General features: G+C 39.6%; 1 protein-coding gene and 3 long non-coding RNA genes across 7 annotated transcripts; 2 read left to right on the plus strand and 2 right to left on the minus strand.

Annotated features, from left to right (window-relative positions):
• Positions 1-1,496: 1,496 nt before the first annotated feature.
• PIK3C3 (phosphatidylinositol 3-kinase catalytic subunit type 3) lies at positions 1,497-75,602 on the minus strand. Of its 2 annotated transcripts, XM_069001659.1 has the most exons (26): positions 75,468-75,601; positions 73,205-73,393; positions 72,567-72,710; positions 70,206-70,335; positions 66,238-66,324; positions 64,120-64,215; positions 58,203-58,274; positions 57,692-57,781; positions 57,013-57,117; positions 56,436-56,528; positions 56,064-56,249; positions 54,606-54,760; positions 53,306-53,393; positions 52,025-52,092; positions 48,904-49,009; positions 47,909-48,025; positions 46,246-46,377; positions 44,059-44,187; positions 43,660-43,729; positions 43,016-43,080; positions 40,675-40,759; positions 39,495-39,569; positions 31,453-31,621; positions 25,821-25,911; positions 13,074-13,199; positions 1,497-2,230 (listed from the first exon to the last, which is right to left on the minus strand). In XM_069001659.1, the coding sequence occupies exons 1-26, from the start codon at positions 75,533-75,535 to the stop codon at positions 2,216-2,218; spliced, it is 2,751 nt and encodes a 916-aa protein (XP_068857760.1). In that variant the 5' UTR covers positions 75,536-75,601; the 3' UTR covers positions 1,497-2,215. The 2 variants fall into 2 exon arrangements, with proteins under 2 accessions (XP_068857760.1, XP_068857759.1); XM_069001658.1 differs by lacking the exons at positions 1,497-2,230; positions 57,692-57,781 and adding an exon at positions 12,134-12,622 and having other exon boundaries at positions 75,468-75,602.
• LOC138103392 (uncharacterized) lies at positions 19,765-22,477 on the plus strand. The gene is made up of 3 exons (XR_011147713.1): positions 19,765-19,803; positions 20,700-20,772; positions 22,092-22,477. It is a non-coding gene; the product is annotated as an uncharacterized lncRNA (long non-coding RNA).
• Positions 75,603-75,705: 103 nt separating the features above from the next.
• On the plus strand, positions 75,706-122,807 carry LOC138103724 (uncharacterized). Of its 3 annotated transcripts, none has more exons than XR_011147817.1 (6): positions 75,706-75,934; positions 80,330-80,432; positions 87,120-87,172; positions 95,351-96,446; positions 98,799-98,961; positions 121,914-122,807. It is a non-coding gene; the product is annotated as an uncharacterized lncRNA (long non-coding RNA). The 3 variants fall into 3 exon arrangements; XR_011147819.1 differs by having other exon boundaries at positions 96,313-96,446; XR_011147818.1 differs by lacking the exon at positions 121,914-122,807 and adding an exon at positions 99,487-99,571.
• Positions 122,808-135,591: 12,784 nt separating this feature from the next.
• LOC138103408 (uncharacterized) lies at positions 135,592-153,782 on the minus strand. The gene is made up of 3 exons (XR_011147720.1): positions 153,713-153,782; positions 136,990-137,204; positions 135,592-136,648 (listed from the first exon to the last, which is right to left on the minus strand). It is a non-coding gene; the product is annotated as an uncharacterized lncRNA (long non-coding RNA).
• Between the last annotated feature and the right edge of the window lie 134,576 nt (positions 153,783-288,358).

Below are 288,358 nucleotides of genomic sequence, written 5' to 3' on the forward strand. Positions count from 1 at the left end.
CCTGTTCTTCATTCTCTAAGGGTTCGTAAGAGCTAGGAACAGAATATGCACATCAGCCTTAAAAAAGCCACTAGCTGGATGAGAGACACATCCAGTTAGCTTGTCAGTGCTCACTGTTTTAAAAAATTCTTTGGAAAATACACTGAAAATATATGCAGTAGGTCACTCAACATGCAGCAACACAGATGAACATACCAGCTGGACTGTTTTCCCCTGATTCAGGCAAGCTTTTCTGTTTCTGTGCCTGATATTCTCCATTTAAAATGTGGACAGTGAACTACAGTGAAGTCAGGCTCTTCCTAAACCTTACCTACTGTAATCACATTCCACTTGGGTTCACATGCTAACATTTGTAACTTAAGAGTACAGTTTAAATAGGCTTTTGCATAGTCCAGCATATGAACAGGTTAATTTTAAAACACAAGACAGAGTGAATAACCATGCATTAATTCATAATATATTTATAAAGGTCAATATTTAACAGTTTATATACATCTCTGCAAAGTGAAATGTGCTGTAGGATCAAGTTGATGACGCCTTTTGGGTTTTAATAAGGAGACAACCTTGGCCTGTCTGGTCAACTGGCACACAGTGAGTCATGCCCAAATCCTTCATAATTAGACTTGAGCAGGAGGAACAGGAAGTTTTCTTCAAAAGAAACAGAGGAAAAATTCTACAACATATACAGTTGAAAGGGCTGCAGGATCGGAAACAAGAACTCAAGTCACATAAAGTGTGGCTGTTTCCTAAAGATCAGAAGTTGTCTGAGCACGTAGGATGCACATTCGAAACATACTAAAAAAAGGAAAAAGACCTTTTTTTTTTTTTTTTTCAGAATTGTCTCTGACTGTCTGAGAAGTCCACGCTCTGAGAATTTTACTTGGAAGATACCACAAAGTACTGTATGTGGAACAAGTTCATGCAAAAAAGAGGTAGTGAAGAAATATGTAAGTCTGACAGAAAAAAAACCAACAAATCACAAGAAAATGGTAATTACTACTTCTCCAAAGAAGAGTGAGCTAAAGGTACTGTGGCTCCTCTGTGGCATTGTGTGTTTCCAGGTAACATGAGCCCTAAGCAAGTAAGGTAATGGAGTTCTTAAATCACCAATACAGGGGAAAAAAGGGGCAAAGCACAAAGCAAGACTGACTCACAAATACCAGTCAGATTCACATTTAAATCAGTCCCTCTTATCTTTATAATTGCGAAGGATTTCTTTCTGACTTAAAATGTTATTTAAAAAAATACAGGAGTATTAGAGCACCCTTTGAAGAGAGCCACACATTTATGAAGAGCTAATTACATTGCTGATCATACAAACTAGATTCATTACGAACTCAACATGTGGCACAAAAGTCATTTCTTGAGTGGCCTTATTCCAGCATCAAGTGAACTGAGAAGTGAAAATCCTTGCAAAAAGCCAGCAGCTATAAACATAATCCTCTAGTGTGCCATGTCTCAGCAGGTAAGATTAAAAAGACAAAACAGAACACCTCAAGACTGCAACAACAAAGGTTTTATTAGGATAAAGAATTTATAATCACTGTACAGAAAACATTTAGAGTTAAAGCGTGAAATACTGAACTGCTCACTGTGCATTCCTGTTGCTGAGCCTGTTAGTGATCATTTAATTGGCTGCCTACAGCTGGGGTAACTTATCAGCACTTAAAAACACTTTTGTAAGCAGGCAAAAAATGATTGTCCGTTCTGAACGGTAACATTGCCCAAGGCGGGAAATAAAGGATCATATGAATTACATTTAAAACTTACTCAAGGAACAAAGTGGGTGGGGAGGGATGAGAGGGGATTGCCATAGTTTTGTGAGGGGTTCTTCTGCACCGAGGAATTGTAGCTTCCCTGCTTCAGCTTTGTATCTACTTCTAATTTTAAATAAGAAAATATATTAACACGTACAAGAATTCACCATTAAATCCAACCTCTTCCAGTTATCTTTGGCTTGAGAGGAAGTTTCTTACTTTAACCTTTGAGGCTCCCAAGGATGGTACAAACAATCATCTTCCTTTAAAAACTGGTTGGTTTTAAACCTTTAATGAACAGAGACTCAAAAAGCTTCTCTACCTTCTGAGTTCTCAGTTCTTCATGCTAATAAATCTGCACTTTTCGCCTTCCAAAACTGTTTGGTGAAGACCACAAGGGCTTGAGAAATTTGCTGTCTTGAGCAGTTGCTTGTTTCCACCATAAGCAGGCAAAAAGCTTACTTTCTCCAATACTAAAAGAAAAGAAAAAAACACACAGCACAGAGATTACTCAACCTGGTTTACTCTCCAAGAACAAATGTTATGCTCAAATTGAACTCTGTGTTTAAAAACATGGCAAAATGCCTAAAGATAGATGATTTTCACAACTTTTCACAGGAAAAAGCAGAATGGAAAGCAACTCTGTATGCCCCTTCACAAATTATTTCATCCAATGCACACAATCTTGCTGGTAAACATTCCCTATTTTATTTTGGCATCCAGTAGGAAAAAAAACAGAAGTCCTCTGCTGAGGTGCCTGCATTCTGTGATACAGAAGCACTGGGATTACAGCCTGGAGATATTCTACATCCATGCCACTTCTACAGCTGAAACTGAGTTTGCTCCTAAACAGGTATCAGTCAAGTATAAATAAACCCTCAAAACTGTGTTACACTTTAGGTGAGACACCACAAGCTTTCACTTTCCTAATCACTGCCTACACTTCAGCCCTGAATTCAGCAACTGACTTGATTTGTAAATTTACAAGGGAAATAAAATGTAAGATTAGACACTTTAACTGTAGATTGTTTCCTTCCTCTGCAGAAGTAAATAATGCTGCTAAAATGAAAATGACTCTCCAGGGAGAAATGGCTATCCAGTCTTCATTAGGATCAACTAAAATTAGTATGCACTTTTTCCTCCTCTTGAGAACTATTGTACAACACCATTAGCTTATTCTAAATGCTGAATTTATTTACTTTTGAGACAACGTTTTTTTGATAACCGTTAAGAAGGAGATAGGCAATGCATGAAAAGCTCTGGAAAATATCTGATAAAATAACAGATTAGAGACACATTAGAAACTAAACTAAAGGCTTCATAACACAGCTGTAAATGGAACTCAATTTAGAATATTGTTATAAAAAAACAATACTGAGCTGATTCCAAAACATCCAAAGTACTTTATCCAAGAGCTTTACTTACTGCAGAGTGACATATAAAATACTGAAGCACCATGGTTACTATAATAATCAACCTTGTTAAAAAGCTCTTAAGTGCAGCAGTAGACTGCAGATTCCTGCAAGCCTATTTCAGAGGCAGTAAAAGAATAAATATCTACTGATAAACAAAAAATGTGTTGAACAGCATTTTAAATGAAATACTGTGTAGCATTAGGCCAGATTTGCTATTTACATTTGTGTCAGAACACCTGTGTAATGTTGGGGGTTTTTCCAGACAACTATGAAGAGCAAGGCTGTTGCTGCCTGTTCTGAACTTCCCCTCCCCCTCCCAAAGACACGTGCTCCGGCCACGTGCTCCGAGCTCCTTTGTTCGAAGCGCGGGCAAAACCAAATGTAACTCAAACTCTTCAGCAGTGTCTGATTGGCCACTCACCCCAGGTCCTCCCCTTCCCTCTTCTCCGAATAAAGGATAGTCGAGGGGAGGCTCCACGCTCTCTCAGCTCAGCTATCTTCCTGTGAACATCTGTGGTTGTCTCTCTCTTTCTTAAGGCTTCTAACTGCAGGGAATTGAGCGGGCAGGGAGCTATATTTCTCCCTCTTTGCTTCTGCTGATGGTATTTGCTCTGCAGCTGATACAGGTACCGATTTTAGAGCTATTAAGGTGCTAGATCGCCTGTGCTGCCTCTCTGGGCTGCTCGAGGCTTTCTAAGGCATTGAAATACAAGCGCTAGCCGGTATAAAGCTGAAAAGATACCATCCACATTTGGCGCCCAACGTGCTATCTCTGAACTCCGGTTCTGAGAGACTTTCAGGGTGTCCCGGCAGCTGTGTGTCTGCTGGAGTTAGCTCTGCACGTCGTGCTGTGCCAGCTCTGTGTAGCGAGCTGTTACTTTTTGCGTAACAGTGAGCCCAGAGGCTCAGCCTGTACCTCCCCCACACCACGTGGCGAGGGAACGGCTTGAAAGCAGAAGACCCTTCTCGCATGTTTTTTTTCTCCGGACCTGCTTTCCTGTGGTAAAATCCAGATTTCTGGTGAGTATTTCCCTGCTGGTTTAGGGGCTCCTGTCTTAAGCTGGTGCCGGTTCAAACTTTCTCTTTTTTTTTCTCCTTTTGGGCGAGTTGGGTTGAGGTTTGTGGTGTTGCTTTCATAATGGGATCTGAAGTTTCTGCACACCATAGAGAAATATACCACCAAGTTCAAAGCTACCTTTCCTTAACTGGGCATAAATACCCTAAAAATCTAGTTCAATCTTTTGTAGGATGGCTTTTTCAATACTTTCCTAATCTTACCTCCGAAGACATAAGATCTGCTGAATTTTGGGATAAGGTGGGGAGAAAACTTTCCTCTCTTAGGCGTGCAGGAGATGAAACAGTTTCAAAATTCTTTCCTCTCCTGTTACTAAGTTATACTTTGCCTGAGAAAAAGGCAGTACATGAAAAGCCTCTGCAAAAAACCCCTGTTAATTCCCTTATACCCTCTTCCAACCCCTTTGTCCCGAACCCCTCTTCCCCTACGCTGGTAAACACAGCTAGAGCAGACTGCTTTTTAGCACAGGAGAGCTATCGTCCTCCTGGCTCACCCGTGTTTCCTCAGCACCCTGCCTCGGACGGGAATCCGGAGCCCGTCCCAGGACCTTCCCAACCCCTTTTCTCCACTCCCTTGTCCCCAGTTTCTAGCCCTCATGTTTCAAGCGCGCAAAAAAACCCCTTCTCCCCTGATCTCTTTGTTCCCAGGGAGAGCCATTGCCATGTGCTCGCAGCCCGGGGAAAAACCCCTCCCCCCAACCCCTTTTCTTCGAGTTTGTTTGTCTCCAATAATGGCGGCCGCGATGTTCCTTCCTCTCCAAACTACACCTCCCACAATCCCTTTCTCCCCCACCCCACAAACCCCTTCTTGTCCCCATCCCCGCCCACTCCTGCGTCACAACCTGACCCCGCCCCTAACCCCGCCCCCACAGCGTCGTGTTTCACCCCTCCCTCTGTGCCCGCCCATGGCTCAAGTACCGCCCCTGCCTCCCACAACCCCGCCCCCAACCCCTCCCCTCCTCCGGCCGTGTCCGCGCCTCCACTCCCCGCCCCTGCCCCTCCACTCCCCGCCCCTGCTTGCTCTTGTCCCGTCCCTGGTTTCCACAATCCTGTAAATACCTCTTTAAATCCGGGAACCCATGGCTACCAGGAAGTAACTCCAACTGCTTCTACTACACTCTCTCCTACTAGCAATGTAGCAAACCCTGACTGGAAACCCTTACCTTGTTCTAATATTAAGGATTTGTGCAAGGCCATTAAGGAGTTTGGAATGCATAGTAATTATTTTAAGAGCCTTTTAAGTGCTACTTTTGCAACTCACTTACTAGTACCTCATGATCTACTTACATTGATGCAAACTCTTCTAACAGCTGGTGATTTTATGATGTGGAAAAAGCAATGGAAAATAATTTTATCTGATTTGCTAAAAATTTTGTGGCAAACTCCAGATAATTACCTGGACCTTGAGAATAATTATATCACATTAGACCTTTTATCTGGTGACAATAATATGGCAAATCCTCAAAAACAAGCAATGCTTATCCCTCGTCCAGTTCTTACTGAAATCACACGTGCTGCTGAAAAGGCCTTAACATTATTACCATCTCAAACTCCTAACTCTCATTATACCGCCATCAAGCAATTGCCAAATGAAAATATTATTCACTTTTATAACCGTTTGTGCGAAGCTGTCTCTTCTCAGGTCCCTAATCCTGACCTCCGACAAGCGCTCCCACTCGAACTTCTCCAAGTGAATACCAATGATGCTTGCAAACAAGTCATCCTCACTCTCCCTCTTCATCCTCCTCCTACTGTTGAATCCATCCTCGAAGTCTGTACAAAGAAGGTGCAGCTGAACACAGCTGCTCCCTTTTTGGAAAAAGTGGGGATGATTGGGGAAGTTGTGGAGAATGCTATGGGTACAGGAGAAACTCAATCGCGTGGTAACCTTATATGCTATCGTTGTCAGAAAAAGGGACATGTAGCTCGCAATTGCAGAGCCATTATAACTGCTGATAAAAACTCTCCAAAGACTGTTTCCCCAGGTCAACAGCAGGGAAACTAGTGACTCAACGCGTCCTAACAGCTCCGCGTTCAGACAAAAATAGAGCTGCAGACAAAGCAACTTGGACTTCTGGACTCAGGTTTAAGGTAACCTGTGCTGAAACACACCATTTCAACAACAACAAACAGACTGTCATACCCATCTCATTCCAGAATGTGGACCACATGCAAGACTTTACATACCTTTTTGTTATTGGGGACACTCGGGTAACACCTGCTGGGATAGAGGTTACACCCACACTCATGAAAGTGGATCAGAACGGGTGTTCTAACGTAATGGTACAATGTATATATCCGCCGTACTTTATGCAAAAGGGTCAAGTCATTGCACAGGCCATTCCACTGCCCAAATATCTGCCCACAGATGGTCATATCCCAGCCATCTGTTGGACTGAGGTTTTGGGAAATGACAAACCCATAATAGAATGTAAGCTCCGTCATAAATCACATAAAATCAGTATAATGGGAATGATAGACACAGGTGCTGATGTGACTGTCATTCCATTTGATAAGTGGCCTGAGCAATGGGAATTGCAGTCTCAGGGCATCATACATGGGATTGGAGGTAACCAAATTGCAAAGCAATCCAAATACACCATCCAAATTGAAGGTCCTGAAGGACAAATAGCAACTCTTCGTCCGTATGTCCTGGACACCAAATTCACCCTGTGGGGAAGGGATGCCATGTCTCAGTGGGGAACAAAAATTGATATCACCCCTAGATATCAAAATTTTCTCCTGCAGGCCACTGAAGCAGAGTGCCATCCACAAAAATTAACTTGGAAAACAGATGAACCCGTGCAAGTTAGACAGTGGTCTTTAAAAAAAGAAAACTTAGAGGCACTCAAAACATTAGTAGCTGAACAATTGGCTAAAGGAAATATAGTTCAAACTAACAGCCCATGGAACACACCCGTGTTTGTAATAAAAAAACTGGGAAAGAACAAATATAGGCTACTCCAAGATCTTAGAGAAGTTAATAAAGTTATTGAAGACATGGGACCCCTTCAACCAGGTATGCCATCACCTTCAATGCTCCCACAACATTGGCATTTAGCTGTTCTTGACATTAAAGATTGCTTTTTTCATATTCCACTCCATCCTGCAGATGCCCCTCGATTTGCATTTTCTGTACCCTCTCTTAATCATGAAACCCCCATGGAACGTTACCATTGGCTTGTGCTTCCCCAAGGTATGAAAAATTCCCCAACTCTCTGCCAAGAGTACATTGCTAAAATTCTATCTCCCATCCGTGCCAAAGCAGAGAAAGCCATCATCCTACATTACATGGATGATGTGCTGGTGTGTGCTCCCAATAATCAGTATCTTGAGCAGACACTTAACATGGTGATTGAGGCCCTAGAGGCCAAGGGCTTTGAATTACAACCTGAAAAAATGCAGAGAACAAGCCCTTGGAAATACCTCGGACTCAAAATCACAGAAACCTCTATCACCCCAACACCCGTCACCATTAATAATAACCCGAAAACATTAGAGGAAGTGCAACAGATCTGTGGGACACTGAAGTATTTAAGGCGCTGGTTAGGACTCACCACAGAGGATGTAGCTCCTATTGCAAACCTAGTAAAAGGGGAAGGCGGTCCAGCATCCCCCAGATCCCTGACAGAAGAGGCAAGGCAGTCTCTCAGAAAGATACAAGAGCTCATTTCCACCAGACAAGCACACAGGTATCAGCCCTCCCTACCCTTTAAGCTTGTCATTCTGGGGAAGGCACCACGCTTTCACGGCCTCATATTTCAGTGGGACAAAGAGCAGAAGGACCACCTCATCATAATTGAATGGGTTTTCCTTCCACTCCAGCCTCCTAAAACCATCACACAGCCACAAGAATTAATAGCAAAAATTATCATGAAGGGTAGAGCAAGGCTCCGCACCCTGGCAGGATGTGACTTTGCATGCATCTACTTACCAGTAACAACAGACGCATTAGATCACCTACTCCAAAATAATATAAATTTACAATTTGCATTAGATAGTTACTCAGGCCAAATCTCAAATCATTACCCAAAACATGAAATGTTTAATCTGCCATTCTCTTTCATCCCTCGAGAGATTCAAAGCAGAAAACCCCTCGATGCGATTACTGTTTTTACTGATGCATCAGGGAAAAGTAAGAAGTCCGTGGTCACGTGGAGAAATTCAAAGACACAAAAGTGGGAATCTGACATAAAGGTAATCCAAGGATCACCACAAGTAGCTGAATTAGCAGCTGTCATTAGAGCATTTGAGAGGTTCAAAGAACCCTTTAATTTGGTCACAGACTCAGCATATGTAGCTGGAGTAACTGTTAGAGCTGAGCATGCTCTCCTAAAAGAAATCTCAAACAAAAAAATTTATGATTTACTCTCAAAATTAATTTATCTGGTTTCCCACAGAGAGCATCCCTATTTTGTCATGCATGTGAGGTCACATACAAACTTGCCAGGATTTATTGCGGAAGGTAATCGTAGAGCTGATGCTCTGGCTATGCCAGCAGACATAGTTCTATCAGCAGACTTACCAAAGCTCCCCCAAGTTTTCAAACAGGCAAAACTGAGCCATGCTATGTACCATCAAAATATTCCTGCTCTTATCCGCATGTTCCATCTGTCGCGGACGCAGGCAAAAGCAATAGTGGCAACATGTCCCAACTGCCAGAAGCTACAGCTTCCATCACTGGGCATGGGAGTCAATCCCAGAGGCATTAATAGCGGTGAAGTGTGGCAGATGGACGTCACACATTTCCCTGAATTTGGGAGATTAAAATACGTTCATGTTTCTATTGATACCTTCTCTGGTGCTATGTATGCCTCTGCACATGCAGGCGAAAAAGCTAGGGATGTTGAAAAACATCTTGTCCAAGCTTTTGCTGTGCTTGGTATACCTGAGGAGATAAAAACTGATAATGGACCTGCCTACACCTCTCAGGAGTTTAAAAACTTCCGTCAGCAGTGGGGATTTCGACATGTTACAGGTATTCCTCACTCCCCAACCGGACAAGGCATTGTTGAACGTGCCCATCAAACCCTCAAGCGAATGCTGCTACAACAATCAGGGACCACCAAACTCAATTCACCTGTCCTCAGACTCAGCAAAGCACTGTTTACCATAAACTTCCTGAATGGCACCTTTGAGGATCCAAACCCTCCCATCTATCGTCATTTCCAGAACACCGGGAGACAGAAACTGAAGGAGAATCCAGAAGTCCTGATCCGGGACCCAGAGACTCAGAAAATCCAAGGACCATACAAACTTGTAACTTGGGGACGTGGGTATGCCAGTGTATCTACCCCTCAAGGACTGAGATGGATCCCAGGGAAATGGGTAAAGCCTTATGTCACTTCCTCAAAAATTAAGGAGGTTAAAACTGCCTCCTGGAAGAGACGCCGTAAAAAGGATCCTAATTTTGCACCCTCATGTAAACCCTTTGCTGCAGATTTTGATGTTAATCCCTTGAGTTAAGTTGCACTGTTTTGCACTCAGGTTTTGCACTGTACTCTGTAAGTCTTCGTCCTGATACTCCATACCATAGATGTCCTAACTAACCCCCTGAGTTTTGCTGGGGAACTAGTTTAAAGGCATCCTAGGTACTATCGAAGTTGTAGGGACGATAGATTCCAATTATGTTTTGCACTGTTGTTCTGTTACTGTTCTATGCACTTTAAGTTACTAAGAGTTACAACCCAGCTTTAAAGAAAAAAAAATAGGGAATTGTTGCTGCCTGTTCTGAACTTCCCCTCCCCCTCCCAAAGACATGTGCTCCGGCCACGTGCTCCGAGCTCCTTTGTTCGAAGCGCGGGCAAAACCAAATGTAACTCAAACTCTTCAGCAGTGTCTGATTGGCCACTCACCCCAGGTCCTCCCCTTCCCTCTTCTCCGAATAAAGGATAGTCGAGGGGAGGCTCCACGCTCTCTCAGCTCAGCTATCTTCCTGTGAACATCTGTGGTTGTCTCTCTCTTTCTTAAGGCTTCTAACTGCAGGGAATTGAGCGGGCAGGGAGCTATATTTCTCCCTCTTTGCTTCTGCTGATGGTATTTGCTCTGCAGCTGATACAGGTACCGATTTTAGAGCTATTAAGGTGCTAGATCGCCTGTGCTGCCTCTCTGGGCTGCTCGAGGCTTTCTAAGGCATTGAAATACAAGCGCTAGCCGGTATAAAGCTGAAAAGATACCATCCACACAAGGCCACTGGCAATTCAACGCAGAATTATAAATGAACAAACTGAAAGCTTCAACTGGCCACTGGGTAAGATGACCTCTTTACAGCAAATTCATGACTCATTAATTGTTTATTTGTTCAACGATTTGCAGACTCCATGAAGACTACAACAGCGAATTCTCAGGAGTGCCTCAGTCAAAAAGGAAGGAGAATGATTTTCACTGATGAAGTACTAAATATTGCTAAGAAACATCCTATTTCACTCTTAATATAGAGAGAACAGAAATTAATTACACTTACTTTTGATTGGGTGTTTTTTTTTGAGGGCTTTTTTTTTTTTAAATACATGAACAGGGCACAGATTCTTAAGACTTGCCAACTGCTGATTAATCTGGGTCTATTCTTTTTGCATCCTCCTCACACTTGCAATCCAGTATCTTTGCAGGAGAAAGCCTGCAAGCCTAAATTTTTTAGAGCATGAATAAAGGCAATAACTGGAACTCCAAAACTAGCATCACATGGAGTGAAGAGATGCCTTTAGCACTCACAAATCAAGACACTTGTTTTTCATTCTAGGCACCAGATGCCCAAAGCAGAAAGGAAAGCTAAAAGCACATAGGTTGCACACTCTGTAGCAGTGCACAAAGATTGCTCAGAGCTACAGGAATATGCCTCTGTGCTGAAATTCAGCACAGAGAGGTAAAAAACCCAAAGCAAGATAACTAGATCAGGCCTACATTAGTGGCTGTCACATCTGCTTGTTTGGTATCTGAAGTGTAGTACACCAGTGGGCTTGCACTTTAACTCCCAAATATATGAATGGAAAACGCAATCAGTGCCTGCTGGAATGTGTGCCAGCTTTTTGCTTAGAACACCATGCCTGGAAGCCAGAATCACAGAATGGTTTGGTTGGAAGGGACCTTAAAGATCAGCTAATCCCAACCCCTCTGCCATATGCAAGGACACCCTCCACTAGACCAGGCTGCTCAGAGCCCAATTCCACAGAAGCCTGGAGTAACATCCTTGGCTACTTTTAAATATTCTGAACAAATCTGTCCTGTGATTTTAAAAGCAGTGTTAACAACTGAAGAAAGATCAAGCAAAAACAAGCCTGAATGGAAAAAGAAAACGAGGTTCCCTGAATCAAACCTGTAAACTCTGACTTACTAATACATTTTCACAAATGCAGCAACAATTATCTTGGAGAGTGTGGCAGTCACCTCAGGCCAATGAAGTGAAAAGATATGTCTTAAAAAAGTGACTGTCCATATGTGATGAAAAGAAAGGTCTACCCTGGACAAACTTAAAACTTCAATTTTGAATATTTCTAATAGTTTGGGGTTTTTTTATTTGAAGCCTAAGGTAGATGCAAGGCGTTTTTCACTTTGTCTTATGAAATTACCATCCTCTTTCTGAAGTTCAGAGTAATCCACAGTGAATGACAACAAATTTTGCATCATTTCCACATAATTACACTTCCTTTTTTCACATCTCATGAAAGATCACCTTCATTGAATATATACATAGATGGAAATTACATTATTTCTTCTCATCCTGCACTATAGTGAAATTCTTCAAAATAAAAACTAAGTTTGAAGAAAAGAACAGATGCTTTTTAGCAAAATGGATAGCCATAAAAATAGTTCTCTCCTCAGTTCATATCAGAATTTAGAAGAAAGAATCAATAAAAAACCCAGGATAATGACTGGCTTTTGAGAGCAGTTTAATTTTTCCTCTTAATTCCATTTCTTGTCATGAGTCTAATACTTAAGGCAAACAGTGTAATATCTTAAATCCCTGATAAACACAAACCAAATGTCAGATGGTTTGAAGGAAAAAAAAAAGCCATTGGAAATTCAAAGCAGAAATGCTTTTGTGAATACAGTTTTATCTAACATGAGAATCAAGTATTTTATTGTCTTACTGTGGATTGTAGTCAGAGCACACAGTAAGATGGTTAAACACTTCCTTCTTCACACAGGGTATATTGTAGTAACAAAAATAACAGAGGCAATAGTTTATTGTCAACCCAGATCATCAGCAAGAAGGCTGCTGTATGGTCTTCCTGGAGCTTTCTCTTCTCCAGACTGGACAATCCCAGCTCTCTCAGACTGTCTCCCTAGCAGAGCTGCTCCATCCCTCTGATCAGCTTGGTGGTCTCCTCTGCACTCGCTCCAGCAGATCCATATCCTTCCTGTGCTGGGACCCCAGAGCTGGATGCAGTGCTCCAGGTGGGTCTCACCAGAGCGGAGCAGAGGGGCAGAATCCCCTCCCTCCCCTGCTGCCCACAGAGCTCTGGATGCAGCCCAGGACACGTTTGGCTCTCTGGGCTGTGAGTGCCATGGCCGGGGCATGTCCAGCCTCTCACCCACCAGCACCAAATCGTTGGCAGGGCTGCTCTAGGTCTGTTTGTTCCCCAGCCAGAACTGACCCAAAACCTGCCTTGTCCCAGGTGCCAGACCTTGCATGACTGCTAAGGAGTTACCAAAAATTTTCTAGGATGAGCTTGCTCACCAGTCCTGACAGCTAAAACACAGTTTTAACTTGTAGGAAAATGAACTACAATGTCACAAACAGTGAAGTCATGCTTTAAACCTACCACTTGTAACCTCCCACCTTACTCAGCTGTCACAGAGACCAGCAACTGAGAAGGAAATACCTCACCTGTGCAAATTTGTGTATCTGCTCCACCACAGCTGCAAAGAGGGCATGGACACTTTCATCAATTAGACTCTGCATATAATGAACAGCTTCTTCATCAGACAGGTCCAAACGAAACTTGTCCTGCACCTGGAATGGGAGTGGAAATGGCTAAAATTAGTTCAATGGTTAAAAACATGCATTATTCTCTCCAAGTACATAGAAGAAGACATAGTGATTTCGGCTGTGAAAGTTTAGTGGAGAATCTCTCTTTTACTTCTAAGCTACAGCAGATTGTTGGAAATGTACAATGTTATTTAAAACACCTATTTAAAATCCTTTAATAAAAAATAGTGCTTAAATAAGCAAGAAACAGTCCCCTCATTCAAACTAGTAATTTCAAAGCTCAAGGTCAGAAAGTCAAGAGAAGCACTTGGAAATACAAGCATGCTAGGAGAAAAAGAGAATACATTCAACATTCACTGGAGAATGAAATGCCACTTGAGAAAAAACACACAACTTTGCATATTAAATACAAATTTGGAAGAGTCTGGATGATCCTAATGATTTTTGAAAGGACATAACAGCTCCTTACTCTAAACCTGTTTTCAGGTAACGTTTGTCTTTCAGAAACTGTAACGCAGTTAAGTAAAGAATACAGAATGGGAGGAAAGTGTGAGCGAACCAACTCTGTCAAAACTGACCTTTGTGGCAAGTGTGAATTTCATTAACTTTGATTGTATCCACCGTCCATGAACAGTTGGCTGGAGTCACTGCTAGCCCTTACATGGTTTTTCCTTCTGACAGCAACATTGTACCAGTAACACATTCTGCTTAGTACTTGCAACTTGTACGTGAGTTAAAAGCTGAATGCACAATAATTAAGAATACAACAATACCTATACTTTCCTATTTCCATCCTGGCAATGCCAAGAACATTTATGAAGGGGCAGTAGATGCCTTTCTGTGACTCCCAACTAATTCCAAGAAAACGGCTCAGAACTGATCCAGATGGCAACTTTCCCTAACAGACAGGGCTACCCAGCCCTAACTCCATTGAGCCTGTTTTTATCCCTTTCCCCCTCCAAATCTCTTCTGATGAGCCTAGATCCTAGCACTGCCTAAGCAGTACTATCCTCATCCTTTGAAGTACTACTTACCTTGAAAAGTAGTGCTGGTAACAATATGTAAATTGCCCAGCAAATTCACATTAGTTGTAGAAGATTTATTGCTGCCATGTAGTCACATGCTTTACTCTCATAAAGATAAATCTCAAACAATGCAAGCTCTTGTGGAGATGATAATATTCAAGTATTTCAGCCTCTTGCACAATGAACTGGGTAAAATGATATCAAACAAACTCTTTTACCCTATCTTTATGCCAAGTCAGAATGTTTCACATCCTAGGTAAATTGTTTCAAAGATTAATTGTCCTGTTTAACAACTGTGACTTATTTGATATCTGAATTTGTCCAATTTCCATCTCAAACAGTTGAGCTCATTAAAACTTTTTATATTAAAGAGCTGTCTATCAGAAATCTCTCTCATGTAGGGAAATATCAAATGATTTGTTTCTTAACCTTCTCGTGACTGTGACTGTAAGACAGAATCTTAGTCTTTCCTGAATATTTTCCATGAATTCACTATTTTTTAGCCATTGACAATGTGAGCCAAGTTATTTCAACAGTTTCCATAATAAGGTTGAATTTGTGAGATGATATTACCTTTATGTCTTGTTTTGTATGCTTTCTATGCACCAAGGATACCACATATTCAACCATCCTCTTTATGACAACAAAAATGCTCCAAGATTTCAGTGCAGTGTTAACTGATTTCAGTTTACTGTAACTCTGTGTTCCTTTCAAAGGCAATATATTCCAAAATAGTGCACTTCAGCACTGTAATAAAAAGCCTAAGTTAGCCAGCACAGTATGTAAAGATTATAGAATTACAGAATCCTTTTGATTGGAAAAGAGCTCTATAATCCTGAAGTTTCTTCAGTCAAAATACCATTGTAACTCTGTTGTGCTGGGATGTTTGAAGTAAGCATAAAGTGAGTTTTTCCTCAACTTCCTCTCCAAAAGCTGTTTGATCAGTAAGAAAGAATGGATTAAGCCAAAAAAGTTCCAACTTTCAATGAAGCATGTTAACACTGAGAGATTCAGTAGATATTCCAGGAAGTTCTTGTTATGAAGAACTTTTATCTTCATAACAAACAGGATGAGAAAGAAGTTTATTAACTCCCACATCAGAAATTTTAAACAGTGAATGACACACAGTAGAATCCAACGGAATTTAATGGACTGCTCACTTGCTTGCAATTATGCGAAACCTTAAATACATCCCCAAATTACAGCACAGATTTCTTTCAGATCTATTTTAGTGCTCACAGAAAAGGTGATGTTAATGAGAATTCAGGAAAATCATTAACTCCAATTTCAAAAAAAGAAAAAAATCACCGTAATGCTCTTTTAGACAACTTTAGTAATCAAACACTTTGGCAATCTTCTCATTTGTTCATGCCAGACCTTCTCAGAATTTTTGCAGTTAGTTATAACAAGATGCAGCTTCATTCTATGGCATTAATGACTAATTAAACCCACTTCCCACAAAACACACTGGCACACTGATATATATGCAAAGAAATTCACCCATGGTTAGATCTTGCAATCAGCTGGCAATTAACAGAAGGATCAAATGATGCCCAGTATTAGATCTCCGCATGAAAAGTTTTTCAGTCCTGCATTAAAACTCTTTGGTGAAACCTAGATGAGAAAAATTACAAATTACCTCTTGAGCTGCAACAGCAGCAAGATTCATACACACTGACTTACAGTTCCTGTAGGAAAGCAATAGTAATTCGTATTTGAAATCTCTTGAATTCCAATGTGGGATGAGTTCTAAAAGCCTGTAGTTTCTCACAGAGAAGATCAACAGAAGAGATTTTTGCATAGTGGTAAAAAAACCGGTGAATTTGGGGGTTGAAATTCTGATGAGATACAATTATCTCACTCTACACACTTACAAATGAAGACCACAATGAAGGCATCAAAGACGTCCCACCTGAAGATTTACTTAGAGCTCCCACTTTGATACTTAAATTAAGTGCATTGTTATAGTTCAGGATTTGTAAAACAGAGGAGAAATAAGCTTGATGAATCTAGCTGAACTTCTGCTTTGTTTCCAGAAAAGGAAACATTAAACCCCACATGATACACAAATACTGGTTTTAAACATTAAATCTCAACAGAAGAATTTGAGTGTTCCAAAGATGAAGAGGTTGAGTAAGTAAGTATAGTCTATCAAGATACTGACATTCAATCTGAAACTAAATTAAAGTTGTCCACTTCCTATCCCCCTAAACAGTGGATAGTTTAGTATCAAAGTGTACAAAAAGCAGATTGAAGAGTTATATGAAACTGTTTGACTAGAAATTTTGCTGTACTTCAGTTAAATATTAAGCACTTTGTAAGGAAGTTCTGTCAGTTACCCTGATACTGCTTCTATTTTTGAGAAGACAAAAATTAAAAGGGGAAAAGAACATCAAGGACAGTTAAGAAGAAAATATGGGGGAGTGAGGGTGAGGGGAGAAGCATTTGATGGCTTAACTGTTAATGAAAAAAGAAGATGATCATCACTTGCAGCACAATCACACAGAGGATGGGAACTAAGCAAGGTAACAAACTAATAAAGGGGAAAAAATATTTTACAGCAACAAGAAGAAACACTACTTCACACCACGATTATCCCAAAAAGCTAACTCAGAGGAAGGAGCACAACATCTACCAGAATAACAGGCAACATTAACTGATGGCAAACTCAGACTCTGGTTTTTTTCTTTGAAGTATCTTCACAAAGAACTAAATTGAGTATTGTATGGAAAATGGCATCAAAGATGTCCTATGAAGATGATTTCACAGAAAATCAGAAAACTCCCAGTAACCCCCACAGAACTGTGTAAAATACAAACAAAAGGAAGACAAAAAGAGATGAAATATTCAAGAAAACACTAATCATCTTACTAAAAATGGTAGTTAAAGGTCTGAGAAAATGGCAGGCCAGTGTCTTCATTCAGCTGAATGAATCTCCAAGTTCAACCTTCTGTCTTTGGCTATTTTGTATTTCTGGAAGTGTGACAGGCTTAGGATTGAGAAATCATATGAAGACACAGCTGGGAATAGTACTACTGTGGGTAAGTGCACTTCCCTGTAGAGTTCCAACGTTTTCACTTGAGCATTTTGTTCCCCAAGCACAAGACTGCTCTCTCCCTTCTACCAAAGAGCAGATTTGTATGGACTTTCTTTTGTCCTCAAATCTGACCTACTGTACAATATGGACCACAGTCACCATTTTAAACTCAGGAATTTTTCTTTTTCACTAGCAACCATCTTCCCACTTGTAAAACATTACCTGAAATGGATTAGGTACTTAAGACTAAAGGTTATGACTTTAGAAATTCTGTGGATGCTTTTATACTCTTAGAGCAGCATCAAAATCCGTATTTCATGAACACTTGTAGCTCTGTTTTGCAAAATTACTGAAGAAAGTGTTTTGAGGTGACACAGAAGGCGTACGTATGAGAACCTTTTCTCAACCCTGGTAAGTTTTCAGACAAATTGCAAGTCAGCCATTCTGAAGACTGGTGGCTGCTCCAGTATTCTTTCAGCAGCATTAAACAACACTGCTTGTGTTTGATGGAACTTTATCACACTGGTATGGAATTGCTCATTGTAACTTCAGCTGCTTTAACGAGAAACTTCAGTGTCCTTTTCCAGTGGGTCACAATATACATGGGGATATAAGTACTACTAAAACCTGACAAAGACCAATTAACAGCAAAAAAAGAAAAAATAGTAGAGTTTTCAAGATTATTTTTACTGTTTTGCCTTGTAATTATTATGTAGTCAGCATTCAATATTCATGTGGCAGAAATGGGCATTAAGTGCTTGGCTTAATCCTTACCACATTTCCACATTTCATCTTTTTCAGTAAATACTTTCCTGATATTCCTGTTGCTTCCTGTCCTAACAACTCACACCATAAACTATTCAGATGCTTTATTTGCATGAACAATTTTGTCTGAGAGACTATTCTGAAAACAGTCTTTGTTTCCAAGGGTTCAATTTGAACAAAAGGCGGTTTCTAAACAAGCCCATGTAGACTTCTCTGACTTTTTTTTTTTTTAATAAAAGACAACAAAGATGTTAGCGAACATGTCTAAATTGAACTTCTGTGACAATCAGGGTTTCAGCCACTACAGTACTCAAAGGTGACTCTGTTCCAGCTCAGAATCTTATCATACTGGCCAAAACCTTGCAATCAACTAGAGACTGTGATATAAAGCAACAGAAGCACAAGAGTGTTCTCACACTTGGTTCATGATTTGGTGTTTACTCCAACTTTAGTATTTTTTCAGTATTTTGAGATGAATTAATATGCATGAAAAATCAACAGCCTAGAAACAAAAAAGCTGGGTGTGCAGCTGCAGCGTCATTACCCAAATGGACAGACAGATGAACGTCTGCTGAAGCAAAATAAGCTCCGTGTCAATGTGACATTTTTACAAAGCTTAAACCTCCCCAGAGCAGCAAGAAAATACGACTACAGAAACAAACAGACTCTAATCAAGCAAAAGTGACTTTACTTCTCCTGTAAATTTCCTACTGGCATTAATAAATTTCAGGAAGATTTCCTAGCACCACCTTTTAACAAATACTGGTATTTTCGGTCAGGTGCAAAGGGACAGATATCCACTGCCTAAAAAGGCTTAATAACTTAAAAAGTCCTTTCCATTTCACTAATTTGGGAACTCAACTCTCAATTATCCTTTGGCTGACTGGGGAGCACAGGGGAGGGGGAAAGCAGTGTGAGTTTCACTACAGGACAGATTAAAAAAACCTGGAAAAATTAGCTCAGGTTTAGAAAAAAGTTAGCTCAGAAGCTTTCTGTACCTCCAGCCACATCTCTGCTTCAGCTTTTATACCTGTAGAATAAAAATAACTTCACTTTGATATATTTAATGTTAAAAGAACAAAACATGTCTGCTCTCTCTTTTTGCTAGCTTCCAAACAGTTACACTGATCATTTTCTTACCAGTGAGCCCCCATCAGTGTTCACACAGCCTTGGAAACACAGAGGGTGCTCTCAATATTACAGCCCACAGACAGATGACTTTCCTCTCTTCTGGACAGTTTGATTTCAGCCTTTTCTGTGTCTATCCCAAGGTGCTATCAAAATGAATGGGGCTACTTTCACAAACAGCAGTTAAGCTCCTGCTTATGGGAGCCAGGTATTTGTGCTGTCTGTACACACAATAACCTCGCCTGTAATGCAGCATTTTTGCAGCACCTTCTTTAATCAATGGACATCTGAAACAGAGCTCAGTCAATCAGGACACTGTCCTTTAATGCCTGCTGAGTCCTTTGTCTGCCAATGAATCACCGGTCCCTGATGACTTCTCATTTAAAGGTCAAATCTGCTATGAAGGACAGATAAAAACCATCTGGCTTTCCTGTACAAAAATAAAAAGCCTTTTTAGTTAGGAGGTGACAAATGCTGAATCCATTAGCTACATCTGAAGAGTGATAGTGCACCTCTTTCCTTATGCAAAACTGGCTACATAATTGACTCCAGATTTTAGTCATTACTACTTAGAATTTATAGCACTGGCTAATTTTAAAAAGCCCAACAATTAGCAATTAGGACTGCAGCTGTCCTGGAAATGGAAAAGCAAGGAGCAGTGGCAGGAAAAAAAGTGAGTGTAGCAATATCTTCATTGTATTATCAGTTATGCATTGACAAGTCAATATAAAGATTTCAGTCCAGTCTTTATCCTGAAATCTGAGAAATGGAAAAGCATATGCAAAAAGTGGAAAATTTAAAGGCAATTATCTCAGAGGCCACAGAAATGGAGACACAAACTGAGGAGAATCCTCCGCTACTTTTCAATTTAATTTCATTTTGTGACATTTTTGAGCCAGGTTTTCAGAAAAGCCTAAATCAGAGAGTGGCAGTAGGAGATGGTGTCATGAACCGTGAGATGAAGCACACTATACTGACAGCTTTCTTTATAAATAGTATGGAGAGGACAAAAGGAGATGAAAGGATCAAAAAGGCAACTAATTTTAAGCTTTGCAGTTACTTTTTCTTGATCAAAAATTGACAAGCTTTTTACTATAAAACTAAACATCACGATTTTGAAAAGGTTTTCTCCAGGTTTGAGGATGGAGACAATTTTGTGCAGTTGATAATACCTGTTTTCTGGGGTTTCCTATAGGAAAAAGTAGTGATCAAAACGGGAGTGAGGGAAGTGAGTCAGTACAACAAGCTTTTCTTGCAACTGGAAGGTACTGCCTATTTTCCCATAAATACTGGGTGTACTCACTGGGTGATATTGTGTATACCCACTGCAAGCAGATAGCTGGTTTCAGAAACCAGTTTTCCATATGCTCCCCAAGAATAGCTGTGAAACTTCAAACAGAGCTTTGTTTGTTTTCAGGTCAATGCTGACTCACTCATTTTCAGTCCAATTTTAGCTGTGAGAATGCACTGTTAAGGTCAACACTGATTTAATTTCTGAAAACTAATGCTATGCAAAGCAAGTAAGATGGTACTGCCAAATTCTGATGTGCTCTAAATCTGTATCTTCAGGTGAAACCCTCAGGAATTTCTGTTTCTTTTCATGGTAGCAGGAAAAAATTATCCCCATTGACATTTTGCTCTGGTAAGTAAAATCAGTTTGTGTAGTTTGCTCTCTTTTGAACAAGAAGAATGTGGAAGTTCCTTCAGGGAGGATAGGAACAGAGCACCTAGATGTGCTTACATCATCCTGTGCCAATAAACCCTGTCAAAGAGGTGCAATCTGTACTTATTTTACAGACCGTTGTACATGACATAAGCTGCTGTTCCAATTTTGCCTCCACTCAATCTGTGTTTCTTGCACGACATTTCACAACTTTTGGACAGAAACAGCACTTGGACAATATGCCTTCTGTTAGATTTTAAGCTTGATTATACAATTGCATTTTGTCAGTGGGTTCCCTGGGATATCCTGCTGTTATTAGATGGTAGACAATAATTCTGAAAAAAAAAAAAAAAAGAGAAAGAAAAAAAGCCTGTCTGTGTTCCTCAGGTTAGTAGTTATAGTCTTTAAGAATATTTTCTCTACTCAGATTTTTCTAAAAGGTCTAATTTCACATATCAGTATGAAATTCTTAAATAAACGTAATCACAACTCAATTCAAACAAGGCCTCACAGAAGAGGACATGTTTCACTGAAGTTTCCTTATGATCTTACTTGGTTTCTGTCTTTGACTGAATGTAAGAAAGTCCAAGGATGCTGACTTCCAACATCTTCTCTTAACTAACTACTGAGCATCCCATTGCCTATGCACTATAGACCTATGCACTACAGGAAATGACAGGAGACAACACAAGAAATCAACACATGGAAAATCAAAGTGGTATTCTTTATTTCAATTTATTTTATTCTACCCATCACTACCATATGCTAAATGCAAATTTTATTTTTATTTAGAATATGTATATGATTACTAAAATCAAACTTTCATTCTGGCTCTAAGACCACAGTAGATTATTTGATGGAAGTTTAGAAAAGGGGAACACAGAAATTATTTCTGAATGCAGTTTTTACACCTTACTGTAACCAGCAGGCAGACACTTCCTGCAAAGCACCTCCCTGCCAGGGAGGCACAGGATGTCCCTTTGGGAAGACAAAGATTAGACTGGGAGTTCAGCTACCATCTGATAATGTAATGCTTTCACTTTGAGGAAGCAAAATTGTGGCCATTAAAGTCCTTCTTTAGCAATAGCCTTTAAAATAATTCATGCCTACTTCAAAACAGCAGCATAGCTATACCCACTGAAAAGTTCCAGTATCAAAGATCTCTATGCCAAACAAATTGTTTGACAAAGTAATTGCAGGGTAGTATTTCAATAGGAATTATAATTTATATAATATATATGGAATACTTCAATAAACAGTCCTTTGTTTTACAAAACCCAAAATTACTCTCCTTGCAGTTTAATCATAAAACTAGTACTCTGACTAATCTCCAAACTGAGATGAAGCTAACCTATCTTGTTGCCTGCGAGCACAGAGCCTCAATGGCTCCAGGACCCTAAAGCAAAACAAGGGCTCTACACAAAAGTGAGAATGAGTGCTGCAACTACAGCCCCAATGAGGAAAATGCTAGCTACAAACTTCACCTCCACTCTTCACCAGGACACCTTCTTAGATACAGAAACACTTGTAAATCTCCACCTTTGTCTTCCATGAAAGTGATACCATGGTTGAAATGGCTATTGACTTGTCTCACACATCAAAGGTAATTTAATTTTGCAGGTCAGTCCAAAATGGATCTTTACCTAATTTGAGTCTGTTGAAATATATATGGATTTTTTGTTAAAGCTTTAAGGAAAAAAAATAAAAATCAATTGAGATGCTGAAAGCATTTATTCAATTTTCCTACAACAAAGTACAGTATTACCTTGTTAAATGACTGAACGAACTTGCCACTCACCCCAAGAGATGCAAGGCACCTTGTTCCTCTTTTTTATTAGTTCCAACAAAGCTTATAACTAACTGACTTCAGATGGGGTAACGGGTATTTAATACCCCAAAAGAGTTTTCTAGCACGATTTTTAAAAAAAACCCAAACAATGACCTATTCACTGTTAGATTAAGGTCATTCTGATCCTAGCCCATTTACAGCTATTTTCAGGGCTTTTTTTTTTAAGTGAAATAGTAAAATGAAAAATTGAGAATTAAAGAAAACAATTATTGTCCCAGGAACTTTGAACATTGTCATATGCATCCAGTAAATCGTAATATCAACAACTATTTTATGGAAGGCTCCTCTGCTCACCCACTCTTTAGGGATCCCAGGATGACGGATTATTTTTGCACAGATTTAAGGAGTATATTCAAAGGATAACTTTGAACCAAAAAGACCAAACCTGAATTGTCAACAGGGATCAGAAATAGAGCTGTCAGAAAAAAAATTGAAAGTTTATATAAAATAACAAAACTTGAGAGAGCTGAACTATTTGTCTATCTTCCTTACTGTGTGGGTTTTGTTTTGTTCCTTTTTTTAAAGGAACAAGCACATTGTAAATTAACTTCAGAGAACTGGGGAAGTAGGATCTTTCCCTCTCAAAGTGATTTGCATTCCTTATCAGAAACACTTGCCTTACTGGTTCAGTTCTATCTGCTTTCACATTTTAAAGCCTCTGTGAATGGACTGTCTGGAACCTCCCATGAGGATAACAGTCACAGCTGACCAAGCTGCAGCACTGTCAGAGCTCAGGATCCCAGTAACTAATTGCTGCATTTGATCTAACAGTGATCTGTCATGTAACAAGTAAGCTTTTCATGAGAAGAAAGCACTTCTACTTTGTAATGGAATTTACAAGTAGCAACGTGGATCTAATTCAGCATTCAGGTGGTCAGAACGTGCGCTGGTAATGCCATGGTTGTGGGTTTGATCCCACATGGACCGACCACTCAAGAGCTGGACTCGATGATGCTCGTGGGTCCCATCCAACCACAGAATATTCTGTGATTCTGAATTTCCTTTTACACTTTGCTGCCTTCCATGATCTCCAAATACACACGATGCTGTCATACTTTATATAATCTTGATTTTTAATTATTGCACATAAGTGAACTGTAACATACTTCTCAGCTGTAGAAAAGACTTTCTGGCTTTCAATTCTGTATCTTGATTTGTTAAGTCAATAAAATTATATTGGAAATTTAGAGAGAGTAAAAGAGTTTTAGAACTGTCTGAAATACTCAAATATTGCTATACTAAAACCATCCTTTACAAGTATTTTACTTACAAGTATTTTACAGAACCCAACATCCTATTATCATTAATTACTGAAAGCATATACCCTTGGATAGCATTTCTAGAGAGTTTTCCACCATAAAATGCAATGCCAAGATACTAGTAAGAAACAAGGATATTGCATGTTAATTAGCAGCAAGTGCTGGAAGACTCTTGGTAAAAAACATCAGAGCTCACAAGAATGCAAGGATGAACAACACTGTCACATGAGCAACCTGGCCTAGTGGAAGTGCCCCATGGCAGGGGGTTGGAACGAGATCATCCTTAAAATCCATTCCAGCCCAAGCCATTCTGGGATTCTGTGATCAAGTGACAAGGAACTCTGGACTGGCAATGAGTAAGATTAAAATACACAGCCAAGTCTCAAACTTACTTAAAGAACCAGCACTTCTGAACTTCTATGAAACCACTGGTTTGAACTCCTGATGATTATTTCAGTCAACCACAAACTTGGCCCAAATTTGCCCCTGCTCTGCCTGTTGATGCATTCTTCAAATTTTACTAGGATTTATGGTGCATCTATTTGTAAACTTTGCCATCTAAAAGATCTTCCCCTCCTTACTGTATCATGCATTGTTTCCAATGGGTAGCCAGAGCCAAATACATCCTCTTTATAAAGATGAAATTCATAAGATAGGACTTGCATACTGTTGGGAAGATCTCTTTCTTGCAAAGAAGGTGTCTCTACAAAACTGTAGTTACTGCCAGAACCTGGCAGGTATTGAACCACTTCAGTTGTCTACTTTAGGCTTTTTTCTCTCGTGTCCTATGTAAGTAACCTATTCAATCTGTAGGGCATTTAGGGACAGAGGTGAGGTTCAAATATTGGTAAGAAGAAATAATTTGCTGTCATTTTCTCAGGAAAACAGTCAAGTGGAGGGAAGATTGTAATTTTTACCCCAAAATGCAGCACTTGTGGCTAACTGAGCTTCCTGGAAATGAAATGAATAGCTACAAGAACTCTTTGTAACAATTTGAAACCAAGAAACTCTAAACAGAAATGCTTGGATCCTTGAAGAGAAAAGGAAAAATTTGTGCGAGTCACAATTTAGTTTTAAGGAAATTATATTAGAAGATGAAATATTTATTTGAAGATTCTGAATCTCTGCTATCATAGCTTATTGAAAACAGTGAAGAACAGCCTATCTGGGAGACAAACCGCTTCTTGAATAAAAATTACACTGAACTAATTTCCATTGGATACAAAGGCTCCACAAAGTCTTTTGGGGAATTAAAACAGATAGCCCTTCATTATAAATCAGATTATAAAAAAGCTAACATTTGTCTAAAACGTAAGTGTAATGAAATCTAGATGAACATGTGTACAGTATTTTTCACGTCAACTGTTGCTCAAACACCAAATGGAGAAGAATGACTCAAGCTGGTGTAAAGGACAAAGTTAGAATTATGGGACACAAATCTGCCTTCAAAATGAACAAAAGTTTCTTGGTGATGAAGATATACCAGCCTATTGGTTTTAAATCTTTGGTAGACTGGTTCTATTTCTAGAATAAGACTAGTTTTATAAAACCACCCATGACTTAAAGGTCCAGACTAGATTGAACAATCTTTCATGATATAGTCAGTGTTGACCACTTCACTTATCCTAAGTTTGGTAAGTTGGGAACACTGTTTTAGCTAAAATACCCACTGGAACAGAGCAGAGCATGCAGCATTGCATGGATGACAAAAAGCCATTCTGTATTCATGGGCACATATGCTAAGTGCTCTCCAAGTATACTCTCTTATCTTTAACTTCAATGATTCTAGAAATTGCTGAAAGCTTAAAAAACAGGAGCAAGTATTTCCAGGTGAGACACAAATAAGTCATCACGACTGACTGAAAATTTCATAGTGAGATGACCTGGGTTACTAAAGACAATGAAAGCTTCACAGTTACCTTTTTTACAGTCTTGTCAGGTTCAAGAGCAATATCTGGAATGTTGGCATCCACCATGAGGGAAAATAAATTCAAGATCAAGTTGGAATACCTAAGAAAAAGAGCAAATTAGGTAAAGCACTTTGTAAACTGTACAAAAACCATTTTGTAAACAATTTAAGAACTCATCATCATCATCTTACAGTGAAGTGTTAATGCTACAGAGATCCCTTTTTAATACTTTAATTGAAAGTATTTATGTTAAAGAACGTAAGATACTGACATTAACTGTAAAAGTTTAACCTTCAGAATCTCTCAAACTGCCAAAAGTGAATAAAGTGCTCTGATTTTGTTACCATTTTCCAAAATTATCAGAACATTTACTCAGAGACACATCAAATATAAACTGTGATTTCATATATTTTAAGTTTTAATGCCATTTTCTACCTCTGGTAGGACAAATATGCTAGAATACTGATTCAAAGGTTATTTTTTATTAAGAAGTCATACAGCAACATGATATATATTCAAAGAGATGAAGTCTTCATAATAACAGAAAAATTATTTTTCCAATCACTGCAAGGGCTTTTGACATAACAAGTTAAATATTTGACCAGATCCAAGTCATCAGTTGCTCAGTTAAGCTCCAATAATAGTGGTAGAACAGTACACTTAGGAAGTACAAATGTCATCTATAACCATTAAAAGAGACAAATCAGAGAATAGTTTTCAGCTCTAAAATGGTGTTGGAAGCACTCCTGACTATTTTTTCCAAAGAATACCATTTTGCCCTTGCAGAAAATTAGCTGTCAGTTGCTTTTTCAAAGCACAGTTTTCAAGCTGTTCAACACAAACTGAAACTCCCCTTCCTCTGCAAAAAGATCTAGTTCCCTTTAAGACACAAAATATGTAACTGACTTCACCATTTGAAAGATTGCTTTGCTAAGAGAACCAGGAGCTTCACAGATGACAGAAAATGAATTCTTAGCAGCAAAACTTGTTTATTAGGAAGCTGTTGAATATATATCAGCTGACAACTGCAAGGAATACGAAGTATTTCAACTAAATGAAAGGTCTGCTTCATAGCTGTATTTTACAAAGTAAATATTGCTCAAAAAAACATCTCTCTAGAAAAGCTTAATTCCAACAAAAATTCTTGATGCTTAATTATTATCTGGAACTGACACTACCTAACATATTCCAATATAACTTTTAAAACATTATAACAAGAGCATCTAAAATCAATGGTTTGGCTAGAAATCTTCAGTGCCTAATTTCTTTCAGCAGTTTTGCTTCACTTTCCCAGGGTCAGGGGGATAGAGTCAGGAAAATTAATTTTATGACAAATTAAAAGAAATGAGGTAAAGCTAACTCTACCATTTTGTTTCAGGTCTGCCTAAGAAATCTGGCAGTCAGTGAGGTTGCTCTGCTACAGACACCACAGATTTTAATTAATTTTTCTTCTGCTTGCCTGAAACTAGCAAATCTCTTTTTAAATGCACTTAAATGCTACAGGTACACATTCTCAAGTCTCTTCCTACATTATTGGTACTTTCTGTCAATAGTTTTCCCTTCAAACTGACCCAGAATCCAAAGTCTCAGAGTCCCTTTTGCTCTTCAACTGCCTAGAGGATAAGAGCTTATACGCACTACAGGATATTGGAACTATTTATGTGATGGAGGTTTGTAAAAAAAGATTTTGAAGGTCTAGGCATCATTGTTAGATGACAGTTAAGAGATGGCTCTGTTCCACACAATGAAGTCTTCTGATTCTTGATGCATACAATCATCTGAAGAACCTCATTTAGGAAAAACTAAAAAAAAAATTCGAGAAAAAATAATTCTGAGGGGGAGTATGGAGTGGAAAAAAACCCTAAAAATTAAGGAAGAATTGCTTACTATACTATCTACAGGTCTGTCTTCTGCACCTCACCCCAGCATTTCTGTAACTCAGTAGTCAACTGCCATCCTTCTTACAGGCAACACCTTTGGCAAATAAGCCATGAGGTTCACAGCTGGGGAACTGACAGGCCAAACTCATCTAAGAGGAGAGATTTTGCTGAATCACCTGAGTTAGGAGTCTGACTTGTAAAAAGCAAACACCTTTGTCAAGCAGGGGATATCACTCATCTTTGACATCTATGTTACAAAGGCCTGTGGAGTGGCTGACATCCATCCACGGCCAGAACAAACTCTGAACCAGGTTTTTCTAGTTTTAAGGAGGTTTAATTAAGTACCTACACCCAAACCTAAACCCTTCTCACATAACTCTTTGCTTTCCTCAAACTCAGTACAAATTAACTCACAAAATAAATGAGGATTCAGCTGTACTGAAGGTTGATTAACTTCTGGTTTGAACACGAAGTACTGTTAAAGAAATTCAGCAAAAAGCTACTTCTACATAGAAGAGGTCTCATATATCAAATAGAACCCACATCAGACAAAAGGTCAAATTCTCATTGCTATGTTTTCTGAGAACAGCAACTTTTGTTTTCAAGGAGTTAGTATCTCAAATACCTGCTTGATCCTCAGCATTCTTTTTTTTTTCAATACTTACTGGCTCTTTGCATATAGATGGCCTAAACCAATCAAATATTTAGGCTGTTGACTTTGCAACACTCTACCAAATTTGAAGCTACAAACATCCACTGAAAAGACAATGACAGGAATGTGTACAGTTATCTGCAGTGCCAAACTAAGGCCCTGCTTATCTGGTCTAACTCAAAAATTCCTAAGTTTAAAATGCCTTAAGGATATTACTTTCTTTCAGTGGAACATGGGATCCCCCACAACTCATTTTTCTTTTCAAGAGCACGTATACTCCCTAGTCATTGTCATGCCACAGTTAGCTATAATAAATGACATTTATTCTTCCCAAAGTACTTTCTTGCAGTCCAAACTCAGTGAATATGGACCTGATCCCACTCAGCTTCACTTTTGCTCTTCCCTCTTCACCATCTAATCCCAACTTTAAGAAGACTATCCAGACCCTACACTGCCTAGCTACAACCCTTCCAAAGGAACAGCACTTCCCAAGGTCCATCACAGCTTTCCACTTGTTGCCTACAGCGTTTCCATTCAGATCTGGACAGCACCCTCAATCCACTAAATTGAGAACACACTGGGGAGGAACTCTGCTCCCGCCAGCTGGACAGCCCCATCCACATAGAGAAAAAAATCTCAGCCCAAACTGCTACTTCTGTCCCTAGTTACCTCCTACTCCTTTGCCCTTACCTATGCCCACTAACTCACACTGAAAAACAAGCTTCTCACAGGACTAATGCAGGGGAACCCTTGGAAGGAATTTGGAGGGAACAAAACAATCTAGAGCCTCACTCTGGAAAAAACACTCTGAAATGTTGTGACAGGATTCTTTGCTGCAACAGATTACCCAGAGAGGGTGTAGAGATTCCCTCAATGGAGGTATTCCAGAACCTTCTGAACATAAACCTGTGCCATGGGCTCTGGAATGACCCTGCTAGAGCAGGGAGGTAGGACAGATGACCCATTTTGTGATTCTGTGGAACCTGCTGAAGATGTGTAAGCAGTGAATTGTTGGTGGAAATGAAATGCTGGCATGCAGCAGGATTTAAGTATCTTTAAACAGGCTCAACATGTATAATGAAAGCATAAAAGCCTGCTGCAGCCCAAGTGAAGATGCAAGTCCTCCTGACAGCCACAATTTGCCCTGCAACACATTGAGAATGCAGCACCTGCTCCTTCACTACAGCACTGCTGACAAATGCACACAACTGATTACTGTTGCTCAGAAAAGCAGAAAGCATCTCCCTAGCCCCTACTCACCAAGAAAATCCCCCAAACTAACTAAAAAACATACAATAATGATCATAAGCCAAACTGCTTACAACCAGAAACAACAAACAAAACTATTCTTTCACTTGTAACTTTAAAATTCCTTACATTTTTTTTCACTATGGAACATCCATTCCACCAGGAATCCTGATACGACAAGATACAGTACTTTGACATATGTAGAGAACTGGCTATTCCCCAGGGAAATAAAGAACTAAAATAAAGCACAGTCTGATGGAGATGACAGAGTTTGCATTTTGCCGTAGCTATCAGAAGTTATGATTTCACACTACTCGGCCAGAAAATGCGTCTGTGAGTGGGTTTCTGTCAATATGCAGAACTGTTAGAACTAAAGTGTTCCACATCCAATTATTCTTTTTTTCAACAAGTATTCTTAATTATTTTTAGTTCTATCTGCTTAAAGTAATAGTTACAGTAATTTTAATATTATCATACACTATCTTTGTTGAAAGCCTTAAGGATATGTATTCAGAAACATTTAAAAATATTTTCCTATTAAAGTGAACAAATACTGGAGATGCTAAAATTACAACCACAATTCCAGACATTAAAAATGAAACCATCTTGATTTACAGTTTAGTTGTATACCCAAATTACCACTATACTACACAGTTAATGACGATCTTTGTAGCAAATCATTACATAAATTAATTCAATGAATAATCTTTCACTGACACAACAGACATTTCCACTGAAACAGCGAGGTTTAAACAATAAAAACAACTCAAGTATATGACAAATAAGAAATACAGCATTAAAAAACAGCTTTAAGCAAAGTTCAGAAGTTGGATTGTTCTCTGAAGCCACAAGTACTGCTTGCTGATGACACTGTTTTTTCAAACTGTTGAATGGCTTTTTAACTCATTAATAATGTCAGTTCCTAGACCAACTCCTTAGTCTTCCTCCTCTTATCAAGTGGAGAACTACTTGCAGCATTTTATTTTGTATCAGTGGCTGCTTTTCATATTACATGTACTTTTCACAAAGGCTTACCATATTTCCAAATTCTTACACATATTCAAAGGTTTACATTAGGTAATCTATGACCTTAAAGTGAAAATCTTTCCTCTTCATTGAAGACATGCTAAATGAAATCCCTGGACAGACCAGGAGTGCTTACCTGTGTTCTGTTCAAACAGAACAAATATGAGCTACTTGGCTTAGAAAGTTGATGGGTATAAGTAATACAGTCACTGCCAAAGAATGAAGCCGATTCCAAATTTAAAAGAGATCTGAGACCTACCAATCTGTTGGTCCACAGACACAGAGTCTAAAGAGTTTTTAGCTGCCACAATTCTGGGTATTTAAAGAAATTTCTAACATGCTTGATTGTCACTACAAGTTGCTAATTTTTGTCCCCCAGGAGCTGAACTGAACTAAGCATATGTGTGTGTCATCTTCAAGCCAAAGAATTTGATCATCACTAATTTGAACTGGAGGAGGATAAAGCAGCAAATAAGTACTGATTTAAATTAAAATGACAGTTCCTTGATCATCAATAATCACAGAATAAGAAGCTTAAGGGTAAAAACATACCCAAAAATAAATGTAACTTAATATCCCACATGAGTTATGAAATGAAGCTATTTAAACTATTAAACAAGCAAAACTGGGAGCTTTAACTTGAACAATTACATTCACTGTCCACATTACACCAACACTGTGATGTTTTCATTCCTTTGTTTCATACAAATTCTTTTGTTCACGCTCAAACAAGCTTTGAATTTTCAACAGAAACATTTCAGCAATTCATTTACTCATCTCCTCTCCTGCTTTAGAGTGGCTCTAATGAGTTTTGGCATAAAGCCAGTGCTGTTACCTGCGGAGGTGAAGAAAGGCTGTGTAGCACTGCTTACGGAACTCCTGGTACTGCTCACTCTGGGTGCCTCCCATGCCTTCCACCATCTCCTTGTTCAGCTTCATCGGGGGAGGAAGGGGCTTGGGGTCCCGGCCCAAAATATAACCAAAGTCAATGTGAAACAGTTTACCTGTAAAAGATGGAAAGGCAAACTCTGAACACAGTATCAGTTCTTGATGCAAAACTTAGAAAAATAGAATCATTAAGAAGATAGTAAGCAGCTCCCAGGAAGTTTTCTGTAAGGTTTATAACAGTAAATATTTTATATTCAGCTGTTAACTTGAAATGATGGTTTTAAAGAAGTAAAGCTGATTTCAAATTCATTAAGAGTACAAACAAGATCTGTTTTCCTGCTTTTTTGATTTTTATACATGCTGAGTATATTCACAAAGACTGAACCAATACTGAAACTGGTCAGCAGATATTTAAATGCACAGTTTACATAATAGATACTACTAATTCTTTGCACATTCTTTAGAACTTGTTAGAAAATTTAAATATTAATATTTAAAGCAACGCAACGTGTGTTTCCCATTTAGTTCCTGTGGTATGAAGTATGGTACATTTAACATACAACTAATATAACAAAGAGAAAGTAAGACTCATAATCTGATGAACAATCTTGCAAAGAACTGAACAAGAAAAGACTTCAGTGCTATTTCAAAAGTCTTTTGAGTTTTCAAGTAGGGTCAAAAATGATCAGCAGTTTTGAAATACATTTAAGAAACATCACTACAACTCCAAATTTGAAACTGGCTCTCAAATCCACCAAAAAATTTGTCATAGCCTTTTCAGTACTAAAATGAAATGCATCAATCACTGCCTTTCCACTCTCAGTTCAACCGATTTAAAACACTTCTGCAGCATTAACTTGACAAAAACTTGTATATGCCTCCTGTCTTCAAAAGCACAAGGCAACTGCCCTTCCTATCAAGAGCCCGCTGTGCTGCTCACCATAATGCTCATACATTTACTGGGGAAAATTCAGAGTGCTCTCTTTCAATATTACTCAACAATGCATGAGATGTTATCAGTGGCAAGAAGAACAACTGAACTTCTCTTAGTAAACTTCAGTTTACGAGCAACTTCAAAAAACCTAAAATATTTGGATTAAATGAAGATTAAACATTTTATAAATACAGAAAAATTATGTTAATAGAAATAAAAGTAGAACAATTTGTAATTCTTAGGTGGCCACTTTCTTAGGAACAGTCTTGACTCAGTGGAAAATATTCTCCATGTTAAGCAAAAAAAAAAAAATCTTTGAAAGTGTTCTACAAATGTATTTTCAGTTTGGAATGTGTAATTTAAACAATGACTTGGGCCACACCAGAACTACATTACAAAAAGATGGTGAGACTTCAGATATGCATGCAGATAAAAGATAGAAGATCTTTTAAACAAGAAGGCAGAAAGTTATTAGCATGATTGTTATCTAGACAAACACAGACAGCAGAGAGGATAGAGTCTTGTTTCAGGATTATGCAACTGAACAGCATCACAGACAGGGGTGTATTTGCTATGGGTTATTTTAACCTGCAGCATTTGTATTCATTCTGAGATTTTCCTAAGATTAGGTTATTATTGGTGCTCTTGGAAAAAAATGGAGCAGTCATATTTTTCAGTTAATCACCCCTCTGACTCTTTCATTGAATAATAATGTAGTATGAATAGAAAAGGCTGCTTGAGATCTGTCATAAGCACTCTTCTTCAATCCAAGAAACGAATTCCACAACAGTCCAATTTCAAAGAGAGATCACAAGGATCCTGAACAAGAGGCAAAGTATTTGCTGATTGATAAATGCCACAACATTTTGCATAACTAACTGCTATAAAAAAAAAGCCTTCCTTCAATACATTTCTTCTGGGCTGGTAGAGGAGACTCTTTTAGAGCTCATTTTTGTACACCAACTTTTTGAAGCAACGACATACAGAACCCTTCCACCATTAAGCTAGAAAAAATCTTTAACTAAAAAGTTTTGGGGACCTGCTTTCTGTTCAGTTATTCAAACCTGCCACCTTGAAGAGTCAAGGGACAACACTTTGAATAAAACAGTAACTCTTACAGCAGTAAATTTTTTTTTTCAGTTTTCTTTGGAGATAGGGAATAAAAGATGATAATTAATAATTTACATTGGTAACAAAGACATCTAAAACATTCAAAAATATTTCAACAGTTGAGTGATAGACACTTAGAAAGCGAGATGAGGCCATCCTGCATTAACATTATAGCTTTCCTAGCTGTACTTCAAAATTCAGCTGATTTTTAGGCTGACTCAAAAGGTATGTACAAGCTCATATTTAAATAAATACATATAAAACATTTAAAACCTGTGTACTAAAGACAAACTTGACTAATTTTAATCCAGCTCCTGCAAGATCAATTAAGCCAGCACACCATGTTACAGAACAGGGACAAAAGGCTCTCCCTGGTGCCTGTCAAAAGCTGCTACACCAGGAGCAGCCCGAGGGAGCACTGCAGGTCTAGAGATTTCTACAGAGAAACCTGACGAATGTTACCCTCAAGGACTTAACAACTGAAAAGTAAAAAAAACAAGCCTGCTTTGGACAAATTAAATTGGCTATTTCATTAGGAAAATTAGGTGATGCTTATATTCTTATTTATGTTAATAAATAATAAATTTATCAAGTTAACAAACTCAATGATTACAATTTTTTTAATACTAAGATTAAAAGCTTGCAAGTATATGAAGTGATCATCTCAAGTACCATTTTTATCAGGATGTAACACTGAATATTCCACTTTCATTATATTAATGAATGTGACAATTCTTACCCAGCATAAAACCAATTATAAGAGTAAGGGGACCTCTGGAGGACACCTGGCCCAGCCTCCTGGTTGAGCAGAGACACTCAGGTGCCTTAGCCAGGGCCATGTCCAGAGCTTCTGAGTATCCCCAGGGATGGCCTCTCTACAACCTGCATCAGTTACCTCCCTGTGAGTAACAGGTCACACTCATACAATGACACTTATATACAGTAAACACCTATCCTCCCAGTAATACAGCCTTCCTGTGAACTTGGTGCCACACTACTTTTCCTAAAGGCTTTGAACTACCACGTTTTACAAAGCAATTACATGTCCTGCCTTCAGTAACAGTGTGTCATAACACACACACTTCTATCTCTTAGACCATCACGTTTTACCATGACCAAACTTCTTCAGAATTATTAAATCTCACTTTAAAGGGCTCCTATCTTCAGACATGCCTATAAATTACAGACAAATCTGGACCTCTGCTTTGATTTACTCCTGGTAAATGACTGCTAAATCATAAAGGTGAGGGGGTTTTTTGTTTGTTTCAGTAATGACTTAAACTAAAACCAGGAGTTAGTTAAGACAACAGGTGAAACAGATCTCATCTTTTAGAACAGTGCACTAGAAATCATCCTGCACTCCCCATTTATTTTACTGTAGAAAAAGCAAGACACAAGGCATTTACTGACTGTAAGAGAATGAGAAGCTTCCACGACTAAACAGCATGGACAAATAAAATCATTTAAATCAAAATCTAAAAGCTGATACTGTTGGGTACTTTTGAGCTTTTTTTTTTTTTAATTATTTTATTCTATGAGTTTGACTACCTTTTTCCACTCAACACCTGGTTTTCTAACATAGGGAATAAAGAGGACAGGCCACTGGTTACTTCAAGGAAATGGCAAGGAACACGGAAGTTACTCTGACTACCAGCAAGAGCACCAGGGATTTCAGAGTCCATCTGACTTCCTTTCAGCCTTGAGAGTGATCTTTGATTAAGTGAAGCATGGACCTGTAAAGACTAAAAATTGATACCTGGTGCTTGCAACAGCCAGTAACACCTGTCTGCATGTGGAGAGGGTGATTTGTCCATCACTTTCCCTGCTAATACCTAGATTTTAATACAGGAGAAACTTCCTATAGAGCAGCACAGCAATTGTTTCATTTTGCTAGGAAAAACTACTGAAAACCAGACAGAACTCTGAAAACCTTAAACAAAATGCAGATAACAAAGCAAATTAGATGTAATTACTGAAATAAAGTAATTCTGGTGGCAGTTGTCTCTTAACAGTAAAAAAGCAAATTATTTCAAACTACTGTGTTCCCATTGTTAGAAAGAACAAAAAAAAACCCCAACAAACCAAAACACAAAACCCTCCAGAATTTCACTATTTTTTCTGTAACCCTCAAGCACCACTATTATTTTAACTTGGCCTATATAAAAAATGTACAGTTTAGTGATTATTTTAACTGAATTCCTATTTTAAATTTGAAGCAATAGGATAAAAACTCCTCTGATGAAAACAACTGGATGGATGGGGTGTTTTTCTGGCTTTCCCAGCAAATTCTGATGTTACTGTCAAAATTTCTCTTTTGCTAACAGAGCATTGGCATGATGAAAAAATCAGAATGACTAATTTATTGTGATAATTTTCATCAGCAGCATCTTACAACTTTTCCAAGAGTATACAACAATGAAAGTAATGTGAATTTTTAACAACTTACTCAGGAGAGAGGTTTCAAAGTCAGTATGCAGCAACAGATGGACGTGAAGTTTATCACTGTCACCCATGTAACTGGTAACAGCCCAGCCTGTCTTAAGCATTATAACCCACCTCTCTCCCCCAGCTGTCCATTCTCAAAATGCCTTCCATTCAGGCATATTGTAAGAAAAAAATAAGTCTGATATATATGTTCCTAGATGACAAATGCTGTTCAAGCTACCTGGAAGAGAAAGTGTTTCAGCAGATCAAAAGCTAAAAGGTTATGTTCTTCTTGCAATAAGCACCATAGAAAATGGAATTCCAGAGAGAAATCTGAAGGACAAAAGAATGCATTAGTTTTCATTTTTTAAAAAATAAGGATGTCCCTCTATCAAGACCAGTAACATATAAAAAAATCTTTAAAAATTGTATTTTACCTACTACAGTATTTTGCAACATTAATAAATATATTTAACAATGTACTTGTCTAAGTACTGATGCAGAGCGAATGTTTGAATCCTACAGGTTTTCCATTTCTAACATCTTCAAACCTGCTCTGGGATAGATTTTTTTGACTGAAAAACAGGAAGTACAAACACATGGTGTCATTTCATATATGAATCTATTCAGGTCCTTGTTGTTTTACTTGACAACGCTCTCTAAGCAAGACTGAAGAATAAATGTGGTGTCAACTGGTGTACTTCACACTGAAGAAAGACCACACTTCTACCTCTAAGGATTAGAAGACAGCCCAGTTCTTTCATCTATTTACACGATGCCAAAAGCAAATGTGGTTTTCAAGTTCTGAGCACCCAGTCTTTGACCTGCTCTTAGATATCAATAACCTCATTTTATCCATGTAGCAATTTTCCCTCCTGGTACAGAGCAATTTCAAGTGTATGGCTCAGATCAAAACCCCTGTATTTTGGGAACTCATACTGGGAACTTGAATTTTCATGCAGGTGACCAAAGGTTACTGAAAGATAAGCTGGCCATCGCTAGGGTGATAGTAAGTTGGTCAGACGCATACAAAGTCACTGCTACTCAAGAAACCCATTTGAATGTCTAGGATATCCTAAAATATCTACACATAGCCTGGACCTTTGTGAAAACTTATGGACCTTTGCATGTCTATAAAGCAAGTTGAAATTATTAAGATACTCTGATGGGACAGGAGACTTCACTTATCTATGAAAGTTGAAATACTTTCTAACTCTACTTACGACTGTACTAACTGCCTTGCATTTACAAAAGGCTTAGCAGATATGAAGACATCCATATCTGGGTATTTTGTTAGTACCTAGACACTGACTCTACAATCAAATCAGAGAACATAAGAACTGCAGAACAAAGTGTTTTCAGGGGAAGGCATGGCATAATTGCAATATACTAGCCCTGTGGATATTCCATGGAAGTTAACTGAACATGCTATACCTCGTATATCACAATCCAGTTTCACAACCAGCGAGATCTTCCTTCCAAGGCAAGTAAAGGAACATTAGCTGTTAAATCAGATGCCAGCTTCAATAAATAAATCAGTCTGTAATCCTAAAAGGAGGCACTGATGTTGCCTAAACCTGGGCACAGAGCTGAAAAACAGTGTCTTGTTATTTACAAGTCACAGTAGTATCTGCTACAGATTTGGAAACAAGATATTAAAACACAGAGCAATTGATAATGCATTTTGTCTCCAGGAGAAGTAGAATGTTCAAAGTTTTCAGAGAAAATAAATATCCCTATCATGCAATACTGACTATGTAATGTGACCTTTAGGTTATCAGCCAAAGCACATTTATGAAACTGATACAAGTATTTTCTGTAATTTTTAACATTACTGACAGATAAGGATGTTTTGACTGAAGGTTCCCCACATCTCTTTCCAAACACACTTTTACAGCTGTCCTTGAAGTATAATGATACAGCACTTAAAAACGTGAAAATCTAGATGTCTTGTTTAAGACTACTACTACAAAAAATGTCACTCGATTTCTAGAACTATAGGCATAAAAGAGTCATGAAAGACAGCAGAAATTATTTAATTAGATAACTGACATCTCATGCAAAAAAATTTCTAATGTGTAGGAAAAAATTTGTTTCTATGAACTTCAGTATCCATTGCTTAATATTTAAATTATACTGTATCTAGTAGAAGCACAGACATCTGTATGTTACAAGATGATGCACCAATTCTATTGGAAGGAGTCTTAACAGATGTGGCTACATTCACCGAATCGAAAGGTTGAGCCAAAAAAAATGTAATCATATATAAGAAATATGTGAACCCACAGGTGGTACTCAGCATTCTTTAGCCTACTGGAAACCTTCAATTCATTAAATAAGTATCATCAAGAAAGAATGCATATAGACACAAATAATTTTGAAGGAGGTACTTGGAGCATGATTCTTTAAGAATGAAATTAGCTTTTTCCAACTTCAGGCTAAAGGATTCTCAGTAGCAAGAAGCAAGCCTTGGTAGCAAGTCTTTGTTGTACTTGGAACATAAGGAACATAACGATTTCTCTTGATAGCTCACGACAGCTCTCAGTTTGTGACAGAGCACAAGTTTTTAGACTTGGAATGTACCATGGATGTGCACTGCCCTCTGCTGTACTCCCCAAATTCTTCCAGCAAAGCAGCTGTGCTGTACTTCTTAACACAGACAAGTAAGATGCACTTTACCCCAAATCAAAACACTAAGCTATTACTCTCGGCACACAAGCAGAGCCTGCTATGAAAAGATTTATATCCACCACCACAGATAAATGAGACCTCTCAAGACAGATCTTTAAATGACTGTTTGTACATTTTCAAACAGCTAAGGTAAAACATCCATGCTTTAGCTGTTCCCCCATGAGCTTAGAGCAAGACCTTTTACCCTAATCAAGGCCAGTTGTTAATCTTCTGCTCTTTCAGACAGACTATCATGGTGAAAAGCAGTATATGCTTCAGCTTTACCTGTAACTAACAAACATTCCACGTGGATGGTCTCTTTTTCCAAATAATATTTTTTATTTAAATGTTTCTCATTCAATAAATGTTTCACTTCATAATAAACACTTAACCACAACTCTTAATTCTCCACCACTATGTAATGAAGGTATTCAAGCAATGAGAGCTCCTAGGGAAGCGGTAGTTCAAAAGTAAGCAAGCAAGTAAAAATAAGCCAAACAAAAATTCAAAAAGACATTCCCCTATAAGAATTGTTATTTGTCAAAACTTTGTGAAGCTCATGCAGCTACACATGAACTCATTTTCAATGAAAACACTTGAAATTCCCTCTATCCTAAAACAGTGATTATAATAGTTGAAGCAGCTTTATTTTCACATCCTTCATTTCCTCTAGTTAAGAAATCATCTTCTTACACACTGGAGCAAATATTACCTTAAATGAGACAATATAACTTACATTTTAAAATATAATCTAGTCTGCAATACTCAGTGGGTTATATTCACAAGGAAAATGCAACACATTAGAAATTAAACAACTGTTGATATAAAATTATACTGCTAAAAAGAATTACCTGTTTTTGTTAGCAACAGATTATCCAGATGTCTATCTCCAACTCCAAGGATGTAAGTAATCACACAATAACCAGCTGTAACAAGTAAATTGTAAACATCAATATAAGTACCATTCCTGGAGTGCAACAAGTTCCACACAATTAACAGCAGCATATTACATTATCTTAGCTCTAGTTCACTAGCAACAAATATACCACAGAGACTTGGGGCAGGAGTGGTGCTGGTGAAGAATAATCAAGATTATCAGCACTATGAAGAATGTTTGAAGTAATAAAACTCTGAAAGTTATTCTGCATTGCCTAGATTTTAATTTCTTACTATACAGTTACCTAATTACTTACTATACAATTATTTACTATACAATTACATACCAAACCCTAAAAGACTAAATTCATTCAATATTGGGATTAAGGTACTTCAAAGGAAGGTGAAATATTCTGAGCAAAGTGAATGTATATGTTCTGAACTGAAGATATTTTAAGGCCACTGTAAACAAGCAACAGGCATTGATATGAGCCTGTATATACATGTCAGCAGAATTCACAAGATCAGCAGTGACAAAGAGCAAACTGTTTTAATTGTTGCTTTTACCCACTAACCAGAACAGTTTGAAGCAGCTCTGAAGAATGCACCATCAGAAAGAGAAAGGCAAAGGAAAAGATATTGTGGAGTCACACCTGAATAATCTTTTTTTTTTTTTTTTTTTAGAATGGAAGTCTTTTTTAATTTTATAGACAGCAAATGTGGTATTTTAACATGGCCATCAGTATACCGAACATGAACTACACTACCATTTTTCCTTGTCATACAAATGTAACCACAGCCCCCAAAACACCTTATGTTTTAAAAACCAATTAGAATTTTGATACAGATGATTTATCATTATCTAAACGCTTAACATGTCCCTGCATTCTGAAGACCTCAACTCACAATGCAGAGTGGGCAGAGGTAAGATTATTGCTAGAAGCAGAGAGTATTTAACTCATACTCTCCTTTAAGAACCACAAAGAGCAGACTTGTGTGTAACATGCCAGGCTCAAAATGATTCTTTTCACAGGACTTCTGACAGCAAGCACATGCACAGTGCCCTGTCTGCAGTCACCTAAACTGAAATATCTTAACACCTCATCCACCTCAGACTTCACCTAAGAAGTTACCAGCTGTTAGACTGTAACTCACCACAGCTCTTAACATACGTGTCCATCACTTCTGCGCTGATTCCATGAGGGCCAGTCTCACTAGGGGCATGTTTCCTGAAGAAGTTCTGGAGAGAATGCCATGAAGATACTTATTTATTCCATTAGTTACTTCATACACACATGATATGAAACTGGGTCTTTAGAAAAAAAAAATACTTAAATCAAGACCACACATGGCCCTTATTACAATCTGTTAAACTAACAACCACCCCCAAAACACTTAGCAAGATCTAATTTAATATCACTTTATATTCTGTCTCAATCATCACATTCTTATACTTGACACAGAAATTGAAAAGCAGTTTCCTTTAGTAAGTGTTTCAGAAAATTAACAGTGCACTGAAAAGTAACTAATCAGTAACTATGAGTGACAATACTTCCAAAGCAAATTGTTTAGGTCATATCAACAAAAACTAAAACAGGATTAGCAGTCCTGCTTTATAACTACATTTGGGGAACATGCTCTTACAGGGTTTATCATCCTTATATATCTCCCTATTCCTCAATAAAACCAACTGCTGCTACTGAGTTTAAAAAGAAAATAAGCCTAAGCCATCAAATGGAAAACTCAAATTTCCTGTGAAATGTGGACAGGGCCAAACAATCCTCCCATCAGCCATAAGAAAACTCTTAACCTTCTTGATTAAAAGAAAACTCAATTATATCCAAGCCTAAGCAAAGTTTCTTCCAGTAAGCAAAATCTAAGGAAGTACTCTAAGAGGAACATGGTAGTCCCCTGAATGGTATGTGACAAAAATCATAATGAAAAGACAATTATGTCAATGAACTTCTAAAACATGAACTTTAATTTTAAGGTTGTTGATAAAAGGTAAGTAACACTGAAACATCAAAACACCTTTTCTTTCCTGCAGATATGCGTTTTACCAGGCAGTACTGGACTAATTGCTTTAAATCTTTTAGTAATTAATATTTATATACAGTGCTCATCTTTACTAGAACAGCTGTGAAATCCAAAATGAACACTCATAAAGAGTGAACGAAACTTACAGAATATCTAAAAGTGTTCAATTACTTTTCATTTCCTTGGCCTACAATGCCCAGCTATATTAATCGTGCCCCAGCACAGGAAATGTCATTCTTTTGGCACACTACTTAGATTAATAATTCTTCCCACAAATATTGCTCCTTATGTCAGCACAGCAACTGAAACAATAGGGCACCTATTTTTAGTCATAATATGATGCCTTAAGTAATTGAAAAATAACAGTTTCACAGGCATTTCTAAACATATTATTTTATAAAAACATGTAATGGACTGAATTATGAATAGTACACTTCCAAGATTACAAAGGATTGTCAAGAAAGCACTTTACAATCTGTAATATTATTGACAGTGCAGATGTACCTTATCACAACCTCTGTGGAATTGAAAGATAAAAAAACAACTTAAGCAACTTGATGCTGGTCACTGACCAGTGATAAGCATTTTTGTTGGTAAGCTTATTTGTTAAGAAAATGATAATGAAAAATGATAAACAATTTAAAACTTCATATTTTTAACAGATATAAGTTTACAGGAGCTGGAACTAGTTTGCTTTGGCTCAGAGTTACTGAGCTACAAACAAATACAAACTTCAGTACCATCCACAAAAAAGAAAAAAGTTACCATGAAAAATCAAATGCAAATAAATATGCTCTATTTTCATTAAAAAACCTATTAGCTACTCATCTCATTTAGTAGGTTTTTACCCAGCTGTGTTTATCTCAACCAGCTGAGCTCTGCTACCTAGCTTGTGTGCTGTGCTTGAAACCAGTAAGTTTTGTGTGCTACTATTTAGTTATGTGTCTCCATTCAACTCCATGAGAATTAAGAAAATCTGCTAACAAAACCAAGTTACAGCACCTATACATCCACTTTTGCAGGAAAACAAGCTTCAGAAATTATATTAATGAATTACTTAGTTGTTTCATCCAAAAACTAAAAAAATTAATCAAAACGAATTTTGACAATGTCAAAAGTAATGAATGAAAGACAAACATTCTGAAAACATGCAGAAAAACGTGTCAGGTGTATTCCATTAATCATTACGACAAAGCTGGGATTTCAATATCGTAACTAAACTCCATTGTAATTTATTTAAATGTGCTACTTTTAGAACACGAGACACTCAAGTGATCATTTATGTACACCTTTTTAAAGTTAAACATCTGCTGTAATAACCCCAAATGTTTCCAGCTGTAATACGTCTTCTAACAGACCAAAGAATCACCTGAGAGACTGAAAGAATTTTGCACAAGATCTAAGCCTTCAGCTCACACTGGTTGATCAGAAGACAACTTACAACTCCCCCATCACCTACCTGTATAGTTTCCTCAGTAGCAAGAACTTCTGCAACTGGTACTGACGGAATAAACTGCATGAAACCTGTGACAGAAAACAGACAACTTTCAAGCTACTCTGTAATACATGTTTATGAATGGACAGAACTAATACACAGTCATTCCACTGCTTCTCATAGGCAAAAAACCTCACTTTTTTCCCATGTTCCAATCTCCTGCTTTCAATATTTTTAAAACAACTTGTCATTAACACCAAATTAACTTGCAAAAGTTGTGTTGTTACAAATTTTCAGGATAAGAGACGGTTAAAGTAAATTGAAGGCTTTCCTAAATATTTATCCACAATGTATCCAAAAGTAGCTATGTTTGATTTTTTTTTCCTCCTCCATTTCACGCAAAGATCTCAAAATACGAGTGTTAAGTTATTTGTTCATGATCACACAGAAAGCCAGCAGCAAAGACTGATAACTACTGATTGTCACATACTCCTAAATCCAGACCAGGCTTCTTTTATGAAAATGTTTGAGTCACCTATGGAGTAGCTGTGGTGCCTCAGACTGTTTACTTCCATGGCTGACACTGTAACAAGAGTTTTTACACACTAAAAACTCAGGGAGGATATTCTTCTCCATACTGTACTTCTAGGAAATAAATGTATTCATACCATGTTTCGTACTAGTTGCCAGCACTTTATAGGGCGTCAACTTCAAATCCAGATTCTCTTTCCTTAACAGCTGGAAAAAAGCAATATACAAAGGCAAAGATGAATGCAACAGAAAGGCAGATTCTATTACTAAAAGGATGTGTACAGGACATTGATCTCCACTGTTATTCACTGAAACTGATAATGAGTGAAAGCCTGTTTGGCAATTCTTTTTTTTTTTTCTCCTTAATCTACACAGGGTAATTGTATGTCTATAAAGAAAAGAAAAAAGCCACCAAGATCTGAGAACTCTGGAACATATTAGCAATATAAGCTGCATTAACACAGTTTAACAGTCTTGCTTTTGACAAGGAAAATCAAGAAAACAGGAAGACAAAGATGTCAATTGATAATTCTCACCTTATCCATGAGTGAAATAATCTGAAGAATAAGTTGATCTTGACGTAAATCATCACCATGCTTAAAAATTACAGGGTATTTGCCTCCATCTTCTGTCTTGAAAAACAACTGAGCAGGCATTAAGGCACTCTGGAAAAACAAATATTCTACTAAGCTGGTTCACAGCAGTGCTCATATTAACACATTGCTACAATGGAGCTCAGAAATGCAAGTATTTGCATTGTATTTGTACTGCCTCAACCATTAAGAGAGTACCATTTCCACTCACCAGAAGTGTAACTGTATTTTAAAAAGAAAAATACCTTAATGCTTTAGTTCCTTTTCTATCAAGGATACATTCTCCCCTCCTGCACCACCACAGCAGCAGAAGAGGAAAGGACAGAAGTATTCTTTTTTTTTCTCATGTAGGTAATTACAATCAACAGAGAAGTACCATGGAAAAGGTCACAACAAAACAAATTTAAACTGATCAGATCAAAAAGAGACACAGTTATAGGATAAGGAAGAAAGAATTCCTAGGGGCAACTCATCTTAAACAATTAATTGCTTCCTTAATCTATTTAGCAAAAGCAAAAATGTCTTTTTACCTTATTGTTTGAGAAAGCCCATTTAATTGTTTTCAATTTTTCTGCATAAAATGGATCAAAGGGGATCAATTACCTACATGAATGATACAATCTATTGCAACTGACCCAGTCACTTCCCTCCAAAGCAAACCAAACAAAAATAATTGAGGATACAGAGTTTAATATTGAGCAGTTGGATTAGATTTTCATACTGGTATTCCAAAATTATTACATTCCATAAATAAAGGCAAAATTATTCTTTACATAGTCCTACAAAAGCTAATGTGATGTCCAAGAGCACCAAAAATTAATAATTCTTCCCTTTTTAAGTCTGTTTGGTTTTTTCCCATAGGCCAGAATGAGATTATAAATGGAACTATGTGAGCTTTCAGAATCAGAAGAAAAAAATCTGATTTTGAAAACAAGTTACTTCTCACGTTTTTGGTCCTACATTTTTTGCATAGTTACAGAAGATCAATATGTAAAAGACTGCCTTGAATTTGTCCTGAGGAACTTCAGCTATTATTATTGATAGGAAATATTCAGTTGCTGTTCCAGCAATCTTTTTGTCCACATTCTTTCCCCAACTCTTAAATCATACTTGCACAAAACAATGACTCGAGTTTGCAAAAGTTTGCTTTCCTGACAAAATCTTTTCAACGTTGCCTCCAACCAAAGGTGCAAGAGCATGCAACTGCAGAAGCCTATCCTTCAAATGGACTATAACTTGGTATAGAGAGAAGCAAGCTAAAACTGCTAGAAAACTATGCAAAAAAGATTCACCTCTGATTTTAAGTAAACTCAAATTATAATACAGTTGAATTATAATAAGCAGCCTGATGAAGCTACTGCGCATAATAAATTCAGGACCTATCACAGATGACAGATTAACACTGGCTGTCACAGCAGCCTGTATGAATTTTTCAGCTGGCAAAGTCCTCCTGGATGCAGGAGTGACTTGTACAGCAAATTTTTGTCATCTTAAAATTAGCTTGCAGTCACCTATAGGAACTGAACACAAACTTATAAAAAGGTCCAACACCACTGAGCATAGCTAATAACTTATACTGCAAACATTAACTTACATTTCAAGCAGTAAAATAAACAAAATAACCACAGCCCTTTCAACAGTACATCAGCTGTTTTACGGTCACAAGCAGCTGCTACAGTTTGGTTTAAGGATTTACCAATCATGGGGCCACAGGATTTACCTGTCAGCTGACTGCAACTGCATAAAATGGACCACCGTAGTGCTTTCCACTCTCTATGAACTTAAGCTTTATTTAGCAATGGAACAGACTCACAGATCTAAATGACACACAGCACACCTGCCTTGATTTGCAGGATTTTGATCTTAAAGCGGTACTCCTGTTGAACACAGGAACAAAATTCAGGGAAATTCTGAACTTCATAATCTGTATCACTCTTACAAAAGCTGCTTTAAAGTTAAAAACTTTAAACTGAAAAACAAAATAAGGAGTTGTTTATCCACTTTAAGAGCACGCTACAGTTGCATTTTGCCTTGACTATTTCTGTCCCTTTAAATCTTTCAACTGATGTTTCTAAGCTCAGTGCTCACAAGATTTGTTTGTATTTCAGCTATTCAGAAGATCTCATTTACCTTGAAGAGTGTAGCTTTTTCAGGGATTATTCCTTTAATTTTCACCTGAGGTTCCAGAGGAAGTGGAATAAGTTCCATTTCTGCTAAATTCATCTTTTCATTATCAGCTAACAATGCCTGAAGCCTCTCATTCTACAAGAATGAAAATTTGTTTAAGAAAAAAACCCACGAAACATAAAATACATACTAGGTATATATGAAGTCCATAAACAAAGGATGCATTACTAACCAATATTCAATTCTTTATATGCACAAAGAATCAAGGTTTCACTCATAAAATCCAGGAAAATAAAAACTCTCTATTTTCAGTAATATGAATAAGAAAGGAGATATTCCATCTAGTGTTAGTACAGTCAAGAAATTTTCTAAGTCCCAGATATAATAGTATTAGAAAAATTAATTTCTAAATTGCCTGCACAAACCACAGGATGATTTGTTTTCCATACCAAAATTAAATGTTAGTTATGCTTCAGCAATTGATTCAAGTCTAATTCAGAAACTTTATACCCCTTGATTCCACCAAGGAATTCCCTACCACCAAGGAACCAAATAGCCAATAGACTGCACTGATCTGATTTCCAGGCTTGCGCTACATTCCTGCATATGTAGTTACCAGAAACAAAAAACTCATCAATTTTTGAGTGCTTTACACTTGGTGTCCTACATAGTAAAGGTTGAATACATTAACATCTCTAGCCTTTTCCTTTACTGAATATAACAGACACAGACACCAAGGAGCCCCACAACTGTTAGGAATACTTCTAGTGGTTAATTGTTGCTAGCTAGGTTTGTAGTCTGAAAGTAAAAGCCAAGTGTTTCTTAGTTTTACAGAAATTTCCTAAAAGAATATAAACTGAACACTACCAATGTACTGCACAAGCAGAAAATAGAATCTTACAAATTGGAAAGTCCTCCTCCTCTTTTAGCCTTTGATACTGATACACAAAACAAGGTGTCTCACTTTTGTTAATAAGTGTTTTATTTTTCTATATAAATACACCCCATACATTTAAAGAAATCATCACACTGAAACATCCATGTTTAAAAATACTGATGTGTGTCAAAGGAAAAGGTAATATATACACAAACAGAAATTCCTCTGACATTTCCATTTCCTTCCCATACCTGCCTGTCAGGTTCACTCAAAACACTTCAGCTAAGAAGGACAAAGTTTCTTCAAATGTATGTGTAATAGAAAGTCTTTTCCTCAAGACCCAATAGAAAGCAGAGTTCTGATAAACACATACCTTATAGAAGAACAGTTTTGTTGCTCTTGGAACAAACGAAACCTTGCTGCTAACTGATTTTCACTATCTATCCTGGCATATTACACACATTACAATAACCTGATACTTTCCCATGTCCCCCACAACATGTTCAGTTAGATCATCAACTATTTAATTATTCACATATCTTTCTTCTGCCAAAATATCCCAAGAGTGTTCTCAAGGGCCTCTTCTGTTTTCTATCTTCAAACTTTGAAAACACTTTGGAACTTTGAACTATCAAAACCTTTCCAAAGTCTGCTTACAGTTAACCAAAATTAGTACAGAACGATGGACATCTGTTACAAATCTCAGCGCTAAGGAACTTTAATGAAAGGCTAACATTCCTACCCATTGTCAATTCAAGCCACAGACAGGCTTTCCAATCCTTTAGTTACCTTTTTCTTACGATTCCCACTTTCACGCTGCACTGCCTTCATTACATGAACCAAGCGATCTACAAACGTCTGCTGGGCTGCCAACAGCGAGCGCATAACTCTGACAGACTTATCACCCTAAGAGAATGAAAAGAAACAAAATTAGTTCCTTGTTCCGTAATTATTTTATCTAGAAATCATTCCTTTTTTCTTAGACCTTTGGGCTTTTAAGAGATTAAGTGAATAATGATCAATTTCCTGTCAATTCAAAAGGTATTTTCTGTAAAACACAATCACAGTCACTGTAGATGGCAATCAATTATCTGACCTAACAGTGCACTTCAATTTGCTTCAACAATTTCAGTAGTGAACAGTCATGCATGACAAAACTATTCACGCAGCCAAAGTAAGTAGTAAGGATAAGTGCGAAACATTCTTATGAAGCGTAGATTCAAGTAACTCCCCGAAAATTGGAAATAGTAATACTAAGTGTGAGATATATGAAAATCAGGGAAGACTGCATATCTGCTACAAAGTAAAACTTCCAATTCACGCACGTTTTTTCAGCTTTGTTTTCGCTTTTTTTCCCCGCTCCTCCAGCACCCTCTGCTGCCGACATACAGAACAGCAAGTGCTGTTTCAGAGTTCCCGATCCGCCTCTCCACTCACACTTCCAGGACAAGAGTTTCCAACAAATAAATAGTAAACAAACCACAATGACTACACAAGGCTTTTAGAAGGTTTAAGATCCAATGTAAGACAGAGGGTTTTACAACCAGTATGTTACTAACAGGAACAAGCAAAAGAGAAGAAAGAGTTCTCAATATTTGTTCTTTTCCTTTTTGGGAGTTTCTTCAGCTTACTACAAATTCAAAATTCAAGCAGAAGTGGAAGCTTTTATTATGGCATGTGACAGACATACACAAAAAAACCCAACTCATCCTCTTAGACACCTGCACCTTTTAAATGAAGTACTATCCCAGGCCATTACATACTTCCTTACACAGAAGTATTACCTTCAGCAAAGCCTGACTGAATCTTCTCATCACATTTAAGTACATTTCATGAGTCTTTGGGTCCCTCTGCTGAGTATCTTGGTCTTCACACTCCACTATTACATACCTGCAGCATAAAAACAACCCAAGTTATACCATACTTTTGGAGCTACACAATTTGAGTGAAACACAGTAGCCCTGTATTACAGACCTGATAAAAATTAAGATGATCTTTGAATGAGATCTTTAGCTTAAGTAACAGCTGCACTCTTCCAAACTGCACAGCCGCAAATTCCATTTGGATCGGGAGAGTCTATAGAAGTTTCTGTGGTTTTTCACTTACAGTAAAGTGTCATCACTCAAAGAGGACATGCCTGAAGTCCAAATCTTATGAATACTCACACAAGAAGTACAACTGAGCATGTTTTCCACTGTGATACCACCTGTACATGATGTAGTGGCTGCAAACTTGCTATTCAAGAGCACCTGCAATACAAGGAGAATCTCACCCTACCTGCTCCCTATTTTACCATTAGAAAAAGTGGAAGGAGAGGTATTGCTCCTAAAGCAGCTCCACAGAGTCTACATGCCAGAGTTTCCATTTATAAAATTATGAATCTGATACAAAACTTAATAGTACAACCTGGAACACTTATACTGAAAATTTATTTTGACGTTAAGCAGTCATTTGGAATGCTTTTGTGTAAATTTATACTTGCAGCACTGACAAGAAAAAAGAAGCTATGTATTGAAGGTCATCTTTCTGTTGGCCAATGTATCTCCTAATACTACCCAGCAAAAACATGCAATAAACATATAATAAAGTAAAAACATATAATAAACACCATTAAAAAAATGAGGAAATTAGCCTTTCAGTCAATTTTCAAACACTGCATTTGGATTCAAAAGTGACTAATTCAGGACATTCTCTTGGACGTTAACACTGTCATCAAGAATTACACCTTCCTTATGTACTTGTGCAGAATCTCTTTGTGACAGAATAACTGTGAGACAAGACTAGAGGTCTGTCATGTGCAGCTGATCAGATTTGAGAAGTCTTATTTATAAATACACAATATATTACATCCACTAAAGTAAGGCATATGTAACTTATTCCATGTGTATAACTCCAATGAAATCTGTAACTAAAGATTCCTTCTAGGGCTTTGCTAATGCACTGTTATAAACTGTTCCCTCACCAATACGTGTGTAAAAGTCTGTATTTACAAAGTCTGTGCACCTAAACTTCAAGGAAAAGGGGAAGTAATGAATTGAAATGTGCCATTTTAATCTTCATTTTTTAAAAAGCCCTGGACAGTTTCTCAAAGCTATCTTGAAACAAGGAGTTAAGAGTAATGCTTCATACTTGGGTAGGTGTCAGAAAAAGCAGTAGCACTGACTTCTGAGGCCACTGTTAAAGGACAGGATAGCTTTACAATGACAAGTGACTGAACAGAAGGTTTCATTTTCAAGGGTTATTGTACTTTTTCCATTGATTATTTCAGGTGCATGCTGTGTCTGGATAGTTGAAACATACAATTGATCAGCAGCCATAAGGATTTATGGCTACGTCACCTTAAACAGTGGCTGCAACATCTGTATTTTGTCACTGAGAAATTGAGATGTCTGGAAAGAAAACAAAGAATAAATTGACTAGAGTTTTTGTCTTGGTAGACTTTTCTTGGCTGTTTTGTTGAATTTTTTTAAGTCATATGTCAAAAACTTCAGAGTTATGGACATTTGAACTTTCTGTAGACTGAGTGTCTGAGATGCTGCTGAAATGCAAGAGAATAGTTTCTATCACGCTGATAGAAAATAAGCTAAGATACCAACACTTATCTTAATGAAGAATATTTGATTAGGTCAAGCACTTTGATTCTACTCACACCAATTCAGCCTGTAATTATATTTTAATCATTTATATTTAATAACAATTTTTAATGAAGCCCAGCATTATCTTTGACCACTGCAACAGAAATAACTACTGTTTGCAAATCTACATAGGTCATGAACTTAAACGTCTTAAAAATTCCACTTACTAAAAATAATTAAACAATAAAACTTAAAAAGTTATAAATAGAATCTCTCAGCATAGTTTATAGGTTTCATGTAAGAACTTTATAAGAACAGTTTGCTATGTTTACATCACACTTAGTTTCCAATTCACAGCTTATCTGTGGTTAATGCTCTTAGCACACTAAAATATGATCATATGCATTAGCATTTTTAGTTATTTGATGCAGCTATGAAGGTTACAAATGAGAATCATATGACTTAGGTTTAGCCATGTAAAAGGTACCTAAGCTCTTGCTTTTAAAATGCATGGGTATATACAAGTAAATAGCTGTGAATATTGTGCACATGCAGATATTTGTACATTAGTACACACACAGACAGACACTTTCACACAATACAGCTCTACTTATCTCAGCTTGCTTCAAATGAGAAAATTCCTACCTGCAAATGCTTGCTTGGAAGGCTTGCAGATTACTAGTTCAGGCATCTAATTTAATTCTTAAACCACTGAGATGAGACAAGATCCTAAGCTAAGCAATCCTACCTCTCTACTGTATAGATGACCTAATAACTACAACTAAAGTTACCCTTAAGAATGCATGTATGCAATGACGTTTTGTTTGTGCTCATAATCACAAATGGAAAAAAAAAATTAGGTTACAACAAAAAAATCAGTGCTTTATGAACCTTCATAAAATACACCTTTTATTAATATTTAAGTGCATAACTTCAATATTCTAGCCAACAAATTATAAGCACAAAAAATAACAAGCACACAGACAGCAAAGCAGCGCAAAGGTGAACTTAATCTCTGCCCCAATACCACAGACAACTTGAATGAAACTTTTAACACAGTTAGACTGCTTTTTGTAACGCTGTACCTAATGTTCTAAACATCACTTTCTTTTGTGTGACACTGAAGCATATTTCTGCATTTTAAAAGCCTCCTTTTATAAATTACTATGTTCAAATGCATGTTGTTTTAAATCTACTACTTCACCCTGACGAACACTGAGATTCTGAAGCTCTCAAGACAGGTCATCTTTTGCTGAGCATCCTTCTGGGCATTATAGCTTTGATTTCAATTACATGTTGATACAGTATAAATAAACAGCTTCTAACATACCAGTACAAGTAGTTTGCCAACGTGGAATTTTTGCATGCCCGTGATATCAAGAAAGTGCAAAGGTCTTGCTGGAAGGGATTTAAGAACAGCAAAAAAAAAAAAAAAATTAAGTTATAAAGAAATCTAAGCATCTGAGAGAGAGACAAAGTTAAGGAAAAACACGAAGTAAATATAAGAGTTGTGAGAGATATATTCCCTTCTAGAATCTGAGTCCGATCCAACCTAATATTTAAATCATAGTAGTTTAAATATTACTTTAAATCCAGCAACACCACTATAAGCAAAAGGTCTTCTACTCCAGTGATATATTTATAAACATACAAAAAGCACAATGTTCTCCAAAAAGAAACCTTTAATGTAATTTCTATTTATAATATGTTACTCTTTCTTCCTATGCCATTACATCTTGCTGTAAATGCTGTAAAATTCAATCCCCAAAGAGATTTCCCACTGTTTTGTATCCAGAGCATCTAACAATCTTGAAGATGTTCTAGGTTTTAAGAAAACAAATTTGTATAAGATACACAGCATTTAGCTGCTTCTTTAAGGTATAATAGTCCAGCTAGCAAGAAATCTGTGTATCTTTACTGATATGCTCAATTTGAGGCTTATTTTCTATGCAATATTAAGACTCAAATAGGACAATTTGCAACAGGGAGTGGATCTTTAGTTCAAAGACCAATTAATCTGCACATCAGATTAAAATCAAATTCCCTCAAAATATCTTTACCTTCTATCTTTCCCCTCCTCCAGTCCCATTCCTATTACTTGTCTACTTCTGGCATAAACTGAATATAGTCCTTGGCAGAAGTAAATCAACAGTGTCTCACTGAGGTTCAAAAAAGATGACATGCCAAAGAATATGGCTACAGAAAGAACAGATTGCAGAGATTGAAATATTTGGATAACTGTATTCTATTAGAAGACTGGTTTAAAACACCTCGAACACATGCAGTTGTCAGTGCCTAATCAGTATGTGATAGCCTTTGCCGTAATTTTCTCCTTTACAGAAGAGTACTTTAATTTCATGAAGAGTTCAATTTCCAGTCCCCCAATTTTGGATACTGTGATCATGTACATAAATAGATGCCCTGTAAAAAAAAATCAGTTAAGCCATTGCTATTTTCGTGGCATTTACTTTAAATTTATATTCTTTGGGCACTTTAAATATTCAGTAAGATACACCCAAAGGATCCAAATATTCACAAACAAACAAAAGCAAGAAACACTACCAGGTCACTAGAAAAGTACAATAAATACAACGTAAATCGTCTGACTTACATCAAGGTTTTCATTTTCTGCAAGCTCTTTTGTCTTAGAAGTAAGAGGTGGAGAAGAAACAGGTGGAATAGGACTCATAATCTGGGAACTACACAAAGGAAAGCACGTAATTGGCATGATTCAAAGTTCTTGCTTGGGGGCCAGGGAGCATGCATGGAAATCACAATGAATTTCACTTCCAGAGCATAATAAATTCAGAGAACTGGAAGAAAAGTATCTTTGAAGGTAGCATCCCAACCCTGGTTCAGAACAAACTGCATGAACAGCAACTTTGACAGCTGCAGTTCTGCAGTAACTGAAAACAGCAAAAATCTGTGCCTAGAAAGCTATACAGTTTATGGCTGTGAAGGACATTCACTTACAACAAACTTTGCATTTTATTTCATCTTCCATACAAAATAAGCAGACACAGATAGGAATTTAACAAATCTGCATTTTCAGGAGCTTTTTTCAAATGCTGTAAGATGAAACTGCTAATACACAACACCTGCAAGCACTAGTCTTTGTAATACAACTATGCTTAACGTAGTAGACAAATGCTTATTTGCAAGGCAAAGTTTTCAGATGGTGAATTTACCTGAAAGGAAGTAATTAAATAGCTCTCCTAACATCTAAGTATCATTGCAGCCTCAAAGCACACTTCCCACCACACTCACTTTTAGAGCTTTGCAGCAAGATCAATGAAAAGCTGTTGAATTTTAACACAAAATACACTCTCATGTTACAAGTCATTAGAAGCTTAAGACTGAAAATCCTGAAAATCTGTAATATATAGTCACAGAAGACTTTCGTTACCAAGTTCGTTTGCACTTTGCTTAATACTTTATTCGGTATCTTTGGATTCCTGCAAGTATAGGAAGTGTGCTTCCACAAGGTTCCCCCCACACCTTTTTTTGCAGGAGCAGGATGAAATTTCTTTACGCTTCAAACTGACTGGACTTTTAGAACCACATTCTCTGATGAAAGTGGGAAGTGGAACCTCATATAACTTCAGTGAGGACATCTTAACTTTTGCAAGTACAGAAGGATGCAACAATGGTGTTGCTCTACAGAAGCTTTCTTCCTTTCGTGCAGTAAGGAAGGCCACTACTTCAACACTGCTCTGTGAACTATGTGTAATCAGGAAAAACACAGTTCATAAATGCTCAGGATTTGTTGGGGTTTTCTTAGGGTTTTTTTAACGTTTCAGATTATAAAATAACATGTTCAATATGCAATTCTCCCCTAAGAAGAAGAAAGAATTTGATGGCTTAGAATGTTACATGTTTCTGCCTTTCTGCTCAAAGTCTAAGCTTCTTACCTGTCTATTTCTGAAGGATTAGATCCAGATGTTGTCATTGCTTCTGACATGGAACCTTGACTGTCCCTCTTACTAGGCTCCAAGCCATTCTTTATGTCATCAAAGTTTTCGTATTTCAATGCTTGGACTAACTGTAGCAGGTACATCAGCAAATCCTCATTTAGGAAAAAAAAATCCAAGTGAAATAAGGGTGTCAGTCAAAACAAACTAGAACTCCTTCTGTTTACAAAATTCTAATTTACAGATAAACTTAGTCAGGGTTTAGTGACCTCTAACAACACAGAAACTGATGTCTCTACAACAAGCAATATACCATAGCAAAACTGGTGCTGGATGTAGTTTGGCTCCCAAAAACTACTGAATTATCATTTCACTATTCTTTGTTACTCAAAGACAGTAAGTGCTAATTTAGTGAATATTTAAGTGCAATTACAACGCTAAAATTCTCTTTAGATAAGCAGCGCTAATTGCTTCCAGCATCCACAGAATAAAGCTTTCAATTTATGTCTCACAAGAAGAAATTTAAAATTCAAGCATAAAATCTGGGCTATGGTATCAAGAACGGAGATTCTCTGTTCTCCTATGGACTATTTGTTTTTTATCCTTTGTGTAGCTAGGGATCTACGAGAAAAAACACATAACTAATCTATTTTAGATTGAAGAACAGAATTTTAACCACTTGCTGTTTAAAATCAACTTGTTGCTTTTACTCTTCAACTTGTTCTGTTTAGTTATCTTACCTTACACTTTGTAAAATGTACATTTTGAAAGCCAAAGCAGTATGACCTTGGCTGTTGAAGTAGGCTTGAAAAAATATGATATGCTCCCTACTTTAAACTCTATTGATTGCCAAAGATTCAATAATTACGGTAAAACATTCAAACGTGAATTTGCTTTTGTTTTTAACTGTCAAAAGAAAATAAAATATATAAATCACTGAAATTTAACAGATAAGATTCTTTTAAGTGGGCTCTATTCATAATCACAGCTCATCACACTCTAATCAGTATGCAATTAGAAACACCTTATTTCCGCAGATGCTCTTCTACTCATTTTCTTTAGCAAAAGAGCACGATGATACACTGTTTTAATTCACCACATGGATCTGCTGAAAATCTTTCAGCTGACTATTTAAGTTCAGAGCACTCCCACATGTTAACAGTCAAAATTGATCACTGGTTTTTGGTGAGAGCCTACTGTTCCTTTACCTTGTTGAACAAAACCAGCTACCACCAGTTGTTCACATTAAGACAATTATCGATGTGTGACACTTAATAATGTGAAGACTGCTCCCCAAAAGGATTACAATAAATAACAACACAGTGAATTCTTTTTTTGTTTCCCTTCACTAATATTCATTTAAATGTCTTACGAAGAAGCAAACATTTCAAGGATTCAATGACACTAAAAATCTTGAGACGAGCTGACTTTTCCATGTACCCACAGACCAGCGAATACCTCATCATCAGCCTGCTGAAGCCTGGCAACAGCATAGCGCCGCACCGTTGGGTTGGTGAAGTGAGAGGACAGAAGTTCTAGAGAGTCTTCCACATCCATAGGCTTCCACTTGCCCAGCAGCTCCAGTGCTTGCTTTGCCTCCTGTGGTAGATCCCAGTTGACACACTTCAGGAATTTTGTCAAGGCCTAAACAGGAGATTGGACAATTCATCAGTAAAAAGCCAGCCAAAAGAAATTATTTCAAAAATTATTGTCTCACACAAAGGTAGAACTAGATGCAGATTACATTTACATAAGCACAGACCTGGAAAAGCTTACTGATATAAGTGACAAGGTCCCTTCTAGCCCAAATCATCCTATGACTCAACCTACCTTCTCCTGATGAGTAAGGTAATATCTGAATTTCCACACCAAATCCTGCTCCTCATACGTTAGTTGCTTTGTCGGTGGATAACTCACTATGATCTAATTGATACATAGTCAGAAAGTGAGTTTAAAAATGTGAACAGGCATAATCAACAAGTTAACAAAGTATACTGTGAGAAAGCACAACACTGACAACACACAAAAACAGCTGGGTAAAAAACCCAAAACTTTCCAACAACACAAAGTTATGGCATCATGGTGATGCTCCTCAGTTACATGGTTGATTGAATTGACAGTGCAGGCAAACACAGTTGCTTTAAGTATACCACTCACATCTACATGACATGCAAAAAATACACATTCTTAACCTCCCAAAACGGTTTAAAAAAAAAAAAAAAATTAACAAGCACCTTGTGTTCCTGAGTTGGGCCCTTCTAACTAAGCACTCTTAAGAAGCACTGAAAACATTTCATTCATGATTTTCTATAAACCGAAATTAACTGCATTTTCCTTAAACTGTCACCACAAATTATTACCAACCTACCTAATAAAATTGAACTTAGCCATCATATGACTGACTTACATTAAGCTGATCTCGTGTAGTTGCATTAGGCTTCAGGTCATGATCAGAAGGTCCACTTCTTAAACTTCGTGCAAGTTTGTGATGTTTACTTTCTACTAAGTTCTCCTAAACGCAGAGGGTAAGTCAGTATTTATAAATACTAAATTTCAGACAAAATTACTATTGAAATGAAACCATCCAGCGAAGACTCACCAGTCTCTTGAAAAATGCATGGCAATAAAAAGTCAAATCTAAAAGTACAGCATCTTATGGCTTTCGTTTGTTTGTTTTACAAAAAAAACTCCTTTAATAATACGTGGAGGGCTGTTGGGTGTTTTGAGCGTCTGTTTCAGTTTATGACTTAACATTAACAAGCTCCACCTCGCCTTTCAGTGAATTGCTGCAAAATGTAAGCGTTTCAGTCAACACATCCGTGATTGACAGCACTCAAACGTGCTAGGCACATCATAAACATTTTCTTTAGGATGATGTTTGCAGCATAAAGCTTTGTATGCAAGAAAAACATCTCAAAAACTTGTCCCACTGTTAATACCATGTTAGCAACAGTAGGAGCCACAATAGGAGCCACAATGCCATCAAGATTTCAGCAGCCAAGGCAGTTTCCAGCATTGTCAGACTTGCTCTTGCAGTGTTAGATTACACAGTGCTCAAACAGTGTTGCCAGTACAAGCCCACTTACATTAAGGTTCCCAAAGCTGCCAATACCAGTCCCACTGAATTGGCATCCACAATAATGGAAATCTTTTCTAGAACTGTACTTAGGCACTGTCTACATGAAAGACAACATACAAGAGAGTGCAGGGAGAAAATACTTTAACAGATGAAGTCACCAAGAGTTACCACACCAGTCTCTAAATTCTACATTTTTCTTCTTCATCTCCCTGTTATCTTATCTTCCCACCCTCTGATCTCTTTTGCCAACAATCCCCCTTGTCTACTTTCTTACACCTCAGAAGCAAGCACACTAGATATGGAAAGGAGGAGGTGAACATAAGCACTAAATCAATTATTTTAATCTAGCAGCAGCAGAAAAAGGAAAAAAAATAAAAAACCCACTAATATTTTGCAGCTGGTCAAATATGTCTTTCTACTGGAATTTTAAAATACTTAAGATGGCAAGCTTTCATCTACATCTATTACAAGTTCAACAGTAACTGTAATACAGATGACATTACATGGAGCATGCTTACCATAGACATCTGGGGATCTGGAATCTTAACAATTTCAGGACTTGTTAAAATTGGAGATGACTCATCACCATCCTGAATGACAAAAAGTTGAAGGCATATTAAACACCTCAAGTTTTAGGGAAAAAGCATATCATATTAGTACACTGTGAACTCTACTACGGTGAAAGAATGATGCAACTGCTGACAGTTTTAAGAGGAAAAAAGAAAATAATAAACAGATTATTTTCCTTGTTTGTCTTTTTCCCAGATGACAAACTATGTGGCAAGACAGATGGAAGTTCACCAGAAGAGATGCAGTTTGACAACTCACTACTATGCTGGCACACAGGTGAGTGGAGAAATTTGCCACTGCTGTCACATGCGTCCTCTGGAAGCACGAAGAGAAACAAAAGGAAGGTCTGCAGTTCCACCAAACCCCAACAATTTCCTAGAAAAAACCACCACCTTGCAGAAAGTATCTCCTAAAAGTTCAACACAGCAAGATATACGTGACCCTATCTATCAGAGGTTCTACATGCTTAGAGTCTAATTAGTGTGCTGCCTGAACAATGGAAGAGAGAAGCTAAAAGATTCCTGTTTGAACCAGATACAAGAAAAAAAAAATTAAAAGCCTGCCACCACATGACAAAACTAGCAACTTTGTCTTCCAGACACACAGCAGTGTTGTTTTGTGCTTTTTAACCTTACAAGGGTAAGTAAGCATTAATAAAAGCCATGAAAGAGGATTTCATTTAAAATATAGAAGAAAACAGTCAAACTCAAAACAAAACAAGATCAACATAGTATGTGCTCTCCTATATTTATACTTGGTCTGTTTTCATTTCTTTTGTTGTAAATTTCAGATCAGAATAAAATATTTTTGACATACCAACATTTCCCTCAGTAACAGTTTTGAGGTAACTTGCTCAGGTTTATTTCTGCCCCCACCCTCTTTTTTTCCCTGCTTTTCCAATCACATACGCCTCTTGGGACAGCTTTACTTTTATACTTTTCAGAGACAGCTTTCAAAGGAGAGGTTGTTTCAAGAGGGAGAATCATTAGTCACTAACATGATACATGAGTTAAAATTGCCATTAACCTCCCAGGAGAAACATCTTTTTTTCCAACTACACACATTTTGTGTTGCTGACTACAGTAAAATATCTCTTATTAATAAAATGCTTCTTCAGAAAGACACTTTTAATGGCATTTACTAGTGTCCTATGCCTTTCTGAAGTAACAATTTTGACAAAAGTCAAAGTAAAAGCAGTAAGAACACACCCATCCTTCCTAGTTAAGGGAAATAAACATACATTCTTGCCTGTGGCTGGTGATGGTCACAGAACACAAGCAGGTTGCTTTTCTCATTAGTCTTTTAAAAAAAGCATGCATGCAAACATTGAAGAAGCAAAGACAACATTTTCTTACAGTATCTCTGCTCTAAACGCATACTGCCTAAATAATGAACTTAGCTCTGACCTCACTGCACAGAAATAACAGTATCAAAGTATTTCCATAATAACAAAATATGCTGCATCACTAAGAGTAGGCTGAACGGAGCTGGTCACAATGCCAGATCAGCATTCACACTGTACTATGCCTCTGCCATCTCACCAGGCAGAATGCTCAGATCATGTTACTGTAGTTTCATAAAGTCTAATTATATAAAAACCAATGAAATTGTTGCAGGTGGGGGGAATCCTTCTTTTCATAAACACATCTGATGACAGACTGATTTCTATCTACCAATTCTTTATTTTCCAATTCAAAACTATAGTAAGGCTGCAATCTGACTTTGTCTTTATAAAAACAACAAAGGATTCCAATGTCCCAGTGACAATTCTTCACTCCGTTTAGAACTTTCACATGAAAACCCTGTATGAAAAACTTGACACAGGAAGGGATTCAGTAGCAACAAGCTACTAAGTTGCTGCTAACAAGCCTTCGAATTCTGCTGAGTCATTTATAGCATCCGTGCCCCATGAGGATTCTCTAGGGATAAGCAAACCCATTGCTGTATCTTTCCCTCAGTGGAAAAAAAGAAAATCAGATACATTCACTGCACAAGGAAAGGTTTCAGACTGGTAAAAGTGGAGCACGTACCCTACAGTTAGAACCCTGTGGCAGCCATTCAAAATTCAAAACACACTAGGATGAGAACGACAAAAGCACTATTGCCTAAAGTTTGCTTACTTACAAAACAAAACAAAAAAAAAAATGAGCATGGCCTTCCAGTGTGTCACGTCCAAATGTTTATAAATTAACATTAGGGAGTTTTTTTTCCAAGACTAATGCTAAAACAATGATTTGTACACTCATTGCTGGCAACTCTTTTTGGAAGCTTTCAAAAGAATCATGACAATGACTGTTTATTTTAAACTCTTTCAATGTAGTCAGATCATGCTGAAGAGTGAAGCTGACAAGTTCTAGCTGTTTAGTTCAAGCACCAGGAAAACCATTCCTAGTGTTTCACTGCATGACAGAACAAAATCTTAAGCTCAACCAAAACTTGCTGTAAGATCAAGTTTTTCCAAGTATTCATGGGAAAAATTACTGTGTCAGGAGTGAACATTTTGAAACAGACTCTTTAACGACATACTCAAGATGGCACAATGGCATTAGTTCTCCTGTGAAGGATGTCAGCTGTTTAACTACCCTTCCGTAGCTCTCTGTTATACCTTGAGAGCATCATGTGCAGCACCACAACCCTGACCATACAAACTTACGAAACCAGTACCTAAATTAGCATGTGAATTTGGACAAGTGAAGCCTTTTGAAGTGTCTTTCCTGATTCATGCCCATGTAGACTGCTTTAGTTCATGTAATGGAAATCTCAGAAATCCCTGACATCCTCCAACTGCCAACAACCACGTGGGATGTGATGAAAGCCAGCCCTGAGCACAAGAACAGTCCCTCAGTGAATCTGCTCCTCTTGGCTGCAGCACTTGCCTAGCACAGGCAGAACCTGAGATGACCTGCTATTTTGCCACCAGGAAACAAGAGCAACCTCAATACTAAACAGCACTAACTTGCTTTAAACTGCTGTGTTACAGAGCTCTAGAGGTATTTCACTACAATAAGGTCAGTGTGTGTGACTTTTTTATAAATATGAAGAGTCCATTTAAGACAGTCCAGAAAATTTGCAGAATTTTCCAAACCAGCAACATTCTTGTGTACTTGCCTGAAAATCAGTTTAATAAGGAGGTTCTATTTATCTTATTCTTTAACGAGAACACCATTTGAAGTAACACCAATGTGAACCAACATCTCCCCCACAAGAAATAAAAGGACAGACAACCAGTGGTGTAGACACTACTTTTTCTTCCTTTAAATCCATGAAAAGGTCTCTGATAATCACATTTACTTATCTTTTTTAATAAACTGGATGTAGCAGTGCAATCATTTACCCAAAGACACGTTTCTCGTGAAATCTCCACAAAAATACATTACTGATAAATGTTGATGTTATTTGTACCTGGTAAGTCACACTGAATTTCTGCCTAAATGGAAAATCAGAAGTGATGCTGTCATTACTAGCAGACCCTATCCTTCACATCTTGAACGCTGTATTAAAATGAAGTTAACACAGAACATGGGAAGAGACACTGCCACCTCACTTCATTGTAATTGAATGTCGAGTCAAAGAACCTCAAATTCTATCAGCCCCTGTTTAACAGGCTAGTTCTTCCTAAACACTTGAAAACAAATATATCAACAGAACTGTGACAAGTAATCTCCACTTGGACTATCGGTCACAGGCAGGTGACAACAGAACCCTGTTTCATTATGCTTGGTGCACTGGATTGGTGATGCCCAATACACAGACGGCAGACTGTAATTGGAAGCATGACAGAACTGAGAAAACAGGCACTAATTTATGTACCGTTTCCTACTGCTGTCAGAAAGGGGTCAAGAACTTGTTGGAAAGCTACTTCGTAACAACAAATGCATCAAACTGCAGTTAGTTACAGCTCTAATATGTACTATTAGACATTCAATTACTTTATTTCTGCAAGAGCAGCCAGTACATAGTTACTCTGTTCCACGCACTTTTAATATGCTTCAGAAACATCTATTAAAAGAAAGATGCATGCTTGGAGTCTGAATCTTCTTTCCTGTATCGTGCACATCTATAAAACCACAATGATGGAAAAAAAAGGAAGTCATGTGTGTAAATCAGGAAGAATTCATCTATAACGGCAGGTTGCTGGAGGTAACGGAGAAAAGTCATTTTTAGGAATGTCATGTTCATTTATAAAAAGAAAAGAGCCAAGAGGACACAAACACACATGCTCATATGTTTGCACCTGTGAAAGGTATAGCATATTCTCATGCAAAAAAACAGCTGTTAGTAAACAGTTCCAATATTTTGATCGCATTCTGCTAGGCTATCCAGACAAGTGTTTCCTCAATTTCCACAGAAGTAAATTACTCCACTTTGTTCATGGGGAAATCTGATACATTGTAGGTTTCATTGTGATTTGTACCATAGGAGAGTTTTGCAGCAGCACAGTCCTCTACAATTGCTGGTTCTAGGATATGTGTACAGAGCACTATGAAAAAAGCTATTCTAAAGGTGAAAAGATTTTGAAATGTGTGGAAAGGTCTCACTGTCAACTACAGTCCCCAAAAAGAAATACTAAACAGCTAACCTAAATAGCTGCCTAAGACACACTTTCACTAAAATTACCAAAATTCACCAAGAAACTAAACTATAAGAAAATAACAAAAAGAAAATGAAATCAACAGTCCCACACCACAAAACCCAAAAAAAGCCTCAACCAACCAATGTCCTAAGAAAACACTCCTGCGAGTCAAAAAGCACCAAGTCTTAACTTGAAACACATCAAATAATTGAAGCAGATTCTGATCTGTGTCTCCTCATATTTATTTTTTTTAATCCTGCTTTTTGCTATTTATTACTGTATATTTCACTGCCTTCTTCAAGAATATTAAATTAGATCACAGCTCTTTCGGTCCAGGTCAACAGGTAATATCATCACATACACAGAAATACTTGTAATCCATTTTCCATTATATTAACATTTTGTGTACTGAATTAATAAGCTTTTAAAAATTCTTAGAATAAATGCTGCTAAAAGTTAGTGCCTCCGGTCTCAAGAGCACTCCAGTTTCTTTTTCCACCTTCTTTCTCTCTCCCATAAAGCTGTATTATTAAGTAATTTTCTGACTTTTTATGAATCTAAACACGCTGAAAAAATTAAGAAACTCTTTTCTTTGAAACCAGATTATAGATACACTGCTTTTTCCATCTCAGTGAGTCTTTCGTCAATACACAGGTCCTTAAGAGTACTGATAATGCCTTCCAGTATCACACTGATGTCTGCTAAACTCACTGTTAATCCTCCATCCCATTAAATTTTAACTTACGAAAAATAATGAGGGCACTGCTTTTCAGATCTGTTTCATAAACAGCAAGAAAAGATACAAGACATTCCAATCCAGAAGTGTTTTACTTAATTACTCCACAGCATTTTCAGTATGAAAGACTAAACTTCTATATTTGTTCATTTTACAGAAAATGTTCACCAGCAGAGCTCCTGTGAAAAGTTTTAATAACTCATCTTTTATAAAGTTACCACTCAATACAGGTACATTTCCTCCAGATCTAAGTCATAATTTTACATACCGCTACCCTGAAAGTACTGCTGGATGACTGAAGGAACTATAAATCAGAAAGTTTTTAATCATTCACACTTGTTAAATTCTGTAATCTTGAACTCTATTACACAAATGACTGACATCTGCAATCTTGTTGCATCTATACCGTTTGATTTGTATGTACATAAACAGTTGCCACTGACAGCTGTCTGCTGCTACGCTGCAGCAGAATATTTCATCTCAGCAGAAAAACCCATTCATTTTAGGTGCATATGATGCTTTTTAAAGACAACCATAAAGCCTGCAGAGCACATACCTTTTCGTAGTAAACTATTCCATATTCTTTATCATCGCACTTGACGCAACGGAATTCAATCATCAGGTACATAAAATTGGAGCTTCGTTTTTCCCTCTGAGGAAAGAGCCACCACAGATGCGTATCATTTATTGCAGGGCATCAATCATCAGCATTCTCAATACAGCAATTACCCTACTTCCTTTGTGCTGTAACTGATTAATTAGGTTATCAGCTGTTGTAGCAATTATTTAGTTAATCATTTCATAGAACTACTTGAGACCATATTGCCTCCTTCCTGACATTATTACTACCTCACATTCCCACTTCATGATACACATTCACACTTAACAGATGAAAACCTATTTTCATCAGCAGTTTCCAGCTATGGGCTAATGGTATTAAAAACATGCAATCCAGAATAATCAGATGACCACTGGGTAGTTGGTGTTAGTTTTTTTTTTAAAAAACTAAATCATTACCTATAATTATGCACATCAAAGAAAAAAAACAGAAGACATGGAAGAAACAAATCATTTTTTTAAACCAACACCATAAAAGAGACAAAATGAAACTTGGACTAAAAGATTTTATTTCCAGCTTATTGACCTTCACAGGAAGATTTGCTCATGTATCCATTTTTAAAAGCTTTACCTAGAAAAAGAGCCTAGAATTTTAAAATCTAGATGGGAAACAAGAACGAAGTTTAACAATGAGTAATTTCAGTTCATTTAATGCATTCATAATGGCTTGACTTTCCACCATAGGCAAAGTGGTTCTCTATTTAAATCACAAGTCCAGGAATTTTTGTTTTGCTGTACTTTTATTGTCAGTGAAGAGGAAAAAAAAAAAAAAAGAAAAAAAAAGAGGATAAGCTTATTTCTAAAAAACATCAAAGTATTTATAAAGGTTTATAAAAACACAGATTTTAGTTAAAAAAGAATCTGATTTCCAAAGCTCTAATTACAGATAAGACAACAAAAATCTCAGGGTACAAAACAGGAAAAAAAAGAGTTCTTTGCTGCAAGATGAGTATAACAAATTAAACAATTTGAGCTGATTTTTCCCAATGAGGGTTAAAATCTCATTCAGGCATTAAATCATCAGACTATTCTCTTTTTTAAAATATCCATTCAAATCTTACAAATGTCTTTTCTCAGCACTCAAAGTTAAAAAAAATAAAGTTGAACAGGTCTGAAGCCAAGGAACAGGTCATATATCTAAAAAGCTTCCCATCACAATCTAAATCCTAGAGCTAAGTTAGTCATGCCTAACAGTGTTTGTTCCAAGCTGCTCCAAATCATTAATAAAGTCTGTCTTCCATGATCAAGTTCATTTGAAGCTGAAAACAGGTAAGACAGCTATGTACTGTGGTGGATGAAACGCTGGACATAAGCTGGCCACGTGCACAGGCTGCCCCAAAACCAACTCTGTGCTGAGCTGCTCTTCAGCAGGGTGGGCAGCAGGTCATGGGAGGGGACTCTGCCCCTCTGTGCTGTGAGACCCCACCTGCAGAGCTGCATCCACTTCTGGGATCTCAACACAAAAAAGATGTGGACCTGATGGAGGGAGTCCAGGCGGCTACTAAGATGCCCCATTGCCTCGAGTGCCCCTGCTGTGGAGACAGGCTGGGAGAACTGGGGTTGTTCAGCCTGGACAAGAGGAGGCTCCAGGGCCTTTAGAGATCCTTCCAGTTCCTAAAGGGGACCTGCAAGAGAGCTGGAGAGGCACTTCAGACAAGGGCATGGAGTGAGAGGAGTTTACTGTGAGGGTGCTGAGGCACTGGCACAGATTGTCCAGAAAGATGGCGAAACCTCATCTCCAGAAATATTCAATGTCAGCCTGGATGGAGCTCAGAGAATCCTGATCCAACTGAAGATGTCCCTGCTCACTGCAGAGGGGTTGGACTAGATGGCTTTTAAAGGTCCCTTCCAAATCCAACTATTCTGTGATTCTCATTAGTGCTAAAGTAAAATCAACTTTAGGCTTCCAAAGAATTACTTTTTCCTTTATCATATGCACTAGTGTTTGAAGAAAAGTAGGACAAGCAGTTAAGAGTTCGGTCTCCTGAACAACTGAAGGTTCATATTAGCAAGATAAAACCCCCCAAAATTCCAAATCTGATGTACAATGACTTACCTCATTGATCATTTCTATTTCTCTAAAGGTGAGTCTGTCCAGCCAGTCCACCTTCACCATGTGACCTTGCCGATGAGACTTGGTGAGCTGCATGAAAAAAACACAATGATAACAGTTAAATTGCTCAGTGCAAGAAAAAGAACACAAAAATTACAACAGAGACACTAATATGAAATCAGAGGAAAAAAATAAAGGAACTGAAAAAAACTCACCTTGCACAGCATACACATAGTAACATAGTACACACCTTGTAAACAAATCACAACATAAAAATAAATACCAATCCCAGCAAAGACCATAATAATTATCCAAGCACATCACCTTTGCATTTTTAACATAGCAAAAACAGGAACATATTTTTTAACTAAAGTCATGTGAGAAAGACATTCCATTTTTTGTATTACTATGTTTCATATAGTAAAACTCACCAAGCCAAACAAAACTAAAGTATTTCAAAAACTATCCATATTGAATAATTCTGCCCGTGTCAGCCTTATCTAAACAGGTTTCCAGACTGGGTCTGTAACTGCATCAACTGAAGATCTTAGAGCAAGTCACAGACAGTTTGCTCTCTCTTTCTTTCAGTCATCTCATAAGTAGCTCAAGTTTTATTGATAAGTTTACAAATTGCTGTAGCAACAGCAAGGAAGTTGTTTAAAGGAGTCATTAAGAATGGAAGATAAGATGAGAGCATACTACTTGTAGTTTCAGATACACTAACACCATTGTTTATGAAACATCCAGCAGCAGACCACACAAATGAGAAGATCATCCCTTCAACTCCTAAGAAATCACACGTGTTCTTCAAAAGAAATCAGTAATTATTGCAGAATGCAAAAGATGCAGAGGGACTAGAAGACATGAAGTTCCTTCATCTCTCAGAGAAATCAGAATCTGCCTAGAAAATAGCTAGCAAAGAGACCCCTCAAAATTATTCTTCTTAGGGTAAAGTTTACAACCATTATTGCATTATAACTTTGTTCTGTGGCCAGCCTGCCCACCCATGAGTATCTAAATAGGAACAGGCCATACAGTCACACCCACTGTCACTTCTTGCCCAGCTGTGGGACAGGCAATATACAGAGACCTAAGAGAGTAGGAATTGAAGGTATTGGGCACAGGAGAACACAACAGCAGCCTGCTGCTTCCACACAGAACCGGAGATTGTATTAGTACCAAAAAGCAACACAGAAGATTTAAGACTTGGCATACACTGGGAGATGTCCGGGTTGCAGTCTGTTAGATACGTGCACTAGACCTTTCATAGCTCAACACTAGAGGTACACCAAAAATAAAATTTACTATTTTAGTAAATATAAAGAAAATAGAGAAGTAAAGGGTTTGCACCAATTGTACTGCTTCATTATTCTCTCTCAAATACCCACTAAACTGATGTCTTAACAGTACAAGCACAACTATGTTGGGCTAAAGTCTATCTCATCAAAGTCTTGGGGAAAAAAACTTGGTCACAAATTCTTAGTTCATTTTCTTGTTCACTGCACTAGAGAATAAAGAAAATAAAAGTAATATTGTATGTTTCAGAAGAAATTGATTAATATTTTAAACCTCTAAACCTGCCTTATAGAGGAAAAAAGTCATAAGACAACAATTTATTAGGTCTGCATACAAGACCTGGAAGATCTGTGGGCATAAAGATACACACGAAAAACTGTTGTCTTGGATTAATATTTAAAGCTTAAAATAAGAGAGAAGCTAGTGTATCCCCTTGAGGGAAAGAAGCATTCATCATCTGCTACTAAGTAAGATGCATCCCCTTAGATAGTATCTCAATATCATTATTATCTAATTTCATTCAGCCAGCAGAAGGTATGAGGGAAATGAATGGATCAGAAAGAACTTAAGAGTACTTTAAGCATAAGTAGAATAATTTAACACACCACTCACAGGAGAAATATCTTAATGTCATTAATGCTGGAGCATGATAAAATATTCCACTCTCTTCCCATTAATATTCCTTAGTATACAAAAAATCTGCATTCACAATGCCTCCAGAATGCAAAGCCATGGCTTTGTCATCAGTAGCAATTTTACTAGCAACATTCATGTGTTTTCTGAGAGCACAACCATATAGCACCTCAACATGAGAGACTTGCCACAATATCAATTACTTAAGGCAAAAGGATGCAACTCCTTGACCAGCCAGTCATTGGTTTTATATAAATTCTGTGTAATAATAAAAAACACATACAGACATAAACTCAGAAGCATGTCAAGAGAAGAGTTATCTTTTAGATGGAGAAAAGATCTTTTACAAGCTCTTCTCAAAAGTTACCTGTTATCTGGAGGAGTCTAGTTTGGGCTCTGGTACCAGATATCAATCAATAGCACAACACTGGACGAGTCTGTTCAATAAACAGAAAAAAAACCAAACCAAGAACAACAAAGTCCACACAAACTCACCCTGTATGTACCTAGTCCTAGTTCTTTTACCTGTATTTAAATATACCTTCACAGGGAGTAGTATGAGGAGGCATTTAGCAACTGATGAGTAAGACACAGAAAAACTAAAGCTGATTGTGTTTGAACAATGGCTACTTAGGAATGACACATCACAAGAACCTCATCTGCTGTGTAAACAGCTGTGCAAATGAAAGCTCCCATAGACACACTACCCAGAAACCCTACTAATTTCCCTAGTGTCTGATGGTAAAATGTTTTTATAAAAAGGAGCACAACAAAATATCAGTGGAAACACTCATCCTTCAGAAATTAGCATCTCCCAAAACAGCTTTCAGAAGAATGGGGGCAGTGATGTTATTAGCTTTCTGTTAGCCATTAACTACAACTCTCAAATGGGATGTGAGAGAATTCCCTCCTATTCCTCAGAGGCCTTGAGCCATCATCTTCCAAATGCAAAAATAACAGGCTAAAACAGAATGACCTATTTTAAAACTGAAGTAGTCTACTTTATTTGTGCTTTTTGAGCTAGAGAGTGTGAGTGGTAATGTTTGCATAACAACTAACATGAAAAGGATGGCGTACACTGTCAAAGTCTTTCTCAGAAACCCACTGCATCCATCATATTACCATGACAAGACTTGATCTTTAGTGTCTGTCTACAGAGATTCCTTAGGCCAGAGGGCATTTCTTCTACTGTGATCAAGAAATGGGGAACCACTGGCTTTAACAAGCTTTCCATTATAAATTCAATGAAAACTACACTAATAAAACAGGGACCCTAATGAAAGTTAGTTTACTGCTGTCATAAATCTCTAAATGAGAAAATGGTTCTATCTTTCACTGGGAGTTGCACAAAGGTCTAGATAAAACCTGGGAGACCAAAATTCAGAAGAAAGCTCACTGAGTAAGTGGACTGAGTGGTTTGGAAAGCTTAGGGTAAGCTCACCTGAATAATCAGAGATCAGCTAGTAAAACCGTCCAGTAACTAGCACACTCTGATCAAGAATATACTCTGCCATCAAAAGCTTGGAGGAGAAAATACTAATATAAATATTCATGAGCTTAAATGAATGAAACTTGGGTTAATTTTTTCAGTTTTATTCAAGTTCTTTCTAATGTGGAGGTATGTCACACACTTCTGAACACTACACCAGACAGCCTCAAAGTTAATGGATGCCTTCTGAAAGAAACCACTGTCCTCACAAGTTACTGTTAGGAGATGTTCTTACTAAACCTGATGGAATTTTAGCTTTAAGCATCCTCAAGGCATATTCATGTTTTCATTCTTTACAAAGAATTCAAATCTTAAGTTGCTCCAACAGAATGCTATGAGTATTAGAAGGTACTTATATGTCCCCTTTTAAAAAACACTTCAGAAGCAATTAAATATGATCTGCTTTACTCCTTTGTATAAATCCTTTGAAACGCCTAAATAACCAAAGGAAGAGAGCTCTCGTGAGAAAGCAGCAAGAAAGCTGTCTTCATTTCACTCCAGTGAAATGCACACTTGTCACATACATTTTAAAGGTTACTTGCTATTCCATTACCTTTGCCAAGCGGCTCATTTGATCTTCAGAGACTGTACTGCTGGTTCTCCCAGGAGTTTTGGTGGGCTCTGAGCCATCAGCTTCTACGTTGGGCCAGACTTTCAAGTCATGCATTCCTTGTCGAAACATACTGCAGGGAAAAATGCAGAATCACTTCAGTAAATTCAAAATAATACAGCTGTCAGTAATCAAAGTTCAGCAGCAGCTGCAAGAAAATGAAGGGGCTTCCTTTGCCAAAACTACAAAATTGCATAATTGAACTCTACTGCAAAAGTGCCTTGCACCTTGTGCCCTCTATAGCCTTTGTTTTACTGGAACATGGAGTTTAGAAGAAAGTTGTGAAGCCTGAGATAACTTACTTGGCAAGTGGAAGTAAAATAGGTAACTGCCAAAGTTAGTGGGGTGGTACAAATGCAAATCGAGGAGAAAACTCAACCTTCACAGTTTTACAATTTGCAATGAAGCGCTCCTCTTGTATTCTTAACTCTATGTCAGCCAGTATGAAAACAATCAACTAAAAAACTACCTTAGTTGCATTTGAAAATCAATAAACATAAAGCAGCCTTCTGAGCTGCCAAATAAAAAAAAAAATATATGTACCAAGCAAAAAAAGCCACAACCATCCACACACCACTGTCTCCACCAATGCTTGAACTTGAATTGATAATTGAAAGCATGCAGTGAACAGAAATTTGCAGGGTAACTGACCACATCTTTTCTGTGCAAAACCCTGCTTCCCTTGCATATTTTAGCTGATCCACCCATAAAAGATGCCCCAAGAAATAAAGTGCATTAGCTTTGCCAAAAAGAGCTGATCACCTAACTCTAACAACTTCAGGTAAATACAACTGATAGGAACATTTTAAAAAGTAAACCATTAAAAATGAGATATAACAATTAGAAAGACTATCTGATCTCGAATTTACACTTTGTGGAATACTACTACAATGGTTTTCATTTACAAACTACAAAGTTCAAAACAGTTTTGTTGGTTTTTCTCCATCTACTTCATCCAAGTCCCACATGCTGGAAGTAAGACTTATAAATGAAATTTATTTTCATCTTTTTCCAGGTACTGTGCTCTAATGCTTTAACAGCTCCCAGCAGTCTTTGGGGCACAGTCCAATTGATCCAGTTCAGTTTTTTGCCCTAAGGCAATGTCATTCTTTTTTGTATAAGCAGCATTCTCAATGAGAGAGATACAACCTCTCTTTACAATCACTTTCTGCATTCAAGCATCATTAGAGCAGCTTTCCTAATCATTATCTAAACTTTTCCTACACTTCAGTATAACCTTATTACTTCTCATCCACGGGCAAGACAAAACAGGCTATTTCTCCCCATTTTCCAACACTAAGTACATATTAGAAAAATGTTCCTACATTCTTTTTTTCAGCCTCACTAGGTTCAACACCTCCTCCATCACACCTGTTTGCTAGATATTCAATGATACAGACTCCCAGTAGTCAGAAACTTGCTTGAAGTTGGTTGCAAAGAACAGAACATACCCCAGCTGAGTGGAAAAAGAAAGGATAAGAAAGGAAAGGGAAAGGATACAGCAGAGTCTCTGATGCACGTACTTGTAAACTGTTCATGTAGTCAACGTTGTTTGCACATTTTACAAGAGCACCACGATGCTGAACCACACAAAGCTTAAGAATCACTCTAAACTACAAGTCTCTTCCTCTGTTTTCCTCAGCAGCTGCTCCCCACTCTGTATGTGATAACAATCAATTGCAAAAAAAAAAGTACCTGTGCCTCATAATCTTCCTTAGACCACAACCTCTTTTTCAGTCACCTTTGCACTTAGGCAAGATCCTTTCAAGGTACTGTTCACCTTCCAGCACACTTATAATCATTCCCACCTTCGTCTTACCATCCACAAATTTACCGAACACACCCTCTATTGGATCACAGCATATTAACTTTGAAAGGTGCTGATTTACTGAGTGACATTTTATTCCCTATAAATAACACTGCTTTCACAGCCTAATTGCAAGCCAATTAAATAAACTGTTTTAAGTAATCAGTACTGGCATCCATGCATTACAAGGGTGTAGATGTGAAGTGATTTCAGCACTTGCCATCTTAAAATCCAAGCTTGTAGATCATAAAAAAAAAAGCCTAAATTTGGTGTTTTACAGGAGAAGACTTATTTCATACAACACTGCAGCACGTGTGAAATTACACTTAGGAATAAATGGAGCAAATCACCTACGTATCTTGATTTTTCAAACACGGAATTGTTAACCTAGTTACCTAGTTTACAAAATATTTAAAACCTTATCTCTCATAACCCCTGCTACCTTACTATTCACAGGTGAGCTTCAGATGTGCACCAGAGAAGAAAAAGCAGTATACCCATATTTTCCGAAGAGCGAGACCGTTGTTCCTCCCACAGGAACGGCTTTACCAGGTCCATACACATCCCAGATGGTCAGAGCCACCTGAGCATTGCGAGGCAAGTCTGGATACTTCACAGGCAGTTTCAGCCACTCATTCCAGCTGCAGAGAAACACTGTTTATTAGTCACAAAGCTTTAGAATTCAACTTACTCTCTGTTAGTTTACACAACCCAGATTCTCCTCAGAGTAAAAATTTCTTAAGGCAGATGGACTATCTTCCTGTGGGCTTTAACCATACAAACACCTGTCCGAAGCATGAGTAAAAGGCTACAGACCAAAAGAAAAATACTCTAGCTTGATGACTGAGTAGCAAGGATCAGGCTGTCAGCAAACAGTATGAAAAAGTGCCACTCCAGGCCCCAGAAGTTACTTAAGAAGCAAGACATGCCCAAGCACACAAGTAGCAATTTTATCGCTTACCCTTTACACAAAAAGGTTGGTTTTGTGCTGTCAGTATAACACTAACCATACAGACACTTGAAGAAACATAAGCCATTTTGAAGAAGACAAGAGAAAACAGATCTTTGTGATAGAAACAAAAGCTTGATGCCCCAGTAACTAGGAGGAATACGAAATAAAAGGCAAGTCACTTACTTCCATCTAGTGCTAAAAGCTTTGTAGGAAGTTCTAACTGGAAGAGCAAGAGGCTTTCCTTCTGCAAACACCTGGCAAGTTACATACAAGTCAGAACAGGTCTCCTGGTACAGTCCCGAGAACTTCAGCATTGGATCTTCTAAGAGAGCTTTGTAGCTTTTCTGTTCTCTTTTCCCTTCCAGACTTCCTCTATGGGGGAGGGGGCAGGAGAGGAGGAGGAAAAAGAGAAAACACAAATAAACCCAAATTTATTCTATCCATAGTGGAAATCCTATTGCATTTATGTAGCTCATATTTAAATTACCCAGTTCTGAGGCTATTTTTACTTTGCATTACTTGCTGGTAGTGAAATCCAAACACCAGAGAGGAACTTGGGATGTAAAATGCTGAGCAAACACGAACTGTATTATTGCAGTACTGATTTAGGCGGGGGTGGGGGAAAGAGCAGGGAAGGCAAGAATTATTTGTTTGTCCTTTAAATGGAGGTAACTTCTAGTACAACCTGTGGATTTTCAGAGAGCCCTTAAGTAGGGCAACAATAAATGAGATTACATATGCTCCTATTATTAAAAAAGACAAAACAAACATCAGATTACATGTGGTCCAAACACTATTTGGGAAAAATAAAACAAAACAACTATGGTAAGTAAATCTTAATTTTTAGTATCTATGAAATATATGACTGGATTTGGGAGACAATCATCTCTCCAACCTAAAACAAAATAAAGTTCACTTAAGCAGATTGTTCAAATAAAATCTGGTTAAAGCCTTGAAACACTTTGCTACTGTTAACAGGAACTGATGGAATTTCTCAGGCTTCAGCTATACCACAATGAAAACAATCATGCACATTATATATCTGACTGTGGATGCACATCTTAAAACAAACAAACAAAAAAAAGGAACTGTAGTGGTGGTGATGGGAAAACATGTAAGATCAATCTTCCACCAAACAAAAATCTATTTGTTTCACAAAACTACTTCAGAGTAAACAAACAAGTTACTTGCAAGGAACTGGCACTGCACATTCTAAGGATGACATACACTTCTATGTGCTAAAATAAAAAAAAATGTTAGTTATAATTTTGCTTGGTGGAACGAACTGTCAAAGAGGTCACAAGAATCTGGCTCCTGATGGCACAGAAGGGTCTGGGCTCGCAGGGACTTTAAAGATGATCCAGTCCCAACCCCTGTCATAAGCAGGGCCACTTTCCACTACCATCACCTGTTCAGAAGTTAAACAACCCTGAATAAGCTTCTCCAAGTTAGTTTGACAGAAAAGTGGAACATACTTTAACATAGCACCATTGGGTACACTACCTTTTAGAACCAGCACCCCTCCTACACAAAACTTCCCATTGCTGTGATGAACAAAAGTAGCTTAAAAAACAAACCAAAAATTACATCACTGTGTGGTAACTCCAGCTTCAACAAAAGTGCTTCCACATGCCCAGGTAGGAACATATTTATGTGCTGCACCACCTGGATCTTCCTACAATAAAGCATCCCACTAAGAGCACCGTGCTCTCACAGGAGCATGGAAGCAAGCAGGAAGAGTGTCACCAGTTTATCTCCTTCCCTTAACACTGAGGAGCGAGCTCTGACGCCGTGGTGGCCTTCCACTTCCTGAAGGGAACTTACAGGACAGAACGGGCGAGAATATTTACAAGACCACGTAGTGACAGGACAAGGGGGGATGGCTTCAGACGGAATAGCTCCAGATTAGTTAGAAAAAAATTCTTTACGTGAGGGTGGTGATGCACTGGCGCAGGTTGGCCGGAGAAGCTGTGGCTGCCCCATCCCTGGGAGCGTTCAAGGCCAGGTCGGACAGGGCTTGGAGCAACCCGGGACAGTGAAGGTGTCCCTGTCCATGCAAAGGGGTGTAACAGGACAGGCTTTAACGGTCCCTTGTAACGCAAACCAATCTGTGATTCTATGACAGGTGAGGAGCTATGGGAGCCTGCACTGACAATTGCTGTCTTAGAGCACCTGAGGACACGGGACGTCTGACACGCGCTCGCAGCACAGCTCCAGCACAGCTCCAGCCCGGTCCCTCGCCCGCCCCGTCCCGCCGCCTCCCCGCGGGCCGGGACGCTGGCAGGGACGCGGCACCCGGAGCTGAGCCAGCACCGCCTGTCCCCAGGCACCACCGGGCTGCGGCACCAGCGCACCCCGCAGAGGGGCTGGGCGGCCCGGTACTCCCCCCCTCCATCCCCCAGCGGCAGCGACCGCTTCCCACTAAGCCCCGACGCAGCTCACTCACATCTTCAGCTGCACGTTGATGTCCAGGTCGCAGCTGTACACATAATAAAGCCTCTCAGTCTCGCCCATGGCTGCCGCCGCCGTTGCTCCCCGCCCGCCCCCTCAGCGCTCGCGGGCAGCACAGCCGGCCTCCCCGGCCCCGCTCCGAGCATGCGCGGCTGACGCCATCTTGAGTAAGGGAGGAAGGAGCAGTGCCGGCCCTTGACCAAAATGGCCGCCGGCCCGCGGGGTCCCCCCACCGCCCCCACCACCGCGGGTGCGCGGAGCGTAACATGGCGGCGGCAGCCTCGGCAGCGAGATGGCTGCGGCTCTGGCTGCGCGCGGGATGGCTCCTGTGCCGCCTGAGGGCGGAGAGGGATGGCGCCTGGCAACAGGCTCATAGAATCACAGAGTAGGCTGAGTTTGAAGGGACCCACAAGGATCATCGAGTCCAGCTCCTGGCCCTGAACAGGATACCTCAACTGTGTGGTAGGAACCGTGTGTTTGAGAGTATTGCCCAAGGGCTTCTTGAACTCAGACAGGCTTGGTGCTGTGACCACATCCCTGGGGAGCCTGTTCCAGTGCCCAACGACCCTCTGGCAGAAAAACTTTTTCCTGTAATCCAACCTAAACCTCCCCTGACTCAGCTTCATGCCATTCCTTCAGGTCCTATTGCTGGTCACAAGAGTGGGGAGATCGGTACCTGCCCATCCTCTTCCCCTCATGAGGATCTTGAAGACCACAGTGAGGTCTCCCCTCAGTCTCCTCCAGGCTGAACAAACCAAGTGACCTCTGCTACTGCTCTTAAAACTTCACCTCCAGACCTTTCACCATCCTTGTGGGCTCCTTTGGACCCTCATAGAATCGTTTGGGTTGGAAGGGAACATAAACCTCCTTGATTTCCAGCCTCCTGCCATGGGCAGTGACACCTTCCCCTAGCCCAGGGCTCCATCCCCTAGACCAGGGCTCCCCCCAGAGCTCAGAGCTTCATCCAACTATGCCATTATTTATACACAGAAGATGATAACTTTTCTAGTAAAGCTCATCTATTATGATTAATTAAGTAGTTTACATATGTGTTCAATAATCTCAGCTCAAGGAAAGGGTCTTCACCAGGGCAGGGGTCACACAATCATTGTACATCTGGCAGAGGCAACCAGAAACTGCCCACAACTAAAATATTGTAAATAACAGTATGATTTCAAAAGTTATTTAGTGTTTTGAGAATTAATACAGATTGTGGGCACCTTTAAGTGACAAAAATATAGATACTATGTGCATATAGTCATTATTATGCTATACTTGCTCTGTCTATGTAGGTAAAGCAGCTAGCACTGACAGTTTTGTGTTTTGATCCATCACAGCTGCTGAACTTCTCAGGACTGCTGAACAAAAGTATAAAAAGTGCTATTTTGGTCTAGTTCACTATACTTAGAGCAGTACTGGTCCTGAGGAAGGACCCAGACAGAGATGCTGTCTCCCAGCATAGCTCAGACTTAAAAAAAAAAAAAAAAAGATAATAGTCAGCTGGAAACAGCATTTTCTCTTCCATTTTCACATCAGGACAGGGTTAACAGGTGGATGTGGAAGGACATCTCAGCTAGTCCTCTTCTCCTGCAAGCAGCTATGAGGGAAGAGGCCAAAGCAGGGGAGGGAACACTTCTTTTAAGAGAAAAAGGACTTTTTTTTCCTTCTCAGGTGCTGTGACCAGAAAGTCTTTCCTTCCTTTTTCTCCAAAACAAGCAGGAAACTAGAGAAGTTCACGACCCAGAACCATGTATCACTAAAATGAAGTCTTTGCTTTCCGGCACTACCACACTGGCATGTATCATGAGTGCAAAACGTAACTTAAATATAATGAAATTAACAAATTCCTCGCAGTAAAGGTGATCTTTTATCCATATTTTTCTATCTTCATTCTCTCCTTTCTGATCACATTTACAGTTTAAACAGCCCTGGCAGTTGCCATTCATTTGTTGCTTGCCTTATAATTTTTGATGGCTTTTGTTTGTTACTTTGGTTCCAGCCCTATTTTTTGTTACATAAAATCTCTGCTTTCCATAATAGGAATAAACAAGCATATTTTTCTTCTTGGGTGTGAAGAAAAAGTAAAACATAAAACTGTAAAAATTTAAAAGACAAATAAATCTCACGGTTTTAAGGCTAAGCAATGTATGTCTGTGTGCACAAACAGCAAGTATATTATATGTGTGTACCTGTTTTGGTATGATTTTTTTGTCAGGAAAAATTAGAATTTTTCTCAATGGAATTACTAGTATCAGTCACAGTCTATTTTTCACCACTGCAGGCATTTTTGGGTCATTATTGAAGCTTTGTTAAAAAAAAAACAAAAATAAAAGGAAAAATATAAGAGGAAAAAAATTATAGAAGGCCTCTGAAGTCAGCATTAAAAAAAGTTTTTCAAGTGGTTTATCTCCCAACTTTTTCAGATTCCAGTGTGTCTAACTAGATAAGTAAATTAGGTGAAACAAAAGAAGAGAAATACGTTTAGGAGAGACATTTTTGACGATAAAATTGAAGAAAGATTCTATTTCAATCAGAAATGTCATTTTATACCACTTTCTCATATTAATAACCTTACATTTCTGGGTTCTCAAATACTGCCACAGAGGCAGATAGGAAGAGTATCTTTCACCTTGAAGGGTCCTGAAGCACTTGGAAGAGGCAGTGATGAACATCCAGAACCATTGCCTGTGCTTTGACAGCTCTGGCTGGAGGTGACGAGTGTCTGTACTGCCACACATCTGCAGCAAGTAGAGCTGAATGGGGCCCTTCCCTGTGGAGCACATGCAGAGGTAGATAAGGACATTATCCTGTTTTACTCTCTGCTGCCACTTCTGTATGTCCTTCGGGGCACTTGACATTTGTGGCCACATCCATACCAAATGATAAAAAGCAACCATGGTGGGCTGTTGCCCCTGAGTTGAGTAGTTCATGTGACTCACAGCTACCCTCTCTTGATTTGGCCCCTGCAGAGTGGTCCATCCATATCCCAAGTGGCCCATCTCTTCTCTCTTCTAAGCTTCAGTGACCACTCCTGTGGCCAAAATACATGATTATTTATGTGTGTGTTTTCCAGCTCAAAGTGCTTGATGTAGTAGCAGACACTGTGTGAGGCTCTGGTTCAGGTTTTCCAGAGAAGTTTTGGATGCCCCGTCCATGGAAATGTTCAAGGCCAGGTTGGATGGAGCAACCTGATCTAGTGGATGGTATCCTTGCCCATGGCAGGGGAGCAGGAGGTTGGAACTAGAAGATCCTTAAGGTCCCTTCCAATCCAAACCATCCTCTGGTTATATGATTGTATGATATAAGGGTTGTTTTACTGCTTGTAGGTTTTTTATAGTATGACATCTAGGGCACATCTGTGGTGATTGCAATGTTTCTGTTTTTGGCCTCTTGGAGTAGGGCAGGATTGTTCCAAGTGTTGTGTTTCAAACAAGACACATCTGTTCTCCTGTTGCTGATCTGCAGCACACCCATAAGCAAACTCTCCTGGCAACTCTGGGTTTCTTCCTTGAGGAGACTAATAGATACATCCCACAAGGGAGTCTGGGAGTGAACTGGTGGGCACACTGTACAGGCAACTGCATAAATGTCAATAGCAGGAACAAGTTCTGGAAGCAAACCAGAGTGTCAGGATTCCTGGTGCTGCACCTGTATTGTGAAGCCAATTCTGACCTTCATTGTTCCAACAGAAGAAGGGGCATGTGTCCCTTCTAGGCTTGGGGTGAAGCTGAGAGAGACATGAGGGACTTTGAGGACTTATTGGTGGCCAGTTCCTCCTGCTTCTGGCCCGCAACCCCATTTCAAGTAGTTCTGTGTTCCAGCAGTGCCATAGAAATCAGTCTCCTGCTCCAAAACAGCCCTGCTTGGCCCAGCCATGCACTCCACTAAGCCAATTCCCACTCTTAGACTAATGTCCCATCCCCACAGAGGTGCCTGATGTCCCGGTCTGGACCTGCCCTGGTGGCACTGCAAGTCTTCCCTTTTTCCTGGTGGATGCAGTGGGATAGGCCCTGGCTTTCTCCCCCAGGACAGGCCAGACACATGTTGCTGTAGTGCTCTAACACTTACCTGAATGTTTGATCTTGAAACACCAATTTAACTCAGCATATGTAAGTGTTTACAATTTCTTTGGAAAAAAGTATATCAAGAGAAATCTATTTTTTTCTCCTGAAGACTGCAAGTAACTGGCTAGCTACACCTACGTGTAGTTACTTGCTGCTATTATGCCATTCTTGTCATTGGAAAAAATATAGCAAGCATGAGATTGACACTCTTCATTGCTCTGCTCATGCATTAGAATCTCCCCCACCCCTCTTCTGTTTTTCAGTCTGATAGTTTGTCAGCTCCCAGAAGTCTGATGAGGTGAAACGTCAAGAAAACAGTGGGAGCAATAGAGAGGTCTGCTGCTGACACTATTCTCTTTGGAGGGAATGGAGCTATTTTTCTTGTTTTGAAGCAGAAGTGTCACTCGCAGTTCACATTCGACTGATAGACACAGAGAAATATGTAACCTCTCAATCCCACCAAGAAATATATGCCATCTTCCAGAGGACAAAGCTGATTCCTTGTATACCATCTACTTTCTGCTAGAGGGGCTACCACAATAGGCAAAGGGACTGATCAAATGTTCAGCCAGGTCCCACGTTCCTTGTAAAGAGTTTCAGCAAAGTTGCTGAAAGTAGCTGTGTTGTCAGACTCATTTTGTCTTTCCTGAATGTGGACATCTGTCCACTAAAAACTGGACTGAGACAACTAGGAAATATACATAACCCTTAGTGCATCTGTCAGATGATAATGACTTTTGGTCACTAATGAACTGGAACAAAACTGACTTGGCAACTGCCTTTTTCCCTCTAGTAATATCCTGAGAAAGACTTTTCATGCTGGATGTACAGCAGAGAGAGTTTCTGCTATTCAAATACCACAGTGATGGTCAGGTTTTCAGAACCACAATGGAGAGGTGGGTAGCACATGGTTATTGTATTTCATTTAAAAGTGGATAAGAATGGAGTTTTAGAAAAGACCCCTCCCCTCCCCTCCTCTCCCCTCCCCCACCCCACCTTCCCCAAATGTATGTTTTACATTTATTTGTAAGTACATTAAAAGGTCATTGATAGTTATACTGTAGATGTTAAGTGATTTTAAGCGTATGCAAGAAACAGTTCTTTTGGAATTAAATTCAAACCTTGTTTTACCACTTGGGCCCAAAAACTGATTCTTCTCAGTTCTAGCCTTGGAACAAAGCTGTCCTTGTAATGTGTTCAGACAAATTCAGATGTAGATGATAGGGAGCTGGGAGTAGATGTCCAAGGTCTAACAGAGAGTGTTCAGCCAGCAGTATATACCCCTGCAGAGAGCTTGGGCTCTCACATAAGGTGGCTCTGTGGATCCTGATCCAGAAAACACAAAGTAATGTATAAAGTTCTAATTGAAGACTTGGAGCACCAATTGCTTTGTTTGTGGAATGATATTTACCTAACAAGATTCACTTTCCACCTGATTTTATATTTTTCTATTTTTCCATGGCTAAGTAGTACAGTCTAGTGTATGCTCAGCCTATTCTCATTAAGTGACCCTATGAGTAAACAAACCTTCTTAAGTTCTTGTTTCCCCATCCTTGTGTCCAGAAACAACAGCATCATGCCTTGTGCTCAGATGAACCCAGGACTTGCTGGCATCTCTTCACCCACTCAGTCCCATCTTTTGCTGTTACCAGCACCAGCTGCTCAGTCTGTCGTTGCAAGTTCCACTTTACGAGCTCCACTAAGACCATGAGATGGGTGTGCTAACTCCTGGTTAGGAACAACCTTTTTTATTTTGACACAGACATAGAGGTCTGTTTTTTCTAAGCCCAATACAGATTAGTGCTGCATTTTTGCTAATTTAAGGAGCCAGATCCTCACAGTCTCCACTTGCTCCTGGGACATTTGTCATACCAGTCAGTCAGCCCAGCCCTCAGTTGCCATTGATAGAACATAAAAATCAAAGAATCATTTAGGTTGGAAAAGACCTTTGAGATCATCATGTCCAAACATTAACCCAGCACTGCCAAACTCTCTCCTAACCTATGTCCCCATGTTCCACATCTGCGTGTCTTGAAAATCCCTCCAAGAATAATGAAATGATGGAGAAGATGGGCACTCTGGTTGGCCTTACAACTTGAGTTCTCCAGGGAATAGGTAGACTTGAACAAGAGTATTATTAAATGAATTCTTGATAATAGTGAAATATTTGTTCTAATCCATTAAAACAAGGTGGGATTTTAGCTTTTTGCTCTTAGTACGCTCAGGTTTCATTACATCAGCTGAATATGAAGCACTGGATTTCTTTAAACATTGAAGTTGTTGAAATGACAGCAAAGCTCCTGACTTTCCTTTTGTTATAGAATGAGCCTCTGCAGTAACTCTCTTTGGAAGAGTCCCTGAACTCATTCATCTCTATATAACTTGAACTCAATAAAGTTGCACTAGGGAAGAGTTTGGCCCATTAACTTTAGTTTTCTAATGCTGTTTAGTCAATAAGCCATATAATTCCCAAAACAAAGAAGGGGAAGGAATAATAATAATAATAGGAAACATGAAATGACAACACAGCCAATTCAGAAGGGAAAAAAAAGAAGAAGCTAAAGCTGAACAAGAATACTGAGTCAGGTCATCACCTAGAGAAAATCAGTGAAACTTCAGTGAAATCAAGTAAATTGTATTCCATTACCTCAGATCAAGTCCTAGCATGTAGTTACATAATTTTAGGTTTTTCAGTTCTTTCTCCCCTGCCCCCCATCATAAAATTTGTTTTTCAAAAAAAACCCCAGTCTGCTGGATTTTGCAAGTTCAGTAGTCTGTTAACTGAGTAAGTAAAGATATAATGAAAGCAATAAGTGCTGAAACATCACACATGCAGTACATATCTCCAGCCAGTTCAATTTTATGCCTAAGGAGACTGGCAGAGTTCCTGCTGCGATTCAAATCTTATGTCAAATTTATAAACTTGTTTTCTCCATTCTCCTCTCCTATCCCCGTGCCCCATCAATCAGAGCTTATACCTGCACAAAAGGCTGATCCATCATTAAGGAGGCAGGTTGCAGCCAAATGTAAATTTGCACTTAAAAAAAAAAGAAGGAAAAATACTCATGCTGCAGGGCAGGGTCACCCTCTGACCCTAGGCAATCTGCCTCTCAATCTGCAGAACACAGGCTAAAATAATGTGTCCGCCGAACAAGCAGTAAACTTTCCTGCTTCTGCCTTTTTGAAGATTCTTGGAGTTGCTGCGTCTGCTGGCTGACACTCTGTCTGACTTTTAAAATATGAAAATCTCCTCCATATGCATTGAGCTCAGTTTTCTACTTAGCATTTCAAGAGCCCTAAGGACCTTCAGGGAAAAAAAAAAAAAAAACAACAAAAAAACCCCCATATTCTGAATTTTCAATTTTGATGACAATTTGCTTTCCCTACAGGATGTGCAGAAACACCTTGAAAAACTTGTCAGCTGTGCTAAAGGAAATGTTCCTTGCCATGGGAATGAGGGCACATCACTTTCAACTAACTTAGGGAAAACAAGTTTGACTCTGCACCCCATGCTTCCCCAAAGTAGCTGAACATCTCTTTTAGGTTGTTCCAAATAAGAATCAACAATAATAACAACTTTGCAAAAAATCCAAAAACAAACAAACCAGAAAAATGAAACAAAACAAACCCCGTAAACGTAAAACCCACAAACATAGGGTTTGACCATACAGTAAAGTTAAGTCCATCCATCCATGCAGTTACAGAAGACTCCATTTTCATAGCATCTAAATACAAATAAGGATTCAGGTCATAAACAAAAGATTGTTATTTTCTTTAAAATTAAATTGCCATGCTGGAATACATAATTTTCCCTAGTCTGGGATAGTCTCCCCTTGCATTAGAGTCAAGGGAAGGAGACAGTAATATTCAAGAGCAAGACAGTGACACTCACCTTCAATAATTGTGTGAGGTCAGGATGTACCCCCACTGCAGTCCTGCTTTTCTCTAAAAGCTTGTAAAGGGAACCTAGATGACATACTTGTATTAAACCCTGCTTTTATAAGCTAATATTAAATGGGGTGAATCCCCTCCTTTAGCTGAAATTTATGTATTTCTTCTGTAACCTCCACATCACTAAAGGGCACACTGGAAGTGTTAATTCTTCAAGCACCAGACGTACAGATTTTTCAGGGTGTGTTGGATTTTGTAGCTTCTGTGCCACAGAGGAAAGGTGCTGGGGAACTGGGAAGTTCAATGTTTTCCTCTCCAAACAACATGAAGAAAAAACCATAATTGACCTTAAAGTGTTCATGTACAAGTTGTGGGGGTTCTTGCTCAGAAAACCCAAGGTTACAGAAGTCACTGGATTTCATTAGTCTGGATGCTCAGTATTCGGCCTTCATTAGCCATCTCCAGCCAGACGAACTGCAAGCTGAGTTAGGAACAGGGGTGATAAGTCTTGATTGCAGGGCTTGTGTTCCAGCATTAGACAGAACTTACCTTTAAACTCCTGGTTTTAGACACTGGACTGATGAGAATTGGGGGTTTTTTTGTTTGTTGGTTGGTTGGTTGGTTTGTTTATTTGTTTGCTGCTTTGACATTACAGTATTTCCATGTTTTACATGGGCTAGACGAAGTGTATGAATTGTAACATAATTTAGTATTTCTGCTGCTAATCCTGGTTTAGCTGTGACACAGACAAATCTGGTATTAAGCAAAGAAGTTGTTGCATAAACACACCAAATTCTGCCTCTCTTCCTTTCAGTGGACTCAGAAATTCACACCAGAGCAGTCAGTTAGAATATGCAATTTATACTGCAGGCTATTGAAATGTTTTAAAATGGGAGCGTTCATTACTAATGCCTTCTCTAACCTTTTATTCAGGGTGAGATGCAAATAAAGCAGTGACTGATAAAGGGAGACATGAAAATGAATATGTATGTTTGCATAAGCTGTATTTCTTTGCTGTTGTGGAACAAATTCTGCTCTTAGTCCCATTTAAGCATCCACTGCTGATTTGAGTGTAGTTATGAGCATGCAGCTGAGGCCAGGATAAATCCTACGTCCATCTATTGAGTGATCGAACTATATTTATTATGGATCCCATTTCCATATGGAAGTGAAGCAGGCCTTGATCTCAAGGGCAGGCTCTGCAGCCTTGCCGCTACAGCCCCGTGACATGATACGGGTATAAGCCTCACTCCAGTGGGTGCTCATGTTGGCTACAAAGGGAAAAACGTCCCATGTGCCTCTGCAAAATCCTGGGGAAGAGTCAGACACCAGCAATTAGAAACCTGTTATTTTCTTTTAGAAGGTATTTAATAATAAATAGAAGTGCTAAGCTCAAAAAAGCAGGTTGAAGATTCATAATCAATTTTGTCATTGCTTTTCTTTCTTATTGGTAGGAAAAAATTACTCACTTTTCTCCCACCCTCAGATAAGACTAGGCTTTTGCACTCTATTAACCCCAGGGACTAAAAGATAGACTGTTTTCTAACAGGTGAATTAGTGCTAGATAGCATTACCACAAATGCCAAGTCATTAAACATGTAATTGGATTTTTTTTTTTTTTTGCTATCTTAACTTTTCTACGTTATAAAGGATCTTTACAAATTAATGACAGAATATGAAGCTGCCCTGAGAGCTGTTTGCCCATTAAAAACAGGCATGAAAAACTCCTATCCCCATCACTTAGAGAACTATCCCACCAATTTGCAATTACTTCTGCCACTGACAGTTCACTGGACTGTTAAGTTATATTCTGCACCATGCTGCTTAAAGTGGTTAAGTCAGGCAGGTATTTTCTGCTTTTCTTTTTTCTTTCTTCTTCTTCTTTCTATTTTTTTTCCCCTGATTGTGAAGCAATTAAGCTATGTCAGTAATGAAACAGCAGAATTTTAGTACTAAAAAGACACAGTTATTTTAAAGATGGATCCCTGGAACTCACTGAGTATATGTGCCTAGCACCCTGATCCAAAAATGTTTCTCTGAGTCTATTCAGGACCTCCAATAAAAGCCTTTCCTATGTCATTCACAGATATAGAGAGGCAAGAAACCTTAGTAAAAAGCTAAAGAACTCACTTCTGCATCAGATAATGACAATGATAGTGTTAATGGTAATTAGGAAAAGGATTCACTGTGGCTTTTTTTTCTGCCATTTTATGAAAACCTTCAATTGAAAATGCAGTAAAAGATTAAAAAATATCACTTATGTCAAGAGCTGGAAACAAAAAAATCTAAGGCTTTAGAAGCTCTTTGATGGGAAAATCTAAGTGACAGTTGTGTTACCTTTACTATTAGGTGATCTAGCCTTTAAACAGAAATTTTAATGGCATTATTGGGAATTGAATATGTCAGTGAAGCACCCTGTGTCCATGGATACCCCTCTATGAGTTAGAGCTATTGGGGCAGTTGTGTTCTGTGCATTGTGTGTGGTTTTACTTCTCACAGACCTCATCTCCTTGAGGTGCTTGTGATGTATCTAGTAAGGCATCTGCTCTTTGTAGGTTGGTGATTAAGTAACACACAATTCAGAAAGTTGTAATATACAATTTCTATGTTTCAAGTGGGAATTAAGGGAATGATTTAAGAGAATATTTATTAAATAAAAAGTAACCCATCTCAGCATGGCCAAGGGTGAGATAACCAAAATGTAAATGGACTTTTTAAAAACAGTGTGTTAAGTGTGGGCTTTCTGTCAAGGTTGCTGGTAGGATTCCTTTTGAACCAGTTCTGTGGTATCGCTCATGAGCGTAGGAGGAATTGTAACTTAGCAACTTCTGATTTAAAAAGAGAGATCATCAGTTATTATTGAGGGAGGGGAAAAACCTGTGCTTCATAGAAGTTGTGTGATGTCTGTGAATCATTACAGTGATGCAACTACAGGAAAGGCAAGTATAAAAAAAATCTAACAGTAACTTACAGGCACTAATGGCTACAATAAGACAAATTCAAAATGGAGTGGCTACAGAGAAGGACTATTAAAATTAATAGGGGAATATAGAACCTATCTTATGTGGAGACATTAAAAGAGATTGGACTTTTAAATAAAAAGGGGCAAGACCAAGGCAGGAGAGTAATAGTATTACTGTATAATTATCTTTCCTCATGGGAACAAATGGTTTTCAAGTTAAAGAAAAACAATGAAAAATGCAGATAGGTGCAGATAAATTGCATATCTGGGTGCAGCTGTCCTCTGGACAGAGAGTGCTGGGAACACCCACGTGCAATTTTGAAGCATCCTCTTTGAACATCACTGTGTCTTTACAGTACCTCCTTTACCACATACACTCCATGTATATTTTTCAGTGCATCCTAATAGATGTCTTTTTTATAAGTCTGAACTCCAGTAGGTCTCTCAAGTAGATTAATGCTGAGATATTGCTGGATAAAGTGGTGTTTGTACTGGAAACAGCAACTCATTCCACACTGGCCAGGTTTACAGGATGTTTAATTTGCCAGACTTTTTCTTTCTCCATCTTCAACTCTCTCACTGCAGTCTGGTTTGATATTTTCAAAATTCATCTTGGCTCTCTGATTCTGAGAATTTAGTTTGGCCCACCCAACTAAACAGAAGAAAATAACCAATGCTTTAAGGTGGTAAAATGCACTTTCTCCTCTCACTGTTTTTCTTTTCCTTGTAGGCTGTTCTCACTCCTTTTGGTTCAAAGATCTCCAGGCAGAGGTTTGAGTTCAGGTATTCTTTCATTTTTTAACCTCATACTTATTTACACTAGTGTGATTACAAGGTGGAATGTATTGCTAAACCAATGGGAGATGATTTAACACCCCTTTCCCGAGTTTGGAATGATTTACCAAGACTAATAATTTCAGAGAATTACTGTTTTAACTGCTCATGCTCCGTTCAAGCACTCCATTGCTACTCTGCAGAGCTTTATACAAAAAATACAATTTAATAATGAGTGGAAAACCTCCTGCTCCAGCCTGTAAATTAATAGTTGAAATTTACTCTTGAGCAGACAGCTCATGTCTTGGCCAGTTCACACCTGGTATCACTTCAGGGCTTGTGTGAAATTCAGGCAGGCCATAGGCTTTGTGCTGGGTTTTTAAGCAAGGTTAGTTTGACTCTGCAGCGAGCAAGTGCAGTCGTATGTTTCAATAAGGGGCTTATCCGTTAGCATGTGAAAATGTTACTGCTAATTTTACACCTTGAAAACAAATCAGGGTTTCACAGTTCGAAAGCAGAAACCAACCAACTATAAACCGTCAGATTGACTGTGATCTCAGAATTGAATAGGTCTATTTGTTCTAACAAACAGTTAGGCCATTAAATTGCAAAGCCTTCCAGTGTTTGTCCAGGTAAATAAGGACACATCCAAATTGATTATCTGTTGTTCGGAGGTAATGATACGTAATAAACTATTCGCTCTGGGTAACGTAACAGAAATGTGCTGTAGCCCACAGATGTGCCGTATCTTCCCCTGTAAGAGCAGGATCTATCCACTAGCTGTAGTCCAGGTCTCCACATTTCACTCTCCTGCCCTCCCCACCCCTGCAGGCAAGATGCATTTGCCTGATGAAACAAACGGGTACATTCTTCTTGCTCCCATAACCCTGTGTGATGCCCCTGCTTCTGCTGATGGGAATTCCTCAGAAATCTGCATGTGGGTACATCAGCAACTCACAGAAAAAGACTTCAGGGACATTAAGTTTGATCCTGTTCTTTCTGGTGTCATTATACTCATTTGAAAAAAAAAAAAATCTGTCATCACAGACGTCAGATCTACTGGCTGCCCAGCAATAAGTCTTGTGCTCATGTCAAAATGTCTCCAGCAGAATTTCTAGGATGAAAATTCACAGCTCAACATTAGGCAGCAATTTATGATGTATGATACAAGCAGCATGAGCAGTATTCTATCAGGAGAAGGGGGAATCTCTAAATTTTGTCAAATGGAAAGTAGTTAAATGATCCTTTTCTCAGTTAGGAACTTAACTGACTTTTTAAGCTGTCATATAAGAATTCTTCCCATGCACATATTCTTAGTATCTCCAGAGTTAGACTATGGTTATATACAAATATGGCTGGAAATCTCATTGTTGGGGAAAGGGCATAAGCAGCTGGGACTGAGAACCAGGGGCAGAAACATTTTCCATCAGCAGCAGGACCTTCTTTATGGGATCCTGCTCCATCACTTGTGACAAACACCAAATTGAATGTTTGTGGGGACAAACTCAGAGAGGGTAATAACCCGTGCTGAGGCAGTGTGAGAATGATAAATGTTTTATTGTCTTTATTTTTCTCACATCACTTGCCAGTTAGACTTACAAGGTGAAATTAGTAACCTTCTGTGGTGGAGTTTGTCTTGCCAAATTTTAGCTGCCTGAAGTATTGAGTGGGATATTGTGTGTAAATAAAACACTTGAATTTAGACACCTAGAGATGTTTATGCCCAGGTTGGTGTTTGGGCTGTCCTTACAGCACTGCCTGTGGCTCCTGAGGAGCTGCTGGAGCAGAACAGCCAAGAGTCCTAGAGCCTGGAACAGTACCATCCCCTCACTCTAGGAGCTTCACTGACTGATGGGTCTCATGGCACATCAGCAGAGCAAAGCACGCAAGGACAGCTCATCCTTCCTAATTTTAGACCATTTTAGCTGCTGTGGTACCCTTCTGCCCTGGGCTGCCAGTCATGCAGAGGAGAATCTCTTGAAGGCTCTTTATGAGGAGCTTGACCATCACTGGAGGTTGATGGCAAGGAACATGACCTGTATTGATGAGCAACCTTTAGAATCAGGGAGAAGACAGGTGTCTTAAACATTTTCATTTAATCTGTCATAAATGTCTATTTTAGAATGAGACAAAATCTAATTTCTCCCAAACCATTGTTTAAAGGGGACTGACTGTGATTATTTAACTGACATTTGGAGCCTTGTGCTGGAAGAGAATCACATGGATTTGGTGGAAAAGAGGAGGTCACCTTTCCCTGTTTACGGTGTAACTTTGCTGATATCAGGAGGGCAACACAATGGGTACGTTTAACCAATGTCCACTGACATAGAAAGCAAGATAACTAATCAAACAAGTGAACCAGGCTTATCTCTCAGCGATCGTGTAACAGATGGCAGGCAATATGGAAAGGGGAACACACAAAGAGAGATATTAATATAAGATAGGTAGATAGAGGGAGCAGGACTTTCAAAAATAATAAATGGCTCAAATTGAAGGGCAATTCTCAAATGCATATTCAGAGACGTGTTGAACTCTTAATGGAAAATCTTAAAAATAAAAAGGTAATGCAGGATCATGTGTTGACATTTATTTTCTATCTGTAAAAGGAATAAAAAGCACATAGATTTTTCTTGAGCCCTCTTTTCTCTGAAGTTGCTAAATATTGGAACTGAGATGATGTAAGTAAAAAGACATTAATATTTTCTTTCAAAAAAGGGAAAAAATAATGAATGGAAGAGTGTTTCTTTTTATTTCAGTTCAGAAAATGATAACACTAGTTAATCTCTTAAAAGATGAGAAATCTGAATCAAAAGACCTTCCAACAGAAATGCAAATATGTTTGTAACCACTAGATGGTACTTAAAGCACAGGGTTGGAATGAGTTGCTCTGCTGTGAGATGTGCAGTGAGGGTATCTGTGTCAGAGCTTAGCATAGTCGAGGTTGGTTTTATTTTTTCCATATCCAGGAGGAAGGGGGGAAAAAAAGAAAACCCGAAACTAAATCTCTTCTGTGCCTTTTTTTGACTTAAAAAAGAAAAATGGACGTGGCAAAAGTGTTTCTGATTAGATTGGTACAAAAAGATGATGCATTCTTTCTGGATGAATCAGGAGATATGAGGTTCTGTCACTCTTTAGATATAGACCTGAAATACTAAGCTTAAATTTATAGCCTCTTGAATGAGCCACAGGACTCTGTTTACTCATAGAGTAGAATTGGGTGCAGTTCCAGCAGTTCTTCTGTGCGATCAGTTACTTTATCACCTTGATCAGTTCAGAAGATACAATAACTCTCTTTTTTAATACATCCTACTACAGTAGATCCTTTATCAACCTGCTTTGGATTTAATCACACTTCTGGGTCAGGAATCCTCTCCCCATCTGTCTCTTTCACATACATGCGAGCACATGCCTGCACAGCCATAAATGCCTGCATGTTACTTTTTGATTTTTTTTGAAATTTTTACATTTTCTGGAGGAAAGGCTGGAAGAGATAGGGACCAGGTCCAAAGAAGCGACAGCTCAATTGCAGCAGCCCTGTTTTTCCCATTCTAGTTTCCAGAAACAACAATCTATTTCCAGAAGGAACTAGGAGAGGAATTTCCATCTATAAGAATGATATTTCAGTGGCTACCTGGAAATTTAAAAGTGTATTTGGCTACAGATTTTGGACTTTCAGTCTGACTTTATAGCATGAACTCAAACATGTTGTTCTCTTTGTGCTGGGTAACCTCTCCCATTCGGTACCAGGCTCAGTAGTTTAATCTGGTGCTTTGGTTTGGCTTCATTCCTCACATAAATTTTTTACAGCAAAGAGTAGCACTGGAGAGGTCAGTGAGATTTTCCAGGAAATCGTGAATAACAAATGTCTCTCCATGGTTCCTCCCGATGAACACCCTGCTGTGCAACGGGGAGCATTTCTTCCTGACCTCTTCTGCCTGTAAGCTGTCCCTGGAGGTTTGTGGATCGATATTGTTGCTCAATGTACATGCAAAGGTTAGGCTGATTCTTATTCGCTAAAAAAAAAATGCCACTAGGTCTTTTCTAAGAGTATCCAAAACGATTTGTCTCTGAGCTATTCTGTGTCATTGAGCTCTAAACTCTCCAAATATTTGCTTGGTGTCTCTGATTATCCAACAACAACAACAAAAACCAGACCAACCAACCAACCAAAAAAAAAAAATGCAACAACAACAACAAAAATAAACCCAAACATTCCTGTGATATCTTTATACAAACAACCATGAATGACAGTAAGGTTGGAAACGTGCATCTAAAAATGTTACAAAGTGTTAAATGATCCAGAGAGTAGGGAATGACTTTGTTACCTAGGCCTAACTTTTCTTTAGGAAAGGTCAGTCTGTGTCTGTTGCTTCCTATTTCTTTGCCTGTCCATAGCAAACTTCATCACAGCAAACCCACACCTTTGGGCCCGATCTAAAGCTCCTTGAGCACAGGATAAGTTCTCCTGGAGGACAAAGTCCATTCATTAGTTTATGGCAGCCGCTGTGAGCAGGAACATTTTTTACAAAACAAAGTTTCGGGAATAACTCTAGCATTGATCTCATCACTGAGATTTGCTCTTACATAATATCTTTGCACCAAAAGGTTTGGCTTTGGTAATGAGACATATGAAACTTTTGAATGTGAGTTTTACCCTGCACTTCCTGATTTTGACCAGCTGTTTTCTGGGAATTACTTTTTTCTAGCATGAAGGTTGCTCAGAAGTAAACTTCTGGGCGGTTTTTATTTTGTTCCATGGTGTTTTATGAAGATGCACCCCAGCATCTTTAGAAGTCGCACACTGGTTGTATCTGTTGGCCAGTTGCATCCTATAGCATCAAGAGGGTCAAGGAGCTGCACCTGGCGCAAGCATGCTGAGAACACTTCTGTCTTTCTTGCAGTTGGTAACATCTGGTTTTTTTAGTTACAACTTTCCTCCAAGCCCCTGATATTCCTTTCACATATTTGTTCCAAAGCTGCACTGCTCTGAGCTCAGCCATGGAAGTATTTGCCATTTATTTTTCTGAGAGAAAATCCTATCTGTTCCTGTCTGCCTGCTGCTCCATCTGCCTGCCTGATCTGCTGCTTCATAATCTGGAAGAGAATACCTTTTGGGTTGTTTCATATATATTTGGTAACCACTACAGAGCTTTGCTGGAAGGGGCCAAACTCCTCCGTGATGGTGAAACTTCACTGAATTCAGGTAGTTGTACAAGATGAATCAGATCTTCCCTTGAGACCACTCCAGGTACAAAATGTGTAGATGTGTGTGTGAACAGGCAGAGATGGGGAGGGGAATCAGAAGTAAGGTTTTGCAGAGGTTGTTCCAGGACAATAGTAAATCATACACTCACTCCTGCACTGCACAGAATGTGCTAAAGGAGAGCAAGAAAAATGAAGGAATACGCAATTCTGCCCACTTCAGCAGTTAGGCTTTTGTTAGAATACTCTTAAGCAATTACAAAGCTGCCAGGACTGTGTTTAATTAAATATGTAAGTATCAGTACAAAAAATGCAAGCAGCACTTAACGTCATGCCTACAAGGTGTTATTGTTCTGTTTATTTTTTGCAGATGGATATTTTTTCAGGAACAAACTTGCGAAATGTTGAGAGAGAGAGAGAAGACTGTAGAGGGAAGTAGTAAAAAGAAATATGGATCCTACAGAAAAAAGGGCAGTGCTTATATTTCAGAGAGGCAAACAAAGTACAGTGCATATGTGACAAGGAAGTATGACTTGAGTTCCCTACTTAAGGCTTCATTGAAATTGCCCAGTACTTGAGAGAAAACAGATGACAGAGTAATTAGAGATGGTGCATACAATTTATCAGTCACGGTCTTGAACTTCCTGTAGCTGATTGGAATGACCAGATTAGCTTTTACGAGTAGACCATATATTTGGGGGCGATGAGGGGAAAGGAGGAACATAGCTGAGCAAAAATAATACCTCTTTATTTGCCTAGAATCATGGAATGGTTTGGGTTGGAAGGGACCTCAGAGAATATCTAGTCTCTCCCTGCCATAAGCAGGGATGCTACCCACTAGATCAGATTGGTGACTCAATGAAACCTGAATCTTTAACTCCCAAAAAAACTTTTCTGTAGGTTTTCAGGTGAGGGGAGGCACAGCCATCCAGCCCCTATGGCTCTGCTGTTCTTTCTGGGACAATCTTTGCACACCCAGGAACGTATGGGACTGCTTTTGCTTCCAGTTGAAGAGGGGCTCAACTGTCTACAATTTCCTGCGTACACTAAAGCTTTGCCTACAGACCAGGCAGGTTCCAGAAGGGCTGTGTCCTCACAGGGTCTTACTGACTTTTTCCTAGTGGAAAAGCTGGTACAAGATTTGATCCCAGGCTTCTTTTTCTTGGCATTAATGAGATTAGTAAAAACTTTGCATATAATCCATATTTTAAACTGCAACTAGGGTGGGGTAGGAGAATTCTGGGACAAAATGGTAGAACTCTGGGACAAAATGGTACAGTATATAGTTTATATATCTTGGTTAAATTATGTCAGAAATAAAGGTGCAGTCACCCTTTTTCTGAACATCAACATTTTCTGAAAAGTTAGTGTGCTAGATGAGGCAGCCAAGGCGTGCTTCCTTCCCAGCTACCAATAGTGCAAAGTATTTTGATTCCACTAGGCAAAACGATTTTTAATTGCACTCAAATCCATCAGATACTTTCTGGAAATCATAACTGTGCCATTGTTGTGGGGGTTTTCTTTTGCACTAGAAGGGGGATCACTTCTGCCCTGCGACTCACTACTCACAGCCTTGAGAGATGTACCTGCCGGTGCCACGAGTGTGTGATGACTCCCAGGCACAGGACTTAGGTTCAGTAAGAGAGGTGTTTTGGTCTAAGTGTTGGAGTCCTGCCTTGAGTGTTATTTCAAAGAAAGATATACACCACAAACTCATATGGTCTGTATGTGAGGTTCTCCCATAATTTTTACGTGAGCTTCATTTGTCCCCATTTAAGAGTGTGAACCAAGAAAGAAGAGGGGTATTCTTACACCAGAGGAAAATGTCTGCATTGTTACTTGGGCATGAACCTTTCTCAGTCTCCACGAGGGGCAAATAAAGAGAGGTTAAGGTGAAATAACAGTTGGATTTGTCTTTCAGTCCCCGAAAGCTGTGGCTATAGTTTTCAGAGAGGCTAAAGGAATTAAGTGTATATTTCTTTTTCAAGTGAAAAGCCCAAATCTCAGACATAAGCCTAGAAATTAAATGTTTTGCATGCTGTATTTTAGCCTCAGAACTGATCATGTTTTGAGTTTATCCATGTTCCTTTATTACCTGAACAATCCCGCAGCATTTATTATGCTAGTAGCAAAATCTTATGTTAATTTACAAAGAGAAAAAATTGGGGACATCCGTAAGCTCCCACACAGAAACACTGATGAGGAAACAACTTAGCGTTGGGTGCACTTTCTGTATTTTCCTCAGACTGTCTCAGGTGGAAGATGCAGAATGAAAATGTTCCGGTGATAAACACTTGTGAATGGTGGGGAAAGACACTATAATTTCAGGTGCAAATCCGATAGCTTACCCTGCGGATAGAGGGAGAGGATTAGTTCCCTTCACCCTCTTCTCATACCTCCAACCACCCCCCATCTTCAGGAGCTATATCCGAACCCTCCATCTAAACCAAAAAGCTTTATCTGTCCCTTAGTGAAACATCTTTTATTTGCCAACTTGTTTTTCCCACAGACTCCCGCTCCCTTTTGTGTTTGCGCTAATGTTCGAATGTCTACACCGCGTAGCCGATGATTATTTGTGAGACAGAGTGAGTTAATGCAGATTTGCAAGCTGTTCCCATTTGTTAAATGTCAGAAAAACACATGCAAGTTACTGGCTTTAGCACTTAGCTGCCAGCTGGCTCTTCTGAAAGGAGGGGACAAATGACAGTCTATCAAACAGCATGCTTTCAAAGAAAGAGGAGACCTGTTCCAGAACTGCAGCTTCAGAGACTCTTTTAACAACATAAGCAAAACTGGGAGCCAACCTCATTTTTTCCCCCTGGCTGTAATGAACACATAGCTTAGCGACAGCATTCCCCCACCCCCAGTAAAAGCGAACTGGAATTACAAAGCTTATGAGGAAAAAAGTGTCATTTTTCCCCTCTCTCTCTCTTTTGCTTTGAATTTTATTTATTTTTATTGATTTCTTTCTTTTTGGCTCAAAAGTAAGACCAAAAATGCCAAAAGGGAAAGGAGTGGGGTACTGAGATCAGTCACAAATCTCAGAAGATTGCAGGAAACTGTGCCAAATGGAAGTGTTTATCCATGGGTAAGTGCCCAGTGTAGATTAACATATTTTAATTATGGTCTCTGGGTTTGCTGCACTCCCTGAAGAATACATGGTTTAGGCCTCACTGGTGAGCCAAAGTTGTCGGGGGGAGGGATTATTTTTGGTCGTGCATGCTGATGGGGTGCTGTGTCCTCGCTGTGCCCGGAGTCCCGAGACATGCCTTTCTCCCGGAGCAGATGCCGCAGGATGGCGGCGGCGCCGGTTTCTTTGTGCCACCCGACATGCTCCGACCCTGACCCGGAGGCCAGCGCTCCTCCGCTGTGGCTGCCAGCGTGGGGGCCGGGGCACAGCTCTGCTTCCCGGGGTGATGTCCGCCGGGACCTCCGACATCACCCGCTCATTAGGATGTCTCTGAACAGCTGTCATGTGGTGCTGACTTTTTGTCACGGTTGACAGCGGTGAGATTAAAGCAGGTAGCCGGAGGCTGAAAAACTCCTTGTTTTGTTACGAAGCCCTGAGTCATCTAACCCCGTTATAAATATTAGGTGTCAGATTTGGATTCACAGAGCCACTCGTAGCCTTGGGTAGATCCCATTACACAAATGGTCCAATTTATTACAGCAGGACTATTTGTATACAAGATTGCCATCATTGTCAAGATGTCAAAATCTGGCCTGGTATGTTTAATGTTTCATAATTAACAAGCTGCATCATGCTAGTGAACGTCTTCCAATTATAGAGTAAGATTTTTAAATGAGTGGTCAGTTCCCAGAGTTTTCTATGGTTTAAACTCAGCGCCAGTTAAGACAGGGCTTTGGGAAGACTGTGGTGCCAGGCAAGGTCCATCTTTTCTTCTCTGTTCTTATTTTAAGCCAAACATCCAATTTCCTTCCTATAGGAGAAAGAGAGAGACAGACCCCTGAGGAAGATAATTCATGTTCCATAGCTTGCAGAAGAAGGAGTCTCTTTGCTTACCTCTGTCACTGGAAGGAGCCCACGTTCAGTGCTACCTGATGGAATGGGAAAAACTAGGTGAGATGAAACCTTTTCCAATTGCAAACAGTGCCTGCAAAGCCCATTACTCTGTTGTTCATAAATTCTTTTCAGGAAAACTCTGAAACAATTAATTTGGTGCCAAAGATGCTCTCAAATTGTCATCTAAACCACATGACCTTTCAGGTTTTTAGTCCATGGGAATAATAAATCTCTTGATCTCTATGCTTTTACCCTGAAAACCTGCCCTGGGCACCCCTAAATTTGAACAGTGGGTTGGCTAACTCCTGCCTAAATCCCAGTGAGATCAGGAATTAGGCAAAGTTAAGCCTCTGAATCTGATAGGTATAACTTGAACCATCCCTGATGTCTTCAAGTTCAGCACAAGGCCTTACTTTACTCAAGGCCCCTTTCATAGATAAAAAAGGTCTAGCTATTTAAACGAAAAAGTGAGATATCCCAGGTTCCAGGCTGTCCTCATTCAGATGAATATGAAATAAGAGACTTCAATTGCTCTAAACTTCTCATTATAGTCTCAAACTCTAGGCTTTGAGACTGTCTGGGGAAAAGGGCTATAAAAGTTATTGTTCTGCAGCTGGAGGAATCTAACCCCATTTTGAATTTTGAATGCTCAGGGTCTTCAGAGCTATGTCCATAGAGATATTCAGAGATATTTAGGCACCCAACTGCTCTTTGTCTCAGTGCCTTCATCAAGAGACATCACAGTCTGCTTGGATGTAAAGCGTAACAGAAAATGAAAGCACCAAGCAATATCAGCCTGTGGAGAGAGTGAGAAGACAGTTGTTAATCTGAAAATTTCCTCCACATTAGATTCTTATTATCTTTCCTTTTGCACCATAAACTGTTCCCTGCAATTGTGCTTGGGATCATTCAACTGAAAAGAAAAGCTCCCCTGTCCATCTGCCTGGCAGGACTGTCCAAAGGTACCTCCTTTTCTCCTTCCTTTCCTCAGATCTGGCTGGCAAAGCTTATCAAACAGAGCATTATGATACAGTAGCCTCTCCAAACCTCCAAAGTCTGACTCTGAATACTGAGATCCCTGAATTTGTTGCATATGGCACACCTGCATTTTTAGTGGATTGAAAATATTGCTAGGGAAAGACCAAATTTGGCAGCCTGGGAGAGCTGAGACTGCTACAGATCCACACCAGAGGTCCCACGAGTCTGGAGACAGAGCATGTATTCCCTGCAGGTGCACAGGCACACAAACATATGTATTTATACAGAGATGGATCCAGATCCATATACCTCAAAGACTCTGCACATACACAGTCAGCACCCACAGCCCTTTATGTCCCCTCTCTGGCTGGTCAGGGTGAAAAATGTGGATCCACCAGTAGCTGGGCTCAGATACTCAGTCTGACCAGTAGCTACCTGGGAATCCCAATCTTCCCTCATGTTGCTGGCACCTGGTCCTGGGAGGACCTGAGGCTGCAGCCCCCCTCCAGGGTGGTACAGACACCTTGCACACACCATCCCAAACACAAGAGCACTAGCCAGTCCTATTTACACAGCTGACTGATTTATCCCCTTTTCCTTCAGTTTCTGCTTATTTGGCTCTCCCAAACCACTTTGACCCTCCCTTTCCCCCCTTTTTCAGTTTTCTTACTTCTTCCAAATATCGCATAAGTTCCATCCTATCCCAAAACACTCTTCTCATGTACCTCATAGTGTGCCCCTGGGTACTGACCTCTCTCTGTTCCTGAGGTGCTCCAGAGAGCAGCTCCCGTGACTCACTAGGGTGGGGTGATGCTCCTTATGGGCACCCCTGGGAGGAGGCATGACGGGGGCTCATTTCTTCCCTGAAGTTATTTGGGTGCCCCTTCCTCACCATTATTATGCTCTGGGCTTCTCTGTGTCTGTGTGGAGATGAGCCTTTTATTTCACTGCCTGACAAATGCCTGCTTTCTGACAGGATTTTCTTGTTGCCTGGGTAGATCCTTCTTTGTCTCTGAGGTCTATAAGCTCTGTCATACTTTTTACATGAAGAGCATTGGGGTGAGTAAGCCCTTTCCCTTCGTTTCCTTGAAGAATGTCAGGCTCAGACTTAAGCAGCAAATGCTGGTAACAGCAGCATGTGGTTCGTGTAAGCAACTGGCAAGACAAGACCAGCCTACTAAGTAGAGTAGGGTGTATCTGCAGAGACTGTGGGGATCTGGTCATTAGCTCATGGACTTCTGACTACGTGAAAGTCAGCATCCCCATTGGGCAAAAAGGGTATTAGTGCTAGATTTTTCTTGAGGCATCATTGTCAGTAAGTAATGGCAGCAAAATACTCAACAGTTAAGGGCATCAGACACTTCATTTTTAAGTGCACACAAAACACACATTTTCAAGGATGCTTAGATTAATGATCTTACTCATGTTCAGGTGAAACTTCCTGTGCATCGGTTTGCAGCCATTGTCCCTTGTCCTATTGCTGAGCACCATGGAGCAGAGCCTGGTCCATCCTCTGACACCTCCCTCCAGACACTGAAAGACATTGATGAGGTCCCCTCTCAGTCATCTCTCATAAACTGGAATTTTAGACCTGGTAAGAGCCACAATAAATATGGTAGAGAACAGGCAAAACTGAAAGCTATTTACCATTTATCCTGAACCTGTTTTGTCAGCATGGCAGCTATACTTTGAGACAGGATGGTGGTAAAGTACATATTGTGATTGAAAATATTATTTTCTCATTTTACTGCTTCCTGTGCTAGTTGAGAGAGGTTATCCTGGGCATTTGTGTTTGATACAGCCTGGAGTGCTGTACATTGAGCCAGCTCTGAGTGAGGAGGCTGCAGGACCTCAGTTTACCAGCACCAAGCTGGGATGACCTGTCTGCTTGAGCAGCCAGAACTAGCCTCTCTTCAGGTGGCGATGCTGCAGTGCAGACGCTCGGCTATTTTGGAGCCAATTTAAATCTATCTCACAGTGATGTTTTATGCAGAGCAGGCTTATGCTTAGGGCCTGATACATAGCCCACAGAAATGGATAGGATGCTTTTGACTGTGCTTCAGCAAACTCCAGCTAAATCCCTAAATTCTTCCCACCTCACTTTCCTTCATTGAAACAGGCATAACCACCTTTTCTTAACACAGTGCCCATCTTGCTCAACACAACAGATCATTCAGGGAGGGAGAGAAAAGAGAAGAGAAGAGAAGAGAAGAGAAGAGAAGAGAAGAGAAGAGAAGAGAAGAGAAGAGAAGAGAAGAGAAGAGAAGAGAAGAGAAGAGAAGAGAAGAGAAGAGAAGAGAAGAGAAGAGAAGAGAAGAGAAGAGAAGAGAAGAGAAGAAGAAGAGAAGAGAAGAGAAGAGAAGAGAAGAGAAGAGAAGAGAAGAGAAGAGAAGAGAAGAGAAGAGAAGAGAAGAGAAGAGAAGAGAAGAGAAGAGAAGAGAAGAGAAGAGAAGAGAAGAGAAGAGAAGAGAAGAGAAGAGAAGAGAGAAGAGAAGAGAAGAGAAGAGAAGAGAAGAGAAGAGAAGAGAAGAGAAGAGAAGAGAAGAGAAGAGAAGAGAGAAGAGAAGAGAAGAGAAGAGAAGAGAAGAGAAGAGAAGAGAAGAGAAGAGAAGAGAGGAGAGGAGAGGAGAGGAGAGGAGAGGAGAGGAGAGGAGAGGAGAGGAGAGGAGAGGAGAGGAGAGGAGAGGAGAGAAAAAGAGAGAAGAGAGAAGAAGAAAGAAAAAGAGAGAAGAGAGAAGAGAGAGAAGAGAGAGAAGGAAGGGCAGATGGTATCATCTTAATGCAAATAATAAATAATCAGATTAATCCCTGCATCATGACAAGAGTTTCATTAGGTACAGAACTAAGGAAAAACACTGCTGTGTTCCCCAGGAGCAAGTCAGAGGGGAATGTGATAAAAAGTGCTCCCAAGCTTGCTTTTTTTCATTCTTTTTCATTCTTCTTCTATTTTTTTTTCCTCATTTGTTTTATACTGGGGGTAGAGCAATGTGGCAGAGCAAAGACAGAAAATTACAGTGCTTGAAGTCAACTTCTGTGTTGAAGAGATTTTTGTCAGCATCTCACGAGCAGGGTGACCAAATGCTCACATTGTAGGGGTCTTGTTTTCGTGATCTGCATCCATATGTCACTTAATCAGAGAGGCACGATTATGGACTAAAGCAGGCGGACCTGAAATGTCAGTGCTCAGGTAGGAGGAAAGTTCTCTTTTCCCTGACTTTTTTAGCTGAAATGTTGAGCTCTTTGCACTGCTATTGCTGCTTCTTGGTTGCATTGTTTCTATTTCTGCACTGTCCTCATGCCTGTCACTGCCTGGACCTGGTTCAATAAACACATTAGCCACATCTGAGAGTACAAATATTTCTTCAGGGGCTTAAATGTGTATTTGAACATGTGATTGCAGTAACTGCACGTGCAGTCGGAGCCAGCCCAGTATGCACCATCAGTACTGACATGTCCAAATTTAGAAAGATCATAGGAGGAGCAACACCGGTGTCAGAAGACAGGGAGCACAGACTGGCTGCGTCAGTGGGTCTGCCAGAGGTGGTCCTGTAAGTCACATCGGAGGTGAGGTGGGATTGCCAGTCACTGGAAACCCTTTGTGTGGAGGATGCAATTCATGTCCAGCATTGGCTGTGCTTCTCCTGAGCATGGCTTTCCATCTGCTTGCTCCTAACCACAGACTGGGGGTATCACCTCTTTCCTTGTTGATGTAGCAGTGGCACATGCAGCAAAAGGCCCATGGTGGCATTTGTTGCCATACTGCAACCCAAAAAGTCAGTGTGGAGATTTCCTGTTGGCACATACAGTAAGAGAAGAAATTCATCTGCACATTTCCCAACAACATTCCCTTCTTTTGCAATTCTGATGTAGGGGATTTCTTCCAGTGCAACAGCAGCTAGTCAATACACACTATCACAAACAGCACGAACTGAGGAAAGTGAGCATTAGTATCTGAAGAATGATTAATAATGTGCTTTACAGAAAAGTTTTCAAGTCTGAATTCCCTGTTAAAAGCTGCTTGCTTCATTACAGTTACCAAAATAGGCAAAGAAAATATTCCTTGCTTATCCCAAGACTCCTTAACTCCTGACAATTTTAATAAATCAAGGAACATTTGTAAGTACTAAATGTTAAATGTGTATTCACAGTTAATTTTTAATCAGCTAACAACAGTGATGTGTTAATTGAATGCCATTAAGAAACCATAACTTGATGCATTAGCTATTTTTCTATGCAGAGGAACTTTTCCCAAGGCTTTCAGTTGTTGCCCAGGTTGCTTTTGAAAAAAAGAAAAAGTGTTTTAAATGTGTTTAGACCTGGACTGTTCAAACCCTAAAACTGAGCCAAGTTCACAGGGTTAACTGAGGTTTGTAGTTCTATGAACCTGAGCTGAATTTTAAACAAGACTGGTCTAAGTTTCAATTTATCTTGTGCCTTAAGGTATGACTTGGAACCTACAAAGTGATCATGTAGGCTCAACATGTAGACTTCAGATTTCAATATGAATTGCTTAATTTTTGGGATGTCAAGCAAAAGATCAAGCACAGAAGGGTGATATCCACCCATCTCTGAGACTTGGGAAGCTTGCTGGTTTTGCATCCAGCTTATCAGCTGGCTTCTCATTGGTATGAAGTCGGTAGAGCTGTGGTGCTTTTATTCTGAATGAGAATTTGCACTAATGCCTTGATCACACATCTCCTGAATGTAGTGCAACTAGCTGAAGAAGATGCTGCTCTCTGTCTTGCCCCATCTATTGCCTTCTGCTCCGGCTGGCCTGTGGGATGGACTGTTTGTGTTTTCTGCTTCATGCTTTTTTTTTTGGTGAAAGCAAACTAGGTTTGTTTAATCAGTCTTATTAGGAACTCTTTGCTAACCTGGCTGGATCTGAATGTCAATAGGCACTGTTCATATAAGCAGCTGAGAGAAGAAGTCTCATGGGACAACTTTGGGCAGAGCTAATGGGAATGGGCTGAACCTACTCCTTTGGCCAGCTATGGTACAGATAAAAAAGAAGGCGGTGATATCCCCACATTCCTCTCTGTACATAGTCCTAGCATGAATGTTTTACATATTTCTGAAATAAGTCTGATCAGAAATGCAAGGAGGAAAGGGGGAGGAGAACTGTGAGACAAAAACAGCTAAGTTATAAATATCTCTATTTTTAGATACTCAGATGAAATTTGCTATGGGGGTTTTTAGTGATGGTAATCAGGAGAAGAATGAAGGGCATCAGTAAAGATGATTTAAACCTATCCAACAAAAATAATCTACTGCAGTTGGCTCATTTTCTTTCTGATGTTGTGCTCAATGAAATGAATTTAAACTGTTTATTTTACAATTAACATGCAATGTGCATTTCTGAAGTAATTTATGAGAAACAATTTTCTTTTTATGTGGGGCTGCAGCAGACAGAGAGCAGAGATTCAGTTCACAACGTCAAGGTGAAGCTCCAGGGAGGGAGAAGGTGCTTTCTCATATATGAATTTTGCCACTTTCCATAAAAGTTGTGTGCCCTTTCATGTGTCTTTGCCACAATAACCTCAGGATGCCAGGAGGGGAAGCTGGAGGAAGAGGATGAGGGATGTCAGGCTCAGGGGCACCTGCTACTTGCAGTGTTGCAGAGAGCATTGTCTGGTTCATGAAAGTCAGAGTACAATCAAGGCAGACATTTGCTATTAAGTTAGAAACAGATTGAAGCAGAAATGTGGGAAACAGTCTGTCTCATGAGAGGCCAGAGCCATACATTGCTGAGTTCCCGAGACATTTGTGTCCTCTATAACCAGGTCTCTTCTGTGGCACCCCAGCTGCCACATGCAGTGTGTATCACTGGACAAGACAGAGGTAACACTATCCTTTCTCACAGTCTCACCTGTAAAAACCCTGTCTTCATGCTGCATTAATAACCATTATCCATCCCCATTCTCCAATGTGCTGTCAGCAGCATGGATGAGCTGATGATCTGGGTATTATCCTGAGATTTCAGAATGTAAGGTTTGGTTCCTTGCTCTGTTATATATTTCCTCTGTGACCATGTGTAAGTTTCCTCCTAAGGGAAATATGCTGGGTTGTAAAAGGATCTTGAATCTTGAAGATAAAGTCTTAACAAGAGTCAGTGGCTGGAAGCCAGGCAAATTCCAATGGGGGAAAAAGGTGCACATTTATAGTGGAAAAGGCAATTAGCTCTCAGAACAAACTACAGAGATGAGGGAAATTCTCTTAATTTTGATGTCTTCAGTCCAACACTGAAAAGCAAATGTAGCCAAGTACAGGTTAAGTTTAAGCAAAAGCATTTGACTGGGTTTAGTGCAGTTATGATTGTGTGGCAGTTAATAGCTGATGATATCCAAGTGGTTAGACTAGGTGAGCTAATGCTCTTTTTCCAGGCTATGCGTTTCCTGAGCCTACAGCACAAAATAATTTTGAAGGACAATGTCCTGTTCTCAACTCAGCATTTAAATAAAGCAAATTTGCCTCCATAGCAAATATCTGGTGTGGAATCCATCTCACCTCACTTAAGTTCACTAAAAGTGAGCCACCGAGCAATTAGTTATCAAGGTTAGTGCTAAAGTTGATGGCAAGTGCTGGCATATGCCATGAGTATTTTGGCTGCCAGGAGTGCAGATACTAGATGGGCACTCTGGTCATGCTCTCTCCATCAACTAGAAAAGAGCCTAGATTAACTTGGGCCTGATGATGATCTTTTAAGTGGATGAAGTTGGATGAGATGAATTCCAGTGTGTACACCCCTAGCTCAGATGTGTAGCAGCTATACTGTTGCCTTCACTCTTCTCATAACACCTCTCCTTCTATTTATCACAGTTGCAAGACATTCCTACATTTCATACCCACCCCAAAACCGCTTTCACTTTACCAAAATCAAGACCGACCCCAGGGATTAATTGCCCTCTGGAGATACTTGCCTCTTTCTATTATCTGTGATGGAGCCCGGGTGTCTAGCTCAAACTTAAATCATTTTCTGTCCTAAATGATAGGTACAGTCTTGTAAGAGATTGAAAAAACCCCACCATGTTTCATCCTAGCTGTGCTTGAATTTTAAGAGATGATTTTTCAAGGAAATCTGAGATTCGCCCAGATGAGTGGAAACATGCTTATATTAAAAAGAGGAGCGAGAGGAGCATCTCATGTGACTTCAGCTGTCAAAAAGTTGTAACATAATCATGTGAGGCCAGTCATGTTGGGTTGACATCTCTAGAATTGATGTCACCAGTTCCAGATGCCTGTCCCAAGATGGGGTCAACCACTGAACAAACAAGGCTTAATTCACTGTCTTCAAACACCTTTTTACTGATGCACCCCAGATAAGGGGAAACATTGTTTTGTTTGGCTGATGAAGGAATTTAGAACTAGGGACCAAATTCGACTTCAATTTTTTAAGTCAGTATGCTAAGTAAGAAGTAATCCTATATTCGCTACTTAGGCAGGGATGAAATAGGCACCTCCGGAGGGTGATTCAACCCAAAAAAGGTCAGAGTCACCTTCTCTAAGAGTACCTTCATCTCCTCTCTTTCAACTGTAGAGAAATACAAGGGTGACCATGACCTAACTTAGAGTAATTAACTAAATAGATAAAATAGAGAGGATAAATCTGTATCAAAAAGTCTTAAAACCCAAACCAACTGAAATTTTCAGAAATCTTCATCTGTTAAAATTTTGTTGACATTGCTGGAAAGAAGATGTATTTTAACGTTGGCTCAAATCTCTCCGTGTGAAGATATTTATATATTCATCTGTAGATACTTATATATTTATTTATATGAACATTTATATATGCATACAGATAGTCATATATATCTCTCACCAAGCAATCCTCTAATTAGGTGCAGTTAAAGAAGAGCAGTATTGCAAGAATTAACTAGAGATTTGGGGTAAGTTTCATGGGGTAGGAGCTCAGGTCCCAATCCTGCAAACACTTTTTGTATATTAATAGCATTACAGTGCAATTCATGGTAGCAATTATGTAATCAACTTATTCTATATCACACTAGACCCCATCATGCTAGCTAAGGTACATATAGATTATATTCAGTTATAAGTCACATAGAGAAAAATCATTAAAAAATGCTGCTAGAGGGACTCTTTTGGTGTGGAAATTTCCTGTAGCATTTTGTTGTGATTGGGCATTTTTGTTGTATTTATTGGCTGGTCATCCTTTTGCTGTCTGAGGTAGCACATGATAATCCAGAGTATCTGCTGATGTTTAAATATTGTCTGTTTATGAGCCTCTGTGATGTTTTCCATTTCAGAATTTTAATTGATGTTCTTTCCTCCAGGGAATTATCTCTGCACAGTTTCAGCCTTAGGTTCACAGACTGCCCCTAGGACTGGACACGTTTCTCCACCCATGTGACCTCTTGTGAGAAACAGAGCAAATTTCCCAACCAATTCTCTCATCTCATCCGCCACATCCCTTTGATTCCTCTATGGTCTACAGGGGGAGGGTAAAATTCCTTCTTCCAGTGCCTGAGATGCAGTTCCTTTTCCCCCAGCATCTCTCTACTCCTCATCATCAGATCTTTTCTTGTTGTCGATAATGCTTTCATGGCAGCCACTTGTGCTTAGAGCTCATACAGCAACTTGAACAGAGTGGTCTGTTTTGATTTCCTCACTCAACAGGAAGGGACATCTGGACCTACAATGGGGGAAAAAAGGCAAGTAACCACTTTTTGCAGCATTAAGGAAAGATGTGATTTTAGCCGTCAGCATTTCATCCCCACACTAGCTATTTTTGCCCCAGGTACAATCGTCACTGCCTCTGTCATGCTTGTGGTGTTGTACACCCAAACCACAATGCATTTGGAGAAGGAGGTATTTATTTTCATTGCCCAAAATGAACAGTGGAAGTGCAGCTTGCTGGATGCCGGAAGGGAGTTGGGAGCATTTGAGCCCAAGATTCAGGAGCGTATCTGTCTCTATTTAGTGGGGAGGGTATAATTTGATCTGTATGGTCAATTCACTGTAACAGAGCATGGATTGCAATTTTTTCCACCTACAAAAGCAAGATTTAATACTGCTAGGTCCTGGCATGCCTGAGCATTTCAAAAGACATGTTAAAGGTCCATAAGAGTTAAGCAGATGCCCACCTAACAGTATGGGTATTTTCCACAAAGCTCAAGATCTTTCATTTGTGGAATAGTACAGGTATGCTGATGGCAAACTTTGATTATCCCTAATCCTCTTTTGTCTGCAGGGGAATAAATCAGAAGGAACGTAGGAATGGGAAGCACACAGTAAAGGAACTTTCTTTTTTTTTTTTTTTTTTTTTTACTGAGGAATATTGTGCTGTATATTCCTTACCCAGCAAAGTCAAGGATAAGCAGATTTTACCTTGGTTTGCATCTTCACCCAGAAAGCTGTGGATAAACTGCCAGGTCTCACTGCCCCGATGGGAAGAAGGAAAAAACTTCTTTTCCTCGTATTAGATTTTCTAATATTGCTTGTCTAACAAAAGTTACTTTGTCCTCACTCTGTGCCAGTGAAATGAAGCTCGTGTTCATTATGGGCTCTTTTCCTATGTCCCTTATTCTTCGGCAATGGTATTAACAGATACAAAATACTGTGGTTTGGATTTAAAAATAACCTTCTGTTTTCATCCACCTTTCATGCTTGAAAAGAAATTTGTAAATTGTCAAGTTGACTTAATTTTTCCTGTGGACTTGCACCTATTTGCTGTAATAAGAATTTCCCCCTTGGGTTTCACTCATCTCCAGCGTGTGGCAGGAAAAAGGGATTAGGATTGTATTTGTCTTCTTTCTGAAGCCAAAACCCTTTCAGCAAGCCTGCTATTAGTTCTGGCTGCCAAAACAGCATCTTAATGCCTTACCTGAGAGTCAAGTATTTTATATTAAGTTAACTTTTGCCTCTGCTGACTTTCAGTATTCTATTTACTTTGAAATCCTCATTCCTTATGGAGCTTACTATTGTTTTATGTGCACTCAAACCTGTATTATGCTCTTTGGTTCCTCTTGCTAACCTGGCAAAGAAATGGGGAAGGAGTCTTGGGGCTTCTTCTTTATCCAGTAATGGCCCATTTTAATGAGTTTATCCTCTGATTTGGAGAGACTCTTAACCCTTTGGCACCAAGAGATGGGCTTTCTTGACACTAAGTGCTCTGCAAATGCATTTTTCTCAGAGCTGTGGGCCACTGGTACCTGGGGGTATTTAGACAGCACTTAGCAGACCCATTTATTTGCAATACAAAATAATGTTTTGTTTACAGCATCCTCCTCACAGGGCATTAATCATAAACCACCTCATTCCAGCTGCAAATTCTTAACCATCCAGAGGGGCGTTTTTATCACTTTTTTGTCACGGTATAAAAGATCTCTTATGTCTTGTGTTAGGAAGAGGGGTGTGCCCATCTGAAGTTCTATGTGCAGATTTTTCTGAGGTGCCTTGCAGTTTTGGGAGGTTTCTGTAAGCTCAAGCTCACAGACAGCAACATCCAGTGCATAAACTGGATGGGCACTGTTACCCAGCTCTGACCATCACATGTTGTCAATGAAATGTCTGTCACAGTAATTTAGAACTTGGCCATCAAAAGGGAAAGAATTTCTATCTTCAAACTACAGACATCTATTGTTTTACATGAAAAAATCAGCTATAAGCTGATTATATTACCTACCTCAGCAATTATCTATTTTTTGCTAAAGGACATAAGTCAAAGTTGAGCAGTCATGATTTCTTCCAGGGGAAGGCTGAGTTTTACATTCCTTCTGGCCAGTCAATTGGAATATTTCTGTGGTGTATAGCATCACTTCATCTAGTGGTCGAAAATGTATCAATACATTAGATAGATAGGTCCATGTATTTTAATATTTTCTGTCTATAATTTTGTCAATGGATTAAATGGAATTTTTGAAGTGGTCACAAGACATATTAGTTTCCTTTTTTTGAAGGTGAATGAACTGACTCAAGGAAAATTGATGTAATTTAACCCAAGGGGATACACTCTGAGTAGTATAAATGTAGGTATCATTTTATACTGTCTATGGCACATAAACATCCACATGTGAGTGTTGTGGATGTGTCTGGATGTGACACAACTGGACACAGTGGGCCCCTGAACCACACACTGGGTGAGCCAAACCCATCTATCTTTCTTTTCTTTTAGTACGAGAAAATAAGTGAACTTGTTACTGGCTATACGATTTTTCTAGTAAATCTACTTAAGTAAGATTTTTTTTTATTATTATTTTAATGTGTATTTCCAAAAAAGATTAATATTTGCTTGCTTGAGATTTTTGTTGTGAAGAATTTATTAAAAGTTTTAATCTGTAATTTTATTTTCCTAATTTTATCTCTGCTTTCATTATGGAAAAATGGGATATTAAGGGGTTGAAAATAGAAAGAAAGGGATATAAAGGAAGAAAGTTGAAGGGAGGAAATGTCCACTTTGAAAAGGGAGAATTTTCAGTAGGAGCAAATCATTAGGGGACAAAAGAGTTTTCATAGAATCACAAAATGGTTTTGGTTGGAAAGGACCTTAAAGCCCTTCTCATTCCTCCCCCTGTCACAGGCAGGGACACCTTCCACTATCCTGGGTTGCTCCAAAGCCCCATCCAACCTGGCCTTGGATGCTTTCAGGGATGGGGCAGCCACAGCTTCTCTGTGCCAGGGCCTCACCACCCACACAGCCAGGAATTTCTTTCAATCTAAACCTACTTTCTCTCACTCCCTAATTTTGAAAAGGAGGCAGTTTTGTTAAAAGCTTCTCTTTTTTTGAAGAGTTTTGTTTTGACTTTACTTTCTTTTGCTGTTGTTTTCAGCTGTATTTCAAAACCTTCCCCTTGTGCTGCCCCCTTGTCTTGGGGTGACCTTATGATGTGTATCCCACATCGCTGCCTATGCCCAGAAATTAATTTTTGTGCCTTTCTATGCCTCTAAACTGAGCCTGAGAGGGAGAAGAAAAAACTGAGCAAAACTTTCTCAAAGCAGTTTGCAGCTTGTTCAAGGTCACACAGAGATAGCAGTTTGTTTTTTTTCCCCAGCTGCGGCAGGGGAGCAAGGAAGCACCCGGCTTGCTGCTTTCCAGTCAGCTTTTGGCCAGTGGTTTCAGTTTCTGGTTCTCCGGAGAGAGACTGAGAGCTGGACTTTGCTTTTCCTTCTCTGGAATTCCGGATTTTCTCTTTTTGCTACTGGACTGCTTTCAACCTCAGAGCACATCAGGAGGACTTTCCATCGGGCACAGAGGGCCTGGCCCTGGGCCAAGCCCCAGCTCTGAGGAGACCAAAGGGAGGACTCTGACACTTTCCCAGGTTTTTCCTCCACAGCGAAACATTTTACCATTTAACCTCATTTTCCTTTCCCGTGTGTTTGTTAAATAAATAGTTTTATCTTCTTCACTTTCCTTCGAGGAAAATTTTTTTTTTTCCCCGAACCTGGTGGGGGAGGGGTGGTTGTGCCTTCTCTCAGAGTATATATTTCTAAATTTGGCCAAACCGGTACACCCCTGATGCAATCCTGCTGCCCTGTTGAAGACAGCTGGGCTTGAATAGACACTGACTGGTTTTGCTTATCATATCTTGTCTGCTGTGTTTTTGGTGGAGTTGGTCCTTGCATAGCCTAGAGACTTGCAGGCAGCTCTTTGCTGCAGGAGCATCTAAATTGCAGCATTCTGTACTGAACAATAACAAAAATAGTGATAATCGTTGACCAAACCATTAGTGCTTTTAAGAGATACGCTGAGATACCTAACTCTGAAAAACTTTTGTGCCTGGGTTTAGCAGCTACTTCTTGTGGTTTTGGAAAGACCGATAGCCCCCAGTTTTGGGGCTTGCTGCTTGCACCATCTTCAAGAAGGATCAATCCTTGTGTGTCAGCATTTCTGCAACCTGACAGTAATCAATGTACACTTTAATTGGATCAGATAGTCTCCTTTTTTTTTTTTTTCCTCCTCCCCAATTTATGAGTGACAATTTCTACAAGATTGAGTTTTATATTCACCTGCTCAGGAAGCATGATATCTGCTCCCTGGCATGTCATATAGCATCAGGACCATCTACTGTCTTGCATGAGGTTATTATGACAGGTTCCTGTGTTTTTGTGGCCTGGCTCCATGAAGCATGTCACATTTGATGAATGTCAGACAAACGTGAGTTGCTATTTGTAGACTTGATTTAGATGAGAAGGAAGTTTTGCTTGGAGAGCTGTTCCCCCTGGATGTGATCTGATTCCAAGCCTTTCAGTTCAGGACTGCAGTCTTCAGCCCTGACTGAATGATGGGTCGATATCCAATAACTCATGATCAAAAGCTGAAGTCTTCTTAATCAGCAGAGCTTGGGTTTCCTTCAGGGGATGAGAACACTGTGCAACGAGTCTGACAGAGATGCTATATCCAATTTCTTTAATCTGAGGACATTACAGGCAAAGTTAACTTGGCATTAAACATTTCTTACATTAATTACCACAGCAAGATAAAAAATAATAGAATATACATTTTGGTGCTCAGTCAGTTAAGACCAAACCTGATTCATTTTAGGCCAAAGCTCTTCAATTAGGGTTGGTTTTCTTTAGGATGTGTGGTTTCCATTTAATTGAGCTATACTATCTGCAAGTTAACTTTTTTCCTCCAACTAGGAGCAAGAGTCTTAATAATGACAAATGGATCTAATCCATCGCCTTTCATCATGGTATCGAGGTACAGAGCATGAAAATTTATGACAGTCAAAAGATTTTGCCATAAAAAACCCTGCTGTCTCCTGCCTAGTTGAGCCAGCATTGGAGATTTCTCTGTCATCCCTGTTGGTATGAGTCAGGTGTCAGACTTGGCTTCAGCTTTTCTTTGGGGACAGCATCTGTCAAAAGTGCATGACACACAGAGTGTCTTCACATTTGGCCAAGATCTTCCTGAGCAGTTCAGACCTTGTGAATATTAAATTGCAAGTTTGCCTTCTCTTTTCATGGTTTATTTATTTTACAGAAGGCATCTTCTCTTGTTTAATGATCAAGTGATCTTTCAGGCATATCATTTGCAGTATTCAGCATTACTTATAGAAATCTGTCATTTCTCTGATACTCCTTTGTTAAGGTTGTCTTGGAGAATTAGCCCATGTGTCTGCCAGTTGAGGAGAGGAGAAAAGAATTTGGCAGAACTTTTGCCCTTCTGACTCCTTAGACCTAAAAGGAGGGACAGCACCATGTAGACGTTACATGTGGCAACAGGGTGACAAGGCAAAAAGCCTTGAGGGTCTGAAAGTGAAAGACAGGCAGCACTGGCCAGAACTAAACATGATGTGGGGAAATATTTAATGACCAGTGTTTCTGCTAAGTCTGAGACAAGTGCCGAATCTTATCCTTAGTTAGCCAAACATTGAACCTACAATTTAAATGTCCCTGTTGACCAAAGTCATTACCTCTTTTTAACAGATGGAAAGGGACTCTGCTAATAGTCAAATTGTTGATCACCAAGTTTCCAGGGTACGTTTGGGATAAAGGCAGTTCTCCCATGAGAAGGAGAGCTCATTTTGTTTGTACCTGTAAACAGACCATGGTCTGACACTGTTGAAAAGCTCATGCCAAAAACCATCTAGCTTTGCACCTTGTCCTTTACATTTCTTCCTGTTTTTAACTGTTACTCATTTTTACAGCTCCTCAGGTGTGTAAGGTTTTCTGAGCTATCATAAAAGCCAAGCGGTCCCAGTCCATTAGTGACGCGTAAAAGCTGTTTGCAGTTTTATGTCTGCTAGTTTAATCGACTTTTCTGCAGACTACCACATGGTGTTCCTTCCATTATATCACACTGAGGTATAGCAAGAGAGCATTCAGCATCAATAGGATCAAAGCACAATGAGCAAGAACCATTTGAAAACTGAAGAGCTGCTGTATGAAAAGCATTTCCCTTTTAAGCTGGTTTTAAGGGGCTTAAGACCCTTTCCTGCCTCTTGTTGTTAAAGGTGGGTCCAAGTGGGACAGTCTCTCATGAAAATCAGAAAAACTCCCATAGAACAACATGTATCATGTTAGAAAGAAAGCTTGCTTGATAGCAAAAAAAATGGTACTGGGTTACTAAAAGAGATGTGTTATATCTAAATCCCACAGTAGAAAATTGGGCCACTGATGTCATTGTCTTGAATCAGAGCACCTCTCTGGCTGAGGAAAGAGGAGACAACAAGAAGCTTTTAAGTAGGGAGTGGAGGATGACAGAGCCTAATGACTGCAGCACAAGACTGTAGGTGTTTCAGTTGTCTTTTGCTTAGAGAAAGCTGAAGTAAATCTTTTCAATAACAGGCATTAATTCCTCACACTGATGTGTCTGAGAAGTCACAGAGTTCATACATGGATTTCTAGTGGTATATGTCCCCTTAAAGTTAGAGGGATCTAAATCTACCTGCTAAATAAGGGAAAAACAACCCTATTCTATAAAGAACTTCAAGGAAATATTTTAACATTCAGGAAGATAGTCTTCAAATCATTTTAGATATTCCTCTGCAAACATCAGCTCAATTCTTAGCAGTGGCTGAAATGGTTGATAGCATGTTAGCAATGAATAGGAAGGGAAACAGTCACTGAATGGAAAAATCCTGTGCTTGCAGGGTGATAGATCTCCCTGATATGGGCAGGAGGGGAAATTGCAGGCTACAAGTATAAAATGCTGCATGCTGTTATGCTGCTTTGCTTAATGCACTTAACGGAGAGTACACGCTACCATTCTAGTTCAGCAGCACGGTCTTGGGAGTAAAGATTTGCCTGATCAAACTCAGTTTACTGACAGCCTTGGACATAAAGACTGCTTACCAATATCAGCAAAGTAATAAAAAAAAGACAAAAAAAAAACCAAAAAAAAAAAAACCAAACAAAGCCTAAAAAACCCCACCAAACCAAGAGAGGAATAATTTGGGTCAAGTCTTGCATAACTGAATTAGCAGAATGGGAGTCAGCTGTGGAAAATGTAAAATGAATATTTTGCATTTCAGCGCCACTAAAACGACAGAGGAGGAGCTCAAAAGAGAAATATCAAGAAATATGCCTTGATACAGAGATGATGAAGATTTTTCCTATCATGTAGGTAGATGGTAGGAACTCTGAGTCTGGTTTTCAATCTGTTATGACAGTTTGCATCACTGTTGCTCCATTTACTCCAGATTTACACTTCAGTTAGCCTAGACAAGCATGAGGATTCCCAAAGTCCTATCTGTGTTACTAAATGTTCTCAGCATTTCAGCATTCACCCATGTGTGTCTGGTGCATATCCTGTGGTTCTGTAGGCTGAGATGCTGTAGTGTTATTTCCCATTCAGTTGTTTCATTATTTATCTGTCCCTGGAGGAGGATTTGTGGAAATGGCATTGGAGAACTGTCAGCACTTATATGTTCTTGTTTGCATCCTCTTGGCAAAGTGAGTTCCAGATCAAGCAAAGCACGTGCTCAAACTGGAATTCATATTCCAGGTAGGCATATTTACAAAGAGCAAGGACCACACACTTCTGAGTTTTATATGCACTTGGAGGGTGGGAAGGAGAGAAGGATTTTCGTTTTAAGAGCATGGTGCAAAACTATGATTTAGCCTTCCTCAGAAGATCATCAGATGACTCGTGTTTCCTGTGAACATCACTGCAGAAAGGGTAAAGCAAATGGGTTTTTCTTCTCATGATTCGTTTTGTTTTGCATCTCATTCTGGATTCTGAGAGTCCAGATGAAACCTCAAGAATTTTTAAACTGTATAATTAGTCTGGAAAATAGGGAGGAGAGTCTCATGTGGTGATAGGTACTGAAATAGAAAGGCTAAATTAGCAAGTCCTTCTACCTTGTGGGAAGAGCACTTAGCAGAAGATGAGAGCTTTGCTATCCATGTTTCATTCTCCCCCTGACCTCTCCTATAACTTTGGCCAGGTGCCTCTGTGGACATTTCCTTACTCATCCTTTGTCTCACTTGCCTGTTCAGCTCTTCAGGGATGCTCTGACTCATGGCATGCTCAGCTCTTACCACAATGGCTGTGCTGGAGTTTGGGGAACTGATGTCTCACATCCCTCAACTCCCTAAGTATCCTCAACACATCTCTCAAATGAAAAGCTGGTGAAAAAAGTAAAGTAAAAGACCTTTTGCGTAAGGTGCAATTTTGGCATTCTTCATGAAATGTACATTGTAACAAGGGTGAACAAAGACCTTCATAATGGTTATGAAGCAAAGCAAAAATTGGAAATTTCCTCCTGGGTACTGTCTGAAAATAAATATTTCTTAATTGTTCAGGTATCTAAGAAATGTCTTATTAGTTTATGTATTTCTGGGTGAATATATAACATCTGTCATTTCCTAAGAATCCAGATGTAGTATTAAAAAGAGAAAAGGCAGCAAAGTTGAAAGATAAGCAATACAGCAATATAGCAAGGCCTGCATGTGCCAGTCGCTTTGTCAGAATGGAGCTGAGTGATTTTCAAATGGAGACACCCAGACCCTGGAGATAGCCACAGAGACATTTCAGGGAGGATTTTATCTGGAAAATAAACTAACTATTGGTGGAAAACACCTCTTCCACGTGTGGAGGTGATGCCTGGTGATCTGGGGACAGAAGATACAGCGTATTTAGGTTCTGTTTCTGTGCTGATGACCCCAAGTAAGCAGCTGACCCTCTTTTGACCTGTTTGTCCAGCAAACTTTGTAAAAAATACTGTTAATAAAGCAAAAGCAGGGGTCAAAATGTCACACAGAGTAAATACACAGGGAGAAGACTGAGACAGCCAGCTCTGGCATCTCAGTATCAGAAAAAATGGACGCTGACAGCAACAATGTAAAACAAGGTGGTATTCAGCTCTACATTCAGACTGGGTGGGTTGAATAGTGCTCCATATGCTGCTGACTGAATCGCTGCTGAATATAACAAAAGCTCAGGCTGCCAAGCTCAGCTCTAGTCTTTCGAGATAGAAAAGAGTGAAAGCCTGAATCTATCCTAAGTCAGTCACTCTTCAGTGGCTAGAGGGAGGTTAGCTCTGATTTGTGATCCAGAACTCAGCTACATGCTGATTGCCGAGAGCTATGCAGGAGGAAAGGAGAGGCAGCATCCAGCCAGGGCTGGCTTTGCTGCTCACCCCTCTTCACTCAGGCTGTCCTGCTTGGCAGGGAGTTGAGAGTGACTCCCCACTTCCAGTTTGTGGCAAGCTCTCTTAAGAGACAATCATGGTCCTTTCCAGGCTATGGGAGATCCTAAACTCCATCAGTTAATCCCTGTCTTGAGAGAAGATGGTGATGTGAACTTTTGATTTCTGTAGTACAACTTTTCCTCCCAATGAATTAACTTAATGTCAATACTAACAACAGTCAGTCGGTTGGTGTTAGGAGCCTGATCTATCCAGCATTGTTGTCAGCATGTTATATATCATGTAATCTGTCTTGGCTCTGAACAATCAATATATTGCTCCTGAATTTGCTTAAAACTGATGGAGTTGAACCAGTCATAGCAAAAGTGGAAAACATTTGTAAAACTTACCCTTAAGGTGCACAAACATTAGGATACCCTCCCCACTCTTCCTCTTCATGGAAAGCAGTGAAGATAATGGCTAGATTCCTTGTCTCACAGGTGTTTAATGAGGTTAATGGCTCCTTTATAACAGTTTGAGATCCTTGAACGGAAAATGTTACTGCAGACCTAGGCATTGCATTATTATTCTTCCTTATCCTTTTTGAAAGGGGAACATACCCTTCAGAGTGTTCTGTTTTGCAACTGCATTGTTATGGTTGTTGGTGTATAAAATTGGTGCTCGGTGTGTATAATTTATAGCCTCTAAAAATGATAAATAGCCTGAGAAAGAGGAGGGATCTCTGTGTTCAAGTACTAGAAGTTTCAAGATGAAAGGATATTTTTGGGAAATGGTTTATAACTTCCCACAAACTATAATTTTACCTGCTTCTTAGCAGTGCTGTTTCTACTTGCACTGATGGAATTTTTGGAGGAATCCTAGCTCTGATCCTGCTGGTGGACTCTGTTCAGGTCACTGTAGTCAGTAGGAATAGAGGATCTTGAACATCTTCCAGAAAAAGACTTAAAACCTCTATGGGTTCAGATGCCATAGGCATTAATGGTATCACCAAGATCTTCTTTATAGGGATAAACTAGAAATTAATATATTTAGCCTGAAAAAGGTGACCAAATTTGTATATATTAGAGGAATATGGCTGTGGAACTTGCCTCCTGTTAGATGCAACTGGACTCAACAAGGTTTGCAACAGTGTTCAGTATATTTATATGTGTGACTAAATTATAAACTTTCCTGAGAAAAACCCCAGGAAACTGGACTTCATCCTTTTTAGGCTAGATTTCTGATCTGATTCATCTACATTTGTTACTGGCCCTTTCATTTACATTTAATGGGCTGACTGTTTTACGTTGTACTCATTAAAAACTAGAACTTCCCAAGTAATTATTAATAAATTGATACGCTTGGTCATTGGTTGAGGAACAGTGTCAAAAATATATTAAGTCATGAATTAGATTAGCTTTACTATGTATTCTAGGAGCTATTCCCAATTAAGGACAAAGGAAGGTAGGGCAGGGCAAAGCGAAACAAACAAAAAATTAACTAGAAACTGTCATCAGTAACAAGTAAACATGCTATGGGTTTTGTTTCTTTTATTTTGGAAATGCCTTCAAATTCCTATGCACTTTCACTGCTATTACTGTAACTAAAACATTATCTTAAGATTTTAGATTTCATTGATATTGATCTCATAAAATGCTGAGCATGTCTGTGATGTTAATGGAAGCTGAGACTATTCAGCAGCTCACAAGTTCAGGCCCAAAATGGTTGCATTTGGTTATATAAAATGCATCAACCTCCTAACCTCATTTTACAAAAGTTTCACATTGTTACAGAATCAGCTTAAATGATTCCATCCTAATGGAGCTCTTGAGTAGTGGTTACCAGAAGCTCTTTCACAGGTCAGCAAAACACTGTTATGTTGATGGCTCCTGCTGACAGAGACTAGCAAGAAACAAGTCTTCATGGAAGATGAAATGCATATTTCATTGGAGGAAGTAGAAGTGTTGCTTTGTATTTCAACTTGCTCAGACCTATACTGCAACATTTAACCTCATAGTAACTCTGTTCTTTCCCCTATAAAAACGTGAAGTATTCACACAAAAATAAACTTTTTTTGTCATGAAAATGGGATGAATATATGAATCCGAAAGAAATCCAGTTCAGAAAACTTCTAAACTTGCTAAGATAATTTGCAGAACTCAGACAGTGCCGATTGTAAGAAAAAATGTATAAGGACAGCTTCATCTGCATGTCAGCTGCAATTGGTATAAACCGATTTCTGAATTATCCTGTTAGACCTTCTACGTCAAAATTATGTATAAAAGAACTACTGATATCAAAACCTGTTAGGATTTTTTGGTGAAAAGTTATGGTTTATGTAAAGTAAGACTTTTGTAGGATCCTGACAGGTTTATACGGCCAGGAAATTAAGGGAGGAGGATGAGCCGCTGTCTCTGGCCTGTGAGGTCCATGGGTAGAAGGGGATTGCATGATGTCCCTCCTCCAGGACACATACAAGTGCTGATAGAGGTGAGGGCGAGTTTCTCCATGAGACTTACAGGTCCACAAGGTAACTACTTTCCATCTCACAGACACCTCAGGGCATAAACGTCTGCCAGCACCCTTCCAAAATGACAAACTGTATCCGAAGGCTGTGGAAACTAATCTGTTACCTCAGCCTTTGACAGTGTCCAGAGGAATCTGGGCTCCGTTTACAGTGGCATAGAGAAATTCAGCCTTGCAGGCAGTGGTTTAAATACACCAAACTCATACAATGCCAAATGAAAGCAAAGGTGGCTAATGGATCATCAAGATTTACTCAACTGGTCAGGAGCAAAACCCAACCCCCAGGTTGCAGAGCAATGTTATGAACTCCAGACAGAGGTACCCCAGGGAAAAAGATCCTGTAGTCAGCTCTGCAGAAGCATTTAGGTGCCAAATGTCATTTGATGCCCACAGAAGTCAATAGTCAACGAGATGCCTGGCCCAGAGGCAGATGTCTGCGTGTCTTAGAATGTTTCGCTCTCCAAGTTAATTCCACTTTCTTTCCCCTGGGTGTTTTGAATCATCTGAGACAATCTTGGGTGTTTAAGAAATCCACATCACCATGTCAGAAATGGACTAGGATTTATGGGAACCTGCAGTTTTTTTGGAATGGCAGTGAGGGACCACGGGCATGTCCTGGAGTACTTTGAATGAACTCAGGTTTCTACATGAGCAAGTGAGCAGTTAAAACAGAGATTGCGTGCTGTGCTCTCTGCTCTACCATTAATAAAGTATAATGAGTGTGTTCTGTGGTTTTAGCAAGAACTGTATTTTAAATATCACTCTCCATCACTCTCCTTTTTTTCTTGTTGTTTGTTTGTTTGGGGTTTTTTTGTGATTTTTGGTTGATTGGTTTGGTTTCATTTTGTTTTGTTTTTTAAAACGTTCCAGATACCTAAAAGTTAAAACAGAGCTTTCCTATTCAATTGCCTGGTTCAATATTTGTTGCAAACACAGGGTATGATTCTTTTCTTTTGGGCCACAGGTTTACTCATGCCAGTGTACAAACTCCAGCTTAGCTGTTTACATTATTGTCTATGTATATATATGTATATATATAAAAGGAAAAAAAAAGCTTATCTCCTGTTTCTGGATTTGTTTATATTCATTGCTTGTCTCTTCTTCCTTTGTAAGAAACATTAAACAACAGTAACTCATTTGTTCTTAAACTTTTGGTGACCATGATCAGAGTAATAAAAGGGAACTTTCATAAAATTACAGTATTCAGGAACCTGCAAGGAAAATTAACGCTCTTATGCCACTGACCCATTTATATTAATGGTTGGATATACTGAACAACAAAAAGTCAACAAAATCTCAGGAAACAAAAAGGGGTAAAAAACCAATTTGTTCCTCATTAAGGTGCTGGAAAAGTCCAAGATAAACCTGTTTAAAATTGATCTGATAAGCTGGGGAGCTCTGATTCACTGATGTGTTTTTCCCTGCTAATGGTCCTTTACTAATATTTATCCATTGCTTTGAGTAACTATTAATCTCCTAAGTTGAGAAACTCTACAAATGCAATTTCTAGAGCATTTAACCTTTCATGTTTGCTGCCTCCAGAGTTTGGGTTGACTCGGATACCAAGTACTACATTTTACTTTGTTTCTATGAGCTCTAAATTGCTAAAATATTGGCACAAAGACTATTTAAAACTAGATTTTCTTTTTTTTTAAATCCTGCACATGTATATGATATTTTTCCTGAAGTGTAATGAAGTTGAATTCACTTTTGTTTTTCCACTTTCTTGCTTCTGCCTGTTACTGAAGCTCTTTCAAATTGCCATGTGCTTGCAAGTGTCATTTTTTTCTTCTATAATTTGACATCCGAAATGACCAGAGAGGTAACAGCTCAGCAGCATGAATGTCTTTCTAATGATCTCTCAGAGAAAAAAGAAAAAAAAAAAGAAGTATCTCACTACAAGCCTAATAATTCTACTGTGGCAATAAATCTTGATTTTTAAAAAAACGAAAAATTTCCATAAACTTCCTCATATATGCAGCCACTCAAGTTTATCTTTTCACATCAGAGCTTTTGATCCTTCTCTTTTTCTCATTCTTTCTTTTTCTTTTTTCCATTTTTCTTTTTTTTTTTTTTTCCTTTTTTTCCCCCCCTATCCTACTCTGGCCATGACAACTAAAGGCTTTTGAAAAAATGGCCAGGGCTCTGAACAAAGCCTGTTGTTGCAGGTAATTGTTGAAATATCAAGGGTATTCCGTCCTCCATTACTTAAGCTTTCATTTGTGGCTTTCATGGTTTTGAGGAATGTTTATGGCTGACAATCCTTTCTTTACGGCTCTATCCTTCAAGCTCTGGCTGATACCGCTGAGAATGACCGCATGAGTGACTGATAAAATGTCAAGATGCCATTGTTTCCAGGAGAGTGTTTGGGAGCAATAAGATCCGTTTCAATTTATCTCACCCACCTGACTTTAAGGCTCCAGGTTTTACTTCTCGAGCTGCTACAAGGGATAACAAAACAAAACTTCCCCCATCCCCTGCAGCAAATACAAAACTTGAGGCCTTTAAGTACTCTGAGATAATATTATGCAGATGGGTCATAACAGCAGCAGTGCTCTGACGTTGGAGATATATTTCACAAAGCACATTGGTACAATATTTGGGACTTAATTAATAATCTCTGTGAAAGCTGGTTTATGGATCATAATAACCATATTTTTAAACCTGTGAAATACAGCAACAAAAAATCTCATTCGCGAGGCAGATGGTGAAGCAGGGTCTGTGGAGCAACAGAATGAGAGAGCTTTACAGTGAGTTTCAGAGAGTCTTCTGCTAGGATTTAGCCCTTGCCAAGTGTGTACCACTTCTAAAATGGTCTTTGAGGGTCGCCAGACTACTGATAAATCCGGGTGAAGAGAAGGCAGCAAAACCAACTGCCAAATGAAATAAATAAAAAGATGAATTAATATTTTGCATAGATGATTTTTCATTGCAATTACTCTAAAGCCATTACACTCAAATTAAATAGCAATCACTTGATGTAATTCAACTGTAAAGTTTAAGTGGCAGTTTTGTAGGATATGGATTTGAGTTTACACAGGGACTGGGACAACTTGGGGTTTCTTCCTGCATGGTACTTGTGAGAACTGACACAATCATAATGGTGTTAATAATAGCAGCAAAAAACCCCACCTGTTTAATGTGATCGTTCTACTTTATCAATTTTTTAGTCTCCAGTCCTATAGAATCAAAGCACAGTTTGGGTTGGAAGGGACATTTAGAGGTCATCTAGTCCAACACCTCTGCGATGACCAGGGACATCTTCATCTAGACCAGGCTGCTCAGAGCCCCATGCAGCCTAACCTTGAGGGTTTCAAGGGATGTGGCATCTATCACCTCTTCAGGGAACCTGTTCCAGTGTTTTTGCCAGTCCTGTGGCATGGGGCTGTGTTCAGTCCTTTCCCTGAGAAGGCAGTGACCACCATCCAGCCCTGAGGATGGCACTGGAGGGCTGATGGGTGCTCAGGTTTGCCCTTGGTAGGGCAGAAGGGTGGTTTCACAGTGAAGGGAAAACTGCTGCTCTGACTCAGCTTTCCCAGAGACATTTCAGATACATCTGTCCAATGTGTAAGCTACTCATATGCTAAAGCGATTAATCTGAGCTACAAGGATGTAATTAACTGTCATTTAACTAACAACAGCAGTTAAACTAGCATTTAAATTTGCTGAGGCATAGATTTGATAAAAGGTCCTGAGGTGTGGCAGAACTGCTGAGGCTGGCAAAAGGCTGGTCCCAGTCAGGTTTAAATTAACCAATTTGTTTTTAGAATCTCAGTCTGGTTTAGAAAAACCTTATTGTAGCCAGACTCCCTGGAAGGCTGTTCTTCAGATCAGCTTCTAACTCAGGCCATTTTATTAAGAACGTTAGAAACTGGGCTGAAGTTTGAGCGCTGGGCATATTTTCCTGGAAATTTTAAAGAAAACATGTTTCCCTGAAATTATGGAAGTCATGAAGTAACAACATGAAGTAACAAATTTTCTCTTTTTCCAGAGAGCACCATTGTTCCTGCCAGATTTGAAGTTCATCTGCTGTGATCACCGAGGCTGCTTAGTGTCTCTGAAGACCCTCTCAGTCTTCCTGAATCTTGACTTTCTACTGTGTTAAGTATAACTTACTTCTCTGAGAATGAGTAACAGGCCGGGCAAGCTCAACCTTGCTGTAGTTCTCAAAATATTTTTATTCCTGTGCTAACCTTAGGTGTTCTAAAATTATTTTTATTTTACCCTATTTAGAACACTAAAACTTGCATTTTGGGGCTCAGAAGGACATACAAGGTGATCAAATTCACTTACTAGATACCATTTTTACCTTCCAGTGACATTATGGGCAGCAAGTAGAAAGCCTATCAATATTCCTGAACCTGAAATGGAGTCCTCATGTTATTGCTCCTAATTGCATCAATTAGTCTCTTCCAATACCAGGGGCTTGCCTGCTTTAACAGATGGGTCAGATGAAAGGTGGAAGGGGAAGTCAAACTGGTCACAAAGCAAATTAATGACAGAAGCAACATTCCTGACTTCCACTCCCATACTATGGCCACTGGAGCATTTCTTGCCTTGCAAGACCAAATGCCTGTGCTAATGATAGCTCCTGCCTTAGTGATAGAAAATTTTCACTCAGGCTTGACCTATACTTGGATTAATAATGAAAATAAAGGTATAGATTAGTCAGGAAAATGGTGCTTCAAACTGTCTAAGGATCATCTGTGGCTGCTGCTGGGTTTGACTCTGCCCTGTATGCCCATTCAAGTCATCCTGGTTAGTTTGGGTGGCAGAATCAGGTCCAGGAACATTTAGCCTTATGCCAGACAATAACTTACTTCCTGAGCATGTGTCATCTCTCTAACCAGATACACTTTAAAATAGAGCAGTCCCTTCTCCTACAAAAAAGGGGTGTTTTATTCCCTTTTCTTATGTGAATAAAAAAAAAAATAATAATTGAAAACCACTTACCTGGTCAACATTATTTCATAGGGTGCTGAAGTATAAATCAGACACAGTGCGACCTTCATAGAAATTTCAGATTTATTTACAGTGGTTTGCACTGATCGCTTTATCTACAAGGAGCTCAGTTTCCCCTTGGTGACTCATAAGTAATGTGGTCCACGCAAACCCGTGTAAATAGATCCAATATTTCAAGGAAGGTCATGCTATATACTCTCTTTGTTTCTCAAGAATAGATGATGGCTTACTGCAGGGCTGATACGACATTCATCTTCATGAGTGAGGAGGTTGATTGTGTGGCCCAAAGGGCAGTAGTCATGGCTGGTGGGCACCCAACGGGAATGAAACACACCCCATAAAACTCTCTCTATTTTTGTGTCTATGTGATGAAAGCTCCTTACTCACCAGATAGTCTGCAGAATACTCTAAACGGTAAAGAACAGTTTTCTTTCCGCAGGAGCGAGAGAACGGAGATAAATCCTTATACATCCAGGACTGAGAAGACCTTAACCTTCTATGGGGAAGCAGGAAAGTTCCCTCATGAGAGAAATGTCTTGAACCTTCTTCTGATGCCTCCTTGATCCCTACCAGGTGGCATACTGGATCAGATTGACCACTGGCTTCATGCAGTCCAGCACTGCCTGTATCCCTTCCCTCTGCAGACAAATTCTGATCTACAGATTGGGTATATCACCTGGAAAAGTCCAAATCCGCCATGCTCTTGGGCTTTTATAGTCAGTTTCATGTCTATTTTTGTGATTTGTTTCAAGGTCTTACCTTCTCAAACAGCAAGACATCATGAGACACAGCTTACCATAACACAGCACCAATGTTTGAAGAGTTCCTAGCTCAGTGTCACAAAACCCACTGGCTAAAAACGTGGCTCAGACCATGTTCTCAGAAAGAGCATCTAATGAAGTGATGAGCATAAGCATCTGTTATCTTCTTCTGCTGCATTTTTGAATCATAGTGTAATGATTTTATCCAACATATCTAGACAGTTGTCACAATCCGCTAATGCAAGCGGGGGTCATGATGGTTTGTCTATCGATCTCAGAGTGTAAAAGGACACAAGGGATTTCAGTTTTAATCAAAACAGTGCACCTTTGTTAAGTGCCCACAACACAGTAATGCAATAGAGGAGAGAGAGAGAGAGAGAGAGAGAAAGAAACACAAAGTGAGAGGAAGAAAAAGCGGGCGGGGGGGGGAATAGCTACCAACGGATGAGACGAAGGCCTTGTGGTCTTCTGCCAATAGATTCGTCTTCTTTCCGTGGGGAGATCTCTGGCTCAGTTATTTCAGAAAGTCCCTTTATAGTCCTTTTCACAAGTGAGGGGCAACTGGCCAAGAGGTGGGGAAATCTACAGCCGTTGTTATGGGGCCCGTTGCTTTGGGAAACAGGTCCAGAACAGGTGTACAGGACAGGTCATTCCTTTTCGCTTCAGCGCGGTCCTTCCCACCTGGGCAGCAAGAACGGCGCAGTCCATTGCGACCTGCACTAATTTTCCTCAGGAATGTGTACCAGTTCCCAGCGGGCACACCTGCAGGCAACACTTGGCAGACACCCCACCTCAGCAGGGCCAGGACTCCTGTGTTCAGTCTCTGTCCTCGGCAATGATCGTGAGGCAGATGAGGGATCTTCGGACCTTCTCTTACAACAGCGTCGTATTTCATCATCTAGGTGGTATATTTATCCAAGCATTTCCATTGGCAGTACAAATATTCTGTTTTATCTCTTAATTTTGTTTTGCATCTAAAATGGGATTATTTTTTCTTGAGGTAACAATCTAGGATTCTGAAAATCAAGATTGAACTCACTGTTTTACAACAGATTTTCCAGGTGAATTTTGTGGAACTCTTTAAATTAACTGGAGAGAGCACTTCCAGGTAGTTGGTACCCACAGCTGATTTCTCTATACCTCAGTTTCTCACTTAAAAAGTGTGATAATGTTATTTTCTTTACCTGTTTGCATTCCTATTTATATCTTAGCATTGCCTATTAGACCTCATCTGTGTTGATCCTACTGTAAGTGAAGCTAATAATAAAAATATCTTCCGCCCAAAAGAGATATTTTGGAAATGAGCAGTGGCACTCAGAAACAAGGATATAAATTTTCATCATGCTAACAATTTAATCACTATAAATAAAAGATTATCACCATGTTCTCAAGCCTGTCCTAGAATACTTTTAGGACTACATCTGTGAAGGAAATAAGATGCATAATGCCATTGGCCCATCATATTTTAATCAATCCCTGCTCCATGTGTTTTCCAATCACTGTAACTGTGTAACTGCCTGCAGCACAGACTGGTAGTGTATGAATTTTTGTCATTTGGTCCATGTTTATTTTTAAGATAGATGGGGAAGACAAATAGAAAAGCCCCACAAGGCAATAATTCCGCTGTTCAGGAACGCCAGCCAGGTCAGACAGCTGGTGAGGAGAAAGGTCAGCTCCTGCTGACTTTTGCAGTGTGTGGGAGAGAGACATGGAGAGCATGAAGATCAGAAGGTGAGCACAATGCCCTCAGAGACAAAATAGATGACTTTAGGGTAAGGGAACATAGAAAGATTATTTAATAAAAAAATACCCCCAAAAAACCCCAAGACTGCTGTTCAGAAACAGCCTGACTGACCTTAGAAATGTCAACAACTGGAAGAGAAGTGGCCAAAGTAGGCAGGTAGTCATTAGAGGATTTCTAAAGATGTGGAGTGTGGTATATGGGACTATGAGAGCTCTGCTGCAAGTTAGACATTTGGGACCAGCCTTGCACACACAGCATCTCCTGGGAACTCCTCTTTAATATCAGCAGGGAAATTGCATCTTACCTGGATAGCCTTGCAGTGTGAAACTGCTTTAATTTTAGCAGAGAAGTTGCATTTGGTTTGGATTCCCTCGAAAAGTAAATGAGGTTTATGAATCCTGCAAAATGTTTTCTGTGACTGGTCTGTCAAAAGTTTGGTGAATACTCTGCAGTGCCACTCAGCATCCTATGCAGGTTATTGTTTGAAAAAAAGAAGAAAAATTGAGTTTCATGGATATAGACATTTGCAGTATTTTTTTTAAAGTCGGTGTGTGACTTTTCTAGTTGGCAGGTGTGTAGACAAAACCTCATCTATGGTCAGGATTTTGTAAATGGCGTGTTATGGAATTTCTGAGGTGTCTCATCCTGACTCCTGTAAAGAAGAGATGCTGGGGCAAGCAGATAACATATGAGTACAGCAGGTGAGATTTCACCTGTAAGAATAACTACAAAAATAACGATGCTTTGCAAGTCGGTATCCGTTGGCAAGGCTAGTGGTCACCATGACAACATGCTAAAATAAACATGTTTTTTTCTCAGGGATGTCGGGTCACATACTCATAATGAATGTGGAAGGTCCTGGGGACAGAAACCCTGACCACAGCTCCAGGGCCAGTGCTGGCTGGCATCCTCCTCATCCTCTCACCCCTTGGCCCCAGCACAAACCTCAGGCTGACGCAGTTTCACAGCAACTTTGCCACGCTGTCAGCCTGTGCTGGACCCACCAGACTGTGCTGGGCTGTGGGGTCACAGGAGTGGACAGAAGCTGTGACAGCTTACCTCACTTCGGTATCAGGGGGTGATTGACAGGGATGCTCTGGAAAGTCACACTAAGTGCCGTCTTGCCTGTCCTCTTCCCACAACATCCAGCTCACCTTTCACCTGGTTGTTGTAATGGGATGTGGTTGCCTTTGCTGGAAAAAGAACAAAATCTAAAGTGAGAGAGCATGGTTCGGGACAAGCATTGCCTTGCTATGGCTGCCTCCAGTCTGTGTCTGCTGGGGGGTGTCCAGTCCCTGCTGTTGCACAGCAGTGGGTTGTGCACAGGAGATGCATGCTAGGAGATTCAGTGGGACAGTCTGGTGGCAAAGCAGGTGCATTGGTGCTCCAGCTGCCTCCTGCTGCAGCACCCAGCAAACAGAGATTTGCAAGCCTTTACAGAAGCATTATGGCACCAGACAATTTTGTCTGCTGTGGAGACTGGAGTTGATGTCACAGGAATAGAGAGAGGGAAAGCAAAAGACAGTTTTGACTCAGTGCATTGTGGGTGCTGTGACTGAGGCAAACCTCTCCAGCAGACTAGAGCAGATGGAAAAGAGAGCAGTTGAGACAGCTGGGGCTGTTCAGCCTGAAGAAGGCTCCAGGGAGACCTTAGAGCCCCTTCCAGTGCAGAAGGGGGCTCCAAAAGAGCTGGAGAGGGAGTTTTGAAAGGGTCCTTAGTGATAGGACACAGTAGAACAGCTTCAAACTGAAAGAGGGCAGGTTTAGATTAGATACTGGGAAGAAATTCTTCCCTGTGAAGGTGGTGAGGCCCTGGCACAGATTGCCCAGAGAGGCTGTGCCTGCTTCATCCCTGGAAGCGTCCAAGGTCAGGTTGGATGAGGCTTGGAGCAACCTGTTCTAGTGGAAGGCATCTCTGCCCATGGCAGGGGGATTGGAACTGGATGATCATTAAAGTCCTTTCCAACCCAAACCATTCTATGAAAAAAGCCCAAATAAAACATAACAAAGCAAACAAACAAGCATAAAACCCAAAAAAATCTCTGCAGAAGAGAAAACTGGATGCACCAGCAGAGCCCAGGAAATGCTGAGCAGTACAGACATCATGGGTGTGCTGAGCAGCAGAGCTGCAGGCAGGAAAGGAGTGTCTGGTGACACACAGATGGTTCCCTGCCTGCAGAGTGTTCAGCAGCAGGCGGGTTAATTTAGTGGTGTTGCACTCAGAGCATATCCAAATGTTCCACTGGTCGCTCTTGAGTTACTCTATGTCTCAGGTGTACTCTTCAAGTATTTTAAAAGAGGCAATGATTTTTTTTTTTTTTTTCTGGTAGCGAGTACATCCAGGCAGATATAATTTTAATATAAAAGGGAAGTTTACTAGAATAGAATTTAAGAATATTAAAAAGGGATTTGGTTCCGAGAGAAATATTAGCAGTAAAGGCAAGGATAAGGATTTTGGAGAAATTTAATTAAAATTTAATCTTCTTTCTAATTAAATTTCCTTTTAATTAAACTTAAAATTAAATTCGCTTTGTTTAATTGGAGGAATTTAAAAAGTATTACCTCAGAATGTCAATCATTTTTTTTTTTCACACTATAAAAAATAGTTTACCCTGGTTTGTCTAGTTTAAAGGATGAGATTTCACATGGAGTGGGAAAAAATAGTAATAAAAACATAACATTTAAATGTAAATCAATTTACTTCTCAGTTATCTTCCACCTCGTTTCCTTCTCCCCCTCTCCCATTCCAGCATGCTGTAAATGAGGACAAAATGTTTTTCCCTCTCAGGAGCCTGTCTGTGTCAGCAGGGAATGGCCTAACCCTTTTGACATCTGGGCCACTCACTTATTACAGGACAGAGCTCTGGGCCGTGACAGTGCTTTACTCTGCTTGATGCCATTAATTTTCCTGCTTTTCTAGTCATAATTTCCTCTTTTTTTTTCTGTTTGTTTGACTTTTTTTGGTTTTTTTTTCTAGTGAGAGGGAGTCTTGGGGATGTGAAAAGAAACAAAGGAACAGAAAGCTGTTCCAAGGCAGCAGTGCCTCAGGATGGCTCTGCACCAGCATCACTCAGTGCTGCCCTGCTGTCCTGCACCTTCCCCATTTGCCTTTTAAGCCCCCTCCCCACTGCCTTCCTGCCCCTCCATCCCTGTTCTCCAAAATGCCAAAGTATGCCTCATTTTGCCTTGAGTTCTGCTCCTCCTGCTTTCCCCTTTGATCAACTCTCTTCTGGCTCACGACTCATTCCCTCTGCTGAAAGCCACCTGGCCAAAGCCATTAGTGACCTCCTGGCCTGAGCTAAACCAAAAAGTGATTTTTCTGGTCTCAATTTTCTTGATCTATCTTTCTCTCTTCATCTACTTAGTCCTCTTCTGCTTCCACTTTACTGATGTAGATGACTCTCATTGTAGATCAAGGGGTACTTTTCATGGCTCTTGCACCTAATTCCTCTGCTTACAGATTGGCATCTTGCAGTCTCTTTTCATATCCTCATCTCTCCTCTTGGCCTCATTCAAATGACAACTCCCACTGTCCCTGCCTTTTGCTGTTCCCCTCTACCTTCCAGGCCACTCTCCATCTGTATTTCTTCTGATCCCATTTTTTCCCTCATTTTTTCATATATGATGTTTCTGGCAGTTTTGTTGTTGTTGCTTTTATTTTTAAGCTCTTCTCTCTTCTGTATCCTAGTGTTGCATGCGTCTGCCATCACGGCAGTCAAAGGCAACAGCATCCAGCTAAGGTTCAGGTCATGAATCCAGTGAACCAGGGCTGATCAAACAGAGAGGTCACTCCCAGCCTACTCCTTTCTAAACATGCAGAGATGCAATCTTCAATTTTACTACAAAGAAGCCCTGGGACCTCAGTAATGCCTTTTTGTCCATCTTCTTAGCTTGAGACACTCTTCAAATAATCTCTGCCCTCAGAAGGAGAATCATACTTTGCGCTTCATTCCATTGAACCCAGCTTTTCCTCAGCATCGATGTTGTCCTGGGTACAAACAGAAGCAGTTTTAAAGAAGCTGAAACTGAGCCTTTGGAGAAGTTGTGGTAGACAAGGAATAAAAGAAGCAAGGACCAGAAACTGAAATGTTGCTGATAAACTAATGGTTGCTCATTTTTGTGCTTTGCTGCTTGAGCTTTGAATGGCTGATACCACAGAAATATGAATCAAAGTAATCTTAGTGGGATGTCACAGTAATCAAGATGGGAAACCAGGGAACTGGAGAGTGTCTGAGCCTGAATTTGCCAAATCAATTGATAAAAAACAGTTTTCTCCATAATAACATAATCAGTCTCCTCTCTAAATAGTTCAGGTGCTGAAATTGCCTCCTGTTCTTGAATTCATAATAATAAGAAATAATAAAAAGCTCAAGCAAAAGGATTAAGCAAGAATGAGCTGTGTGTACGTGCTCTATGCAAATGGGTGACACCTCTGTATTTATAATTCATTGCAAGCGGTTGAAGGTAAATAGATTTTTATTTTTATTCCCCGTGAATCACTCCCATAAGCAGGAGCTATCTCGTTTGAACATTTTCCCCCTCTTGTTTTATTTAAGTTGAGAAAGAAAGTAAACAGATGACTGTAGCAACTCCTGATCTCAGACTGTACAAGATGCTGATGCTGAGGCTGTAAGACCCTATTCAGATAAATCCTTTCTGCTCTCAAAGCAGAGCTGGGGCTAGGGACCTGAGGACAGGGCATAGAAGAGGAGGGCAGCCCCCCAAATTATGTTGGCTTGAAAGACTGTGAAGGGGAAGTTTAGAGAGAATGATGTTTAAGATCCCTGTCATACTCCTCTATTTCCTATTGGAAGACCTAACATTATTTCTTTATGTAACTAAGCAAAACCATAAAAGCAGATCAGCCCATGAAACTGTGAAGAAGCATATTTAGGGAGCCACAGTATGACCTTAGTAGGAACATTATGTATAGCAGGGCTTGGGAACAAGAAAGAGGAAAAAAGAATTCAAACAAACACTTTTATCTTGATGACCCTTAAATGAAAGGACAAGGAAACAGTATGATCAGCTAGCAAAACATTGTGAAGATAAGAGCCCTTTGTCAGCACAGAGGGCCTGATTCTCCCTTCCTTTGTCATTTGCATCTGTGCAAGGAGAATGACAAATTGCAGGAAAGATGCCACAAATCAGATCAGTTTAAACCAGTTCCTGGCTTTGCACGTGCTTTAATGACAGTACAAGGTGAACAGACTTGACTCAGTCCCAAAAAACAATCAGTTGATCTGGAACCTGAGCTGTGGTTGTATTAAGTGTGAAAATATAAATTTTCATGCTGCCAGAATAGAAACAACACCACCGTACTGCAATAAAATGATAAAGGGAATATTGAAATATCGTGAGGTACTTAAGTAAATATTTCCTTAAAAGTACCTAATTAATTTTCAGACTTCTGTTTCCTTTTTGGCATCTTAGGATACTAAGATATTTCTACTATGAGTTGCTTTCTTTTTTACACAAGTTCAGTTTTATCCCAATTATCCACCAAGTAAAAACAGAAAAAAAACAAAAAACGCCCCAAAGCCCTTTATAGTATTTCCACAAGACTAATATAAAGCAGATGTATCCTGCTGAGTTCACAGTATATTTTAAACAAAATGACCCCAATGTTGTGCTGGATCTTACAAATGCTGATATATATGAATATGAATACCTTTCCATGGGGGAGCATTCTCAGGAGTATCCAATGGGTCAGTCTTTCTCTGTTTGAAATGGTAATCATATGCACGGGGTTGTTTTTCAGTTTCATTTAGTTATTTTTAAAGTGTTTATTTTTGCAACACCTTGTCCTATATTTTGATATTTTTCCTGTGCATTTCTCAAGGCAACTAAAAATAATACACAACAATGTTTAACTCTTGTATAGCTTTGATAGGTAAAATCCCCAAAAATATGGGTGCACATTGGCTGCTGCCTTGTTGCAGGTTTCCAGATGTAAATCATCAGATGTCTATAAGGCATGAGGGAACACCTGCCCAATTTTTTAAAGTATGTTTAAAGTTCTGATTCTAAAAAAGCACAGGAAGTACATTTGAGGAAAATTTAAGTGCCATGAAGGCAAAATCCATCACTCTTCCTTCCTTCCTTCCTTCCTTCCTTCCTTCCTTCCTTCCTTCCTTCCTTCCTTCCTTCCTTCCTTCCTTCCTTCCTTCCTTCCTTCCTTCCTTCCTTCCTTCCTAATTCCTTCCTAATTCCTTCCTTCCTTCCTTCCTTCCTAATTCCTTCCTTCCTTCCTTCCTTCCTTCCTTCCTTCCTTCCTTCCTTCCTTCCTTCCTTCCGAATTCCTTCCTTCCTTCCTTCCTTCCGAATTCCTTCCTTCCGAATTCCTTCCTTCCTTCCTTCCTTCCGAATTCCTTCCTTCCTTCCGAATTCCTTCCGAATTCCTTCCGAATTCCTTCCGAATTCCTTCCTTCTTTCCTCCCTCCCTCCCGTGTCTCCTGCAGTCTCCCCTTAGAGGTCCCTAAGGATGGGATTCAGCCTGAGTGAGGGTTTGAGTGTCTGTGCCTGTACCTGAATTTAGAAATCTATGGTGTGTCAGTGAGTGGTGTGCTGTATAAATCTACATGAGTTGTAACCAAAAATTCTAGAGGACACTTGCATTCCAGGATTGAAATCCCAACTTCCACCTGGCCCCTGCTATAATATGGAGACATCTGAACTCTGTGTAAGCCATTGAAACATGGAGAGTAAGGATAAAAAATTTTCTTTTGTCCCCCAAATTTATTTTCTTTTAACTCATCCACCTGTCTCATTATAAGAAATTTCAGTTTCCCAATGTAGTAGACTTGAGGACCTATATAATCCCATAATTCAAACCTACAAAATCCTGATATGAAAACTGTAGAATCACAGAATTGCCCTCAACTTCTGTGGTAAGTGATGTCCACTTTTGGCGTCTGACAGAGGTCAGCTTTGTCCACGGAATGGCTCACTGTGGGAGCTGGACATCCCAGCTGACTTGGTAAATTATCCTTGTAGAGAAAGCTGTAAGTGACCTTTCTCCAAATTTATTCATAAAGGTATGAAAGAGAAATTCAGGCCCAGGAGCATGAAGCCTATTTGTTGCAGCAAATACATTTTGGACAAAAAATTTGGAAGGTTCCCTGGTGGAAGATTCTCTAGTAGAAGGTGTCCCTGCTGATGGCAGGGGCTTTGGAACTGGATGTTCCCTAAGGTCCCTTCCAAATCAAACCATTCTATTATTCTGTCATTCTATGAAAAAATAACTGCCTGTATCATACTATATTATAATGATGATATTACCCTGCATTGGACTGACTGTAGGTAGGTATTTAGGGTATTTAATCCTCTCAGATTTATAAAAAGGCAATATTGACTTTGTGCCCCATCCAGGAAGGAGGCAATTAGGGTGGGTATACTCGTGTCCATAGCTTTCAGCCACACTCAACACAATTCGTACACAGTGAGTATATTGAGTTTACAACACAGATGCGTAAACCAATTATCTCTTCTAATTTATCTCTTTTTCTTATTGAAAGAAAATATTTGTCCCACATAATAATCCAGCTATCAGTTTTTTGGTGTGAACCAGGTTGGCAAGAGAAAATAATACCTCTGACTTTTCTCAATATCTCATTTTATTTGGAAAATGGGTCTAAGTCACCAAGTTATTTTGAGCATTTTGAGGAATGTTACTTTTTCCTCTTGATCTATATCCATACCCATATCAGCTGGGATAGGAGGAAGGATAGAAGTTTAATTTTACATGTCCCAGTTATGTGCTTTGACTGCAAACCGAAATTCCCCCTCCCCTCCTGGCAGTGTACACTGAGGTGGGGTTTTGACAGTGGCCTTTAATAGAGTTTCAGGAAGCATGGATGGAAAAGACCTATGAGGTCATCTAGTCCAGTTCATAGCCAGAGCAATAACTCAGGCTGTTCTCACCAACAGAGGTGATGGTACTCGGTGGCAAGTCAGACATAAATTCTGAGTCAAAGATCCCTAAGTTTTGCAGCGTGAGATTCAAGAAGATGAAAAGTCTGGAGCAGCTTCAGTTATTTCTGATAGCGTTTTTTATTAAATTATTTATACAAACATGAATAAGGTAGTATAAAAGGGGCTGAGCATTTAACTATATTTACTTATCTATTTAAGTATAAGAGGGTTTGTTTGTTTGTTTGTTTTATTTTATTTAAATTACTGTTATGTGTCTGGATTATGAGGGACAAAGTTGGCTTTTTCTAAGGGATTGTGGCACTTTGATTAGTGTGACAGGGAGGAGAGGGTTCAGGGGTCATATCTGTGTTGGTCAAATACTCTGAAAGAGAAAAACTTTAACACTTATATTTCTGCTGTTACTAGCTCTTTGAGCTATCTGTCATCATGGATGTGCCCAGTTCTCACCTGCTGAAGCTGATGTATGAGATTGTTGAAGATTCAGGCAGGTGTTACTACATCTGATCTCACATGTTTTTCATATCAGGATTTTGTGTGACTGTTTCTTCCCCCATGGTTATGAGCTCTGAAGCATTTTCTGTGGTTTTTTTTTGTTTTTGTTTTTGTTTTTTTTTAATAAAAACAAACTGTGGATAGCAGAGAACAACATTGCAGCATGTGGCAGGCTCTCAGCCCCCCCTAGATAGTTATTCAAAGGCCTTCTGGATGTTCAGACATGCTGATTTATCCACCAAACCTCAGATCTTAACTGTCCCACAGGAGATATATATATATTTTTTTTATTCTTTTCCCTTCTATATGTGCAAGGCATGCATCACCCAATCCACAGAAGAGAGAACACAGACCTTTCCCAAGGGAAGCAGTGGGAGGGAGAGGAAGAAGAGGAATATGTTCTCTCTTGGCCACCCCTTGGGAGGAAGACAGAAGATGGCACAGTGGTTGTACCATGCTTGGCTGGCATCCCCGTCACGGCATCATTGTGCCCACGCCACGCTGTTCAGGGCTGCGTGGGTGTGCTGTGCTCTTGCTTTTCCTGGAAATTTCACATTTGTTGAAATGAGCATGCATATCTAAAAAAAAGTGTGTGTGGGAGCTGATGAATCACGTCTTCTGTCAAGGACTCCAGACACCCAACTGAAGCACTGCTGAGTGTCTGGAGCTCTTTACTAATCTTTATTCTTGTGCGGGCTTTAATTTCTCACAGAATTTTCCTTAGCGTCATACAAAGATTCCTTTTATCAACTGCTTTCCCAGCTCTTTCCCTTTCACCCACCCAGCCATGCTCCTCAACCCACTTCTCCAGAGGCACTTCCTGATGTTCATCACCTCCTCTTTATTTGACATCCCAGCTACTCATTTAGTGGTTCTTCCACAGAAATGCTACAATTAGGGCCTTATTCAAAGCTCTGCTCGGTGACACAATATTACTGATTTACAAGTGTGCGTCCCTGGAGCTTGTGAGGTGACTGGTGCCTACTCTCCCTGGCTGCACCTGCCACACTGGGAAGGATACAGGGAAGGAGAGAGCTAGCATGAGCCAAGCAGAGACCACTTAAGCCTAACATCCTCCCTGTCTCTGACTCAGAGGTTGCCCCAAAACTTAGGAGGTTTTAGTTGGTTTTGCCCTGACAGCAATAGGTAGCGCCATGGAGGGCGGGTAAAGGGGATCCTATTTTTCCTTGAGAATCCTGTTCCAGATTTGGGTTCACCATTTCTCTCTACAGTTTCCTGAAATGAGTTTGTAAGCAGGTGCAGGGGTTTGTCTTTTCTCCCAGGTAACAAGGAAGAAGAGGAAATGGCATCAAGTTGTTCCAGGGGAGGTTTAAATTGGATATTAGGAAAAATTTCTTAATGGAAGGGTGTTGTCAAACATTGGAACAGGCTGCACAGGAAAGTGGTGAAACCACCACTTATGGAAGTATTCAAAAAAACTGTATTTGTGGTGTTGAGACATGGTTTAATGGTGAATATGACAGTTAATGGTTGGAATCCATGCTCTTAGACGACTTCTCCAACCTTAAAGATTCTGTGACAATAACTCATGGTCCTTGTCAACTATGAACGCCACCAAAGCTTGCCAGGGAAAAGGAGTTCTCTGAAGGTCCAAACACAAAACAACTGCGATGTAGTAAAAACCTATTTTAAAAGCAATATAAACTCCTCACAGGCTGGGGTGGGTAGATTAATTTTCCATATTTGTATTACTAAATAAAGCAGTGTTGTGCAATGCCACTTTATGGATTAATTGCACCAATAAACTGCAGGTGCGTTTTCCTCTCAGGAAAGCAGGCACTCCCACAAACCATCTCTGAACTCTTTTTGGGTGTTAGTTTTGGGCCAGGGGTCCCTCCCAAGGGGCAGTCAGGATGTAGCCACCCACTGCAGGGGGGCAGAGGGTTCAATACTGATGTGAGCTGTTGCATGCCAGCTGGCCTCAGTGTCACACTGTGGGCTAAGGCAAATTTAATTTAATAGCATGGACAAAGTCACAAAATCCAGCTTTTCAGCAGCCTAATCAGTTTGGACAGAGGGCTGCTCTGGCGTGGCCGTATTGACTCTGGTTTGGAGGATGGCTCAATTGGTCCTGTCTCTGATCTCTGCTCAGGCTCCAGTGCCGTGCAGACAAAGCTTTGTAGCATCTGCTTTCCATTTCCAGAACTAAACTCAAAAGTCAATGGTAATTTTCTTCAAAGGGTTGGGATTCACCCTTTACCTTTTGCCTTTGAGTTGTTTATTAAATTCTTGAATTTTTCTTACAAATTGTGGACACCACTTAAAGGCTTGCAGTCCTAGGGACATCAAATACCAGCCCTTCTGAGGGGGAGTAAGATGTTTTTCATAGCAACTTGTAACAATCTGTTTCCCAGTGCACACACACTAAGTGCTGTTTTAATAGCTTTGACTTTTGGAGCAGAAGCTCAGTGAGTTGTAATTAAAGCTGGTCATTTGTTTTTAATGAAATCATTTTCCAAGGGAAAAAAAAACAAGTATACACAACTTTGCCCAAATCAAAACTTGTTGTGAAAATGTGCTGATTTCAGTGACATTTTTTATGGGAGTAAGTCCAAATGAATAATTTCAATCTTCCCCTTGCATTTTGATAACGTCAGAATGTTTCATTTCAAGAATATTGAAACATTTCATTTTAGCAATGCAGTAGGAAAGAGCTGTGGAGTGCCAAGTAATCTTGTCTTCAGGATTTGTAAAGCACAGAGTTTAAAGTAACAAAAGATGATGGGCCCCAAACTTGTTCCTTCAAACCCTGTTCAGGCTTGATTTTCCCTGGGTTCCATATATGGTGTCCTTTGATACGTCTTGCAAAAGCTGCAAGGAAGGAATGCAGAAGAATTACTGGAAATCTGGAATTCATAATGAGAATTGAATTTTTATTTAAGGAAAAATAATGAGAAGCTAAATAAATAAATAAAAATTTAAAAACAAAACAAAACAAAAGCCAAAACCCCAGAGAACATGCAACTAACCAAATTTTCACTTTGCAAGTGTTTCCCTTTGTGTATGTATGCTGGGGAAGATTTTTTACTTGGTTGTTTTTTTTTTTTACTGATGGTTTGTTTGTTTTTTTAATAGAATCAAATAGATCCATTTATTTCAGAAGATAGGAAGCTACTCAGAAGTCACAACTGACCTCCAGCTTCATGTTTTACCTGAATTCACTTTCCTGCACAATCAAGACTTTCTGGCCTCTTTGGTGATCCTCCCTGCCCAGCTCTTCCAGGAGACTTGAGACCATGTGAACACCTAGGGGTGTTCTTTTCTACTCTTCCATCAGTGAATGTTGCCCTCCAAATCAGCATGGTTTCAGTGGATTTTGTGTAACCAAGATAACTTATAGATGAGCAAGAGTCTTATAAAAGAGTAGCTAAAGAGAAACAGAAACCGATAGAAATTAATGGAGGTGAGTGACCTAGAGTGCAGTCCTAGAAAACCAAAGAAAACTATTTAAACTCTATAATTTAAAAGAGATTATTCAAGGAGTGTTTTGAATGAACTAATCAATGAACATTAGGAATCTTAAATCACAATTAAATTTCATTATTTGTCATCATTAACCCAAACGAGTTTGTTTTCTTTTTAGCTGCCATACTTGAAATCATTTGGAATCTAATTGGAAACACTGAAAATAAATTAAATTGCAGTATTTACAGTCACATAGGAGAGTTTTTTTTAAAAAAGTCTCAAATGAACTTTGCTGACATTACCTAATGCCCATGAAGTCAGTGGCTTGGGCTATGGCTATGGTTGAACATACCATGTGTTTATGTATCTCCAAATTACCTCTAAAGATTTCTCTCCCCTGGAGAGCCTCCAGTTTGACCTGGACTTATTTCAGTATCTCACATGGCTTTAGTGATCCATGTTTAATTTAGTGCTCCCACACCTCTATCCCTGGAAGGGTCTAACTGGTGGATTTAACCCTAGTTAAGTCACAATGATATGAATCACAGAGAGCTATGATTGAAGAGCAAAACTGGCCTTGGTCTTGTCCTGGAAGGAACATCAGGGGAGAAAGTATTTTTTTCTGGCTGCTTTGTCAAGCCACCTCATCTCCTTGCTCTTTTTTGTAAATGCTGATAAAATCAGAGATGAGAAAGTACTGGGCAGGAAGACATGATGACATTGGAAAGATGGAAGTAGGCTTTGTGGTTGGCTGCAATCAGAAAGGTTCACAGTCTCCCCCTGCCCAGTTTCACTGGTGGAGCAATACACCTAGTTTTGGGTAAGGGGGGATTTAAATATGAGTTTCTGTCATAGCTGATTGGTTTGCCAGCTTGATGGGATAGTCCTTTCTGAATTGTCAGTTTATGAATATATAATCCTTTAAGGCACATGTAATCGGGAATTAATTACTTTTGCTCTTTGGGAGGACGTATTTAGCATTTCTTTAAAGTTTTAACACTTTCTTCCATTCTTTTGATTTTCTGTCTATTTAATTTCAACAGTTTTTATTATGAGTGGAAAATCTATTTAAATTAGATCAAAATACCTGCATGTCTCTCTTTTTTTTAATCTAAATATGGATAACTCTTAGAAAATTTCAGATCTTAATAACCACTAATGTCATTGTCCATCTTTGACAGTCTACAGAACAGGGAATTTTATGCTCCTAAGTTTATTAAGGAAGCTATTACTTACTTATTAAATGCATCATGAATTCTGCTATGAATAACAGTATGCTAATGTTCAAATAACAGCTTATATTAGTAACTAATGATCACCTCTAATAGTCCTGCTATATTTGTGTGCAAACCACCTTCCTATTTATAAACCAGCTACATAATGTCTGTTATTTGAAGCTTGCATTTAAATACAACACACTTTCAAATAAGCAAATATATTTATGCATCCAGGTGCAAGAAGACACGGGCTCGTTTCACTAAACTGGGCAGATGGTGTTTCACGTGGAACTGAGATCTATTATCTGGTTGGAGCTCATGGACTAGGAAAGACTATCTCTGTCATGGCTGTACCACTTGTCTATCTGGCCTGGTTTGCATCAGGCCATTTGAAGAATGTCAGTGGGCCTAATTTTCATTTCATTTTCTACAAAAAAAAGAAAAAAGCTGCAATGTGAATTCATGGTAGCAAAGTGGCTGGAGGCTCCCTCTGTCATCAGCACTGTCTCACAGTGAGGAAAGCAGGATTCTCATTTTGTGGGAGCCATTCATACTAGGGCACTGCTTTTTGCTGCTGGTCCCCACCTGTGGAGATGCAGCTGATTAATGAATAATGAGCAGATGATGAGGAGGAGACAGAGAGACACCAAACTACCACAGGGGTGCTGTGGAGGAACAAGGCTCAGAGAGTAATGGAGAAGGACAATTAACCATGTTTTCCTTACTGTTACATTAAAGCTTTTGAATGTCTTGAATCCCTTTAAATAATATTGATAGAGCTTTTCAAGAAATTTTACAGTTGTTAACCTTGTGAATTTACTGAGGACAGATACAGGTGAGAGAAGAAAGCTCAGTCAGTTCCTGTGGTCTTGGAAACCAAATTCTATACATTATCTGTCTACAAGATTGTAGGAAAAATAATTTACTAACATCCGTTAACAAATGTGATGTGATATTTTTTCTTTTTCTGTGAAGAAACAGAAATTTCTTTTGATTTTATGTTAAATCCCCTTATTCCAGATTTGGCTGGGATAGAGTTAATTTTCTCCTTAGTTTCTGGTAGAGTGCTGTGTTTTGGATCGAGTCTGAGAATAAGGTTAATAACACACTGACGTTTAGCTGCTGCTCAGCAGTACTCACTCCAGTCAAACACACTTGTCAATGTTCAGTACTCTGCCTATGAGCAGATACACATGAAGCCAAGGGTCAGCATGGCCAGGAGAGCTGGACAAAGGGATGTTCCATATCACAGACCTCATGCCCAGCATATAAATTGGGGGAAGTTGACCAGGAGGGTCTGATCACTGCTTGTGGCTGATCTGGGCATCGGTCAGCAAGTGGTGAGGAATTTTCTTGGGCATCACTTGTTTCTTTTGGGTTTTATTCCTCTCTTATCCTCTCCCCACTTTTCTTCTCATTCATTAATTATTCTTCTAGTTATTATTAGTGTTGTTATGATGATGATGATTATTATATTTTATTTTATGTCAAGCATTAGACTGTTCTTATCTCAACCCATGAGTTCTACTGTTTTCTGATTCTCCTCCACATCCTCCTGGGGACACAGGGAAGGAAGTAAGCAGCTGTGTGGTGCTTAGGTTTTGGCTAGGGTTAAACAACAACCCCATCAGCTCATTAAATTGAACATTTAATAAAATAATAATGATTCCTTTAAACCTAATATTACATATTTATAATTCCTTAAGCATCACATATGTATAAATATATATATACTTCTTCAAATTTAAGAAAGGGCCATGTAACTTTGTCCCAGCTACAAATAAATCACTGTAATTGTGTTAAGATGCATTGTCACATCAGACAGAGGGTTAGGCCTTCTAACAAAGCTGCTGCTTTTTGACTTTACCATTTTGAATCATTCAGTTTTGACTTTCAGGTTACACTAAAATACATCTTTGATATGCTAGACAGAATGAGCTGCTTAAATCTCTCACTGCAAGGCATTTCTCTAAACTCTCTAATATTTTTTGCTGGCTCTTCACTGCATCCTTGACAATTTTTCAGTATCTTTTCAAATGTGTTCTGATATCAATCTCACCAGTGCTATAAACAGAGGTAAAAATCATCTCCCTGTCATGCTGATTTTGCATGCTGCCAAATTCCCTGCACCCACCTGTTGTTTCCTATTTTTGTTACCACTATTAAAGAATGGCTTCATGGATACCTCAATAAACCTGAAGGACAGTGATTTGCCACCCAGAAATAGGAAAGAGTGCAAAGCCGGAATTCACACCTGGGTTTTCAACCAGACCCAGAGAAACTACAGCACAAAATGATAAGTTTCAAAGTACAGTGCTTTGGGCCCAATTCCAGCACCAGTAGAAATGCTCCAGGATCTTCCTCCACACTCCACTGACACTTCAGAGAGATACTGCTCTTCTATAGGTTTTGTGTGGATGATTCCGTATGGATGTCCCAGTGCTTCTCAAATGAACCTTTCTTTGGTAACTACGCTCAGACTTGGGTTCCCTTTTCACTCAGGGGACAGAAGCATCTCCAAGGGTGGTTTACCCTCTCCTGCTACTATTTACTTTCTGCTTGACATCTGTGAGCCTCACCTGCCATTTCTCAGTTCTAGCTTTGGAAAGAAAAATTAAAACCAGCTTACCTTTGCCAGGTCATCATCCCTGGTTTTAAGACCAGTAGAAAACAACCCCTCTTTCTTCTTTTTCCTCAGGCTGAGCCCCAGTCTTCTTTGCTGTTCTTTAATATGAGTTGTTTCATAAATTTGATCATCCTTGTCATCCTTGAGCATTCCTTGCCATCAAACCAATAATCCCCATGAAATCAAAACACAATAGACGCCTCTCAGGTAAAAAAAAATAAAAATAAAAAATTCAGCAGTGCTACCACTTTTTGAACAGAAGACTCTTCTTAGTCCCTTGAAATGCACGAGTCCTTCTCTTGGCTTCAAGCTATGAGCCCAGTACATAGAGGCGTACAGTCAGATCCTGGAGTGAAAAGCTGCACTTGAAAAGTGTAAAGAAAGCAAAAATTTGTGAATTTCCCATTATGGGTTTAATCCGGATTCTCAGACATTAATGATAGTGTTTCTTTTTACATCAGAGTTTGTTGGACGAGGCCCAGACTGTCTGTAAAAATGCTGAGCATATCTTTTATTGAACATTTTCTTATTTAATGTGCCATTTTCTGATGTATATTTGATAAACAAATTTGTTACCAGAAGCGTTCTTGTTACCAGTGACATTTAAACACAAATGCAGATTTATATATGAGTAATTGTGTTTCGAGTGTAACTGTGTGCATAAGTCAGCATTTTGCAAATGTTACAAAAATGTACAAGCCCAAGCAGAAAAAACTACTTGCCCATCTTCTGCTACATTTGATGTAATGAAAGGTAATTACCTTCTATTCACACATTAAAAGAAAGCACTCATCTTGGATAAGACCTTGATTGAAAGTCTGTTGAACTTAATGGAAGTCTTTCAGTTGTTTCTGGTGAAAGGTGTCTCAGGCTTTCAGGGGGAAAGGAAGATTTTGTGGCACTGATAAGAGATCTTTTGGGACTAGAAATAAGGGATTGTCACCACAGTGTTCAGGTGTTGTAGGAATGTCTCCTCTTCTGAAAGTCTTGCCTCTGGCACTCATCTTCTTGTTGCACTAAGGTAAAGAAAATGCTGTTGACTCACATCTACCAGAGGTGAAAATCCAATCTCACTTATGTCCTTGCCATATAAGAACATTTAGAAAAGAAATACATGTCCTTAAAATGATATCAATTCACCTTACATGACTAAGAAAGAGACCATTTCTAAAGGATATTGATTAAAATGGAAATACATTCAAATAAATGGATTCTTAGCTTGAAATAACCTTTGCAGTAAGTGAATGGTCTATTTTGAAAGTATGATGGGTGTTCTGAGGGGCACTACTGTATCTTAATTTTATTTCATTGCTATAGAGAGTTTTCTCTGTTTATGAAAATGCTATGCAAAGTGAGATATATGGATTTCAGAATCAGGAGGAGCAGGAAATTTTTTCTTAAAAAGACATTTGCCTTTCTTTTTCTTATAATTCTTTAGTATCATGAAAGACCAGACCCAGAGACTCAAGCAAAGATGAGTTTTCCTAGGCTTGAAATCAAACATAAAATAAAAACAATCCCCTTTCCATGAAAGCTCCTATTTTAAATGAGTTAGACAAAGAATGGGACCAAGGAAGCAGTAAAATTCGTTTTGTAGTGAGGGATGCCAAGAGATCTTTATCTGAACAAGTCCAGAAAAGGCATTAAAGGCCTTTATTGGGCAAATCTGAGCTCTACTCTGAACGGACTTATTTTACAGTAAATGACTTGATAAGCAGAGAAAAATATAAAGAAGGGATGACTGAAGATTTGGATCTTCTGTGACTTGGGAAAAACACTTTGAAAGGCTGATCACTGCACCACAGTCCCATGGTCATCTGTGTCCATCTCTTTTGCATCTCAAAGATGGGTTTTGCCATGGAGACTGAACTGCTGCGTGGGTGCAATGCAAAGATCACAGGTCAGAGAGGGCAAAGCCTGAGGTTGTTGCTTAGCCGTTGTGGATCTTGGGTGGCGAGTCTCAAGCGTCTTCTTTCAAGGTTGTATGGTACTTTGCTGAGGAAAACAGAGGTGCTTGCAGGTTCTTGGATACTGAGCTGTTGGAAAGATACTCGGAGACAGGGACATAGATTCTACAGATTCTACAGAAACTGTCTGGTAATTTGTTCATCCTTTTCCTGGATCAGTCTTCACTTTGCTGCAAAAGTCTATACAAGGACTAGGAACTTAACTCACACTTACCAACAGCTCTTTGTTGAAAATAAAACATATGGAAGACTGATGTAGAACTTGAAACCAATTGTGAAAAAAATATATCAATCTACCAAGTCCTCCTCCATTTCAGAAGTTGTCTGAAAAGGGGCTAAGAAGGGGCTAAAAGGGGCTAAGAAGCTAAATGTGAGTATTTTGCAACCCCCAAAATGCCAAAATTTTTATGAACTTTAGGGATAGTCTGGGAAGTGTGGAATCTAAAACACTTTCTGATAGATTCCAGGCACATAGGATGTGTGAAGGCATAATGCATTTCTGCTTCTGATTAAACCAGGAGAATCCACAATGGCTTTGCCGACTATCTGGTAAAATGTAGATACTGCAATGGTAGATATCACAAAAAAACACAAGAGGTTTTTTGCCACAACCTTGTGAACTACAGAATTTAGAAAAATTGAGGTTTCACCAGTGAATTTGCCAGGAAAAGAGTTTGCTGATGACAGTAATAGAGGTTGCACTGAAACTCTGTTTCTAAGGGTCTAAATACTCCTGGTCCACCCTGTTGTGCTGCTGCTCTGGGAACCTTCCCAAGCAAAGACACATTATACTGTACTTTCAAACAGTCATGTCATCCTTTTGTACATGTACATGGCACAGGGTTTGTAATGAGATGGTTTTGAAGGTCCCTTCCATCCCAAATCATTCTGTGATTCTGTGGTTCTGTCAGGGCTGTCTTCAGGTGTGTAACTCTAACTGCTCCCTTTGCAGGTCGACCACCATTGTGTCTCTCTGCTGGCTCTTGCGGGGCAGAAGGTCAGACCATCCCAGCCAGGGAGGGAAAATCTCCAATAAAATATGAAGAGTCTTCTTGGCTCTCCTTTGGTTGCTGATGTATTTATAAAAAGATTTTTGTTATCTTTTACAGCAGTAGACAGATTAAATTCTAGCTGGGTTTGGCCATTCTGATTTTCTCCCTGCACAACCTAACATCCTTGTTGTCCTCCTCAGTTGCCTGCCCCTTCTTCCAATGGTCCTAAACTCTCCTGTTATTTTCCTGAGCTCCAGCCAAAGCTCTGTTCAGCCAGTCTCCTTTCCTGCCTATATTTTGGCACATGGGGGTGGCCTGCTTCTCTGCCTTTTGGATATTCTTCTTAAAGATTATCCAGTCTTCCAGGACTCCTTTGCTCATCAGGACTGCCTCCCAAAAGACTCCCTCAACCAGGTTCCTGAGCCAGCCAAACTCAGTCCTTCAGAAGTCTAAGGAACAGCTGGGCTGACCCCTCTCCTTACTTCTCTGAGAATGGAAAAATCTTTCATTTCTTGGTTGCTGAGCCCAGGACAGCCTTCACCCACCACATTTCCCACCAGCCCTTCTCTCTTCACCAACAGCAGCTCCAGTGTGGGTCCTCCCCTGGCTGTCAGGATGCCAGGAAGGTCTCCTCCACACACTCCAGGCACTTCCTAGATTATTCCTTTCTGCTGTGATATAATGTAGTGTTTGTGAGACTCTTCCCAGCTGCTTATAGAATATTTTGTCTGTCTTCATCCTGGTTGGGTGGTCTATAACAAGCTCCCACCAGGAGATGTGCTTTGTTTGCCCTCCTCCTGATTCTTACCCACAAACAGTCGATACTATCATCACCATCATTAAGCTCTGGACAAGCAAAACACTCCATAATATACAGGGCCATTTCACCACCTTTTCTTCACATCTAGTTTACAGCTCTTCCAATGAACCCTTATCACCCTTGTGCAAAGATCCTTTTTCCTCTTTGAGAGAGGCATACTCTGTCTGTCACCAGCAGGTCTGGTTCTGTGTTAACTGACCCCAAATTCTGCTGGTGACACCAGGCTTGGTGCCAGGTACTGATCTTGAGAATACTACTTGTGCTCTTGATCCCTTAACTTGTCATCCCAAGGCCCCTCAGGTCTCTCCTGATTGCCACTGGTCTTGTTATAACTTCATTGCTGCCCATGTGGAAATCCATAATAAATAATGTCCTGAGGGCCCTACCAAAGCAGGGCTTTCTCTTTACGTCACTGACCAGGCCCAAGGGAGGCAGCAGCTCCCTAAGGAATGGGCCTGGTCTGCACACTGGGCCTTCTGTTCCCTTCAGAAGGGATCTCCTATGACAGCGACCCATCTGTTTTTCTTTAAGGAATGGTTTTGGTGCAGGACATGGGCCTGTTTAACCTCAGTGACACCTCCATGCTGGATGAGCCATCATCCTTTTTGTTGTTTGATTCTACTGGCAGCACCTCCCACCCTCTGGGCCAGAGTGCCTGGGGAGGGGGCATGATCTCTGATGAGACATTCCTGCTGTCACTGGAGCTTGGCAACTGCTAAGGCATACATGTATATATCAGGAGTGTATATATCTATCAGGAGTATATCCTCATATTTCTAATTGTGTGCTTCAAAATCTTGCTAACATTTTGTCTAGGGCAGGAAAGATAGGTGCTGCAGTTTTAGCAGATGAGTTCTCTGGAAAGGAAAATATTAAAATAATGTTTCATAAGAGACAGGAAGATTCTGAGAAGCACCCGTGTTAAATTTATGAAATCTCCCATATGAATCCCATATGAATAAAGTGGCTTGTGGGCAGACAGATATGAATCATCACACAAGCTTCTGAAATAAATGCACTTTTGATTGAAGATGCTCAAAGTTGTTCTCTGCACTTCTTTGCAGAAGGCGAGGGAAAAGAATGTACACAAATTAAAAAAAAAAAAAAAGAAAAAAAAGGAAAAATAGGTGCTTCGACAGATCTCCTGGGGATATACATGTGGGATTTTTCCCTTCTAAAAACACAGTTTTTAAAAGATATGTACTTTAAGATTTTTATTCATAATTCAGCTCCTCCAGCTCTCTGCTTTTCTCTGAATTGCCTCTAGTTTTCCAAAATCTTTTGGACAGTCCTTGCCCAAGAGCAAACTCACAGTCTCAGTTGTGGCTGGCCTCCTGACTTGTACATATACATAAAGAAGATACAAATTTATACTTCCTGGCATTATTTCTGTGCAACAATTTCTGTCTTAGTCACGGCAAAGTTTTGAGTCAGGAGGTCTCAGAACTAGCAACATAAGCTTTTATAACTTTTACCAAATCATGGCTCAGTACCACTATGTTCAGCCTTGCACATTTTAAAAAGGTGCTGAGTGAAGTCCACAGCATTGCAGCAGCAAAGAGGCACTTCGATTGCACAATAGCTTAGGAGTTAACACATTCCTTCCTCTTGAAAGCAGTTTCCAGGTGCCTCAAGGAGAAAAGTGCTCTGTAGGACTAGCCTTGGTTTGGTCTTTCCAAGCCTGGATGGAAGAAGAAATGTTTTGGAGAATAGGATGGAGGAAGGGTGAAAGGAAAATGCCCAAGCTGGCCAACGGTTGTTTGCTTTCTGCTATGGCAATGTTCAGAATTTGATGCAATTTGTACAAAAAGCAAAGGAGGTAAATTGTAAAGTTTCCCTTCTATAACATTTGTCTGTAGTAAGTAAGGTTCTCTTCTAAGTGCTGTGGGTTCAAGCCCATCAGGCAAAGAAATCAATGTTGTCCCTCTCTTCTCTAGTGAACACTGTAGTCATCACTCTGGGACACACACATGCAGTGCTGATTTGTTCATGCTCCTGTCAGTCATGCCTCTGCCTCCCTCTGTCCCCATGGGCACAGTGAAAACTGAGGTGTATAAAATACAGAGAGAGAATATGAGGGATTATGGGCTTTTTGAGAGCAGCTTGTTTGTTTGAGGGCCCAAGGGCTGCACCCTTAAAGGTCTGGTTACCTGCCAGTGCCTCAAAGGTCATGAAAGAAGTCACAGGGATCCAAAATCACAGGCTCCAGCTCCTAAAGATGTACCTCAAATCGCAAACTGTGTGGCTCAGAGCTGTTAGAGTTTCATATATTCTGTGTCTTGGGAAAGTGTTGCAGTGGGGATACTGCAACACGCCTATATGAAACCAGGAGTCCCGTGGAAAAGAAATATATACGGACGGACTCTTGCTAGATGTTTCAGAGATGTTTATTTCCCCAGCCGCATGGCCGGGCTCTGCCGAGAGACTCTGCCACAGTCACAGGACCCGAGCTGCTTTGCCCGCGCAGGGGAACACAAACCAACCCATGGGGAACGAGGCTGAGCAGGGGCAGGGAAACCCCGTGCCTCCCCCCCAGGGCCCCTCTCCCAGGGCTACGTGGCAGGGGGAGGAGACCCCAACCGGAAAGGAATGGAATCATAGAAACATTAGGGATGGAAAAGACCTCCAAGATCATCCAGTCCAACCTTTGGCTGAATAGCACCATGTCCACTAAACCACACCATGAAGTGCCATATCTACTTGTTTTTTTAACACTTCCAAGGATGGTGGCTCCACCAATTCCCTGGGGATAGATAAGGTGAACTGAACTGGTGGCTAGGTTTCTACATATGCCATTGTTTTCATAGCCACATCACATTGCAAAAAATGTTTATTTTCACATCCGTCATTCCCTCTAGACTTATTTCAACGTTACAGCTTGCTTTCAGCTTTTCCTTCCAGCTGCCTTTGTGTTTCAAATTGTCTTCCTAAAGATTGATCTAATTTTGTTATTTTCTTCTCTTATTTCTAATTTCTCTAAATCTGCCAATATTATTGCTCTGCCCTGACGTGGCTCGCTAGTCCTCCCAATTGAACATCATCTGTAAGCTTCATTAGCGGGCTGTTTGCTAACTCGAGCAAAGGGATGCTTATTTTCTTATTTTCTTTTTTACCGAGTGCTCCGTATTCCCCCATCATTCCTCACTGAGCCATAACCCATCCTTTGCGTCTGCAGGAGCTGGAACGAAGGAGAAAACTGCCTTCCTGCCACTCCTGTAGCAGGACATCTGTACCTTGTCAAAGCCCTTGATGTTATCATGCGTCAAGGGAAAGTAATGCAAGTCAAGAGTGAAACTTGTCAAGTTTGGACATGTAACTTGGGGCTGTACCAGGATTAATTATGCCTTCTGCTGGTTTTACACACTCATGTCATCAATAAATTCTAATAAACAGGAGTAGGATGTTCTTATTCATGTCATTCCAGAGGAATTAGAACACAGTAGTGTTATTTAGCAATGCAGATGTTTTATTATTGTGTTGTTTATGTGAAAGTGGATATGACATGAAGAGGTATATCAAATGAGCAATAGAGAGAAGCGAGCTGTGCTCCCTTTTTGATTATGCATATTTATTCATACTGCAGAAGTTACTGCATGTAGCAGAGTTTTCTAAAATGGATTGCTCAGTTTGGAAACCTAGCCTCCTCTCTTCCCTCCAGCCCCCCCCCTTTTTTTTTTTTATAAAGTTTAGTTATGTCAATACTACCTTTGTACAGTATTTATGAGTTCCTTCTTTAAATTGCACCTTAATTGGTTTAGTCACCACAATTGCAAAACAGGAACCTAATCACCAGAAGCTAAGTAAGCAGAAAAAAAATAATGATTTGGAGCTGTCTGTCTACTGCTGCCGAACAGACACACTGGGCACGGTTTAAAGCTATAATTGCATTGTGGCACTGGCTTGCTGTTCCCAGCACATGCATAATGTAGCTCCCAGTTGTAGACTGCCACATATCCTGCTGTATTTACCCTCAGATGCCAGTGGAGCACATGCCACCCACAACTGCTGCTTCCCAACAGTGTAAAACTGTCACACTTTCAATTAGATGCCCCAAAGCACTTTATTGCCCACTGGAGGGTATAGTCATATCTTGATGGAGGAAGATTATGGCCTAAATGCATCCAGAGTAGTTCTCTGCAGGCTGCAGCAGAACTACTTTGGGAATGAATTTGGATGAATTACGCTGTTCATTCTCATGGTCATAAAACAGGGCTATGCACTGCTTCTTTTTGAGGACACGAATTCTTGACCACAAACATTTGGGCCAGTATACAGCCTTATTACTTCCCTGAACGGTTCCACAGCTAGAGAAGACAAAAAACACAGCTGGAGACCCTGCTGCCCTGCCTGTACCTCTCTGCAGCTGTGTGTTGCTGTGCAAATAGTTACTGCAGAGACAAATTCTGCCTCTGCAGACCTGTGGCAAACCTGCCTCTCGACTTCATCTTCCTTCACCTCTCAGGTTTGTCTTTGTGTACCTGCTGTCTGTGCACAGAGGCAGTTCATACAAACCTTACACAGCCATGATTTTGAATAAGAAAAATGATTGCATTTAAAGGAGCTAAAGATGTACTGGACCCCAGTAACCCCTCCTAAGGCAATGCTGTGCACTGTTGAGCCATCTCACATAATCTTGTGTCTAGAGAAGGTTGTGAGCATGTGTGTGGATAGGCAGCTGTTAACATGTGAGCAAGCATTCTGGCAGATGCATAGAATTTTGTTAAGCCAATGCCACTTTATTATATGTCTAAGTGTAAAACTTCAGTGGAGAAAGTAAATAGTCTACACCTCAGTGTTGAAAATTTCAGCAGCATCTGACCAAAGAAGGAGAAGATATTTTGGAGAAAAGATAGGAGAAGGATGTGTAAATGTAGAAATGTTAGTCATGCTAAAATGAAACCCACTGAGGCCAGATTTAATTGAACCCATAAACACATATATGATTTCAGGAACAGGCAGTTTATTCACCTGTACAGCCGATACTTAAGATTTGTGTAAGTGAAAACATTTTAGGTTCCTCAAGGGGAATTTCCATTGAATCTTCCTCTAGTGACAGGCATGGCTCAGCTCCCAGTCTGGATACCTAAATGAGCCTATGCACATCTGTGTCTACATATAACAGTTTGCATGTGAGCTCCATGTCTGAGCTCCCACTGGGGTCAGTGAGGATTTGAACAGTGGAAACTAGAGGTGTTTGTCTGATCCACTGGTAAATGTCTTTTTCACAAAGAACTGAATCACTTTTAGCATGCCTTTTTCTACTGGATCTCAGAGAAGACACCCAAATATCTTGTTTTCTGAATCTGTAGCTACCAAAGATTTTTTTGAAAGTTTTAACTTTACCTTTTCCTTTTTTTAAAAAATTTATTTTAACTCGAGACAGCATTTATTCATATAGTTTCTCTGTGGTACCACAAGTTTGCTTCAGTAATTAACCTGTCCAGATGAGCTATGTTTTACAGGCTTTATATTGCTGGTGTACTGAGGAACTTTGCTAAGCCAGAGTTCAACATACATGTTTAAGTTGTTTACAAGATCAGGGCCTTGCTTAAATAAATGTGTGTGCTAATTTGAGCCTAATTGGCTTAATATTAACACCACATGACTATTAAGAATCGATTTAGTTTTAACACAGAGCATCACGTACATATCTAATTTAGAAAGCCCAGAGAAATTGAATGCAAACAAGTCTGAGAGTGTAGCAGTGAAGTTACAAATTTAAGCACACAAGAGCCAGGGTACAGAAACAGTGTGGATCTTCCAGCGTAGCAATAATAATTCAAACATATTGTATCTATATAGTATTTTTATTACCAGTCAGACTATTAAACGCATACTTAAATCTATGCACGATATGCAATGTGGGCAAGTCTATTGTTCCTCTGAAAACTATAGCTTTTTCATTTCCTAATTGCAGTTTCATGGCACTGCCAAGGTTTTGTGTTTAATTTATATAGGGATTTCTGTGGTCCTTAGAGCTGTTAATAGAATGGATTCACAAAGACCCCTACTATAAGGAAGGCAAGGCTGGTAAGAATGCTATTCATCATACCACCTTTCATCAGCAGGATTAAAAGAGTTTTTATCTACATTTTGCAAAAGGGAATGGAGTCACAAAGTGATGACCTCATTTACCTACTGCTGAGCAGCAGGCCAGTGGAAGCACTAATAATAAAATCAAGGCCACCCAGGTCCTAAACCAATGCCTTCAGTTATGCACAGGATGGGTTATGAATCAGATATCTATATATAATGATATCTGACTCTGCAAGGTCAATATAAATGTACAGGGCCAGAATCAAGGCAGGTCTGCTCCTAGGACCTGCTGGTTTCAGTAAATATAGATGTAACCTCTCAGTCAGACCAGTCCCTTAGGTGCAGGTACAGTGTTTATACAGTGCATCAAAAGTGTCAAACATATGCCTTGCATGGATCTCCACATAATTCATAATTGACAGAATTTCAGCTTTCTTTTGAAGGTCCCCCTTGTTTTTTGCTTTGCTGGAAAACAACAAGCAAGCAAACAAACAAAATCCTTTCCAAACATGACATAAATGAAACTTTTACGTTGCTGTGATCTCAGGTTTCAGGCTGTCTGACTGTCAAAAAATTAGGTCTCTTAGCATTATAGTTTCATGACCTGGCACCCATTAGCAAAACACTTTAAGACATATCTTACTTGATTTGTGCAGTAACAGCAAGGGCTTTCTGGAAAGGCAGGGAGCTGAGCATGAGTCTAGTAAGTCCCAAAAAAGCGATTATAAAATATCTGTGTCTGACCACTACAAAGAACTTGCTCAGGGCTTCTCAAAAATAGATGGGAAAAAGGATTTGTTATCCCAAAGCTGAGGGCCAGGGCCAATCCACAAGTTACCCAGAGAGCTCTAAGGCACCTTCAAACATTGCAAAGCAAATATTGCACAGTCCCAGAAGTCTCCTGTCAAATATCCCACAGTATGTTTGCTTTGCACCAACAGACCCGTGGCAATCTTGTTTCCCTCTTACCAGTTAAAAAGTCCTCGTGGACCATCCTGAGTGTCTTGAGTGGGGCCTTCAATGGTCCATCACTTACAAATCAGAGAGTTAGGGCTGCTTGTACTGATGTTGTTATCCAGCTTTCCTTTGAGTTTGTGAATCTGGGTGTTTAATTTGTTACTTCTGTTTGTTTCCCCAGTCTTTTATAGTGGATGCCATTAAACAGATAGCTCCACATACTTCATTCCACACATTCATGCCACTTGTACCCTGATTTGAAGTTAGTGCATGTCAGACAGGGTTAACATACTAAATAGCTTCAGGGCTGAGGCTCGATGCTGTACTAACACTGTGATGGACTTTCCAGCCTGGGTTCAGTTGCACTGTTTAGATTAAGCACCATAAAATTGCATTTACCTCTTTCAGACGCAGACAGGAAACTGTGTGTCTCCCTGGGGGGACCTGCACCACTGGGAAAAGGAGTTATCCTGTGCCTCCAGCTTTCAGCTGTGCCTCACAAGCATGAGCAGAGGGATGGACTAAGAGCTCATCAGAGGAGCTCCATCTGGCCAATGTACAGGCATGGGCTCAGACTCAAAGGGAGATCACAGCATCTCCAAAGCCAAATCGTCTATCTATTATCTTTCCCAAGCTTCCTCAGTGTGTGACTTGGTGCTGCTCCAGCACGGAGCAGCTGAGCGCCACAGAACACCCCAGGCAGCCATTTTTCAGCAGAGCTGCAGTGCCAGTGGGCAGTGCAATGCTCAGAGTAGATTAGCTCAGCTGGCAGGGGTGTCAGCTCCTGGGCTTGCAGCAACCCAAAAATCAGCCTGTGTGATTGACGTCACCTGTTTGAGGGATCGACACCTAGTGCAGGATGGTCATATGAGCTTCCACTGAAAGTTCCTTCTCCCTTCCTTAGAGGCCAGAAGGGCCTTCTGAAGACTCAGCCCACTCTGAAGAAAAGCAATGTGAACCAGCTTATGGAAAGGACTCTCTCTACCTTACTTATAGGCAGATCTAAAGTAGCAGTGACCTATTCCACAGTGGGTAGCGAAGTGAGATGAATCCCACCTTAACTGGGAATCAAATTTTACAACTGGGGGAGTCCATGGCAGCCACCAAATCTGTGTGCTTTGTCCAGGAGCCCATTTCTTTATTTCCCATAAGCCAGTGGGAAATATCAATATTTTGATATGCATTTCCTTCTTCTTAATAGCCTAAAAAGAGTAGATAACTATCATAGCCACCCTTGTGCCATGCCTCTATTTTGGTCATATTTTCAGACATTTCCTAGCAAACAAGTTACAACTTTAAGATATTCATGTAGTCCATAAGTTCAGGCTTGAAAATGGGGAGAAAGAAAAAAAATAATAGGTTGTCAGCTGTCTTTTAAAAAGTGCATGCATCAGGAGAGAAAATAAAGACACTATTGCTGTGCATAGGAGACTTCAGAAGCATCCAGATAATACTTACATCTGCTTTAATGATTCCATTTAAGCTGTCATTTTCAGCATTTACCTTGCAGCATTCAAAAGCAACTACACTTACATGTTCTCAACAGACTCAGTGCCAGTCTGAGATAGATAGAAGGGGAAAAAAAAAAGTAGAAAAAAGAGGAAAATGAAAAGTGCCATACAGTATATTTCAAAGAACAAATTCCTTGCAGGAAATTAGCAGTAATTTTGGGGCCACCACTGTTGAAGAGAAATAAGTTTCAAGAGAAAAGTGAGCAGTAACAAAAGGCAGAAGCAAAGACAGGCTCATTTCAAGGCTTAAAGAGGAACAGGGAAATATTTTGAAGCAGGAGCTCTGGAATCAGTGTGGTCTTAGTGTGTGTAAGACCCTGCACGAATCATGTCATCCCCTTTACCTTGCGTGGTTTGTACCATCAGAGGCAGTGAAGCTGTGCTCACATCGGCACTCCAGAGCTTGCGTTTGCCTCCACAGGTGGAGCTTTGTGGGTGGAGCTCTGGGCTGGGGTGTGGTTTAGGTTCATTGTTGACACAGCTTTTCTCTGTGGCCTTGGGCGAGCTGATAAACTGATTGCTTGCTTTGACAGAGGCGCTCTTGACACGTGCTCTGCTATGCTGTGATTTAAATCCTTCCACCCTCCTGTCAGCTACAGATTGTCTCTCCCTGATGCCCAGAACCACAAGAGGATGTGTAGCCTCACTTCAGCCTCCCTAGCTCACATCCCAGCACCTCAGATTAATCACTCTCAAGGCTGGTTTGCACTCCAGTGCCATGTTTCAGACATGCAACCTCTGCTGCAAGAGGAATAATGCCTGGAGAAAAAGCTAGCTGGAACCCAAAGGCTACACGAGTTGGATAATGCTGTTTTAGAATCATAGATCTGTTAAGGTTGGAAAAGACCTCTAAGATCATTAAGTCCAAACATATATCATGGAATTGAAGACTCATTAAATGGTTTGGGTTGGAAGGGACCTTATCAATCATCTAGTCCTAATCCCCCTGCCATGGGCAGGGACAGCTTCCACTAGACCAGGTTGCTCCAAGTCCCATCCAGCCTGGCCCTGAAAATGTTCAGGAGTGGGGAACCATCAAGTTCAACCACATCTGGTTGAATTAAGTCTCTCATCTGCAAAAATGGGTTGGGAATGACATCCCCATTGTCAGGCTGCTCTCCACACACCAAAAGACTTCTGATAAACTCTGTACAATCACTGTAAAGCTTAAGGGAATCCTGGAGCTTGTGTCCTTTAAATTTACCTTTCAACATTTATGAAACACCCTGGAATTGAAGCTCTTCCAATTTCTGTTGTCTTGAGTCTATTTACCCATCTATTTCACTCTCATAAGATCCCACCTGGATTGTTGCATCCAGCTCTGGGGTCCTCAGCACAGGAACGACATGGACTGGTTGGAGTGAGTCCAGAGAAGGCTGTGAAGATGCTTCAAGGGCTGAAGCATCTCTGCTATGAGGAAAGGCTGAGAGAGCAGGGGTTGTTCAGTCTGGAGAAGATCTCCAGGGAGACCCAGTGCCTAAAGTAGTTACAAGAAAGCTGGAGAGGGACTTTGGACAAGGGCGTGGAGTGACAGGACAAGGAGGATTGGCTTCAAACTGAAATTAAGTAGGTTTAGATTAGATATCAGGAAGAAATTCTTGACTGTCAGGGTCCTGAGGCCCTGGCACAGGCTACACAGAGAAGCTGTGGTTGCCCTGTCCCTGGAAGTGTCCAAGACCGGGTTGGATGGGGCTCTAGGACAACTGGTCTAGTGGAAGATGTCCCTGCCAATGGAAGGGGGTTGAAATTATACGATCTTTTAAGCCCCTTCCAATCCAAACCATTCTGGGATTCTGTGATGATTGATTCATGGAAATGTTTGCTTTGCTGTTGGGGAGTATCTCTTCAGTTGCAGGTTTCTAAGAGAAGACAGGAGATGAGAGGTTCATTCTCATTTTTGTACCATGGAAATAGGGGGCTCAAATGCTATAAGATGTTTCTCTGTATCCAGATAATAAAACAGATGAAGGAGGTAGACGTTACATATTTATTGAAAGATTTCCTTACCCTTTACCTCTTTGAAGAATTCATTTATAAGCAGACATTTTGAAAATTTAAGTCCTGTGTTTGTGGAGTAAGTGGAATATCTGAGGTTAAATGCCAAGGGACCTCCCTAGGCCATGGAGACATTAATGGCATCCTGCTGCCTGCAAGACACACTCCAGCTACAGAAATATGTGAAATTAGGAACACCACTTTCTTTTCTTTTCTTTCTTTGGATCCCCTCCAAATTCACCTCTGTCTTCTCTCTCTGGATTCAAACCAAAGACAGTAGATGCTGCAGCATGTATCCTCAGGAGCGCCTCTGCAGATTAAATGCCCGCAGCTATTGTGCATCCAAAGTCTCTGATGGAAAATCCTTTCTGTGACAGAGGAAAATTCAAAATCTAAATACAAAATGGAGCCAAATTACCTACTCTTGCTACAGGAAGTCCGGCATATCATTACAGACTGGTTTACTTGAGTGTGTCCAATTTAATGTGCTTGCTTTTTTTTCATGAAAAGGAAGAAAGGATGAAGAGAAAGAAAAGAGAAAAAGAGAAAAAGAGAAAAAAAAAGAGAAAAAGAGAAAAAAAAAAGAGAAAAAGAGAAAAAAAAAAGAGAAAAAGAGAAAAAAAAAGAGAAAAAGAGAAAAAAAAGAGAAAAAGAGAAAAAAAAGAGAAAAAGAGAAAAAAAAGAGAAAAAGAGAAAAAAAAGAGAAAAAGAAAAAAAAGAGAAAAAGAAAAAAAAAGAGAAAAAGAGAAAAAAAGAGAAAAAGAGAAAAAAAAAGAGAAAAAAAAGAGAAAAAGAGAAAAAAAAAGAGAAAAAGAGAAGAAAGGGAAGGTGTGCTAGTTTGAAAACAAACCAGGGGAGGCACCAAGTCAGAATAACAATTTAATGGAAATTAAAGGAAAGGAAAAGAAAGTAAAAGAAAACACGGACAGAGTCAAGATACAACCTGAGTCCCTGTTAGGCAGGGTAGTGGTAGCAGTCTGGTGGAATGGTGGCTGCAGTCCTCTGAAGTGGTGATCCTGTAGTAGCAGGGGTCTGCTCTTCCTCAGAAAGTCCAGCGGTGGCTGTGTAGCTTCTGTCCTCTGGAAATCCAGTGGAAAGAGTGTCTCTGGTGCTCAGAGTCCCAGATTATATCCACGATGGGATGCTTGGTTCCTCCCTCTGGATGGAGCATCTCACAATGGGGTAATGAGTCATGAGGCCAAGTGTTGATTAGGCTCGTTAACAGAAGATAGTCCGGAGGGAGTTATCTCTGAGTCATGCGGCAGGACAATGATGGGCCATTAACAGCAAGATAGTCTGGGGGGAGGAGGCAAGGAAACACTGCCCCACCTGATTTCCACAGCTCATGAGGATGGTAATAGAATACACTTCAACCCAGGACAGAAGGGAAGGGAAGGAAAGGAAAGGGGAAAGAAGAAAAAAGAGAAAAGAAAAGAAAAGAAAAGAAAAGAAAAGAAAAGAAAAGAAAAGAAAAGAAAAGAAAAGAAAAGAAAAGAAAAGAAAAGAAAAGAAAAGAAAAGAAAAGAAAAGAAAAGAAAAGAAAAGAAAAGAAAAGAAAAGAAAAGAAAAGAAAAGAAAAGAAAAGAAAAGAAAAGAAAAAAAGAAAAGAAAAGAAAAGAAAAGAAAAGAAAAGAAAAGAAAAGGAAAGAAGAGAAAAGAAAAGAAAAAAGAAAAGGAAAGAGAAGAAAAGAAAAGAGAAGAAAAGAGAAGAGAAGAAAAGAAAAGAGAAGAAAAGAGAAGAGAAGAAAAGAAAAGAGAAGAAAAGAGAAGAGAAGAAAAGAAAAGAGAAGAAAAGAAAAGAAAAGAAAAGAAGAGAAAAGAAAAGAAAAAAGAAAAGAAAAGAGAAGAAAAGAGAAGAAAAGAAAAGAGAAGAAAAGAAAAGAAAAGAGAAGAAAAGAGAAGAGAAGAAAAGAGAAGAGAAGAGAAGAAAAGAAAAGAAAAGAAAAGAAAAGAAAAGAAAAGAAAAGAAAAGAAAAGAAAAGAAAAGAAAAGAAAAGAAAAGAGAAGAAAAGAAAAGAGAAGAAAAGAGAAGAAAAGAGAAGAGAAGAAAAGAGAAGAGAAGAAAAGAAAAGAGAAGAAAAGAAAAGAGAGAAAAGAAAAGAGAAAAGAAAAGAAAAGAAAAGAAAAGAAAAGAAAAGAAAAGAAAAGAAAAGAAAAGAAAAGAAAAGAAAAGAAAAAAGAAAAGAAAAGAAAAGAAAAAAGAAAAGAAAAGAAAAAAGAAAAGAAAAGAAAAGAAAAGAAAAGAAAAGAAAAGAAAAAAGAAAAGAAAAGAAAAGAAAAGAGAAAAGAAAAGAAAAGAAAAGAAAAGAAAAGAAAAGAAAAGAAAAGAAAAGAAAAGAAAAGAAAAGAAAAGAAAAGAAAAGAAAAGAAAAGAAAAGAAAAGAAAAGAAAAGAAAAGAGAAAAGAAAAGAGAAAAGTCAATGATTTTTTTATCTCAGGAGCAGGTGGAAAGTGGACATCGTAATGCAAATTATTAGGGTTTCCAGACTCTGGTCAGGGCTGTGGGATGCAGAACTTCATATTAAGAAGAGATAAGGGGTCTGAGCCACTGCCTGGAGTTTCCCCTGGAGTGGCCCTGATAGCTGTTTTAGAGGCAAGCACAAGAAACCCTGCAGAAGGCAGATATGGAATAACTGGCCTACAGGGAAGTTTCTTCCTCAGCTTCTTTAATTAGAGGCTAGCTAAAGTCTCTAAGCATAAGGATTTATATCCTGGGACCAAGCAATGCTGAGAAAGAGCTCCTGGTCTTTGTCTGGGTTGTGAAGTGTCTTCTTCCCAGGAAAGAAATATCCTGGGAGATCTCTTTGCTGTCAAAACTCAACGTGTGGTCAGGCCTTCTGGGGTGTTCACAATTCTCCAAAGGAGCTCAGCACTTCCAAAGGGCCAGGGTGGGCCTTGTTTTGGGGTCTCCCTCTTTACGGCCTTGCAAAAGGGGCTGTGATAGCTCCCATCTGTGGCTGGCTGCTTTGAGATACAGAAAAATTGGAATCTGGTATCAAGGATCCATGAGTTCTCAAATAGCCTATATTTGTCACTGGCCGTGGCAACGGTGTTGTGGCAGCTGTCTACAAGGACGACCTGTCCCTGTTCAGCGTTCACCATACCATTAAGGGTGAGCTATGCACTGCAGGTCCCTCATTCCCCATGGTATCCTGAGTCAGAAAACTCTCTAAGGAAGGAATTTCAGCCTTAAATATTGTGCATAGAGCTGATCAGACCAAAATGTTGTATTTTTGTCAGAAAACTTGAAGCCAGTTAAATGACATGTTGTTGGAGCAGTTAAAAATGAAATCCATCTTTTCAATAAAGTGCAGGCAATCTAGTCTCAAATTTTCAGAAGAGGAGGCATTTTTTATTACTTCTAAGTAATTTTTCACAAGGACTCTCATTGTTATTGTATAACAGCATTTTAAAGCAAGTAAATGTTTTAAAACAAATTGTAACAATTTCTATTTATTGTCAGAAACATTTTTATTGACCAAAACTATTTTTTTTGCCTTATTTTTAAATTATGTCTCTCTAAAAATATTGTTTTTCAGGGTGGAAGAGGGCCTAGACTCAATTCAAGGCAGAAAAAAACTGTTGCAGACTTGCAATGTGCTTAATGAAGAAGGACATCTGTTTTCCATGTAATGCTAGTATAGAGTTTTCAGCACTTTGACAGGTGGGGCCTGTAACTGACGGGGGTGATGAGAAGAGTGGGAAGCACAGAGGAGACAGAAGGGGGAGGAGATATGAAAGTGCTAAAGATGGCCAGCTAGTGACAAGAGGGAAATATTTTCTTTTATGAAAGAAAATATTAAGCCAATATTATTTTCTTTTATATTCCATCAAAAAAAGATTTTCCAAAACTATTTGTAATTGAATTTCTGGAGAACTTGGTGTATTGCAAAATAAGTATGTTTAAATCAATTCCAAATTTCATCTGCTTAAACTAAGTGGAGACCTCTTTAAGAAACTATTTTCTCCTTGCCTTCATAAAACAAGACAGGGAAAAAAAAAACCCTTAAGTGAAAAAACAGAACAAACAAACAACCTCCCTTCTCCCCTGAAATTACCCTCAAAACACAATCTTTCAGTATAACAAAAAGTTCTGCAAATGCTTTCTTAACTAAAAAACCCATCCTTTTCTTGAGAAAACATGTATAGGCAAAATTACACAAGCCAAACTGATAAATACAATTGAGCTGCTGTGATGTTAACTCAGAGCTGATCGATTTAATTTCTGATGTGCCACAGGAACATTTGTATGCAGTCAATGCTGGCTATGACCTGCCATAACTTGCTGCAGCTCCTGGATTGCAGCTCTGGGCTGGTCAGCGCAGGTGGACATGGGCTGATCTGGGCTCCTCTGCTCTTGCTTCTGTCTGCCCAGCTGTGAGATCACCAGCTAACAGCGACAGGCTGTGTCCAGGGAAGGCAGGATGTGTTCCTGGCGCAGAGCTGGAATTAGGGTGAGGTTTCTGAACCCAAGGTGCAAATTGCAATGGGATATCACAGAAAAAAGGAAAAGGTAATTTAAAATACTGGTTATTTACTCGAAGTAGGCACTTATGAGACCGTTTCCAAGACTGCATCCAAGCATCTTCCAGTAATTAATGAATTTGAATAAATGGTTCACTATTATTATTGCTAATTTGGGATCTGGGTCACAAAACTGAGCACAACCCGCTGGGAGTCACTGACTGACAAACTCATCCCTACTGGGACATTTCTTCATTCAAAAGCCAGCAGATGAATGGGTTGAGGCATGAAATGAGCAATTCATTCCACCCAGACGTCATGGAGATGATGAGTCCATACCTACATCTCAGTGCTGGGAGGCACTTGGATACAAGAATGGATTCTGAGCTTTGTTTTTTTTTTAGATAAAATTGTCTGTCTGCAAAATGGTTCATCTGCATTTAGGCTGGCCTTTAAGGTTTTCTGGGGTGGGGTGGCTGTATTCTTGCTCCCCATCCTCTCTAATTTTTTTAATCAGGAGCCTGCCTGCACCACACCATTCGTAACTGCCTGGGAGAGCTGTGACAAGTAAATTTCAATCTCTCAGTGGAGCTGATATTCTTAGAGCTTCAGGAGCAGTCATCATGAAGGGGAAAGCTGTGAATGCCAATAAATTATTGAAGAAAGCAGGAGAAATATTTCCTTCTGTTGACACATTGGCATTCACCTTTGGGAATGTAATCATGGGAAAGGTAGGCAATCTTTTGTCGTAGGAACCTTTTGCTCAGAAAATTCAGTCTTTTAAAAACCATAGTAAGGAGACTGCAAATCCTTAACATGGGAGGGATATTCAAGCTATAGGGACATCTGGATCAACTGTGCATCATTAAAACGTGCTCCATGGTACAACATGAGGTTTTCGGACATAAACCACTTCAGCTCCCTGACCCTGTGGGCCAAGATCTGCCCAGGAGTGGAAGGGTTTTCCATGAATAAAGCAAGGCAGCCTTGAAAAAGACATAGTATAATCAGGGAAGAATGTAAAACTCAGGTGAGGGCAGGAGGCTGAAGCCCACAGAGACCTGTTACTCTAAAACAGAGAACGAGCAAGGGCATGTTTACCAGGAAGAACAATTCCTTCCCTCTCAGACTGTACCTCAGGGAATGGGTGGGAACAGGACTGGAGACCTGGGATTGTGCAGGGGATGCTTCTTCTTGCCTGGAACTGTGTCCCTCCCACCTTCTGCCATCAGTGACAAAAACAAAGCTTCTCAGACCCAGCAACAAGGAGGATTTGTTCCTCTGAATTTTGAATTCTGCTTGGAAAGCCATCAAATTAGCACTGATGTTTTATTCCAACATCAGAAACGGCAGGGAAAAACACCCAGGAGCTCCCTGGATTTAAATCCACAAAATCAGCTCCAGTTTTGTTGAGACAAGATGAGTGAATAACCCTCCCTCCCCAGCATCATATTTGGCTCAAATCACCAATTTACTGGTTTACAAAAATCTAAAACTGCCCCTCCGGCAAATTAAGGGATTACGTCAATCATTCAAGTCCAGTCTACCTGACAACAGCACGCAGCAACAGGGCAAAAGGTTTGATGCTCTGCTGGAATGTGATAAGGAGAAAATGCCAAATGACACATAGGCAAAGTTATTACCAGCGAGATGAAGACAAACTGGAGGGAGTTCAGAGAAGTGCAGCAAAAATGATTAGAGAGCTGGAGGGGTTGATTTACAAGGAAAGTTTTACAAGAACAACCGTCAATATGCACAGCAGGGCTGAGCAACATCTGAGGGGGAGAGGGAGCCCATTGCAAATGTCTGAACAGCTCAAACACCCAGGGAGGAACAAAATTACCCCAGGGGGAAATAACTAGGATAATGGGTTGAAATTAAGAGAGAGAAGATAAACATCAAAATAACTTCTCAGTGGAAAGACTGTAGAATAATCTAATATGGGAAGACGTGGAAGTCCAAACCAAACAAGCTGTAAATTCCTTCCCAGAGACTCTGCAGATATAAGCATCAGCAACAATTAGCTTTAGAAACCCAATATTTCTAAGCTATAAGTATCAAAGCTTTCAGGGAAACCAGGTGTGAGAAGCCATTTAAAAGGGATGATTTCCAGATAATTCAGTGACAACTTTCTTGCTGCTCAAAACCATGTCAGGGAGGAGATGGAAAAGGCTCCTACTTTCATTTTAGTGCATGAAGTGAGCATGCTGGAAACCCCCAAAAGTGCAGTTTTGGGAATGTGGTCACTATCATACTCCCTGATGAATAGTTTTCCAGTTGAGATAGTTGGTTTAAATCTGCCTCCAGTCTGGAGTGACTGGAAATCAACACCAGATAATGGCTGCTTGGTAGAAGGTGTGACATGAGTTAATGCACTCAGGTGAATTTCTACTGGCTATTGGACATGTTCTCTCACTAGAAATGCTTCGAACAGCAGGAGCAGCATTAAATTAACGTGTATGCTGACAATCTTGCCAACGAAATCCAGAAGGGGGTGGACATTAGTAATGAACTGCACTCTCACCTTTGGAGTGAAGTCATTAGCAAGGTAAACTTTACCTCATGGGCTCTGAACCTCATCTTTACCACCACTTCACCCAACTCCTGCGTGGGATATCAGATTGCAAAGCAAATTGTTTAGTGTTTTTCCTCAGGATACTAGAAAAACCTGTAATTAAGGAAAAATTGCATTACAGAAAATTTGTTTTCTAGACACTATTGTTTTTTAGATAACTCTTTTCAGGCTGTTTCATTAGCAGGACAGGCATGAGCAGTTTTTTGTATGTGACCAAATACATCTGGTTGTACAGAAGGTAGTAATACCTGCAATGAGTAAGGAAGCAGCATGGGAATCTCTTGCAGAGTAGTATTTGAAGGTCTGGCTGAGTAAAGCCACTTAGGCCATTTCTAGTTTATTGTTGTTACACTTTGGTGTGGCTTTCCAGTAATTTATAGGGGTGTTTGTTGAGTTCATGAGCTCTTGAGACCTGCATCCAATAAAATAGTGATGTACTTTCTCTTGACTGAAGGCAGAGGCATATATCATTGCATGCAGTGGGTCTGATATCATTTTATGCCAGTTGGGGAAAAAGGCTGTAAGGCTCTAACTTAGTCAAAAGAAGTGGAAAAGTTTAAAAAAAAAAAAGTCAATAAAGGACACTGCAGTGTGAAGGGCACTGTTTTGTTTCTAGTTTCTTCAGCTTGACACATTAAGTTAGCAGGCAAAGAATTTGGTGGGTTAATCTTGTCCTTTTCTACAATATCTCGTATTAGTTTATGATCTCTTTCTGAACTTGATATAAAGCCATGGAAGTTAATGAGGAGCTATTAGATTTACCATTATTTATATACACATATATATTCACATAAATTTTCATCTGTATTTTAAGATTTCCAAGATGGAGAGTATTAATCCTTTATGTCCTTGCAGTGTTAACAACAATATAATTTTAAATTTAATTAACATTTTAAAAAGTTGCCCCTACCTCTACCATTAGCCTCTTCCCCTCTATCAAACAATAACTGATGAATAAGACTTGGTTGATTAGCTGTACAGAAGAGAAAAAAAAAACAAAACAAAAAGGAGTGAGGTTTATTCTTAAAATAACTTCTTTCTTTCCACCTACAGACTAGCCTAGACATTCCACAGTCAGTCAGCATGTGGAACAGCCCCATCATGTAGAAAACAACCCAAAAAGAATACCGGTTTCTAGAGTGACTCTGTGCATCTGTATTAAATAAATATAAAAGTCACCTCCTTGCAAAAGACAAAGCCAGCAGTGCCTTTGTTGGCTCTCTCAGAAGTCTCAGCTCACTCCCACATCAAGAAAAAGGACCCAGAGACCTCTCTGATGTCATATCATCTGGTGGCACAGCCCACGAGAATGACTGAAAGACGATCTTCAGATGTAGCACAACGGGACCCCAGCTAAGGACAGCCCAGCTCATGACCTCGCAGCAGCCAAGGCTGGGGCAGAAGTGATGGGGCTTTGCACATCCATGTGAAGCACCACATGATTTCAGGGAAGCAAATATTTCTGTTGGCCGAATGTTCCTGTTAACTTTCCCTTGCCCTGGGACACAGTGGTGCGGAGGCATTGCTTCCACCCGGCTCGGGCTGCTCCATGACATGGGCAGAAGGTGGTGCTGGTGGGGGCACAGCCAAATCCCAGCAAGCCCAGTGTTGCCAGTGAGCTGTTCTGGCCACAGGCCGTTTGAAGGGAGGAGGGGTGAGTGGAAACTTTTGTTTTGTTTGTTAAATTCAGCTTGGGATTTCCCAGTGACTGCTACCAGCGTAAAGTGTTAGCATATGAATTATTTAACATAAACTCAGGGACTGTGGAGATTTCTTTAGCTGACAGATGCTGCAGATGCATTTTCCAGTCCTAGATTGTACCTCATGGTGGCCCCAAAAAGTCTTGAGCATAAAAGCAGGGAGACCTTAAGAGAAAAGGGTTCTTGTGTAGAGAAATCAGTTAGGATTTCAAGCATATAATTTCTATCATTAAATCAGTTTTAAGAAAGAAAGAGATCATAATTCAAAAGAAAGGTCATCTTTGATCTGTCTCTATCTCCTTGCTTTCTTTTTACTCCCTTTGTTCAGGAAAGGAATAAAACCCACATTATTACTCAGAGGTAAAGCCTTAAAGGGAGCACGGGCTAATTATGGATGCCCCTGCTGTATTTTCCCCTCTCTATATGAAATCAGGGAGCCTTTCTATTACCAACGGTGAACACACCTAAGTACAAATAAATGTTGCCTTGAAGAACTCACAAGACAAATGTGGAGATGGAAGAAAGGAAGCTGCTGCTGAGATGGGGAACTGAGGCGCAACAAGGTTAAGTGGCTTTCTGGAGGTCGCTCTGGAAGCCTAAGATCGAGCTGGGAAGAGAACCAAACTCTTCTGAGTCATCATTCCCTGACAAGCCCATCCTTCTTCTTTTCCTACTAAATGGAACAATCCTGCATTGGTTGGGGTATAATGGTCTACATGACCGGGTAGGTCTTTTCCATTTCCAATGTCTATGATGAGAGTAATTCTGCTTAATGGGGATGCAGTCATCTGGTGCCAATGGTTAAGTGTTGCTTAACCAGGTGTTAAATAGGTATGAAATTCCAAGCTCTGGGCTTTGAATGCAGAAGTTGCCAAATGAAAATGAAAATAAAATAAAATAAATAGCAAGAAGGAAGGAAAAAAGGAGAAAGAGAGACTAAAGGAAATGCCCTGGAGTATCAGATCCATGTGCTTACATACATTCTGTTGTTTTTCTTCTACTCCCATATTTCCAAGGGGGTTTAAATAACATGTTTACTTAATAAGGTTAACAGACTACAGAATACCCAGCTCTATTTAAGTACCCTCCTCCTCCTTTCTCTTTTTATTTTTTTAAATATGCAATAGCTGGTTTTTTATCATCTGTCACTTTCTTTTGCAATGTCACCTTTAACTTGCTGCTGAAACCCAGTGTTCTAGTGAGCTCTGCTTTCCCTGTGACGTGTTTATTTAATGTGTATTAGCAGCACTAGCAATTGTAGGCAGGCATCAGGCAGGTAACGCTCCACCTTTTTGTCTTAAGTTATTTCCTTAACACTTTTTTTACTGTCTTAGAATTTTCGATACAAAGTGTATCTTGTGTCTTTATACGTTACTTTTATGTACTTTTCATGTGATTAGTGCCTCTTCATCCTCACTGGTTTTTTGGTTTTTTTTAGAGGGAGAATCTCACAGACTCCTTTTCTTTCTGCCGGGGAATCTCACACTGGTCCGATTCTCACATTTCTTCCCTTCAGTGCTTTAAAGTTTGACACATCTGAAATCCATAAATTATTTCACAGCCATCAGTGTTTCTTCCCAGGTTAAATTATTTAATGGCATTGTTTTATTGAAAGGTTCAGATTAGCTGCTGACACTTATTGACAGGAAGAAACACATCCTTCCACAGAGATAAAACATATTTTTTATTAAAGAAGGGAGTGAGGTAGGATTGGGTTCCTGTCTTCTTCTCACATGAGGAGAAGGAAATGAAGATATTTGGCCCTTTAAATGACAGTGTGCCATGGAGACGTAGCACTGTCTTTTATTCTCTCCCTTTCACTCTGACTCTGAGAACCTTATTTTAACATACTCATTTCACCTCCTCCATCCTTCAGGTTCTAGTCTTAATCCCCAACAGTAATTGTCCCACGGAGAGTGGAAGATTAAGGGATTGCAGCTGAAGAATGAAGCTCTGGGCTTTGATTTCACTGGGTTTCATTAAGTGACTGGAGCTGCCATCCCAAGGATTTGTAAAGCCCGGCAGCCCCGGCACTCCCCTGTCCTCAGCCAAACCCACACTGGAGGGGTTTCCTTCTGGGTCAGGACCAGAGCAACACCACAAATCTGACTGGTATTCTGCTTTTCCTTGGCAAGCAGCAATTTGACCCCAGGTTGCTCCAGGAATTTGCTGGTGTGAAATGCACAAGAGAAAAAAAATCAGCAAAGAGCAACAGAACACAAAACTCTTATTTGCAGCACTGAGCCCACAGGCTCAATCAAAAGAAAAATAAAGCACACACATGCAGACACACACTCATATATATGTATGCACCTGTGTATATACAGAGCAAGAACTCATTTACATAAACAGAGGCATGTCATTTTAGCAAACAATACTCTTCTCCCTTGATTTCAGCAGACCCTTTCTACCTTCGCTGTGCAAAATTTGACACTTCACTGCAGTGCTACAGAGAACAGCACAAGTCTTCCTCATGAGGGTGTTATGAATTCAGTGTTCTTGTTGCTTCTTTCAGAATTTACCTTGGAAGAACTGACTGAGTTTGGGTATTCACCCCAAATTGCTTACAGAAGCATCAGAGCAGATCCCCAAGCAATGTAAAAAGGGGTGTCAAGGCTGTGCTCTGTCCCAGCGTGGCTGTTTGTTCTCATGGAGAGGGGTGTGCCAGGTGGAAGAAGCTTTTCGGGTGATTTAGGTCTCTGCAAAGGAGGTGGCAGCAGGTGTTCTCTGCAGGACAGGAAAGTGGGGGTGAAAAAGTCACCACTGGCTGGCCCAGGCAACACTTTGGGATTCCAGCCTCAATCCATGGGACCTAGTTTGGTTTACATCATTATTGGGCAGACAGGAGGAGGATTGGTACAGTCCCCTACCCTTGTTTTCAGCAGTATCTGCTGCACCTGGGACACTTTAAATTGCTGCCTTCTGCCTGCATGGTTTATCTCTGCCCAAATAATTCAAATCTGTACAAAGCTGGCAGTACAAACAGTAATAAAGTTCATGGTGGTTTTGCAGCAAGTAGGTTGCTGCAAACCACCTCATGCATAGACCTTCGGTGCTGCAATCCCCTGATCACCAAAACACAGAGAGGAAAATACATAAATGCATTAGTGACAGCCCTTTGGACTCAAGAAGGCATGAAAAAAAACCAGCCCAAAACTATTCTACACAATTTTTGTCCTTTGTCTTGATCCAGGATACATTTTGGTTACTGAAAGACTGTTTCAGGCAGACACTTCAATGACATTTTTACTACAAAGCCTTTTTTTTCCTTTGCAAAAATTTGTGCGACAGTCTGGGACACAGTTTTATTTGAGCATCTATAAGATTTTTGTCCCCTAGTTTGTGGAGTATTTTGCGAGGGGGGTGGGGATGTTTTTGTTGTTTTTTTTAATTAAGAAATAAAAAAAGAAGGAAAAAAAGAAGAGAGCTTGTTCGTGAGGCTTCTGGTAGATGGAGTCAAGTTTCCTCTCTGTCTGGAAAACACAGGGGCTTGATGCTCTGTGCCCTGTTTCTGTGAAAGAGCTACATGCTGGTGAAGTTGGTACCAGACCCATTTTCCTTTCCTATGAGTCTTGTGAGAAATTTTACCCTTAACCAAAATAAGCCCTCTTCCCCCATCTTATTTTCAATTAAAAAAAAAAAAAAAAGATAAACGATATAAAAAAAAACCAAACCAAAACAGGTTTATCTGAAATAGTCCTAGTGTTGGCATAGGAAGAAAAGGGATCCCTGGGTGATGGCCCAACCCTACAAGGAGCCAAACACTCTGTTCTCCTTCTGAGAGCAGAGGATGCAGCTACACCCAAACAGAGTGTCTGGGGTACATGATGCCCTGCAGTATGTGTCCCCAAGAAGAAAAGAGGGGAAATTAAAGAGGTGGAAAAGGATGCTAAAGCTGCTGTCTCATTCTCCACTGAGTATGTCTGTTCTCTCTCCAAACTGAAAAGAAAACATCTATATTTCTGTAGGACAGCTTAATGCATCCATGAGCGGATAATGTGCATTACAGCCTTCTTTGCTATTCTCAGAAGAGTGCTCTAATGCCCTGCTTATACGTAGGACACACACATCTGTGAGGAAAAATACTGTGTCCTTCGGTTTCATCTTGAATTTGTTCGAAAAGTAACTCTGTGCTTGCAGCCTGCCTTGCAGGAACACAAGAGGGAAAAAGGCAGCAGAGCCCACATCTCCCTGACTTTTAGGTTAAAAATGACATTAATACGGCAAAGCTTCTTTCAGGACTTCATCATTTCCACCAGTGGAAACGAGACGAAGGCCCCAATCACATATGTGCTCAGACATGCAGAAGCAAATGCCAAAATGAATTAACTGGAATAGCTCTATTAATTTATGCCTCGGCAGTAATGACCTTAAGACACAGAAGAATTATATATTAATTTGTTTCTAGTGTATAACACAGCTAAGTTAACACATTTAGGAGAACACACTTCCCTCACCTCCTGCTGTGGAGGTAAATGAGGCAGTATCTGATGGTGACAAACCAGACCGGCTTTCCACTAGATGGCAGCTGGTGCCTGCACAACCTCCAGGCATATTTTGGTGCAGCAAATACTTTTTTCTTTTTTTCAGTGCTAATCATCTCACAAGCTGGAAAATGGGCCATTTCTCTCCTCCCTCTCCCCCTCTTTGTTGCTCACTTATTGGGGAGGAATGGGAGAGAATAAGGGGAGGGGGGGGATCACTTGACCGGCACGGTTTTGTATCAGTCCTCCATCTGCTGCGGAGCTGGCCTGATTATTTTTAAGCCAACATTGGCTCTGTGCGTGCAATGGGAGAGATAAGACCGTGTGTGTGTGTGTGTGTGTTTGTGGGTGGATGTGGTTAGGGGGAGAGAGAGAGGCTGGTGCTGAGAAGTTTTTCCAGAAGACTTTGCAGCAGGGATGGGTGGCAGGCTGAGCTCCTGAGGGAGGAAGGGTTTGTGCCCAGGTAAAGGGATGGGATCTGTGAGGGAAGGCCATGGGGTGAGATGGGGAAGAACACCCCTGCACAGGTCCCTGACATCTGCATCAGCCTGAGGGAAGTCAGTGTCACAGCCAGGGAGTTGAATGTCCTAAAGTTTGACATCACACAATGGGGAACACAGAAACAGACTCATGGGAACACAGAAGCAGAGAATGGTTTGTGTTCAAAGGGACCTTAAAGGTCATCTCATCATCTTGTTGCAACCCCCCCTGCCATGAGGAGGGACACTTTCCTCTAGACCAGATTTGCTCAAAGTTCCATCCAGGCTGTCGTAAATAAACCTGATATGAGCAAAGGTGCTGTCCTCAAGCTTTGTCCTTCTTCTGGCCTGGGAATGAAAGGGAAAAAAGCATCAAAATTGATACAGAGTTTGCTGCTTTTCAACAGGCCAGTATAAAGCATTCTAAACGCTTTTTTTGTCTTCTGCCCCTGTTGCCTTCTCAGTCCAAAATAACAATTGTTTGTGCAGAACTTTTCACTTGAGACTCTGGACCTTTCCATTGTTCCTAAGCAGCTTTGTGAATGCTTGTGTTGTGTGGAGGGAAACTGAGGCACAAGGCAATGCCTTGCCCAGTGATGATATACATTTTCTTTTTCTCCCTTCTGTATGATGGGCATTGTAGCAGACCAAGGTGGTGAGGTCCCTCCTACTGCAGCCTGGACAGGACAAGGCTGTGAGGCTCCCTTGAGGCAAAATCTCATGTTTGGAGAAGATAGACAAACATGCCGTTGGTTCTGAGTATTTAGATTTCTCCATTAGGAGAGATATGGAAGGTTAATTCTCCCCTTCTCTGAGAAGCAAGGTTGCAATCAGCAGGTTTTGTTCTGAGCTGATGTTATCTCCAGCCTCCTCTCCCCACCGCAGCCCCCCTGACCATGCTGAAGTTTCTCCCTCTCTCTCCAGACCTGCTGCTGCATTGCCGACATTGGCCCTTTCTCCCCCATTCTGCTGCTCCTCCGCAGCAGCTTTTCAGGCAACAGATTGTTACAGTTCCACTCCTTACCTCCTTCTCCTCCTCTTCCTCCTTCAAAAGGGAAAACAATGACCAGACCCCAATGACAGCATCTCTGCAGCTTCAGTGTGTCTCCAGCTCTTTGGCTGCTTCCAAAAAGTCCGATGCATCAGGCAGGAGATGCTGCAACACACCAAATCTCCTCTGACTAATTTTGCCTTGACTTTCTCAATTCTTCCCTCATCTCCTGTCGTTTGTAGTTGAGTGCCTTCCACTAGGTCCCAAGACGGCTGATTTCCTCCCTCGAGGCATTGCCAGCTGCCATATATGAGTTTCTCCTATAGAGATTGAATGAAAACATATACTGTGCTGGAGTGTTAACTTGTAATGCAGCTATCAGCAGAAGTACATATCACTCTGGGTGGCATTAGTCAATTATGACAGAAAGCCCATTGGCGACACAAGTCAATTGATAATAAAGCATAATCTCTCTTCCCCCCGTCACATATTTACCAGCCATGAACTACTGTAGCATATTTCCTATTCACAGATGAATGCTCCAGCCGTTCAGATGGGTATTTTTCAGAGCTGAATGCAATCTAGGGGGTTAATGGCTCCAGTGCAGTGGTCTGAGGATAAAGCCACTGCAGGTGCACAGCTAAACGGGGAGTTAATTGGGTAGCAGGTGAACATAAACAGAGAACACAGAGGGTGTGGAAAAGGCTTCAGTGAGGAGGAAGGACCAGTGGGAATGCGGAGCTGTAGAGCCCCAAAATAAAGACGTATTGAACTTTCCTTCCCTGTGCCGCAGTCTTTGTTGCACAGAACCTCTGCTCTTTGTGTATTGCTTGGCTCTCCAAAATGCTGCTGCTCTTGCTGTCATGCTCCCACCCTGGGATACAGGCAGGAAGCATCCCAGCAGCTGCTGCTGGAGGATAGGGCTTACAGGGGCTGTTGGTGGATGATTCGTCCCGTGCCATGGGGACAGCACACGGAGGGGAGGAATGCTCCCTGAGGTGGTGGGAATGGGCTGCTGTGGGGGTTCAGAGCCTGAGACTATTCCTCTCATTTCAGGGCATAAAACCGGAGCCTGGGAGATGGAGAGAGGGGAAAAAAGAAGCATAATCAAGCATCTGGAAACAGCTGACCCTGCCAGTCTTAGCTGGACAGTGCAGTGAGCCATTAGCCAGGCAGGGATGGAAGCAGTGAGGCACTGAGAGGTGAGCAGGCAAAGTGTGGGGAAGGAGAGCTGATAGGAACCACATCCAGCAGTTACAAGTACCCTAAAAGTGCCAAAAAAAAGCAAAACCTATAGACAGGAGCACAGGTGCTACAGCCTTAGGGGATCAGCCAGTGGAATGGGATCCCAGTCATCCCTGGTGAGGTGAGTGCTCATCCAAAGCAAGGTCAGAGCAGGGGTCCCACCACCAACCAGATCTGGGTTGTCCATCACAAGCCATGTCCAAAGGGAGCCACTGCAGAGGTGACTCACCTGCTTCTCGGACTATCAGCTCCACACTCTTGTGTAAAGGAGGGTTCTCCCCCCATCAGCTGTGCTGTAGGGCAGCAGTGCCTACTGGAAGGGCCAGCTGACCCCCCAGACTGCCACCTGAGCAAACCTCCACAGTGACCTCAAAGGCCATCTGACACCCCCCTTTGTGCTTTCTATGAATTTGGTGCTTCACTGCTGCAGAGACTTCCCAAAGCTTGCGATGCAAGCAGCATGAGCAGGCACTGCTAGGCAGGGCTGTGCTGGTGGGGTGGCTGCTGCACTGTTATTTAAAGCTAGCTGAAATAAAGTAATCCTGCTTCCAATTTTGTTTCCTGTGTCCTTAAATCAACTGCTCCAGACAGGTCAGTGGTTTTTAATCAGACAAAAGGACCAAGCAGGATTTTAAATTTTTTCTTTTCTTTGAAAGTCAGACCTGGATTCTTTTAATTGGCACAGCTCTTGGCTCTTGTGAGAGCATGTTGGTCTTTCACGCTGTGCTCCTTCAGAGTCACCCAGCTGGTGGTGGGACAAGGGGAAGCTGTGTCCTCATCCTGCCCCACTCCACTCCACTGATAACCTGCCATGCTCCCCCCACCCTGCCAGTCCCTTCCTTTAAAAGGTCCAGGGATGTGACTTCCAGAGGGACTTTCATGCTGGTGTGGGATGGAGCAGAGCAAGGGGTGCTCCCAGAGACAGGCATTGGAGCCAGGTCCTCCCAGCTCCGGAGGCGAGGCAGCAGCCGGCCACCTTCATGGTTGAGTTGCCCCTCACAGCCTGTGCTTTATCTGGATATTGATAACCCAAATAGCTCTCCTAATCAGCTGGTAATGGATTCCACCGAGAGTACCTTATTTATCTACTACCTCTCCCAGCTTCAGTCCTCTGTCTCCTTGCTGTCTCCCGGCCTGCTGGGCAGGCACCTCTTGTTTTTCAGGGCAGGGCAGTGTTCTTCTGCCACCAGCTCCTCTGTGGCAGTGCATCCTCTCCTGTATACTGCAAGGCAGATGAGGTGTTTTAAGCCAGATGAGATGGGGGATTTGGTTCTGTTCTCACCTAATGGGGCTGCATTAAGGAGAACAAACACATCTGTTCTTCACTCTCCCTTTCTGGCCACACAGTCAAGGCACACCATGCTGCGGCCTCTTCCATGAGCAACAGGAGGGTACAAACCTCTTTGTCTTCATGTCTGCATGTACCTGCAGATATGTGCACATGTGTATTCTCTCCTGTCAGTGTGTGTTTCTAAAATTTGGCAATGTAATTTTTTTCCATCCCCCAGCCTGTCAGAACATTGTGTCTCTCCATGTCTCTGTGCTATTCCTCAGTGGGTGAATCTCCAAGTGTGACACAGTCCTGTGTACCCCAAGATCTGTGCAGTGACCATATTAGGTCTGGAAATAGTGTCTTTATACGGCTTTTTAGACCTGAAAAATTCAGTCAGCCTCTGTACTGACTCTCATGTGTGACACAGAAATGGTCCATTTTATTTGCTCTCTGTGGTTTCTAGGTACTCTTGTAGCAAAAGAGAGCTTGACCTGGCTTCAGTAGGAGCAGACTTTTGCCCTACAGGCAGTAGACACTGTTTGGTATTTCCCTGTCCAAAGTCCAGGTGCAAAAGCAATTCCTGGTCTAGGATATGTCTGCTCTCTTGAAATACACAGGTGGGTCTGTAGATGCCTAAATTAAGCCAATGGCTTCTGACATTCAAATACTTCAGAATGACGAAGGGAGATAAAAGATGTTTCACAACTTATCTTTTTGTTTTCTTCTTTTCTTTCATAGTTTTTTTCCTCCAGTCAAAACCTGTATATCAGCAAAGGATTCAGTGTGGCACAAGAACAGCTCATTACCTTACTGCCTCCAAAAGTTCTTTTGTGTTGGGAAGTAATTTCTCTAGGAATGCTGAGCATGCCTATGGAAATCTCCTTGTCACACCCAGGAGCTCTTGACCTCCTAATCCTTTTTCACAACCCAGGAAACTGAGGCATAGAAAACCAAAAAACTTCAGCTACCATCACACACCTGGACCCAGCAGGACTTGTTTTTTCTTACCTTGGAAACACAGACTGATTTACCTGGAACGGATGGAGTTATGCGACTGTAAAATTGCTCTGAATGAGGACGAGTTTGGGCTCCAGGAGTCCTGCCTCCCAAATCCCTGTTCTAAATACCACATTGTCATAAAAAGCTGACTTTAAAAAGAGCGTGCACAACTTTGTGCATGGAGAAGCCAGCAATTTACACAGCTGAGCAAATCATAGAAAACTCTAAACAGGGAGTAGAAAAATATTTACACTTCCAAGGCCTGAGTGTAAATTGAAGAAGTACATCCCATTAATGGGAGTTTATGCACATTGATACATTTCATTTTTCTCTGAAATGCTGAAAATGAAACACTGAGATGCAAATGTACCAGGAGTTGATCAGTGATGCTGCTTCTGCACCTGCGAGCCAGATGACATACCAGGTGAAGGAGTGAAATATATTTCATGCGTTGCCTTGACACAGGGGAGGACAGAAGGTGGTTGGGGTGGTTCTTAGGTGGTTCTCTTGTCATTCTACCCAGCTTTCTGTGGTGGAGTTGCCCCTGATTCCCACCAGTGTAAAAGAAGTCATAGTGGGGTTTCCCAGATCCTCTACTCATGCAAATCCACTGGTTTAATTTGCATCAGATGAGAATCTCTTCTAATACCATTAAAAGTCAAGTGTGAGGTATAGGGAGAGGAGGACGTGCTACCAGTCAGCTGAACACTGCTTTTGGTTATTCCTACAGTCCCAAAGATGACTCATGTCTCCCTGCTCACCACAGGCATCACCACCCTCCCTGAGCAATGGCCACCAGTGACCCCGACAGAAGTTAAATATGTGCTGGGAAAAATCAGCAGTGACGACAAATATACCAGGAAAGACAAGCAATGCTTATCAGAAGATGAGCAGATGTCACAAAAGCTGGCTTGTCTGCCTAAATGTTGGATTTGAGTCTGCCTAAGAACAGCTATGCTTTGGATTTCTTCTCAAGGAAGACATAGATTTCCAGTTTAATTTTCCCATCTTGTTTGTACCTTCCTTATATACAATATAGCTGCAGCTACTACAGCTTCCTTAGGTATCCCTGTGTATGTATAGTAGCTTGCTGTAGCTGCTGAGGGAAGGCCTGCAGAGTTGCCCCGATTTACACCAGTCTCGTATTCCATTTGAGATGGATGCAGCCCATTCTTGTAGCAGTAATTTGGTTGCTCTTTACAGAGTCCTGTTGTTTTCAGAGATATTTCTGTTAGCTTAGCTTTTGTCGAGGTCATCTGCTTGGTAATTTTTCCTTGGAAAAACACTTTTTCAGTCAGTGATCATCCAAGGTGATAGTTAATGCTGAACAGAGGCATTAGAAATCTATCTGGGTGTCCTTTCTCCATGCTAATTTTATCCTAAAAAAAATTAAATAGTTGACTCTTTACTGGGACGCTTCCATGAAAATGCTGGGAAACTTAACAGAGAAGAGCAGCCTGCGTATAGAGAAATTGCCTGGGGGAGGGCCTATGCTGCTCCAAGATGCTGGGGTTACCTCCTCGTTTATCAGCCTAGGGATGGAGATTTAAGAAATGGGAATGGGATATCTCAGGAGATGATTGGAAAGGGGGGAAGTCTGTGGCTTATACTGGGCTTGAAACAGGGGAAGGAGAAGGCAGGAAAAGCCACAAAAGAAGGGGACCAGACTGGCAGTGAGCTGGCAGTGAGCTGGAAGTGACAGGTGACAACAGGAGCAGAGCCAGTTCATTAAGACAGTCTTTAAAATGTTTTCTGGCTGAAAACTCCATGTGACAGGTTGGGGAATGATTGACACCAATCAAATCCTCACCTCTCTCAACAGAAGGTGTCTGGTATGGCCAAAGCGTTAAATCCCCAGCAATATCCCTGACCATAGTGTAACAGCAGTCAGAGGCAGGACCAAGCTGAAGGGTGCAGACAGATCCTATAAATTTGATTTAGAACATCAAGAATTCATCACAGTTGGCTCACCAGTCCAGTTCTGTGGGTGAAGCAGGATTTAAGGCATGATCAATACTTCTACAGAAGACCTTACTGCTGAGGGTGGGGAGAAGTAATGGGGCTGGACCAACAACGAGATTTAACGATAAAGAAGTGACCCTTCTGCCTTAGAAGGGAGAGAGAGGCTTTTTAGGCCTTGCCCTTCACTCTAATCTTGTCCTCTGTCCCTTCAGGACCTTTAATTGATTGTTTAGGGACAGAGGTCAAAGCGTCAATACAATTAGGTAGCTGCTGTTGGTTATATGTACATGACATCTAGAAAATGGTATGTGACAGGAGTCAGGAGGAGGAGGACAAAAAGAATAAAATGAATAAAAAATTACTGGTTTTGCATTTAGAGGATGTATTTTGGTGGAACCAGGAAATTGCTAGGTCTCGTGTAATTGAACTGCAAGACTAAACTGCGAGGGTACCTCTTTTTTTCAGTGTTGAAATGCACCATCTCCTGAACATTTCTGTTCAGCCTGGTTGTTGTTATTGGTGCTGGCAGCTTGGGAGAGACAAACAGTTATCTTTTCTTCTTCCTCCCAACAATTTTTAACCTAGCTGTTGTTAAAGATTCATCATACTTAAAACCACCCAATGCTAACTTCTCATTACTCCCTACCTAAAAACACTGCAGAATCCTCTTTACAGTTATTAATTATGCTCATCTTGTAGATTGCTTTCTGGGACATAGCGAGGTTGTGGCAAAGATTTCAGTTCAGGCTTTGTGCAGGAGAGCCAGGACTGCTTTCTGCCTCAATTCCAGCCCTGCGGATTGAGGATGTGGAAGAGGAGGAGTGAAGTGGGGTGCATGCCCACTTCTGCGAGTGACAGAGAAAAGGTGAGAGGTGAGGGGACTTCTGAGTCAGAGAAGTCCTGTGAGCCCTGTGGGAACACAGAATAAACCCTGACTCACATGCCTTGCTTCATGGGTGTGGGTGAAGCTTAGTTTCAGCAAAAGATAATAAAAAGAAGAGAAATTTAAGGTAAATCCTTGCTAGAACCAGTGCAAATTTGTTGGGGGGTTAAAATTCAGGAAGGTTTAAACAATGCCTTAGCTAGCTGGCTGCTGCTGCCCAGCTGTGTCACAGTGATCATATTTCCCTTCCCATCTCTCTGTTTTCTAAGTGAATCACAGGGCTTGTTCTTAACACGCTGCAAGATCTCGGTATGAAATATGCTATATAATGACTCAGTATAATTACCCAAGGATGAATGTCGTGCTTGCACAGTGTCCAGAATATATTTTCCTCCACAGAGGGGATATCTCCATGTCATGCCGAGAAACATGGATGGGCCAGTACAGGCTGGAAGCTTTTCCAGACATTCTTCAGGGAGGCAGAGGCTACCTGTCAGCACCTTTCATGGACACTAAATGAAACAAAACAAAAAAAAAATATTTAGATGAAAAGCCCTTTCACGCACTAAACAGAATGCCTAGAGGAGAGTGTTCCTCTTCATCATTTAATCACACACAGACCTAAGCCAGAAGTTTGCTTGAGTTTGACATACGAGGCTGAAGGCTAGTGGAGCTCTGAGGCACTCACAAGCTCTTACCGTGGTCTCTGGGAAGGATCACCGACGTACTCAGCTGTCAAAAAGCATCTCTGTTGTTTCAGACCTGTTGCCCACGAACTCCACTTAGGCTTTTCATTACCTGGTGGAAGACAATAAAAACCTCTTACAAAGACAGCCAAAATTGCTAGAGAATCTTCTTTTCAAAAACAAAACCTGGAAGTTTAGCCTTTGGGAAATTAATTTTCTATTGAGATGTAATTTGTGAAGTTTTTAAAGAGCAACTTTGGATTTTCAGGTTTAAGAGGACTTGAAGGAAGGCAAGAAAGTATAAATCATAAAGACTGAACTTTTTTCCCCCTAGATGTTTTTCTTGACATGTTTTTGAATGCCATAAGGAATCTGTTTCTGCCTGAAAACTAGTGTTTGTCAATATATAGTATTCCTTTGCTCCTTGGAAATATAAGCAGGAGATTAAAATTCAGATCTGTAGAAAGCATCAGAGTACATCTCTGAGGCCAGCAACAGCTCCTTTTATCTGATGGCAACAAAGTGCCTAGGATACAAGGCTGAGAGTTTCTCATCCTGTCCCAAAAAGGCAGCAGTGGAGACTTTTTCAACCCATTTTAGGATGTGATACTCAGAGCACCATTTGATAAGACCAGCTGCTGGGAATTTTTGAATCTGTGAAACAGGTTTGGGGTTCTTACAGGAAGGCACCTGATTTTTCAAAGGGTTTTTTTCAGGATAATGAGTTTTTTCTCACATGTGTGTAGCTCTCATTTTCCAAGTTATGATGTGAGGGAATGGACAGACCTTCCCTTCCAGATGCTCCATCCACCTTCACTGAGTGTGAAAAGGTCTGTGATATTTGCTGCCCCTATAGATCAGACACAAAAGAATTGTACAGGAACTTGGAAGGGAAAATCAAGCAGCTGCATTAGAGAAAGGGACCTTTCAGGAGAAACAGTCCCTGCCAGAGCTGCTGTCTGCAAATACTTGGATTTTTCTCCCTTGGTTTCCACTCACTTGTAGGGATAGTTATCAGCAAGGATTAGGACACTCCAGAATTAGTGTGTATAATACATGACGTGGCTCTAGACCCAAGCAGGAGTTCATGGCAGAGAGTAAAGTCTTCCTCATCCCCAGCCATCTTTCAGAGGAGGGTACTGCAGATGTTTGTGGTGTTTTACATACTTAGCCAAGCTCCTGCTCTCACTTCCATCAGCAGGAGCTCTGGGTGGGTTGAACTGGCATCAGAATCAGGCCCTTGCTTAGTTCCCTTCCCATATTGATAGAGAGGCATGTCTGCATGCACACTACAGCACATGAACGCATTGCTGTCCCTCGAGAAAAGAGACTCATTGAATAATCCTTTTTGTTTAGTATTATTAAGTGGACCATGGCCCTGATTTTGCTTGTTTTGCTGCTACTCCTTCGGGACGAGAGATGTGGCCTTGTTCACACCACTGACTTTCAACATGGTGAGCAAGATTTAAAGAAATATAAGCCCCTTCGAGAGAGGAAGGGTTACACAGCAGAGCTGAATAATGGGCTTTAATAGGCAAACCAAACAGTTAAATAAAAGATGCACACGGCATGCTAAAACTTAAGGAATGCATATTCAATGCAATGCATTATTAAATACAACGGTGAACATATGGGTGCCTACAATTAATGTATATAAATAGCTGATAAAATTGCTCAGTATTAGAAAGCTAGCGGCAAAAATGACCTCATATGTCAAGCAGACAAGCAGGCAGTTACCATTTTCTTTGTACACCTTACAGATGATAAATTAGTTTTATGGTCTGCATGGGGCCCTTATCACATTACAGCACCAAGTGTTTGATAAAGAAAAAAAATGCCTCAGCTAAAAATCGAACTGAAATTTGGAGTCCCCGTGGACCTCATTTTTTTAACGTAAAGAATTTTAACCAACTTCCTTTTGGAAAGATTTATTGCTCTAAAGAGAAATGTGTATCTCTATCCTATGTGGTTTTATTACAACTTCTTCTCTTCCCTTCGTCTTCTTTTTTTTTTTCTCCCCCTGACATTAGGTATAATATGAGACTGCTGTAACAGATTCATTATTGATTGGGGGATTTAGTGGTTACAGCAGAGGTAAGGGGCAAGAAGAACTCCTGGGTTCTGCTTGTCTTTTTTTAGTGACCTTGGGTGAGCTGTTTCATCTCCCTGAGACTCAGTTTCTCCATCTCAAAAACAGGGAGGAGCAGGAAAGTCGCCATTGGGCAGAAATATTCATTGTGCCCAGAAATCCCTGAGAAAATCCAGGTACTGAGCTTGTCCTGCAGCCCAGGAGGTGGTGAGGAGGGATTCTGCAGTGGAGGCTGTACCCTGGGACACATGGTGCTGTAGCTTAAAAATTAGTTTCCTCCTTTACAAAGGGAGAGGGATGAAGAGATGAATTTGCCAAGAAATCCAGCAGTTTTGCCTCTTTTAACCCTCTACTTTTGACTGACCTTTTCCTGCTTTCATCAATCCCTGCTCTGTTGACACATGAGGTACCTTATGGGCATATCTTCCAAACCTTATATCCCTTTTCCAGAGGTAGAAAAGGTTTTTTGAGGTTCAGTGAGGGAGCTGGGAGACACTCATGAGCCTGTTGCTGAACACAAAGGCTGGTGTGTGGGGTGAGGATGCAGCCACACTGCCTCAATGCACACAGCATGAGGTCCAGCAGTTTTAGAGGGAGCAAAGCAGTGTCAGAGGGAGCCCATGGCTCCTTCTCCTCCTGGTTTGGAAAGGCTCTTTGCAGAGGTGGTCTTCAGGAAATACCAGTTTCCCAGCTTTGGCAAGTTATTTTGGAGGCTTGTATCTCCAATAAAACTCACTCCAATTATAATCCCAATTATAAACAATAACCCTTTTTTCTTTTTTTTTTTTTTTTTCCCTTCATTCAAACTGATGTTTTATCTTTTAAGGGGATACTAGGCAGAATTTTTTTCACTGTGTGGGTGGTGAGGCCCTGGCACAGCTTGTCCAGAGAAGCTGTGGCTGCCCCATCCCTGGAAGTGTCCAAGGCCAGGCTGGAAGGAACTGGGAGCAACCTGAGATACTGGAAAGTGCCCCTGCCCATGGAACTGGACAATCTTTAAGGTCCCTTCCAATCCAAACAATTCTGGGGTTCTATGCCAGGCAATTGGTTCTCAGATGTAACACTAAGCAGACTTTCAGTTAAATATTCTGTGGCCAAGTTTAGTTATTGATGTACATCTCTGTTTGTCTGAATCTCCCCCCACCAATGTAAATAATTAGCTACTTGTGACACAGTTTTTTAGGAACTTTTGGATGGGAAAACACTGCTCACGTTTAATCACTTGCTGAAATCACTAAGACATTAAGATTTAAGCTTGTGCTTAAAATTAAGCACAGAGTTAAACACCTTTATGAATTAAATTAACACATTCTTGCCATGCAATGAAGTTGAAAATACCTTTGGAAGTCCCTCTCTAAAAATGAGTAATGTTGTATTTCCTTACTGACAAATCCCTATTAAAATGCTGTACAATGAAAGAAGAATTTATAGCTGTAAACACGGCTTGCAAAGAGGGAGGCAACCTCCAGAATTTAGCAATCACATTTGTTAAGGTTTCTCTAAAGCCTAAACTCCCAATTAACAAGCAAATCATCATCAGACAGTCAGTGAATGGCAAATTCATTCTATTCAACATCTTTTCAGAAGTGGATTTTGTGCACTTATCTCCATGAAAACCCAGCAGGAAAGTTTTCCATGAGAATGATCCTACATCTGCCTGTTTTTAATGACTGTAATGGCAAGCAATATTCTACAATTACTTTGGTGATCTCATTTCAAGCATGCAAATCATATTATTTAAGAGCCCAGCAAAAGTCATTTATTTCTTGGAACTGCCAGCTAACTTTGGTGGGGTGAGGAAGCGCTGCGCTTGGAATTAAAAGCCCTGATGTCTTGTAACCTTCCACGGTGGAGTTATAAAATTTGTCCAACAAGGTCAGACAAGAAATCCTGAAAATGAGTCAGAGACAAAGAGAGAGAAGGTGAGAGAGCCACCACCCTATATTGCTCATTACCAAGTCATCTTGGTGTTCTCTTGGCTGAATGAAAAGTTCATAACTGGCTCGTCATATTGGGCAGCAGCTATTGGCAGAAAAAAGTGAACACAAAGTCATCCCCGAAAGACACCTGGGAAATGAGATCCTTTCATTGTCACTCTGACCATCCTGTAAAGCTGATGGATATCTTTTCTGGGTTTGTTGCAGACAAAACTCATTTTTTTCATTCATCCTGGGTATATATATACTGTTGTGGTTTTGCTAACTCATACATCAAGACGTAGATAATATCTTGCTGTCTATTTCCTGTTGGTACAGCTGTCTGTTTGTCTTTACTATCCTTTTCTTTTTTTTTTTTATGGGATGGCAAAGTCAGGCTTGTTAAGCTAAAGCTGTCAATGAATTTTGATACCATAAAGAAAATATAATTGCCTTAACACAGCCTATTTTCAGCTCATACTTAACTTATTAATTTTGTTTCAATGTTTTTCTCTTTGCTTGTTTGTTAATTTAACCCATGTGGAGACTCACTGAATGGTGTGAGAAGAGATATATGACAAGAATGATTAACAAGGTATGTGATACCACTTCACTTCAGGTTGCCAATCCTGTAAAAGCCTGATAAAAGCTGCCAAAAAAAAAAATACTAGCTTCTAATTATAGTGGATTTTTTTTTTTTTTTTTAAATAAACCTCAGCCACTTTCTTTGTTCTTCTGTCCCTATTTTCCTGCCTTGTTCCAGCTGCCAGTTGCTTAAGGAAGGTGTGAGTAGGCCATGGGGGAGGCAAAACCTCTTTCTGCAATGTTTCATAGCAAAGCTTTGAAGAATTATCCCATACCCATGTCTCATAGTCACCTCATTTTACCACAAGGGGAAAGATTTAGTGGAAACTGATTATTAGTTTCAGAAGAGACAATTGATTTAAAAATGGCTGACCAGACTGCTGAGCAGAATTTTTCCGTGTGGGAAGCGATGTAGTCCTTAACAGGAGGTCAAGAAAGAGATGCGGGGGCCTTAAGAAAGCAAAGGGAAGGTTCCTCCCTGTCATCTTCTTTCTTGAGCCTCATCCTTTCATCCTTTGTCGGCAGCCTGCCTCTGAAAGATTTCAGGGTGAGCAGTGCTCAGGTGATGAGCTGTTGGAATTGCACCAGGGAATTATGTGTATGAAAGTACTAAAGATTCCCACAGACACCTTTCCTTCCCTGTTTGGTGCATCAGCGGTCAAAATGAACAATATCACTTCTGTTCTCACTCACAAAGGTATTAAATCAAAATAAACCTGGGACTTCTCTGCCGAAGTGTGCCAGACTGTTACACCAAATACCCACTCATTTAGCATATTTAGAGTACAAAGTTTGTAGCCTTCGGTTGTAGATCTCCATTCGCAAGATATTCTGTCTTCGTAGTCTTTGAAATCAGTGGGGCTTAAGCTCTTTGAAATTTTTATAGGTCTGAGACATTTACTGGTGTGTTATATTGCAGAGTTATTTAATGTCTGAGCAGAAGTGATTAAAATACTACATCACTTATAGAGCTTTGGTTCTGTGTTATTCACCCCCATGCTGGAGTCTTTAAGTCTGCTTGCCAGTTTAGTCATCTTAGCTTGGCCACTGTGCTTCAGTGACTCAGTTTCAGTCAGGTGAATGACCTTGGTTCTGGTTGTATTGAGGGTTACACGAGTTTGGGGAAAAGTACTGTTCGTTATTATGTATATAATAGTAACCAAGGTTTTTCAGAAACAAATTAAGGACACAAATCTTACCCTCAAGAGTTTATGATTTGAATGGATCTATAACATGATGAATGAACACAATAGAAGCAGAGGAGGAAAGAAAAATATAGGGTCAAGCATCACTAGAAAAATCTGTGTCGTTTCATTGATGAATTACACATACATTTACTGGTTCTATTTCAAGTGTTATGGAGTGTAATTGGTATTGTATGTACATATACATGAAAGATGACCCAGAGATAAGATTGCTAGAAATCAGCTGCTGCTGCTAATGCAGCAAATCTGTTATATGGTGTATATATATTTTTATATATGTATTATTAAATCCATAAAGTCATTTAATATTTTCTTGGAAAGATACAATCCTCTGAGTGACTGGCATCTGGCATACTCTCAGCAGCATATCAGACTCTCTTGGATGACACTGGCTTTTAAGGAATGGGGATGCCAAGGTTTTAACACAAAAATTACTTCTGCCCAGTGTGAATCAATAACTCTATTCTTTCATTAGTCACTCACACTTTGAGCCCATGACACTTGGTCTGCTTGACCTTATTTATCCCACCATGGAGTTCATGGTAAAGAAAGCCATTGACAACCAAACAGCATCAATAATTGTGATCCTTGTATCTTCCAACCCAGAAAAAAATGCCCTAAGTTAGGATTTCAGATAGTGCTGTTAACCCCAGGCCAGTTTTGATTACCAATTTTATAGAGGATAATTCTTTAACTATAAATTATTCTTGATTGGAAGGGCTCAGGAAATGTCTTGAAGATCCTAGGCACATCCTAGGGAAAAGGGAAGTCATAGAGTCACAGAATCATAGAACATTAAGGGTGGAATTGACCTAAAAGGTCACCTAGTCCCAACCCTGTCTGCCATGGGCAGGAACACCTTCCACAAGACCAGGTTGCTCAGGGCCTTATCCAACCTGGCTTTGAAGATCACAACGGCTGGGGTATCCACAGCATCTCTGGGCAACTTGTTCCAGTGTCCCACCACACTCACAATGAAAATTTGTTCCTAATGTCTAACCCAAATTTCCCCTCTTTCAATTTTTACCTGTTACCCCTTGTTCTATCACTACAGCTCCTAACTGACAGTCCCTCTCTGGCTTCCCTCTGGGCCCCCCTTCAGATACTGCAAAGACTTTTTTCCCCTTCTCAGGATATCTCCATTTATCCTCTTAGTACTTCCAGAGTGCTTTTTCCAGAGCAATGCAAACAAAGTGTACCACCTACCAAGTCATAGTGAGGAAATACAGGATAACAAGGAAATTACTGTGGTCTGCTGTTGGGTCAATGTGGCTAGAGTATGACAGGAACAGGAAAAGGGGTGTGAGTGTGTGAGAAAGTGTGATCAGATGAGATTTTTGACTCAATAGACAGAGCTAACTTGTTTAAGAATTAGGGAAGTGAACATTTAGAGGGATAAAAAATTTTACATAGATAATTTTTTATCTCTACTGTTGTTTTTTTCCCCAGGCTGTCGGTAACTATTCTTCGTCCAGAACAAGCCTATACTGGAACCAGTCACTGTCATGGGCAATAAATACACGCATAAACTTTTGACAGAACTTTATCATATATAACACAGACCTCTTCCCTGCCTGATGGCATTCCTGAAATTTTCTGGATTCACTGCTGCCAACTATGTAAATGTCTATCTGCATATAAATCCATACTAAAACCTGCCTGTATGCAATGTTTATGTTGAGTGTTAAATTACACCAAGGCCATTTTTACATGTGTCTTCTGCAGACAAAAGCATGGTTGGCAGTTGTGTGGCTCTGGGCAAGCTTGGAAGTGGCTGTCAGCTACAACAGCCATGTAGCCATGCAAGCTTGAGGTTTGGTGTGGGCTATAAACCTTGCCAGAGAAGGGAAAAGGGGGGAAATAAATACTGTGACAGTAGTGCAGCTGAGTTCTGACATGCAGAACTACACAGCCAGCTAAATCAAAACTAACTCAAAGTGGCTAGGTGAGTTATGGTCAGACTTTTGACTGCAGTAAAATCACTTTCATTGGGAACATATCTAAAGTGAGGCAAGATGCAGTACAAATAAAAGTGTAAGGTGGGTTTAAAGATTTTAAGGAGTTACTGGTTTTGGAACAAATGTAAAACATATACAAATAAAAGAACCTGGAAACAGAGACATGAGGTGAGTTTTTTCTGATCTCCCATCTTATTTCTAATTAACAAAGGCCAAGAAATCTTTCTGCTTCTATTAAATGAAATGGACAGCCTAAAGTGAAGAACCTCAGCTGCATTTCCCTCAGTACAGTGTGCTCATGTTTGGTCTGTCTGTCTGCCTGCTTATCTGGTTCTGCCTCTAATCATGTGAAACCACAGAAAAAACTAATAGCAGCTTTCCCAGATGAAAACAAGTGTATTATCTTTTTATATTTTCTGAAGCAGGCCAGCATTTCATCATTTCACTGTGTTCAGTTGTTATGTTAGATTGTTTAATGTAATAGAATGACATGACACTGGTACACCAGATACATCAGAATTATGAACGCTGGAAAGAGACAGTGATAAAGTGTTTTGAGATACATGCAATCCTGATAGTGCTATAAGTTTCTGCAATTGATTAGAGACATTTCCCCTGTGCCACCTCATTATTACACATCAAAGGGGAAAAACAAGGGCAAACTGGATAGTGGAAAAAAAAAGGAAAAGAAAAATATGTTGTTGTATCCATGCATCAGAAATCTCCCAGATGTGTTAAATTAATATACAAGTATAAGTAAGCTTGAGAGAGACTAAAATAGAGTTGGAGGGCAAAAAAACTTTGTGTTGTTTGTCTTGTTGATTGACATATCTGGAAGAGAGATTATGGGAAAACATCTGGGCAAGTAAGAAAATGACAAACTCAGAATTGCTGTAGAGATCAAAGAGCTTTCCAGCAGCTGCAAGAATGATGGAGATGCTGATGGTCCAAAATGACTGTGAGGGTAGACCTGGTGTTGGGCTGGCATCAGAATAAAACTTCTCTACCATTTGAAGGTGTTCAGGGGCAGCATTAATGTTTACTGGAAACTAAGATTAGATTGAGCTGAGATTTTTGGCTCTAAGTTTATTTCAAAATTTCTAGAAGGAAAAAGGAAAGTTCAGAAGTCCTACTCATTTGTGGGGATGTGAATCTGTGAGGCACTCCAAACACTTAATTGAAAGCACTGATTGTATTCCATTAATCAACAGTCATGGGCTGAGGGTTTTGTGGGTTTGGGAGAGCTTTGGGGTGATCTGAGAACGAACACTGCTGTCCTGAGCTCATGTAAATATCCCCAAACCTCAACTCATTGGCTTTTAAGAAGATATAGAAAATCTGTGGAAACCACATGGCTGAAATGAAGGTTTATTTATTTTATTTGCTGAGCCAATGAAACACAAGAATGTTTGATCAAGGAAGTGCAAGAAGATGCCAGAAAATCTAGGTATGAAAAGTCCAAGATAAAAAGCTCATCACAGTACATTTTATTGTCAGTGACATATGATTGTCTTACAGCCCAAGTTCACAAGCCCTCAGAGGAGCTACAGTCCTCATTGTTCAGATGATGACCAATGAGGGAGAGAGGCAAAGACATGAGATCACAGGAGGAATCTGAGTTAATTACCTAAGAACCAAACCTGCATAATTTGGAGTTCAGACCCATGTTTTAATGGTCAGTTTCTCTTTTCCCGTGTCATGGTATCATCCCACACCACCTTTTTCCCTCTGAAACAGGAGGCTCATCAATTACTGAAGTAATTCTTTCACAAGTGAACATAGATATGTGTAGTTTTCAAGGAAATTTCTACCAAATGATTGGTGGTCTTCACTGGCTGAAGCTGGTCTCTGCTTTCTCCAAGCTGCTACCATTTTGTCCTCACTGAAATGCTTGTGGGCAGACTCTGAAAGAAGCCAAAACTGGGCTCACATCTAAAGGTAAACTACTTATCAGATACTGACATTTCTGAACAGAGTGAAAGCCCTCAGGTCAAGCAGTCTCACGGAAAAATGTGCAACTGCTCCCCCTTCTAGTCATGCTTGGGGACTAGCAGGGGAACATCCGCCTGAAGAGCTATTCGTCTGTCACCTTTTCCCATAATTTAACTCACTTTTATAGAAAGAAAACTCCATTTCACAAGTATTTGGAGTCTCAAAGCTTCTTTCCCATTTTCAAGCCTTTAGCCTTTATTTTTTTTCTGAGTATTGACTCATTCTGGTCATATGTTTTAGCTGATATTCTTGTTCAAGCTTTCAAACATCACAGAAGTGAAAGTGTTTCTAATAAAAAATCTGTGTGACTTGTCTTAATGACACATCCTCCCTCTCTCTCCAGGAGAGGAGTGGGAAGACACCTAGGTAAAGGATCTACCTAAGAAAGACCCTAGAGATGTATCTGCCTTCACTGTCAAAAGAATTTCCATTTACTCAAATTTATATATATATAAAAGTCTTAAGAAGATATTAACACTACTGAATGTCCTTCATTATAAGGGAAGGCAAGACTTGAAACAACACTTTGTTCATGACTCAGGCCCAATAAAGACAGGGCATTGCAAGTGCCAACCCAAGAAAATTATTTTCCCAATCATAATTAGATAAGCCTTGAGAAATAAGAGAAGATTCATAGAGTGTTTGGAGAAATAGCCAATGGGGAGCCTCCTATCTATTGGCAAGACCCTTATTGACGTCAGTGAGAGCATGACAGAGCCCAGGATGCAGCAGATGAGGCATTAGGGATACACAAATACCAAATAAAAATACCACAGGCATTTTGTTCTTCAACATTAATAACAAATGTCAACAGTCAAGTGCTGCTTCTTCAATATGAAGCTGTGATATCCAGCCAGTAGGTAATCTCTCAAGACTTCCCAGCAGCCATTTATAGTTTCTGATAAGGTAGAGGATGAATTTTCTTAGCTTGCCCCAGACTCTCTCCAAACCAGTAGTTTTACTTGTGGGAGTGAAAATATGGATGGGGTCAATCACTGGTTTCATGGCAAGGAAAATACACAGACCGGGATACTGACAAGGGATTACAAACACCTTACTTCTGTTGCCCTCTTTGTGATATCCTATTTATGGCAACTGAAAATATATTCACACAGGTAATTAAGCATCCTCTGATCTACATCTGAATTAGTCCCATGTCAGTAGAATCACAGATTATGAGTCTTGGGAAGAGATATGGACCTAAGGAAGGGATCCTGCCAGGGTAAACAGCAGAGTTTTAGAGCTCAGCTCTGTCAAAGGAAGGCATACACCCCTGGCCAAAACATCGCCTTGTTCTGCATAAGGTTATAAGTCCTCTTTCAAAAGTATGTCCTTCAGTCTGGCTTTCAGGAACATGAAAAAGCAAAGATAGGAGGAAGCACCATTATTGAACAGGTGTCAGAAGGCACATGCAGCCCCGTGTCAGCTGACATGGTTCACCTTTCACAGTTTGAAATGTTCCATCCCAGTCTTTGCTGGCAGTTTCAGTTAAGCTGTAGAGATTCATGTAGGGATGCTGGAGGTGTAAATATATTTTTCTTTCAGCTGGTGATGATGTGGGAGTGGTAGCTTGCTAAAAGGAGAGTCTGAGAAAGGGGAAATCATTCAAGTTACTGTAGAAGGATTTTCCAAGAGCTTTTTTGGCTAGAGCTCGGCTTCTCAAGTGTTTGGGAGCCTGAGTACCACTGACTGCCCAAATCTTTGTGAAATCAGAAAAAGTTCTTCTGAAAACCTGGGTCTTACTCTCACTTTACCTAAATTTACCATCCATGAATCAGGAAAAATGATGTTGTAAAAAAAACCAAAAACACAATAAGGTCTGTGGCAAGCTCTGTGTGGTAGACACACAGACCCTCTAAATAGCTCTGAGAGAGTTCCATGCCTAGTGCCTGAACCATCCATCAAGGACTGAGTTAACCCCCCTTCCTTCCTGTTTTGAAGTCTGGTGATTTCCCTGCATGTAGCTAGACACTTGGCAGCCCCACTGAGATTTTCCTCGTGCTTTCTGGTGCCGTTTTATTCTATGAATTGTTTGCACTTCAGGAACAGGAGAATGAATTGGTCTCCATGGAGTGTTGATGCCATTTCAGACTGAATAGGCTGGGGGACAGCTAACCCTCATGACAGAATAAAATACAAAGAAGGCTTTATTGGTGTCCCTCTCCCCTTTTAACCTTTTAAATACCTCTTTGTGAAGAACTTATTGTCTGCTCTTCTAAATTAAATCACAGATGAGGAGAGGACAGAGTAAAGAGAAAGGACAGGTGGAAGGGTAGCAAAGCAGCTAGTCTTTGCTATGGAAACTTTATTTGTGTTGGGAACATACCTTTGGGAATTCACTTTTGCTTGTTGCTTATGAGGTTGAGCAGCAGAGACCTGTCTTTATCCACATGGTTATGGGCTGTGGTGGAACCCTTGTTTGTGCCATCCCCTGGCAGTTTCCTTCACGTGGTGTCGCATTGCAGGTTAATGACATTTTGAGTTTGCAGGTCATTTTAGTTTTGCCAGTTATATTAACTGGTTTAGCTTCACACTCCTCGTATTCGTGAAAGCTGTTGAATCTTGGGCAATGCAAAATGCCCAGACTTCCTCGTTACCTTAAAAAATGCCCATATTTCTGCCTTTCGCAACACGTTCATCTTTCTGCCTCGGGCTTCTTACCACTGAAGTTTCAGACAACCAGGCACGTCCTGTCTGGAGAGGAAAAGACTAAAGGGAGTCATGATGAATGTCCATAAACACATAAAGGCATGTCCCTGAAAAAGGAGAGGAACCAATTATCCTCATTAGTCAGTGAGAACAAAAAAAAAAAAAAAAAAAAAAAAGGAAAAAAAAGGAGTGATAGGTTCTAAATGAAGCACTGCATATTTAGGTTGACTGTTATGGAAAACTTCATAACTATTAGTACATTTAAGGCAATGAAGCAAGTCACCCAAGGGAGGTAGTCAGATCACCTTCATTGGAGATAGTCAAGGGAAGGTTTGACACTCATCCATCAGAGAAGTGTTAGAGATAATTAAATCAGTCTTGCCCCAGGCAAAAGGATGGACTAGATAATTCACTAGTGCTCCTGTTCAACCCAGCAGATTCTATATTTTTCCTTCTTAATTGGAAAGATATAAATGTGTGTGTGCATGTGTGTGTATGTGTACCACAATTCCTATCAATCTCCTTTACCCATGGAATGGCTGAAGGAGTGACATTTCTTTCCTTAGCTTTATTCTCTGTGTTTTGAAAGGTTTACTCCAAACTGCCTCAGCAGCTTTTTCAGCTACCTGTTTGCAGAGTTGTGAAGAGGATCAGGTACTGGCAGCTGTTGGTCTTAATTTTTCCACCTGATTGGTTTTGTTTTACTAAAAATTAGCCCTTAAAATATACATCTAGACAGGAAGAATTGTCTTCTTGCCTGTCTGACTACTCAATGCTACAGACAGACTAGAGAAACACCTCTGAAAGGCACTTTTATTTAAAATCCATCTCTCTCTGGAGTTACCAATCTCTTTCCACTGGTTTTATGGGGACCCCTGATATTGCTGATGTTATTAGATATCTAAGGACTGAAATTAAACATCCTGAGCCTGCACCTTGCAGCACTGGACAGGCTGTTTTCCCATGCCTTTGTTTCCCTGCTGATGATGCAGGGTAATGGCCATGGCAAGGCACCCAGTGTGCTGTGCATTTTGCCCATTACAATTAGCATGATTGTCTCAGTGCTAGTTTGTGCTTCTCCATCTGTTTGCAGCCTCCATCTGTTGTCTCTCCTCTTACAGTCAGGTAAGTCTAAAGATTTAGATAAACCTAAGAGGTGTGCTGTAAGTTGTCTGTGGCAGCAGGCACCTGTGCTCAGCTCTGTTCTGGGTCTGCACCACTGACTGCAGCCAGATTGTGATGCCTGACCCCATCCTACAGATGGAACAGCAACACAAGTGATGATGAGGGCAGTAACAGTAGAGTTCCTTGATCTTGTGGTCCATGTTCCAAGAAAAGCTGCTGTGGCATAAACCATGCACTATCTCACTTTGATTGCTGTTAATCACAGAGCACTACAAGAACGTCTTGGAGAGCAAATTTAGAAAGGACTTTGAAGTCTTTCAGACAGGCAAAGGATAATATTGATGTTCATACACTGGGAGAAATACTGCACAGGTAGGGACCATCATTTTTTTGGCAGCTCAAGCGAAGCATCCCTTATCACAGCTGAGGCGGAAATGCAAGAGTTAATTCCTTTTTTAAGTGTGCAAGCTGAGTGTAATTCTACCTGAGGAATCTGCTCTAAAAGGCAACTAAAACTTTGCACAGTGAAACTTTATGGACAACAAAGGAAAGAGTTTGCTACCTCCTTTACCTTGATCTTTATAACCCTGACAAAAGCCCCCACACTGGGAGAGCTTGAGTGGTCCTTGAAAGAAGAGCCCTCTTCCAGTGTATGTGCAGGCAGCAAAGAACATCATTGTCTGGCCTCACAGCTCAGAGAGAGACTGAATGCAAACTAATTGTATACAATAAATCAGTTCTGAATTAGGTCAGAAGCAAATGGAGAAAGATCTTCTGCCCTTTCATCCAGTTACTATTACCCAGTGTGCCATTTACACCCTCCCTCTTGGGCATCAGTCCTCCCAAATTCTGTGATGCTCCAGGGTCACTTTAACACCATAGATGAGATAATTCAAGCATTTCTTTTAGCCAGTGATGTTCCTTACTTCATAACATGCTAGAGCTGAGCATGGAATCATGAAATGACAGAATATCCTGAATTGGAAGGGACCCACAAGGAAGTGGGTCCAGCTCCTGGCCCTGCCCACAACAATCCTGACAATCCCAGCATGTGTCTGAGGGCCCTGTCTAAATGCTCCTGTCAGGATAGTGCTGTGACTACTGCCCTTGGGAGCCTGCCCAACTACCATCTGGGTGAAGAATCTTTACGTTGTATCTGACCTAAATGTGCTCATGCTCAACTTGACACCACTCTCTTGGGTCCTGTCACTGTTCACCAGAGGGAAGACATCAGCAGACCTGGTTTAGCAGAGTAAAGGTGAAGATGCTGGTTCTTTATTTTCACTCTAAAATACCTTTGGGTTATGTTATGGAGCAAGAAATCTCACCTGAACATACACTGAGTGAAAACCTTTATGGTCCACAGCTTGTAAGAAATCCTAGAAAGATACATTGAAACCCACACAGTCTTGTCTCAACAAGAGACAAGATTGTCTCTTGTTCCACAGATGCTCCTGGCTGGGACTCCATCAGTCAGAATTTTAAAAAGATCACCAGAAACATTTGGGTGAGCATATCCCTGCATCTGGTAGTTCCTGTTGGCTTCCAAAGTAAAACTAGACCAGCCTCCCTCCTCCCCAAACACATATAAGTGGGAGGAAAGACAACATCTTTGTAAAGCATCCTTTCAGGCTCTAGCAGGAGGTTGAAATGTGTTCCTCCAGCTGTGCTAGAGCAGAGGTTACCCAGGGTCTGTAGCACACTCCTGCCCTCTTTGCAGTGCACACTCTGCATTATTCCCTTGCAGGTCACACACCTCCTGTGTGAGGAAGAATCTGATTCCAAGCCTCTAAGATGGACTGTTGGGGGTACCATAGCAGGAATCTGAGCTACATGAGTGACAAGTTTAAGAAGTTGTTAGTATCCATCTTCTGGTTTCCCAAGCTATTTAATTTTTATGATTATATGCTTTTTTCAGTGATAGGCTAAAAAAATCCCAAATCCCCTGATGCCAGCTGTGATATGCAGAATAGAGACTGTTAATTTGCTGGTTAGGAAAAGAGAACATAACTGGGATTTTTTGGCTATCATCTTGTAGATATTTAAGCATGTGCTTAACTTTAAACCTGTGAGGCATTTTTGAAGACAGTATATTTATTTGCATCAGCACATTTCTGAGTCTTTATAGGATTAGGGCTGCCATTAACAGCCTCAGAATCCTGACAATGTTGTTTCCTAGTTTTAGATAGCAATAATGGTAAATTTGTGTCTGATGTGATTTACACAACCCATCATTTGCCTTTGTCTGTGAAACTATAAATCAATGGGTGTTTTTTTTCCCAGATTGATCTTCAGTCTGACTCTCTGAGCTCTAACTGTGATTATGCCTGTTCCCTCTTTTCCCTCCAGGTTTTCTTGGGTGGTTTTCACAAGGAAAACACTTCTTGTCTAATTGGGACAATGAACTTTATATATATTTTTTTTTCCCTGACAAACTTTCTTTAACAATCTCTCATAGTTAGAGACTGCATTTTCCCTTAATTACTTGAAACCATCTAAAGTAAACAATTTTAAACCAACAGAACAACGAGCCACTTGTTTTTCTGGTGCCCTCTCCCCATTATCCTTCCATTCTTAAAACTAATAGTATTGAGAGATTAAACTTCATCCTACAGGCAATGACCTATTCTGCTGTTTCATTTTAATTTTTCATATCTCCCTCCCGCCATTTTAGCTGGCAGTCCCCCCAGGTTACACCTTATATCAAAGTATACATCATTTGCTCTTACTTCTTTCTGCATGCTGCCTCTAGGCTAGGAAATTGGCAGAATGCTGCTGTTGCTGCTGAGAACTAGCCATTTTCCTTTAGTCAAATGTTTCTTAGCTTGAAAATGTCAATACAGAGATAAGTCATAAGATCAACTCTTAAATATTCACAGACTGCTTCCTTTGTTTTGTTTTGCTTCTTTCCCCAAGTCACAGTGTTATCCAGGGTAGCACTTTACTGGATGCTTTGCACATTTTCCTGAGCAGTCTTTCTCTCATTAGTGTTAAAAGAAGTAACAAGAGTTAAATTTTTCATTAGGAATTCTTGTGCAGTGTAATATCCTGCATGTATTAGATACAGAGAGATATTTCCCTTATGGAAAGATCCTATAGGGCTTCATAGAAAATTACAAACTTTCTCATACAATTTTTTAAACCACCTTGTAAAATCAAACATACAATGAAATATACTTCTATTGAAATGGTTCAAAGGAACCTGTGGAGAAGAAATAACTCTCTAATACATCCTGTAGGTTTTTGGAGTAATTTCTATAACCCTATTAAGTTTCTTTAGAGCTCTGCCAATTCCACTCCCCTGTATGTCCGTAGGCTCCTTTGGAAAGGGCACAGAAATAGGACCAAAACACTGCTCTGCCATTTCTCTCTATGGATCTATATATAATAAGATTTTCCTGCTGCTTTCAGTCCTCCCGATGGCTTGCAGAAAACTCACCATTACTCTCCTGGCTGCTCTTTTGTTTAGCAAATATGCGTAAAACAAATCGTATCTGCTATGTGCATACCCATCTGGCCCATCGTTCAGTGGTGGAAACCACCACATACCCAACAAATTACATCTACCAATAAAATTTTGCCTCTTTGACATTTGTTTTCACTGACTGCATTCATCTGGAGTCTCAAATCCCAGACTTCAGAGCGGGAGCAGTGCCATGCTTAAACCCATGGCACAGGAGGTTATGGCAAGCTGAATCAGCACCGGGGTGAAAAGCATGTAGGCAATGGAAGGGTTGGAGCACCAACAGTGTGAGGAAGTGAAGAAACAGAAGTTTTAGCACATTTTATCAGCAACAGCTGGTTGCAAGTCACTGACAACATACCCACATAAATCATAGAATCACGGAGTGGTTTGGGCTGGAAGAGACCTTAAAGGTCATCTGGTTCCAACCCCCCTGCCTTTGGGGGGGATTGGATATAAAGCATGATAATTATCAATGGCACTGTGTCAAGGGCAAGTGGACTTGATGACATCACATCACACCACCCCCTGTTAAACTGTTCCTGTTGCTGCATGACTGAGAGCAATCATTCAAGTGATTAAGGGCAAATGTGGGATGGTATGGGAGGTTGGAGAGGATTGAAGTCCATTCTGACATCTGCTCTATGATTACCTTATGCCTCAGTTTCCCCAAGGGATGTTTCTATGCAGTTCTCTAAATATCCATAGTTGGAACTTTAAAATTGAAAAACTAAGGCTGAACTCTAAATTTTTGCTTTGCATGAGATGGGCATAAAAATCCTGCAATCCTGTCTAAGGCAAAAAGAACAAATAATATGTTCAGTGTTAATAATTGGTATATATTTCAGAGTAAAAACACTGATGTGATCTCACCAGCTGGTTGATTTAATATAAATATTCAAATGCAGAAACAGTTTATTAAACAGATTGGAAATCATCAACTTCATTATTGTAATAGAGCAAATACAGTATCTTGATTTTCAATAAATGGAACAATCTACCGTATGCTGAATCACTTGCTGTCTGGTGCTATGTTCTATTAAAAAGAAAATAATGCTTCTAACAGAATGTCGTGTAGCCACTCCAGGAATTAATAGAATTAGTGCAGCAACCTCAAGACAGAATATAAATATTCTATTGAATTATCAATTAAAACCCCATAGCAATAAAGGTAAACTACATCAAATAAGAGAACAGAAATTATAGACTATTTCCCAAATTCTTGTATTAGTCTTCATCTTGAGCCTGAAATGAAAATTCTTGAGAGTAACAAGTATATAATTACTTGACATTTTTCTTCTTCGAGTCATCTTAGGAAAACAAATTACATGATGTAAGTGCAGCTCTTTGGATTCATAAACTACTGGCATAATGAAGAAAACACTGGGTAGTTATTATGCATCAAGCATTCATTGATGTTAATTTTTGCTCAAAAGATTGAGACATAGATCATTTTTCAGTTTCTAATATGAGTCTGCTGAAGTTTTGCTTCCATCAAATGCCATTCACCCCTGTTGTAGGAAAAATTGTTTATTTCATTTCCCTGGTTTGGCTGGACTTTTCTCCTGGCAGCCACCTGCAGCAAAATATCATCCCTACAAAATCCAACTTCTCCCATATGCCAGTTGTAATTAGCTGTGACACCATAAAGATGAAATAATATCACAAGGGGCAGAGGAATTCTTTACTGTTGTATTTAGGGATAAGAAGAAATTGAGAAAGGGATAATATCAGAGACAAAAAAATCCTAATCTGTTAGACCCTGGGATAGTACTCACACATAATTTTAAATTGGAAATCCATAGGGATGAGTGTAGTGCTTCCAGTTCCTCTCATGTTCTCCCATGTATTCACAACACTCCAGTTTCATGCATTACAGATTCCCTGTCTCCATGTTTCAGCTACAGCCATTACAGGACAGCACCCACCACATGGCAGTACTTCTCAGCAAGTTCTGACTGCTGTTGTAGTATAAAACAAATGATTGAGAATGCAATTTTCTAATTTTCCCAGTGTATCGAGGGGAAAAAAGGAAAATAAAAAGAAAAAAAAAGGGAACCCCCCCCCCCCCAGAAACAAACAAACAAAAAACCAACAAAACAAACAACAACAACAACAACAAAACCAAACCAAAAAAAAAAAAAAAACAAAAAAAGAAGAAAGGGAAAAAAAGAAAGGAAAAAAAGAGAGAAAAAATGTAAAAAAAAATAGAAGTAAGAATGCAGATAAAGAGCAAAACACTGAAGCACCATCCAATGGAAATAACACTAAGTTCCTGAAAACTTAGAAAAGTTTTTGGTTCGATCTTTAATCTAACCTGCCCTGGGAAAATAATTTTCATTTCATGCACATTTCTTTTCATATTCCTTCTCTTTTCATTCTACTGTTATTGCTGGGCTTTTCTGGCTGCAAAAAGGTGCTAACAAAGTAAGTCAAAGTTTGCAGTGTTTTCTACAGGTTGAAGCCAGTGGTATCACAACAATCCCTATCAGTGGAAGTTTAAAGAAAAAATGAGTCTGTCTCTGACCCTGTCCCTTTAAAAGTATTTCACTGATAACTGTTGATAAAAAAGGACTGATTATATTGACTTGCTTCTTTGCAAAATAGGAGACCATAAAAATAACATTATTGTGTAAAAATTATATTGTTTACTCTTTTTTTGTTGGATAAAGAATTTTAAAATAGAAAAGTTTCAGTGAATAAAGGCTTTGAAACAATAATTAGAAATACTTAGGGATTTTTTCTGAGATATTTATAATATATGTTTTTTAGAATTCTAACTTTGAACCCAAATTTAAATTCAAGAATTGGTAGAATATTTCCTTCCTTCCCTTTTCCCTTTTCCCTTTCCCTTTTCCCTTTTCCCTTTCCCTTTTCCCTTTCCCTTTTCCTTTTCCTTTTTCCTTTCCCTTTCCCTTTTCCCTTTCCCTTTCCCTTTCCCTTTCCCTTTCCCTTTCCCTTTCCCTTTCCCTTTCCCTTTCCCTTTCCCTTTCCCTTTCCCTTTCCCTTTCCCTTTCCCTTTCCCTTTCCCTTTCCCTTTCCCTTTCCCTTTCCCTTTCCCTTTCCTTTTCCCTTTCCCTTTTCCCTTTCCCTTTCCCTTTCCCTTTCCCTTTCCCTTTCCCTTTCCCTTTCCTTATCTCCAAAGGAATGTGTTTCTCCCTCCATTGGAATTTCAGTGCCTAGTTAACCACTCTCACACTCTCTTTTATTCAATTCTTAGAGATCCCTCTAAGAATCACTTGTCACATTGAGCCACCAGAACAAGGAATTATTTGTTGGGCCCTCCCCCTGCCATGTGGTCCAGGGAGAGGGGCCCTGGGGGGAGGCACGGGGTTTCCCTGCCCCTGGTCAGCCTCGTTCCCCATGGGTTGTTTTGTGTTCCCGTGCGCGGGCAAGGACCCTCGGGTTCCGTGATTGCTTCAGTTCCTCGGCAGATCCCAGCCATGCAGCTGGAGAAATAAACATCTCTGAAACATCTATCAAGAATTGGTCCATATCTATTTCTTTTCCACGGGCCTCATCGACTGATACAGCGTGTTGCAGTTTCCCACTGTAACAAATGGTAGACAATGCAAGCAGAATGATCCCTGATCCCTAAGGACAGTGACTGATTTGTGAGTAAACTCTGGATTTTTCTTCTTGTTTTTGTTTGGCTGTTCCATCTCTAAACTATGGAGGAACCGTGGAAAGACTCTTGGCTCTCCGAGCCGCATATGGACATTTATCTTAAACTTGAAAAGATTCTTGAACAACCATTTGTAAATTTTAGCTTAATTCAAGCTCAAAAGGAACTGAAACATTTCCTTTCATGGTTGTTTAAGAACTTTTTCTACGTTTCTTGGGATTTAATTCTTACAAAAGACTTTTGGAAGACCATTTGGACCATTTGGACACAGTTAATTTCTGAGTCATATGCCGATGGAAGAATATTTTTGTGAATATTATTTAATTACTGAGTCTGTTGAGCAATGTCAGCTGTGTCTTGGCAATGGGAAGTGTGCCTCAGAGTCTGTGTGACCCAGGCCACGTGGACTGAATGCTCTGCGAGCAGCAGCGAGGCAATTCCTGTGCGTGGGCAGAGCGATGCGAGCTGCAGTGTTGGCAGCAGGGCGAGGTGCGGTGGGAGCAGCGCGACCTGGTGGTGCCCGCCCGGCCCCTCACAGCGCGTGGTGGAGCGAGCCCTGTGAATGCCCAACCGAGAGGGGCGGCACGTGGCCGATGGCCAGCAGCGGTGGTGGAGCGGAGCTGCACCTAGCCGAGACACGCGCTGGAGCAGGGCATGGGGGGTCGTCGCTTGGGGGGCCCAGCTGAGATGTGGGTGCAGCCCCAGGCAGCGGCAGCACAGCTGAGAGCAGAGGAGGCGGCATGCGGGGAGCTGAGCGGCACGGCCCGGCCCAGCCTGCGCAGCCCCGAATGCAATCCCAGGAAGAGAGCGCGGGCGCGAGCAGCCCTCACAATTCCAACACGGGAGCGAGCAAAAGAGAAAGCAAAAGCACAGCAAGACAGAAAACAGCAGCCACTCGGAAAAAGGAGAAAATCATTGAAGCCAAGGTTTTAGGAAAAATAAAATAGTATAATGTTAAACAAAATTATGGTTTTATAATGAGATGTGACAACCAAGAAGACATATTTGTTCATAGAGCTGCTATTAAAAAGAATAACCCTGAAAAATGCATCCCAAGCTTGGGAGATGGAGAGGTGGTGAAGTTCAAAATTGTGAAAGGTAGAAAAGGGTTACAAGCAGCAGAGGTCACTGGGCCTGATGGTGTTTCTGTAAAAGGCAGTATATATGCTAAAAATCATAGTCGTGTTAGACAATATCTCCATTATAAACCTCCCCTACAGTCTGCCTTTCCTAATCCCACCTTTCCCTTTTATCCTATATCCTATTCCCCCCAGTGTATTCCCAATCCATTTTTTCCACCCATGGTTTCCCTCACCATACCTTTGCCAATTGTTTCCCCAAACATCCCTTTCCAATGCCGAGTGGGAGATGAAGGGGGGGGGGGGGAAGAATGGTTGTTTAGAGTTCCAACAGGTACAAATGGAAGAAATCCCCTCCTGCCTCAGTTTCCCCACAAAGCACGCCAGGAGAGTCCTGTTTCCCTTCTGTCAGCCTTAAGATGTTCCAGAGAATCTGTTTGGACATTTATAGGCTCAGGAGGGTGGCTTGTTTTGTTTTGAAACTGTCCTTGTTATTTCATGCTTATCCAGTTGTTTTCAATGTTACGTTTTAAATCTCTTTTTGCTAAAAATAAATGGGTGAAATGCTGGGGCCCTCCCCCCCTGCCATGTGGGGTCCTGGGAGAGGGGCCCTGGGGGGCAGACACGGGGTTTCCCTGCCCCTGGTCAGCCTCGTTCCCCATGGGTTGTTTTGTGTTCCCCTGCGCGGGCAAGGACCCTCGGGTCCCATGATTGAGCAGTTCCTCAGCAGATCCTCAGCCATGAGGCTGGAGAAATAAACATCTCTCTGAAACATCTATCAAGAATGGGTCCATATCTATTTCTTTTCCATGGGCCTTGTTGATTGATCCTCGTGCTGCAGTATCCGCACTGTAACAATTATTAACACATAATACATTGAGGATAGTCTTTGCTCAACTGTCTACTCACAAAGGGCATCCCTTCATGCCTGTTTAGTTAAAATTATGAAAGTTATTTGAAAAATGGGGGGGGGGGGGGGGGGGTTGGAGTAGGTCAGGAAATCCATTTCCTTGACAAACTTTAGTCTATTCCAGACTTTTCAGAACAAATTAATGATAAACAGTTGTGAATGGCCCTTACTTGAGATCATCTTGATGGGAGTTTTATTTAGTGTTCACTTTTCTAATATTTATGAATAATTCTAAAAAGTAGGGGTTTATGATCCTGACCTAGGTATAATATGATGTACATTATGCAACATGACCCATCACAGATTTTCATAGCTCCAATCCCCTAGTGCCCACTCTGGACACCTCCTGATTGCACAAAATTGCAGAATCAGGGAATGGTTTGTGCTAGAACCTCTAATGTCCATCTACTCCAACTCCCCTGCAGTGAGCAGGACCATCTTCAACCCCTCCAAGCTGCTCAGATCCCCATCCACACCAAGTCTGAATGATGACTGCTTTTTGTTTTCCATAAATTGTGCTTCCTGCACCAGAAGTTCATGTCACATACCAAGAGGAAAAACATAAAGCACACCCAAAATATTTTCACAAATATAAAAAGTAGAAGATGATCAAAAGAAAGTATGATACATAACCTGCCTTTCCAACTATTTTCCTCCCAATGTCCGTTTCACATAATTCCCCCTGCAGCAAAAGTAATGGATATAGTACTCCCAGCAAAAACATCTCCACATTTTAACTGCCTCAAGTTTGTGCACAGCTTCCTTGTGCATTTGATGAAGAGAAACATCTTCCTTTGAATAACTGCAGGCAGAAGTGCTGTCAGACTCACTTAATGCTAAGAACAAGGTAAAGCTATTTGACTTTATCAGATACCTTGGGTTGCATCTGATGTTCTTGAGTCATAGAATGGTTGAGTTGGCCTGATTTGGTAGCTAGTCCCAAACTTCTGATTTTGTGCCAGACACCAGCCCAAAATATGGCCTTGGGCATGTCACTTATACTATCCTTGCCTCTGTGCTACCATCAACAAAATGAGATCTTCCTTCTCTGGGGGAACTGTGAGAATTAATTAGCTTGTGTTTGCCAGAACTTCTGAAGTGCTAAGCAAATGCTGATTAGAATAATTTTACAGGCTTCAGAGGACTGCATATCTCAAGGGATCATGTGGAGAACTCTCGATGGGGAAGTAATGCAGCACACTCAAAAATGCATTTGCAAGACTTTAGTCTATGTTTCACTTGAGTGGATTCATATTTTAAAAATCTTATGGCTCTATTCTTTCTAACCCTGCATACTTCATATCAACTTGTGTTTAATCTTGCATGCAGAGGGTGAGGAAAGTGTCTACAAAGCGGTCCTTCCTCACTCCCCTAAGGAATAATCTACTCTCATCACCATAGCATGTAACTGCAAAGACTAAAATAGCCTTGCAAAGAAATGAATGTTAAGACTTCCCATGGGGACTTGAAAGGGGGAAGAGCAATGTCTTGACCAGCTTACGGGGGGTTATGGCCGTGGTATAAGGGCAGAGCAGCTCCTTTTGCCTTTTGCATTTTTGGAGCACAAGGGTGGCCTCGGGGAGTGTCTCAGTTGCTCAGCATTTCCCCGTGCTTCCCTCAGGCTTCTTTCCTTGTACAGTCCTAACAAAGGGAGACTTATTAGCTCAAACTACAGAGGAGTGCTGTTGTGGGGCTTTGGGCAAGAGCTGGTTTATGTCTGGCAAACTCAGAGCAGGGGCAGGGTGGGCTGAGCCTCCCCGTGTGCGCCAGCGCGGCTCTGCCCTGATGCACTCGGCAGCCTCGGGAAGAATGGGCAGGAATGAGCAGCTTTGCGTGCCACAAGTAGGAATTCTCTCTCTGGGAATGCTACTGGTTCAGTGCTTGAATTATTTTTTTTTCTTTTAAGTAAAACTGAACAGTAGTAGACTTTAAAAGTTACTTAAATTTGATCTAAATGTAGTAGTTTATGCTTCTCTTCTAAAATACCTCTGTACTCCTTATATTTGTCTAGTTCTTACCCTGATTTCCTAAAGGACTGGGCTTGGAGAGTCAGGCATTTTGAGCTGTTGAATACTAAGGGATTTTGGGTCAAGTTTGATTCCTCTAACATGCCCTGGGCATCAGAACTTGCCCTTACAAATTAATTCTTGAACATGCTTTTAAAAACATATTATTTTCATTTTTAAAAATAAAGTTACTCAGAGCTGTCCTGGATCCAGCTTGCTTGCCTCACATCTGCCCCCTCCTCAGCCTGAAGAGGGAGACTGTCCAATGGAAGGATTTAAATGTGACACACAGGAGAAGCAGAATTAGTTCCAGGTTCTGCTGGAATCGACCAGAGTCAGGTTTGCTATGCCCCTTAATCTCTCTATTCCTTGATGACTGATTAGTAAAATCTGAGTAACCGTGCTTTTCTTTTTCCCAATCATAGTGAATAAGTCAATTTTGAGAACACTAAAATTTTGTAGAATTTTAAATTGTCATAGTTTTTTGTGGAGCTTTTTTGTGGGTTTTTGTTTGTTTGTTTGTTTGTTTGCCTGTGATGGGTATTGTGATTATTGAATGGTTTGCCCTAAATAGTATTTATCTTTTTTTCCTAAATGTAACTACTTGCTAACAGTAAAAGTGAATAAAAAAGGAAAATATAATTTCTTTTAGAAAAAACAAAACAAAAACCTCTTTCCTAACCCTAAATTTCATTACTCAAGCTTTCTGTATCAACACAATCCAAAAGTCACAGAAATAAATAGACTTCTTCCCACTTGTTGAAAATCAAGCTCTGGGAAAACAAAAATCATGCAAACTGAATAAATAATCCTATTTGGGATTCCTCAGTATCCATTCTTTAATTTTCTTTAAAGAATAGAAATCATTCCATAAAGAAGAGAAATCCAGTCTCTGATGTGTTACTGTTTAGTTCTGCTGTTACAGGCATGATGTAGATATCTAGTCACTACCCAAGACTCAAGTGGGATGACACACACCCTGCTGTATCCAAGAATAAAATTAATTCCCACATTTTTAACAGGTTTGGGGTTTTAGGAATCTTTAGTACTCTTATATCACTGCTGCTGTTTCTTCCTCCCCTCCCATCTCCACATTTCAGCTACTCTGCTCAGAGTGTGATAACTTGCCCAGTGTCCCTTGAAAAGCCTTCAGACCCCTCAGTCTGCTTTCCTGCATTTTTGTTCTGGGTTTTTTTTCTTCTTCTTTTCCTCTTTTTGAAAGCTCTCCCTTAATGTATTTTACTTACAAATAATTCATTAGAAATTTAGGAAAGCAGTCCAAATCACTCCTGAGAAGTCTCCTCTGCTGTCGTGCCAGAACGGCCTCTGGGTGAATGTTACACCTGCATTTTATTTCAATAAATTTTGCTGAGCTGTATGTGCACCTTAAAAGACGATGTGCTTTGCAAGTTGCGAATGAGTCCTTATGCAGGGAGGGTGGCAGGGAAAAAAATTAGTCCTCCTCTTTCTTCTCTGTGACTTATTTGACCTTGAGACTTATAATGGCATCTCAGACAAAATGAACATAATCTAATGGACAGCGGGGAAGAGGGAACGGCTGGGTACATCTGTCGTATTACTGGGCTGTCTGAACAGTCAATGAAGCAGGTCCAAACCATAAGAGGCCTGTTCAGTTTAGCTCCAGGGTCTGCAGACAAGGAGCACAATCATTTATCTTTATTTACTGAACTCTGCTTTCTGTTTAAAAAAAAAAAGGAAAAAAAAAAAAGAAAAGAAAAAAAGGAATTGACAGGTTGACAAAAACCCAACTTGGCGATGCCCACTGCACTGAGATAAATGCTATTCATGCTCTGCAAAGACAAGGACAGCTTCTCATGCCCCCTCTCCCATTCCAGTAGGCACCTATTATACAACGAATAAAAGCAGCACAAGACACCTGTACACTGCTTGCTGTACTCAGCTGGCTCAGCTGCTCCACGGACAATGTTGGTGTTGGGGGTTTTTTGTGTGCTTGTTTTGCTTCCTTGTATTTCTTAAGGAGATACATATACAAAATCAGAGAAACTAATATTTAGGGTTTCATTTTTTAATTTTTATTCTTTCTTCCTTTTCTCTCTTTCATTATTTCTCTATTTTCACCTTCCTTCCTTCCTTCCTTCCTTCCTTCCTTCCTTCCTTCCTTCCTTCCTTCCTTCCTTCCTTCCTTCCTTCCTTCCTTCCTTCCTTCCTTCCTTCCTTCCTTCCTTCCTTCCTTCCTTCCTTCCTTCCTTCCTTCCTTCCTTCCTTCCTTCCCTCCCTCCCTCTCCCTTTTTCTCAGTGTCTCCCTCTTTCTCTCTTCCTCTCTGCTCACAGATAAGTTGGAACAGAGAGATGCATCCCACAGAGACTGCCTGTAATAGATAAAAGGAGCACAAACCTTGAGGGAGGACTGTGGGCTCTCTTACACATGCTGCATTAAAGACCAGTCAGAAATGCTGCTTAATGGCCTAGGGTGCTGGTTTCACCCATATTTTTTTTGCATTTTGACAAAACATCAAGACATGAAGGTTGTAGGGTGAATTCTGCTCTTTGACTAAGGAGGTGCAAATTCATTGACTGCCATCCAATTTCTCCTGCTTCAGACCATTATAATTAAGAGCAAAAGAGAATCACAGAGATTTATATTCAGGAGGGAGGTGGCCTTTTTTAGCATTTATATTCTGAGGGGGAGATTTCTGTGGTAATGGGAGACATGAGGCATTCAACTCTCACTGACCTTCGCTGGAAGTTGGGTATCCAGCCATTCTTTCTGCATTTGAACCTCTCCCTTCCCCCAAGGTGATTGATGGCTATCTGGATAATGAAATTCACGCCTGAATTTCTGACTCTGCCACAGACTTGTTGTATGACCTTCATCAAGTCGCTTCAACTCTGCAACCCATCTTTTCTGTTCTGCAGTGTGGAGGTGGCCTGCCTTGACATGGGCCAGCACCACCCCAGGCTGGTGCTGTCAAGCAGTGGTTCCCATGGACTGTCTCCCTGGTTTCCCTGGGACACAACTTGCTACAGCCACTTCATCTGCCCAGGCACGGGTGGATGTCCAGGCTGGCTGCTTCTCTCTCTGGTGCTGCCAGGCTTGATTATTTCCAGGACTGTGGAATTGCTTCAAGTCTTCAATTTTGTGACCTCCTATAAACATGAGATATATTTTTTTCATTATTATTATTATTATTATTATATTATAATTAGTATTAGTATTAGTATTATTAGTATTATAGTATACTGTACTCCGGGATATGAATGTTTAATCTAGAGGATGTTCATTAACAGCTGTTATATTTACAACCCTCTCCTAAAAAGCCTGAAAGAGGCTCCAAGGCTGTGGGGAGCCTCCCTCAAAGAGTTAATTTTTCAGGCAATATGGTTTGCAAGAATTCAGTTAGGGTTTTTTTTATATTTTTGCCAGGCAGGATGTTTTCTTTCCCACCGCCTTCTTTCCTCCCCCATCTCCCCCCGCTTCTCTTCTCTCCAACCCTGATTCATATGGAGCTGAGAAAAGAGACAGCTGGGAAGGATTTGAGCAGAGAGGTAGGATATGTATCTGAAAGTAATTTGAATAGTTTGTGAACCATGGTGTCCATTGGTTTGTAACACCTGGCTGTGTCAGCTGTGTCAGGTTATGTCATGTTGTGGAGCTCAGTTTGACTGATGCAGCTGGATGGGACCAGGCTCAAGTTGACATTGCAACAACCCAGGAAAACTGAAAAGACAATTTTCTGTGAGTGTGCCTGAAAAACCAGGAACTCTTTGCATATCCAACCCAGCAAAAATTTCTGGCTTATTTTGAGCTAAATGTGAAGCAGCACTATGCTGGCAGTCTCTGTGCACTCAGAGCTGGGTACAGAGGGCACTGCCCAGCACTCTCCCTGATGTAGAGCTGTGTTTTACCCCTTGCTCAGCATCCTACACCTTCCTGAGCAGCTCCTGGGGGTGGGAATGACAACCTTGCCCTGATACAACAAGGTTGCATTCAAAGGAGCTCGCCTCCTTCTGTTGTGGGGGTATTTTTCAGCATTTGGCAGCTTATTTGAGAGGGAATTAAACTTCTGTACTGAAGCAGAGAATATGCCCCAACAGGCAGCACCTAAAAAAACCTAAATAAATGTGGGTGTCATCTGCTCCATATAGCAAACCCCATTTTCCTGAGGAGCTATATTTCTAATAGAAAGGAATTCTCAATACCTTTTATTTGCACTTGGGTAACATCCAGTAACCCCCATCATGGCATGAAAGGTTTAAACCTGATTTGAAGCCACTGTTGTAAGGGCCAGGGTGTTTCTCTCTAAGGGAAGTGATGTGTTTACTGGTCTTAGATTCTGTAGTTTCCTGGAGAGACTATTGCTTGTCAAAGAACAGACAGAGTGCTCTAAACATGTAATTTCCTATTTTGCTATAATGTGAGGGGTGTTGAAAGAGAGATGAGAAAGAGTTCCTCAAAGCCCCTCTGCATAGCGATGTCTCTATTTCCCCATCTGCAAAATGCCAAATGAATAGTATCACCAGGATAAGAGGGAAAATTATCAAGTTCAGTCTGTTTGCCAGCAAGCCTGACTCCACTAGTTTCAGTGAAATTATCCCCCTCTACAGCAAAGAAGTATGTAATTCAAACATACCCCCAAAGCGAGCACAGAATTGAGAAGCAGTAAATACCTCATAATAGAAACCTGCCATATATTTCTACAAAACAGGCTGCAGACTGGGCTGTCACTCATTTCCTCTTTAGATATACAACATACCTGGAAATGGACAAAAAAAAGAAAGGCTTAGAACACACTTCAGCTATTTATAGCTGCCTTTAAATCCCTGGTCATTAGAGCATTGAGGGGAATGGAGGGAACAATAGTAAAATATTTTTGCAATGCAAATTTATATTTTAAGTATGCTTTTTCCACAAGCAAAATAAAATTATTTCCTCTTCCTATTACCATTAATGATAATTTTAATTGCATGACCCCAGCAGAAATGCAACTCGTCACAAAATAAGACCCACCAGAGTGAAGTAACTCATGTAAAATCAATATATCTACAGTTTTTAATATTCTATAATTTGATATATATATGATATATGTATTTGAGATATATACACCATTAGAGCTATGCTCCTTTTAAAAAGGAAAGAGTGTCTTCATTTTTTAATACCTTTTGCCCATGCAGAGTCTCCAAGGATAAAGATTTTAGCATCTGTAGGTAAATCTGATTCCATTATCATGTGCCCTTCAGTTCTGAGTCAATCTCCCTGATAATCTCTCTAAAGCTGCCAGTTCCTGTTTGTGAGGTAAAGCAAAGATGAGAGCATTCAGGCAGGATGTGGATGGAGACACAACATAAAGAAACATTAAGAAGATGTTTTCTCTTGCCAGGATATGTCTCTGATTAAGAAAATTGGTTAAGCATGTGCTTAACTTCAAATACATCAGATACCCATTTGCACATAACTATGCACCAGCTTAAAGTTAAGCACATTTTCAAGTGTCTCTCTGAAAGGTACATGAAAGGGGAGGGGCAGCACTGATGTTTAGTTGAGACAGACATTCCTAATAAGCTATTAGATCTCAACTAGCACAGGAAACTTTTTCCTTCCTGTGAAGCTTAAGGATTTATGTGAAGATTTTTTTTTTCCCCTTAGTAATTAATTTGGACCCCAACAGCGTGAAGATGGAAAGAAAAGGACCCTATTAAGACTTGATATTAAGTTAATAGCAGGTGACAGTGACTTCATCAAAAGCCCTATGCAAAACATCAAGTAGATGGAAATTTCAGTTCTGGTACATTACTCAGCTGAGTATCATCAGACCTGCTTATCAGGGTCACAAAGATTATTTGTACATTATAAAAAGGATCTGTCCATCAAAGTCGGTTAAAAAAAAATTTAAAAAGGGAAAAAAAAAAGAAAGAGATGATGTTTCCATTTCAGATTCATGCAATCAGACCCAACTAGGAGATGATCAAACCAAACCAGGGGATGTTTTCCTAATCCCACTAATGAAAGTAACCTTCCTTTCAGGGTTCACATCCATTAAAGGATGCCTCTTGGATGTGGGGTTCAGATAGTGAACACTGAGCATCTTGCCTGCTTATGTATGCTTGCAGTAAAGGAAAACTGAGCAGCTGGGAAAAAGCATTGCCAAGTATCCTAAGAAGAAATATAGAGGGCTCAAGCAGATATGAAAAACAGGAAAGAAATTTGTCTTTGACACACTTAATCTTTACAGTGACTGGTAAAGGTAATTACTTAGAATTAAACACTCTGGTTGTTTTTCATTCCTTATATGTAAAGAGGACTCTTTAATGTTGTTCATCATAACTGACAATACTTTAGGGACTGCATTTGATAATTTCAAGCTTCTTTTCAAACATTGCTGATCTGTAGTGATTCCTCATGACTTGAGCATGATCTGCTTCTGCCCTTTCTGTTCCCTGAGGATGGACACACAGACTCAGCTTGGCATCCCTTGCTCCTCCCTTCAGTTTGAGACAAAGGTTCTGTGGACAAGGGGGGATGGTTTAAAACTGAAAGAGGAGAGATCTGAATTAGATATTAGGAAGAAATTATTGTCTGGGAGGGTGGTGAGGTCCTGGCACAGGCTGCCCACAGAAGCTGTGTCTGGCCCATCCCTGGAGCTGTTCAAGGCCAGCCTGGTCTAGTGGAAGGTGTTGCTACCCATAGCAGGGAGTTGGAACTGGATGATTTTTAGTCCTTTCCAATCCAGGCCTTTCTATGACTCTGTGATAAATCAAAGCATTTTGCTCTGTAGACACACACAACCATCCCAGAAGTTTTTGATAGAGTGTACTGAACAAGAAGTGCACCCAACTTTAGGAAAGTTTTCACCTTGAGGCACCAAATCAGTCAAGCATCATATTTTGGTAAAATTGACCTTTTGCTATTTTTATTTTTTGTCCTGTGCAACCCACTTATTTTCTTCCTACATAATCTGTAGCAATTTTCTGTCCTTTCTTTTTATTTTTTGTTTTAAAAAACAATTAATAATTTTTTAGAACATTAGTTATTGGAGAAGAATGGGTCTCATCTGTGTTTACATGCCCCTTCACACCACAAGATCCAGTGCACTTACCCAGAGTCCTGGACACTCCCATGTTAGCACTCTGTCTTGTTAGCTGTCATTTGAGATAGCTTCACATATCATACCTGCTTTCAATTACTGCAAATTGACTATTGTTGAAAGGCATTGGGCTCCATGGACTTCTGATGTCTGCTAAGGTTGTTCCTGTGTTTTGACCTCTATGTGTGCCATACCATAAAGTGAGTTCAAAAAAATGTCTCAGGGCTCTTTTAAATACGGTGTATCTTTATCTCTATCTTGCTTCTGCCCTTCTGTGTCACACAAAAGCCAATAGGACAGTTCTGATTAATACAGTAATTATGTGGTTATTAAAAACAGTAATCATCCAGGAATTATCCAGTGCTGTAAAAATCCCATAGACAGAAAATATATGAACATTTTTAAATTGAGCATTACAATTGTCTGCATATGCAAGAAGCAAAATGACACATAAAGAATTTTTAAGATCCCAAGGAAGTGCTCTGAACATGTTAAGAGAAAATAGTCTCCTCAATCAGGATGGAAGTTAGCACTGTGGAAGGAGACAGATCCTGATTCGTCCTTTTGAAAGATGTGAGTGTCTAAACAGTAGCTATTAATGAAGAGCACCAATTTATAGCACATGTGTTGGATAGACTTGCACAAAATTGGGGCCATCTGAGGAGTTTATTCATCCTTGCACAGCTCCTTCATTTCCAATTTCTGAGCCTGTTTTAATTTGTTATCAAAGTAATCGCTCGCTCCAGCTGGAGTCAGCAGTGTGTTTTGTTGTCTATGGGCCTGGCAGACTGTTCACTTTGAATAGCATTCTGTAAAGATCACCTGTTCTGCATCTGTGATGGTTTTCCAGGTGCCAGGAGGTACTGTTTTCAGATGAGAAGCAGCAAAAGGAATATGCAGACAATGCGGTTCTGCAGCTTTTCGGATCTGCATGGGTTTCATCAGCCAGGAGCAACAGACAAAGGAAAAAAAGAAACAACCACGGCAAGTTAAGAAACATAACAATGCAGAAAAATAATCTGGTTGCTCCTGAACAGCAAGGTAATGTTAACTCAGCCATTTCTTAGATAGCCTGGGTTTTGAAAGGATTAACACGATCTCTATTGCCATATATTTAAATATGTATGAATTTCTCACACTACTGCATAATTATAGATATTTGCATGCATGAAATACCTGTGCAAAACAACCTGTTTACTAGTTAGTTTTGAATTTAATTTAGGTCTAGCACAACTCCAATTATAGATCATTGGAGTGAGAGTCTACAAATAGCTTTAAAATAGAGAAAAAGGATATTGTGCACAGTCTTGCAGAGTTAGACCCCAAAAGCTACACCATGGAGGATCCCAGACTACAGACTGTCATCTCCTTCCACCTGAGGAAGAGAATGACTCTCAGTTCTTAAGGGAGGAGGGATGTGACTCCCTGTCCAAAGCATGGAGCTTATTGACAGTGACCTGAGCATCATTTAGGAGGGGGAGAAGTTCTTAAAATCCAGCTTATCTGCATGGTGCTCTGTGATGAGCCCAGAGGAGGGTCTGCAGAAGTCCTGCACTGATGCATTAGCCAGAGGAAGGATGGGAAGCCAAGACCCAGAACTACTGGGCTGGCTCAGGAGCTGCAACAAAGGGTTTAACTAGGAGAAACGTAGTCTGAGGCAGGAGTTCTGGCAAATCAGATCAGGAGGTCTGAGCCAGGAGGTCCAGACCAGCTCTGGGTACCCCACACTGCAAGTATAGGAGTTTAACTTTTTTTCAGTTTGTTGAATTTGTTGAGTTTGTTCAGTTTGTTGAGACATGGCTTGGACCTTTGGGAGATGGTGAGGCCAATCAGTCAGGATACTAGACTCATAGAATCATGGAATTCTTTGGGTTGGAAAAGACCTCTAGGATCATCAAATTCCACCTTTAACCCAGTACTGCCAAGGCCACCACTACAACACGACCCCAAGTGCCACATCCACACACCTTTTGAGCACTTCCAGGGGTGGTGACTCCATGTGTCTGTGGCCTGGTCTCATCAGTACTGAGAACAGATCAGCTTCTGTGTCAAAGGTGCTTGATCTGAGCTGTTGCATGAATTCTGTAACTGCACAGTCACCATCCCTCAGTCCCTTTGGTACGGCTATCTGATAAGAAGCATATCTGAAAACATTTTTTGGAGAATATGAGAGATCCTATCCTATCCTATCCTATCCTATCCTATCCTATCCTATCCTATCCTATCCTATCCTATCCTATCCTGTCCTGTCCTGTCCTGTCCTGTCCTGTCCTGTCCTGTCCTGTCCTGTCCTACCCTCCCCTTCTTCAGCCCCAGGGTTAAATGAAGGAGTTAATTCATGACCTTGTGACACCAGCTTTGCGTTAATTCTTAAAATTTAAGAAAAATCAACCAACCCAAAAAAATGCTAGGCCTCTTTGTGGTTTGTTTTTCTACAGTTCCACAAGACAGGATCTGTCCAGGAGATAAAAGCCGTACAGGTCCTGTGACCTTGCTTCTGAGATGCCTTTGTACCTGACTAGCTAATGAAGAACGCTGCTCAAGCCTGAGTCATTAAAACCTGAAAGGGTGGAAAAACAAATCTGGGTGTGCTCCTGACGGCAGAATGTCAGTTTTTCACAGCTGACCTGACAAGATTAGTCAGGAACAGACCATGGCATCTAGTCTTCCAGGTGGTACTGGGTCCCACAAAATTACGGGGCTGGCAGCCATGTCTGTATGTCACGAAAAGAAAAGACTTTTCAAACTCTGTTTCTGGGGAGTGGCAAAGGTAAGAAATGATTTTTGAACATCTGAGTTAAAAAGGCTGTGTAAAAAACACAGTTCCAGGGCTGGCCTTCTTGGTGAGTCTGTTTTCAGCCTTCAGGCTCCACTCAAACTCGGGTACCCACAATGACTGGGCAGTGGAGAACTAGAAGCAAAATGGAGCAAATGGGATACTTAGAGTTGAAATGAGTCAGTCATGCCCATGGTGCTGGCAATATATGTTAGTTTTGTTTTTGAACTAATTGCTCACTGATTATTTCTCTTCTGAAACCCACAAGGCAAGAATTATGCTTGCTTTGAAAGCTGCATCTCACAGAACAGGTTATTTCAGAAACCAGTCAGATGAAATAAAGGCTGGCAGATCCAAAAGGTTTCACTAAGTATAAAAAAAAAACCAAAACGATGTGTAGTACATCATTTGAAGAAATCAATCTACTTGGAGAAATCAAGTAGGGTGAGAGTGAGGATACTGAGAATGCAATAATACTTTTATCTGTGATGAAGGTAATGGCCAAGTACTGCTTTGTAAGCATGTGATAAGTAGAAGAGAAAGATAAGTCTCAAATGGAAAAGCCACAAGTGAATTTTCAGGTCTGTCCACACACCTGAAGAGAAAGGTCAGAAAAGAGAACAGCTACCAGCTGGTACACAACACAAACATTGTTTTTCTGTGTAAAGGTCTGCTGTATCAACTCTCAGACACCACCTTAAGGGATTATTTCTTCTGCTTCTTTTCTCAACCTATCATTTAAGCTGACATTATATTTTTTTCAAGGGGAGAGCCGCACAATCAGCATACTGGTCTTTTCAGAGTTCTCTTAACTTTCTCATTGCTCATTCTGTGTGGCTTTCAGCAGTGCCTCCTTTCCCACCCTTGCCTCTGTGACTGCACCAGAGGGATCCACCCTCTCTTCCTCTCCTGCTATAATCTCCTTTGGAAAGCAGAAATCGAAGTCTCTTCTCTGCACTGAGAGATCACAACCTTTCCTCCCCCTCCCATCACTAGACCCAGCTCAGATTAAAGTATTTGGGACAGTGGTAAAGTTGTTAAATAACCAAAAATAAGTTCTAATACTAAGACTATTATCCTTCTACTTTGACATGGGGCTCCAATATTTCCAAAATATTCTTGAATGTTATTGCATTACCAAAACTTAAAATTTGCCCCAAAGTCTCCTTTCCCTCCAGCTTCCCAGATCACTGCTGCCTGATTTGATCACTGCTGCCTGATATAGAAACAGGGCTACTCTTTTCCCTTTCCACAAAAGATTAAAGATGAAGAAATTAAAAACAAAAACAAAAACAAAAAAAACCCTCAAAAAACAAAACAACAAATTAATTAAAATTATTTGGTCTATTTTTATTTTTATTTCTCAGTCAAAATAAATTTTCTGATTTTGAAATTCTTATTGAAATTCAGAAGTGACTTATTTTAGAAGCATTGAAATTCTTAAATTTAATAAGATAAAATGCTTTATTTCAAAAATAGCAAAATCTGGTACATAATATAAAACATATTACAGGGAAAATTATAATACAATTAAGGCATTATGTAATTATAAAGAATTAATGAAATATATAAAAAACCATTCATTTCAGCACCTGCCTTTTGATAATGTTGCAGTTTTAACACTTTCTCAGAACACCCTGATTCAAATGAAACTGTTTTTTTCTGATAAGAAATAATTCTGTTGAAAATATCTTGCCCAGCTTCTGTCTGCAGTATAAAATCTCCAATATAATCCATACACTTGCTGGCAACTGTAGCTGAGGCAGGAAGAAATAGCCAGACATTGAGGCCGAAGTGCTGCTCCCACCAGAAATAATTTTTCCAAGTTAAATTTGAGACACATTGAGAGGATAGCATGGCAGAACCTGGCAGTATTTTCATCCATACTGTGCGAGTTCTGTAGTTTGATAGAAGACTTCAATTTCCAAGGCTGTCATTTCAGCACCATTCATGAGTATCAGATTCATTAAAGTATTTTAACAGGTACCACAAGTGTCTCTGAACACAATCCAGTGAAGAGCAGCAAAGACATGCTTTGGTGAATTTGGCCAGGCATCATGATATGTTGGTAGCATATTTAGTCAGAAGCAGAAAATCGACTTTATTCCCCTTGAAGTAAACACACACCACGTACACTGCTGATTGAAGCAAATTAAAGTCCTAATAGTGCCTGCAGGGTGGGCTTGTGAACTTGTAACCTTCTGTTTATTTATCCATCTCATACGACTCTCAATTTCTATCTACTCTTTTATTTTCAGGGAGTTTTACTCATCTTCCTCCTTCCTACTCTTCTTGCTGGGAGGCATCATTTTTCCCACTCTTGATGTGTTTATTCTCCAATTTGGTTAGAAAGTGTTTCTCTATTTTTCTATATGGAGTAGCGTATTTTTTTAACACACAAAATTAATTGAATTTAGAAAGAAAACTTTTTTTTTTTACCTCAACCTGAACCTCAGCTTTAAAGAGGAATGAAGCACAAATAATTTCTTTCTTGCCCTTTCCTTCTGTTTGGAAAACTGAAAATTTAGAATTAAAATTGTTCTCTCCAAGTTTGACCAAGAAGGAATAATTTTTTTGGTTCTACCAAGAGAAGGAGCTTTTACCACGGCTTCAAACTCACAAAACCCAGAAATTATGGTACAATTTTGAGACAATTTGTGTTAATAAGATCCCTTGGCTGATGTTTTGGGCAAAAATGATTACAGTAAGACTGAGCCTCACACTGGCCAGGGTTACAGGGCTCTAGCTAAAGTTGAAATTAATTTTTTCATTGAAATCAGTTGTTCAATCTCATTGCAACATGGGCAAACAGACCCCTAACTATATTCTCTGAAGAAAAAATCAGTGCTCATGCTCTCTGAATACATCCCTATGACTGCAAGGAGACATTAACAGGTGATGTATGAACACATTTGAGGTAAGATCCAGATCTAGACAAACCTGGGAGCTCTGCTACCTTCCTTTTGTTCCACAAAATAATTTTAATAGGAATCGAGTGACAGAAAAGCCATTTTCAAAGTTTTTTTTCTATCTCTGGTTCATACTATTTCAGTTAATGGAAGGAAAAAAGGAGTGTGTGGGAAAAGTGTTGAATCCTCCCTAGAACTAACCTGGGAACCAGGGTATGAGGACAGAGGACAGGGTGTCTCATCTCCTGTGCTGAGGGGCTGCAAGGACTCACCACAGAAGTACAAAATGCTCCCTGACTCTCTGAAGCATGGATTGCAATGGAGAAAGCTTCCAGGACTGATAATGAAGAATTGTTCTGTTTAATGATATTGGCTCAAATTGAAGGCTGTGATGCCAGAACTATTGAGTTGCTTGTGCCAGCACTGGAGTGAAGTGTTTTTGCCTGAGCTCCCACAGGAAAGGGTTAAACAGTGAACACAGGAGGATCTTTTTGTGCCTAAAGACTGTGTTTCATCAGTGGCTAAGAGCTGAAGTAGGGAGAGAAAATCTCAGTTCCTCTCCAATTTTGTGATAAAACTAATTTTATCCTTACACCCGCTAGTTCTCCCCCCTACCAGGTCTTCACTCCCTAGGCAGAGAGCTAGTAGTGCTCATAAATGTCTCTTAAAATAAAAATTTCTGTTCCATTAAACATATGAAAAATATGTTGCATTGAATACAGTTGGTTTGGGAAATCTGTTTTTATCCATTCTAACCAATCATCCATACGAACTGCAGCTGCCACAAGTGGCATGGAATCTATTTTCTAACGCAAAGTTTAGGAACAGTGATTTTCTTCCAGAACAGGCAGGCTGGAGATGTCCAGTATGCTGCTCCTAGGTCATCAGCAGACACGTGGCAAACACAAGAGTCTGCAATGGTAAGCCTCTCCTTCACTAGGAAAAGGCTTTTAGTTGCCAAAACTGCAGGATCTGGCCAATCTTTCAGAGACTGGTTACAAAGAATAACAGCAAATTTGGGGAGACAGATGGCAGAAGTCCCAGAACTGAAAGATCCTGTCAGTCTTGGAGATACCAACCTGAGATATCGTCAGCCATGTCTCTGTGTCAGGAATGGAAAACTAAATTTTGGTAGCCCTTAGTGGCGAGGCACAACTTTTGAGTTATTCCAACCTGGCTTTAAATGTACTTTTCCTTATGTGACCTTAACAAATGTCTTCAATACTTTTGATTACTTTGGAAAAAAACAGCTGTAATGTTGGTTTTCCTTCAGACATGGAAATCATACCCAAATGCAAAGCAGCAAAGTCAGTGAAGTTGCCCCATGTTTCTTTTTCCAAGGGAGTAGTCAGCGTGGTTCAATATTTGCAGAGTGCTTTGAAGACAAAAAGAGGGCTAGGTTTCTGTAACAGATGCGTGCTCTGCACAAATCCAGCACAAAGCTCAGGTTCCTGGTAAATTACCAACTCCAGTTCTGGGCAGCATTTCTCTAATCCTTACAGACAGAGTGCAGCAGATTTGCTGTGTTTTGTCAGAACAGCAAGGATCAACAGAGAACTAGCTACAGTGCATGTTTCTCAGACAGGGAGGCTGAACAGTGACATATAGGACTATCATTTAATATTTTAAAATAACAATGAAATGAGAATGTCAGTGTGACCTTATCCCAGAGAGGACATTGAAAATTCTTTCAGAATGGACATCTCCCTTGAGAAAATATTTCCATTCCAATGGAAATTTCAATCAAAATATTTTCAATGTAGAGGTTTGCCTGAGCTGCTGAAGATCCCTCCTGCCCCATTGACTAGGAAGGAGTGAAAAGGCTCAAGCAGTTCAAGCATCATCCAGAGTCACCAAGCTCCACTCAGCTTAAAAAGGAAAGAGAGTTATCTTTTCGTCTCTCTTCTTCTCAAGTAATAAGTAACAATTCCAAATTTGTATATCTTTAAAACTCAGATTAAGAAGTTTTCAATTGCATGCCTAACTGTCTTCCCAAGGAAGACAAGGTCTAAGCCATGAGTGCTTTCTCAGAACTTTGGTACTCCCCACTGGCATCTGAATAACTAAAATGACTCTTTCCTCAGTTGCATATTTTTCTTACAGGTATATCTGCAAATGTGGGAAGAACTGGGACTTGTTTGTTTTATTTTTGCTATGGGTGCCATAGTCAGAATCCTCCTCCCAAAAGACCATTTCTACAGTTGCAAACTTATGCACTTTTCTGTTCATAGATAAGAAATTATATCATTTGAGGTAGTTACAGCTGACATACTTCTGTATCCATCATCACACGCTTTGCCATGCAAAAATGGTGGGGAAAGAATCAAAGGAAGTTGTCCACAAACAGCTTCAAAAAGAGATGGTTGTATCTAATCTTTAGAAATATTAACTCAGGGATATAATGGATGTTAAATTTTTTCAAGGTTTCAAAAAGTTATTGGAAAACTTTCACTTCAGCCATTTCTACTGCTGCTTTCTCCAAGCTTGGAGGGATGAGCTGATCTTTACATCAGTGGGGTTCAGAGCAGCACCAAGAGATGGAATTTTTTTAAAAAAAAAATGCATGTTACTGAATGCCTCCATTACTCTTACACAGGGCAACAAAATTGTTTCTTCAAGCTCTCTGAATAGTCACGCAGGAGTCTGGCCATCTCTGGAATTTCTTTCAGATTTTGGCTTCCCTTCCTCTCTCCCTGCAGAGACACCCAACTTTTCTCCTTGGTGCAGGAGGTGCAGGAAATTTATGGTTCTAGCAGCAGCAGATTACAGCATCACCTGCACCTGCTCTGTGCCCTTGGCTGATGTCTTGCAAGACAGAAGCCAAGGCCATTGCTTCCCCACCTGCTCGAGGGAGAAGGGGAATAGTGGAGTGTAATATCTTCTTGCTCCCAATAGCTCCTAACGTTGATTCAGAGCCTGGGTCATGCAAGGGTAGGGATGGTAGTTCCTTCTCAGTATGAGTCTGGGCAGGGATATGGTGTAATCAAAGTCTAACTTTCTGAAAGCAGCCAGTCAATCCTGTTTTAAAAGAATAATCATTCAGTTAACAGGGATTTAGTTGCCTCCGTTTTTTGGTTTTTTTTGGGAGGGAGGAGGAACACGAAAAACCTGTAAACACGAAACTCCTGTGGTATAGATAGTGATATCTATACCACAGGAGTTTTTAGAGAAGCTGAGAAACGAACATTGACTTGTACTGAAAACGGCAGCCATCCAGTAGGGAGTCTTGGACCATCCTTTACAATTGTTCACCCTAAATAGAGAAAAGCTGGTAACTTGCTATGAAAAATGCAGCTTTTTCTCCTCTCTGCTAGAGGATTTTCCTCTCACCATATCTTGTCAAACATGCTTTCTGTTTCTGAAAAAGGGGTTAAAGTTTTCTACTATCCATTCAATCACAGAGCTTTATGAAACAGGAGAATCACAGGAAAGAAAGATGGGAGAGATCTATTGGGTTATTTTGTGCATCCCTTTGCCAAGAGAGGATTGCTCCCTGGAGTATATTCCAGAGTGATTTGTCTAGTCCAGTTTTAAATGACTCAAGAAACTGAGCTTTCACCACTTCCCTTGGGAGACTATCCTGCAGTCTAATAGTCCTCACTGCTAGGAAAGGTTTTTTTCCCTAACTGTCAGCCTTTTCTTTCCTTAAATTCATCCCATTTGTCCTAGTTGTAGTCTCTTTAAGTAGCCTAAAATTTCCTTTCATGCTTAAAGTTTAAATTCTTTCAATGCTAGACCATAGAATCCATGTTCCTTTGCTGTTTAGCTAAGTCAAAACTCTCTTAAAGCTAGAAAGACAATTGTAGTAATGGCAAAGAGCTAGCTTTTAATCTTCACAAAGTAAAGAATCCTCCCCCTGTGCATGGTGTGACTTTCAAATATTTCCGTAGACCATAATTTTATTCCAGTTGAAGTCAGTAATTTTTCTCATTGATTTTAACTATTCTAAGATGGTTCTATTTTTTATATGAAGGCAAGGCACTAAATGAGCGCAAAGTATTCCTAACAGAGATCCATCTGGGTCTTCAGTTTCCTTGTCTGGAAAATAACCCCAAACCCAAACAGAAAAGCCAAGCAACACCTTTATCTACTCTTTTTCCATTTTATTATTAGAATTTTTCTTTTCTGAAAGAACCTGCAGAAAGAATTGAATGCAATGTCTTATAAAAGTCTATAAATGCTTATTTAAGAACTTCAGAATTCACTGAGATCCTGAAAGAGACACTCATGTGGAAGGAGAAAGTATTATCCTTATTAACCTTTCCTCCTGAGGAAAGCTAGTGAAGAAAGAAGCCATGCAGGGAAAACTATTTTAAATATGCTTTAGGGTGGAATTCACGCACCGTGTAATTCCCTTTTAAACTCGATATTGCTGGCCCTCTGCACAGGGGTGAATATTGCCCCAAGGCCTTGGCAATCGGGTGATGCCACACTGATTTAACCAGAATCAGTTCTAAACCAGATACATTGAAGCCTGTAGAAAGTCTTATGTTGATATACATGGACTTAGCAGTCTCAAGTCACTTTAAACCGACTTTAAGCACTGATTTAGACAGACAATAAGAATGTCCAGAAGCATTTTGAAGCACTTTCAATCTAAGCTTTAAGTTACATGGTATGACTTGCCCCTATAGATGATGTTTGAGTTGGAAATTCCCTAAATAGGAAATATTTCTTATTTCACCCCACCCACAAATTTCATATGTGGTTTTAATAAAAAGAAGTTTTATGAAAAATTTTATAACCAGAATCTTCACCCTCATCATCCTGAGCCTTCTTTTACAGCTTTTTTTTTTTTTTTTTGTCTTTTCAAAAAAGTGAGCAATGCATCCCATTTTAGGTTTACAGGAAGATCTTGACTCTCATTTTGGCTACCCTGCGTATATCTGAAGTCATTTTACAGGCTTCAATCACAGATATAGAAACCAAAAAACATCCTTAGGTCATTTATTCTGTAAATGAAACTACAGTTTTTCCTAGTTTTCTTTCAGTTTCATTTTCCATGGAGTAGTCAAGGATTTATTCAAAATCATGTGATCCCTAAAATAATCATTATTCCCTATATTATGGCTAGTATTATATCCCATGCACTTTCACTTACAGGCATGTCTGTCAAAGGGACCATTTTTCAGCCTCACAGTTCCCATGGCTCTGTCACTTTCTTACTTACAGAGGCCCAAAATGGAAACTATTTTTCTTTTCATTATGAGCTGTCACTTTTTCATCTTGGCACTGCAATGATAGACTTCCATTCATCTTCTATATTACCTTTCCTGAAGCCTCTGACACAGACTGACACAATGCAAAATGCAAGAGATCTCGGAGCATACATTGGCAATTTCTGGGAAAGGCACTTTCTTGTCTTGGTTTGTTGTTTTAAATATATATTGAAAATGCCAAGCTGCATGGTGCGTTGGAAATGTTAGTGGGGGATTCTCTGTTTATTATGATCATTACAAAGCAAAGCTCTCACATCCTGAGTAAGAGCAGTTGGATTCAGCGTGGGATGCTGTTGACTTCACCTTTTCTAAGGGCAATGGGGAAAAAAGTTTGCTGCAAATCAATGTTGGTGTAAGAAGATAAAAGCAAGGCTTCATGGAGTGCTGCACATTGCAACAACCAAGCCACTGCCACATGGTGAGTCCAGTGGAAATGCTGGGAAGTGCCTGCTTGAACTGCTGTGAAGTGACTGAATCATTTTCAGAAAAGGGAATGATTTCAATCAACCTTAGAGCAGAAAAATCAGGCACCCATTCACACACAGTGAGACTACATGAAGCTGTCGGACAAACTTTTCTGGCTGCATTCGTCACAGTGTTTTCTGCACAGCCAGTGTAGAAGGCAACACAGGGACCCATAATGGTGATGCTATAAGGTACACACTCCCTCTGCATTGTTTGTGTATGGCAGCCTTGAAGTCCATCCAGATGGAATGGAATCCAAACAGTTCTTACTCTCACATCCTTGAGTAAAGCTAAAGTACGAGACACAGCAAGGGAGGCAGGCATGGATGCAACTTCCTGCATCCCAGAGATCCTGCACTCTCATGGATTGAGAAATCATTTTTCTAGGAATCAGAATAATTTCTGTCATTTCTGAGGATATATTAGCCATGCACAAAAGCCATCCTTGGCAGAGCTGAAGGCCAGCCACCATTACCTGCCTATCACTGTGAAGTGGGATCACAGCTTCAAGTTAGGCTCATAGCATACCCCACTAAACAAAGAATCATAAAGAATGAATTGGTGGGGATCTTGTGGAACTTGTGTGACCTGTAGACCTCCGTGTATGTTTGAGTGATCTTTAAGCAGTGCATACAAGTCAATAAAGGCCATCTCCACAGCAGGAAACAAAACACCTGCTAGTAGAGCACTTCAGAGCCAGTCCTCAGCAACAGAGCATCCTCTACCTCATAACGCAGTGGTTTTCTGGGTGTGTGTTGGAGTACCACAGTTCACTCCCTCAGGGATGAAACCAAGTGGTAACCTGGGAGGTGGAACATTCTGAGACCAGGCAATGCAGTCCAGGCTGTACTGGTTTGATCTTTTTGCCCTATACAGTTCTCCTTTTTATCCTCAGACAGTGCCATATGTTTTCCTGCTGTTCTCAAGGGGGCATAACGCATGGTCTCAGTTTCACACTGTAAAAAGACACAGCTGTAAGGGGCTGCAGCAGTATTTTAGATACATTCAATGTGAAATAAACCAGAAACATACAAATACAAGTTATCTTAGAGCTATATAGGAACACAGATAGGACCCAGAGAAGACCTACAGATAGTGTGGACATGGCATTTACTGTGGAGGGAGGGATGCCTTTGTTTAGTGTAGATATAAATCACTGTGAAGCACTTGAACCAGAAGCCAGAGAGCACCCTGAGGCACAAAACTTTTGCAAAGTAGTTGAAGTCTATGAAAAGCTGCGTTGATGGCTGGTCCAAAAATGGACCAAGAATGGTGTCGGTTCCCCAACTTTACTAAGTAATTGGCAGTTCTCCAGTATTACAGCTGGTGATGGGGTCAGTGGCTCTGACCCAGGAAGAGGTGACCGGTCCGGGGAGATGGTCCTCAAAGGAATCGCCTTCCCAAGGCCCGGTGTCTTCCCTCAGCTGCTGGCAGAGGGGCCCTTGCAGAGGCTGTCAGCTCTTTAGTGATTGTCAGCTCGTGATTCCAGCTCAGCTCTGCAGGGCACCTCCAGGCCAGACCAGACCAGAGAGACGAGAGAAGGCCCGTGTGGCTGGTTCCACATGGAAGGTAGCTTTATTGTTGGTCCCCTCTGGCGAAGGGGAAAGCCAGGGACGAGAACCCTCTCTCTGGCACAGGAGCCAGAGGGCTTGCTTTTATAGGGATACAGGGGATGAGTAAAGGCCAGTGGGTTACAGAGGATCTGGGATGGGTAAAGGCCAATGGGTTCCAAAGGATCTGCATAGGGTCTCCTAAAGGACTGTGGGTCTGTCTTTTCTCGCCGTGACCAAAGAAGTGGTTGCCTTTCCAGGGAGTCCTGCAGGGTGATTATGAAATCTCTTATCTCAGCAGAGATCCCTCCAGGGCAGGGGCTGGGCATACCCCACACTCCAGTATACATTCTATTCAGAAATTTAATCAAACTGAATCTTAAGCCCATTTTTTCCTAGTCCATTGATACAGAGAATGAAGATTGCCTTTACTCTTTGCAACAGCTTTTCTTGTACTTGGAGACTGGTTACCCCGTTCCTCTCAGCCACCTCTCTTTTTAAAGTCTAACAACTCCAGATATTCTATTTTTTCTTCATAAGGCAGTGTTTTCTAGCTCTCTAATCCTTATTGCTATTCCTTGGACTCAGTCTAATTGTCTTACAGTTTTCTTGAACACCATATTTCATCAGTGAATATAATGACAAAAAATAAAGTAGAACAGTGGCTTTATATATCTTTCAATCTACGTTGCTGTATCATGGTCTTGCTTTTGCACAAACGCATGAGTGCATGATTCTGTTCATACTTTGCAGTTTTAAGGTCTTGTAAGGATCTTGCCCTTCAAGGACTGAAATTCTAAATTTACATTTGTTAAACATTCTGGTTAATTGGGAGGGTTTGATGGGCTGGCAAACAATGGTGTATATAGAAGTTCCTGCCTCTTACAGGACCCTCCCAAGGCTAAAAGGCTGACAAATTAGCTCACCTGTCATATTTCATAATTTACATTATTTTATTCAGAGTTACTAGTGTTGATTGTTCTGTATTAATTGCCACAGGAGAAACCCTACATTTTACATAGAATAGAATTACAGACAGATAACTGCACCTAGAGAGCAAAAACTAGAAAATGGGGGTTTATGGATGACAAAGAACAGGAGCGACCACTGGAAATTTAATTGAATACTCTACACATGAATGAAGAAATGTAAGGTACCTCTCATAAAGAACTAAAGAAATTTGAAGACTTTTTTGATCTTCCAAAAAATTTAACTTTTGAAAGAGCTTGGTTTCACAGAAGACTTTGGAGAGAAACTTTGGATCCCTTGAAACACAGCTGAGGAAAAAAATTCATGAGTGGTTGGAATAATTTCAGAGAGTTCAATGAATCTCCAGTGGGAGATCAGATTATAGTAGAAATCAAAGACTGAAAAGAGAGACAAGAGTCCTAGAGCACTCCGACCTAAACTTAGAAAAAGCCATTAAAATTTATCAAGTTAAAGATAATAAGAAGACAAAAATTCAAATTTTGACAATAAGAAAATAACATAAACTGTTGCAATACTTGAAATACAGAGAGAAAAGAGTGAGATATCTGCATAAGAGTCTGAGAAATGTGATGTGACTTTGTAAGAAGCATCATGAAGGACTACAGAGACCAAAAATCATGTGAGTGCAGCCTTTTGGAAGTAGTTATTTTATTTATAAAGATCAAAACAGTTTTGCCTAAGTTCTCAGACAAAGACTGAAAATACTTGTAAGCAAGGCAGTTTTATGTTGTGCAAAGAACTCTTGGGAATGTAAGGCTCTGAACAGAAAATGAACTCTTCTAGTTTATATGATTTTTAGGTTAATAGAACTACTGAAGTAGTGACAAAGGATTTTGTAAGAAAATTGGTCACATTGAGTATCGATAACTAGAATTTATACCTTCTCTGGAGAATTATATTTTCCAGGGTTAAGTTAAGTGACATAGATGTGAAAATTTAGTAGTACTCCAGAAATAAGTATCTTTGGTAATGACATGGTTTGAGTGGGAAGCACTTGAATAAGAATGAATGAAGGATGTGTCTGGGATATGGAAAAGTATTAGAGGAGACAATTGGCCTGAGAATGTAAAGAAGGCAATACCAGTCCCACGTGAGTATGAGAAGGATGACTACACTGCCGTTCACGGTGTGATTGTGGTTTGGACAGGTAGCCGAACACAGCAGAAACACTCTGATGATCCAAGGGCTTCCTCTAATTCTCAGCCAAGTTTTGTGACCTGTATCAAAAACTCTGACTTCAAAGACAAAACCTACTGACCATAGTCAGTCATGGTCATTCAAAGCCACTAAGGGGTGCCCATACTAATTCCAGGCACTCTGTTGGCATCACATACAGATAACTCACCTTCTCTTACTAGACTGTTGGCTTATGCTGTTCAAAGTCAGATTTTGGGCTATGGAAGAGGTTGGTGCAAGAAAGATTTTCCTGGTTTTGCCCTTTCAAAAAGAAACTTTCAATTAAATAATTAAGCACAGATATGTAGAAAGATTGCATAGGGACTTCCTGAAAATGTAGAGCATCCTTGGCATACAGACATGAAATTCTACTTAATCTTAACTTATGCAGTTCAATTTTATTAGAGTTGATTAAATTTTGATTAAGTATGAATACATTTTCCCTATATAGTTGCAGTAACATATGAACTGGCAATTGTGTCCTATTTTGACATGCACTTTAAAAATCGATTGAAACGTGAAAAAGAAAAGGCATTATATGCCATTACTGGACTTCATTTATACATGGACTAAAAATTTGCTAAGTTTAGGAATGATGAAACTTAAAGTCAGCCTGAATTTGGTCAGAGACTTCAAACAGGAAAAGAATATGACCTTTGTCTTCCTTTACCATAACTCCTCAAGATTTCTTTTCTTAATTTCTGTGGTATATAAATGCAATTTCTATTATCTGTCTCATCATCTGACTGTCTTCTCCAAATATGATTTTTCCTAGTTGCTGAGGCATCACTCAGTGATTTCTTAAATCACAGTAGTTTAATTCACAGAGTGTCTGAGAAGCCCCAGATTTCTATAACCCAACTTGTTTCCAACAACTGCTGAGCTCAGTGATGTTCTCAGCAGACCTGGTGCTCTGATTATGCAGGTCAAGAACCTGGATGAATCATTCTGCAGATTATTTCCATCTCTCTACATGTGTTTTCTTTAATGGGGAATTCAAAAAAAAGAGAAGGTTGTCAAGGTATGGCTGGGATATACCCCAAGCTGTAAGAGGAACCACTTTGGTAGCTCAGTCAGTCTTGCCCTCTATTGCCAACTTTTCCCCTAATCTAATCTAAAAAAGGGAAAAAGAGAAAAAAAGAGAAAAATATGTGCTGTGTAAATAACTGATGAAAAAGATGAGAGGAAGTTTTTAGGAAGTCTGTTGAAGTTGACAGAGTGGTTAATGGCACACGTATATAGTTGTTGCAGACTAGACCTAAAAACTTATTTCATGTAGACCACCGATCTAACACTGCAAGAAAAAAACAAAATCACTTCTTCCCTACTTTTAAGGAATAAACAGTGATTTTGGTTTTACATTAAGTTATCAGTTCCAGTATGCCCTTTTTCTTTTGTTCATGCCTAGTTCAGACAAACACTGACTTGGATGGCACTAAAACCACGATGTAGACTCTGCACACAGGTCGCAGACAGCTCTGCTGTGTATGGAAGGAGCCAATGTACTGTTTGTAGGCAGGGGATGCCCTTTATTACGGGTCATTCATTTACATTTTTAGATATGTTCCTGCTTATAGAACTAAAAGTACAGTTCTCCCATGTCTTTGTTGTAAAAAGAATATCTCATTTTTTTTCTTACTTAGATATCATGGTTAAATATGTCGTTGAACACAGAAAATGGCCCACATATACAGAGACATGCATGTAAAAATATATATGTATTGTATGTTTTATTTTCCCATTAATTAACTGTGGAGGAACTCACAGAAGAATTATTTAGAATGTTAGATGTTTTTTAAACTTCAGCTTGTTGAAAACTATCCCCAAAAGATGTCTAAATACCTTGTAAGGTTAGAGTAGCTTGATTTTGTGTTCTTGGCTTCCTTCTGGAATATGATGAAAGTGCGCTTTGTGACTGAGAAGTCTACAATTTTCTTTTTCTGGTAAAAAACCTAAAAAGAATAATTTTCTCATACTTTATCTTTTTTTTTTTTGCATTTTCTTCTATTTAGCTCTTCTATTACTAGAGTCTGCATCTGAACTCTACCTTAATACTTTTATTTCACCTTGGTGAAAACACACTCTACATAGTGCACTAGAGTAATTGGAAGAAAAAAACAGAGAACATTCCTTGCTTAAGGAGTTTCCATGGTCTTTGGAAGCTACAAGCATTTCTAGGCCGTGTTTAACCTGCATCAGAAGAAAGCAAGGAAATATGGCAGAAGTTGACCAGGCACCACGGAAACAGGGAAATTCTCCTTTCCCATGAGTCAGGAAGGACAGTAGCCCTAAGATCTAATGTCTTCCCACAACTGGGAAATCCATCCATTATTCCGGAATGGAGATAGACCAATGTAAATTTAGTCCCCTCGACCCTCATTCAGCTTTACCCAGTGTTCAGGAATTAAGTGATGCAACAGAAAATTAGACCTCTCCTTGCAAGGATTGTGTCAAAACTATAAAAAATGAATTGTTTTTTACTATTGACATGACTGCAAAGCAAAACTACAGTGATGCACATTGTAATGGAAGAGCTGATTTCCCCTTTGTCTATGATCACAGCAGTCTGTAAAATAATACATGTGAAAGTGTACTTGTGTTCTTCCAAGACACAAAGGAAAGAGGTGGGGGAAGGAGTCCTGCAGCAAACCACAGGCCCAAGGGGTAAACCAGGAAACCAAACACAGAGCAAGATCAAAGGATACCTTGGAAGGACCAACAGAACCTGCACTCCAAGCAGTCAAGAAATTGAAGCTGACACAAAGTCAGTTAAATAAAGTGCAGAGCTCATCTGCTGTCGGCAGCAAAGGGTAGTTACTGCTGTATTTCCACTTGTAAATAAATCTGTGTGCGTAACACAGAAATAGAAAAAAAACACAAAGAGCATCCTGTCACTATAAATAAAGCTCACTGCTTCACACAAGGGGCTGTGTTTGTATCATGGAAACTCTCAGGTCAGTTTCAGCAGATGCACTAGTGTAGTATTATAAAAACAGCAGAAAGAGGACATATTAACATGGCAGGGAACGTACGTATTCCATTGCCAGCAAAAATATCTCCAGCAAATTTAAATAAAACTCTTCTTTATTTCTCAAATTTGTCAAATATTCCTAAAGACTCCACTCTAGTAAAAGTTATCCAGAGCAGTGGAAAAGGGGAAGTTAATCAATGTTTTTATATTTTAGAACTCTTGATAATTACATTGAAGCTCACATCTGTGCTTTTCTCTGTGTGCAAGGTGTGAGAAAAGGAGAAATCTCTATCCTGCTGAAAACATGACATTTTGGGGGAAAGATTCCAAGTTTGACTAGGAAAGAAAGTGGCAACAAATTACAAGGTGACTTGGGAAATCTGGAAACACACAGAGTCTAGAGTTCTCTTCAAGAATTGTTTTAGTGTTAATTGCTGCTGAAAATCAAAAGTTCTCGGAGTTGTTAATGATGGAAATCTCATCCATCCCACCTTAATTATCCATGTGCTTTATATCAAAAATCCAAGCTTATGGTCCTAATGATTTTGTTTTTTGGTTGCCTCATTCTGTAGGGAGAAGAGCCATCTCACTTAAAGTTAATTCTTTAAGCATAAAATGGACTTATTAAATACAGCTGATGAAGATTACAGTGCAGCCCAGGTGACAAAATGCAGATTTCCAGTTTAAGATGAAATGAAGAACTCTGCAAGCTACATATCAGACATGTTGGTTAGCCCCATAAAAAAGAATCTATAGGAGTTCCTTCAGATATAGGTACACATATTTAATGAGATAATTCCTATTCTTCCTTGCTCAGAACTGGCCACTGAGGATCCTTCTGTATGGAGACAGAGTCATGCTCTGGAGGTGAATGCATCCATATCTCCTAACTACAAAAAATTGCCTCAGTGGAGTCTAAGGCTTAGAATCATCATAGAATGGTTTGGGGCTGAAGGGAACTTAGACATCATCTTGTTCCAAACCCCCTGCTATGGGCAAGAACATTTTCCACTAGACCAGGTTGTTCCAAGCCCCATCCAACCTGTCTTTGAACACTTCCAGGGATGGGACCTTAGCACTCATGAGTCAATACCCTAAGTTTAAATGAGGTGAAATATCCTCATTAAAGAGGTTTCTTTGACCCAAGCCAAAGTGTCAAAGTTTTAAGGAAATTTGTCAGACTTTATCTGTAGCTTCATGCAAGATTGAGCTCAACTTGGTCTAGACTTTGAGACAAAGAGGTCGTGTACTGACTACATAAACCAGATGTGCTGCTCAGGTTAACTGGAATGAAATAGATCAGTTGCCGTTGGTCACAAAGATAAAGGTCAGTGCCAAACTACCCAATGAAGACAGGTTTCTTTTGCCAGTTTTTGTTTAGTTTGCTTCTTTTCCATAAAGAAAGTAGAGTTTGGGGAGTAAACAGACTTCTTTGCTTGGCTGCAGACCAAAAGAGAGTATACAAAACAGGGCTTACAGGCTATTAAGATGATAATTGCTTATAGAACTGCTAAAGCATGACATCACTTCAGAGTAGTGCACCTGAGAAATTCAACTTCAGTAAGCCCAAAGAGTGACTGAAATAAATTAGGAGATCTGAAAGATTCAGAATTGCATCAAGCCTAGATGAGCAAGAGGAAGTGAATCAGATAAATACATTAATACACACATGGTGACGGATGAGGCAGATGACATTTTATGCTCCCTTAAACTGACTGATGAAGATGAGACAAATTAGAAATAGCTGTGGACAAGTTCAAGAACATCTTCTAGCACACACTAAAAGGGAATCTTAAGGAGAGGCTATCAAGCATCTACATGGTAAGAAGAAAAGTGTCCCTAGCAAAAAAAAAAATACTGTGGTGTCTTTGAAAGGTTTAGTGGGACATATGAGGCTCTCTAAGATGAAGTGAGACCCAGGAATAACATGGAAGATCTAACAAGAAGAATAAAAATAAGGACTTTTCAGCAAAGGGAATGACATTTGCACTTTAACATAACTATGCTTTGTAAAAAAGCATTTGTGAAAAGTTGTCAGAGAAAAACAATCTGTGTGGGAAAATGGCAAGACCATTCAATTAAAGTCCTTGGTCCAATCTGAAAAAGAAACACATGAAGTTGTACTATGAGAGGAAGTGTGACATTGTTTGTCCTAGGATCTAACAGAGGTTTAGAAATACTGCATAAGGAAAAAAAAAAAAAAAGAAAAAAGACCTTATTGGAAGGTTGTTTTTATTACCATTTGTCTAGCTTTAGAAATGGGTATGGAGGCACGGAGTGTTCTAGTGACTTTTGTCGATCAGCCTGAATGTGGAATCCAGATGGCATTTCATTCATAATCAAGTTGCGGCATTTTGGCTCTATTCCTGAACTATCTGAAGTTATGACTTTCTGCTCCACATCAGCGAGGGAGAAAAACATCTCCCAAAAAAGGACAGCAAATATGTAAGGACAATAAAATTTACTTTGTTAGAAGTGTTTGCTGCACTGGAATTCATTTTTAAGGAATGTACAGGAATTGTGCTTATATCTATTGCTGTGTTGATTTCAGTAAAGTGGCAGTCAATCCAATAGGCTTTGAATAAGTCCCTGTAATGTTTTCCTCCTGAAACATTTGGATTATCCCTAAGAAAATTCTGATATGGCTTTTCGTCGGCTTTTCCATGAACAACTTAATGGGTTGGTTTCTGTATATTTGGAATACAGGCATTCAGGTGAATCAGTACCTCTCCGTGTCTGGCGAGGTGGATTAATAGAATTCAGTGCTGTCCACAAAGATTAAACCAGATCATGTGTAGTGACAGCAAAATAAATACCATATAACAGCAGTTGCAGCAGACGAGACATGGCCTATCTGTCTAGTCAAGCAGGAGAAAAGACACTGCAGCATCATGTCAAGGAAGCAAGCTCAAGGCATCAATTTAGGGGAAAAAAAAATACCCAGCAACTAGTGGGTGCCTTTTGAAATGTTGTGTCATTTTGTCTTCATTTTGCTTTTTGAATTGAGGTACTTATTCTAAAGACTCACCTGTTCTAAGATGAGTTCTGGAAACAACTTTCCTCACAGTCTAAAACTGGGTTTTCTCTGTTCTGCAGAACACGTAACTTCTTTTATTTTAAATTTTATATTCATTCTATAGATTTCCCTGATTTGTACCCAAAGAATGACAGTGAAAAAAACCTTCATCTGCATTTTATGAAATCATGACAGCTTGATTTTACTGCAATGGGACATTTCACAGGGTACTGTGGGGGCACTGTTTATACCACTGACACAGAATAATGCAGTGTTGTTAGCTGTGCAGATCATCAAATTCAGGTAATTATCACTGCCACATGCTTTCCTAAAGATAAAAATATTAAATAGCATCATTTAAAATGCTGGCAGGCTTCTGACTATGTCTTTTTAAAACAGCATCTGATTTTCAGATTAATTGCATGAGAATTATGAAAGTAAGGAAAAGTTTAGTTTCTGGGTAAGCTAAAAAAAAATTAAAGGAAAATAAATTGTGAGCAGAGAAATAATTTTTCATGTTATTTTATTAAAAAAAGGAAAGGAAAAAAAAAGAAGGATCACCTATTCTTCCCAACCATATGGTGTGCAAGAGCATTAGTTATCGTAAAACATTACTTACATTTGATGTCTTTTCTCTTTGACGTGATAGTGAGTCAGTAGTGAAGTTCAAAAGCCATTTAAAAAGAAAAAAAGTGATTTTTTAAAAAAATGGTTTAAGCTTTTAGTACTTTATTTTCTGCTCTTTTTTTTTGACGAAACCTCTTCCGTAAATTTTTCTAAACTTAATTCTCTGAAGTAAATAACTTCGTACTTCATAAACTGTATTTTTTTAGAATTTTGTTATAAACCAGAAATAAAACAAGCACTATCCAAAATTCCACAGAAAAGATGGAGGAAATGGTGTACTGAGAAGTCTTAAAACAGACATATTTTAGCTATTTAAATACTGATTTAAATGTCTAAATTTATGCATGAATGCATGAAAATCCTGAAGGTAATCTCCTAAAGTTTTAGTCTGCTAATATTTAAATTCAGATTAAGGAAATTTGCTGGTCTAAATATAACTGGAGTTGCCATATGTTGTGTAAGGTATGCATATTTCATGTTTTGTTTATCTTTTACATTAATTTTGGAGCTTATTCTAGATAGAGTGGGGATCGCTGATTAAAATATTCTCAGTGAGGATGACGACAACACCTACTGGAAAGTTCCCATGTGCTTTTAATAATAATTTTGACAACTTTATAATCAAATTTAAATTTTCTATGCTATGTAGCTGTTCATAGATGGTTTTTCATGTCTATATCTGTGCATGTGTATGCATACTGCTATTATGGAGTCTCTCTGTGACCGACTGTAGGTTCTTCCAAAATGAAATTATTTGCTTAACAAAGATATCTTAGAATTCAGTAGTTGCAGTTAAAAAAAAAAAAAAAAAATTCATCTTCACCCTGACTGCTTAAGCATACTCTGATCTGGATGCATAGAAAATGCATGAATTTGTGTCAGGGAACGTTTAGGTTGGATATTAGGAAAAGGTCTTCCCCCAGAAGGTGGTTGGGCACTGGAACAGGCTGCCCAGGGCAGTGGTCACAGCACCAAGACTGACAGAGTTCAAAGGGTGTTTGTATAATGTTCTCAGGGACATGGTGGGATTGTTGTGGTTGCCATGTGCATGGCCTGGACTTTGATGATTCTTCTTGGTCTCTTGTAACACAAAATACTCTATGATTCTATGATAAAAAAAAAAAAAGTGGGTCAAAAGAAAAGCAAATGATTTTGTTGACATGAGGAGTCAGCTGGTCTGGATGGGTAGGAAGAAAACAAATTATATGGGCTTTGGTGTGACAGAGAATTTTAATCTCTTGGAACACAAAGCCACACTGGAGGATATCATGAAGATGATGTTGCAACTGCGCCTGAAATCTGGCTTTGAGTATGGGGGTCTGAGACAGGTGTCTGGGTCAGACAGACTTTAAAAGTGACAAGGAGCAGAGGCAAAAGAAGCAGGCTGAAATTCACTGTGTAAAGGGTGTTAGAAAAGCAGAAAGGGATGGGAAGAATGCTTACAACTTGTTTTTGAGCCCTGTGGATAGTCAGAGGCTTTCATGGCCTAGACCAGCCCCAGTCAGGATCCTCATCTGACCTGTGCCCGTGACTCCAGAGCCACATTTCAGCTCATCTTTGTCCCCCTGTACCTGTGCTGGTTTACCCACACCTCTTGGCTCATCCTCCTTCTTGGGACAGCTGAGGTCGAGCTGCATAAGAAGCACTCAGAAATGGTTGTGGCCATCCTTAAAGGCCATATTACTCTCATAAAAAAAGCACACTCTCAAAATTAGGTAACATTTTTCAACTTAGTGCTTTGTGCCTCAATATCCCCACCTACAGAGTACATTTTTAGTCTTGTTGTGAAGTTAAATATATTCATGCCTACAAAGCAGACAGATGGTATATTGTTGAGAACTGCTGAAAAGCTTGGGAAGAAATAAATGAATCTGTCTTCAAAATAAAAGTTGAATAATATGTAATAAACATATGAGACTGTTTTTCCTTTATGAATTAAAAAGAAAGCATTTAATAAGTGCTTGCTAAGCAGATACTCTCCTTTTGGAAATGAAAAATGCAGTGGAAAACAATTAATGACATACTAAAATGGACAGAATTAAAGAAGTGTGCTGCCTTAATTCCTTTTCTTGTGTGTATATCATATATTTAAAAGCAGACTGACATAACAGCTTACATTTTTATTCATACCTTCACCCTTAAAATACGGGTATAGAAATGTTTGCATATTATCCCCAGTTGATGGGATTGAAGCATGATGCCATATAACTTGGCACCTGTGAATATTTTTGTGATCTACTGAAGGCAATGGGAACAATGAAAGCATGATTCCTTAGAGAAACCTCATCTATAAGGAAATATTTGGACGATTTCCAAAGAGTTCTTTTGAGTTGATTAAAAAGAAAATGCCACCTTCTTGGTCACAGTTTCATGTTGTCATTGGATCTGTCTGAGCTACCCTATAGCTCTTGAGAAGCTTACTCTTCAGATCTATATGCTATCCAATTAAAATAATAGAATAATTTGGGTTGGAAAAGATCTCTAAGAGCATCAAGTCCATCCACTAATCCAGCGCTGCCAAGCCCACCACTAACCCATGTCCCCAGGCATCACACCCTTTTAAATCTTTTAAATCCCTCCAGGGATGGTGAATCTACCACTGCCTTGAGCAGCTTGTGCCAGGGCTGGGCAACACTTCCAGTGAAGACTTTTTTCCTAATATCCAATCTAAACCTCCCCTGGTGCAACTTGACTCTGTTTCCTTCATTCTAGTGCTGTATTTTCATGGCATATCTGCATCAAGATTTGAGCAGCCCAGCAGATTGTCTGGGTAGCTCTAACAATTGCTTATGTGAAAAAATTATTCTCACCTTAGTCTGACACAGAAAGCACCACAATGGATTGCCTTAACTCTCCACAGCTCATGTCTAAGAAGCCTGTTTTTCCTCAGGAGTCTTCTGACCTTAACTTAAATGGCTGAAATTGCTCAGGCATTTTGTGTTTCATACATTAGCTGTTGTCAGTTGTTCAGTACATACTCCCGAGCCTTTTTAAATGACCAGGAAAATCACATCAGCTTTCTATACCCTCAGCCTTTTCAAACAATTGCTACACTATGAACTTTCTGGTCAAGGAAGTAGCAGCTGAGTCACACAAAGACATGATTATTCCTTGGGCTAATTTTATATACCACAAACACTCAATCTAACAATTACTCAGATATTTTTGTGTGATATATGCTGCTTATATATGTGACTGTTGTCAATATATAATATATATTGACTGTTGTCAATTGTTGCTGAAAGTGACTGTTCAATTCACTGTGAAGAAAGGGGATGAGAGTTAAGGCTCTTTGTTTCTCTGTGCATGTCTTCAAATTAATGTCACGTTGTAATGAATTCTAAATTTGATAAATAGTCATGATTTATCCCAAATGAAAGTAAGCGAGCAGGGAAAACAGCAGAACCTTTTATTTCCCGCTTCTCTCCTTCAAGGTGCTTGACATCTTGCATGCTTTTCACTTCTGAACTGCCTTTGTCGATGCACAGCTTTCTTCTTTCCCTCTTCGTGTCTTTGTGTGTTTGTTTTATTTTTTATTTTTGTTTTTCCTCCTTCAAATTAAACTGTTTGTCAGATGTGATAATGGGTAGAGTCACGATGTAAATAGTTAATGATGCTGTTGTCTTCTGAGGATTTCTCTGGGTGTAATATCCCCAATCTTTATGCAACCATACACTTGACTTGCACATTCCAAAGCCCTTCACAAAGGGCAATGCTGCTGCTTGTCTAAATACTACATGATTACCTTGGTTAGTTTTGTGGCTGTGGTAATGTTCATTTTATGAGCTCAATCTGGTTCTGAGCCATCTGAACTTGATATTCCAGATGCCTTATCCCTAGTAGCACCAGCTCATATACTGTGTACACATGTGTACAATGCAGGCTGCATTGGAAAGGCTCAGGTTTGTTCTCAAAGTCACACCATGCATTCCTTCAAATCTTACAGGAAGTGTGTGTGAGTATGGGGGACAAAGAGGGCTGCTAATAGAAGCCCCAAATATTCAACAAACTTGCATTTACTATAACAGAAATCTATCCAGTTTTAAAAATGCCTGTTTTCACCACTGGAAGAAGTGTCTTTGTACATTATTGTTACATTGCCACGTGACACACCGAAAACAACAAAGATAATGGGACATGGAACTAAAGCTGCCTTGAACTATTGCCTGTTTACCCAGTAGAACAAAGGAGTAGGCGTTAGAGTTCCTTCATTTACCATAAGTGTGTCTTTGAGGTAGTCAACTCTACCTGTCTGCTAACTTGGGGATAATAAAATACATACCTACCCCGCAGGGATGCTGGGATGCTTAATGAACTAATTAGTACTGTTCCATGCTCTGATGGGAGGTGTTACCTGTACTTTTGTTTAGAGCAGGTGTAGCTAGCACTTTATCTATTGCCTGAGAAAAAAAAAAGAGAATTTTCTCCTCATTCAGAAGTTTTTGCATTACTTATATCAGTATAAATGCTCTCAAGCCAAGCATCAAAGTGATCACAGTAAGAGTTAGTGACTATAAACAGGAATGGAATTTGCCTGAAGAGTGTGTGAGTAATCATAGATTTCCATGGACGTGTTTGTGTATGCATTTAGCATCAAAGCCTTCAAAAGTTGCTGCTTTCTATACAGCACACAAGAACTGCTTTTTCAATTGATGGTGCTTGTTCCTAACTGTAGAGGATATGAAAAGAAGGTCTGTACTGAAAGCTGCAAGAGAAATTTAAGTAACTAGATTATAATTCCCCTTTGTCTTGTGGCAAAGACCCTGAGGTCAACACTTATTTCTTATAAAATGATAAGAGCCTGTAATGGCAAGAAAAGGTCTCAGATTTATCCCTCATCCAAAAAAACAATGACTCTGGTGACACTTAATGCCCAGGCACAAGATGGAAGATTCATTCAGCATTCAGGCACCTACTGAATCATCAGGACCATTACAAACCTCTTCAATTTCTTTGCAGTTGTTGTGATTATTATTATTACTATGATTCTTGTTATTACCATGATAAATATTATGCTAGTACCAAGTTTGTGATAAATTCACCCGATTTCAGATTTCCCATCTAAGCCATGGGCAGGGAAGACCTAATCAGTATAGAGAATGTAGTCTAGGGCATTATCCTGTTCTACACATACAAGTGTGTGTTTTACAGTGAAATTAAAGGTATTCTAGACTTCATTGGCTATTTTAACTAGTATTCTATTGATAATACAACAAATCTTTGTCACTTGGTATAATGTAGATTTGTAGAACAGATATCTGAGGTCCTGCTCCAAAACTGCATTTTTTCAGAGGTGGGAGCACATTGCAATAAGTATTATATGAACATTTTTTTCAGTGTAGCCTGATGAATTAAAAATCTGAAGATGAGCACACCAGAGATGCTGAATGTAAGATTGATTCTGTTTCTATCCCAGCCTGTGAAGCCCATGGATAAATAAAGAGGCAAAACCTGGAGGTAAAAAATCCCTTCTGATTGGAAAATGCACTCTATTGAATAATGTGTTTGGGTAGATATGGTTCACGTCCTCTCTGCTGCTGTGAGACATTGAGTTTTGCTTCAAGACCTTAGAATAATCTATGCCTCTAACTAGCATCAAGTCCTGTGTGAAGGGTGGGGAAACAAATACCTGTCCCCTCACTCCCTCTGAGATAACAGCTGAAGCTGTGTTTGCCTCAGTTCTTACCTCATACCCTTGTGTTTGAGCTCAAATGATGTTGCAACAGGACAGAGGAATGTACTTGTTCCATGTGGGGATCTCCATTTTGTTAAGAGCACAAACTAGAGAGGCTTGAAACTGGGACAAGACTGGCCTAGAACCTGGATCTCTAGAGCACAAATCTACTCTAATAATCATAAAACTGATAGGCTTTTATGAAAAGACACATAGGCTCTGACACATCTATTATAAATATTGGTAATTAGCTGAGACAGGGACACAGGACCCTTGCCAGTCCCATGGGGAGAGAAAAGCACTGCCAGGAGAGGTGGAGCTCACCCAGCGTTTCCACCAGCCACTGAAGGGAGGTGGATATCTCTCTCCAGCGACTGCAGAGAAAACCAGAGAGACTGTGGACCTGACTGTTTAGTGTTCAGAGCCAGCAGAGTCAGAAACTCACACAAATCTGTATTTATATATATATATATTCACACACTAACAGCTCCATAAGTTTGCTTTGTAGTACAGCTTCATAAGGCATGGCAGAGGACAAGCCATGGCTGAGGTCCCCTTAAAGACTCTCGCATATTTTGGCTTGGATTAAAACCTTTTTGAGTATGTCCAAGAAGAGTTAATCTCCTGCACCTCTCAGATATTCTGGGGTATGATTGAAAACACTTTTATAGACATGGACTTGTACAGATAAAGAAATATATTGATTCCTGTGCCTTCTCCATGGCATGGTAGGCTTCGTACCTGAGACCATTATCCAAAGTACCGTCAGCAATTAATCTTTTGGGCAGTGTGTAATCACCCAAGGTGTACAGGGCTAAGTTTCAACTCGATAATGACACAGAAGGGCGGTGCAGAGGGGGACGAGGAAGGAGCACCAACTCACCATTTGTTTGCTATGCTTATCAGGAAGGAGGCATTGGCAAAGGTTGTCTGGTGTCCAGTGATGTTAGGGTTTCAGACAGGGTAAAGGACAAAGTAGAAGCCCTCCAGACTGAGTATTAAAAATGAATGTGTGTCTTTTCAATATATTTTTACAGGAGGGAAGAGGGAGAAAAAAAAAGGTGAAACATTCCAGATGCTTGCCTGCAGTAAAGCATTTCTGGCTGTTAGTTCCAGTAGGTCATTACTGCATTAATTTGGTGTTTAATTAAATGCCTGTGCAACAGACCATTTATTTGTTATCTAATATTAGCTTTAGTTCTTATCAATTAAATGCTAGCTGAGGGCTTGATTCACTTACATTTTATGTCCCCTTACACTCTATTTTTTATAAACAAAAAACAAGGACTCTACACAGAGAGAAGATTTACACCCCCAAATTTCACAGTGTGTATAATGCAATATGCTGAAGTGCTTAGGCAGAAGGTACTGAAACAAAGGGAGGATTTTTTCGAGAAAAGGAAAAAGGCATCTTGTTTTCAAACTAGTGAGAAACTAAGTGAGCTACACAAAAAAATGCCTCTTACAGAGTGTTTCCAATGATGGTCTAAGGTAGATCATGCATACGAGAATTTTTTTTTAATTTTAGGAAGTCATGTTTAGAACAATGTGACTTTCCACTGGGGCTTCTTTCAGGTTATACATTTTCCTCTCCCCAAAGCAGAGGAGTCTCTGATGCTTGTTTGAAAGCCATCTCAGGCTCAACCTCTGCCTTTCATGGTACTTATTTTCTTGCAGAAGTTAAAAAAATTCTTAATGTTGACAAGTCACTAATGTTGGAGTTTTGGGGTTTATTTATTGCTCATAATAATTGCACAAAAGCATCAAAAAAAGCTTCTTTTCTTCCCTGTGTGGGTGGGGAGGCCCTGGCACAGGTTGCCCAGAGAAGTTGTGGATGCCCCAGCCCTGGATCTGTTCAAGGCCAGATTGGACAGGGCTTGGAGCAACCTGGAATAGTGGAAGGTGTCCCTGCCCATGGCAGGGGGTTGGAACTGGATGACCTTTAAAGTTCTTCCCAACCCAAACCAGTCTGTGATTCTATGATGACTAGTTCAGATGTGTGCTCTTGGTTAGAAGAGTTTCTAGAAGTCTGTCTCACTAAGCATTCAAAATAGAGATGACATTCCTGTCCATGGAAATTGGAGCAGTTAAACCTCTGCTATGCACACACCTTTATAGAAAGAATTGTTTGTGTTGTCCTACCAGACTGTCTTTGCATACAACACAAATCTCCCTGAACACCTCTGGTCAACTTTATTTGGAGGCTTGACTCATATCATCCTGCATCTGGATTTTAGGGTCAAGCATCCTAGAACCAGTGCAACAGTAATAAATGTACTGGGCATCACTGATCCTACAAAATCAGGCTGGACAGAAAAGTCCTTGCACTCCATTTCTTACTCGATACACTACATTATGATACATAACCTGTTAAGTCCTGAGTGTTTGAGAGTAATGGCCTGTTAATTGGGTGAGAAAGACACTTTAGAAAAGTAATTATTAGATTTTATTATCAGAGCACACCTTCTTGTAGCGAGAGAGTTTTTTTTACACCCAGTTTGGAAGGTATGCTTTGATCAGTAATGCAATCTAAATGAATAGTCAGATCTATCCAGCTATCTCAGAGTCTCAAGAGTGGTGGCCTCTATTTTGGCTGTCTTTCTTCTGCGATAAATGTTGAACGCTGTTTTAGAATTGAGCTTTTTCTGTTTTTCTACAAGTAACTATTTGAATCATGTCAAATGTATGTTAAATTATACACCTAAAATAAATTTCCTCTGGATTTTATGAAATTCATTCTTTTTGTGAATTTGAAAGTCACTTTCCTAACAGTGAAACAGTATGGTAAAGCCTAGCAAAATCAGATTGACTCTCACTGTCTCAGTCCCATTAAAGGCTGCTTTCAGAAGTCAATCATTGTAAAATTGTTTGCTGCAGTTTTCGAAGCAGTCACCTAAGAGTCACATTTTTTAAAAAAAACACAGCTGAAATTCAGGATGCATTCTAAACATGATCATGTACTTTATATATGGGTTTGCAATGACATAGTTAAGTTCAAAATCATTTATTACAATCCAAGCAATGGAGAAATATGGATAAGGCAAAACCTTTTGGTTCACAGATGATAGATTTATCTTCAGTGTTGTCATCATATTGTTATTTGGTTTCACAAAACTGAATTCTTAAATAGGTTGTAAGAAAGGAGTGGATAAAATTAGCCTATTACATGTGCACTTTTTTTTTTTTTTTTTTTTTGCCTACAGTTTGCAGGCAGACACGGTTTCACAGAAGTCAAAGAGTAGAGATCATAATTCAGCACAGGATTTGACAAAAAAGAGCGCAGGTTTTTTTGACAGAAGTGAAGCTGAGAAGCAGGATAACCCTTAAGAAGTAGACATTTGTTGGTCTCTGTGGTATTGGGAGGCATTAAATACCGTGATACAGTGGGAATTGCAGTGCTCTACATAGAGTTGAATTGGATCAAATCGAATTGAATCAAATCAGCAAGAATAGCAGTCTTGCAGAAAACAGCAGATGTTTACATGATTTGCTCAGCTGAGATCCAAAATCTGAGCCCCAACAGTGACTGAGAAACACCCAGCAAGGTCAAATCTTCTGGTTCGTAATAACATTTATATGAGTACAGCCAACACAATTATCAGACCGATAGGGACCATTCTGTCTACTGAAAGACATCTTTGTGTGGCATTTAACAAGGGAAAAAAGAAAGTACAGGAAAAAAGAAAGGGTACAGGAAAAAGAAGGAGTACCCACTGAAAAGGACTCACAAAGCAAAAGTGATAAGGCAAGTGGGACTGAAGTAGAGAGATTTGGGGTAATAAAAAAAGTGGATCTCTGGGTCTAAAAAATGTGGGGAACAGAGATTAATAGATGTGGAGAACAGGTTAAAAGATGAAAGACAAAAATCTCCCACATTATACAATGCTGATGGAAAATACATTCATAAATGTAGAAAGCAAGAATGAAATGCAAAGTTAGCCTCAGCCCTCACTCTCCCCTACAATGCAGACTCCATAGACAGATCCATGCACAAGAAGAAGTTAATACAGAGGACTGACTGCACAAAGACAACATTTCAATAGTAGAATGAGTAGGAGACCTCAAAAACAGGGGGGAAAAAATGAAGACACTTTGTAGAAGGAGCTGAATGCTCTGTATTAAAGGGGGCTGAGAGAGTGAAAAAGCCCTTTACTTCGTCTGATGAAAGTCCCTAGTGAAACAGATGCAGTGAGGAAGGGAATGTATGCTCCAATTAAGGTCGGACATGAAAGGACCAACACATCTCCCTTGTGAGCACATCCAAAAGGCAAGGTGAAAACATTCTGGGGATGGAAGTTCAAGGGGGTCTACTGTGTCGAATCTCATTAGGTCCAGATGGATATCAAACTGGTGGATGTTTTCAGAATTATCTGTGTCAAAAATGTTGACAATTCTATGAACTAGCAGCCCTTTTGCTTCTGTGTACTGAGTATAAAATCATCTTCCTGTCCCATTTGCTGTTTTTACTTTGGTCTTTCTTGCAAATCCTGACCATGGGGTAGTTAATATACCTTAAACTAAAATCCCAGTGGGCTTCAGATATTAAATTTTCACTGTGAGGTAAAGTATAGGAATTTAATGCTCACATCACATGCCTACTTCCCAAAAAAACTTCTGCTTGTTCTTTACACAGACGAGCTAAGCTAATTATCTCATTTTCAGTTAAACAAATAAATAAACATATGCCCCACTTCCATGAAAGAAGCCAATGAGGACAGTAAACTGAAATCTTACATGCAATTGTAGTACTGGAGCTCTCCACACAGAAATGGTTTTTAACTTCCTTCATCTAACAACTTTAGTTTTTTAAGACTGGTGGAAGTCTTGTCATTAGTGTCAACGAGTATGAGGCAGAAAATAGGCTTTATTCCAAAAATCAGAGAAATGAGTGGCATACAAAGTATTGCTAGTGCAAGGGCTGTCATTTAAACACCACATAAACTGAAGGGATGAAACATGAATGACTTTTATATCACACGTGATTTGCACAAAATTGTGCTATATACAATTTGGAGAGCTCTGCTGGTTTTAACAGGTCAGTCTTCACTAAAGTGTGACACAATATTTGTGTCCTCAATAGAGGGAAGTGTGAGTGGGAGCTCTCATCTCCACTCCGTGTTCCTGGATCTCTAAATGACCTCGTATGAAAAACCTGACAGCTGAGGTATGGTGCAACTAAAAGACAGATTATCTCCATTGTCCTTTTTTATCTGCACTGCTTTTCCTTTTCTGATGTGGAGGATGGTGGAGCTGGTAGCAGGAGAAGAGCTACCATGGGTAGATGTCATGGGTAATAACATCAAAACTAAGATATTCAGATATCAGTATTCATAGCAAACATGTTAATATATTTTAAAGAAAAAGAAAACACACCATGCCTCAAACCTTTCTCTGCAAATGTGTCTCAAAACTTCTCATTTCTCATTTAACTGGTTTTAAGTAAAAGTAAGCTCACATCACTCTGAATTAGATCAACATCAAAATGAATGGGTAAATAAGGAAAGAAATTATTTACATGATATTTTGTTTCAGAAGGGCTCCTTCCACTGATGAAGAAATTGCTATTCTTTGCCAGAAACATTAATAGCACTTTTCTCTCTTGTCCTCACACTCTGTGTACGGTGTGGCTCTGTTGTCCATTTCTCCTTCCCACCCGACTCACCACCAGCGCTCTGTCAGCGCTGTTATTCGGAGAGCAGTGGCCCATAAAACGAAGATAACAAGACCCAACTCCCAGCAAGCTTTTCCTTGTCAATGAGAGATTAAAAATAACGGTCAGGGGCTATGAAGTGGTATTTGCAGCTAACTTTACAAATCTTCATCCACAGCATCTGAGAAATTTTACCCCTTTCTAATTTTCTGCAATAGCTTGGATTTCTCCTCATTAGGTTTCATTGCGCAGGAAAAAAAGGTGGTATATGGCTTTTCTGCTCAGAAAATATATCATTAAAATAGGTATGCAGGTTATCACATTGGTGTAGCTCCCTACATAGACAGATTGAAGGATTTTAGGTAAGCTCTAAAGTTATATATGAAATATTCACTCAATCACTTTATTATTCTCTTTATAAACCACCATACAGACTCACAGGGAAAGTGAGGAAAATGAAAGTCCACATCCTTTTTCTGTAGATTTCTATGAATGCAAACAAATAAACGTATGCTATTGGGATAGCAGTGTTGCAAAGTCTCTTCAACCTCATCTGTTAAGAAGGCAGTGCCTATCCTCCTTTGAAGTGACTTCTTAAAATCCCTCTCAGGTCAGAAACAAGTTTGTCAAGAGTCTCGTAGTGCTCTGCCTGCTAAAAGCCCTTAAAATTCTTATAGTTGGAAAGACTAAATTCAGGCCAAACCCCAGGCTGTTACTCACTCACCTCTAAAACCCAGTGTAAGCATCACATTAACCTCAGGGCTCTCCAGATAAGACTATTCTGTGGTAGATTTGCCAGGGCATATTCAGATTGACTTGACATTGGACTGCAAAGTGTTTGTATCTCAGTACAAGCATTGAATCATTTTGATACAGCTATTTAGCACTCTGTTTCTAAGCAAGTTTTCTGCTTAAATCCTGGCTATCCCAGGCTTCCACAGTCAACTGTTCTCCTCACCTTATTAAAAAAAAAAATGTCAGGAAGGAAGAGGAAGAGGAAGAGGAAGAGGAAGAGGAAGAGGAAGGGGAAGGGGAAGGGGAAGGGGAAGGGGAAGGGGAAGGGGAAGAGGAAGAGGAAGAGGAAGAGGAAGAGGAAGAGGAAGAGGAAGAGGAAGAGGAAGAGGAAGAGGAAGAGGAAGAGGAAGAGGGAGAGGGAGAGGGAGAGGGAGAGGGAGGAGGAAGGGGAGGAAGGGGAGGAAGGGGAGGAAGGGGAGGAAGAGGAGGAAGAGGAGGAAGAAGAGGAGGAAGAAAAGAGGAAGAAAAGAGGAAGAGGAAGAGGAGGAAGAGGAAGAAGAGGAAGAAGAGGAAGAAAAGAGGAAGAAAAGAGGAAGAAGAAGAGAAAGAAGGAGGAAGAAGGAGGGGTAGGAAGAAGGAGAAGGAAGAAGGAGGAGGAAGAAGAAGGAGGAGGGTAACAATTGCTGGTTGCCCAGTGGCACTAGATATGATTAGAAAAAGGAGCTAACAATTTCAGTAAACATTATTTCCTCATTTTTAATAGATGTCCCTTTTACTGTGAGAATCACAAGCATTTGACTGAGCTCAGAGCACTGGCAGAAGGTCAGAGGTGGCTCCTGACTCTTGCTGACTGCAAGAACTAGCAAAATCTACACCTACACCTTCTTGTAAGTGCTGGCATGTAATTTCCAACCATATATGACTTTTTTTTTTTTTTTTAAGGAAAAGGCTCTTAAATCCTTCACTAATCATCTTGCAATTTTACATGAAACATCAGTCATTTACTAACCACAAATTGATCTACTTTCTTCTGGTCCAAGTAGCTGATGTGTGGCTCAGAATATCTTCATCTATATCATAGAAACCCTGTTTACCCAACAGACTTTTACCAATGAAAATTTGGGATTAATTCAATGAAACCCAGTAATCTATATCAGTTACTACAGAGGCCAACTTGTACTTATGACCGTTCAATAACCACATTATTTTGAAAAAGTATAATGGAATATAGTAATGTGTTTCTTTTTTGGATTTTTTTAAAGGATCAGAATCCTAAAATCTAATTTTTATTTCTGTTCTCTCTGTGCAGAATTGGATTTGTGCGAGTCAGAATGAAGATGAACACTAGCTAGATATTTCAGTCTGCTGCTGTGAAATTCAAAAGAATAAAGACATGCCATTGTTTTGCCATTGTTACTGCATGCACAGTATCCATCCTTAAACTCTAGCTGTACTAAGCCAAAAACTCCCTCTGGATTTTCAGCCCTGTATTTCATACCTGTATGCTTTATAGAAGACTAAACTTGAAGTAGAAATCCATGAAGAAAAACAATTTGGATGAGGCATTGGCATTAGATGAGGATTTTTGATTTGGTCAATTAACTACAAACAAATTCTATAACAACTTAAAGAGCAAAATGTTTTTTTGCACCACCACACTGAGCTATCACCTTGGTTCCCCCAAGTGTCGCTTTTCCACATGGCCAGTGCATACGGCTACTGAAGCACCAACAAAATATATCCAGAGCTTCAAGTGACACTGAATATACTCAAAATTTTTCTGATAGGACCAGAGATCCCTCAGTGATTGACTGACACTGAATTTTTGTCCTGTCTTCCCAAGGGGAAAATAAGGACAAACAGATACACAAAACAGACAACCAGAAATGCGGAAGAATGACAGACATTCAACTCGCAAACTGGGTCTGTCATAGTCAAGGATACAGCCCTAGGGGTGGGTTAGCTTCATGGTCCACATCAAAGATCTCTGCTGTCACCGAGGCACATGTTTTTGGCTGTCATGAATGGTACACCGAGAGGATGCTCAGGTGAAGTGACTTGTAAACACTTATCTGTGACTGAGCTTTCTCACTGATGGATGGCAAAAAGAATAATAAAGACTGTTCTGTTTTATCCAGGATTGAATGGAATCACTGTAAGGATATACATTTCCAAAATATATTTGGAAAAATCCCACTGCAGGTGGAATTAACAAAGACTCTTAGTTTTTTTTTCTGTACATTTCCATTATATTTCAGAAAAAAAAAAGTCAGGGCCAATTGCTAGGACAGCAGGAAGAAAGAATGTGAGGACATAATCTCAAACTGTGGTTCCATTTAAGTATAGGAGGGGAATCAGACTCATTTGAGAAAGTTAATCAGAACTAAAATCAAACCAAACCAAACCAACAAACACCCATCCACCAGAAACACTGATTTCGACCTGAAATAACCTGATAATCGTAGTAGTTGCTTGAATATTAAACACTTAGCCTCAGATCCTTGCACATTATTAAATCCCTGCACTACTTGTTATGGAATAAAGAACTTGAATGTCCTGTAATAGTGCAAGTAAGCACCTTCATACCATCTATGAATTTTGATGTACAGACTTCTTGAACATGAACCATTTTTTCAATGTGTATCTTTAAAATTTTTTTATCTTTCTTTGTCTCTTTCTTTCTCTCTTTCTCTCTCTCTCTCTCTCTCTCTCTCTCTTCTCCTCCTCTTTTATCAGGTCAGCATTTTTTTGGTCAAGTTTTTTTGACCTGCTCAGTGTGAGATACGTAGGTTGGGGAACAGATAAGACTAGATCACTTGTTAAAATTAAATTAATTGGTGTCCAGTCAAGTGGAAACCTTGAAATACATGATAAAAAGGTCAAAAAAATACTCAACACGTGTGAAAACATGTATTCATGTGTAGTTGCTAAACAGAGATGTAATAAAAGAACCTTAACCAATTACTTCAACATTCATTACCTTTTAGGTTGAACTCAGATGACCACTGATTTTGGAGTACAGCCAGAATATATAAATTAAAGACACTTCTGCCCAATAGCCAGCTGCTTCTTAGAGTGACAGAACTCTGGGCTTTTGCCATGTTGAGCACTGGCAGATAAAAACACTCAAGTGAAGGAGCCAGGCTTCCAAAATTCTATTAAGTACTTTTGCTGTAGACTTACATGTGAATTTGGGTCAACCATTCTAAAATGTGGAGTTTGTTATTTAGCAAACCAAATGGTTTCTAATGTGGTTAAGTAATGTTCCAAGCAGATATTTAGCTCCAGATGAAACTCCCTCAATTTTTCTGACTAAAACATGCTCCTGTATGGTTTGAAGATACAAGTCTTTGACTTAAGTGTCGTCACCTCATGACATTCTGAGCTCATCATCCCCTGCTTCCCCTGAGCTCTTGGTGCCTCTCCAGAAGGGCATCGATCTCCTGTAGATCTTTTGTCACTGGTGAATGTCCCGGAGACAAAAGGAGGTTAGAAGTTGCTCTGGGTGACTATGCATAGACAACTAAATGTTCTCCCCAGTGCTTGGCCAGCTTGACCTACATTCAATTATACTGAGCAAGATTGTTGCCAGAAAGCTCGTGTAAGATTTCAAAGAATGTACTTTTGCTATTATTTGACACATGTAAGGACAAAAGAGCCAAGGTTATTACCTAGCTTGAATAATTTAGGTTTTTGAAAACTTTTAATGTCCTAAAATTGGATTTTGTGGTGAAACCAAGACTTTCAAGCATGTCTTCCATGATGATGTCCAATCATGTTCCATGTGAAGTGAGGTGTGGTCACACAGTACTGAAGTAAAAAGATATTTACACCTGGGCACATAGCTGGCTCTTGGTGGTAATTGTCATTATGGCATTATTTGAGCCTGGTTTTCCCCCCTTCAAAAGAAAAAGAAAAAATAAAGTAGTGCAAAATGTTATCTCTTTATTGCTAAGACTCTTTGAAAATGAAAAATATTGATTATTTTATCATTTTTGCTGGTAGATAAGAAGAGTCTGGACAGTCAGTAATTCAAAGTGTTACCATTTTTGTGCAGAAATTTATTGCATTTCTGACAATGAGATACTTAGACATCTACAGGGATTTGTTGGGAGTTTATTAAAAACCTTGGGGTGCAGGTTGGTGTAGACGCTTGCTCTTTTTTTCCAGGAAATCCCAGTATAGAAATTCATAAATGAAAAATGTTTGGGAAGGAGCACCATACATGCAGAAACATCCCTCATTGGCAAAATCTGAAATATAGTGTGTAGAAGTAGCACTACTGCCAAAATAGAGAACAGTAAATTTCTGGGCTGGGTTTTGAGTTCTGCTGTTCACCTCTTGGGGCTTTTGGAAAATCAGTTTAGTATCCAGGGCTTTGAGCAACCTGGTCTGGTGGGTGGTGCTCCTTCCATGGCAGGGTGGTTGGAACTACCTTATTCCAATGATCCTTCAGGTCCCTTCCAGCCCAAACCATTCTGTGATTCTCTCTTTAGTGGATTACTTTCTCAAGAAGAAAGTGTTGTTTTGGGTTTTTTTTTAAGGCCACATTAGGAACAGAGCTTCAATCTTTGGCTGCAGTCCTTTAAGTATTTCTATTCTATGTCTGGACTGGTGTTATTCAAAAACAGGAAGGGCTGAACATGTGGGTATGTAAAAGAGAGAAAGAAAGGAGACACACTGAGAGAAGATCACTGGATCAGGCATTCAATTCAATTCAATTTTAGGCTTAGTCTTCTTCTCCACAGTTTGTTCCATCATGTACAGCAGAAGAAATAGGTCCAAAGAGAGATATGAGAGCTTCCACTTCAGATACAATCAAGTTGTTAGCTAAGACAGTGAAATCTTTCATCAGAAGTTGCCTCCCACTATCCCACGCTGGTGGGACACTTAGTGACACAAAGCTATCAAGAACAGCCCAAAATGTTATAAAACAAATACGGAATTACAGAACATGCTTTAGGACACGCAGTGTTTTCCAGCCAAATATTCCATTGCAGATTTGAGCAGCACAATGTAATTTAAGTAGTTGAGCATCTGTTTAATCCTTACTTATCTATTCAGTGTCCTGTCTTCTTTCAGGTTCCTCTCCCCTTACAGTTTTTAATATTTGGAATAATTTTTATGTTTGGCAGCAGCAGATGGATCCTAAGCACCTGTGAAGTCATTAGTTTAATAACACAATTGGTAAGTACAGTCATCCTCAGTGAAGGGCAACTGTTACAATTATCTCACTAATTTCACTGTGTAAATGCATCATGTCAGGGACAGCATCTGAAAATCATTTAATACATATGAATAGCATATTCATTATCAGTAATATGTATGTCCTCCTTTTTTTGGCTTACAGGCAGAAGAAAAGAGCAGGTAAAAAAGACAGAAAAAAAAAAAAGCAAGGGAAAAAGAAACAATAAAAAGCAAGAAAAGAGCCAAAACACAGACCCTAGAAAGTCCTGACTTTTAAAAATAAATTATAAAATTAGCTAATGAACAAAATTAATCCAAGCTGACTTGAATTTGAATTCCTTCAGATGGAGTAAAAAGTGCCCTAGGTATATAAACAAGCTTTGGTAATAAATAACAAGGCAGCAAGCCAAGGGGAAAGTGTTTATAAAAGGGATTTGTGTTTGGTGCATTCTCATTTGGCAGTCTTATTAATGATTTAGAAGAAGGTGTAAACACCACATTCATGATTTTAGGGAATGCTGGTGTGCTACAAATGCCAATGAGTTAAAAAAAAAAAAAAAAAAAAAAAGAAAAAGAAAATAAAAGAAAGAAAGAAAGAGAAGTAATTCTGTAAAGAGTCTTCTTTTCTGTGTCTCTGTGTCTTGGCCTAAAAGGGAATATTTTCTCTTCTCCTATGTCCCTAACTCTTCTCCTACCTTAATTTTATCAGAATCTGTACAGCACCCCAGAGCCATCATTATTTTTCTTAAGGTGTCCTTCTGTATAAATCCAAGTTCCTCCATTTTTCTCACTTACTTTTTTTGACAGTTTGTCAGAGAGCTAAAGAACATGTAAAATAAGAATGTGGAGACATGACCTTAACCACCACAGTGGTTTCTGTGTTGGGTGAACAGTGAAACTCTGCCTTTTGGTGCAGGGATGCTTAAACCCAAGCGAGGAAAGACTTCTCTGACAATAAGGTTGTTGTCAACAGCAAATTATCTCCTGTAGTCATCAAAGGGTTTGTGCAACGCTTAAAGTGAATATTTGGAAGTGTTGCAATGGAAATACAGAAGTCATGGGTGGGACATACATCTTTGACAACCTTGAGATATGTCCCAGCAATCACATAGGGCCATTTCAACCCCTTTTGGACCCAAAAAATTGATCAATGGATTCATCCCATGCCTTGACTACTTTTACATAAAAGTTGTTTTTTAATTGTTAAGTGCAATTCTCTTGAGGAAAACTTTCACTGGCTGTTTTCCAGCTCTTTCTCTAAGGTCTAAAGCTGTCTGGTTTATACAGCTATGTAAACATTTTATTAAAAAAAAAAAAAAAAAAAAAAACCAAACCAAAAAAACAACAGAACAAAAACCAACAAAACAGCAGCAAAAAAAAAGGAGTTATTCCCTTGAATTCCTTTCTTTGCCCTTTTCCCGATCCTATCCTACTAATGTGTAGGGTTATTTTATTCTCTGAAAGAGTCATCTGGATCTCACTAGTAAAATTGTTCATGGAATAACAGAACTGATAAAGACCAGTGTTCCCTGAACCATGTCACTTTGCCCAAGTTACTCTTTCCCATCTGTTTGTGAAGTAGTACAAAATACTAGTTACAATTTTCCATCCTCAGAAACAAGAATAGAAATTGATCCTTAAACAAAAGAACTTAGAAAGGGGTATTGATCAGATTACAAATGAGGTCTGAGAGGCAGGACTAGGGCAGGAAAACTTGATCCTTCTGTCAAGTCTCTTTAATGGCATTGCAGATCTGTACTCCTCTGTCAAGGCCTGCTCAAAAGCACAGTGAAGTCAATGGAAAGAGTCCTATTAATATTGATAATTGATTTTAGATGCGACTGAAGTGTTGGGAAAGGGTAGAAGTAGTCCCTGGTTTCTGCTGCAATCTGTCTGCTGTTTCTAGATGCTGATGCTTCCCACTTAATCTAATTCTTATCTCAAACCAACAAAACCCCTGCCCAGCCAGCAGCTTTCTCTCAGAATCTGTTTCTACTCTAACTGCATCCCTGTACAAGCATTAAACTCGTCTCAAAATTCTGCTGCTTCTCTCTCTTACCTTACTGACCAAAAATTATTTTCTGTCTGTGCTGATATATTTTCCCCTTTTAGCTAAAGAACTTATCTTCCTTTCTGCTTCCGTACTAGCACTTCTCCTTGCCTGCTTCTTTTAATTATTTCCCAGTCCTTCTGCATGAATCCTTATTTTTCTCCTGCAAAATTTTCTCACCACTTCTGCCCACACTACTCAGCTGTCTTCCAGATATTTACACTTTAATGTTTTCCATGTTAGAGTGTGACTCTGCCACTGTTGTTTTTCTCACTCTCCGAACACTGCAAAACTATTTTTTTTGAAAGATAAACCTCCTGAATATCTGTGTATTTTTCCATATATCTGTTTTCCTCATATGTATTTATATAAAAATATATGCATATACATCCTCACAAAAACACACAAATTTTGAATCCTTAGTGGATATTTCAAAGTAGTAGAGAAATTTTAGTTATTTTAATGGAACAGCTTTCCACTGAAATATTTCTGCTCAAACTGAAGAAGTGTTAGGAAATATATTACAGGATTCAACTCTGATTTTGGAAAGGTATGTGGATCTAGAAATAGAATAAAAGGCTTCTGGCATCTTTAAGTTTACACAAACCTGTGGTTATGCTGCTAGCTATGTCCATTCAGATTATGTCTGCAGGGAACTAATGCAAAAAAGGATGTCATGACTTTTTTTTTTTTTCCTGAACAAGGAATAAGTTCATTTTGTCTATCAACATTCAACAACATGTATTTGCCTTGAACATTGTATGCCCTTCCACTTGATACTTTCAGGATGTACTAGGTACTCAGCATAGATTTTACTATATCAGTATTAAAAACTCATTTTACTTGAGCTAAGGAACAGCCAAGTCCTAAGCCTTTTAACAAAGGGATTAAAAAGACTACTGAGTAGCTCTTGTTGACTTGTGTAGCAATGTGCTGTCAGATCCTTTTCCCTAGGTTGCTATGAAGTTCAGAATTTAGTCATGTGTTTATTTACCTGCTGTTTTATATTTCAGGTTGCATCTGGAAAGTGGTAGAGGTTCATGGCAAGACTTGGAAGGTCAGTGGCGATTTCTGATGGCTGGCTGGTGACTGCCATGGGCTCCCTTCAGGCTTAGGGTAGTCCTGCTGCCTGGATGTCCCAGATGAAGCATCACTGGACCGTGCTCTCAGGAGTGGGGATTGCTGGTCTCCTTGGTCCTTCTCAGGATCACAGGGTGACAGAATGGCCTAGCTTGGAAGGGACCCTAAAGCTCATCTGGTTCTATCCCCCTGCCATGGGCAGGGACACCTTTCCCTAGACCAGGTTGCTCAGAGCTGCATCCAAACAGTCCTTGAACACTCCCAGAGATGGATAAAGAGCACCAGGTTCAAGAGTCAGAACAATTTGGCCAGCCTGTAAAGCTCTCTGGGAGGGTTCTCACGAAGCACAACTCTCCCCATTTAGCCAAAAAAAACCAGCCACTGCTAGCTTGCAGATCAAAATTCCACCAATATTCTTGGAGAAGCAGCTGAATCTTCCCTTGTCCACTAGCAGTGACACCTGCATGACCAGTGTTTTTCCATCAGCAGAGTATTGTCTGCCAGCTAATTTAAAGTTGACTGTGTTTGTGTCTTTAGTTTTATTGTCAGAATAAGCACTTAGACCTGCAAAAGCTTTTTTGCTGAGGATCTCTGTAGTCATCACAAACCTCTTTCAGGGAAATAAGGAAGCCTAATTACAGGTTGGAAAAATGAATCACTGAGAGTTTGAGCAACCCACTAAAGAAAATATGGCAGGGACATAGACAAAAAGACAGGGACAGACCCAATAAGAGAAGCTGGGAGTGGTGGTCACCTTTCTTAATAATTACAAATGGTCCAGGAGAGGCAAAAGATTGTATTTTATTTAACAAGACTGAGCTTCATATATTTAGGAAGAGCATTTCAGGATGTGGTGCCTGACACAGCAGGAAATTGCATTCAGTGGTTTTGGAGGTCCCCACCAAATTTTCCCTGTGACAGGTCATTCCATTATTGCCCACTAAAGGTTTCCTTACAACTTTCTCTGAAGCATCCTGCACTTAATTCAGAGGTAGGATATTAAACTAAATGGATCACTAGTTTGATCTATTATGTCAATTCTTATGTTCTTAGAGATGCAAACATTATGTAGGACATAGGTTTACCTTACTGTACACAAAGTCAGATACAAGAGTTTGTACTGACAGTGGTAAGGAAGAACTGGCTTGGGGAAGGGGGAAGCTGCCAATACTCACACCATTTTGTGGCTGCTCAAGAACTGAGATAGAAGTTTACTTTGTAGAAGAAAGCCCCATGTACACTGTAAATGCTGTTGGCCATGTGACACCACCATATTCTTCGATGGGCAGAAGTCATTTTCTTCTGTGACTATATTTGATTTCAATTAAAAGAAGACAGCTCGCTTAATCTTTCCTAAAAGTTGATATGGTGTATACCTGAGTGAACTGGCCAATTTCCCTTATAAATTATGTATAAAACCCACAACTGCATTCTCTCTCAGAAAGTCAGAGGAAAATTCAATTTCTCTTTTAGCTTATATTTTTTCATGGTTCTTGGGATATTCATTTCATATTTTCTGCTCATTTTTATAAATGTCTTATTTATTCAAGCTCTTCATAGAGGAAAGTAATGCCATGCATTGCTGATTTTATTACTTTGGACAGTTTACAATATCTCTTCAGAACTTAACATGTTAATTGATTTAAAAATTTCTATAAATTTCACCCATGGTTTAGGATCATACATACTGATGCCAGTGAGACTCAAAATATCTTCTATGTCCCTGCTGGAGTTTATCTAGATGTGCATAGTTCCTTTCCTTCTCTATTCCTAGCACAGATGTGAGAGGATTAAAAAATCACTGTCCAGGCTCATGCACAGGGACAGTAGCTAGGACCAAAATTAGATGTATTATCCCAGTCCATCATTCTGTCTTTTAAAATTAGGGAAATCCACCAAGTATTATTACCTATCATGATATCCCATATTCTTGTTGTTCTTATGGTTAACACTGTTCCAAATGCAGGATTCTGCTTCACTTCAAATTATAGGTCCTAAGTACTGTACTTATAGGATTTTTTTATATTATAGTTATTGTATGTTTTATAGTAAAATACATGACTGTGAGCTTTATTGATCCTGTCTGCAGTACATAAATGCCAACAAAACACTGAACTCTCAGTGTCCTTTTCCATCCTGCAGGGGTCTCAAAATAAAACCTTGAAATATTTTAGTAAACAGAAGTAGATTTCTCTGGAACATTACAGGTACGTCAAGTTCTGTTTGACTGGAAGAGCAGCTGACTTGATCTAGGGCTAGAGGTCTGCAAGTAAGTGAGAAAACACCCTGTATTTCCCATGCCACATTCACAGTCTGTTATTCTGATGCCTTGAGAGGACACCTAAAAAGAGAGACTAGACAGGAGTAAGGGAATAAAGGTAGGTATTTATTTGAAAGGCCTTCAAAGGTACCCCTGGGGAACCAGAGGCCACTGCCAAGATGGACCCCGAGATGGACGACAGGTCACGAGTTCTTCACACTTTTATAGGTTTGGTTCATTTGCATATCAGGGTTAATTCTCCAATTAAAGCTTCAGTCAATGATGTAGTTTCCCCAGGCTCACCCTGCTCTGAAGATGTTGGTTTACACATTTTGGGCCTAGGACTGTCTGGGTGCCTTGAAGAGCAGGCCCAGAGAGGCTTTGTTATGTCTACCTACCATGAGAGAGCAGAAATTAACAGGCTAGAGGAAACTTCAGGGTTACACACTAGGCAGTACAGGATTTGAAAAATATGAAAGTTAAAACCTAAGCCATCAATTTCATGGATAATTTCAATATCAAGGTCCAGAGTAAAATGTTACATATGACCACAATGATATGTATGTATGCATACATACATGTACATATATAATATACACGTTTGTATGGTGTCAGTATTGCACAATAAAACCACTGAAATGGAAAAAGACACTTCTAAATGTTGTTACAAAACTATCAATTTTCTGTAATCAAGTTTTGAGCCTCAACAAGGCTCAAGCAAAAAAATGTAAGTATTCACCTTACAAGCCTTGCTGCTTTGTTAAAAAAACAACAAAAAATCCCAAACACCAAATAAAACTAAAGTCCCAAGAAATTTAGGCTACCACAGTATATAGAAATAGTACCTGTGACTAATCACCATTCTTCTTTGCTCTTTTTATTTATTTTTTTACATCCTTTTTAAATAGGTTTTATTTATTTGGCCTTTGAGAACTGGGATCTCAGTAAAATATTTACTGAAGGAAAAAGTGAATAAAAAAGAAAACAACTAAATCTAAGTGGAGGGAGTTATAAAGTGGCAAGGGCTCTGATAAAGGCATAGATGGATGCCAGGTCATGAGTCCACACAAGTCCAAGTGGAGTTGTCAGGTGGCTCCTTTTAGCCTCTAACCTGTGCTTAAACTTCTGGGTTTCTACTGTCTAATTCTCCATATTTCCTCAAATGCAATGAACTGGTTGTGTCTGCCTGGGATTCAGGCCTGAATCTATTTGCTCTTGAGGGCTCTTCTACCTTTAAAACAAAAGGGTTTCTGGCCCTGTCCTGTGTAGGGTTTCTAGAGCATTCAAACACATCTGTAAACCATCCACTTTTCACTTTAGGTCCCCTTTCCAGTCAGATATCTAGCAGGACTAAATATCTGTCTAGGTTCTATTTGCATTATATTATTTAGTATTCCCCTTCCCTCCCCCCCTTTCCCCAGGTGAGAGCAGAAGCTGAAGGAAGAGTTCATACGTGCTTACAATATCAAAATGTGCTTTTCAAGTGGCAAGAGAGGGAAGCAGTTTCAACATATAGCTTCCACACGTTCTCTTAAGAGTATTTTCAATTTAATTAAGACTCTATTTTATCCACGAGTAACGTGTTAGCTCTAACATCTACCTGCTAATGTTAAGTCAGAGAATGGCCTTTCCTTCTCTTATTTCATGGTTTTGCTTTCTCCATTTGTTCCTTGTTGACCAGGAAAATTGCTGAATATAGGGCTTCCGAGTGACCATAAATGTCATTGGTCATACCGTATGATTGGGGAGTCTTTATAGTCTTGGCTCTGGCTCTCTTTTAATATCAAAGTGCAGGTTTTGAAGGTGAGGGTGTTTTTTTGCTTTGGGGGTATTTTTTGTTTTGTTTTGGGGGTTTGTTTTGGGTTTTGTTTTTTGGTTTTGGTTTAGGAGTTTTTGTTTTGTTTTTTTTGGGGGGGGGTTGGGTTTTTTTTGTTTTTCTTTTTTTAGTTTTTTTTTGTTTGATTTTGCTGTTTTGCTTTTTCTTTTAATTCTGCCTCTGTTGCCACCTGCCAAATGATGTATATGTAACTAATTTGTGGGGTTTACAAGGCTGGGCATGGCAGCTCAGAGCTTGGTGCTAGCTATCCACTTTTGCTCTGTACAGCATGTTAACTTATTCTATGGAGTTTATTCTTCTTTTTCAAAGGTTTTCAAACACGTGTGGTATGAGCTGTGTTCACCTCGGCATTTACCCTTCTTTGTTCTCATAAGTAGCGTTAGCAGAAAACCCTCCTTCTGGATGTATGCTACCACTCCCCTCTGAAATTTTAGGGTATCTTTCAAGTGAAAATAATAGAAAGAAAGTCCCTGGTGAACTTCCTGAGGGTTCACAAAATTTTGATCTTTATGTGATGATACACGGCTTCTCTGGAATAGATGTTACTTTTTGGTGATGGGGCACCAAAGGACACGGGAACAAACATGGTGGTGTGCCTGTTTGATACCCCGAAAGGAAAGCAAGAAAACAAAAAGACAGATAAACACCCCCTGTGAAAGATCAAACCAGAGGGAATTACATCTTAAAGGTAATCCTCTGGAGAAGCATGTGCATATCTCCTATCTAGGTCTCATTTATTTCATTTTCACTCGTTGATGTGTTTCATGGAGGACAGGATTTCTTACTAAGGGAAACTTCAGCTATGGCTGAAGATCAGGATAATTTTTAAATTGACAGGCTGAAAACCTATGGAGAATTCAGGAAAAAAGATGAGTTGTGCCGGCAGCTATCTGAACTACAGGGTTTTTAATTGTTACTGTTATTATTGACAAAGAGCTAATCCAACATGAAAAAATATTAGGAGTTTTAGTTTTTAATATTTTTACAAAACTTTGTAGTAGTAACATCCAAATCATTTGGTTATGAATAGATATATCAACAACAAATATTTTCACCAGGGGCATTTAGAAATATTTTCTTGGATTTTATTTGCTAGCCTGGTGTTTGTTTTCCAAATGGTAGTGGGAGAAGAAAGGAAGGGGATTTTTTGTCATTGCAGGTCTGAAAGCACATACATACATATAAACTAGACAGAATTTTGAACCTTGACAATATCACAGTACTTTCTGAAAGCTCGACTTTGTAAAACTCCTGTATTGTTAACTAGTTGTAGCTTGGGTTGCTTGCCCAGGAAAGCTGAAAGCATGTCTGAAGCAAGTATATAGAAATCTATTTTAAAATGAATACAAACTCCTGCAAATTACCTCATCTCCTGTCTTTAACTGGAGAGATTCAATCTCCATCTTGAAATCCAGCTTTGTTCTGTTAAACATTACCTCTTTCATTTGTATAGTGAATAATCTCATGATGGGATGTTAAGGGATAATAAACAATCCTTATCATTTCATAAGTATAAAAATAGATTGTATCCTCCCCATTTTCATAGAAGGATCATTTTCACTCAGGTAGAGTATCATTACCTGCACCGTGCAGTGCAGAAGGGGACTGATTCCCAGAAGCAGTGTCACAAGAGCACACCTACACACCGACTTCCTCCTGTTTTAGAGATATTTGCTTGTTTTTCGGTCGGTCTGTTGGAGTCTAAACACTCGGCAGGTAATATAATAGGCACTTCTGTGTAGGACATCCATAACACCATAACATTTCAGCTTGAGCTGGGCTGTCTGAAGAATTATGCTGCAGCAGGAGGAATTTACAGCCGCACTGGAAATAATGCCACAGCAGTCAGTAACCCTCTAATCTTTGAGTGTGGTGAAAGAATAACCAAATTGTATCTCTGCTGCTCTGGAGCTGATGTACCAGCCATTATCTGACACTGGTGCCAATGGATGAGAGCTCTTTCCACAGTCACTCCCAGTCAACCCAGATACACTCAGTTATATGGGCTGGGAAAAAGTGTTTCTACTGTCATGGGTGCATCTCACTCAGACGTGTTTTTCATTCATTAGAATTGGAAAAAATCAGTGGCATGGAAATGGAGGGTAAGGATACTTCAGCTGCTCCAGGTGAGACGGATTGGCTGTGTTTATGGTAGTAAATTTGAGTGTGCCTGGGCTCTGAAACATGATGATATTACAAAATGGCTGGACTGTTTCCTGGCATGGATGGGTTTCAATTTGCAGTCTCCCAACTGGTTTGGAAAGTGGTGGAGTTTACCAGCATAAAAACAGACAGGTCCATGCCAATTGGCCTCAGAGCCTAGGAAAATTTAATTTACCAGTACGGACATACCCTTTGGGTTCATGAGCTGTCTGGGACTGAACTCAAGTTAATAAGTCTTTCTACTCAGAACTGTGCTTAAGTCCACCTGGTGCCACACTGTGCTGGGGGAAAACAATCCAGGATTTTACCCTTTTAGCTTTCTGCTTCAATCCATTTTGTAACATACACAACAAAACTTCTCACGAATATATCCATAGTGAAACCGATGCACCTTTGTGTTGACAAGGAAAAGTTTCAGTGAACTATTTGCCACTAAGAGAAACCTGAATGCCTTTTCTCCTTTCCTCCTGTGCAGCAGCCCAGAATGGAGCGTGGGATTATGTCTGCCTCCAGGCAGGCTCTGAGTTCAGTCCATGGGAACTTGCCTCTCTTTCTCAGGTCTGCCTCTGCCAATAACAAGAAAGAGTTAACTGAGGATGTCTGTTCTTATTTTACCCCCTGCAAACAAAGTCTTTGGGCAAATGCTCCTATAAAGCATCATGTCCACCCTTAGAGTGAACAGAATGAAGCCAGGAATTGAAAGATGTCTCTTATTACTTATAAACCACAATTTATTGGTATTATACTCAGAAGTTTCAGATAAGACAATGTCAGGACTTCTGCAAGCAAAGATGTCAGTGACCTGTGTGTCCCAGCTGGTTAATGGCTGTTTTTTAGCAAGGGCTGCACCAGTTGTGCTGGGGATGTTTGCACTGGAAGTCACAATCCTGGCTGTAAGCACATGTGCTTTTCTCTCCCATCTGCCATGGGAAGGTCTGGTCAGAGAATTCACATTACACTGGCTCGCTGAAGCTTTCCCTGACAGGCACATCATGCTGGCTGGATTTGATTTTTACAGACAGGCACCCCACCTTTGGCAATAGCTTTTTCTTCTGTGAATTCAGTTGAAACTGAGCTTGTTTCTTCTAATGGAAGAGAACTAGGGAGGTGCACTGAATAAATATAGAGCCACTCATTACAGCAGTACTGATCTTGCTTGACTAGAGTGTATTAACAGCACGACAGGCTGCTTCCAACTTTTTCTGATCACTGGAGAAGAGCAGAGGCACCCAGGAGAAGCATCTTGCCTCCCTTATGTAGGTTTCTAGGCCTAAGACTTGAGGTGAAAGGTAAATTCTTCAAGGAAAAGTTATCATGAAACATCCATTTTCTTTTCTTTTTAAAGAATTGAAGCTAAAGCAACTACCAGATCTTTTGTTCCTACAGATTTCATCTGTATCCCCTTCAATTCAGCTGAGAGCATTACAGCTTGTCAGTCCCCATCCTCCTATACCCACAGGACTCAGGAGATGCTGCTGCACTGACTTCATGGCCATCTTGGGAGAGAGAGACATTTTACGAGCAGAATAATGACAAAATGGATGTGAAACAGATGATGAAGGACTGCATTGTGATAACTATAAATCTTCCATTAGACATCATCCTTGTTAAAAGTTGATGGGAAGACCGACAGATATCAGCAGTGCCCTGAATATGCTGTTTTGAAGTGCCAGAGTTTTGATTTTTTAATTTTTTTTTTTTTAATGTCAGCGCCATGATTTTTATAAAACCTGACTCCTCATATTAAACTCTTAGGGATGGTAATGCTGCTTTCCTGTCAGGAAAGAAAAGTCATGCTTATCTGCCAAGGCAGCTAAGGCTGCTGCTGCTGGCACTGCTCAGTGTGAGTAACATTTACTCCTGCAAACAGAACCTTGTGCTAACCTTCTTCACAGGAGAGAATTTCACACTGCACAAGATTTTACATCTTGTGCACACCTTGTCAGCTAATCTCTATGCAATGCAGGGTTTTCTCCCTCTCCCTCTGCAGTTAATGGGTGTTGCTAAATGATGCTGGCCAGAGACTTCTGCTAAATGTCCTTCTTATTGAAAAAAGAAATGCTTCCTTATGATTTATCATCATTGCCACTTATATCCCTTATAGAAGATAATAAGTGGCACAAAGGAGAAATTGAATGATACAATCCAGCATTGGCACTAGAGTGGGAAAAAAATTAGGTACCAGTTTCATCATAACTGTTAATTTGCACCCTCTGAGAGAGTGGTGCAAGGTAACTCATATCTGGTGAAGAGTGTCTTGGGATTCTCATGTACATGCAGCTACCAGGGAACTTCTGATGCTTTGTAAGTTATTACCCTGCCATGAGTAGTTTGTGTGTTGGAGTCCTTCTTAACCACATTAAGGCAGAATAACTTCCCAAATTGAACTTACAAAGTGTGTTGGAGGCAAAGGTGCTGATATAAAAATGTGGGAGATTGCTGCTCAAGTTTTCCATTAAAGTGCAAGTTTGATGAAGCTGGGGTGTGTATTGCTTTTGGGCATCTGTCAGAGAGGGAAGTGAAAGCCTTATGGAGCACTGGAGCATGTTATTGGCAGTGTTGTAGGCAATACAGCAGGGGAAAGGATTGCACAAGCTGCTTTTACACTCCTTTAACGTGTTCATCTGGATGGGCTGCATTTTGTCTTCACTCAGGGAAAGCAAAAGGATGGGGAGGAAAACTAAAACTACAGGAAGGGAAAGCTGGGGAGAAGGGAAGGCAAGGCAAGGCAAGGCAAAGGAGTGTACAACTTCTAAAAGAAAGTAATTCAGAATTTTTTGTTGTGCTTTTTTTTTTTTCTTACAAGACTTTCCATTAGAAGGGGATAATCCTATCAATACAGAAATTTACTATAAGTCAGAGTATCAGATTTTGATCTTTCCATTCTCTGTTTTTGAATTGTTATACTCCTTATATTGCAAGGCAATAAGTCTCTATTTGAAGTCAACCTGGCAGCATTTAGTGTAACATGACAGATGATCAGAAATACTGTAATCACCAGTCCAATGTCAAAAGACTTCAGTGAATATAGTCTGAATGAAATGCAAAATAAACTTACTTTGGAAGTGTTGATCAGCCCAAAAAAATTTTAATAAATATGCATCTGAACTAGTTATTTTGTGTCCCTAAACCAAAATAGCACTACTTTGTAGAAAATAAATGCAAACTCAGGAAGTTCTGTCAAACTGACAATGATTTATCTGACTGATGCTCATTTATGTTCAGTTTATCAGAAAATGCGATCCATACACTTCTAGAGTGTCACTACTTTTCCTTCCATTTCACACTGAGATTTTCTACGCTCAGTAAATAAGTCAAACAAGGATCATTAAAACTAAAAAATTACCTACAGTCAAAAGGTGTAAAACTGGGAATTTACTAGATATTATCATCTCTTAAGTGCTGTCAAGGATGTTAAAATATTTGGATAAAAAAATCAGAGATAGTTAATTGTTGGAAACAATGCTATTAATGTTTTAATAGTCTGTAATCTTAATATAGTTCTGGTTACACAATGATGCTTCTCACACTGGAAAGGACAGTTGCGCTCCTGGATAGATTCTCATTCAACTGCAACATAAAATTGAGGTGCTAATCAAATGTGGTCATGGGGATTGTAGTATAGTTATGAAGAACTATGTTTGTTCAAATTGTCTTGGACCATCAATTAAACGACATTAATTACTCTTCTTCTGCAATTCTATCTGTAATTATGGATTATTTTTTGTCATATGTTTTATTAAAGCATAGATAATGCTTCTACTGAATTTTGAGCAATTATTTCTTGTAAATAACTGATAGTTGCAAAGAGAGATTAAATGGTTGGTGTTAACTTGGGGTTGTAAATATTAAGAGAGTGTGTGTTTTTGTTATAGACTTTGAGTGTGACTTTCAGAAAGCAACACATAGAGTCAGTTTTAAGATATAGTTTTCTATTTCTAAATAAGATTTTTTCTTTGCCCAGCAAAAGGGTGGGGACAAAGGACAGAAGGCATAGCAGGAAAATTGCTATGAGATACAAAGAAAAAGTTCTTCACTGTGAGAATGACAAATGCTGGAGTAAAATCCTGGAGACTTCAAGGAATTTCCACCCTTGTAGACATTACAAATCATGCAGACAAGGCTGTGAACACCTCACACATGAGAAATGAAGGGTTGCTGTTTGAGCATGGTACTAAGCTGGATGTCCCCAACATGTCCCACCCAACTGAAATTGTTTCTGCAGTTCTGTGATTCTGAACTTTCAGGTTGTCCCTTTTCACAGCCAGCATGAAGGCATCCAGGATTTCAAACCAGAATGATATCCCCCTCCTGGGCAGCCAGATTCAAAGTGCAGCTAATTCACACTGAAAAGACCAAGCTCTTCTCCTCAACATCATCTCACTGCTCACATTTGACTCAAGAGCTTTCCTTACAAAACTGGCTCAGATGCTAAACTAAAACTCCCAGAAAGTTAGAAATTTTTTTGATGAATAATTAAGTTTCTGAATGCCCTTTCTGATTCACTGTAGTCTTCACAAGCATTGTAAAAGGAGAGTATGTGTTTAATGTAACTTTTTCACTATGGAAATTGCAATCTCACTTCCAGTCTTCTAAATACTCAATTTGAATCTGTCTGTGACTCTCACTTCTTTCTCACAGGCAAAAAGGGAGTCTAACATTTACCTTTCCTAGATGCATGCAGTGAAGCTTCATTTATTTATTTTTATGTTATTTTAGACCCTTAAATGCAAGCTGGCATGCTAAAGTATAACAATAAAGTGATGATAAAGGGCAGATAATTTTTGAGATTATGAGAAGGAATGACTGCATTCAGAATGTCTAGGAAAAATTTACTATTTAAGGATATTTTTTCAATGTATTTAATGTTTTTCCTCCTCTTCCCCTTGAAAAAATCTTCCCCCCACTCTTTCTGTTCCTCCTGTGTATGAGTACTACCTTGCTGTCTACCTTTGCTAGACCTCTGTAAAAAAAAAAAAAAGGCAATCAATATTTTAAGAGACCTCCTCTTAAAATAAAGGCTAAATCAAGAAAAAAATAACAATATAAATAAATTATGAATTCTGATCTTGTTCTGGAAAAGCTAGTGCCATGTAAATTTAAAGCGAACCTTGTAGCATTTTCAAGTTGCATTTGGGAAGTTACAAGATGTACACCTGACTGCTTTATTCATCTGCACTGTGCAGGGAAGTTTTGCTTTTTTTTAAAAAAAAGTTGTTAATGTTCCTCTTTTTTTAAACTCATTACTGTTGTGATTATTGCTAACAGCAGTTTGCATTTGTGCTTTGGGTGTTCCTTCAACACAAGTCTGATGCAATAAGTGAAGGGATGACGTAAATTAAAGAATTATTTTTGATCCAACACCTTAGGAACCACTGCTAAGAGCAAAACTATTCATTTGCCATATGTAAGTGTGAGTACCTAACTTTGGGCAAATATATTTTAAAACGGTGACTCTTTTAAATAAACTGAAGAAAAAAGGGAATGTAGTGTCAATGTTTACTATTTTTTTTAAAGCCAAATCATCACAATACTTGGTTGCTAAACAATAAAATTTTCAAAAGGTTTCATCCACTGCAACCTTATGCTAATAAATTCCTTATAAATATTAATTCACAAAAGTTAAAGAAAAAAAGCACAGATGTTTTCACCTTTTGGGAATAGTGTTTAATGATCCTCAAGTAAATTCATTTGGCCAAAAAATAATCTTGCACTTATTCCCTATTTTGAGAGCAAACATGAAGAGGATGTTCAAATATTATTTAATACATGAAAAATATTCTCTTAATTTAATTTTTATTTTAATTTAATTTTAATTAAATCTCAGCTGTAATAAGGAAAGGGCAAGAACGTTCTAACTGTACAGAAATACTATAAAGTGCACCATTGCTCTAATTCATCCTTACACTGATGTAGCAGGCTTGGTTCCCAGGCAGAATACAAAGTTGATGGTTTTATATTAAACATGACTGTGGTGTAATTGGAATTACACATGCATATGTTTGGCCCAATGACTTTATTAACTTTCATCCATAGGCAGTTATTGAAAAGAATATTTCCAGCCCTGCTTGCTTAAAATGAAGTGTGCTTCGTGTTTTGGATCCTTCTTGGATGAGAGAAAAGGAATAATTTGGTCTGTGCCCATGTTCTGCACATTGTGTTATTCAATTTCAATTAAAAGGAAATAGGAAAAAAGGATTATTTTTTTTTTTTTTTGTTGCTTAGCAAAACATGAAATAAGCCCTGGGCTTGGTTTCTGCGTCTTCTCTTTCAGATGTGTATTATTCTGTATTTCCAAATATGAACCAAGACTTGCTGTCTCATTGAAACTTTCTGTCATTTGGAATAGTATCCTTTTATCCCATTTTACCAGCTTTTTATCATCATGACTATGATAAGAGTTACTCTTGGTATTTGAATGATGATGAAAGAAAACTAAGCCTGGTCCCATCTTGTGTAACTTCAGGGCTCTGTGACAGAGATCCCCATTTCTCAGTGGTCAGCTATTGTGGTAGTTACATCTCTCTTTCTCTCCATGATGGAAAGTAGGCACCCTCACGGTGCAATTTATGTGAGCCATCACAGATAGCTATGTAAAAATGATATGGACCTCTTTCCTAAAATGTCTGTTCCTTCCATTACTGCTGGAGAGAATGCAGGAGTGCAGATGAGATGCAGATGTTGGTCCCCTGGATGTCTACATTTGGTTAGATAAACCCCAAGGTGCTTTCCTGATTTTACAGTCACTCTAGCACATTCACGGTCTAATTGAGGTCCGGGCTCCATTTTGTGGGTGCAGTCCTTAAGAATAATGGGATTCCATTTGTGTTAAGAAAAAACGGCATCCTAATAGACAAGATAAACAAAATAAAATGGAGATTAAGTAACCTGCCCCAGATAAGTGGCAGAAGCTTGGAGAAAGCTAATGTCTTGGTTCAGTACCCAAACTATAGAAATACATCACCATTTGGGACACAAATCACTGAATATGGTTTCACTAAAATCACTGAAATGGCTTGCACTACACTGATGCAGTGCTGCTGCATGACGTCTTTGTAATTAATAATGCTCCTTATGAATGGGATTTTATTGATTCTGAGTGACACCCACACTAGGATTCTTCCTTCCAAGCATTTTGCATGCATAGTGGGACACAACCCAGGTGGATCAGGTTTTGTCCACACCATCATCCTGAGAAATATTTTGTTCTGTTTCATGTTCAGCAAGAAGTGACTACTGACCAAAAAATTCGTGGGAGCTGGGGCAATAGGAAATCATGGACTGAACTAATGAACAGGGAGGTCCAGCCACGTAGTTATCTGAAAATAAAAAGGTCTGGAAGGGAATGAGCACTGGGAGAAGATGGACTTCCCCTAAGGTGGAAAGGAGAGGATGCTGAGTTTAGAAACCAGGGACATTGCAGTGTGGAGAGAGAAGGGCTGACGTATGGAATAGCTGCCTTTGATTGATGGTTTAATAGGCAAGCATAACTGCTGATTATATTGGCAGAGTGGATATATGGTAAGGCATTAAGAATAGCCAAATTCTGGTGATTTACTAGTCACAACTACTTGCAATAAATATAAGAAAAAAAAACTGCATAGAAGATGCAAAGGGTATAAAGCCATCAGTCTAGGAAATTTCACAGCACTTTTCCACTCAGTTTTCAAAAAAAAAAAGTGTCTAGAATGATAATTACAGAGTTGCATTCAGAATCTTCTAGAATTATTGATAAATGATGATGGAATACACCAGAATGGAAAAAAAAAAAAGAAAGAAGAACATAAAAATCCACTATCAGTTGCTTGATAATTACAAATCTACAAAAATGACGAGAGGGGAGTGGAAGCAAAAATCCCAGACTTGTATCTTTATTAGGAGCTCAAAATGTCACATATAAGCAAGGAATACTACATAAAATATTAAGTGACTCTAATGCTGACTGGGAAAATTTATAGAGTTGGAGCTGTCTGTCTTAAATCATGCCCTCTAGTTATCTGTGCTTCATCTTGCCTAACTTGCATTCTCTGAGGACTGTGCAAGTTTTTAATTCTGTATATTTATAAAAAATTTACAAAGGACTAATTTAAGCACTACATTAAGATAATAGTAATAATAATGATAATAATCTGAGATGCACACAGAGGGAGGGAGAGAGATGGTGCAGGAAGGAAGGTTTACCAAACAGTAGTTACAAAGATGTAGCTTTATTTTTTTCTCTTGTTTGTTTGGTTTTTAATGAAAACTGATGTTTTCACATCTAGAAAAGTAATTATTTGGCAGTCTGGCAGTTTGTTGCTCTGTTATGAAGAACTGCTGCTGTATATCATTATGGTTGAAACTAGCCTTTCATTACAGCTTTAATAAAGATTCTCTACCTGCCACTGCCAGTAAAATCAACTTCAGTGAAGCATCTTATGAACTTGCACCTGACTAAACTATGTGGTTTTGTGTCTGGTTTTGAGTTTTCTTGTTTCTAATTTTTTGATGTGTTTTTATTTGTTTGTTTTGTTTTGTTGGGGTTTTTTGTTGGTGCTGTTGGTGTTTTGTTTTGTTTTGGACAAAACTAATGCAAAATAAGTAACATGAACAGGATATGGAAACGCAGTGGAGTGGACTCACTTTTTTTGTGTATATTTTGAACCTTCATCTCACACACTGTCCAAAAACCTTGAAGTCTCCATGTAAACCCAAGATTTGGCGATACTCGGCATGTCTTGGATTAATTAATTAGAGCACTAAGTGACTACCTGTGGCTTTACTGTTATCTCAGACAGTGTAAACCCACAGTTGGGATCCTAATCTCCAGTACTCCAGCTCACTAAGCAGCATGGACAGACAAAGGCCAAGCAGGGAAAGTCACACAATTGATTAAACATTCCATGAGGAGGTAGGAAGGGGAATACACAGTTTTACATGTGAAAGGAAATTACCTCTGGAGCTGGGGCATGAGCAGAAAGAACAAAAACATTCCTCTTTTGCTTATAGCAAATTTATTCTGAGAAAAGAAACCCAAATCCCCAAACTCTTACATGTCCTTTCCTGCAAGGTCATGTTACAAGGAACAGCAGGACAGGAGTCAAATGGAAGACATGAATGTGTTGACAATAATGGGAACTTTTAACTTCGGTGAATTCTGTGTAAGGTTCATAAAACAAGCAACTGTGCAGGTTTTCCACCCCCACGTGTTCTCCCCAGATGGGGGAGAAAGTCCTTGCCAGGGACAATAAGAGACAAATGGGACTTTTGGATCTTCTCAGTCTTCAGGTTGTTTGTTACATCTTATCAGTAACTTACATGCCAGCAACATAGCATGAAGCAGAGCAGATACCAAAAGGCAAATGCAGGAAAACTCAAGGCCTTTTAAAGGTAAATTATCCGATAACTGTTAAATGTGTACATATTTTTACTTTTCTACCAATGCCTAATGAACTACCCGTTCTCATGGCCCGTACTGTGGCATTTCCTAGACAATCATTCTGTGCTACCAACACTGCAGGAAATGGAGTAGGTGAAGAAGAAGGAAGATACCTGAAAAACCACAGGGATCCTCCATCTTGCCTTCATCTACTTACTATACTAATAAACCTAAGAACTCTAAATTTTTCACTCTGTAACAAACTGTACATTATACTACAACCTAACTCACACCCTTGTCGACTCTAATTCATCCCAAAGCCTTGGCAGCTTTCTCCATGGATGAAGGTTAAAAACGGTGTTTTCCAGGGGGGATGAGTCTTTCAGAACAGGCAGAGAAGCACTCCCTGCACTTCAGGTTCCAACAAGCAACAAATACTTTTAGCTGGAGATCTTGGAGGGAAAGAAATTGTTAAACTGGGAGTCAAAAGTTAAGGTGTCTAACTCAGCTGAAATAAAAACTCTGTCCATATAGGATTGATTTGCAAAGTTACCTTTGTCCCATGTATTTGGAGTAGGAAAACTGAGACTTAGAGGTAGAAGACATGCAGGGAACATGTGAAACAGCCCTCCATAGACTTCTCTGGAAGATATATTCCCCTTACAATCCTCCACATGACATCGCCAGGCTATAACTCTCAGCAAGTGTTCAGAATAGCCAGTTCAGTCTCTATCACAGATACAGGGAAAATGTTCTAAAAGTATTTTAATTTTCTTTATTATCAAATATATTCTGTTCTTTCAGGGTTTTTGATTCTTGTTTTGGGATGAAAGTGAATGTGAAAATATTGGACTTGAAAATTTGGGTCTTTGACCAGCTCATTTTTCTTATTGCTCTTTTATTTTCATTCTTTCTTAACTGTGTTATAGAAAGATGAAGTTTCTCAGTAGTTACATTGTACACATTGAACCATTGTACAATCAGACAAGGAGACAGTCTCTTCATGGAATTTCTTCTAGCTCAGTATTACAAAGAAGTCGGAATAAAAGGAAATATTATTATTACCTGGATTACTGATAACAAAATTAGATTAAAGAAGTTAATTTAAAGAAACCAATCCAAAAGCACAACTGTGGTAGAAGCAGGAACTATTTGTCACGAATTATCCTTGGCATTATGTCTTTAAATAATTCCTTTTTATTTTCTGAAACCTAAGCTAACATCTGTGGCACATGGCCAAGCCTGAGAAGATCCCTCCATTACCAGTGGAACCTGAATGTTCTGTCTGCTCCATCGCCCATCAGCTCCAAGAGCCCTCTGCCATAAATCACACAAGGATGGGAAGAGACCTTTCCTGTGCACCCTATAATGCATGGAGTTACCTGTCTGGAGTATTTCTCTGTCTTCCTTAAATACAAAATGGTGTTAGTGAATAACAGGGATTCATGGAAGAGAGGGAGGGAAAAGAAAAAGAAACAGAAGAGACAAGGTACCACCCCATTTTGTAAACTGGAAGGACTTCAGCTAATGCTCCATAAAAACTGGCTTAATATACAGTTATTACAAAGCTTCAGTTTTTTGACAGATTAAGTGCTATTAAATCACTTTGCTCTGAAGGCACTAAAAGGTCACAAGATGAATTAGTTCAGGCCGTCTTAGCCCCCTCTTCAAACGTTGCTCCACTCAGACGAGAGAGGAGTGAAAAAAAAAAGAAAACTGAACTGCAAATTATGACCCTCTAAATGTCTACAGGATGCGAAGCTGTGAAGAATGACAGTGCCTTGTCAAAAGCAGGCAGATGGGCTTTTATCAGCTTGCAGGGCAATTTTCCTCCCTTTTTTCTGTCTTTTTTTCTTTTTCTTTTTTTTCCCTTTTTTTTTTCCTCTTTTTTGGTAGACTATGATCCATAATGTTGCATTCTGCCCTTTAGGAAGAATTTTCCAGTTGAAAAGATCAGCAGGCATAACCTAGCTTACTGCTCAGGACATGTACTCAGGTTGGATGCAGTAATTTTTTTAAAAGTACAGTGGGAGGATATTTTCCTCTTTTTTTTTTTTTTTCCCGAGTGGCTGTTTTAATAGGAAAAACTTCCCTTCCAAGGGGGAGTTCACATGTGTTTTTGGTAAGTCTGGCATCTCATGCCCAGTGATGTTTTATTTTTCTGTTTTTCTCAGGACATTTATACACTGAAATCTGGTAAATGCTGCAGTTGTGTGTTGTTACCAGTACTGTCTTTTCTACACAAATTGATCACTCTGCCCTCAGTGAAGTTATTCCAGTTTTGCAAGGTCAGTGTAAATGGGATCAAAACCAAATCCTTGATGAAGCTTCCAATCAGCTACTGATACATTTTTGGCTTCAGCCTCAGCAGGAATGGCCCCTGCCTTTGGGAATTGTATGCTGACTCTGTTAGGGGTTTAATTTCACCCCATAAAGCAGAAAAAATCGGTACTCAAAAAGATTTTGTCCTCAGTTCACCCCACTGGGGCCTAAAAGTTGTCGATGGTACATTGTATTTCTGTACCTAGCGTTTGAGAACAGCAGGGGATCTTTGCATTCAATAGGCCATGAGCTGCATTACTTCAGCACAATTGATGAAGAAAGGATGGATCAGTGACCTTCGCTTTTTGGATTTCTTTACATTTTTATGGATGAATGTCATGACTGTCACATCTTTTCAAGGCTGTTTTTTCCATTATCACTCCTCAGGTTTTTTTCCCTTTCTTTCCATTTTATGGATCTAAGCCTTACTTCCTACTCACTAATGACTTGCTCTCAGCAGCTTGGAGGGCATTGATGCTCTTTGTGCTAACCACCTTATTTCACAGCTCAGAACAATCTTGACTCAGCAAAGTACTTAAATATGTCCCCAACTTTACATATATGAAGAGTGAGAGTAAAGTCAGAGGAAGTAATTTTGGCATGTGCTGAAGTACTTTGCTGTATTGGGTTTCCTGTGTATTAAAAACCTGTTGGTATGACGGCTCCTCTCCCTCAAAGCCCTTATTGATCATCTGAATCAATCTTTATCACAGATAGAGGAGTAATCATGTAAACAAAGAAACACCTGGTTCTTGTTCCAAAAAATGAAAAACAATGTTTAAGTGAAGCAATGTTAAGTGAAGTGAAGTGTTTCCCTCTTCAAAAAACAATCCAAGTGCCCAAGTAAGTGAGGGTACAACAACTTAAGGTGAGAACATTTGCAGCAGCAGTGTAGGAGTGAGGTGAGATGAAGGACAATCCAAGGCACAACTGAAAACACTGGCACATGAAGACTTAGATTCTAAATCCAGCTGTCCTACTAAAGCTACTTTCTGATCCCAGTTTCCAATAACAGGAATTCACATTGAGAGACATTTTTCTCCCTTATGGAAACAACTCTAACATTAAACACGTATTTTCTAAGAGCAGAGCTTTGCTCATGCACAAAAAAAAAATACGCAGAAGTGTTATAAGAAATAGGCTGAATGAGGAACAATTTCCATGAAAACTTTTAATTTCAGTTACTTATTAAAAGGAGAATTCATGAACAGTAACAACTTGGGGAATAGATTATTTCCAACTGGATTATAACTTCTGGTGATAATAACATTCACAATTTATTTATTTTCTCACAAAAAAGACTAATAGTATTGAGCTCTACTTCTTTGAAAATCATTCCTTATATGTTGAGTCCTGTCCCCTAGCAGACAACTAAGGATTGAATCCAGTCTAAAACTCAACCAGACTTTCCTAATCACAAACTAGACATGTAAAAGTAAAGCCTGACCTTCTCTGGATGGTCATCACCATAGACAAGGAAATGAAATTATAGTTTAACACCACTTCAAAAAGGACAGATACTTTTGCCTAATCATGAGAGTCAGCTTTTCAATATTCTTCCCTAAAGGTTTTTCTTTTTCCCATTAATTTCAATGGTCTTTAGCTCTTGGCCTGACTACTAATATAGAATTTGTTACATATTTTAGAGAATTAATTGATTGCAAGTTAAATTACTGTCAATAAACTGCATGAGCTAAGTTTTCCTCCTTAGAAAAAAGAAGAAAAAAGAAGAAGGAATTTGGAAGGAATTCGGAAGGAAGGAAAGAAGAAAGAAAGAAAGAGAAAGAAAGAAAGAAAGAAAGAAAGAAAGAAAGAAAGAAAGAAAGAAAGAAAGAAAGAAAGAAAGAAAGAAAGAAAGAAAGAAAGAAAGAAAGAAAGAGAAAGAAAGAAAGAAAGAAAGAAAGAAAGAAAGAAAGAAAGAAAGAAAGAAAGAAAGAAAGAAAGAAAGAAAGAAAGAAAGAAAGAAAGAAAGAAAGAAAGAAAGAAAGAAAGAAAGAAAGAAAGAAAGAAAGAAAGAGAAAGAAAAAGAAAGAAAGAAAGGCCATTTTCCAGTAGAAATAAAGGTTTTTTGGGGTTTTGGTTTGGGGTGGGGTTGACCACTTTTTTCAAGAGAACTGTTGGTCGTTCTGCAAAAATTAAGGATTTCACAGTGTAAAATTTCAAATTTTAATTAAAAATCGTGGGTTTGGTCCCAGATGTCACCCAAAAGACAGAAGACTTGTGTTTAGACTCAAAGCATGAAGACTATCAGTGTATAAACCACAAAGAGGATGTATTTTCAATCACACAGCTGATTCAGAAACAGGGTCAGCCATAGCACCTGTCTTTGAGTGAAACCTATCAAGACCTTGTAAATTTCTGATGAGACTTATATGGAAAGTTCTGGGGTTGAACAAGCTAAATGATAAAAATTGGTCAGTAGCAGTTCAGTAGGACTGAAGCAGCTTGGCTGTGTTGATATAACCTGAGTGTCAATGTAGTTAATTTGCACAGCTAATGTGCTAGTGTGGTCATATTGTCCCTTGCTCCCATTCTGGGACATCACAGATTCATGTATGGGTTGGTTTAGGTTACACAGACTTTTCCTGAGGTGGAGATGCTCTCAGGGATGCACTGAAAACACTGTTAATGTCAATATTAGTTGTTTCTCTGCTCATCTCTTCAGCTAAAGGTGAGATAGGGGAGAGAAATGGAAATTGCTGAAAACTTAGGGAATGCCAGGAGGAAAATAAAATGCTGTAGTGAGACAAAGAAAAGATTAAGAAACAGAGCAAAGGGAGGCAAGGAAGGAAAAGGACATTTCTTGTGGTAATAAAGAGGTTAATAAATGACTGGAATCAAAGAGGACTCTGACAATTTTCCAGACTTGACCTTTGTGCACTGCTATCAGCTGATCTTTTCTTACAGTTGGGAGTGATATTACTGTCTCCAGTTTGTAATCCTATCCACAGACTCCTATAAAGTAGTTTGACTCCTCTGTTCAGAAAGTTTGATAGCTACGGCTTGTGAGAATCAAGAAGCACAAGCTGGGTTGGCCAGTGGTTGTCATTTACACAAGGCTGTCATTGCACAAGGTGAGCAAAGTGCAAAAGAGAAAAGATGAAACTCAAACTCCTGAAGTTAAGAGCAAAAGCAAGCCCCCCTAAAAAGCTTGTGTGGCAATTTTTCCATGACATTTTCATTGCTGAAGATGACAACAGGACCTAAAATCTGTACCAAAACACAAATTCCTCTCTGGTTTATGAAAAACAATTCAAATAGAGGACACACTATACAAACATGAAATTGACATTATTTAACACATTAAGACTTTCATGTAATCTTATTATTGTAGAGTCAACAAACAATGTGAAAATAAAATATATTTAATTTGAGAGCAAAATATTACTCTACTATCATCCATTTTAAAGTCTGTATATATTCGATTTTATTTTGTATTTCTCCTTATAAACGCTGCTGCAGAAATTTTGAATTTTGACAAATATTCAGTTGCTGTTTTAATTCACCTCAGGGGAAAAGAAAAAGATTTTAGCAAGTAAAATTAAGCTTATTTAAACATTTTTGCTCTTTAAATGAATTCCACTTCTTAAGAATGGGCAAAAGTTCACTGACTACAAGAGAAATGGATTTTCTCATTAACACTGTGAATATTTGATGTAGTATTTTTGAACACAGACCTCTGAGCTAGGTAAATGTTAGTCAATAAAGAAGCTTTCTGAAAGATTACATGCAAGCTTGTATACAAACTGCCCATTTCCCTTAGAAAAAAGGTCTATATGATATTCTGGTAGGGATTAAAATGCTGCAAAGTAACATACACAAGTATGTGACAACCATGGCAAATCATGGAACTAGGGAAAGCAGAAGGGAAAGCAGAAGGGAAAAATCCAAAGCAGAAGGGAAAAATCCAAAATGGTTTCTTATAGATTGAAGTGCCTAATTTCATCAGGTGAGAGCCATAGAGAAAACTGGTGACAAAACCACTTGGACTTACATCATCCTTTAAAACACACTGACCATGGAATTACAGTGGTATTGTTTTAACTGGGATGCACTGGAATAATCTGCCCTCAAGGATGAATTTTACTACCACAGTGAGTTAGACACAATAGCTGACCCAGAAATTACTCTTTAGAGTATCACAGGGAGCTTACATGTGTATATACAGAAAATAATCTTAGCCTGTAGTCACTGGAGAGCAGAGAGATTGGTCCAAGTTGTGTTCGTGAGTACCTAAACTGGTGGCAGCTTTGAATGATCTCTAGTGGGGCCTCTACCTCTCTCCATTGATAGCAATGTGGGCTCAGAAATCCCACTGGATTTAGCCTTTGCCAATAACATCTGGATCTGATAGCAACAGGAAGCATCAGTATATTCATCTGCAGAAGACACTTAACAGACAGTGAAGAACATCACTATCTCAGACCAGAACAGTTTAAGGCCAATCTGTTTTCTCTGACGTGTCCATGGAGAGAATGTGAAAAAGGAAAATAAAAAACCTACATTGAGAGGACATTTCCTGGGGATTTCATATTTAGTTCAACAATCTTGCTTCTTTATGTTTCTAAACTTATTTATCTTTTTCTTCCCTTTCTCTCATATCCCTGTCTCTAAAGGTTTATATCCTTATTGTTCTACTTTTTTTTTTCCAGGTTTCCCATCCTTCCCTCCCATTTGTTTCTCCCATATTTTTTACCAATGCAGTTCATTCCGTTCCCCACTACATAAGAAAGGGAAGAAAGAGTAACCAATAAGATTCTTTTTTAATGCTAAGGTCATTTGCTATGCAAATATAATTCCTAATTAGACGGCAAGTTCTCTGAGGACTCACGAATTTGAAGAGTACATGATTTAGCTCCAGTCCTGATTCAGCCCTCCAGGCATGACTGTAAACTGAAAATCCTGTGTGCTAATCCTATCACCCAGGAATGATATTCCTGCTACCTAAAAGGAATTGCATACATGAAGAAAGAAGGAAGGGTGGCAAAATCTCTTTATAGTCAGCCTCTCAAGCTACTTCTTAAGACATATATAAAATCAGGCAAATAGATTGCTTAGCACTGTTATAAAAAAAAAAAAAAAGTACATGTGAAGAAATAAATATATTTTTACTTCAGTGCAGTGTCAAAATAAAGTTTTCTTTGTTTCTTTATGATAGAGATAAGCATGAACAAATCTTTGCTTTCTGCACAATCCTAGGCACTACTGAAGTCAATGGGAACTGAGACAAACCAGTACCTGATGGCTATTACAATTTTTCTTGTTATTTTATCTTGCCCTCCTGGTCTGGTCTTTTGATTCTCTCTATATTTTGCAGCTGTCAGTAGGATGTTAATGTGTTATGACATACTCATCATATCACAAAGGAAGAAATGATTCATCTTGGAGATCAGACCTGTCACATAATTATACATTGACTATAGCAAATCAAAATAAATTATTCCTTAGAATATACATACATATTATACACTGGCTACACATGAGCACCTGTGGGCATGTGTGTGTTGGGAACAATAAAATAAAATAAAATTAAATTAGAATTGCAAGGAACTGGTAGTTGACATATTTCAAAGGTAAACTATCTGAAACATCTCATTTTATGACAAGGCAGGTCCTACATCTCCCCTCTTCCCTTCATGTCAGGTTTGCCTGTGTCTAAAATTTCTGGGTCTACCATAGCTCACATGTACACACACATGCACACACACATATTTCTCCTGAGGAAAGACTTCAACTTTTGTGGCAAAACTGAAGAAAGTGTGTCAGGAGGCTGTTGGGAAAAAAAAACAAACGGAAAAAAAAATAAAAAAAAAAAAAAGCAAGCAGCTCTTTCCTACAATTGCATTTGGATTCTGTCCAAAATTCACCCTCACCGCCTTTTACTCTTGACACATTTTCCCCATGGAGTCAAATTTTTTTATTATTATTTTTTAAACAACTGGCAGATTTTAGGTTGTGCACCTCCATTGCTAGTCTGGGATTTCGAGACTCAGAGAGCAGTGACTCTATATTCATGTCGATATTAAATAAGCATGGCATTTAAAGACAACTGTGGGCAACTTTTTCTTTTGATGCTATCTTGGGATTTTTTTAAAAAGGTTTTATATAAGACATCAAATAGTTACGAGGAATGTGGCTGTGCTTTTTATAACACAAGAAAGGTTAAGAGAAGAAATCTTTATAGACATTGTAAGCAGTTCCAGGGGAACAGAAAGCTCTGTGGACTCAGAAGATGGATTTCACCTTCAAGACTAGGATTCAAGTTCACCAGAGGAATCTCAAAGTAGCAAGTGTTTTGATCTCAGCTCAGCTCTTTGGGGTTTTGTGTGCATGTGTGTGTGTATGTGTGTGTGTATGTGTGTGTGTTGGCTTCTCAGAAAGGACTATGTTTTGCATCTAATCTAAAGAGGTTAGCTCCCTCTGGATTAAAATTCAAATGGCAGGGAAAATACTTAAAGCTTCTCTGTAGTCTGAACCCATTCAAAGTTTCTGGAAGATCTCACCTGCTTCCAGACACCTCAGCTTCATGGACTATCATTAATTGTCTTTGGTGCAGCTTTTATTTCCTGGATGTTTGGTTGTTCATGTTGCTCCTACCTCTCCTGTGTTGCACGCATACGTATCCATCAAGAATGTATCTTGAAATGGGTTTGAGTTTTGATGTCAGGAAGAGAAAAATGTAAGAAAGCCTTGTGCAAGCATGCAAAAAAAGGTCAATCCTGGACTAAAGAGGACCTTTGGAGAAGGAAATTACAGTGCAGTGAATTGGCTCCATTAAGAGACAGATAGTTCAGGACTAGTTCATGCAAGCAGAACAGTCTTGAAAGCAGGCTGTGGACCAGGTGAGATAGGAAGGACAGGCACTGCATGCAGTATCTATATGCAGTATATAGAAAAAAGAGGCATTGAAAGAAAGATCAAGTCTGGAGGAGAATATAAAGAGTACTTGAGTCAACCTATGAAATACGCATGGAGAAGCACAGACTTAAAAAAAAATTAAAAAAGGTGAGAAAAGAAAATGGCTCCTAATGGGTAAAATGCCACTGAGCAATTCTGCAGCCAGCAGAAGGGAAAATTAGGGGTGATACAAGGGGACAGTCATTAATTAGTTGGTTTTCAGTCTAGGAGACTGTTAACTATATACATAAACACATATAAAATTATAAAAATATAAATCCTACATCTTGACCTTCTCAGTCTCTCACAGAATGCCCTAGCTGTTTTTTGGGGTTTTTTTTTTGAGATTCCAATTTTCATATATATTTGCTAAATTTTTCTGCCCATGTGAAAAAAAAAAAAATAGAAAAGTCGAGATTAATACAATGGTTTAATATTTCTGGATCCTTTGTTTTCCTCTGACAATCTTGAACTCAAAGGGTTTTTTGGTGGTTGGAGCAAAACCATACCAAGTGTGATTTTTCTCCCTTCCTTACTTCTAACTTCCACTAGACTTTTCAGTGGTTCAGAGAAATGATAAACAGTGGAAGAAACAGAGATGATGAAAACCAGCCAGCTGCAAATCAGCATTGTCTCAACAAACCAAAACATAGAAGGATTTCCCTGATTGAATGAGCATCTAGAGGCCAATGCACTAGCAATTGATTCTATATGGTGATGCAATCATGTTCACCTATGTTTAGGGTACAACATGCAGCAAGAACAAGTACACCATGTGGAGATGAAGGTCTCAATTCAGCTGTCTACATTTAGGCATCTGATGCCAATGGATGTGCCTCAGGTTATCCTGCTCAGTGCCTAAAAGCCCCTCTATCAGCTGCAGATACCCCATGAATGCTGTGCCATGTATACTAGTGATATTTAAATCTTTTGGATGTTTCAAGCTATTACCAACAGATACACATGTTTAGGCTGCCTGGTGGGATCCAACTCTTAGACTGATGTCTGACATGCTCATGTCTGGGTGTTGACTAAATTTCAGCTGCCATTATGGAGATCTAATGAGGTATTTAAGTAACAGAATATACATTGCCATGGGATAGTAGAATGTCTTATCTCTGAACCCTGCTGACTACATTGTCTGCCATCTTCAAGTCTAAGAGGACTTTGAAGAAACAAAGTGCATGTAAGTAGACTCCTGCACTAACAACACCAAAAATTAGTTTCTCTAATCTACAAACTGAATCTTAACGCTTTATAGTCTAACCTGTGAAACCCTAGGCTAAATGAATTTCTTTTAAGCATAGGCATCTAGTCCTGTTTGAGAAGCCCCAAACTATCTGAAACATTCTCCCAGCTATGTGCAAAAAAGACTTTGAAAAAGACTTTTTGAGGAGGTGGCCAGGTGAGTTTCTGAGGGCAGCTCACATGGTGCAAGTCGTCTCTAAAAATAAGTGAATCAAGATTCAAATATCCAAGCTGTAGTCAACAAAATGTTGACTACAAGTATAGGAATAGAAGGGAGAAACCATCATGAAACAAAGAAAATTATCGAGGAATGATGCCTGGTTATGGTTTTGGAAAATTGCATTAATTCTTATTAGCAAAATAATCATTAGCCCCTGATTATGAATACAAGCTGCACTTAATAATGAAAACACGAGCTTTCCAACATGTGCTGTGCCAGAGGAAATATTAAGTTGAAAAGAAAGATGGTCTGGGGCAATCATTCTCACCCTGGGACTTAGAAAATACAGGTTTAATTGCCAGCTCTGCCACAGATTTGTCATACCACTCTTTTATTATTTGTATTACTGTTGACTCAAACTAGTCATGTAGTGTTTTAAATTCTTTGCCTTTTAGTTTTACAACCCTAGAAATTAGAACAGCAATTATTTTTTTAATTGTTCTGTGATTATCATATCTATTTTGCTTGCAATGGCCTTTGTGTGGTCTCTTTCTCAAGTCCTAGATACACAGAGAGCGTTGTGGTGTTTTAATGGCAGCAGTCTCCCTGCCTTGTACACCATAGGACAGTGCAATTTCTTTTGCACTGGAATAAATTGTTCCTATGGAGAAAGGGTTGAGGGCAGCCCTGGGGAGAAGGAATTGATTGTGTTGGTGAATGAGAAGTTCAGCATAACCCAGCAATATGCAATGGCTACCAGAAAGCCCCAACTATGTCCTGGGCTGATCCCACAGCACGGGCAGCAGGTTAAGGAGGCGGATTCTGCCTCTCTCCTCTGCTCTGGTTGAGACCCACCTGCAGTGCTTCATCCAGCTTTGAGGACTCCAACACAGGAAGAACATGTTGGAACAAGTCCCAGAGAAGGCCACAAAAATGCTCAGAGGGCTGGAGAACCTCTGTTAAGGAAACAGGCTGATAGAGTTGTGTTTCCTCATCCTGGAGAAGAGAAGGCTCCGGGGAGACCTAAGAGCACCTTCCAGTACCTAAAGGGGATCCAGGATCTCTGGAGAGGGACTTCTCAAAAGGGCCTGTGGTGATAAGACAAGGAGCGATAGTCTCAAACTGAAGGAGGGTGGGTTTAAATCGGGTATTAAGAAGAAATTCTTGGCTGTGAGGGTGGTGTGACACAGGAATAGGTTGCCCAGAAACGCTGCGGCTGCCCCATCCCTGGAAGTGTTCAAGGCCAGATTGGATGGGGCTTGGAGCAACTTGGGATAGTGGAAGGTGTCCCTGTTCACTGCAGGGTACTTGGCCCAGATAACCTTTAGAGGCCCCTCCCTACCCCAAATATTCTCTTGTTCTAGGATGTGTGACAGCAGGGATTTTGTGTTTTGGCAGTTTGCTTCCAGTGTAAGACACAAGCCACCGTATACAGCCCCTTTCTACCACACTGATGGATCTGTTTGAAGTTCTGGGCAGTTTGCAACTGGCATCACACTTTCTGCACGTCCACAGAATGACCTCACTGTGAAATTGCACCTCTCCAAAAAACATCCCCAGGGCTCCCCAGATGCAGTAGGCTTACTTTAAAATCTTCAACTTTATATACAGTCTTGCCATGATCTTCCCATTTGTTTTGAGGGAAACCCCCAGCTTACTATGAGAGATAATAATAATAGTAATAGTAATAGTAATAGTAATAATAATAATAATAATAATGATAATAATAATGATAATAATTATAATAATGAGCATCCTTAGGACAATATGCATGTGTCCCAGCAATGTTTTCCAGGGAGAACACAGTAATGAGGAATCTCCAGTCTTTCAACCCACTGGAAGATGGTGTGCTGGTTCTGGCATGGTGAGTTACATTGCTGTAGCCCTGTGGGAAAAGCTGGTGTGCTTCAAAGTTGTGCATTTTAAATACCTCAGAAAGAACTTATTAACAGAAGAATTATAATTTTCAACCTTTTGGGACAACTGAGGATGGGTTTGCAAAAGAAAAATGGATGGGTAACACCAGGCTACTAGAAATAGCTGCACTGTGTTATATTCTGACACAGGAACAGTTAAATGGACGGATTCAGGAGATAAAAAGAAAGCAGCAACTCTGTAATACTGCAATTGTTGACACAATATAATGCAGATGTTGGCAAAATATCATAATCACGGGGAGAAGTGAGTCAATCCACACACCATCTGACCATTCGTTACACCATGGAAGCCTTTGGAGTGCATTCAGTACAGCAAGCACAGCACTGTTCTAGCTGATTAAGTTGCACCCTGTATTTCAGACTCTCAAGGCCACGAGACAGAGATGCCAATTTTAACAAAAAAGTTTTTCTGCAGGAAGGAAGCAGGGTATTATTATATATTACATTTCTTGACAAGGCAACTGGAAAAAGTGCCTGCTTTCCCTCTGACGCAGTGCCAGCTTGTTGGCTGGCTATGAAATAAAGGGATATTGAGGATTTTCTCTGTTTTCAGAGTATCTAGTAACAATGGGGCACTTCCTCCTGTGTAATGAAACCATTTTGCATAATGGTCCAGAGTAACTGTTGGGCAGTACCACGAAGTAAAGAGAAAATATAGGAAAATCCAGGGATGCCACTGGGGTTAGTCCATCAGAAAGCTCTGTCTGTTTGGTAGTTTTGAATAAAGTCTGTCTGTGTTTTGGACTGAGAGAATGCCTTACTCTATGTGGTATGCACAGATGGAGGGAAAAGACAAATATTTCAGCCACTCAAGTTTTCTAGAAAAATTTAAAAATATCTGTATTCCTTTATGCAAAATGAGACTGAAAATTTTGCCAGTGTTGCAGCAGAGAGGGCAACTCTTTATGTGAGTGATTACTTACATAGGTGCAGCTGCAATAGGAAGGGTAACTGAGGATTTCCTTCTAGCCTTCAGAAAGCCTCCATAACCTAGAGAGAACTCTTCCAAAAGAAAATCAAATTTAACCCTGTTTTTTTCTGTGGTGGGTAAGTACTCTCAGAAGCATGACAGCAATTCATGCTTATCTTCCTGTCTGGTGAAAATTTTGCTTTCTTATTTCCAAATAAGTACTTGTAAAACAAAGGTGTACTTCAGGCACAATTTCAAGTGATTATTCTCAATTCTTAGGGCCAAGAAAATGGCTTGAAAAGCAAATTAGATATCTTTGCTCATTCATAGAACTCCAAGAGCTAAAATCTATCCCCCCCCCAAAGGATCTGCCCAGTTAACATGAGCTACATAAAACACTGCTATATCTGCATACACACTTTCAAAGAGTTTTAATGGGTCCAAGTAAAAGTAGTCTTAAAATTATGAAAGGCTGAAGAAGGGAATTCTAATTATCATTTTAAGTATATTTTTCTTTTAAAATTGAACTTGAAATTTTAATTTTTGAAAATTGTTTCAGTGATGTGAAATGATGAATGATCTTCTGGGTGAATTAGTAATCATATACTGCTAAGACTTTCTTTTAAAATAACTTATAAAATACTCTTTTTCAACACAGATTTGTACAAAGCCCACTCTGTGGTAACCATACAATAAATAAAAAAACCTCCCAACAAATAAATAATAATAAACATCATTCATGGTGTTCTCTGAACCTCTAAAGCACTGTGGCCTCTAGCAATCCTTTTTCCTCTGGCATCTGTTGCTCTAGTGATGCATTTCAACAACTAAAAGAACAGCTTACTCCTTTGACATGTTTTTTGTAATATCCAGGATTGCTACTGCTTCAGTGGTGCATTATTGTAATACTTTATCAAAACAATGTCTGCCAGGAATCTGTCCCAGGAGAAATTTTGTATAGTTCTTTTAGATGACAAGAAAGAAAGCCCAGTCTATGGAATTTCTTGGTGATTCTCACATAATCATGGACACCACAGAGTCACTGTGTCTAGAAGCTTTCAATAAGTTATTTTGTCACTTTATTCTAAAGAGGAAACTAAATTTTACAGAAAAGTCACTGCAGAAAAGAGGCTAAATCCTTAAAGTCTGAGGATCTTTTTGAGACCTCAGATCCCCAAGGCTTTCTAATAACGTGATGAAAATGAGAATAAGCACACTGTTTTCATCCTTTTATCAAACCAAGTTCTCCAGCAAGAATAAGCAGGTTTTGCCCCACAACTCTTCCAAATACAGCTGCTTTTGGCATTTAGCCTTCCTTGCCAGGACACAGTTCCTGTGCATTTAGGAACTATCAGATTTTTCTTCCAGGTACTTGAACATTCCCCCTTTGAACATCTTGAAACTTTTATCATCCATAACCTCTTGGAAAGACTTACACAGGTTTTCTCATAACTGTTCTAATTGAATGAAGACAGAATTCCTACATATTTTGAATCCTGGTCTTGCAAGCTTACTTTGATTCCATTTGTTTTGTGGGGTTTTTTGCAAAGTCAATGAAAAACCGATACCTATTTCTCATCACCAAAACTTCCATGATTATGTAGGTTTCCGTCATAGCCCCTCTACATCAAGCCTTTGCCAAAATAAAAAATAACAGTGGAAAATACACTGTAAATTTTACCATGTTATCATCTTATGAATCTTTTAACCAGTTTTCCTCATACTTATGATGAGGGCAGTAAAGACAGAAATACACACAGTACTACATATATGTTTGTGCCATCTCTGCTTCCAAACGTCTAAATCAATTTTCTCTTTCATTCTCCATTATTTCTTAATGATTTCTAGCATTCGATTTGCTTTTTTTCTGACCACTGCTGAACACAGAGCTGACATTTTCATAAAACTTTCTCTCATAACCCCTAGGTCTCTTATCTGAATGGTAATGATCATATCAGAAGAATGGCATTTAAGAACCTACATTTAACCTACATTCAAATGGCAAAATACATAACCTGTATGAAAATGCAAGGAAGGTTTCCACTGGTAAAAAATTCTAAAGGTGTCACTGGCACCCGAGGTTATTCCACAGCACATGCCAAAAGATATCAACATTTGGGAGGGGTGGACCAAGAACCTTAGGAACCTAAATTCATTTGGATCCTGGATGTTAGGCAAATCTACCATTTTCTTGGCTGAGTGACTTAATCATATACTCACAGGAAGATGTTGAATTCAGCAGAAGGTAGAATGCCCACAGCCAATTTTATTAAAACCAACCAACTAACCAGCCAAGCTCAACAGTCTAAGAAGTGACATTTTTCCTAAATTAAGCATAAGCAACAGTTATTCAGAAGTGGGAGATCAGGGTATTAAAATCAACTCACCTTCAGGTTTACAACTCTGTTTAAGAAAATTCCTTAAGAAAATTGCCCTTAAGAAAAGGCCGATCTAGAGGGACTAGGTCATTGGTTATGCATTTCTTTTCTCTCTCACTTTTGGGTATGATTTATTCTGCATATGAAAATAATGATAATAATAATAATAACAATAATAATAATAATGGAAAATATATACAAACAGGTATTGTTAAGTAGGTGTAAAGAGCTATGGCTATGGCCATAGCAAGGTACCAGTGCAGATATAAACACATGCTGAGTTTCGTTTAAAGTATTCTTGGAAAATACACAGAATCATAGAATTATGGAAGGTTTTGGATTGAAACAACATTAAAGATCATGCAATTCCAACTAACCTCTGTGGGCAGGGACACCTTCCACCAGACCAGGTTGCTCCAAGCCCCATTGAACCCGGTCTTGAACACTTCCAGGGAGGGGGCAGCCACAACTTTTCTAGGCAACCTGTTCCAGGGCCTCACCACCCTCACAGGGAAGCATTTCTTCCTAATATCCAATCCAAGTCTATTCTTTTTCATTTTAAAACCATTCCCCTTTGTCCTAGCACAACATGGATCAGATTTCCCTGTCAGACCACTTAAATGAACTTTTGAAACTATACATTAGCTACAAATGATGGCGTTTTGTCCTCCAGATGTCATTGGTACATCCTGATATTGCAACCTATGGGTGCAAGGCTGCTGATTAGATTCACTTATCCCAATATTACACCTCTTCTAACATAATGCAAACGAGTCACAAGGAAGAGGTTGCCCCATAGGATGAGTCAGGGAACCTTGAAGGAGCCAATTGCAACTCTGCAAGAACAATGAAGCTAGGCATGAACGTGTCTCTAAGTGAGAGACATGCAGCCTTTCCTGCAGTGAGATTCCACTCTGCTCTGACCAGCTATGGGTACTAGGGATGATGATTAAAATGAGTAAAAGCACATGAATATTGACTTTAGGGTAATGCCATCAAAGCAAACCCAATTTTACAAAAACTGAGAACGCCAAGATCAACAGTAAAGAAGTCATGGGTGAGACTGTGGGAGTCTGTGGATACAGCATCTGTAAATCTTCATGTTGCTTTTGAAAGCTTGTCTACAACATATGTAAATTAAAAATAATGGTTGGGTCAATACCATAGTAATGGCATAAAATCTGATGACCTATGATGCACGGGAGGTCAGATAGCTGCTTTGATGTCTCATAAAGAATATATGAATACATGAAAAATAAATCACTGTTAGTGGGAAATGATGCATTGTAACTAACTTGCTCTACTTTTCTACTTCTAGCAAGTATATCTGTACTTGCTTCCTACCTCTTTTCTGAGGCTCAGGCAGTCTTATCATTAAGTTTAAGGGAGTCTAAGAAAGACTGAGGATAAGACCTTTTAAAAATCATGCTCTTAATCCATTGTTTCTGAAGTCATTTAAGTGCGCATGTACTCTGGTGATGACTCAGATTCTTTAAGACGCTAAGATACTCGCTTATCTTTTGTCATATGTTTGTCTTTTTTCTTTAAAAAACACGAAAAGTGAAAGCTAAAAAGAACTACTGAGTTGTAGCTTATTCCTGACATACCTGATAGATCAGACTGTCAAGTGACAACACTTGATAAATATTGCCTGAACAAAACATGGTCAAATATTTAAAGAACTGTTAAGCTTTACTGTGTGTGACTATATCTTAATAGCAAGATAATATTATGCAGATAGACTTTGACACTTCCTAATACATATGTATAAAAATATGTATCTATATTTGTATGTATCTTCAGATACCTTCAGCTGATGTATACAAGTGTATCTTCTAACTACTTAATATCATTTGGGAGTCAGAACTAGATGAATTTTAATGTCCCTTCCAACCCAAACCATTCTATGGTTCTATGACCAGACTCACTGGTTTTGCAGCCTTTAAGATTAGTTAATTATTCCAGACACCAAAATGGATATAAAGATCTGAGAAATTTAGAACCTGCCTTAAAACAAATGCAGCTATATCAATATTGGCAACATGGTTGTTTATTCTGCTTCTGGTTATAAAATACAACCATATCCTGCAGGGTGATGAAGTGGTATTTTGTATTTTACCACATTTCAGAATAGCTACTTTACATCCTTTTCAAATGGTGGAGTCCTAATTTTTTGGACTTTATCACTACAAAAGCCCATATCTAACTGAGACTGATATACCACAAAATAATGTTACTCAGGGCCTTTTATGCCTGGAAAATGGAAAAAAAAATGAGCTTCTCCAAAGTCCTATGGATTACACAAGCCTTCATTCCTGGTGTAGTATGAGCTACAGCACTTAAGCCACCTGCTTCAGAGAGATCTGTGAAGAGGATGAATTTCTTTAATTGTTCAACCCAATTGTCTATTCAGAGAAATTGATGCAAAGACAGGAAGAAGTTCAGAAGCATGGTCAGACATGGTGATTCTTCCTCCAAAAGAAATGTGCAAAGCTCCTGAGGGTGCTCATCACTGTTAAAAATGTACATGAACCCAATCTTCTGTGACTGCCTTGATTGCCATGTAAGGAAAACAGTGTCAGATGGACTCAGTTGTCCAGTTCATGGTTAAAAGAGGCAGATAAAACTTGGTAAAACAACCCCGCATTAGACCAAATCACTGAAGCCGCCAAAACAAACTAAGAGAGACAAAACAAAGGGCACATCAACATAATGTACATATTGTGAGGATTCTTGAAGGTCAGAGCATGCTCTTTTACTTCTTAGTGACATATAATGCCAATATTTGTCAGACCTTGATGAAGACCAAAGCTCAGTCAGAAAAAAAAGCACTGCATGACATTTGTTCTCAGACCTCTGCCTTTGAACAGCCTTTGTTGTAGGCACCTGGCTACGAACATAGTTTGTAGCTAAAAAGAAAAATGTAGCCTGGGTTTGGCACCAGGAGGCAGGGAGAGGGCTTCAATTGTGATGGTGAGCACTAATGAAAGAAACAATCACACAAAGAAGTTTTTTTCTTTCCACAGGCAACAAATAAATGGCAGGATTTATCCCAATTAAAATTTACTCTGAAAGCCAGCAGAGAGTAAATGTAAAAATTATATGAATTTATTTGGATTTCATATTGATAGAATGTAATGAAAAAAGTGAGGAATTTCATTTTAACAAGTTATCTAAACCCAATAGATTTTCTAAGTCCTTGTCTATCCGTAGATCTTTGGGTTGCAGATCCCCATGTAGACATTTATCTTTCAAGGATGCATTATTTTTAATTGGGCTGATTAAATTTAAATTTAATCCATCCAACATGGAGGGTTGTTGCTTTTCTTCTTCATTTTGTTTTGTTTGGGTTTTTTTGCTTTGGTTTTAATTGAGCTAAGAACAATCCAAATCACTTTTAGGTACTAAATAAATCTCTTACTATATCTAGAACTAAATATTTCTATGATTTTTTGTGAGTATTTGTGTGTAGTTGCGCCTTGTGAATCATTTGCTTGTAAATGATTGTATTTCAGAAAGGTTTTTTATTACCATTTCCTTTTTTTAGTCTTTACTCTCTATGGAAATTGGTTGCAAATGACACTTTCTAATCTGATGGCATTATAATACAAGGAAAGCAATTAAAAAGTTGAGCTTAAAAAACTTAGTCATTATTCACAGGAGTGCCACTGATGAAATGGATACTGTGAATTGGAAGATTTTCTTTTTTTCACTGTTATTTTTAAGTTAGCTTTGTCAGCTCTGCTAAAGAAAGAAAATAATATAAAATGACATGAAATGGAGTAAGATTAAAATAAAATAAAATAATATCATATGAAATTAAATAAAATCCTTCCTCTACCCAGAAAGAGGACGATACAGAGGCTTGATTCTATTGGAGAAATACTCCAAAATATCTGTAAGAAATTTTTGATGTGAACCATGTTCTCAGATTTCTGGTGATCTCAACACAAAGATGAATCTCCAAATCATTTAAGTAAAATCAAAGAAAAGAGCTTCTCAGCTACCATGAACAGAATGAGTTATTGTATGGAAATACTATAAATCCTTTAGTACAAATTGATGAAAATGTTAGTTCACTTACTTTTTACTGAGGAAACATTATAGCAAGAACACCACTTAAGTATATCTCAAATAAGCTGGATATGTGAGAACTGAATACTAACCTACTTTTCAGCTCTGTCAGAAAGTTTTGTGAAGGGTTCAGCTCACTAGCAATCACCTAAATCTACTTTTTAGCTCCTCCACAATAATAAATAATCACAGAATATCTTTCTTGGCTGTAAAAATAAATATTAAATGTACTACATCCTTGTCAGGCTGGTCTAGCAGGGCTTTATTTCCCTTTCTGGTCTGTCTATGAAATAGTGCTGACTATATGGCCACAGTTATTTCTACTTGTGCTCAGATGTGTGCTTGTAGCTGTCAGACTCATTTTTCCCAATTTTGGAGCCCATTAGTCACTTTTATCAAATTTGATCAGGGAGTTTGAAAACTAATGAAAATAGTTGGTCTAAAAAGGAGAAAGAAAATATTAATTTCCTCAGCACAGGTAAGAATGCAGAGTTTCTTAAATGTTTCCAAAATGAGAGAGCCCACAGAGAGAAGATGAATACACATCTTAAATAAATGTGGTTGCAGCTAGAAGATGCATTAATCCTTCAATCCAAAACCAAATAAATAAGTTCAGTGTATGTCAGAGACACTGACATCAAAAGTAGTTTGAAGATGAGGTCTTCATGGTTTGACACTGCAAGGTGCCTGGTATTTACAAGTGTTCAGAATTTCACAAGATTTGGGTGTTTTATCAGGATTTTGTTGTGAAAATGAAGTACAAGACACTTGAAAATATAATATAATCCATGTCTGTTGTCTTGTGAGTAACCTTTTTATTGTGAGGCACCTTTTTATTATGAATGGTTAATTAAGAAAGAGGTCTACATCTTATCTCCAGATGCAGTTTTGGTAAGTGCATTAAAATGGCTGTGACAGACAAGAAAACATGTATGATGGTCATGGCTAATTTTCCAGGTTAATCTCATTTCATCGTGAACCATGATCAGTGTTTTACCATTTCAGCTAAAAAACTGCTCACAAGCATGGCAACAGGTACTGACTGATGTCTCTCACCACTTTGTTTGTCTCCTGTTTCCGCTGCCTAGCACTAAAATTTTCTTTTCCACTCTGGAAGCAAAGCAGAGTCATACATTACCTTTTGGATGCCACACCAGTTTAATCACATTGATAGAGAGCTATGCAATCAAAGTGACAGTGCAACGATGATTTGCATCATGCCTGACTCATTACTTTGTGAAGGATTTGGCATGCCAATCAATGGAAAATGATGTGCAGTCCCTTGAAAAATGACAGTAATCCATTTTCTACCAATTGGCAAGAGAAGTCCTTGACAGACTTGGAAGTTCGGGCCAAAGCCAAAAATTATTTGGCATGTTCCTCACTTTGTTGCCATTTTGCAAATCCTGAGGGTATTGATCAAAGCAGCAACTTTTTTCCTTTATTGTTAAAATCTTTATACCCATCAGGATTTCCTTTTGTTTTCCAGGAAAGTCCTTGAATGTACAGATGTTCTGTGTGTTTGTGTTGAATTCTATTATGACATCAAATGCTTCTAAATAAGCACTGCCAGTTCTTAACATCCTAATAATGCTAATAACATCCTGTGACAGTATTGATAGCATCCTTCAACAGCATCCTTGTCTAGTTCCCAGAGCAATTGTACTTACCTTCTGCAGAAAGCTTTTCACAAGTCCTTGACCCTTCCTTAGGAAGGTGTTGGAGAGAGCTTTCATGGCATATCTGTGTTCAGGACACACCTGCATGGGCCCAAAATAATAATGGTCTGCCCCATTCTACACCTATTTTGGGTTAAGTTGAGGAGTGCTCTGTTGGGGTTTAAGAGGAGACACAGCACTGGTAGCACCTGGAAAGTGATGGACGTTTCTCTGAACATCTGAAGAGCTGTGAAGACAGGGCTGAGCACTCTGGAGATTCCATATGTGCATCCTGGTTTGCCTCTAAATTC

The sequence above is a fragment of the Aphelocoma coerulescens genome, assembly GCF_041296385.1.
Source record: "Aphelocoma coerulescens isolate FSJ_1873_10779 chromosome Z unlocalized genomic scaffold, UR_Acoe_1.0 ChrZ, whole genome shotgun sequence".
NCBI classification, from domain to species: domain Eukaryota; kingdom Metazoa; phylum Chordata; class Aves; order Passeriformes; family Corvidae; genus Aphelocoma; species Aphelocoma coerulescens.

Coding starts and splice junctions, on each gene's coding strand:
- PIK3C3 (XM_069001658.1), bottom strand. CDS start 75,535: ATGGGCGAGACTGAGAGGCTTTATTATGTGTACAGCTGCGACCTGGAC. Junction 54,761..56,063: donor TTCAGCAGGCTGATGATGAG/GTATTCGCTGGT, acceptor TTCCTAAATGAG/GATTTGCTGATGTACCTGCT. Junction 43,081..43,659: donor GGCAACTAGTACGAAACATG/GTATGAATACAT, acceptor TTTCTGTCACAG/GTTTCATGCAGTTTATTCCG.